Genomic DNA, 288,358 nt, shown 5'->3' with positions numbered 1-288,358 from the left:
AGTCACCGGAACCGGACCGGGAGTCTGCGCGAGCAACATGGGCACGGGACTGTTCTGCGACGGCCGACTGGCGGGACTTTTGTCCACCGGTTTTGGATGCGGTCAGGCTAACAATCCGGGTGTATACACGCAGGTTCGCTATTACTTGCCGTGGATTAGGCAGCAGTTCGACCGGCAGGATATTCCTCTGGGAGGCTCGTCGCCCATTCCGATTTGGTAAAGGGATTTGGGGTTTGTTTAGGTAAAATAGAGATGATTTAAAACCATTTAAAAATCATTCGTGGCAATCCGAAAACCATTCGCAATTTCGAACATTGCTTTTGTGAGGCAATGCAGTGCTTCAAAAAGGACCTTAATGGAAAAAGGGCTCGAGATATTTGCTGAACAACATCTACCATAATTACCATAAGTTCGTTGTCACAACCAGATGAAAGCCCTTATCGCCTTGTGTGCAATACACATTCTTCTTGGCACAACGTCCCCACTGAAACAAATCCTGCTTCCCAGTTTAGTTCTTAGTTTGCAACTCAATTTTATGTGCATTGTTGTATTTAGTGACGCTCGGGTATCAAAGGCGTTTTATGCCTTGTATCTAGATAAATTCAAGCCACCTAATGTTAGGATAGGAGAAAACTCCAAAATAACTAGGTATGAGATTAGAGCATTATAGCATCGCGTCGAGCAATGTTCGTGATAATGCATAACCATAGGCGAATCAAACCAAACCAAAAATTCAAAAACGGTAGGTCGTGAAAATTTCCACCTGGGAAAGCCTGCAATGCAGATAAAAGACGTCCATAAATAATGTAACGTTTTAAGGGGGGAAGGAGGGTTGGTCACCAAAGTGTGATGACTCATACAAACATTTGGAAGGCCTCATACAAAAAGTATGACATAGGAGGGAGGGGGATTGAAAAAGGGCATTTTTTTTCATTCATTCATTCATACACTTTGTACAGCGCCGAAATGTATTCTATTTTAATTGTACTATATCGAACTGGTTGCCGTTGCGCTGCTTTCACTTTCCACCCTATCATGGTAGAATGATGAGCACGGGGATGTTGATGTGTGGCTGTTGATTGTTTCCTTTTCCAGTCCGATTGGGGGTCCATTATGGGTTGCCATTCGCTGATGTCCAAGTTTCCGGGTCCGTTTGAGCCATGGGCTCAGAAGATGGTCAGTGTCAGCTGCTCTCAAGGGGAAGAGCAACTGACGAAAGTGTCGGGGCTGGGATCGAACCCATGAACATCTGCTTATGAAGCAAACGTGTTACCAACTGCGCCACGGGCTCCGGCTAATGTCTTAAAAATTCGCAACAGGAATTTTTAACAGAATAATGGAGAATATTAGGATAGAATGATATAGGGTGTAGGATACACTAGCAAATCTCTAATATGACATAGAACTCTCCCAATGTAGATGTCTTTAAGAAAAATTTTGAAAATTCCAGGAGAAATCGTACAAGACAAATTGGCTTTTTTAGCGGTGTTGAGATAATCCCATATTCTGAATCTGCATGCCAAACTGAGTCAAAATTCAATTTTTTATGAAATTTGGTGCCTCGGAACCTATTTAGAAATCAATTTGAAGTTTGTATGGGAGCGATTTGTCGAATCACCCCTCGTCGCATTTTTACTGGACGTAGTTGTCAAGCGGTTGCTCAGCTGTCAAAAGGTAATTTAGAAAAATCTCTTCGAAATTGATTTTAGGTACCGTGATTTCGGGTGAAATTGATCGAAGTGAGGGCCATTTTTATTTGTTAAAAATAACGCCTTAACCTTGAAATAATTTGTAAAAAATGTCCATCATCTGGCTCAAGAGTTATTGAATGATGAGTTTACATGTTTTACAGCCTTTAAGTCACATATTTTCGTATGAAATCCAATATTTTCCGAAACTGTGTGTTAGGCGAACTTCAAAGACACCTTCATACTTTTGTTACCGTAGCTGTATCGCACATGTTATGAATATTCGAATAAATGTTTTTAGCTGTGAAGTATTCGCTTAATCTGATTTCGTCATCAAAAGTTCTATAGATACTGAAAATTATGCATAAAATTGCACTTTTCCGGAAGTTATAACATATTTAGTATGAAAAATGCATACTTTCAGACGTTTTTCTAAGATTTATTAAACATCAAACTTAAATAATTAACAATTAGGGTAGGTAATCAAAATTTGAACCAAATTGCGGCTTCCTGAAGCAGTGCAAATTTTAAGTGATTTTTTCTCCCACATGTGAATAATTTACTACGGCAAAATCGTATGTACATGAAAGCCACGGGTATAAGCTTTCTGTTAAATGGTAAAAAGTTTGTATTTGCACCGAATTTCATTGAAATATTCGATTTTTCATCAACAATGATTTTAATCTTAATTTGAACCATCGTAATCATAATTTGAACCAATTTTAATCTTAATTTGAACTACTGGCGGCAGCAGCTCGAGCAACTCACAAATCAGCCAATTCCATGCTAAACAATGAAAAATCACATGAATCTGCTGATTCTCATACCTATTTTTCATTAGGCAGTGGAATCTCAACTCAGAATGTTCGAAATTCTTTAGGAAATTGGAAACTAAATTTGGAATTTTTCATCCCCCAAGAGTAAACAAAGCAACCACTAGCGCAATCTACCGGCCGACACTAGAAGCTCATCCCCGTTCACTAGTTCAAATTTAGATTACAAATGGTTCAATTTAAGATAACGTTCTCCAAGTAAAATCACTTAAATTTGATAATTTTATTACAAATAATGCGGAATATTATTCGATTGGTCGATTCTACGATAAATAAGCTTTCATTTGACGTATTCACTTATTGCGTGTGATGCAATGCATGAGCTGTATGGGTGCACCGAAAATGGGCTTTCTCTGGGGGGAAATAGGTGAAATCACAGTGATTTTTCAATTGCTTATTTTCGATGGCAAAATCGCTTTTTTCAATGCTTTTAAAGCTTTCGTTATCAGATTATATTACGGAAAGCTGTTGACCATCTTTTTCGGGACAATATTTGCCTGAAAAGTACGCCGTTTTAATGAATTTTGAAATGGTTCAAATTAAGATTACAATTTGACTAGTTCAAAGTTTGATTTCTTACCCTAAACAAAATTGTAAAAGTTTTGCAAAGCTTTACGCATTCCGGGGTGGCTATTTCAGAAGGAAAAAATATTTTCAGCACTTACAAAAACATTTTACTGACTGATAAATTTCACTCCAAATGTAAAATTTTTGGTTTTTTTATTTAAAATGATTTTTTGTAATAAAATGATTTGCAGTGGAATTTCCAACCTCGTTAACTGATGAAAACCATGTTCGTACTTGTTTTAAAGCATTGAATTTAACCATATCGATATTCGAAAAGTGATCAATTTCACCCGAAATCACGGTACAAAAATAAAGTTCTAAAAATCTGAAAAAATCATACTGGCTTAGAAAAAGGTGCTCTTTCGTATAAAAACAGAAAATTTATATTTTTTTTCTTAATTTAAAAACCAAATTCGGTAAAAGCTTTGGTACATGAAAAAGTTTCTGGAGAAACCCTTTTCCAGGAAATTTCCAATGGAACTCTGGACACTCTCTAGTGGACACTGAAAAAAGTACTTTGGCAATATTTGGATGAATTTAAGAAAATACTAGAAAAGAATACACTAGTTTACAGAATTTTCGAACACGGTAAGCTGATGATCATTTTTAGTGTAGAATCATGCCCTGATCTAATCTAATCTAATCTAATCTAATCTAATCTAACACATACGCAGCCAGTACAAGAAAGCATCCTGGAAAACAATCAGGTTAGATTACGCCCGATTATTTTTCTTTTCAATATTGATGCTTGCAGCATATCGAAGATATGATACAAGCGTCAAAGCGGCCAGGCCTACTGCACAGCGTTTACCGCAAAGGTGATTCTTTGAAATGTTTCGATCTTTTTTAAGATCGAATCACTTCTTGAATCTACAGGGGAGGAAGGATGCGTGGACATACCGTACCAAACGCTCCGATATACATTTAGTAATATATATAGATGTTTATAATATGAACATAAAAATGAACATAAAATAAATAGCATGATGGTGATTTTCTCTGCTGTGACTTCCAGTGTGGATAGATCAAACTGTCTCTTTTAAAGAATAACTTAAGCTTGAACTTTATTCCAAAAACTCGTGAGATTTTCATTCGCATTATTGCATTTTGAGCATCATGTGTCGTGGCATAATTTGTGAACGCCAAATTAACTCGCACCACCGCAAAGAGAACACATATTTTCTTCAGTTGCTTTTATCACTACTGAAATTCACGATCCGTACGTGCAGCATCAGCGAAATGTGAAATGCACCAACTATTATGAAACTTTAACACGGAAATAATGCATTTCGTAAAAAAAAAATAGAATGTGTAACTTGCACTCAGCCCTTCCACTAATTTGCCGGTTGAATCGAAAGGTACGCAGAACGAGATAAAAAAACTGTCACAGAAATCGAGTCGTTGTCGTTGATAAAGAATAAATGTATTTGATTAAAAAATACCCAAACAATTACGCAAAACCGCTCATCGGATTTGATTAGAAATTTCCAAGAAGACTCTAATTTCACCATAAAATATAAAAATTTATTGGTTTATTTATTTGTGCCCTTCCTCAAAATGTTGAATTCCGATCAAAATTTCCAAGGGGCCCCACTTGACTTAAGAGAAAATCGAAATTTATGTCAGCCTTATTCAGAAAAGCAAGAATTTTATCAAAGCCATAATCGAAGTTGGAAACTTATCTCAATATTTCGACGTTAGGTATTATGTTGAAGGTATAAGCAGAGCTGAAAAATATCAAACCTCTCAGTTGACTGCTTGACCACCTTCACTAGCACTGGATACCGATCATTATAAAGACATTTCGGCAATTTTTTTCTGCACGCTTTAGCCTTTTTTTTTTAAATTATCATTGGTTATAAGATTCATGTAAAATTTGACAAAAAAAAGTGCAAGCAAGTGAAATTTCCTACAAAAAAACTCATTCAATCTAAAATGACAAGATCGCTTAAATTTTTATCAAGATTTTGTTTTTCACGCATATTTATCGCTTGCATCGATTTTGTTCACCTTCGTAATTTCAGCGATGTATCCAATCCTGATTCTTCCGTTTATCTGGTTATCGTACATTTCTGATGATTTGATGTTTCGCATGCATGGGTGTGGTTCAAGTTTTTAACAGGCCACTTCCGGTTGGACACCTGGAAATGGTTCCGGAATACAACCGGTTCAGATATATTATTTGTGGATTGATTGGTAATTATCGGTGACAAATATCGGAAACAGCTTGTTTAGCGTTATTATTGCCCTGCTTGCCGTTCACCTGGTTATCGATAAAGCCGCTATTTGGTGTGTCGCATGCATAGGTTGGTTCAGTTTTTTAATTGATCACTTCCAACGGGACATCTGGAATCTGTTCCAGACCATAATCGGTTCAGATATGATCTGAAACTTTTTTCCTGCTTACTGTTCATTTGGTTATGGGTGGAGATGAACCAGCCTCGGGCTGAAAATCTCCCTAATAAAGCTAATAATAATAACATTTGGTTATCGAAAAACCAGCTACTTGATGTGTCGCATGCATGGGTTTGGTTCACTTTTTTAATTGGCCACTTCCGGCGGGACACCTGGAACCGGTTCCGGACCACAACCGGTTCAGATATAGTCTGAGACTATTTTCGCTATTTTTCTACTTCCCGTTCATCAGATAATCGAAAATGCCGTGGTTTGATGGGTCGCATGCATGGGTTTGTTGCATTTTCATATCTGGTCCCTTCCTGTGGTACCGGCCCGGAACACCTAAATGGCCATAACTCCGGAACAATTGGAAACAATGGGACAATGTACCCCGTCGAATAAACCACCGGCCGTTGGAATCGGTTCATATTTACTATCTAAAAATGAGGTGACCTTTTTGTACACATACACACACACACACACACACACACACACACACACACACACACACACACACACACACACACACACACACACACACACACACACACACACACACACACACACACACACACACACACACATACACACACATACATACATACACACACATACATACACACAGACATCGTCTCAATTCGTCGAGCTGAATCGATTGGTATATAACACTTGACCCCTCCGGGGGCTCTATCAACTTTTCGTTTTTGGAGTGAACATATAGCCTTTCAGTACACCTTGGTTTACGAGAAAGGCAAAAAATGCTACGGTCGATTGAATGAAAAACGTCATTTTCCCATAGTAATTCCCATACAAACTTTGAAGGGCTTGTGCAGTCTCAATTTTCAACCAAATAGGCTCAAATTTTGAGAGAAGGCATAGAATCTGGTTCCGTGGAGATGAACCAGCCTCGGGCTGAAAATTTCCCTAATAAAGCTAATAATAATAATCTGTTTACAATTTGATTATTTGGTGTGGAGCAAAAACGATTTTGTGAACTTCATGGATCTGTAAGATGTTACACCGTATCAGTAATGCAGCAACAATTAATTGTTTACGCTCGTACATTTTCAAGGCTGTACTCACGGAAGTTCTTGAAGGTCCCAGAATATCTTTCAAAACTTAGCTCGTACATTAATCCCCATTTCAATAAAAATTGTCGTTAATTTTTTAGAAGCATTTTAAACTTTTTGCCTTTCTTATACACTAAGTGTACTAAAAATGCTATATGTTCACTCCAAAAATGACTTTGTGATAGAAAGCTCGGAGGGTCAAGTCATATATACCAATCGACTCAGCTCAACGAATTGAGGTGATGTCTGTGTGTATATATGTATATATATGTGTGTATGTGTGTAGGTGTGTGGACAAAAAAACTCACATCACTTTTTGGCAGTAAACCTCAACCGATTTTAATGAATTATGGTTCATTCGACGCGGAATCTGGTCCCATTGTTTCCTATTGAAAATGGTTCGGATCGGTCCAGTCGTTCCAGAATTATGGCCATGTTTTGAAGAATTTTCAAGCATTAATATATTGTTGATAATCGCTCAAAATTTCATTCAATTCGGTTCACTGGTCTCTGAGATATGACAGCTCAAAAATTAGTTGTATAAAAATAGTGTTTTACGAGAACGGCTTCGTGAAATATTAACCAATCAAGCTCAAATTAGTACCAATGATGCACATATAATAGGTTGACACAGTCAAAATTTGAGAATTTTTGATGCACTCTATGAAAAGTTACAGTATGTTGAACTTTTTTATGAGTGAAAAAAAGTTGCCTATCACAAACATTTTGGCCACCCTCTGTAGGTGTTCCGGACGGCTTAGGGACAAAACGTCGAAAGACAAAACGTCGAATGCCAAAACGTCGAATGCCATAAGGTCGAATGCCAAAACGTCGAAAGGAACAAAACGTCGAAAGGACAAAACGTCGAAAACGTCGAAAACGAGTAATCTATGCAAATAGTGAGTTTTTTATTCTTTTGAAGGATACTCATTCTTTCACTTGTATCTGCCAACTAGTTCAGAGGGGAGCCTTCCTGAGGCTGCCTAAAACAACACCTCTGGGTGGGCATGTTTCTTGACCGGTTCTTCGCGGGTAGGGAATATTCGCACTGTCATATATAAAAACTCACATCACGTCACGTTAAGTTTAACATTATATATTCCCGGACTTTCCCGGCCTTTTCTTTTCTAACTTCTTTGGAGCCCCTTCTACTAGCACCCAGTGTTGCATTTGAACTAAACGCGAGCCAAATATGAACTGAACTTGGATGTGTCCTCATATCTTATGTGCGTCCTGACCAACATGCTGCCCTAGGACTTTGTGGCGCATCTGCAAACATGCGTTGTTGCGTGAAAATATGCGCCACAATGAAGTGGTACATTTTGGCATCGGGCATTAAGATTCTGCACCGAAATCCCGATTTTCCGGTAATTCACGATGACCGAACCGGTTCCCCCTCTCAATAGAGGGCGAGTTTCTGAATTGAATCTGCCCAAGAATGCTAGAATTGGTGAAAAAATGGTAGAAACATGACCATTTCAGTTTACCAGGTACCAGGGTACCATGTTGGCATTCTGCGGGTGCAGTTCTTACTCAAGTTGCGTTCACTGTCGAGCTCAAATATGTTTGATCGCAGCGTGCCGTTTTTGAACTTTAACGTAAATTTATTGCGTTCAAATGCAACAGAGTAGTGTCAGTGTGCGGTAGTTTGGCAGCAGCAAAGTTTCGCGCGCTCACTTTGCTAGATTTTTGCGATTTGTTTTTCTTCTCTGCGGGGCACCGACGACGGGAAGCCAAGCAGTCAGTAGTGTCAGTGTGCGGTAGTTCGGCAGCAGCAAAGCTTCGCGCGCTCGCTTTGCTAGATTTTTGCGATTTGTTTTTCTTCTCTGCGGGGCACCGACGACGGGACGCCAAGCAGTCAGTAGTGTCAGTGTGCGGTAGTTTGGCAGCAGCAAAGTTTCGCGCGCTCACTTTGCTAGGTTTTTGCGATTTGTTTTTCTTCTCTGCGGGGCACCGACGACGGGACGCCAAGCAGTCAGTAGTGTGCGGTAGTTCGGCAGCAGCAAAGCTTCGCGCGCTCGCTTTGCTAGATTTTTGCGATTTGTTTTTCTTCTCTGCGGGGCACCGACGACGGGACGCCAAGCAGTCAGTAGTGTGCGGTAGTTCGGCAGCAGCAAAGCTTCGCGCGCTCGCTTTGCTAGATTTTTGCGATTTTTTTTTTCTCTTCTCTCTGCGGGGCTCCGACGACGGGACGAGTGTGCGCGCGCCGTGGTTGAGTCGGTTCCGAATTTTTCGCTTCCCTTCGGCGCTAGTTTCCAATACACTTTTAGTTGATAATAAATATTTTCTTTCATTTTTTGCATTTACACAAAAGAGTGAAAAATGTTAGTTCGGGTTCGCCGGTCGAGAAAAAAATCCGGGCGCCGACAAGTGAGTCGCGTTCAGTGTATTTCTGTGTGGAATAGACTAAAGGTTTCTGCTCCCTAGTGGAGTGGAGACGCGCGATAGAATTTTCTTTTTGGCTAGTTCTTGCGTCGAAAAGTGGTCGGTTGTTAACGGCGGTTTGTGTATATTGATCCATTGTCAAATCATATCACCAACCATAGGTGACTCCCGGACTGACAATGTACCTTACCCTACTAACAAAAAATTCCTTCCTGAGACAAACGTGGAGATGCAGCGATTCGCGGTCTTTTTAACAACGTTTGTCTTACTAACATTCCCTTCCATCCTCGATGACCGTAAGGACGTGGCCGGCGCCGTTATTGACCTTATTAAAGTTGAGAGCTCTCGACCTGTGTACATTGAGAATAGTAAGCTAGTCCCAAGCCCTATTCATTGGTTCCTTGTGCAATTTCGATTGCTCTGGTCAATCACGGAGTAGCAACTACGAATTGTGCGGTCATCTATGCTCATGCTCATGCTCATGCTCAATTTATTGCGTTCAAATGCAACACTGCAAGTGGCACAATGTCAGTGGCACCTTCCACTAATGTTCAGCATAACGTCATAACTTCCTTCAGGGTGGCTACGATGGTGGCCTCTAGCTATCATCGGCCGGATCTCTGGCACATTTAGGGTGGCGATGGCGATCATCGGGCGCATGATTCCTTCAAGGGCGTCTGGTTTGGTTACGGCTGTACTTCTCCGCAATTCATCAATTCCCAGAATATGGTACTAGCACAACATAATCTTTACACAGCTGGTGGTTTCAATTCGGGTCTGAAGCATCATAGAGTGCAAAATGAGTCACTGACCTGATCAGCGCTTAGGCAGAGACCCGAGATAATGAGACATAATGAGTGTGTCCCCGTTAATTAGATCGTCATCCTGTCATCTTGGTGGATCTACCGTATCGTCACCCCTCTCAAGCTATCAGCAGGATTAAATCGATCCACACAAAATAAAAAAAAATCCACACTGAACTGCGAACAGTTACACAATTTTCGACGTTTTGTCCTTTCGACGTTTTGTCCCTTCGACGTTTTGTCCTTTCGACGTTTTGTCTTTCGACGTTTTGTCACCCATTCGTTCCGGACGGGTACCCCTGGAAGGGACCAGACCAGGGTTACCAAATATACAGATTTATCTGTATTATACAGATTTTTAAACATCCTTACAGTTTCGTTTTATATGAAATACAGATTTTTGAGCTAGAAGAGCTGTTTAATTTTTGTATGGGATACAGATTTTTAACCCAAATTTTGTATGGGATACAGATTTTTGGAAATAGCGATACAGATTTTTCAAAAAAACATCTGGCAACCCTGGGCCAGACATGAAAATGCACTAAACCCATACATGTATGTATACGACACACCAAACTGCGGCATTTTCGATATCTTGATGAACGGTTAGCAAGAAAATAGTCTCAGAACATATCTGAACAGAGAGTGTTCCAGAACCGGTTCCGGATGTCCCGCCGGAAATGGCCAAAATATAATAGTGAACCAAACCCATAGTTAACGCACCTTACGAACGAGTAGGTCCTTTAGGTATGCCGTCGATTGGAGCCTGCCGTCACAACGACAGCTATTAACGTCACCGCTTCGCTTGTCAAAAGAAGAATTTGTCTAATCATTATTGACCTATCGTGGACAAACTGTGAAAACAAACTTATTGTAATTTCTTATATCTAACTTGAATTTACCATAAAATGGTGCAAAAATCTGCTTTACAACTGGAGACTTGTATTATATTTGCAATCCAGATAAGGTATAGTTAAATTTGCTTAATTTGAACACCAATTTTCGTCGTATTGAATTTTCTCCGGTTTGGAGCTCGGATTGAGAATTGTTTAATTCGTTTAATAGATCGTAAGTATCAAGACACCTAAGCTCACAATCAGACTTTTTAAAGTTATGTTCTAAACCATCTGCAACAGGTCCCGTACAAAAGTGCATCGTATTTGGAATAAGGTTCTAAACGTTCTAAAAATTGCTAAACTAAATTGTAAGTAACAAACATATGTACTAAAAACAATTATAAACTTGAAATATAATTGCAGTCGAATCTCGCTACGCTCGGACTACGGAAAAGTTTAAACACCCACGCATGCGACACATCAAAGAGCGGCTTTTATTGATTACCTAATTAACGGTTGGCAAGAAAATAGTCTCAGACCATATGTGAACCGGTAGTGTTCCGGAACCGGTTCCTTGTATCCCTCCGGAAGTGGTCACATGTAGAAGTGAACTAAAGCCACGAATGCGCCACATCAAATCAGGGCCTTTTTTATTCACCTGATGATCAGTAATCAAGAAAGTAGGCTGAGACCACATTAGGGATCTAATTTAAGGTAATATGATGAACAATTGGCAAGCTATTAGTCTCAGACCATATCAATGTGTTACGGAACCAATTCCGGGTGTCCCGCCGGAAATGAGCAAATGTACAAGAAAACCAATACATGCGACATATCAAATATTTTATTAGATAATCTGATGAACAGTTAGCAAGAAAACAGTCCCAGACCATACTTGGAATAACAAGTCGATTCCGGGAACCGATTTTGGGTGTCCCGTCGTAAGTGGTCAAATATAAAAGTGCGAACCCATACATGTCAAACATCAAATCGAGGCTTTTTCAATAGCCTAATGAACAGTTAGCCAGCAAAAAGTCTCAGGCCATATTTGGGAGAGCCGGTAGTGCTCCAGAACAAGTAACGAGTGTCCCACCAGAAGTGGTAAAATATAGAAAGGAACTAAACCATAGCGGCTTTTATGATAATCTTCTGAACGATCAGCAAGAAAATAGTCGCACGGCACATCTAAGACTAGTACATAATAGTATTCTGGGAATCGGTTGCGGGTGTTCCACCAGAAGTAATTAAATAGAGAAGTGAAGCAAAATCATACATGCGACACATGAAATTGTGGATTTTTCAATAACTTATCGAAGGGTTAGCAAGAAAATATCCTCAGATCACATTAGAAAACCACCGGTAGTGATCCGAAGCGGGTTCCGAGTGTCCCGCCGGAATTGGTCAAATGTTAACCCCATGCATCCATCACATCAATTTGCGGCTTTTTAGGTAACCTGATGAACAGACAAGTGTCAAGGAATGAGTTCCAGGTTTTCCGCCAGAAGTGTCAAACGTAAAATTGAACCAAACCCATGCATGCGGCACACCAAATAGCGGAATCATGAAAATGAGCAAAATCAATGTTAGCAATAAATCAAATCGAGGATTTTTTTGTACACACTTAGAAATTATGAAATTTGCACGAAACGGAATCACCAAGAAACGTAAACGTTTTCAAGACTGAATCACAAATTGGACTCGATTTTACGCGCACCATGTAAGTGCTGGTTGATTGCGTAGATGTCAACAAATCCGTTTCACCAGAAACGTAGAATCAGAATCACGTAGCCGAGAGGTATGAGATGTGACTTACGATTAGCAGATCCGGTGTTCGAATCCATGCAAGACAATATTTTACTTTTCTATGTTTTATCAATCAAATCGGTTCTAGCGATTGCTAGACGCTAAGAAAAAAAAGTTTTATTTTGGGGTGTCTTGAAAGACGTAAATACACCTGTTGCTAAATGATCTGAGACTAGAATCGGTTGAATCTATAAATTTATTTCCGGTTGTGATTTGGGGATTTATAAATTATAAATTCCTGGCAAATGTAGAGAAAGTTCAAGTTATACTACGCGTATTAATAATAGTATAGATTGCTTTGCTTACTGTTGGTGATTCACACTGTTTTTATGTCCCAGAAAATTTTACCGTCAGCGTCTGCTCGCGATCTATATTTTAGATAATTTCATTATATGGTTCAGTTGCAATTCATAATTCACATTTACCCAAACGATGCACAATAATAGTTTTAGATCGTTGAATCCGCGTATGAATACACTGGTAGTTTGCATGTAAATGCCTGTAGCATTTAACGAATAATAGGTTCAATTAGGCTAATATGTACTTCAAATTGTTGTTTTTTATGTTACCTAATTTAAGCTATAATATTAAGGAAAACTGTAGATTTAAGAAAAAATTGGTGGAGTCTATAAAAACAACTTCACTTTTTGTTGCTCGATGCTATTGTTTTACCGATTGCCCGTACTGTCAGGTAATCGTTCAACTTTATAGCTGACGATCCCTCGATTGATGCAGGGGTGCGGCTACATCATTCGAGGGGCTCGCCGATCGACTTTGCGCTCCTAACAACACCTACATGTTATAACCTCTAAATTTGTGTTTTTAAAGGAGCTCGTATATGTCAGGTTCAGGACACTCAAAATTACATGATCTGTTCTAGGTGTGTAGCCTGGTAAACGTTGGGTAAGATTTAAAGTTAAGAAATTGTCGAAGTCTTCCTATATGCAAGAGATCAAAATCATGACCACGGCGATCTCATCAAATCACAGCATTTCAGATTCCTGCCTTATATAGTAGGATTCCAAAATTACCAATTGAAAGGAAAATTTCTCTTTTCACTTTTTTTAGGAGGTCAACTTTTACATGAATCGTGTTATCAAGAATAATAAAATATAGCCAAAAGTGTGCTGAAAAAAAAACTTTGTCGAAGATCGTAAACGATCTGTGATTTTGAATAAAGTTAAGGTAGTCAAGTACACTCAAACCTCTATTTAGGTAGGATCCATTTAGGTAAAATCTATTAAGATCCCTCCATTTTGGTAACGTTACCTAAATGGAATTTGATTGTGTTCAGAACAGTTGGAGTATTTAAGATTAGATATAAGGTTGGTTTACTGCCGTGAATCGCATATCTGTCCCATTTGCATAGGAAATCCAGCAAAGATGGGACTTATAAGCGATTCACGGCAGTTTACCGGAAAGAAGTAGTGAGTGGTGTTAGAGGGTTTGGGGGAAGGGGGGAATCCAATGTTGATATATCCCCCCTAAACACCCCCCTCCCCCTTCCATGCAGTGTTGAAAAGTGTCAGTATCCAGTGTCATTTCCAGCTAAAATTGAAATTATCAACCATCCTTCCATCATTCAATTGATATCAGCTCCAGCATTGATGACGTCAAACCCGACATCAACCTATCATTCACCTGTTTTTATTTTGGCCACCAAACCCAACATAGACCCAGCAGTTGTTCGATGTTGGTCCAACAATGGCCCAACATACGATAAAAATTGACCCGACATTCAATAATTTTTCAGTCTGGCGGAATTTTGCGGGGTTTTTCGTGTTTCGTGCCCAGCTAGTCATTTGAATGACAATTCTGATCTAAGACCTTCCAAAACCCTCTAAAACGCCCATGGGGCCCCTCCCTTCCTGAAACCCACCCCCTCCTGAAACTCCTTTGAAAGCCATCTGAAACTCCGCATGACCTCCTTTAAATCTCCTAGTAACTCTCCCTTCTTAAACTTTTTTACAACCTTGTACTCCATTTAGGTAATAAACTGAATCCATTTAGGTAATGAATCCATTTAGGTAAAAATTCTATTTAGGCAGTCCCGACTCATTACCTAAATGGAGGTTTTGGTGTAGTCAACTGAGAGGTCTGATATTTGTCAGCTCTCTTTTGTCGTTGAACATAACATAGGAATGTGTGCCAAGTTTCCCAAATCTATGATGGCTTTGTTAAAATTGTTGTTTTTCTATATGAAGTGTTCTCAGGATACAGGAACATTTCAGCTAACGTCGACGGAAAGATCATGAGTACATATTCGACGAGAAAGGCACAATCACCACTAGGTGGATGAATCTGGATTTTGACGTAGGACTACGTCTCTCTTTTCTATACCGGGTGTCATTCTAAATTTTCAGAAATCGGCCGCGTTACGTTTGAAGTGGAGATTTTTAGCGTTAATAACTCAGCCATTTCTCGTTGAATTTTCAAAATTTTGGCTCCAATCGATTGGAAATCTTTACACAAATTATGTACAATATTAACATTTGCTGATTTTCAATAACAAACTATTGAAAAATTGGGAAAAGTGAACCCATGTTTATTCCAGCCAATCACGATCGAGCACATTTTGGATGCTCTCGTCGAATATAAAAGCTACTGCTTCTTCGCATCTTCCCTCATTTGTCTTTGTCGTCTCGAGGTGAACGCATCGAACGAGAGCTGCCCACTTTCTTCGTTTGCGTTTTCGTCATTCTTCTTTGACGGCCGTGTCGGCTCGGTGGCGGTGGTTTTCGGCAAGGGTGCTGTTGCACATTCACCTTCCAACCGTCTAACGTTGAGCACATAGTGGCTGAGGTGCGATGCAAAGAGATAAGAGATCGGATAAGCGTCGAAGCACACTCTGTGGAAACTATATGCAGAACGCATGAACCGTACATAGTAGATGAGTTGCGACGAGTGCGGAGATGCGATGGAGCTGCTTCGACGCATGTGATCGCAAGAGAACGCAAGAGAATGCTTGTCGGGTATGGATTTTATGATTGCGCTCGTTGTGTATGTAAAGCAATGCGGATTTAATGTGTTGAGAATGCTAGTAGGTAATATAAAACGCGTAATATGTTGTTGTTTTGCTAATAACTCAATGCTTTTTCACATGACATGCATTTTGATGGTCCAGACGTAATAAACATTTATCATATTGTCTATCGATCACCATGTAAAATAACATATTTCATTGCATATAAAATAGTATTCCATCAATCGTTTAAGTTTTTTTACAGCATAATTTTGTTATTATATGTGTATGTTTTCGTATTTTATTTTCTCTGTTCGGGATTTGAACCAAATGATCAATGTTTGATACGGTCGTTCATTCAGTGCATGTTATTCATGTACAAGTTAGAAAGTTTAAGGTTCTATGGTATTCAACTTAATTGCTTAAAGGATTCTGATTGAAAAGTTCTGATTTTTTCTTTGTCAAGCAAAACTAGATCCCTTAACGAAAATTGTGTGACATCAATTTCGATTGATACTCTTTTACCTAATATAAGGACTGTATCGTTAATTATGAGTACACCTGAAAATTGGTGTATCTGAATTAAATTCAATTACATTGTTTATTGACCATCAGAAAAGCCCATGGTATCATTTTATATTTAATTTTTCGTGGATCTTGCCAGCTCTCGCACCTTCTTCTTGGTGTTCTTCATAAGGTTTTGGACAACCGTTCCGTCGATGGTTTTGCTTGGGTTGGCCCAGTTTTTCTTGAATTTGACCTCTGCTCCTCTATCCTTTTGCCGTAGTTTCCCTTTCATCAAAGCCAAATACATCTTAATGTGCCTAATTTGCGGGCAATTTGAAGGGTTCATTGCCTTCAAGTATCTAAATACCAAGGTAAGAGATTCCCGCAAATGTCAATAACGAGACGCACCAACACATCTGCGTTAGTTATGAAAAGTTGGCATTTTTACACTAAAATGTCATTATTTCAGCAAAAGTTTAATTAGTTTGGATGTTTCTAAATGTTGAAAAATATGTTTAGAACAAATTTAAAAAAAAAATTGTCGCCGATTTTCAAATGGCGATATTTTCTGTTTTATAGCATGGAGTTAATTTTTAATCCAGTGAGATGCAATTAAATAATTGCTTCTATGATGGGAGTGCTTAATTTCTTAAGAAAGTTTGCTAAATAGTGTTGCGCCCATACAAATCAGCACAAACTTCATAACTATTTTTTGCTTTTTTCCTTTTCTCACTAATCCATGAATTTTAGCGGGAATCTCTTACCTTGGTATTTAGATACTTTGCACTGCCTTTTCCACAAATTGGACATTGTTTTCTACATACCAGTCAAAGATGTCACGCGTATCCGATCAAAATGATGTAGGACCTTTGTGCTTTCAAATGAGTGGCAGAATTGGTTTCTGGAGGCATTCCTTCCGGTATATTTCGACGTTCATACTTGGGACGGTGAAGAAAGGTGACCACTTTGACAAATTGCTTGCCAAACTAATACATTTTCCCAACTTTTTTGCAAAAAATCGATTTCTCCGAATTCGGAACATCAGTGCCACGCTTCACAGTGAAAAACTGTGCCCCTGGAAGTTCCTTGTTATCCAATATGACATACGTTTCATCATCCATGATTATGCACATGTAATTTTTGCTCAAAACATCGTCATACAGTTTCCGAGCCCAAGTTTTCACATAATGCGCCAGAATTTGACTGTTTTTTTTGGACATTTCTGTTTTATGTAAGTCTTCAGGGAATTACGCTCCTTGGCGCGCTGAACCATACCAATAGTCGTTCCACCCTTTTTTGCGCAATCTATGATGAATACCTCCTTTTTTCTTTTGAAGATTTTGCTAATTTTGCTGTCCAAATTCTTTCTGTTTTCTGTCGCGCCCGGGTGAATCTATCAGTGTGTTATGCATACCGAATCGTTTGACAGCATTTTGGACAGAAAAAACGCTAACACCTCCAGGGTTCCTGATTTCCACTTTTCATCTTCTTACACATTCGAAGACAGTCAGCAGCGAACGGTTGTCGCTTTAGTTCGTGTGTATGCTTGTCAACGACGACAGCAAACTCCGGCGAACGGTGGGAAGCCACACTTGGAAATTACTCATTCGTCCACATTCGCATCGCAAGCGAATGCGATTCGTGAGTGATGCGATTGATATTGTGCATACGAATTTTTGATGTTTTCGAATTATTTTCTTTGCTAATCTAGCATTTCAATAACAATACAGTAAAAATGTATGCATTACATGCAGAAATTCTCTTCTACTTATGATAATAGCCGCTTCGATCGCTCACCAGCATTCTACACCATTCGCCATTCATTCATTCGCTTGCGATCCAAACTGCGACGAATGGCAACGAATATTCATGTCAAGCAGCTGGCTCATCGCTTCCCACTGGTGATGGAGTTGCGTGTTTGATCACGACGATCCGTTTGCTGCATCTTTCTCGATTCGATTCAGCAAAGAGGAGTGAATATGAATGGAATGAGGCGAATATACCGATCCTTGAACACCTCCAACTTTTGCTAATTTTAACACTAAATAAAACTCGCGTTGCTCCACTTGAGGAAAAATTTTAACTTTTAATGAAGGTTATCTTTTGTTTACAACGCTAGCAATACATAAACACACAGCAGTTGTCAAAATAATACTTAGTCTTTTTAATACAGGGCCTCAAAGGTGTACTCATAATTAACGATACAGTCCTTATGATGAATATTGTGTAATTATTAGAGACATCTTTTCTCGTAGATATCGCCGAAAATGTTGTAATAAAAAAAACCTGTACCCTTAAATAATACATGCTTGCCGATTTTTTGTTTCTTTTTGCCGAGGTCAGCACAATCAAGTAATGTTTTAATGCCGAAAATCAGTAAAACAGTCTCATATTGATTTTAATTGAAATCAACACTCAGATACGCCAGTTCGGAAAGTAAAAATATGTATGTACATAAAGACATCGCTCACGCGGATATAATTACATGTTATACATTCTTTTCTCAAATAATTAATTCAATAATCTCAATCTTGTACAGTTACACCAGATTTTTTTTTAACTGATCGGTTTTTGCTATTGCAACAGTATCAAAACTGATTAAGTTATAGCAAAAAAACGGCCCGCGCAAAACAAAAAGCGGGTGCATTTTATCTTTCCGCTCTTATAGATGAAACGATCATTTCACTACCCACACCCAAAGAAGCGCTTCAACATACAAGCGACTTCATCGATCAAATCACGCGAGTCGTTAATGCGCACGAAATAGGCGAAAAAGGATGTGAAAACAACATGCGCACCCTCATTGAAAACCTCATGCACTATGGCCTATCAAACACCCCTCTTCTCATCTCATAACTTATCGCATCCGATCGCATCTCACCTTACCCACTATGGTCACAGCCTAACACGGCAGACCAAGGAAGTGTTTGAACATCGGATTGATCGACGGTGGTGGCAGAGGCAGCAGCAAAATCCGGAATCGCACCCACGGCAGCAAGCGGCGGGCCAATTTTCGACGGCTTCCAGCAAACAGCACGGAGAAATCCAACACGCATTGCGTGGCATGATGAATTGATTTCAATTTCTTCGAAAATGCTTCCTAGAGAGTTAATTGGATAAATTTCCTGCATCGACCGAGAAAGTGTAGTGAAACCAAATAGTGGAAGATTGAATTCTTGGTAGTGGTTCAGCAACAGTGAGGGCGATCACTAATCTCATCCACGGCAGCAAGCGGCGGGCCAATTATCAACGGCGTTCAGCATTCAGCACGGAGAAATTTAAAAACGCATTGCGTGGCATGATTAATTCATGTCAATTTTCTGTCTGAAATCGTTCAATATTCAAACGGTTCTTTTCAGGACCATAGAAAATTATTCCTCAAGAGTTGTGAATCAGATAATTATTTCATTCCATCGCTCGGTAAAAGTGTGGTGCAACCGAAAATTGAAAAATTGTATGCTTGGTGGCCCCGCAACAATAATGATACCGGCCACTAATGACTCCACCAGGAATTTAGCAACGCTTTATCCTATCCAGAGCATTGTTTAATTTGACCATTTTTCGAATTAAAATTATCTAAATCTTCCAATATTTTGATTACTTTATTCGTTAAATGAAAATTTTCTCATTTCTCGGTTGATTAACCGATTCAAGCGTCTGTTGCATGCGGGGCGGGACATGCAAACGAAATAAACTGGAAAGCCATCCGAATGGGAGGAGCTTCATCTGCCAATCTACCCAGTACGGAGGGTTAGCCTAACATTAGCCTAATGTGAGACTAACTGGCCAGCATGTTAGGCTAACTTTTTGTCTCACTTTTGGCTAATGTTAGTCTAAAATTAGACAGATATGACACACTTTGTTAGACATGTTGCAAATTCGAAATATGTTTGTTAGTCTAACATTAGACTAACGTTAGACATGTTTTACTATGGGCTGTTAGACAAATGTTAGGCATAAATTTTATGCTGCTTGTTTTCATTCCAGCTGTCATCCGAGCAAGAAGTATGATTGTAGTAGTGAACTTTTGTCGACGTTCACTACTACAACCGTACTCTTGCCTCGAATGAAAGCTGGACGAAACAAATTCAATAAAAAAAACTCGGAGCCTGTTCAATTTCAATTTTAATTTTAACTTTAATTTTAATTTCAATTTTAACTTTAATTTAAACTTGAATTTAAATTTGAATTAAATAAAAATTAAATGAAATTAAATTTATATTAAAACTAAATTAGAATTTCAATTAAAATTTAAAAAAAATTAAATAAAAATTAAATTAAAATTAAATTAAAATTAAATTAAAATTAAATTAAAATAAATTAAAATTGAATTAAAATTAAATTAAAATTAAATTAAAATTAAATTAAAATTAAATTAAAATTAAATTAAAATTAAATTAAAATTAAATTAAAATTAAATTAAAATTAAATTAAAATTAAATTAAAATGAAATTAAAATTAAATTAAAATTAAATTAAAATTAAATTAAAATTAAATTAAAATTAAATTAAAATTAAATTAAAATTAAATTAAAATTAAATTAAAATTAAATTAAAATTAAATTAAAATTTAATTAAAATTAAATTAAAATTAAATTAAAATTAAATTAAAATGAAATTAAAATTAAATTAAAATTAAATTAAAATTAAATTAAAATTAAATTAAAATTAAATTAAAATTAAATTAAAATTAAATTAAAATTAAATTAAAATTAAATTAAAATTAAATTAAAATGAAATTAAAATGAAATTAAAATTAAATTAAAATTAAATTAAAATTAAATTAAAATTAAATTAAAATTAAATTAAAATTAAATTAAAATTAAATTAAAATTAAATTAAAATTAAATTAAAATTAAATTAAAATTAAATTAAAATTAAATTAAAATTAAATTAAAATTAAATTAAAATTAAATTAAAATTAAATTAAAATGAAATTAAAATTAAATTAAAATTAAATTAAAATTAAATTAAAATTAAATTAAAATTAAATTAAAATTAAATTAAAATTAAATTAAAATTAAATTAAAATTAAATTAAAATTAAATTAAAATTAAATTAAAATTAAATTAAAATTAAATTAAAATTAAATTAAAATTAAATTAAAATTAAATTAAAATTAAATTAAAATTAAATTAAAATTAAATTAAAATTAAATTAAAATTAAATTAAAATTAAATTAAAATTAAATTAAAATTAAATTAAAATTAAATTAAAATTAAATTAAAATTAAATTAAAATTAAATTAAAATTAAATTAAAATTAAATTAAAATTAAATTAAAATTAAATTAAAATTAAATTAAAATTAAATTAAAATTAAATTAAAATTAAATTAAAATTAAATTAAAATTAAATTAAAATTAAATTAAAATTAAATTAAAATTAAATTAAAATTAAATTAAAATTAAATTAAAATTAAATTAAAATTAAATTAAAATTAAATTAAAATTAAATTAAAATTAAATTAAAATTAAATTAAAATTAAATGAAATTAAATTAAAATTAAATTAAAATTAAATTAAAATTAAATTAAAATTAAATTAAAATTAAATTAAAATTAAATTAAAATTAAATTAAAATTAAATTAAAATTAAATTAAAATTAAATTAAAATTAAATTAAAATTAAATTAAAATTAAATTAAAATTAAATTAAAATTAAATTAAAATTAAATTAAAATTAAATTAAAATTAAATTAAAATTAAATTAAAATTAAATTAAAATTAAATTAAAATTAAATTAAAATTAAATTAAAATTAAATTAAAATTAAATTAAAATTAAATTAAAATTAAATTAAAATTAAATTAAAATTAAATTAAAATTAAATTAAAATTAAATTAAAATTAAATTAAAATTAAATTAAAATTAAATTAAAATTAAATTAAAATTAAATTAAAATTAAATTAAAATTAAATTAAAATTAAATTAAAATTAAATTAAAATTAAATTAAAATTAAATTAAAATTAAATTAAAATTAAATTAAAATTAAATTAAAATTAAATTAAAATTAAATTAAAATTAAATTAAAATTAAATTAAAATTAAATTAAAATTAAATTAAAATTAAATTAAAATTAAATTAAAATTAAATTAAAATTAAATTAAAATTAAATTAAAATTAAATTAAAATTAAATTAAAATTAAATTAAAATTAAATTAAAATTAAATTAAAATTAAATTAAAATTAAATTAAAATTAAATTAAAATTAAATTAAAATTAAATTAAAATTAAATTAAAATTAAATTAAAATTAAATTAAAATTAAATTAAAATTAAATTAAAATTAAATTAAAATTAAATTAAAATTAAATTAAAATTAAATTAAAATTAAATTAAAATTAAATTAAAATTAAATTAAAATTAAATTAAAATTAAATTAAAATTAAATTAAAATTAAATTAAAATTAAATTAAAATTAAATTAAAATTAAATTAAAATTAAATTAAAATTAAATTAAAATTAAATTAAAATTAAATTAAAATTAAATTAAAATTAAATTAAAATTAAATTAAAATTAAATTAAAATTAAATTAAAATTAAATTAAAATTAAATTAAAATTAAATTAAAATTAAATTAAAATTAAATTAAAATTAAATTAAAATTAAATTAAAATTAAATTAAAATTAAATTAAAATTAAATTAAAATTAAATTAAAATTAAATTAAAATTAAATTAAAATTAAATTAAAATTAAATTAAAATTAAATTAAAATTAAATTAAAATTAAATTAAAATTAAATTAAAATTAAATTAAAATTAAATTAAAATTAAATTAAAATTAAATCAAAATTAAATTAAAATTAAATTAAAATTAAATTAAAATTAAATTAAAATTAAATTATTTTTTTTTTTTTTTGGGTTTTCAGTTGGAGCTGCGTGACAGCTTGATTGTCAAGGCTGATGTATTAGTATTAGTTGTAGATGTATTAGTCATGTCTGTCTACCCTCAGTCATGTGAAGCATATGAAGCTATCAGAATAAATCTTTACCCGCGAAACCTAAAGCACCAGGAATGTTTATATCCTTGCTATTACTTCTTGGAAATAACATATGTAACACAAAATGCTGTCTATGTTGACAACTGTGCCTATGCTATCTCCAAGAAATATTATGTAAAATGTATAGTTGAATTAATTATGGTCAAATACCAATTGAAGACAACCACCTTTACTGCGATAACACCTATGTTGGTAGCCACCTACAGCACTGGCGCCATCCCCAATGATAGACACTAGTTTTGAACATGTCATACATGGGCTTCCAATGATACGAGAAACGAAAACAACCTAACTATTAAAACAGAGCCAATCCGTTCATTTGTCCTATCGGTCCTACCTAGATAAACCAAGTCATTTTCTCCCCGTAACCTAGAAATGTCAGCCTAGTCATACACAAGTAACGTCCTTCAGCTTAGAAACAATCAGTTTTTGTCCAAAATGTCACGTCGAACGCATTGACGTCAATAAAGTGTTAAAGTATGGTCCACTGCACGAACTTGGGCCGGCCCGCTCACTCCCAAAGATAATTTGGCGTTTGAGCGGTGTCGTCACCGCTCAAACGTCAAACCATGAGTGAGAGCAAGCAGGCCAGTAGTATCGTGCAGTAATCCATTGTTCGCACGTTAGCTTCGAATCTATCAGCACTGTTATGTGCTGCAACTTTCCTTCCTACTATTCGGTTGATTTTACCAGATTTATATAAAGAGAATATTACTGGATATCATTGTAATATTTAAAAAAAAAACGAATTTGTTTTGATAAAATTACTAATTTAAATATATTTAATTATTGTAAATTACTCAAATTATTGTAAATTTAGTAGTAAATCAAAATCAACCAAAAAACGTGGGAAAGAAAGCCCAAACAGCATTTTCAAGTCTACTGGCAATAAAAAGTTTTCAAAACCTGTTACAAAACCTATATTTCTAGTAGGATTTGTAATGATCCTCAAAACCTTCTCAAATCCAACCAACTTGGAACTATTGCTTGGGTATAGAATCTATTGAGCCCCGGCGGTCCCTCCGTGTTTATCGAGCATGTCTGATGAATATGCAAAAACATATGATCAACCATACTCCATCTGCAGCAGCCGGTTCGTGATGAACCGTTGGAGGCGCATTAAAGTGTTAATAAGGTGATATGATTCACTAAAGAATACTACATTACAATAACCTTCACTTTAATACCGTCAAACCCTGCGAACTTGGCCAGGGAAAATTAAATTAAAATTAAATTAAAATTAAATTAAAATTAAATTAAAATTAAATTAAAATTAAATTAAAATTAAATTAAAATTAAATAAAAATTAAATTAAAATTAAAATAAAATTAAAATGAAATTAAAATTAAATTAACATTAAATTAAAATTAAATAAAACAAAATTGAATTAAAATTAAATTGAAATTTAATTAAAATTTAATTAAAATTAAATTAAAATTTAATCAACGTTTAATTAAAATTTAATTAAAATTTAATTAATATTTAATTAAAATTTAATTAAAATTTTATTGAAATTGGATTAAAATTGAATTAAAATTAAATCAAAATTTTTTTCAAATTTTATTAAATTTTTTTTAAAATTTAATTAAAATTTAATTAAAATTAAATTTATTAAAATTTTATTAAAATTAAATTAAAAGTAAATTAATTTTTTTTTAAATTTTATTAAAATTTTATTAAAATTTTATAAAAATTTTATTAGAATTTTTTTTTAAAGTTTTATTAAAATTTTATTTAAATTTTATTACAATTTTATTGTAATTTTATTAAAGTTTTATTAAAATTTTATTCAAATTTAAAAAAATAAATTGAAAATTTAATTGAAGTTTAATTAATATTTTATTAAAATTTTATTTAAATTTTATTAAAGTTTTATTAAAATTTTATTAAAATTTTGTTAAAATTTTAATAAAATTTAATGAAAATTTAATTAAAATTTTATTAAAATTTGATTAAAATTTATTTAAAATTAAATAAAAATTAAATGAAAAATAAATCAAATTATAATTAAAATGACTCACCGACACGATGAGGGCAAACTTAACGGAATCGGACACTGTTTTGGAGATGACTGGTTCCGGCAACGGTACGACGAGAACGAACCGGACTTATTGGCCAGTAGCAGCGGCGAGGAGCTGACGGGTCGGACGACGGAACGACTGAAATGGTTCTTACCAGGTTGTTACGGTTTTAACTAATTGAAACGCGCAATTTTTATCATTTTCCCGACCGACGAACGCTGCCACAATCAACAATGTTATTTTTTAACTGCCGTTCAGGCAACCGTCAACAATGCGCGAAAGAATCGAACACTGAGCATAATTTCGGGGTTATGATTTATGCTCTCAGAAATTTTCGATGAGCAACATATCTAACAAATGCCTAACAGTGTCGAACGCCTAACTTCCTCCGTGCTGGGTAGGGACATAAAAGCTGTTCCCTCTGATTTCTTTCGTCATTATCGTTGGATCAGTCAGGCAAGGTGGATGTCTCCTCCACAGCTGAACAGTGGCACATCAACCCAGCCGCAAAACTCTCGGCTATCGTGCGGATAGCACCAGGAATCTCATCCATGGCAGAAAGCGGCGTACCAGTTTTCGGTGGCATCCTGTATTTAGCAAGGAGAACACCAACACGCATTGCGTGACATGATGTTTTCATGCCATTTCGTTCCTGAAATCGTCAATTAATCAAACGGTGCTTTTCAGGACCACCGAAAATAATTCCTCAAAAGTTGTAAATCAGATAATTTCATTCCATCAATCGAGAAAAGTGTGGTTCAATCGAGAAAAGAAAGATTGAATTCCGGCCACTAATCGTTCCACCCAGAATTTAGCAACGCATTGTCCTATCAGAACCATTTTTCGTGAAACATTGGGGAGCGTCCAGAAATTACGTCACGTTTAAATAGGGGGGGGGGGTCAGCAAAGTGTGACGACCCATACAAAAATTTCAGAGGTCCCATACAAAAAGTGTGACATAGGGATGAGGAGGGGTTGAAAATTACTTTTTTTTGTGTGCCGTAATTTAAGGACGATCCCTTGTTTAATTCTAGCATTTTTCGAATTAAAATGATCAAAATATTTTTATATTTTTTTGTTACTTTATTTGTTAAATGAATATTTCTCTCATTTCTTGGTTAAGCATGCAATCGAAATGAACTGGAAAGCCAGTCGAATGGGAGGAGCTTCATCTGCTAATCTAGGGACATAAAAGATGCTCCCTCTGATTTTTTTCGTCATTTTCGTTGGATCAGTCAGGGAGGGTGGAGGTGGATATAACGTCCACGGCTGCGCAGCAGCACGTCAACTGCGACGATTGATAGCACCAGGAATCTCATCCACTGATCACGGCTGCGGTGGGCCCGGCAATGGAAGTTACCTCCGCAGCTGGGTAAGCTGCGCACCAACCCAGCGACGGCTCTCGGCTATCTATCTGATAGAACCAGGAATCTCATTCACGGCAGCAGGTGGCGGCAGTTTTGGATGGCTTCCCGCATTCAGTGCGGATAATTATCCTTTGTCTTTCTAAAATCAACCGTTATTTGAACGGACCTTTTCAGGACCAGAGAAAATTATTCCTTAAGAGTTATGAACCGGATTGAATGCTTGGTGGCTCAGCAACAGCAAAATCGATCACTAATCTTTCTACACGAAATTTAGCAACGCACAGGGTTCGTAATTTTCGCTTCAGCGATACGAAATAAACCATTTTCACGGCAGCGGGAGAGCTTATTTTCATTATTGTGCTTGAGAAACACTTTTCTCCTCCAGCACTTTTTTCAAGAGTAGCGATTAATGATAACAGAAACTCGCTTCGACCAGCGGATAATTTCTTTTCGTTCTGTTAAATTTTCACTCACCAAATTTCTCACGAAAATCTTTTCAAAGCAGATTATCAAAAATTGTGCCCGCCACGGGATTTGAACCTGGAACATTACTAAAAATAACCCCAACACGCTACTCTATCCACACCACCACGTCAACAACACAGAGGGAGTTGAAATTTTACTGCATAAAACCAATCATCATCGGCGTCATAGGAGTCAAGGAAAGACAACATGATCGGCCGACGAAGGGCAAACGAAATTCTCGCAGCTGCGGGAGTGAGTGAAAAAATATTTTCACTCTCCTCTTAGTGCGGGAGATTTCTCTACCCAGATTTTCGCTGAAAATTGGTATGAGGGAGAATTCTATTTTCGTGAGAATGAGCGAAAATTACGAACGCTGACAACGCATTATCTTATTCGGACAAATATGCCTGGAACATTGTTTCATTCTAATATTTATCGAATTAAAATGATCTTAACTATTCAACACTTCAATTAGTTTATCCGTTCGATTAAGAATTGTCTCAAAGAACGGTTGATTAGTCGTTTGAAGCGTCTGACACAATATGGGCGGGTCATACAATCGGAATACACTGGAAAGCCCGCCGAATGGGAGGAGCTTCATCTGCTAATCTAGGGGCATAACAGCTGTTTCCTCTGTTATCTTTCGTCATTTTCCTTGGATCAGTCAAGGAGAAGGGAGATGTCACCTACCAGCTAGGCAGCAGCACACAAACTCAGCGATGACTCTCGGCTATCGTGGTGGCAGCACCAGGAATCTCATCCACGACAGGAAACGGCCGCATTCAGTATGGGTAAAATCGCATTGCGTGATGAATTCATGCAATTGTCTTGCCAAAATCTTCCGTTTTATAAACGGTCTTTTCCAGGATCAGCGAAAATGATTCCTCAAGAGTTATGATTCGGATAATTAAAAGCGACAGACTGAAAGCTTGGTAGTTCAGCAATAGTGAAATCGGCCACTAATATGTTCTTCCCGGATGAAAACAACGTATAGTCCATTTTACGAGCTGATTTTATGAATGAATTTTGACAGAAGGTAGCGTCCAATAACCCGTGAAAACCAATATCATCATCAACATTGTTGTCACTTCGTAAAATGGCTCATTGTCGAAAGAGTTTCACGTTAAACTTTAGTTGAAAAGATCTATCTAACGCCGTTCAATTATCTTATAATTTTATCCGCTCGATGAAAATTCTCTCGTAGAACAGTAATTTGACTATTTCTATTCAAAACTAAATAACTCTTGAACTAGTCAACATATTTCCAAGTAACCGAACCAGCTGAATAACAGCTTCTTGAGTTAAAGTTAGCTTAAGAGTGATTTGTTTTACTCTTATACAGCAAAAATGTTTGTTGGGTTATGAATGCGTTCAGCGATAGCGATCACACAACAACTTTACTCAATACATCAGTCCACCCATTTGTATTATCATAACAACAAACATTGTACTATGAGAATATAAAAGTCGGAATCTCGTTCCAGCTTTTGTCCTACGTCAATATTGCGGTTATGTCTCAGACATTACCCACTCCTAGTTTTTTTCCCTATACTTCGCCAGCAACGCTTCACGCACCGCAAACTTTTCCTAGATGGCAGGTCAGAGCTCTGTCAAAGCGAATTGGGAACAGTACACCTGATTCTTTTTTTGCACGGATCTGGTTTTTGCTATATCTCAGTTAATTTTGATCTGATTCTCATAAAATTTTGTACACCTGTAGGCACGGTTAGTACTATCAGTGTACGAAATTTCGTGAGAATCGGAATAAAGTTGACTGAGTTACAGCAAAAACCAGACCCGGAATTGGAACACTTATAACTAGGGGAATCTAAGGCGTAGATGTGATAGCTTCTAACTAATATCTACGAGATGAGAACACTCACAAAACAACCCAGATTAATCCACCTAGTGGTGATAGTGCCTTTCTCGTCGAATATGTACTCATGATCTTTCCGTCGATGCAATCAATCTTGCCTTAGAGTCAGTGATCAGCCCTAAATCTCTGTGCTTTGGTAACAAACGAGGAAGAGGAAAAACTCATAACAGCGATCTGAGACTGTACCACTTACGAATTTCTGAATCATGAGAATACTTTATTTAGAAAATCAAGAATTTTATCAAGGTCATCATCGAATTGGGGCACTTATTCCGACGTTATGTTCAACGTATGGGCAGAGCTGAAAGTATCAGTCCTTTCAGTTGACTGCTTGACCACCTTTACTGGAGGCTGATTCATACCAAGATGACAATTACTAGCCAGGATTAAACTTTTTTCACAGAGATCGCTTTGACAAAGTTTGATCTGCACACTTTATGCTATATTTTATTATCATTGGTTACAAGATTCATGTAAAATTTGTTAGATAGATTTAAAAGAATGTTCTGGGTTGATGCGCTTAAATTTTATTTTTTCCATACAACGTTGACCCATCCTACTGTAAATGTAGGTCTCAGGAATCTAAAATGGTGTGATTTGATGAGATCACTTTAGTTTTTTTTATAGGCTTTTGGTTCTCTTACACATATCCATCGCTTGCATTGATTTAGTTCATTTTCGTAATTCCGCTGAAGAACCCAACGCTGCTTCTGCAACACCACCTGTGGCCTCTTATGTAGTTTGAGTCTATTTTGCATTGCTTACGAGACCTCCAGAAATGATTCCGGAACTGTGGTCTGAGTTTATGAAAACTGTTAATCAGGTTACCCGGAACTAAAAATACTACCGGTAGTAACTTTGGTGGACTGTGCCTATTTTCTTATTATCTATGCATCAGGTTACTGACAAAAAAGCGATTTGATGTACCGAAGCATGGGTTTGGTGCACTTTTGTACATGTCCACTTACATTACAGTGGGACACCCTTAACCGGTTCCGGAAAATTTATATGGTTCATTTTTACATTTGACCAATTTCGGCGGGACACCTGGAACCGGTTGTGGAACACTACTGGTGGCCTCTAACGTAATCTGAGCAGATTTTCTTGAAAACTGTTCATTAGTTTATCGAAAAAACCGCGATTTGATGAAGCGCATACATGGAGTTCGGTTTCCTTCTACATTCGACCATATCTGGAGGGACACCGGGAACCGATTCCGGGGCACTAATATTTTTCCCAAGCATGATCTGAGATATTTTTTCTTGGTAACCGTCCATCAGGGTACCTTAAAAGCCATTTGATGTGTCGCGAATATTTTTTTGGTTCTCTTTTACATTCGGCCACTTTCAGCGAGACACCTCGAACCGATTCCGGAACACTATCAGTAGTTTCTAATGTGGGCTTAGCTTATTTTCTTGCTGATCGTACAAGTTATCGAAAAGGCCACGATTTGATGTGTCGCATGTATGAATAAGGCCACTTCCGGCGGGACACCAGGAACCGGTTCAAGGATGCTACCAATTCAGATATGATATGAGACTATTTTCCTGTTTACCATTCATCAGGTTATCGAAAAAGCTGCGATTAGATATATTGCATGCATGGGTTTTGTTCACTTTCATATTTGGCCACTTCCGGCGGTATACCCGGAACCGGTTCAAGAACACTACCGGATCAGATATGGTCTGAGACTATTTTCCTGTTTACCATTCATCAGGTTACAAAAAAAGCGATGATTTGATGTGTCGCATGCATGGGTTTGTTTCACTTTTATATTTGGCCACTTCCGGCGGGACACCCGGAACCGGTTCCGGTATTCTACCGGTTAAGATATGGTCTGAGACTATTTTCCTGTATACCGTTAATCAGGTTCAGCGAGACACCTCGAACCGATTCCGGAACACTATCAGTAGTTTCTAATGTGGGCTTAGCTTATTTTCTTGCTGATCGTACAAGTTATCGAAAAGGCCACGATTTGATGTGTCGCATGTATGAATAAGGCCACTTCCGGCGAGACACCAGGAACCGGTTCAAGGATGCTACCGATTCAGATATGATATGAGACTATTTTCCTGTTTACCATTCATCAGGTTATCGAAAAAGCTGCGATTAGATATATTGCATGCATGGGTTTTGTTCACTTTCACATTTGGCCACTTCCGGCGGTATACTCGGAACCGGTTCAAGAACACTACCAGATCAGATATGGTCTGAGACTATTTTCCTGTTTACCATTCATCAGGTTACAAAAAAAGCGATGATTTGATGGGTCGCATGCAAGGGTTTGGTTCACTTTTATATTTGGCCACTTCCGGCGGGAAACCCGGAACCGGTTCCGGAACACTATCGGTTCAGGTATAGTCTGCGACTATTTTCCTGCTAACCGTTCATCAGATAATCGAAAATGCCGTGGTTTGATGGGTCGCATGCATGGTTTTTTTTGCAATTTCATATCTGGCCCCTTCCTGGGGTACCGGTCCGGAACACCTAAATGGCCATAACTCAGGAACGGCTGGACCAATTCAAACCATTTTCAATAGGAAACAATGGGGCAATATTCCGCATCGATTGAAACCAAAAGCGTTGAAATCGGATGATATTTACTATCCAAAAGTGAGGTGACATTTTTGTACACATACACACGCACACACATACATACACACACACATACACACACACACATACACACACACACAGACATCATCTCAATTCGTCGAGCTGAGTCGATTGGTATAAAAGACTTGGCCCTCCGGGGGTTCTATCAAGATTTCGTTTTTGGAGTGAACATATAGCCTTTCGGTACACCTTGATGTACGAGAAAGGCAAAAAAAAAACAATATGATTCATGCTCATTAGGCTGCGGCTTATTTTTCAAAAGTTGTTGAAACCTGGAATTCGTAAGCTCTTCTGGATTCAAATGACACAAATAGAGAAACCTCTGAGTTTGCGCCAAAAATATTGAGATTTAGAGAAAGTTGAATTTTTGAGCAACAAAAAGGTGTTTTCACTTCCATCCAAGTGCCATAACTTTTTCAATTTTCAACCGATTTTCAATCTTTTTTTATGAATTTGTCACAAATTAAATTTCGAATAAACTCGCCGAACATAAAACTTTTCCAAAGTCACGCAAAATATGAGTTTTTAGAAATCTGAATTAATTTCATTCTTCTTTTTACAAAAAAAAAATAACTTGAGAGTCCGATAACTTTTCAACCGGTTGACCAATTTCAAATTTTTTAGCTTGCTTTTGTAGATATTTCTGCTGGCTATCCTTGTCCCGAAAAAACTGTTCATCAAAGTAGTCTTTTTCATGATACTTTTCACCAAAAACTTTGGCAGTCATGCCTTAAAACTTGATTTTTTCATGCAAAATTGGAGTTTTTGACGATCATTTGCAATTCTTTACTTCAAACAAGATACTTCATCATATTTAGGGATATGGAACACATTGGGGGATTTTTTTTTTAATTTTATTTCCTCGCATTTAGAACATGCAAATATTGTTAAAACTCCAAAAACTGAAGTTTAAGGCTTCCATACACAGCTAATCGCGTTCGGTAATTTTTACCGAAATCTCAACCGCTGAGCGTTCGGTAATGGATTTTTAACGAAATTCTGTAAAAAAATAACAAATTTCGGTAAAATGTTATCGTTTATCTGTCAAACTCTAACGAACTTCGGTAGAAGTTGCTACCTTTACCGAATTTTTCCTGTAAAACAAACTTAACGGTTGAGATTTCGGTAAAACATTACCGAAGTCGGTGATTTTTTCTAACTGTGTATGATTAGTTACAAAACATTTTCACTTTTAGCCCTAAACTAAGCATAACAACAATTAAAATTTTGCCAAAATTCTGATTTTTTAAATAAAATACGTGCTTTGAACGGTTTTAGGTATTTATCCATTTTGAAACGATTTTTCAAAGGTACAGTTTATTCACAGCATTCTTAGGCAACAAAAATATCTACAAAAGCAAGCTAAAAAATTTGAAGTTAGTCAAACGGTTAAAAAGTTATAGGACTCTAAAGTTGAAAATTTTTGCAAAAAAAAGAAAAAAAACTTAATCTTTAAAAACTCATATTTTGCGTGACTTTGGAAAATTTCTATGCACTGCGAGTTTATTCGAAATTGACTTTGTGACAAATTCATAAAAAAAAAGTTTGAAAATTGGTTGAAAATTGAGATCGTTATGGCACTTGAAGTGAAAACACCTTCTTGTTACTCGAAAATTTAACTTTGAATCGATTACGCGACCTCTAAATCTCAATATTTTTGGCTTAAACTCAGAGGTTTCTCTATTTGTGTCATTTGGATCCAGAAGAGCTAACGAATTCCAGGTTTCAACAACTTTTGAAAAATAAACCGCAGCCTAATGCTCATGCTGACTCTTCAACTTATTAAGGTTTCTACGATCGAATTAGCTAGCTAATTCTGCAAATTCTTGCGATTCATTAGTTGTGCAATAATGAGAAAATCACGACCGTATGTATGTTATAGAAGTATTCACATAACCTCACCTAACGCATATTACCTCCTACATCAATTTTTCAACACGCCAATAAACCGCCTATTCACAAAATTTGGATTTTCTTTCTATATTGCCAACACTGTTGGCCCAACAGTCATGGTGTCATTAAAACCACCATCTTTATCGTAAATAAACTTTATTCAAACACTTGCTCACACCTAACTTACAACGGGTTCGGAACCCATCCAGGGGCGGGGTTATCGGTACGCGTGAACTGGCTGTCGATCCAGGCGCGGTACTGTCTGACATCGATGTAGACTCCTGGATTGTTGGCAGCGGCGCACGTAATACCAAACGAAAGCACTCCGGTCAGCTCCCCATTGCAATACAAGCCGCCTCCGATGTTACCCACGCACACGGTGTTGGCGTTGGCTGTGATCGACCCAGCGCACAACATCGTCGAAAGGACACGGTTTGCGTGGACATTGGCTGCGTTACACTGGGCCGTCGGAAGAATCGGGGCGACGACAAATCGCTGAGCGGGGTTCAGCGGAGCATTGACAGCATTGGTGGCCGCACCCCAGCCAGCGAACTGACACTGGGTGTTATCCGGAAGGATACGGGCGTTGATCAGTGCTGGATCGATGGTGTTGTGGAATTCGGGGAACATGGTGTTGACTCGAATCACTGCCAGATCGTTGTTACCGGTCAATCGGTTGTAGTTCGGGTGCACGAAGAGATGCGTCACATTGCGAACTTCTCGTCGGATCGAAGCAGGTACAATATTAACATCACCAGCGATGACACGTAGCCAGAACGGGTTGATCAGGGTGAAGGAGGTTGGGTGCATGACGCACGAGCCCGCAGTCAGGACATGCTGACGGTTCAAGATGGTTCCACCGCAGTGTAGGTTGTAAGGAGAATCGATGCTGACCGCTGCAGGAAATTGTCCCGGAACAGCAATTGTACCGCCGCTCAAACGAGGTGCTGCATCTTCGCTGGCGAAGGCAACTGCGGAAAAGTAAAGCCAATTATCGAAACCTCAATCACCATTCCACATCACTTCGTATCTTACCAGCGGCCACCACCGACAGAACAAGTAACAGTTTCATTTCTCAGCCCTACCGACTCGGGAAACAATCAGATACTGCCAGTATTGGCAAGTGAGCTGCACGACTTTGCTTCCGAATTCAGCGACCTTATCTTATCGCTTGCACTGATTTGATACTGATTTCACCACACGCCCGTTGACACATTGCTCGGAATCTGATCAAAATCCCCGAAAATGAATGACCGCTAATCCCGGCTTTGAGATAGCGCGTCTGCCTCGGTAGTATCGCTGCATCCATCCACTCAGTATGCTTCGCACTCTGCCAGAATGAAGTCCACGATTGCAGTTTTGCTGATCGGTAAGTCTTCTTTCGCCTTCACCAACGCCTGTGTTCCTAACATTTTCATTCCGCAGCGTTTTCCCTCGCAAACGGTTACCGGCTAACCGATGAGGAATACGACCCGTTTGAGCCGTTCATCAGCGGAGGAACCAACGCCGTTCTGGGGCAGTTTCCCTCGGTGGTAGCCGTTGGCGTTCCCACGCCGAACAATGCCTTCTGCGGTGGCATCATTCTCAACGAAAACCATGTCCTGACGGCGGCCCGTTGTGTCCTCACGGCGCAAAACACCCTTCTCTTCCCGAACCAGGTCACCGTTATGTCCGGCGCACTGCAGCTGAACTTGGCCGCTCCGCGCATCGGAGTCTCCGCCGTGTACGTCCACCCGCAGTACAATCCGTTTACGTTCGCCAACAATCTGGCCGTGCTTCGAACCACATCCAGCTTCATTCCTCCGATGGTTGCCACTCCGAACATTGCCTTTGCCATGCTGGGAGATGAGGTTCCTTTCGACGGAATGGCGTGCCAGGCGGCCGGATGGAATAACGCCACCACCAACCCTCTACAGCAGTTCATCAACGCTCCAATCCTGAACCGGGACACCTGCAACGCACTGGCACTGAACTTGGGCCGCATCGAAGAGACGATGGTATGCGCCGGAGTCACCGGAACCGGACCGGGAGTCTGCGCGAGCAACATGGGCACGGGACTGTTCTGCGACGGCCGACTGGCGGGACTCTTGTCTACCGGTTTTGGATGCGGTCAGGCCAACAATCCGGGTGTATACACGCAGGTTCGCTATTACTTGCCGTGGATTAGGCAGCAGTTCGACCGGCAGGATATTCCTCTGGGAGGCTCGTCGCCCATTCCGATTTGGTAAAGGGACTTGGGGGGTTTGTTTAGGTAAAATAAAGATGTTTTAAAACAATTGAATATTGTTTTGTAGCAATCCGAAAACCATTACCTTCATGGAAAAGGGGCTTGACATGATTGCTGAACAACATCTACCAATTACTTCAGTTCGTCGTCGCCACCAGGTATCCTTAATTTCATTCTGTTGAATGCCCTCCATTGGACTTCAAAACGAATTTCAAAGGGTATTCAGGGGAGTGTTAGGAGAGTTTAAGATGAGCCAACGGAGTATGTAATGGAGTGGAGCCAATGGAGGTGATAATTAAGGAAATAATGATAGGATCCAGGTGATTCCAATGAGAGGTCATGTGTGGTTTCAAGAGCATTTAAAGCGATTTCAAAGGAATAACGAGAAGGCTTATTATGGTTGCAGAGGGTTTTCAGGTGGTTTTAGGTGTACTTTAGTGAGTTCATGGAGATTTCAGGATGGGTTTAGCAGTGTTTTTGGGGTGTCTTACAGGTTACAATTGAGTTCCAGAGTGTTGTGACCGGGGGAAGATTAAGGATGCAACGAGGCTCAAAGAGTTTTCAGTTAGGTATCAAAGGATTTCACGGAGGTTTCATTGGAGTTTTGAAGTATTTTCTGGGGATGACTGTTCTGTTCTGGAGAAAGTTTCAGAGGGTTTTGTAGGAAGATCTCAAAAGTTTCAAGTGTCTCAGGAGTGCTTTGAAAAAGGTTTTAGGGTTCTCAGGGCCAATACCCTTGAGAACTCTTGGATCTCCCCGACACATGAAGCGCCCAAACACTTTTTGGAACGCCCCGAAATCATATGAAACTCCCAAGACCTTCTGAGACCCTTGAACACCTCTTGGAATTCCCTGCCCCTTGAAACGTTTTTAAGACCTCCAGGTACCCCCATTAAAATCCCTGGGACCCCTTAAAATGCCCGACATTCTAAAGCGCCTCTGAGACTTCAAGTCCCTACCTAAAATTCCCATGCACTAGAAACCTCTAGCCCCGGAGACCACTGTAGCGTCCCTAAGACCTCCTGGTACCCCCTAAAAGCCCATGAAACACCCAATCATATGATTTTCAGGTACCCCTTGAAACACCCCTGTGACCGCTTACACGCTCTTGAGACCATCTTGTAGCTCCTGAAACTCCCTGAGGCGCTCCACAAACTCCCTGGACCCTCCTTTAAACTCCCCTTAGACCTCCAGGTACCGTGATTTCGGGTGAAATTGATCAGTGGGTTGAAATTGATCGACGTGAGGGCCACTTTTATTTGTTAAATATAACGCTTCAAACTTAAAATAATTTGTAAAAAATGTTCATCATCTGGCTCAAGTGTTATTCAATGATGAGTTTACATGTTTTACAGCCAATTAGACACATATTTCTGTATGAAATTCAATATTTTCCGAAACTGCGTGTTAGGCGAACTTCAAAGAAACTTTCAAACTTTTGATACCGTAACTGTATCGCACATGTAATGAATATTTGAATTTTTGTTTCTAGCTGCCAAGTATTCGCTGAACCCGATTTCGTCATCAAAAGTTCTATAAATATTGAAATTTATGTATAAAGTTGTACTTTTTTTAAAGTTATAACATATTTAGTATGGAAATTTTATACTTTCAGGCGTTTTCTTAAGATTTATTAAGCTTCAAACTTAAATAATTAAAAATTTTGTAAACTTGTATAAGTTTTGCGTAGCTTTTCGCATTCCGGGGTAGTTAATTTAGGTGGAAAAAATATGTTCAGCACTTACAACAACACTGACTGATCAATTTCACTCCGAAAGTAAATTTTTTGATTTTTTATTCCAAATGATTTTTTTGTAATAAAATGATTTGCAGTAGAATTTTCAATCTCTTTGACTGATGAAAACCATGGTCGTACTTGTTTTAAAGCATTGAATTTAACCATATCGATAAGTATTCAAAAATTATTCGCCAAAAACTGCGAAAAGTGATCAATTTCACCCAAAATCACGGTACCACCTGAGATCCCAACGTGCACCCCTGAAACCGTTTGAAGCGCCCAAGAGATCCCTGTAATATCCATGAAACCTCGTGAGACCCCCAGGAACGTCCCAAGAGAAGCCCTGAAACCCCTTAAGACTCCGTTAAGTGCCTTTTAGTCCTCAAGGTACTTCCAGGAAACCTTCTTGGACCCCCTGAGACCTCCTGAATCACCCCAGGGATACCCATGGGACCCCCTGAAAACACGTAAGACATCCCTGAAAACACGTAAGACATCCCTGAAACCCCCTGGGTTCCCCTGAAACCCTCTTAGACCTCTTGAAGTGCCTCGAGAGCCTCATATCGCCCTTGAGAAACACTCTGGATACCCCTTTTTTGTACAAATCTTCTAAAGACGCTGTATGGGATTCGCATGAGTGCCTATCCACGAAAAAAAAACACTCTCCTAGTTCACCAACCGCCTAAGATTCCCCACCATGCGGTATTACTTCGAAGGGGAGGTGTTACATGCTGTGCACCACTTCCAATTCGTTAAACCTACGCTTTTACAGAGCTCTGTGGCTCCCGTCAGTAGTTTGTCATATCCTTGCACAATGCCGACCCCTTCGACTCCTGTTTTTATTCCTTATTCTCCTAGGGAAGGTTCATTTATTACGTTCTTCGATATCATTTGTGTTTCAAGTCGTTTCAGGAGGTTTCGGAGAGGTTTTGTGGTGCTTCAGAAACTCTCAGGTGAGTTTCACGGAGGTTTCATGGGGGTTTCAGATGCGTTTTGAAGCGTTTCAATGTGTTGCAATGCGTTTCAGGGCGTTTCATGGCCTTTCAGGAGGTTTCAAGTGGTTTAAGGATGCCTTTAGAGGGTCGCAGGTGAATTTGACGGAGGTTTAATAGGGGGTTTAGAGGCGTTTCAAAGCGTTTTATGACGTTTTAATGCGTTTCAGGGCGTTTCAGGTTGTTTAAGAAGGGCTTAAGGAGGCTTCAGAAGCTCGCAGATGAATTTCACTGAGGTTTCATGGAAGTTTCAGAGGCGTTTCAAAGCGTTTGAGGGCGTTTCATGGCATTTCAGAAGGTTTCTGATGAACTTGACGGGGCTTCAGAGGCTCGCAGGTGAATTTCTCGTATGTTTCATTGAAGTTTCAAAGCGTTTCAAGGTATTTCAAAGCGTTTAAAGGCTGTTACGGTTTAACAAATCAACGCACTGTCTTGATAGTCGAATTTATTGGGAATCGCTTCAAGCTAAAAGTAAAGATTGTATCAGAAACACAAAATACAGTTTTAATCTACAGCTTACATTAACAGTGCGCCCTTCAACTTGCGTATTCACTGAACACCTTTCGATCGGGATAGTTAAATAATTCTGCTGGGATAATTATAGTGATATAGTCAATCTTAAGCAAATCATTATCATCAAACCCACCGTATTCTTCTAGAATTCACTTCGTGAAATAATGTAAATATAGGTTAATTAATAACCGTACTGAATAGGATTCCTGTAGAGTAAACACAATTTGTACCGTAAACCTTAAATAAGTGGGATTTTAACAACTTACTTAATATTTAATCATTAGTTGTATAAATCTTTCGAGGAAATTCATTTGCCCTTTTAATTCAGATCTATCATCAAAACTGCTACGTAATTGTTGACAATTGCTAAATGCACATCTATATCTACCTACATGTAGCTTACTGTCCCTGACGCAGAGATGTGTCAGGTTCACAGCGCTATTGTAATATACTCTAGCTGTCTAACAGTGAAGGCTCCGTGCGCCGGGTTGCCGATATGGCGGTCGTCTCAACATCCCCCTCCCCGTGAGGATCAGTAGGATCCTCTTCGCCATGATCATCTACGTTCAGCACCGCCAGTTTGGATACCGGCCGTCTGAATAATCCTCCAGCTGTTTGTACTAATACCTGCCGAACCCTACCATCTCTACCGACCGTAACGTCCAGGACGCGTCCGCGTAGCCAACCATTCCTTCTAGTTTCATCTATCACGATGACTAAGTCTCCCGGCTGCACTGGCTTTGTATCCTGAAGCCACTTCACACGTCTCGTCAGCGTCGGTAAGTACTCTAGTACCCAACGCCTCCAGAAATGGTCAATCTGTATCTGAATCTGTTCCCATGATGTTCGAACGGCTCTCGCTGAAGCTTCCATCTCCACCATAGGCTGTTTCACTCCTGTTGAACTGCCAAGGATGAAATGATTTGGCGTTAACGCCTCTTGTTCCACTGAGTCCAACGGTAAGTATGTTAGCGGACGCGAGTTCACGATCGCTTCTGCTTCAACGATCAACGTCTGCAAACCTTCATCGTCCAGCTTGTCGTCTTGGGGAAGGCTGGTCATAGCGTTCTTTATGGAGCGTACCAAACGCTCCCACGATCCTCCCATATGGGGAGCAGAAGGCGGAATGAACAACCACTTCGTCTCCGTATTTGTAAAAGTTGTCGCTGCTTTCTGCTCGATGTCTTTGATTTGGCTTCGTAACACACGATCCGCGCCGATGAAATTCCGACCGTTATCGGAATGTATTTCCACAGGTGCTCCTCGTCGACAAACGAAGCGGCGAATGCAGGCAATACACGACTTGGTCGACAGGTCGTACGCTATCTCAACGTGTACGGCACGTATTGTTAAACACGTTATCAAGCAAATCCATCGTTTTGAAGTTGCGCGCCCTACTTTGACCAGGATTGGCCCAAAATAGTCGATACCAACGTAGCTAAACGGGCGAATACCTGCCGATAGACGAGCAGCTGGAAGTGGTCCCATCATTGGAACAATCGGACGAGCTTTGTACACTCTGCACCATTGGCAGCGGCTGATTACGCTCCGAGCTGTTGTTCGTAGTCGCGATACATGGAAACGTTGACGCACTTCGTTGACTACGGTTTCAAAGTTTCCATGTAGAAGTCTCCGGTGATAATCGTCGAGAAGCAGATACGAAACACGGTGTTTCCTCGGTAGTATAACGGGGAACTTGACGTCGACCGACAAGACTTTCGCCGCGGCAATGCGGCCATCAACTCGAAGAACACCCTTGTCGTCCATAATCGGTGATAGGTTCCATAGTTGGCTTGTCCTCTCGAGTTTCAGTTGCCTTTTGTTCGATGACTTGTTATTCTTCGAAAAAATTGCTACTTCATCGCGATACGATTCCATTTGAACCAGTTTCCAGATCAGGGTTTCCGCAGCCTGTAATTCTTCTTGGTTTAGGTTCAGGCTACAATAATTTTCGTCGAATACTTTGCGTTTCAATTTTGTTATGAATCGGATAACATAGGCCGTCGCTCGCAAAAGGCGGTTCCATTTGGAGAACCGTTCGAAACAGATTACGTTTTGTAAAACTGGCTGTTCTTTATGCAAGAAACACGCTCTGAGCTCCTCATCTGTTGATATGATGTACTTCTGTTTAGGCCAGTGCCCCTCGGACTGCTGCAAAAACGGTGGACCACAGAACCAGCGGCCAGATGCTTTTAGGCACGGTTTACCGCCCCATTTCGTGGCATCATCAGCGACGTTGAGTTTGCTTGGGACGTATCTCCACTCTTGAACACGAGTCGTTGACAGAATTTCTCCAACTCGGCATGCTACGAATGGGCGATACCGTCGATGTTCCGACCGAATCCATGCCAAAGTTACCTCGGAGTCTGACCAGTAGACGCAACGATTGATCTTGACGGTGTGATTTTCACGGACGAATGTGAGAAGTCGAACTCCTAGAACCGCTGCCATCAGTTCTAAACGAGGGATTGATACGTATTTGAGCGGCGCGACCTTTGTTTTCGCAGATACCAGAGCGCACTTGGTTGTTCCCTCCGATCCGACGACGCGAAAATATACCAAAGCAGAGTATGCCGCTTCGCTCGCATCCACGAAAATGTGAGCATCCAAAGTATCGTAGAGGTCGGTACTTGCTCCATCAAAGTAGCAGCGCGGTACTCGAACTTCGACAACGTCCATCAGCAACTCAATCCACCTCGTCCATTTCTCGTAGATTTGATCGTCGATGCATTCATCCCACTTAATAGCACTTCTCCAGATGTCCTGCATCATTATCTTCCCGTGCACCAGGACACAGGCCAGCAGCCCCAAGGGATCGAATAGGCTCATGATGCACTTTAGCACTTGGCGTTTCGTTGGCCTTGCTCCGTTGTCGATTAGCGTTCCGATTTCCTCACGGAACGTCATGGAAAACTGTAGAACATCCTCCTTCGTATGCCATAGCATTCCCAAAACGCGTTCTGAATCGGTTTTCAGCCCAAGATCTTTGATGTCTTGCTTAGGCGGTTCTCCTAGGTATTCCAGAATGGCTGGCTGATTGGAGACCCAATGTCGCAATTCAAATCCGCCTTTTGAGTGAATCCACCGGACTTCCCCTGCTACAGATTTTGCCTCTTCGATCGACTCAAAGCTATCGAGGTAGTCATCCACATAGTGGCATTTGCAAATCGCCTCTGACGCCCGTGGATACTGTTTGGAAAACTCCTCTGCATTGCGGTTCTTTACGAATTGAGCGGATGACGGGGAGCTGGTAGCTCCGAAGGTGAGGACGTCCATCATGAATACACCGGGCTCGTCATTCGGGCTATCACGGAACAGGAAACATTGTGACGGACGGTCTCGTTCAATGACTCTCACTTGGTGGAACATCTCCTTGATGTCACTGCTCACTGCCACCGGATATTGTCGAAAGCGGAACTGCACGGAAGGTAGTGGTACCAGGAGGTCTGGTCCAGGAAATAGAGCAGAGTTCAGACAAACTCCATCGACCTTTGCGGCCGCGTCCCATATCAAACGGACCTTTCCAGGTTTTTTTGGGTTACAAACAGCGCCTAATGGCAGATACCAAATTCTTCTGGGATCGGCTTTCGCGAGTTCGTCCTTGGTAGCCCGATGAGCATATCCTTTTTCCTGGTACTCATTAATTTGTTGGTGGATATTTTCCTTAAGGAGTGGGTCCCGGGCCATTCGCCTCTCGAGGCACTCCAATCGCCGCAGGGCCATGGGGTAGCTGTCCGGCAGTTCTACAAAATCGGATCTCCACAGCAGACCAGTTTTGAACCGATCACCCATTCGACGGGTCGTTTCCTCCATGGTTCTTCTAGCCCTCACTTCTTCATTAGACTCTAATGTTTCCTGGCAGCCGACCGCACAATCTTCGGCGTTGAAATAGTTCTGCATCAGGCGATCCAGTTTGACCTCAGCTTCACACTCGCACACATGATAACTATATTCATCCGTGTTTTCTGATTTGTCCAGGCTTCCATATATGCACCATCCTAAGCGAGTCCTTGCTGCTACAATCCCGCTGTTTCCTTCCTTGATCTTCAGAGGAACAGCCAGTTGTAGGTTTCGCAGGCCAACTAACAGCTTCGGTGTGACGTCCTCGTAGCTTCGAACAGGCAGGCCCTTCAGGTGTGGGTGATCTTGTTGTAGTTCGGTGAATCGCAGAGTTTGTGACGGCAAATTCAAGCAGTCTACGGTGCGCACGTTCATTAGCTGGAACCGCTTATTCTGACCCATTTCCGACACTTCGAGTGAGACGATCTGTGACTCGTCTTCCGTCCTCGTCATGTTAGCGGTCCACCTCAGGCATAATGGGACTGTCGGTCCTTCTATTTCCAGTTCTCGAGCCAGACTTTGCTCGATCAATGTCGATGAAGAGCCTTCATCCAAGAAAGCGAAAACGGTGACAGTCTTGGATTTCCCATAGAGCGTTACTGGAACGATTCGGAATAGAATCGACTGTCCGCAGTGGTGATGCACATGGTTTTCTGTCGATGATACAGTCGGTTTGACCGCTTCTTCAGGTTTACCGTGGAGCAATTGGTGATGGCGGAAATCACAGCCGTTGATTCCACATCGACTAGAGACTCTACATATGCGGCGGCCGTGAGGGTTGAGGCAGCTACGGCAAACTTTCAACGTTTGGACATTTTTCCAGCGATCTTCTACCGAGAGTTGCTGAAATTTTGTACAGCTCTTCAAACGGTGTCCTGCTTTTCCGCAAAACAGGCACGGCTTCTCATCTACAGACTTTTCCTTCACTTGATTGGTAGAAGACCGGACCGGAGTTGTTTTGTTCTCGGAGTGTGCGTTGACGAAGCTTCTATCCTTGTTGCGAGACTTTTCGCTTCTAGCGTGTTGGCCGGAAGTATAGATTACCACCTTGCTTACCGATTCAACCATCGTTCCCATGAAATCGCTAAAGGTACGCAAACTCGCCTCGGGCTGAAGCATTAAATGTTGCGCCCATTGTAGCTTCACGTTGGCCGGAAGCTTTTCGACCAGTTCCTGCAGAAGAGCTGGGTTCGATAGGTGTGCTTGCTGACCCGCCGCGATAAGATGTTGAACCAGATTTCTAATCGAAATCCCAAAATCGATCAGCGAATCCAACTTCTCTGGTTTCGGTGCCGGCGTTTCGCGTACATTTTGGATCAACTTGTTGATGATGATCTCCGGACGACCATACAGGGTCCGAAGCGTCTCCAGTACGTTCGGTACTGAATCGGGCGATAGCAAATAGTATCGAACCGACTTCAGCGCGTTGCCTTTCAGGCATCGTTGCAAACGAGCAAGATTTTCAACATTGTTGAATCCGCATGCCGCCGTGGAGTTGTGGAAACTGCTATAAAATATAGGCCACTCCTCTGGATCACCCGAAAACTCCGGCAAATCTCGGGGTAAGACTTGCCTTGCTGCCAGTTGCTCTTGAGAAGGACGTTGCAAATTATTCTGCATGGGATGCAGCTCTGAACACCGGGAAAAGCTGCCAGTGCGGCCGTAGTCTACTTGAGGAGGAGGAGGAGGAGGAGGTGCGGAATTGTGCCATTGTGAATTACATTCCGCATCAGACATGCGCAATCCGAATGAATTGTCGACGTATCCTGCATCTCTACGAACACTTCCAGATGGTCCAGGTATTGCTGGACTCACATGGGGGTTTGAACGACAATTTACAAGTTCAGATTCGGTGGCTGCAGGGGTGCCCAACTGGAAATTTAAATCTGTTTCCCGCACCATATTAAACACCGGGGAATTTGAGTGCGCGTGTCTGAGTCGCGTCTGCTCGTTTATCGTTGATTCGACCAACGGTGGTCCCAGGGGAATATGCTTGGATGCGAAACGGATTCGCGGGCCAGACCTGCTTTTACCAGTTAAAGAATCTTGTTGGAGATGTTCAATCCTACTCTGCCTCTGATCTGGGTTTGGTTTCCCAGTCAATTTAGTTTGACTGTGTGCTACAGAAGGAACCTGACTCTTCGGTAGTCCCACAATGTCACAGACATTCGTAACGACCTTTGGTATAGCGCCTTCGCTGGATCGTTCGCGATCTTGTGGATTTGTTATAGAATCGCCACCATAAGCGCCCTCTTCTTGATGCAAGAGCCGCATTCTACACTTTCGCAACTGAGCTTCCAGGTTCAGCAGTTGTTCTGCTGATACAGGCTGTTGCTCGCACTCTGCCAGCTGGTGTCGAAGGGACTGTAATATGGGGATGTCTGCTGACGACTTGTTGGCATCGCCGACTGGGACGGAAATAACGGGTACCTTATGCGACGGATTGTGGCCATCACCGTCGTTCTTTGTCGCAATGTTGATGTCACTACTTTGGGGTAGCTGGTGGTGCAGAGGGGCACATCCGGCTGGTTGTACGGTGGAAGCTAATCCGGCGGTGGCGTACTGTTGAACCCACGCTTCAACCTGTTTTTCACGAGCTTCAATCTCATTCACACGGCTTCTTACGCTCCGGTTGTCCCCATCGTCTCCTGCCAGTGACTCCTCCAACTCGTACATTTGCTGCGAATGTTTCTTCTGCATCTCCAGCTGCCTTCTTTCTAATTCCAGTTCCTTCTTCTCTAGCTCCTGCTGATCAGCCAGGCGTTTGCGTTGCAAATCTGCTCGTCGGCTGGAAGTCGTCGACCTCTCTGAAGGCGGAATCGATGGTGTGCGACATCTGGGACAGATCCAATCTCGACTCGAGATGGACTCATTTACGCCGGCACAGGTAAAATGCCACCATTTGTCACACTTGTCGCATGCTACCAAATCATCTGCTACATCTGTGTTCTCACAAGCGGCACAGGTATAAATCTCGGATCGTTCGAGGTCCATCGATGCAACGGAAGGCTTTTCAGTGGTCATTGTTGTTAATCTTGAAGATTTGTTACGGTTTAACAAATCAACGCACTGTCTTGATAGTCGAATTTATTGGGAATCGCTTCAAGCTAAAAGTAAAGATTGTATCAGAAACACAAAATACAGTTTTAATCTACAGCTTACATTAACAGTGCGCCCTTCAACTTGCGTATTCACTGAACACCTTTCGATCGGGATAGTTAAATAATTCTGCTGGGATAATTATAGTGATATAGTCAATCTTAAGCAAATCATTATCATCAAACCCACCGTATTCTTCTAGAATTCACTTCGTGAAATAATGTAAATATAGGTTAATTAATAACCGTACTGAATAGGATTCCTGTAGAGTAAACACAATTTGTACCGTAAACCTTAAATAAGTGGGATTTTAACAACTTACTTAATATTTAATCATTAGTTGTATAAATCTTTCGAGGAAATTCATTTGCCCTTTTAATTCAGATCTATCATCAAAACTGCTACGTAATTGTTGACAATTGCTAAATGCACATCTATATCTACCTACATGTAGCTTACTGTCCCTGACGCAGAGATGTGTCAGGTTCACAGCGCTATTGTAATATACTCTAGCTGTCTAACAGTGAAGGCTCCGTGCGCCGGGTTGCCGATATGGCGGTCGTCTCAACAAGGCGTTTCAGGAGGTTTCACAGGAGTTTTAGGGGGCTTCAGAGGCTCTCAGGTGACTTTCACGCAGATTTTAAAAAGGGGTTGTAGAGGCGTTTCAAAGCGTTTAGGAGGCCTTAGGAGGCCTTTGGGGGTTTCAGAGGCTCACAGGTGGATTTCACAGAGTTTTCATGGAGGTTTCAGTGGCGTTTCATAGCGTTTCAAGGCGTTTCAATGCGTTTCAGGAGGTTTCACAGGGGTTTTGGGGGGCTTCAGAGGCTCTCAGATAAATTTTACGGTGGTTTTATAATGATTTAGAGGCGTTTCAGGGCGTTTGAAAGCGTTTCAAAGCATTTCAAGCAGCTGTTCATTAATTACGTAAGATATTTTTTGCGATTTTCCGGCACCCCTCCCCCCTTGTAACATTTTTTGTATATATAAAAAAAAAGAAAATCGCGTTAAGTACTGTTCCTTTGAATTCCACTAAGAATTTGCATCTTTTGACAGATACGTATTTCGACCTCAACTGTAAGGTCGTCTTCAGTGTCTTGTACTTGACTCGACTCGAGTCAAGTACAAGACACTGAAGACGACCTTACAGTTGAGGTCGAAATACGTATCTGTCAAAAGATGCAAATTCTTAGTGGAATTCAAAGGAACAGTACTTAACGCGATTTTCTTTTTATTTACAGATATTCCCCTAGTAAGCCCAGGTTAATCATCATCATTTTTTGTATGAGAAACCAAAAATTTGTGTATGGCGCGTAAGATTTTTCAAACCCCCCCCTCCCTTCATAAACCCTTACGTTAATAATGGACAGCCCCTAGGCGTTTCAATGCGTTTCAGGGCGATTCAGAAGATTTCATAGGGACTTTAGGAGGCTTCAGAGGCTCTCAGATGAATTTCATGAAGATATTGTAGGGGTATTAGAGGCTTTCGAAGCGTTTCAAAGCGTTTCAAGACGTTTCAAGGATTTTCAATACGTTGCAGGGCGTCCCAGAAGGTTTGGGAGGGTTTTAGAGGGCTTCTGAGGCACGCAGTTGAATTTGTCGCAGGTTTCGCATGGGTTTAACATGCATTTCACAGCGTTTCAAGGCGTTTCCAAGCGTTTCAATGCGTTTCAAAGCGTTTCAAGAGGGTTGGGGGGGAATCAGAGGCACATGGGGTTTCATGGGGGTTTTTGAGGCGTTTCAAAGCGTTTCAAGGCGTTTGAATGCGTTTCAGGAGGTTTCAGAGTGGTTTCAGGCGGGGGGGGGGGGGGTGTTGTTTCAGAGGCCCCCAGGTAAATTTCATGAAGATTTCATGTGGCTTCTAGAGGCGTTTTAAAGCGTTTCAAAGCATCTCAATGGTCTTCAGAGCAGTTTCAGGGGAATATGGAAGTCCATTTATTTTGTCCCCTATTGTGAAATCTCTTAAAGACAACCACATACGTTAGTAGATCCGATGACCTATATTCAAGGAAGTTCTTGGAAATCCTCAAACTGACAATCAACTCACCACTTGATAGCACGTAGCTACATAAGGCTATGTAAGCATAAATTTCATGCTCAAATGGATCACTGATTACTTTTGTAGATCAAATGGCCTTAACTCCAGGGAGTTGTCGAATACTTCTATACAATCATAGAACCCACCACTTGATAGAACATAGATGCCTGGGGCTGTGTGAGTATAAACCTCATCCTTAATGCTCTTTGACACAACTAGTAGCCCTCGTAGAGTCGATAACCTATACTCAAGAAAGTTCTTGGCAAGGATGTTTTCGATCACTTGGCAATCGTTTGACTCATTTGTTCTCAACTCAGTTCAGAATCCCTATATTGAAAATTTGTGTTCAACAAAGTTGTAGATTAGTGTTTTTCCTACAATTATCACCAAGGGCGCCATATTCTAACTCTAATGATTACGTCGTAAAAGTGTTAGTACCAGCTACTCATACTAAACGATCGGATTTTTCGATCGTTTAGTATGAGTAGGTGGTATTACAGTTGACTCTCTACATCTCGATATTGAACGGGCCATCGAGATAGGGAGAGATCGAATTCGAGAACCAATTTGTAATGCACACTAGATTGAAAAACCGTCCGTAACTAGGAAAAACCGCCAACAAACAGATGTCACTTCACCTTCCCAGAATGTTTTGCACCTAAGGAACGAGATCTAGTTACCTGTAAAAACGGGCATATCGACATATGGAGAGCAAATCCAGAACAAAAACGATCGAGATCGCATCGAGATAAGGAAATATCGACATGTAGAAAGGTAAAATGTATGCAGATTGAAGGGACTGACCAAACCATCGAGATAGGGGAGATATCGAGATGTAGAACATCGACATGTGGAGAGTCGACTGTAGTGCTCTAGCGCCGTATATAAAACACTAATCCACAACTTTGCCGAACACCACAATTCAATATTAGGTTTCTGAACTGAGTTATGGACAAATGAGTCAAACGATTACCAGGTGATCGAAAACATCCCTGGTTGTTGGAGACCCTTAAAGATTCTTCATATTAAAAACTTGATAGATCATAATTACCTGAGGTTGTGTGAGTATGAACCTTAGTCGTAAATCGCTTAGAGATAATTAAATATGTTAGTAGATCAGATTAACTATACTCAAGGAAGTTCTTAGAGATCCTCAAACTGACAACGAACTCATCACTTGACAGCACATAGTTGCATGAGGCTATTCAACCACAAATTTCATTCGTGATACTAGATAGATCAATGATTACGCTTGTAGATCAGACGGCCTTAACTGTAGGGAATTCTAGGACATGCTATACAATCATGGAACCTACCACTTGATAGAACATAGATGCCTGGAGCTGTGTGAGTATGAACCTCTTTCTTAACGCTATTAGATACAAATAGTAGCCCTCGTAGATTCGATGACTTATACTCAAGGGAGTTCTTGGAGATCCTCAAACTGACATCAAACTCACCACTTGTCAACACATAGCAACATGAGGCTATGTTTCAGTTCATCCGAGAATCCGTATTCGTGCATAATCTGCCATAGCTGTTCTAGATCGATTGTATCATACGCCGATTTGAAATCGATGAACAAGTGATGTGTGGGCACGATGTATTCGCGGCATTTCTGCAACACCTGGCGGATGACAGACATCTGGTCTGTTGTAGCACATTCACCCATAAATCCAGCCTGATAATGTCCCACGAACTCTCTTGCAATCGGTGATAGACGGCGGCATAAAATTTGAGAGAGTATCTTGTAGGCAGCGCTCAGTGTGATCGCGCGGTAGCTCCCGCAATCCAACTTATCACCCTTTTGTAGATACACGATACCTTCCATCCACTCCTCCGGTAATACTTCCTCCTCCCAAATCTTGGTAACGACCCAATGTAGTGCTCTCACCAGTGCTTCTCCACCATATTTTAGTAACTCGCTTGGTAGTTGATCTGCTCCAGGGGCTTTGTTGTTTTTCAACCGGCAAACCTCCTCTTCGATCTCTTGGAGGTTGGGGCTGGAAATCTTTCGTCCTGCGCACGTACTCCTAGATCTGTTACCACTCCACCTTCGTTGCTTGCAACGTCACCATTGAGATGCTTTTCGTAATGCTGCCGCCACATCTCGACCACCTCACGCTCGCTCGTGAGAAAGAGACGAACCAGCCAAGGGCTGAAAGTCTCTCTAATAAAGACAAATCAATCAATCGCTCGTGAGAATATTCCCGTGATTATCTCGGCGCATGTCGGCTTGTGGCACAAAGCCTCTGCGCTAGCAGTTCAGCTTCTCGTAGAACTTTCGTGTGTCCTTAGCGCGGTACAGCTCTTCCATCGCTTCGCGACCTCGTTCTTCCTGCCGGCGCTTCTTCATCCGGAAGACTGAGTTCTGCCTGTTCTGCGCCTGTCTGTAACGTGCCTCATTCGCTCTCGTACGGTGTTGCAGCATTCTCGAACATGCCTGCATTCTTCTCGTTTTTCAGTTGTTCACATTCGTCGTCGTACCAGTCGTTTCTGTGGTTCGGAGTCGCAAAGCATAGTGCTGCAGCCGAGGTACTACTTATGGCGGATCGGATGCCCATCCAGCCATCTTCAAGTGTAGCTGTGCCAAGCTGCTCTTCCGTTGGTAGGGCCACTGCTAGTTGCTGCGCGTAGCCACTTCTCGGAAACCTTGGACAACACTCTACCTTCAGCAGCGCTACGATGCCAAACTCCCAGTCCTCCAGTACATCGGCGGGTATGCGGGTGCTCCCGAAGAAGTTGAGAGATCGGCAGTTCTCCGTATCATGCTTCCAATCGCAGGGATCGTTGCCATCGCTGTTATGACCCGCTACCCTGTCATCCTGCGGTCAAAGCTCCCGCAGGGGTTGTTCACCGGATCTTCCTTAAGGTTGCAAGCAGCCCGGTTTTTGCCCTGAAGAAATAGTAATAGGAGTTGCAGGGAAGAGGCTAACGACCTCAATAGGGTCTGTATTGCGCGTTATTCAGCCTTGTCCGTGCTTCATGAACATGTTAACGCCTTATACTAAAACAAAACGAACTGAATTATTCCAAACATGTTTCGAATATCTCTTAGCAAGTTATGTCATACCATGCTTTTACATAACCGTAATGTGATTGCAGGCATTAGTAGATTGTACTATCAACCGGAAGCGGAAAAAGTTCAAAGGATTTGAGAATATTTTTTCGGGGTCATTACGGATTACGGCCTATCGCACATTTGTATGGTGACAAGCTCTACTGAGAAGCCTTAAATTTATGTAGGTCAGTGACATAACTTTTAAGATAAGGATAATGATAAATTCACAGCTATAAGCTACAGGAACTACAGAATGCAACAAACTACATCTATAGCATAGTTTAACGCAAAGTTTTTCATTCATTCATTCATTCAACCATTCATAGGAATGCTTAAAACGCAACAGGCTGAGCTTGCAATCTCCAAACAAACAAAATAGCATCAAGATAAAGCTTTGCACATTGCACAATCACACCGAGTCCAATCTCGAATTTCGCAACTTATGTGGCCCAATAAATCAATTTCCATGATCAGAAATCGCGAAAAATCACGATTTCAAAATGCTTCCTGCCCGATTGGAATGCATTTCGGCGGGGGGATTTTTGCTTCGAAAAACAAAGCTTCCCGTCTTAGCGCAATCTTTTGGTGGTGACGCGACGAGATTCCAAGAAATGGCATTTATTGGGCCGGTGGGCACGCTTATCAGCAATAAGCTTCCGAAATCCTGCGATAAATAATAATCGGAGTCACAAGCTGGCACTGATTTGATATCGGCCGCTGATGGGACATTGAATGAAGGTTTTGGGACAGTTTCCTAGATTTGCTTCAGTAACAGTTGGGAAGTGGTACAAACATGAAGCTGCTCGTGGTGATTTTGGCTGTGTTCGGTGAGTTTTTGAATGTTCTTTGCGGGTGAACGTAACTGATTCCTGGCTTATGCTTTGTAGGTCTTGCGGTGGCAGAGTTTGAGCCGGAAGCTCGGTTGATTGGCGGTACAAACGCCGCTTGGGGTCAGTTTCCCTCTGCTGTGTCGATCAACACGCCGTTTACCCTGCACTGCGGAGGCGTGATCGTTGATCGTCAACATGTTCTTACCTCGGCGCAGTGTGTTCTGAATGCCCAGAATCGGTTGATCGATCCCTACTGGTTGACGATCGTGGCTGGAGATGTTGCTCTGGCCCCAATTGGTTCTCGTCGCCAGACCCGGAAGGTCACCCGCATCTACGTCCACCCGGAGTTCAACGTGTTCACCCGCGAGAATGACGTTGCTGTTCTGCGGCTGGATCGCCCGTACGAACTCCCGTCCAATACCGTAGACATTGCCCGACGACGAGTGCGAGTAACTCCAAACAACGAAGCGTGCCAGTTCGCCGGCTGGGGAGCATCCACGAACGCGGCCACTGCTCCGGTGAATGTTCTGCAGCGGTTCCTTCCGATGAACATCAACGACCGGGAGCTGTGCAACGGAGCCGGCATGCATGCTGGTCGAGTGCTAGAAACTATGATCTGTGCCGGCAATACGGCTGCTTCCAATAATGCAGCGCCTTGCAACGGAAATCTGGGAACGGGACTGTATTGCAACCGTCAGTTGGTGGGCATTCTGTCGTTCGGAGTGAACTGCGGAGTCGCAAACAATCCACCGATCTTTACCCAGGTTCGGTACTACAACCGATGGATTGACCAGCAGTTCAACAACACCGTGGGTTTGGCACCGAACTGGACTCCGGCTCATTTGTAAGAGTTGGGAGTGGGTGTGTAAGCGTTTTGAATAAATTTTAAGAAATCATTATTTGTTTTTTTATCAAACAACTCCACATCAACACCGTGCACGTTCAAAATGTCAACAATAGGTACCATTTACAGCTTTTTTGCTTTTGCTGCACTGCATTCAAAGAGTTATTTTTGGAAGTGTAAGAAGACAAAAACATACTGTTCTCACACATTTCTAAAGGACTTATGAAACTGAATAGTCGTGTCGCTAATATTACAAAATACAACAAAATACACCTTCAGCGTATTGATTTGTTTATAACAATCACCAGAAACAATTGAAAATAAAACCTGATTTCTTTCTTTTTAGCCTTGTTTGTATCTTAAGCACAGTATAAACAATCCAACTAGCGTCTGGACTATTTTGGCCAGGAGGTCCTATTTAGAGCACTTGCTGTTGTATCTCAGTCAACTTTGAACCAATAGACTTGATTTTTGGGATACTGTGATATACATACAGTAATCAAGTACAAACATTCTAATGAATTGGATCAAAATTTACTGAATTATAGCAGCATGTGCCCAAAACAGGTGTCCCTACCAAAATGGTCCCAAATTCTACTTACACTCACAATTAAAAGTTTGGGGTTAATCCCTTAACCCTTTGAAGCCGGAGGGGTCATATATTACCCCAACATAGAAACGGCTGTATAAACTCACCCATTCGATAAAATAGAATATTTTCTTCGGCAAAGTTGCTGCAAATTGATTAGGGAATCTATTAGGGAAAAATGGGAATATTTGTTTTTGGGGTTTTATTGACTGCCTATGATCGCAAAACAGTCCCATCTTTGCTGGGTTTCCTATTCATATGGGACAGTTATGCGATAGGCAGTTGACAACCTAGAACATCCTGATCACCATGAAATTTGGTAAAACGAAATAATTGACATACCAGTTGATCTAAAAGCTGAACTTGGATGTGGTTTACGTGTAAATGTATTCATTTTACCTTTGTCAAGGTTATCAAAAGGTGTTCGATATTCTGGGATGTTCTAGGTGTTCTAAACTGCCCTATAGTGAAGCCCTTCAAATCTACACGTTTAATTTTATGTATTTTCGCCACAAATTATAGCATTGCATAACCTACTGAGATCCGTGAAGCTCTTGACATCTACAATGTCTTTTATAGACACTATAGGGATATTCCAGGTCAGCCAAACTACCTTGGAGTTCTGAACTTCAGGTCTACGCTCGTAACAATAGCCATATCTGTTATACTGAGTAACGTTGCAAAATCAACCGCAGTTACTGAAGTAATTTGATGTCTACTAGCTTATTACAAACCTTTGGGACATTTAGGATCGTCCAAACTGTTCTATGATGAAATCCTTTAAATCTACAAGAATAACTTTATGTATTTCGCCCTTAATAATAGTATTGCAAAATCTGCTGAGATCCGCGAAGCTCTTAAAATCTGACATGTCATTTAGATATACTACAGGGATATTTCAGGTCAGCCAAACTACCTTGGAGTTCATGACTTGAGGTCTACACTCGTAACAACAGCCGTATCTGCTATAATGAGTAACGTTGCATATTCAATCGGGAGGACTGGACCAACCTGAAGTCTACTATATATAATTATGATCCTTTGGGACATTGAGAGTCGTCCAAACTATCCTGAAGTTCACTGCCATTCTATGGCCAATTTTCTCATGTTATATGGGAATGCCATAAAACATGGGACAACAATGAGTCAGTCTTGAGATATTCCAGATCAACAACACAACTCCGGAGACCATTGCTTCAGGTCTACACTTGTGATAATAGTTTTTGCCACTATGTTAAGTAATGTTACATAATCCACTGTACTTACCAAAGTACAATAAGCGTTATGAAGCTTAGTTGATAAAATTAACCACTATAACTTTCAGAAGACTTACTAGACATGATAGATTCAAATAGTAGCTTTTAATGAAAGAAGATACCTTTAATGGAAAAACTTGTAATGAGAAGGCACGAAATGTTACTAATTGACAAATTAAGACATGAAATTTGTGAAAAAAAAAATGGCGTTCTGGTGGGAAAATTTAAGTGTCAATTAGCAACATTTCGTGCCTTCGTGCCAAGTTTCCAGTGTGCCAGTAAAATGGGCAATATGTGTCAAGTTACCGTTACACCAGTAGAGTTTAGGATCTAAACTCAAGAATAGTTTGGATAACCTAGCATATCCCGACTGATCTGATATTGTCTATTTACCTTTCAGAAGACTTACTGGATATGATAAATCTCGAATCGCAGCTTTATATAATGAAGCAAGTTATCGTTACACCCATAGACTTTAGGATCTAAACTCAAGAACAGTTTGGATGGCCTAGGATATCCCGACTGATCTGATACTGTCTATTGAACTTTCTGGACATGAAAGGTTACAAATCGTAACTTTGTATTATAAAAGAAGCTACCGTTACACCCGTAGACTTTAGGATCTAAACTCACGAACAGTTTGCATGACCTAGTATATCCCGACTGATCTGATACTGTCTATTGAACTTTCAGAAAACTTACTGGACACGATAGATTACAAATCGTAGCTTTTCATAATGAAAGAAATTATCGCTACACCCGTAGACTTTAGGATCTAAACTCAAGAACAGTTTGGATGACCTAGGATATCCCGACTGATCGGTTACTGTCTATTGAGCTTTCTGAATACTTACTGGATATGATAGATTACAAATCGTAGCTTTGTATAATGAAAGAAGTTACCGGTACACCCGTAGACTTTAGGATCTAAACTCAAAAACAGTTTGGATGACCTGGGAATCCCTACTGATCTGATACTAACAATAAACCTTTCAGGAGATTTACAGCCCGGTGATAAAGCTATCCCAGGGGATAATTCCACCACATGCTTGTCCTAGGAGCGTCCTTTAAAAAGTGTTTAACTGCATAAAAGTTAAAAAATAACACAAGCGAACAGAACTAGCAGAGATAAAATATTACGTCAAAAGCCTTGATTTCAGACTTTTTGATATTTGTATTGCTTTTTTGTACCAATCAACTTACGGATCAGCTTGATGGTAATTATTCTTCAATATTTAACATCTCTAATCGATCACTCATGCTAAAAGCGCTTGAATCGCTAAAAAATGAAGGGGGCGTTTCGTCCCGGTGGGGCGCATTATACTCTCTGAAAGAGGTTCTGGAAAAAATCTCTGGAGTACTTTCTTGGAGAACTTCTTGAGGAATTTAGGGAGGAATCGCATAAGAAAATGAGGTAGAATTCTTGAAAGAATCTCTGGGTGAGTTCCTTGAAGAATTTCTAAATGAATTTAGCAGTATCTCTGAAGGAATTTCTGATTTCTTTGCAACGAACCGTTGAATTGAGATTCAGCAATTTATTGCCAAAATGAAATTTTTTGCCATTTCTCGGGAATGGAACGTCCGCCACCCTTTTCCCCAATCATTTGCAACATTTTTTTCATTTTTCGCTCATGCCGAAATAAGAGATATAAAAAGCATCGAAGGAAAAACATATTTTGTTTTGGTACACGATGATGAACAATGATATCAATTGTTGGGAACATTAAGAACTAGCGACAAAAAGGGAGAGAGTCAGGAGGTCAAGAATGACTCGAGAAAGGGAAACCAACATTTTGGGATCTCGACTTTTAATTTATGGCATAAATATTGGGCATGGTTTTCAACATATGTTGAAGCCTTCTCTGCCTGTATTCAGGGTGACAAAATTCAAGTACATACAGAGTCGTCTTGATGAAATAAACAATTGCCTAGAAATCCGATCGTAAAATGGGTTGAGAAGAATGATCTGATTGTTTTTGGCAACAAGAAAAAACTTGGCAATGCATAACCTTCCCCGAAAAGAAAGGTAATCACAGACGACGATCATAAATGGATCGTAAAATTATGTTTTGAATCGATGAAAGATAAGCACCATAAATTTATGAACGCCCGGTGCGTTCGTGAAAAATCAAGTTCGGATGTGGTCTCGGGGAAAGTCCTGGGGAATTTTTTTGATCGGATCATTATTATGATCAGGAGAATTAGAGTTGATGGTTAGGGAGAGGACCCTTATATAAGGGGTAGCAGATCCAAGGATCGGAGTCAGTTTTTGTTTAGAATTTTTCCATTGTTAAGTTTGGGTCTTGAGCTCGACGCCATTTCTGGCTAATCGACAACTCTTGTACTCCATCTTAACTTGGAAAAAATAGTTGAGACTAGTTTGCTTAGGTTTTTTTTTTCATTTAAACTTGGGAAAAAGTAGCTCAGTTCAGGCAGTTTGTTAGTGATTAAATTCAGTGTTTTAGATAGTCAGCTAGTTTGTTTCATTTGTAGATGTTCTTTTCTAATTAAGTGCATTGCAAAAATTTAAAAATATTTTTTTTTATTCGGAAAATAAAGTGGTGTAGTTTTAAGAAGTTGTTACGTATAAGTACAGTTTAGTTGAGGTTGAACACTGAATAGGCTAAAGTAATTTAAAGGTGTACAGTACATGCACTGACATAAAGAGGTCGCCAAGCATGCCACCATCAGCGCGCCCCTCAGGGGATTCCGACAAACATCGACGCCAACCTCTAAACGTCACCAAGCAGCACACCTCTACATAGGAGACAGACGTCACCGCTTTAGAAATTCTCACGAGGCTACGCCAACTGAAAAGCACGGCACGGGAAGACAAAAGCCGGGAAAACAAAAGCCACTTCGACCGCGTGACCGATCGGACGAAGTTGTCCGTGCTAGAAACCACCAAATACGACGCAGCAGTCGCACGACCATCTTTCTCATCGGTGCGGAGGAACAACGTTCCGGCGAAGATAGCGGAGGATTAACGTTCCGGCGAAGCTAGGTCCGGAAAGCCGAGAATAGCGTAGGGCCGGAAACAAGGTAAGCAACTTATTGTCGTCAGAGGACCCCATTGTTTAAATATCGACCCGTACATACAGTGCTGACATTGTCTCCCACGTGCCGATAACGAAATTTGGAGAATAGAAGACCCCTGTCGATCTAGACCCCTGTCGAGGCTAGACAGGACGGAATACACAATATCCTGCCTGGGCGGTAAGTCAAAGGCGATCTAGAAGGGAACAATCAATCACTCGAGTTTTGATCCGCAGGCTAGGAATGCGGCACGGAGCCTCGTGCGGAAGTGGAGGATCAGTCCCGTCCGTTAGGACTCAGCGAGCTTCAGCAACCCTTGAGCTTCGAAAGGCCTTCTACGAGAAGTAGGTTACGAAAGCGAGATAATAACATTCAGAGGCTAACGGTATATCGCATCAGGGCCTTTATTTCCAGGTTCCAAATAGCTAAGAAAACAAGCTCGCGGCTCGAGTTGAGGCTTTCGGTGTTCAGAGGCGAGAGGCTTGGCCACGGAACTGACGGCCAGTAAGGCAGAAGCTGCGAGGTCTGTAGGCTCTTCATCCTGCCAAGCTCCATCGATCACGGACGATTGCCATCGTTCGCGGAAAGGACGATTCGGTCGTAGGAAGAACGGAGAGGAGAGCAGAGGCCAGTGCGTTTGTCTCGTCGACTGCATCGCCAGCAAGATCGGGTGCGGAGCATCCATGAGCCGATGGAATCCACGACTGGATGGGTTCGGAGCAAGAATCGGCGGGCCCAGTAAAGGCGCAACTTTTGGTGGCGCTGAACCGGAGCAAGGAGACCGGGGCGAAACGGTGGCGGCCGAAGAATGGGTGCACCCAAGGAAAAGCGTGAGTAGGCTAAGAAAATCATGTTAGAGTAGGAAAGAAAAGCGCGCACAGATAGAAGATCTTGTCAGTAGGCTGTAGGAAGACAATATGTCTAATAAATACTGTACGTTATAAAGCCTTAAAATTCGGATTTTGATCAGTTTTGTGTGCCCTATCTTTGTTGAGCTATCCGGGGCTGATCGAGGGCTTCTATTCCCTCCCCCTCGACAGTTACCAGCAACAAAGTGTTGGTGAATTTTTTAGACGATGACATATCTTTTAGACAGCGAGTTCGAGTTAAGAAGCTAAGTTCGGTTGCAATTTTAATAGTGAGTGGGGTGGTTCTATCTCATCTTTGGAGATCTTTCAGCCCTGGGCTGGATCACCTCGGATAAGATGAATAAGTGAAGGAATTGTTAAGATATTTTTGGCAGAATATCGGGGTGAGTTTCCAGTAGGATTTCTGAAATAATTCCTAAAAATAGCTTTGAAGGAAATTCTTGTGCAATCGTTAGAGGACCTTCTGGAAGACTTTGTGATGGAATTTCTTGGATTTTTTCAAGAATTTCCAGAGTGTGAAGGAATTCGTTCTGTTATCTGATGATGAAATGCTGAAGGAATCTCTAGAGGATGTCCTAAAACGTGGACACGTAAAAAAAACTGTGGTGCAAAATTTGAAGGAACCACAGGAGAATTTATGGACGTATTCTTTCAGCAACCTTTTGAGCATTTTCAAATGAATTTCAGGGGAAATTTTCGGAGAAATTACTGAAAGAACTTTTGAAGGAATAATGGGTGCAATTTTTATAAGGATTCCTAGAGAATAAAGTCTTTGAAGAGTTTTTGGCGGTTTCCTGGAGGGACCATTGGAGAGATCCTTGAAGCAACATCCAAATTTTGGAATCGCCATCTTGTTTCCAGAATCCTAGGCATCTGGACATCACCAGCGTCTCCAGTTAGCCTAGCGGTAAGGCTTAGGATTGCCAATCCGGAGACGGCGGGTTCAATTCCTGTTCCGGTCGTGGAAATTTTCTCGACTTCCTGGGCATAGCGTATCATTATTGTGCTTGCCTCACAATATACCAATTCATGCAATGGCAGGCAAAGGAAGCCCTTCAATTAACAACTGTGAAAATGCTCAAAGAACACTAAGATGAAGAGAGGCAGGACAAGTTCCAGTTGGAATGCCGAACCAGAAAGAAGAAGAAGAAGAAGACATCATCAGGAATTACCAGTCTTTTTTCATATATAGAGTAAAGTGGGGCAAAAGTTCGAGTGGGGCAAGAGTTTCTTTTGAAGTTTTTGAGCACAATTCAATTTATTTCTTTCGGGTGTTAAGGTTGTTCGAATCCTTTTTCAAAATGAGTCTTGCACTCCAAAAATTATGAAAATTGATCAATATTTCGAAAAGTTTTGACAAATTGTTGCTTTTTGATCAAAAAATTGTAATATGCGATGGTCCTTCCAACGCATGGAATGGAATTGTAATGAAATCGAATTCGGTATTTTATTTTGGGGCGTAACTAGATATGTTTTGAAGATGCTTTAGCATGTATAACTTTTTGCAAAAAAGATTTGGAAATCATATTTTACACATAGTGGGGCAAAAGTTCGAATTGTGGGGCAAGAGTTCGAGTCATGTGGCAACTTTAGGTAAAAACCTAAAATTCCACAAAATGTACATATTATCTCTAAAAATGAAGGAATTAGTGAGAAAATTCGATCGAAGTTGAAAAAATTGTTGTTTTATCTGAATTTGGCGGAAAACTACTAATTTTTGGAATAGTAAATTTAACCCTGATTTGGGTAAAATCCAGGTCGAACTTTAAAGTGTTTTCCAGTTCCAACATCAAATATTGATTGGTTTCAAATATTCCAATTACCAAAGTGTCAAAATAGTGTGCAACGGCTAGCGAAATTCCACAAACACTAGATTCGAACTTTTGCCCCAGTGGTGGGGCAAAAGTTCGAATAAGACACACTCATACAAAAAGTGTTGTAACCTAAAATTGAAAAGACATTTGGCGTAACTTTGTTAAGCAAAGTTTTAGCTCATGGATGGTAGAATCACCGGACGGTATTCATTTATGTATATCTGCTTTGGTTTTTTGAAAAATATTGAATTTTCAACTAGGGTCGAACTTTTGCCCCACCTTACTCTATGTAGTAGATATCAGGCCCGTGCACAGAAGTGGCGCCAAGGGAGGGGTTTTTCCTAATTTCGGCTAAAGGCGGAGGGGCGCCTAGTGTATGAAGCGTCGGTAATGGGGGGTTAACCCTCCACAGGTGCGTTTTTGTTTGTTTCCGAAGGTCTCGCGTGCGTTACTGTGGGTCCGAGTGAGCCTGCGTAACACAGGCGGGGTCCGAGAAGTTTGAGGGGAATCTTGGATGCATTCCAGGAAGTTCAGAACATTTTCGACCAGATTAAAAGGCATTACGGAGGAGTTTTCGGAGGTTTCGGACCGTCTCAGGTGCGTAACATGGGGTACGAGGGGGATTCAGGAGCAGTGTTGGTAAAAACTAAAATTCTCAAATCTCATAGTTGAGTTGTTTCACGCGCGATTCTTGACTCGCCAAACTCACTGACGAAAAATTCACCACGAGTTATCTCATGATTTCACACATTGTCTTATTTCTTGGTGTTCTTATTATTTACATCGAAGCTTTTAGGGTTATATGATAGAACAAAAGCAAATCTAGCGTACAACAACTTTGAATGCCGTTCAAATTGATTTGGATTCGTTTTACAAGAGAACGAGATTTCAGCGCTTGACTCGTGAGAGCAGGAGCGGTTCATGAGAGTGCTTTGAATGTGAGTTTACTAATGTCGAATTCGTTTATTCCCGACGGTGCACTGCACCGGTGTAGCAATTGACACCGAAAAAACGAACGGTTTCGGTGCAATTTATTGACAGCTTATGATGGTATAAGTAAGAGCGCGTGAAAGCGTCAATGAAAATAATAAAGGATATCAAAAATAAACATAATCAATGTTTTCATGATTTCCGTGATGAACAAAATTTTATTTAGTTTTATTTTCTACTTTCTATATCCAATTTAACAATTTTAAAAGTTTTCAGTAATCCACTTGAACATGATAAACTTTTATTGAAAAATGTTACTTGAAAATTGATATCCAATGTTTTAACACTCCTACATTATTTATCTTCTTCAAATTCTCGTTATATCATAATTTTTCAATTAGAAGCAACTCTTTAGAATTTAACAATTTCCGTTGCCCAATAAAAAAGGATGCTAACATACAATTGTAAACGATCTACGTGCACAAATTTAACACAAAAAATGTTAAAGGCAGTTTAATAGAAAACGTTTAGCTACAACGTAAAAAGGACAATAAATAAATGCTTTTTAAAACATAACGTTATTGAAACGCAACTCATATTAAAAACGCTTTAACCATCCTTTAGTGACATTGGTTTGACTTTCAATGTTATCAAAATTCAAAATGTTACTTCAGTAATATTTCAGTCCAATTTGAATTAATAAAATTTTATTCTTTTCTGGGCTTATCAAAACTTTATTACGTCAAGTTTTTCATAATTAATAGATCAACATGCGACAGAAAATTCTGATGATTAAAATCATTAAAAGTAATCCACATATTTGCGATAATCAAAAAAAAAATAAATAGTGATGGGAAAAATATACGTTGAATAAACTCCTCGAAAGTTCATGTTACCGATAAATTTTGAAGATTCCTCAGAAGTTGAAAGACGTGATAATCAGCGATCAAGTTTAAATTTTTTTTAAACGCACAGATTTGCTGTTTGGAAATTAAAACATCTCAAAATAAACGAATATCAAAGCAAACTGTTTACCTAATGCCGAAGAGAAAATCATCATTCGTACCAAAACAAAACCACGATACAAGTTCAGCGATATGCATGTATTGGTAAAACTAGCTTTGTACCTGCTACACCGCGCTCATACTGGGTGTAGCATTTTCTTGCACCGGTGCCAATCGGGTGTCAAAACAGAACAGTACCTGCGAATAAACGAACGGTTTCGGTGCAAGTTTGCTACACCCGGTGGCAAAGCGGTGCAGGCGGTGCAAATAAACGAATTCGACATAACACAGTTTTTGAGGATATTACATACTTCAGAGCATGTTCGACGGAATTCAAAGGCGTTACATAGAAGTTTCGGAGCCTCTCAGATGCGTTACATGGGGTCCGAGAAGATTTAAGGGTGGTTTCGGAGGCATTTCAGGAAGTTTCAGAGCATTTTTGGCAAGTTTCAGAGGCGTTACGGAAGCGTTACGAAGGAGTTTTTCGGGGGTTTTGGACCGTCTCAGGTGTGTTACATGGGGTTCGAGGGGGTTGCAGAGGATGTTTCAGGGATTTCCAGAAGTTTCAAAGGATTTTTAAAGACCCCATCACAATATCTTTTTGAACGTCCCTTTTATTTACACGTGTCCTTGAAATCCCCTGATACGACCCTGACCTAAAATGCCTCGGAACGCCCCTGTAATGAATATCTCTGAAAACCCTTTGGACGCCTTTAATGGGCTTCATAAGCCCCCTGAAATTCACCTGAAAACCCTTTGAAACGCCCCTGAAATGCTATCAAACGCCCCTAAAACCCCATGCAACGCCCTTTAAAGGCTCCTGAGATACCTTGAATTGCCTTTAAAGTCCCTTGAAAATTCCCCACGCTATTGCACGCAAAATAATGAGGCTCGTTTAAAACAATAAAACGCATTGTTGATTTTCAAACTGAGCATTTACTTATTCCAAAGTTATATTTCTTTGTTCTTACTTGGAGTTTTTCGATCAAAACAATCAATTCCCATCATTCCGAGTTGCGATGGGGATCTCGATTGCGTTGCATTGTTCGGTGGAAAAAGTGAAAAGTGAAAAATAACGCGTGTTTGGGGCAGTTGCGACGGGGATCCCAATCGGGTGGCATTATTCGGCGAAAAAGACGAAAAGTGATGCGTGTTTTTGCAGGTGCACATTATTTTTCCTCGTGAAGTGATAAAAATGGATGCACACTATAATCATTGAACAAATTAAAAATAATTGGCTTAATTTCCTCAACGGCTGTCGATCACAAATAACACATGGGACTACTGGGAATGCTGTGGATTCCACGGTTTCTAGTAACAACGGTTGTCGAACTAACATTCCTTCTCCTTTCCCAATGACCGTAAGGTCGTGGCCGGCGCCGTTATTGACTTCAAAATATTGAACTCTCGAATTGTGCACATTGAGAGTGTGTAGCTAGTCCCAAGTCATTGGTTCTCTGTACAACTTTGATTGTTCTGGTCAATCACGGAGTAGTAACTATGATGTGTATGGTTATCTTTACTTTGCTTTGCTTTGCAAAACAATCAATTCCAATCATTCCATATAACGTTATAAGCTTCATTTGTCTAAACAAAATAGGGACCACAAACATGGCCAAACTCACACATCTTTAAAATACTCTCCTCAATATCGCCACAACGGAGAAGGTGTAGCAAATCCATCACTCCAAATTCCAAGTGCAGTTTTGGCCGTGATGGATGAAGCATAGGGGCAATTCTCGCTGAGACCGGCCCACTATTTACACCTTGTCTTCAAAAATGTTTTCTAATTTTCTGAAAGCCCTCGCCTAAAAAGTAAGAAAAATGCATTTGGTTACTCAAATTGATGGACCCCCCCGTAAGTTAGAGTCATAACAATTTTGGCAGACCCCTCGATTTTGGTCAAATGGTGGCTCACTTAAACCATTATAACTCGAAAGTTTCTCCAACAACCACCTCAAAACGAATTGTTGTTGAAAATAGGAAAGATAGAGCTACTATGTACAATAATAAAAAGTTGGGTCGGCCATATTGATTTTGGCCGCCATCTTGGATTTTTATACCAAAACATTTTTTTTTCACCATGAGGGCAACCACCGATTTTCAAAAAATTTGCATCAATTGAAAGCTGGGACATTTATACATAACATATCAAAAAATTGGAGATGTCTTTTTCTTCTTTCAAAAGTTATGTAACATCTATCAGTACTCGCCAAATTCATTTAAATAAACCTTCTAAATAATTATATTCAAAAACAAATAAAACCAAAAAGTGAACACATTTCTTTCCGTGTATATAGTCACATACAATCCACATTGAAGCTTTAAAGCTTTCGGTCTATGTATACTAGTGCTGCCACCTGGAAGTGGAACAGCTCGAGTTTAAGTATGTCGGCAAGTTTAGAATTTCAAGTTATACAATGTATCAATGGTTGCATATCAAAGGGCGAATTGACCAAACTGTAGTTAATTTTCTTACTGCGCAATTTCCACTCCCGTGGAAAATTCCGACCTTTTTCCTATTTCCAATCAGCAGAAGACTTATAGAAAAGTGTACAGCTTGCAGAGGAAATTGCGTCTCAACTATTAGGTATCAACCAATTTGTATCGCGAGCGCCGTTTCATTTTAAGTGGAGTGCTCGATTCGATAAGTCGACTAATTTGTCGGAGTAATATTTTACTAGTGTTTCGAACAGTTAGTAGTGATTTGAAATTCAAACTAAAATCGAAGTAATTTCCGCGATAGTGTTTAAACTAGTAAGTGTGGTTAATTATTGAAATTAATATTACAGGTTTTTTATAAGTTTAAAGAATTTCAAAAATTAATTGTGTACCAACCGTGTGTTCATAGAACTGGTTAGTTCAGGTAAGCCAATGCTAAAATTGACCTTGAGTGAAGAAGTTTGAGTGATTTTCCAACGTTGAATAGGCTACGCCCATCCAACGAGGGCGGCTTGTCCTGATTTGGGCCACATTTCCGAGGACGAGTTGGACATCTCACGGGCCGATACTGCTAGTGCGAGTGCTATTCAAGCTCCCAGCCAGAACCAACCACGTGTTTCGAGTGGAAGACCCTTCTCGAGGGTGAAGTTCGAAGTTGAAGGACTGTCCGCGTGCTAACGGCCAGTTTTTGTCACGTTGAGCGGAGACCAGGTAGCATAATTCGAAGTCGGTGTCGGCTTCAATATCGGGTGTGTCAGACTGCTCGAATCCTGGTCCGTTTTGTAAAGTGGGACGACTCTGAGCCTCAAACACGTGCTCTACACTCCACTTCGGACAGGGACGCCTCTACCCTGGAATTGTCGTCACCCACGGGCCCAGCTACTGTCCCGTCAACGACGGCCGACGGCGGAACTGCTTCTCGAAACTATTTGTAACGAAGTAAGTCGCTCGAACCCAGCTTGCCCGCCGAACGTGGACCTGCTGTAAGTAGCCATCGTAGGACAGCGTGGGAGCCCCACCGTCCCAGGCCAAGGTCAGATTAGACTAGTAATTTCCTAGTGTCAAATCGAGCTAGTCGTGACGTCACAAAGTTATAGTTAGGTTTTCTTGAACTAAAGTCGATATTTCAATAAAAACTTTCCCAATTTGAAACTGTAAAGCTTATAATAAACCTGAGGAGTTTTGTCTTTTTGGGATTCGATATTGGTTGTAATAAAACTGATTAATTCGATTTTAGTTCACGCTCCACTAGCCCGTGACGTCTGAAAGATTGAGCTGATTATCAAATTGATTGGTCCACTTAGCTGAGACACCAATCAACTGCTCGAAAGTACAATAGTCTTCTAAGTTTTAAATTTCCTTTCAGATATTTTTGTGCCTTAAGAAAGTTTGCTTTATCCGTTGGGTCAATTTGTTTTCAATTCTGTCCGTTAGTAACTGTTTGGCCTGCTCTGAGATAGCGGTCTCTTGCCGGGATATAAATCCGAGTTAACGGTCCTTCCAAATGAAGGTGGCGCTTAAGCCGTTAGCTTAGCGATACAGGAGGATTGTTACAGTTATCTGCCGTTTTGTAAATCATGCAACTTTTGCGCACTGGGCCCAGTGCTAGCCGTTTACATAAATGCAGCGTTATTTCGCAGTGTTAACGAACACGAATTTAAATTCTGAATTCACTAATGGAAAGCTGAAGGTTTAAGCTTTTCAAAACACTATAGAAGAAGAAAGCAGTGCCCGCATCATTGAGAAACAATCAAAAACAAAAACGAACCTCCGATTTGGCCAAATTTTGCGGCACGCGCTTTTGTGTATACATGCAGGCGTAAGCTCGGATGATGTTGCATGTCGTTGACGGTGCGCATGGAAATGTATGGAGAAAACGTGGCTTAATCAACAAAACTGCAGATAAATTTTGATAGGAAAAAAAGACATCTCTAATTTTTTGATATGTTATGTATAAATGCCCCAGCTTTCAATTGAAAAATGAGGTAACAATCAAAACTAATTAAGTTATTTTGAAGCGTAATCATTACTACACTATTACTTGTCCTATCCTTTTGCATAGTACTCACGAAGTGGAAACTAGCCAGAATAGCATAGCATAGCATAGCATGAATACTTGCACAAATCTTGGATGGAGTTGCAAAGTTGAATATTTCCATTGACATTGCTGATGTCGCTACTATCTACAATGTCATAGATTCACTCAGCTCCACACACCTGGCCAAGTCCTTGCAAGCATTTATAAATCCCTTCATCAACTTAGAAAGAGCCCAGAACTGAAGCATCTTCCAATAGATGAAAGGATGTTGAAAATAGCGAATTTTCAACTTATACACAGATATAAAGTAAATATACTGAAATAGAAGTATTTATAAATAAATAATATTGGAAAGATCTCACCAATTGTTGTGGGATTTTTGTGGTTCAATGCCGATCATCTAATTTTCTTGATTAATGTTCTTCTCTGTAAAGAACAACACAATACTCAGCAAAGAACAACACAATACTGAACACTAAACACCCGCGCATCTATTGTTTTGATATTCACTGGAGACAATAGCGAACGCGATCGACTATGCTGCCATACTCACCCCTACAGGAGTGATGCATGCACAGCAAAGAACAACACAATACTGAACACTAAACACCCGCGCATCTATTGTTTTGATTTTCACTCGAGACAATAGCGAACGCGATCGACTATGCTGCCATACTCACCCCTACAGGAGTGATGCATGCACAGCAAAGAACAACACAATACTAAACACTAAACACCCGCGCATCTATTGTTTTGATTTTCACTGGAGACAATAGCGAACGCGATCGATTATGCTGCCATACTCACCCCCAAGCATGGGAAAACTCATTCGCTCACCCGAATGCCGGCGATGCAAAATTGCCAAAAGAACGCCAACAACCCAACACTGAGTGAGAGCACGGCGCGCCATGAACGAACGCAACACGAACGACTTGCCAGCGACGCCACCGAAGCGAATCAGGAGAGAAACTACCTAGAGTGTGAAATGAATCCGCTAGGATCGGTGTATACAAAAAGAACGTTCGCTCTCTCAACTACCGAGTGGCATTCAGCTGATTGAATCAAAACGCGCTCACTGATTCAATTCCCAGTACTGAAAGCTTCCACTGAACGCTAAATGAACGTTCCGAAACGAATGCTCTCGCACCCGACTCAGAATGCAAACATTCGTTCAATATTGGTTCGGTAGTCTTCGGCACACAGACTCAGTAGCGATTCATTCGGCCGTCGTTGCTTGCGTCGCTCGTTGCTCGGCGATTAAAAAGAATGGGCAATGCATGTGGAAGGATTTTGCTTGGCAGGGGGAGAAGCACACTCGCATCAGATTGTGCGTGGCTGTGAGTGAGGGATACGCAATAAATAAATGATTTTTTCCCATCCTTGCTCACCCCTACAGGAGTGATGCATGCACAGCAAAGAACAACACAATACTAAACACCCGCGCATCTATTGTTTTGATTTTCACTCGAGACAATAGCGAACGCGATCGACTATGCTGCCATACTCACCCCTACAGGAGTGATGCATGCACAGCAAAGAACAACACAATACTGAACACTAAACACCCGCGCATCTATTGTTTTGATTTTCACTGGAGACAATAGCGAACGCGATCGATTATGCTGCCATACTCACCCCTACAGGAGTGATGCATGCACAGCAAAGAACAACACAATACTGAACACTAAACACCCGCGCATCTATTGTTTTGATTTTCACTGGAGACAATAGCGAACGCGATCGATTATGCTGCCATACTCACCCCTACAGGAGTGATGCATGCACAGCAAAGAACAACACAATACTAATTACCCGCGCATCTATTGTTTTGATTTTCACTCGAGACAATAGCGAACGCGATCCATTATGCTGCCATACTCACCCCTACAGGAGTGATGCATGCACAGCAAAGAACAACACAATACTCACGAAGTGGAAACTAGCCAGAATGGTTAAAAATGGCTTACTGAAAGCAGAGTTTAAAATTTTCTTTTTTAATGAGTGAAATTCAACATGAATTTTGAAAATTCTCAACAGAGGGATCAAAATCAAATTCATTTTGGTGAATAAATTTTCTCCCTTATTCATGCATTTTTCTGTCACTGACAATTTTAACCGAGAAATATAACTAGACCCAAGACTAGACCGTATCTCTCGATTATACTTCCAATCACTTCAAAACTTGTGTATAGTAGTTTATTAGAATACTAATTATCTGCTCCTTTTGTCCATTAAGTCTGTTAATTATGTTAATTATGTTAAAATATGTCCTCCAGAGACTAAGTGTATACAAACAGTTTGCGAACTGTTAGAGCACAGTTTCGTGACGTCATCTTGTAGTATACTTTGGAAACAACATATCTGCAACAAATAATACAAATAAACAAACTAAAACAAGTACAGGTGGATATTTAATGGCAAAGAAAGGGATGTATTTATTACAGTTTTCTTGCGTTTTCCAATCAAAGTAAAACCCGCACAGTATAAGGAATAAGATAACGTAAGCCAAAAACTGTTTTTATTGTATATTATTTTCTTTTTGGATAAAAAAACACACAAAATTTCCAACCGTACCTTGTTTTACAACATTCTTGTTTATAACAGCTGGTATAAAATGTTGCCTTATTTTTGAAATTTTCCGTGTAGAATGTGTGACATTAACTGCTAGGTGTCGCGACCAACAGCAGTGAAAATTTATCAATATCTGATTCGTTAGATGGCCTTCTCTTTTCTGCTCTGGCTGAAGACAGTGTCCGTGTATTTTTTTTTTAATCGCAACAATTTACGTGTTTTAATTTTTCCACAATCATGCTGTCATAGTAGTATTGATTAGTTGAGTACAATACAATAAAAAAAATCCAAAATATTACCCGAAGTATAAAATGTTCCATAGAAAAACAAATTAAAATGTTTCAACAAAAATCATTTTTTTTATCTTTTTTTTTTAATTTTTTATCCGTATTAACGAGATTTCTACTTCCCTTCCAAAAGAAGAACTCACATTTTTGTGAGTTTGTCGGGAGTGGAATTCGATCCCAGGTCCTCAGCGACATCCCAAAATGATTTAAACTCAATAATTGGTAACCCGAATAGCCTTCGAGAAAAAAATAAAATAAAAGTGTAACATCCCTACAATTTTATATTTTGTCTTCAAAGCCTTTTTGAGCTTATACAAATATAAAAATTGGAAAAATTAAAAACCAAAATTCACATACCTAATCGCGAAAAAAAATCTTTCAAAAGTTTTAATCAATTTTCGAAAAAATCATAGTAAGATCAAAATCTAATGTTTGGGTATTATAGGATTAAGGAGCTGCTGATACAATTGCAATAAATGTCCCTGTTGTAATCGCAGAAAGTGCTGGTCATCTGGTGTCCAATTAGAACAATTTTAATTCGAAAGATGACGTGGTGACGTAGATAACATTTTTTTAAACTATTGATTAGCGAAAATTTGCTCCATTTTTTTTTATTTCTAAATTTGTTTTCAAGTTAACAATAAGACTTAATTATGACCACTTAATTCAAAATAAAGTTCGAAGCATGTGTTGCCTAAAAGTATGTTGTGTATGCTGATTGTACCACCACATTTTAGAAGTCGACTATCGATATAAACATTAGAAGCTTATTTTAGTACAACGACCGACGTACGATACAGAAGCTCGCAAAAAGCTTACCGCTAGAACCAATCTCCGATACTGCGCACGCGCTTCTTATCACTATAGGGGACCCTTTCCTCAATTTGACTTCTTCTACGGCGCCGACAGTTTTGATTTATATTTTTTCGTTTCGAGACAGATTAGGCATCTCATTCAGGGTATTATCGAGTCTTAATTTGTCAACCTCCTCCACCACAAATCACAATTCGAACGATCACCACCAGATAAACCTGAAACGTGTAATCCTATCGGTCATACGAAGCCCAGTTGATTTGTGGAAGCAGAAATCAATTCGACCGTTTATCACCTCTGACGCTTACCTAATCATATTTTGAGCGCTAGGGATTATCGTTGCAAGTGTTTTGAACTTGGGTTGGTTGGGTTGATTGACAGCCGGGCTACTACGGCAAGGTCACACAAACGGAAATGGCTCGTGCACCTGGGAAATGCACCCGCCGATGTGCCAGGGATTGGACTTGACTTTAGCCGTCGTGATGGTGAAGGTAGTTCCTACCAGAGCAGAGCAGATAGGCGGTTCTTGTTTAAAGTGATGTGTGATAACAACAGGTGGATACGGTCAAATATTTGCCAGGCAGATTTATTGCTCGCTTACGAGTGGAGAGCTCTGGCGAGATGAAAGTTTCACGCTATCTTTGAGATTTACCGGGAAGCGAGATGGTGGATCCTGTGTTTGGCGATCGTAATTGTACTTTGACCAGCTTTTTGCTGTTTGCTGACGTTCTTGATTTTTTCATATATACTTGAAATTAATATGGTTAGCCCCTTGTTTTTTGTATGCATTGAAGGATGATAGTACAAAATTCATATCCACAACTCACATTTCAGATTCTGCCTCAAATGAATCTTGAACACTTCTGGAGAAACAACAATCTTCCAATAGTTGCTATGATGTCCCTTGTTTCTTTTTATCAGACCGGAGTAAATATCCAGTTCCGATTCATCTTCAACGAGGAAAGCACTAGACTTTGCTCTCCAACTCATCTTCTAGATATGTCACAAATAATTGACTCACAATAAACAATCTCGAAATGAGGTACATATGGGTTGAGAGCGCAAATAATTGAAACATCTTCAAGGGGGGCAATGGGGGTGAAATGCTTTTCTCGTGAAATGATTCGCGTTTTGTCCTGAAAATTGACATGTGATCATTGGCGTAACCAGATTTTTCTTCTTTCTTATACACTCTCCTTAACAAACACGAGAAAGAAAAGGTTGAAAGAGGGAGCATTCGCCCCGTTTTCATTCCGATCTTTCTCGTGTTTATCAAGGAAAATGAGTGAAAAAAAGAAAAAGCTGGCGACGCCAATATATCCAAGTGAAGAGCGAATGTTCTGGAATTATATCAAACTATTCGTTTGTTTCACAATGATCATAATTAAAATTTTCAACTAACGAGAATTGCAAACATTTATGCTATAGTGATTGTATTGTAAAAACATACCTTTATTTCAAACAATTGCGCATTTAAACCTGATCCCCCCATAATTAGATAATACACTCAAACCTCCATTTAGGTAGGATCCATTTAGGTAAAATCTATTTAGGTCCCTCCATTTAGGTAACGTTACCTAAATGGAATTTGATTGTGTTCAGATCAGTTGGAGTACTTGAGATTAGGTATAAGATTGGTTTATGGGAAATAAGTAGTGAGTGGTGTTAGGGGGTGGGTATGGGGGGAGGGGGATGCAATGTTGCCCCTTAAACACCCCCCCCCTTCCATGCAGTGTTGAAAAGTGTCAGTATCCAGCGTCATATCCAGCTGAAATTGAGATAATCAACCATCCTTCCATCATTCAATTGATATCAGCTCCAGCATTGATGACGTCAAACCCGACATCAACCTATCATTCACCTGTTTTTGTTTTGGCCACCAAACCCAACATAGACCCAACAGTTGTTGGGTTACGTACAAAAGGCTGAAACACGAAAGGCTGAAATAACAAAAGGCTGAATTACGAAAGGCTGAATCACAAAAGGCTGAAAATGTCAAAAGGCTGAAATAACATAAGGCTGAAATAATGATTCGACTAGTTTTCAAACGGCGAGCCTAAAGGCAGTCATACGAGCCTAAAGGCAACACTAACATCACAGACAAACAGACATAACACTCTAATTATTCATATCGTACACTGATATAATGATCTTTATAAAAATTTGCTAGTTGGCCGACCCCTCAGCCCTGACACTTACATTGGTTTTGCTTGAGTTTTACATTTGACGCACACTACCTCTCATTGGTTGATGGTTCATTGGACGAACATGCTTCCGTTACTATGTTCGAAATCGGAAAGCGTTAGGACTGTTTTTCCGCGCTAAAGTATGCATTATTGATCGCCTACATAACTATGACAGTATTTCTCCAAAGAATAGCATATATTTAAAAGAAGGAAAAATCTCTGATCACATTGTTGGCAGCTGTAATGGCAACCAATCTCCATAACAGCATGATTCGAAAGAATAGCTCATGCTCAAAGAAGGAAAAATCTCCAATTGAAATACCATCAGTCATTTTTTGTGTTAGTTGGTATGCACTCTTCACTAAGCACATTCTATGACGAGGACTCATATATGTAGCCGATCTGGTTAGCGAACGAGTAGTCCTGCTGAGGGTGATGGGTTCGATTCTCCCTCAGGCCAGAAACTTTTTGTAATGGAAAATTCCTTGACAACCGCGGGCATAAAGTATCTTCCTGTCTGTCACACGATATATGTACCAATGCAAAGTGGTCATTGGCAGAGAAGGCTCTCAATTAATAACTGTTGAAATGCGTATATAAGCTGAAAGCAGGCTTTGTCTCAGTTGGGACGTTACGCCAGAAAAAAAAGAAGAAGAAGTACTATAACTCATTTCCTGCATTTTTGCAATTTCAGCCTTTTGTGCATTCAGCCTTTTGAAATTCAGCCTTATGTTACTTTCAGCCTTTCGTGTTCAGCCTTTTGTGCATTCAGCCTTTTGAAATTCAGCCTTTTGTTAGCATCCCCAGTTGTTCGATGTTGGTCCAACAATGGCCCAACATACGATAAAAATTGACCCGACTTTGACCCGACATTCAATAATTTTTCAGTCTGGCGGAATTTTGCAGGGTTTTCGCAAGGTTTTTCGTGTTTCGTGCCCAGCTAGTCATTTGAATGACAATTCTGATCTAAGATCCTCCAAACCCCCGGAAACGCCCCTAAAGCCCCTCCCCTCCTGAAACCCACCCCCTCCTGAAACTCCTTGAAAGCCATCTGAAACTCCGCATGATCTCCTTTAAATCTCCTAGTAACTCTCCCTTGTTGAACTTCTTTGCAACCTTGTAATCCATTTAGGTAATAAACTGAATCCATTTAGGTAATGAATCCATTTAGGTAAAAATTCTATTTAGGCAGTCCCGACTCATTACCTAAATGGAGGTTTTGGTGTATAGTAACGGGCGTCGACGGTCGCGTGCGTAGCGTTTCAAAGACTCTAGTAATGGTTGGTAGGTATTTGTTTGCCATTTGTCTAACAACAAACTGGATAGATATCATTCCTGGAATTGTTACTCATTTGATAAGAAAAACGTTGCTTCCAATATTATGTATCCACTCTGATTGGTTTCGCTATGATGATCAAGAAATGAAGGATGCAATAACAAAGTTACAATGAAACGAACATCGGATGTACAGCTATAATTATTTTTTCTGTAATAGGGTGACAAAGGGTGTTATCGGCAGGTTTGTTCTCTTCGTCATGGGGGATTTTTGTGGGTCTAATTGCCTGAAATTTTGGCATATAACTCATCTTGGTTGGGAAGGATGTGAGGCCAACTTTAAGATCAACAGGTTTCAAAAACCCCCATCGACGAAGAGAACAAAACTGCCGAAAATATGTAATTTCCCCTATGTGTTATGCTCTTTTGAAAATTGAAGCATGATATGCAATGACGTGTGATTGCATAACTTTGGATTTGGTTTTAATAATAAGTGTTGGGTCATTTCCGCTATAACTTAATCAATTTATACCATTGACAAGAATGTTCGTACACAGTTAGACACTGGATACGTACAGTACCGTTTACAGAAAATAAATCTATTGATGTAAAAATTACGATAAGTAGCCAAAATAGGCTCCACTACTGAAATGGTCGCAGACCCCTTCATACTTCCAGTATCTTCGCACAGATACACTCAACATGAGACCAACTAAGAGCCAATCACTGTAGCACATGAAAGTCACAAACGAGCAGGTTCAATCCAGAATAAGATCATCTGTTCTATTATTTCCAGTTGTGTCTATTATTTTTCCAACACTCCTTTCCAATTGAACCAATCCATTATTTAGTAAATTTGATGTTCGTGCTATCAGTAATGTCAGACTACAAATGTAGATACCGACAGAACACATGTTGCGACGCACATTATTTTTGCAAATATGTAGCTAAGTGGTCAGAGCGGCGATCTATTCTGGTCGTCACTCGTGAGAATCTGACATAGCTGCGAGAGGAGTACCGGGAGCGCTGAGCATGAGCTAGTCTGAAGACCATCCCGATGCGAAAGGAAAATTGAATCGTTGGTGAAGTGAAAATGTTGTGCCTAGAAAGGGTAGAAACGCGATACTACCCAAGTAACGTATATTGGCATGCATTGCCCTACAGTAACCGTTAAAGTTGATTTAAAGTGGCAAGTGGCGCCTCTATTGCTGACTTACGATTATACTGGTATAATCGTAATCCAACAATAGTGACCCCACTTCCCACTTTAATTCAACTTCAATGATTAAATAAATTTTATATAGAGTAATGCGTGTCAATATATTCGCGTTATATTTGCATTAGGTACAGCTTCAACAGTGTGGTTACCTGGGTACGGCATGCTTTTTAGGGATAATTTCAATGGTTTCTTCGGCTTTCCCAATGCTGAAATCCCTCAAAATTTTGACAAATTATTTAAGGACAGACTTGTTAGAATCCCAAAATGGCCCCCACTTTGGCATCTACTCGCGATTTCGAGGGCACAAATCTCTTCGTTAAAAAACTAGCACACCTGATCTTCTTTTATTAAGCTTATTACAAGTGAGCAAGAACAGAATAATAAAATGCACTATTGTTTGAAGTTTGCTTCTTGAGATTTGTGCGTCTGAAGTTCTAATGCACTGTTGAAGCGGAATTTCAAGACGTTTGTCCTTAAATAGATGAAAAATTAATCGTTTTTATGTTTTGACTAAAATTTAAAAAAAACTTCAGATTCACAACGTTTGTTTGAAAAAACGTTTGTTTGAAAAAACGTTTATCCAAATTTATGCAAGTTTTCGAACTTAGCGTTTAGTTGAAAACCTAAATACGTAAAGCAATTTTATAAGGAATTGCAAAATTGTACGACTATTCCATGATTCAGATTGAATACAGATAGGTCTCTTAGAGGCAACTGTAGCTATAAATATCAAAAACTTCTGTAAAGCCCAACATAAAGATATGTAAAATGTAATGTTTCAAGATGTTTTTGGACATAGTTTCCAAAACTGCCCCAAATTTTCAAATATCACCAGGAATCATTATATTCTGTTGCCCATAATAGCAGCTCTGTGCTCAGCTAACTGAAGCAGATGAGTGTTGAACAGTTATTCCAAAATATAATCGTATAATCAACAGATGTATAAAATTATTGATTAAATTGTGGAGATTACTGGTTCCGACTGTGATGGAATGTAATGTGAAATGAACTTTTCAGTCTCTACAAAATACAAATACTATCATTTAATCTTGTCCGACGTTTCAGTCACATTTGGGACCTTCCTCAGAGACTCAAACATTCGTTCGGATCAACTTTATCTTTCTCGTACTCTATAGAAACGCTTCTGTGTAATGATTTCAAGTTACTGCACTGAAAAATGTGTAGCTGTCTAATACTACACCATGAAGCTTAAATTTTGGTTTTCAATCAATCAATCAATAATCTGGGTTTCCTTTAAGAACCCAATTATAACTACCACAGGACATGTACAGGGGATGGCCAAAATGTTTGGGATAGCAACTTTTTTTTCCCCCACAAAAAAAGTTCAACATGCTATAACTTTCAATAGAGTGCATCAAAAAATCTCAAATTTTGACTGTTTGTCAACCTATTATATGTGCATTATTGGTACAAATTTGGGCTCGATTGATTAATCTTTCGCAATGTTAGAACCGTTCGGGTAAAACACTATTTTTTAGACAACTCATTTTTGAGCTGTCACATCTCGGAAACCGGAGACCCGAATTGAATGAAATTTTGAACGTACACTAACAATATACAAATACTTTACAAACTATTAAAACATAGATACTTTTTATACGTTGAAAAAAGTTATCATGGATAGACACTTTTTGGATTTTTCTCGAAAAAAAGTATTTTTTTTTTACGTCAATGTCAATAAATTTTAGTGGTGATATCCAAAGGTTTTCCACTTCTGTTCTCAAGTTATCTTTATTCAGATATATTAGAGCCAATTTAGCTTAAAGGAAGAACACATTTAGTAATTTTTGTGTGGTATTGTAAATTTGACTAATTTTCCTCTATCTACTTATTCGCGAGCGGTAATGGCGGCGGCGGGCATATCCAACCGGTTCGGATTTTGACGTTTCTTGAGGGAAAGTCAAAACAGTTTCATTCTCCTCCTCACCCCTTCATCCACCGTTTGGTGGCGCCAACCGATTGCGATCCCCAAGAAACGTCAAAATTCGAATCGGTTATTTGTGCCCGTCGCCGCCATTACCGCTCGCGAATAAGTGGATATGGGTAAAAATTTCAACCCGGTATAACTTAATTCGCCGTGAAAAAATATTACATTTTATAACGTTGGTGTTGTATTTAGTATCAATATATTGTTGATAAACGTTAAAAAAAATCATTCAATTCGGTTCACTGGTTTCCGAGATATGACAGCTCAAAAATGAGTTGTCCTAAAATAGTGTTTTAGCCGAACGGTTCGAACTTCGTGAAAAACTAATCAATCGAGCCCAAAATTTGTACCAATGATGCACATGTAACAGGTTGATAAACAGTCGAAATTTGAGATTTTTAGATGCACTCTATGAAAAGTTACAGCATGTTGGATTTTTTTGTGGGAGAAAAAAATTGCCTATCCCAAACATTTGGGCCACGTCTATAATAGTGTCATTCGTTGGAAACAAACAAATATACACACTAAGATTCAGATGTTCCAGCTCAGTAATTTTTTCACTGAGTTCAGTATTTTTCCATCTTTTTTACTGAGTTTTCAACAGCAGATTTATCTCGGTACACTCGGTAATCGTATTTACCGTTCACCAGTAACGATATTGTTTATCCAGAGAAATCATCCAACCTGGCGGAGTGAGGAAGACAACGAAGACCTATTCCGCAAACGTCAAACTGTTACACACTTTAAAAAGTATGCACACAACCTATCAACAAAAATAAATTGTTGAAAATTTTAATTATGTTTAATGGCGTTCAGCTGCATACAAAAGTGCTGAAACTACACCTAATATTGTTTAAAAATGAGTTACATATTGTGGCACCAACTGTGATTACATAAACTGTTGGGGTTCTTCACTAAATCTGGATAGCAAACTCAAATTTGTCGTTGGTGGTAAGCTTCAAGCTGAAATAGGGTTTATTAGTGTAGTTCATTTTTACAATTTTGTGGCTTTACATACATTTTAGTGAACCGACAATTTCTGAGCGGAGAGTGATTGGATCGGCAAGTCTGCACGCGATAGCCTATATAGTGATGAGTATATTAAACAATCAACTTTGCATGATAATATGAACTTATTACTTACGATTCAGAATTCAAACTGTAGAATGCGTACAGAACTTTAGGTGTAAGGTAGAATTAAATAGAATATCAAATTTAGATTAGGTAGAATAGTATTTTGTCTAGCTTAATAAATTCCTAGAACAATCCGAACTGAGTTCAACTGCATGACTTTCAATTTTTCATCACATCTTCTTTCTGTCAGTTTGATGACGTGTCTCGGGCAGCTGTCGGTCGACCGATGACACGACATACTCAGCGGTGTCGGCGTAACGAGGGACCCCGTCGTAACATAAACCATGAATTGAACAATTTGCATTATTTTTGAATTTTATGGCAACCAAGCGAGTGAGTGTTTTTTAGCGTGAACCGAGCACTTTTGACGTTTGCGGAACGACTGCGGCGGTCGAAACCAACGCAACCCCGTTGGATTTTTTCTATTTTACCGCAATATTTACCGTGCTTCAGTAACTTTTGACAGTTTATTAGCTGAGCTCGGTAACTCATTTACAGAATATCCGCAAAATGAACAACCGAGCGTACCGAGTTGAATCTGCTGTTGAGAACTCAGTAAAAAGATGCGGAAAATACCGAGTTGATCTTAGTGTGTATACTTCAAGATTTACGGGCCCCCCTAATTGGGGGGCCCGGGGCACTTGCCCCCTTTGCTCCCCATTAAATCCGGACCTGCATAACAGCTCGTAGCGGTGAAGTTAAAGAAGATAGGTTATCTCCCAGGCGGCCATCTTGGATTTTACTGTTGTTGTTGCAACCAGTGATGGAATCACTCTCATCATGAAAAGTCAACACAATCCTTACTCACGATTCCGAGAGTAAACTGGGCAAAGTGTAGAATTAGCTATAAGTTAAAATACACATTAATAAAAACAAAAAAAAAAAAGTAAACTGGGCATGAGTTTGTTCGCACCCGCCTGCTTCGCCAGTAATAAAGAATGAGTTACTCGTTGCACTGTGTACAGCGAGTTCTGCGTGCAATCACATGCGAGTGTTTGCCAGCTTCGTTTACTCACGAATTAGGAAGTGCGAGTATTCTCAAGCCCCTGTTGTTCATGAGTGACGAGGAACTTCCACGCAGCGACCGAAAAGACAAAAGAATTTTCACGCAAATTTGTGTAACACCGGATCAGCTCATTTTTGTGTTGATCTAGACATACACAAATATGAGTGAAAAATCCTTTGTCATTTTGCAAGTTACTCGTACGCTGTGTACTTTCGTTAAGCGGTAGGCTTGTTTGGTTTGTTGAAATGAAGCATTTGTCTCCACCGGTCTCGGTCCTGGGCCAATCGCTTCAAATGCAGTTGATGTCTTCGGCTCTCTATTGCTTTGATTTATGCTGAATAAGTGCTCTGAACACACCGAGTTGATTTGTTGCAATCGCACTTTTATTTACATTTTCGCAATCTTGAAAACTCGTGCGATAGTGGTGAACTAAAGTTTCATTATTAACAGTTATAAATGTACACACTTTATTCATGTAGTTTGATTAGTTTAGTTTATATTAGTTTGATGACTACGCTTTGCACCGGCAAGAGCCCCAAAATACAATAAAAAATATGTTCGTAATCTAAATTGATTTTTACGATATTCAGTACCGATATGGAAGCAAAATTCATGAGCATAATGAAAACGTCCCTGATATCCTAACCACAGAACCAAACATAGCTATTGATTTAGCTTAAGGTAGCAGTTGGAATTCAGGGCCCCATTTATCAAAATTAAGAACTGAACGCATGTCATGTCCTTGGAGGGTTTCTGCGGGAATTCCTTCGGGCCACAATATTATTTTCAATTTATCAGGCAGTTACTTCAAAGACTTCTACAAAAATTCCTCTAAGATTTTCTTCCGATCATTACGAGGTTTACGAGTACTTACAATGATTCCTTCAGGAACTGCTCCTAAGATTTCTTCAGGAATTTCTTCAAAAAATTATCACGAAATCCATCAAGAATTCCTTTGAGATTTTTTTGTGGGAATTTCTTCAAGCAGTCGTTCAGAAAAACCTTTTCGGAATCGTTCATAGTCATTCAAGGATTATGCCATGAAGCCCTTCAAGAAATCCTTCTGATGGACCTTAAGGAATTTCTCCAAGAATGATTTCAGAGATTTCTTCAAGAAGGAATCTTGCAGGAGTTCCTGATGGAAAATATCTTTGATGTCTATTCGAGATCATGCTTGGAGCCATACCTGAATGGATCCTCGGGTAATTTTCTAAAGAAATTTGAATGAATACCCGAAGGAGTCCTTGTAGATATGTCGGTAGGAATTTTTGTAGAAATTTCTAAAGAAATCACGAAGGATCACCCAGATGAGTTCTAAGATGTGTTAGGAAAGAATCATTGGGTTGATTTTTTTTTGCTAGGTTTCTAGCTGCACTCTGAATGGAGTTGAAACCTCTACACTAGACCCGAAGATAGAAAAGAGAACGTAATCTTTCAGAAGCAGTTTGCCAGCCGTACGCGGAAAATGATATCCATTAAGACACTGTTGCAAACTGACTCAGAAAGTTACGGTAGAAGATTGGAAAGTTTTCAATTGGTCAGTCCGTCAGTCAGGATTTACCTAAGTAGTGTTATGGTCACACGGTTTGTATTTGTCTTCTTGTTTGGTTTTGTGATAAGGTTCAATATGTTTTCCTCCTCGTTAAGTCAGTTGTAGTATGATTTTTATCGAATCAGTCGAACCTCGTATGTCAAAACATAGTCGATCCTGTGTCAAATTATTTTCTTGATTTCGCTTATCGTTTTCTACTTCTCTGTGTTCATCTCTTGTGTCCTTAAATTGTCATTGGTCCAAAACCCACAGAAACATGTAACTGAACTTCTGATATTTTTTCTGTTGGTGTCATAATACCATCTAAGATAAACAAACATACGTCAGCCAAATTTTAAAATAATAAAGGTTGCTTGTTAACTATTATGTATTCTTCCCCCTACAAATACTATGAAAAATATTCAAATTCGTTCAATTGTCCTATCGGTCCTACCACGATAAATCATGTCATTTTTTAAGCGTGGCCTAGAAATGTCAACCTAGTCATACACAAGTAACTTTGTTCAGCTAATAAAAAGCAGTCAGTATTTTGTCCAGAATGTCACGTCGAACGCATTGACGTCAACAATGCGTTTAAGTGTTCGCACGTTAGCTTCGAATCTATCAGCACAATTAAGTGCTGCAAATCTCCTTCCCACTATTAATTCTTCGGTTGATTTTAATTGCTTTATTTAAAGAAAATATGACCAAGTAACATTGTAAAAATTCGAAAAAGCGACTATGACATAAATTACTAATCAAAATCAACCGAGAAACGTGGGAAATAAAGCCCAAACAACATTTTAGATTCAGCTGGCTGTAAAAGGTTCCAAGACCTGTCACAAATCCTATAATACTTTTATGCAATTCAGTATCATAATTTATATTTTATGTAATCCGTTTTGATATCATAATGGCCATTTTTTCCGAAATTTTTCATTATGCAACTGAAATGAGTTGCATAATGAAAAATAGTTGTATAATGTTCATAATGCAACTCATTTGAGTTGCATTATGAACATTATGCAACTCAAATAGGTTGCATTATGAAAAAATCATTGCATAAAAGTTTGTATGGAACTCGTTACAAAACTCAATTTTTTCAGCACTTTTCGTATTTATCCAACTCGGCAAGCCTCGTTGGATAAATGTACGACTCGTGCTGAAAAAATCAACTTTTTGCAACTCGTTACATAAATAACTATTATTAGGATTTGTAACGATCATCAAAACCTTCTCAAATCCAACCGACTTGGAACTATTGCTTGGGAATAGACTCTAGTGAGCCCCGGCAGTTCCTCCGTGTTTATCGAGCATGTCTGATGCATATGATCAGCCATACTATATCTGCAGCAGCCGGTTCGTGATGAACCGTTGGAGGCGCATTAAAGTGTTAAAAAGGTGATATGTTTCACTAAAGAACACTACCGTCAAACGGGGTTACTTGCAACAGCGGTGTAACTTGCAACACGATGGCATACACTAAATGTGAAGTATTTTCTAATAATAATGAAAACCAGTATGCCCTTCTATTTCGGTTATAGAGATTATATGTACCAAGGATCGATTTGGTGGAAAAATTAGTTTTGTTTCTTTGTTTATTGTTTAGCTACACTGTTATAACGGTTTGCTCATTTTATGCCATAAAAACAAGTATGAAAATCGTGTTTCACCTCTCCCCTATGGTAAGTGCGATAAGTCTGATGACCTTGGTTGCAGTTAGGGTACCTAATAGTAGGCTTAGTTAAACAATAAAAGTTTAATAAACTTATCGACTAAGTAATGTAGAAATCATTATTATATTCGTCTACCACTATGGGGTAACTTGCAACAGTTAAATTTGACAAAATCTTCTATTATTTATCTTTATTTCACAATATGTTTGACAGAAATAACCGAAACGGATCATTTCTTCATTACGTAACGAGTTCATTGTCAAATGACAACTCATTTTTCCATTTTTTTGAACGTGATTTTCAAACATTGTTAGGAAACACCATACTATGAAGTTTTATTCATGTTACATCTTGTTAAAAGTTTAATTTAGTTTATGGGCGCTTCAAAACAATCACTAACATCAATTCTGAACCTAGATGGACTGAATTATTTCAGCTGAGTACCCAAATTAACGACTTTGATATTTACAAAGTTCAATAGATGTGTTTTAATCATGTTATTTAAGCTGAAATTGTCAAACACCACTTCAAACTGAAAACTACTTAAAGATGACTCACTTTACCTTTTCAAGAAATGACAATTATCATTGTTGACATTTTGTTACAAGTACTATGTCACGAAATCCATATATATTTTATATTTGAGGGACGTGAGACCTGTTGTTAAACGATATACTCTCACTTGCAATAACTATCAACCCTTTCATGAAAAATTATATGTCAATTGGTTAGTGTAAGGTACCCCGGGGCAAGTGAGAATCGGGGGCAAGTGAGACCTATAGCTAGTATTTTTATTATTATTTATTTTTAAGACTAACATTCTTCATGGAAAACATAGGTGTCACACCTACGGATACTTTGAATACAAAAAATGTTATTGTTTCAACCATAAAGAGACCATATACGTTATTGTTGTTCATATGTAATTTTCAATTCACTAGGTGAGATTGACGTGCTCTACTACATTCGCCGTTTAAAAATAGATTTGTCATTATACAAATACTTTTTCGGTTTCAGGATAGTATTTGGAGTTCTTGCAAATGATTTCAAGCGAAAAAGCTGTATTTTATTTTTATTTATTACCTTTAGTTTACTGCTCTCACTTGCCCCAGTGAATTTCGTTATCTGGGGTAAGTGGGACCTATGAGAATAAACAAACACAATGTTATGGGTTCATCTCGCCTTGTCCAGCCTAAAATGAAATTAGCACGAAAATCAATAAAAATTGACGCGTTCAGTAATCTACTGTTGAATTATACTTTATTACCTCTATTTAGATGATGAAATTCTTGTTAAAAATGGTAAAACCTTGGGTAAAACAAAAAAAAAATCAAAAGCATGTATTTGTTATGTTTTTTTTTTAATATCTTCAATTATTTTTTCACTTAACGCTGCATAATGAATTCTTTTGAGCATTCAGGAACCGTCCATAAAAAAATAAAAAAGGGAAATGACCTTTTCAAAAATCAAGATTTAAAAAAAAAAACATTATATAATGATCGTAATTTTATGTAAGGGAGAAGATATTACTGAAAATCTCGAAACTCCAGATTTACTTTTGGCGAGATTCATCAACTATATAATATAGAGACCAAGTTTCGAAATCTTTTGTCTCTTCACTTTACGGCGCATTTTGTATAAAAAAATCAATTTATTTTGCATGATCTGCTAGAGTTGATTCAAGTATTTTTCCCCAGCGGTTTTTTATGTGTTACGTAATTTATGCACGATACCATAAGCTTCTTCTTGAGTCATTTAAGATAGTCATTTATGATTTATGTTACCTTATTTGTTGCAACTTATATGAGGCCTTTGAACAAAAACTCTGAATAGGTCCCACTTGCCCCGTGAAACGCAGTAAAAAAAGATCTGCTACACTATTCATTATATGCATAATATATGGAATTTTAAAATTTTGAAACAGTTTTAATGGACGTTAATAAGTACAAATATACCAACAACGTCTTTTGAGTTCATTGAAATTATTTAAAAAAAATGTGTTCTGAAATTTTTGGCATGACAAAACCAAATTAGCAATTTTTTAGGTCCCACTTGCCCCGGGGTACATCTTAACAATGCATTTTTCATGCATTTCATCCAAAATTTACAATACGACTAAGCACTAGAATGTTCATGCTGTTTAATGATAGCTAACTTAACTTCATGTCCTGTGTTGCAAGTTACCCCGCAGATGGGGAAACTTGCAACAAGCATGTATTTTGCACCTCCTGATTAGGTTTTGATAAATCAATTGCTGCATAGTACTCTACTCTGGGTAATTAGCGTACATGATGCTTTACAGGATGGTTCAAATGTTTAGATTTTCAATGATATTGCTGCAATGATTTTCAATGATATTGCTTCAAAGTCGAAAAGTGTTGCAAGTTACCCCATTTGACGGTACATTACAATAATCAAATTGAAACTCCTTCACTTTGATACCGTCAACCTCTGCGAACTTGGCCAGAGAAGAATCATTGGGTTGATTTTGGAGGTATATTCGATGATGTTCTTGAAGGTTTACTACAGTACTATGAAGTAGTACTAGAAGTACTAGGAGTACAATGAGTAATTACTTAAAGGATTCCTGAAGAAATTTTGCAAGAAAAGGGATGTTTGAAAGAGCTAATTATGAAATGCCTAGATAATTTCTCTGAGAAATCAATGACGGAAACCGCAAAGATTTCCAAATTCTTTGGTGCAAATTAAAAAAAAAACAGTCTTCAAAAGAGTATGGAAATTTATATCCTTGGAGGAATTTCTGCAGGAGGCCTTGGGTGAATTTCTGTAAGACCCCCTGAGGAAATTTGTGCAGGAATTCTTTGGGGATGAATGTGTTCATCCATGTAGGGTTATCTGAAGGAAAACTTTGAGAAATCCATGAACGTAACTTGAAAAAATCTTTGGAGAAAAGATTAAATCTTAAACCCGGGTGTGTACAAATTCGTTAAGGAATATCTTTTAACATTAATTTGGAAATCAATTCGGAAATTGCTCTAAAAAATTCTTTTGGCGTTACTTTTGATTAATTGTTTGGCAATTCTTTTGGAATCTTCTTCAAATAACTCTTGGCAATGCTACAAAAAATGTTTCTGATTTTTATTTCTACGGAAATTTCGTTGGAAATTCCGTCTGCAACTTTTCACTGATTTTTTTTACAATTCGTTTGAGAAAGCCTCTGGTAATTATTTTCTCGGAATAACTTCAACAATTTTCTGGAAACTTCCGTGCCAATCCCTACGAGAATTGATTGGGTAATTCATTTGGCATTTTTTGGTAATTTTTGGTAAAAAAAAATCGAATTTTTATCTTTTGGCGGAGTTTTTGCGGTATAAAGTCTTGGGAAATGCTTCGATTGGATTTGATCCGGAAATGCATATGAAATTATTCTTGATGTTTTCTTTGCAAATGTTTTTGAAAACTATTTCGGCACTTTTTTTTCGAAATCTGGTTCGATAACTCTTATTCATTCGACAGGTACTTTGAAAGTTTATTAGTTAATTCGTTTGTAAATTTAAGTGGCAACTTTCAAAAGCTTCTTTGGTAATTCCTCTGTAAATTTATTCTGATAACTCTTTATGGAATTCAGTCTCTTGTTACTTTTGAAGTTCTATGAGATGCAAATTAAAAAAATCCAAGATTTTGCAAAGATCGACCGAGAAAAAACTTTAAGAGTTTCCAAAAAAATAAAATAATTACCAGAAGAGATCACAAACAATTTCCTATAAATGTATGAAGAAATTCCAAAGGAATTTCTTGAGGAATTTCTGTGAGAATTGAAATAATTTTTATATTTTTTAATTTAAGTTTCAAAAGTTTTCATTGGAGAAATTTATTTATTAACAGGCTTATTTGAGGAATTTCTAAAAAAAACATCTATCAAAACACTCAACGCATCCTCTGGAGGAATTCCTATAGAATTTCTTGGAGGAATTTGTGTACGAATCTCTGAAAAACTCCTGCAGGAGTAATTAAATAAATACATGAACAAACCCTTGGATGAAAGGATCCCAACTGATTTCTTGTACAAAATGATTGGTAAAATAACTGCGAAAATCAGTTTAAGAATGAATGAATGAAATCAATTGAAGAAATTCTAAGAGAATACTTGAATAAAATCTGAACGAATCTTCGGAGAAACTAAAGAAATCTCTGGAAAAAATTCTGAAGGAAGTTTGGGAGCAATTTCTAAAGACTTCTTTGAAGGAATTTCCCGAAAAATCCCAAAAAATATCTTTGATGGAAGTTTGGAGATGTTACTTTAAAAAAATAAGCAAGGAATGCGGCACGGTAAAGATGGGTATGCTGCGCAATTCAGATCCCATTGTGATCCACTAGCCTCCGCCCAGCAACTACTATCCCTACCTCCTCGCGGTACCGGCCGGAAACTATGAGCAACCTAAGGGAAGATCGGGTAACCAACCTGTCGAGTAAATGCAACGCAGCATGCCATCGACAATCGAAGCAGTCCATGCTTTTGAAATTTTCAATTTGAATTTTTAGTTTGTATTCTAAAACCTAGCAATAAAGACGTTAATTGTTAATTGTAAAGTTGATTTCTTTTCAAGTCCAGTCCAATTCGCTCCCCAATTCCGCCAATACAACCCCGGTGGGAACTTTGGTCGTAGGCTGACAGGGAAGGGGGGGTTTGCTTCGGCAAACCTTAGCGTCTGTTCTCCAGGAAGAGCGGCTCACAACAGCGTCTGATCCCCATGTTAGGGGCGGCTGATCTACGTCCGAGTGCCAGGGTAGGACTCTAAGCTCAACTGTGCACTATGGTCCTCCGGAAAGTAGGGGGTTGGTGTCAGGCCCTACGAGCCAGCCGTAAAAAACCATTGTAACGGAAAATCAACAACAGAATAATACGAACCGAGACCAACGGCAACGACCCCAGCGATCATAAAGGACTTGCGATTGGAAACTCGGTACGTGGAACTGCTGATCTCTCAACTGCATATTGGGAGCACCCGCATACTCGCCGATCTACTGAAGGACCGCGGGTTCGGCATCGTAGCGCTGCAGGAGGTGTGTTGGACAGGATCCATGGTGCGAACGTTTAGAGGTAATCATACCATCTACCAGAGCTGCGGCAACACACGCGAGCTGGGAACAGCTTTTATCGTGATGGGTGATAAGCAGAGGCGCGTGATCGGTTGGTGACCGATCGACGAAAGAATGTGCAGGTTGAGGATCAAGGGCCGATTCTTCAATTTCAGCATAATAAACGTGCAAAGTCCACACTCCGGAAGCACTGATTATAACAAGGACGCATTTTACGCGCAGCTCGAACGCGAGAACGATCGCTGCCCAAGCCACGACGTCAAGATAATCATAGGAGATTTGAACGCTCAGGTAGGCCAGGAGGAGGAATTCAGACCGACGATTGGTAAGTTCAGCGCCCACCAGCAGACGAACGAAAACGGCCTACGACTCATTGATTTCGCCGCCTCCAAAAATATGGCCATACGTAGCACCTTTTTCCAACACAGCCTCCCTTATCGTTACACCTGGAGATCACCACAGCAGACGGAATCTCAAATCGACCACGTTCTGATTGACGGACGGCACTTCTCCGACATTATCGACGTCAGGACCTATCGTGGCGCCAACATCGACTCCGACCACTATCTGGTGATGTTCAAACTGCGCCCAAAACTTTCCGTCATCAACAATGTACGGTACCGGCGACCGCCACGGTACAACCTAGAGCGACTGAAGCAACCGGATGTCGCCTCAGCATACGCGCAGAATCTCGAAGCCGCGTTGCCAGACGAGGGTGAGCTCGATGAGGCCCCTCTACAGGACTGCTGGAGTACAGTGAAAGCAGCCATCAACGACGCAGCCGAGAGCATCATCGGGTACGTGGAACGGAATCGACGGAACGAATGGTTCGACGAAGAGTGCAGAACGGTTTTGGAAGAGAAGGATGCAGCGAGGGCGGTAATGCTGCAGCAAGGGACTCGACAGAACGTGGAACGTTATAAACAGAAGCGGAAACAGCAGACCCGCCTCTTTCGGGAGAAAAAGCGCCGCCTGGAAGAAGCGGAGTGTGAAGAAATGGAACTGCTGTGCCGTTCCCAAGAAACACGAAAGTTCTATCAGAAGCTCAACGCATCCCGCAAAGGCTACGTGTCGCAAGCCGAGATCTGCAGGGATAAGGACGGGAGCCTCCTTACGGACAAACGTGAGGTGATCGAAAAGTGGAAGCAGGACTTCGACGAGCACCTGAATGGCGAAGAGAATGTAGGCACGGAGGACCAAGGCAGTGGAGGAAATGACTATGTTGGTGCAGCGGAGGACGGGAACGAACCAACTCCCACGCTGAGGGAAGTTAAGGATGCCATCCTTGAGCTCAAAAACAACAAAGCGGTTGGTAAGGACGGTATCGCAGCAGAATTCATCAAGATAGGCCACCTGTCACCTGTCTGCATCAGCTGATAGTCGGGATCTGGGAAACCGAAAAGCTACCGAAGGATTGGAAGGACGCGGTAATCTGCAATATTCACAAGAAAGGCGACCATTTGGATTGTGAGAACTTCAGGGCGATCTCAATTTTTAATGCTGCCTACAAACTGCTATCCTAGATCATTTTCCGTCGTTTGTCACCTAAAACGAATGGGTTCTTGGGAAGTTATCAAGCTGGCTTCATCGACAGCCGGTCGACAACGGACCAGATCTACACAGTACGACAAATCCTTCAGAAATGCTGTCAATACCAGGTCTCAACGCATCACCCGTTCATCGACTTCAAAGCGGCATACAAAAGTATCAACCGCGCAGAGCTATGGAAAATCATGGACGAAAATGGCTTTCCTGGGAAGCTGACTAGACTGATTAAAGCAACGATGGGCGGTGTGCAAAACTGCGTAAGGGTTTCGGGTAAAGTTTCCAGTTCATTCGAATCTCGCCGGAGACTGCGAAAAGGTGATGAACTCTCATGCCTACTCTTCAATATTGCTCTGGAGGGTGTGATGCGGCGAGCCGGGCAAAACAGTTGGGGAACGATTTTTACAAAACCCGGTCAATTTGTATGCTTTGCGGACTATATGGGCATTATCGCCAGATCATTTGGCGCAGTGGAAAAGCTGTACGTACACCTGCCTCAAACGTGAAGCAGCAAAGGTAGGACTGGTGGTGAATGTCTCAAAAACAAAGTGCATGCTGGTAGGCGGAACCGAACACGACCGGATCCGTCTGGGTAGTAATGTTACGATAGGCAGAGATACCTTCGAGGTGGTGGAGGAATTCGTCAACCTCGGATCCTTACTAACGGCTGACAACAACGTGAGTTGTGAAATTCGAAGGCGCATTATCAGTGGAATTCGGGCCTACTACGGGCTCCAGAAGAAACTGCGGTCGAAAAAGATTTACCCACGCACCAAATGCACCATGTACAAAACGCTAATAAGATCGGTGGTCCTCTACGGACACGAGACATGGACCATGCTCGAGGAGGACCTGCAAGCACTCGGAGTTTTCGAGCGACATGTGCTAAGGGGTCATGCACATATTACGTCACGCTTTTGGGGGGGAGGGGGGTTGTACAGAACGTGGCGACCAATACAATAAATAATGAGGTCCCATACAAAAAGTGTGACATAGGCTGAAGGGGGGGGGGGGTGGAAAAGGTCGATTTGTGTATCACCCCTAAGGACGATCTTCAGCGGTGTGCAGGAGAACGGTGTGTGGCGGAGAAGGATGAACCACGAGCTCGCTGCACTTTACGGCGAACCCAGCATCCAGAGGTTGCCAAAGCCGGAAAGATACGATGGGCAGGGCATATTGCAAGAATGCCGGACAACAAGCCTGCAAAGTTGGTGTTCGCGACAGATCCGGCTGGCACAAGAAGGCTTGGAGCGCAGAGAACACGAGGGACGGATCAGGTGGAGCGTGACTTGGCGAGCATCGGGGACCGAAGATGGAGAACGGCAGCCACGAACCGTGTCTTATGGGGAAATATTGTTGATTCAGTTTTATCTTGAATTTGATGTAATACTAAATAAATGAGATTAATGAATCTAACAACTAATCGCAGTGACTTAGATACCAACAAGGAATAAAAATACCAATATTGTACAGCTCGCTCGAGGTCTATTACACCTGGATCTCCAACGCTGAGCTCCATCATGGCGCACAGCTTTCTACGCATCAAGTGGTGTTGAATCCTCAATGTAAGATATGTATCAGGCAACACAGGTCTAGACTATTCGTCACGCCCAAGTTTCGCGATCCAATTCAGCAAGAATTTTTACAACCTTTCGCTTCCGCTAACCATTCCATCCAACCCGCCACAACACAATTTCAAATGCTAGATCGAGTATCGTAATAGTCGCACTGCCGATAGGTCTTCCCCGGCGATAACAAAACAAAGTGTTCTACGTATGTAGGTACCTACTCTCAAAAAATAAGTGTCATCTATCTGATTATCACCCACACCTTTTGGGGAGCCCCGCGCGCACAATGGAAAAGTAGAGAGTGAGTGTACCGGCTAGAACGCTGCGCCGCCAATATCTCGTGAGATGCGCGCCAACAACGAACGGGGGGCACTCAACTCCCCACGTCGCTCCACCACCACGCAGCGCATCTGTGCGATACCGACCGTATTGTTGTTTGTGATCTTGATTAGCGTCACCCCTGTCTCGCACATGTCCCCCCGCGACCACGGGGGCTCCACATCCCCACAAGCCAGGCACCAAAGAGTTGAGTGCCCCTTGGGAGAAAATTCTGCACAACTGTGGCGGCGGCGGCAACGACGGAAGAATCAATTAAATTTTGCCACCGGTCGTCGGTGGCCTTTCAGTCATCTGTCAACGCGCTTCGTGGGAGGATCTCCTCCGGGCAATAGGGGACACCTCGTATTCTTGAGATTTTTTCTTTGGACGACAACGACGACGACGTGCCTAGAAAGTTTAAAGGGAAAAGCGACTAAATCGGACAAAAGGCGGTGTAAATTTTGCGACAGAAAATACATAGTCAACTTGATACAGCCTTTTTGCCCCGCGCGCGGTAGACACTCGTGGAAGATCGGTTTCGTGAGAAAAAGGCGGTGATAAATTTGGCGATATTCGACAAATTGATGGTTGTTTTGTTCTTGCGACGATAATTTCGGTGACCATCGGTCGGTCGGTTGGTTAGCTAGATTGAAGTGCATACGATTGGGGGGAGATCAAGCTTTGTGAATAAAAGTGACAGATTTATGCCAGATCAGACCACGGCTACGGTGGACGCACTGTGCTGTTGAGCTGAACGTTTGCTGACGTTATCCTTTGCGGGAGGATTTATTCGATCGGGTGGACTCTGACAACGGAGCAGGATGTCGTAAGTACCATCAGAAACGATGTTATACCTATTTAGCTAATTATGAAAAGATGAAAGCGCGGCAAACGCCATGCTGTGTAGTGATAGAGATCGAACTTGTCAGGACATGTTCGGCGATAACAATAATGAGAGACCTTTGTAATGAACATGTTATTGCTTGTCACATACTTCTTTTTTTTACAATGGCCATTATCGCAAAATATTATCGTATCAATAGTTTCGGCAGATATGTTACTGAACTTTTCACCACTGAGCAGATTTTTCACATACAATGTTTTCTACATTCGTTTCGTATGGATCGCAGGTTATGCTTTCTTCCCTCTACAAAGTATTCAAGGTTTGTGGACGGATTTTTTGTGGTAGTTACCGAATTTATCGGATTTTTTTATTCCCTTCTTGCTCTCTCTATACATAAACTACGTAGACTCACTTTTGGTAATCTCAGACCATACCTTCCCCTCCCGCTCGTAAGCTTATGACATTACTAAAATTGGTATCGAGTGAAGACATTGGCAGGAACCAAACTCGCGCCACCCCCTTTGAGTTTTCGTAGTTTAAGTGCAGGTGGTTCCGCTGATGATTATAACAAAATTTAGATCTCATTGCAATAGCGTTTGGTTCAATATTTAAAAAAATAGATTCAATATTTTTGCCTTTCTCGTACACTAAGTGTACTGGAAAGGCTATATGTTCACTCCAAAAATGACTTTTTGATAGGAGGCCCGGAGGGTCGAGTCCCATATACCAATCAACTTAGCTCGACGAATTGAGGTGATGTCTGTGTGTATGTATGTGTGTATGTGTGTGTGTGTGTGTGTGTGTATGTGTGTATGTGTGTGGACAAAAAAACTCACATCACTTTTTGGCAGTAAACCTCAACCGATTTTAATGACCGACGGTTCATTCGACGTGGAATCTGGTCCCATTGTTTCCTATTGAAAATGGTTCGGATCGGTCCAGCCGTTCCGGAGTTATAGCCATTTAGGTGTTCCGGACCGGTATCCGGGGAAGGGGCCAGATATGAAAACGCTACAATCCCATCCATGCGGCACATCAAACTGCTGCATTTTCGATAACTTGATGAATGGTAACCAGAAAAATAGTCTCAGACCATATCTGAACCGATAGTGTCCCAGAACCGGTTCCGGATGTCCTGCCGGAAATGGCCAAACATAAAAGTGAACCAAACCCATGCATGCGACATATCAAACCGCGGCTTTATCAATAACCTGATGAACAGTTAGCAGGAAAACATTCTCAGACCATATCGGAACCGGTAGTATTCCGGAACCGGTTCCAAATGTCCCGCTGGAAGTGGCCAAGTATAAAAGTTTACTAAACCCATGCATGCGACATATCAAATAGTGGCTTTTTTGATATCCTGATGAACAGTAAGCAGGAAAATATTCTCAGACCATATCTGAACCGGTTGAGTTCCGGAACCGATTTCGGGTCTCCCGTCAGAAGTGGCCAAATATAAAATTGAACTAAAACCATGCATGCGACATATCACCGCAATTTTTCGATAACCCGATGAACAGTAAGCAGGAAAGCATGAACAAAACCCTTGCATGCGACACATCAAATCGCGGATTTTTAGGTATCTACATTTGGCAAAAAAAAAAAAGTTTCCGGTCAGATTGGGGACAACCGGTAGTGTTCCGCAACCGATTACGGTTGTCCCATCGGAAGTGGTCAAATGTAAAGGAGAACCAAACCCATAAATTTGACACATTAAATGACTTTTAAGGTAACCTGGTGAAAATCATAGACTATACTTTATAAAACCAATAGTGTGACGAAACCGGTTCCAGGTGCCCCGACGGGAGGGGTCAAATGTAGAACGGAACCAAACGCATACACGCAGCACATTAAGTACCGGCTTCTTCGATGACGCGAAGAATAGTCTGCAAGAAAATAATCTCAGGCCACATTTACCGGTAGTGTACCGGAACCAGTTCGAGTGCCTCGCAGGAACTGGCGAAATGCACAAATGAACCAAACCCTTGCATGCAGTACATCAATTTGCGACTTTTTTAGGAAAACTGATTAACAATTTGCATGTAACTAGTCTAAGACCACACCAGGGACAATCGGTAAGTGGTAAAATGTGAACCAAAAGTGGTAAAATGTGAAATTGTACCAAACTCATGCGTGTGGTACCATAATACCACGCTAGTTCGACAATGATTGCTGTTAAACTTTCTGAAGTAAATTTTCAATTTGATAAACTAACTCTATTTTTGTTTTGTTTAGATTGTAGGATTTATTTTGGAACACAAATCTTACAAACATTGTGGTGGTACGAATTGATAGCTTGTTTATCTTACGATTGTTGGTTTCCAAAGCTCATTGCGGCTGATCACCAAACGGATCAGGTGTCGGAAAGCACCAAATTTAAACTTCCGGAAGAAGCAGCTGCACGAAGACCCACTGCGGGTGTGATTAACATCACAAGATCGGATCATTCGTATTTACAGTGTATTACACTGTGACATTTGATCATTTTTTAATTCGACAAATGTCGAATGAGCGGGGTACGAATTAAAAGTGTCGTATTAAGAGTGATGGATACGCGGGGTTTGACAGTACATCAAATAGCAGCTTTTTTGATAACCTCCTCTTCTGTATGGCTCGACGTTCGCATTCCCAACAAACATTTTTGCTGTACAATAGTGGAACAAACCACTCTTAAGAAAACTTTAGCTGAAGAAACTGTTGTTCAGCTAGTTCTGTTATTTGGGTTGGAACTTGACCTGCCTCTCTTCAACTTAGTGTTCTTTAGAGCACTTTCACAGTTATTAATTGAAGGTTTTTTTGGCTGCCATTGTATGAATTTGTATATGGTGAGGCAAGTACAATAATACACTATGCCCAGAGAATCGAGAAAATTTTCCCGACCGGAACGGGAATCGAACCCGCCGTTTCCGGATTGGCGAGCCATAGCCCACTAGGCCCACTGAAGACCCTTTTTTGATAACACGATGATCGATTCGTAAGAACATAGCCTCAGACCATATTTTAGACAATCGGTAGTGTCCCGAAACCAGTTCTGGGTGTCCCACTGGAAGTGGTCAAATGTAATACCCATGCATAAGATAAATCAAATCGTGTTTTTTAGGTAACCTAATGAATGTTAGCAATGAAATAGCCTCAGATTATATTTGGGAGACCCGATGGTGCTTCGGAACCTGTTCCGATACCGCATCGAAAATAACCAAAGGTATCATGCGACACATCACATCACGGGTTTTTTAATATCCTGAGGACAGTTAACTAGAAAATAGGTTCATACCACATAAGAGACTACCGGTAGGGTTGCACAACCAGCGTTTGGTTCTTCGCCGGAACTACGAAAGTAAATAAAATCAATGCAAGCGATAAATATGTGTAAGAGAACAAAACCTTGATAAATTTAACTCACATACGAATAGACGTGTCACTATACTCACTACGTTCTTGTTTTCAACTATCAGTAAAATATAACCTAAAATGTGCAGAAAAAACTCCATCGAAGACCGAAAAGTGATCTGGATTGTGTAAAAAGTTATATCTCAGCTTGATAGTATCGTCTTGATATTGATTAGCCTCCAGTGTTCGTGAAAGTGCTCAAGCAGTCAACTGAGAAATCTGATATTATTCAGCTCTGCTTATACGTTGATCATAAAGTCGGACTATGTGGCATCAATAAGTATTAAGTCAATTCAATAATGGCTTTGATAAAATGCTTGCTTTTCTTAAAAAATATCAGGAATCAGGAACACTTTGACATACGTCGACGGAAAGATCGTGAGAACATATACGACGAGAAAGGCACTATCACCACTAGGTGGATTAATTTGGGTTTTTTATCTGTATTAACGAGATTTTTAGCCCTAGGCTAGTTCATCTCGGGACCCACGCTTTACTTCCGAAGGAAGAACTCACATTTTGCGAGTTTGTCGGGAGTGGGATTCGATCCCAGGTCCTCGGCGTGATAGTCAGGTGCTTTAACCATCACACCAGGTCCGCTACAAGATTTAATATTATTACATAAAATTTAATCCGGAAATTTCTTATGCGTTGGCGCAGCTAAGTTTTTTTTTCACGAAGGGTGGAGGATTGTTGCTGACTTAAAGAATCCAAATTACTATTTTAGATTTGTTTCCAGTTTCGTAAACTATACGATTATGAACAATTCCCCCATTTTTTTTCCTAAAGCTTGCTGCAGTTATTCCATCATGAATTCCTTTAGAGATCACTTAAAGAATTTTCCAAGAAGGCCGCGGGCCGTAAGGTATTCTTTATTACACCAACGAATCTAACCTCAAAATGACTGACAATTCACAGGTCATTTTGACAGATGAAAAAGAAGGCAGCAAGATCGCTAAAGTAGAATATATCTTCCGTCTTTTTCGTGCATGTGTGCGAGCGCTTGCACGCTGACGTCATCATTATCTCCTTCTCTTTCTTTCCTTCGGCGTCGGTCCATAAAGCCGTCCTTGTCCTCAAAAAAAATTGAGGGCAATGTTTACGAATCGTATGGGAATTCGATGAGGTTATGTTTTTGATGCAAGCCTCTGTTGTCTGTCAAAATGGCATGAAAAGTGTCAAACTTTTTCATGGCTAGCTTTGTTGGTGTAATGAAGAATTGAAGAATTTATTTTGATCAAATTCCAATATTTGCGGGATAAAACTCTGATATCATTAAAAGACACTACACCGTCTTCAACCAGAGGCTGCACAGACTGAACAATCACAAACATGAGACAACGGATAACATACGAAACACCCAGTGGTCCAGTGGAGAATTTCCCGTTTGACGAAAAGTTTTCACCAACTGGAGTAGGAATCGAACTCTCACTCTCACTGACTCTCACTGACGCCTCTAACCGCACGGCCACGAAGCCCACATAGTCATAGTCCACAGACTAAAGGTTGTGTAAAATTTATCAAAAAGAAGATTTTAGTGAAGAATTAGTGCGAATTCTAAACGGTTTGCGCAATTGCGGTTTCCGATACTTTCGTATTTTTTTTTTGCTTTTTTATAAGCTGGTGGAGTGTTTTCACAGTGGGAGTTATTCAACCGCAGCCGAAAGTGAAATCCACGGTGGAAGCATTCGTCGGTCTGGATCTTCGACCTCAAATGGATGGAAAAGCTGCATTAAAGGGAGTATTTAAGGCGAAACTGGAAGCATTTCCTCACTTTTTGGTTTTTGATTTTCCACTAAATAATGAAGCAATATTTCTAAAATCGTGCACATGTAGAGTATGGATCAAGGTATCTTCTGATTTTTTTTTTGTAATGAAAAATAATTATCGTTTTTGCAGAAACCATTTTTGAACAAAATTTCACATAAAAATGGTTTCTTCAAAAATGGAAAACATTTTCCACCTCAAAAAAATTCAGAAGATACCTTGATCCATACTCTACACGTGCCCGAAAACCGATTTTGAAAATATTGCTTCGTCATTTAATAAAAAATCAAAAACCGAAAAAATGAGAAAATGCTTCCAGTTTCGCCTTAAGTGAATGCTGCTTGAAGCATGTGGGCACTTTTACTCTGCTTCCATCTGGAGTGCGTAAAATGGAGGAAATTATTTGATTTCGGTGGAAGTGAATATGAAGAATAAAATTACTGATATCTCCGGATCTCTCCCGTGATGAAGAAACCATGACAACCTGCCCACATGCTTTTGTGTCTTCATACACCTAGCACCGAGCAACTTGGTGAGAATGTTCCTTCACCGTCTTTATTTATACCATTAAACATTATCATTCAATACGATAGGGATGGGAGTTTTTTTTCGTTTCAGAGATCGAGTAATGGCGCTTAAGCCTAGGCTTCCAAGCCTGGACATAAGGGATAAATTCCTTTGTCCCATCCCAAGAAAAGGAACTTCGACGAAGTGACATTAACCTTCTTAGCAAAGTCACTCCCAATGTTCTGTGTCGTTTTAATATCTCATATAAAAAGGAGTGGTTGGCACGAGATGTCCCCACTGTATGCCTTTATTGTTGAATAATTAACGCTGTACAGTAGGCCTGGCTGATTTAATGCTTGTAATGCATCTCTGAAGTGCTGCAAGCATTAATAATGACAAGAAAAATGACAGAAATAGTCGATTTTATCATTTTCCAGGATTCTTTCAATGAATGGCTGTGTATGTGTAGACTAGACTAGACTAGACTAGACTTAGCGAAATTAAGTTATTAGGGCAGTTTTGATACTCTTGGAGTTTCCAAGCTTAAATATGAAAACAATACATCTATGTTTTTTTTTGAATTGGCTAAATTACAGGATATCTTTCAAAATTTTTACGTATTGAAAGAAAACTCACTTGAAACTTGCCAAAACTTTTTTGCTCGAATAACATGAAATGTAAAATGATTTTCACTGTAATCGTTCGCAAAATATTCTTGAGAATTTTCAAAACTCGAATACTTTAGCGCCACTCTCAAAGATAGATCACCGGTCGTGTTTGGATTTGCCCAACTCTGTTGAAGACTTTTATCTCAAAGGATAAGTTGAACGGCATACGGAAAATAGGCAGAATTTCAATTATATATAACGAAAACCCAATCTAGAACTACATCAAAACGTTACTAAAACCTAAGGAAAACTAAAAGAAAACAACATACTAAACGGAATAAACATACTGGGTAACTCTCGCTGAGACCGGGCCACTATTTACACCTTGTATTCAAAAATGCTTTAAGTGGCGATTTTCTGAAAGTCCTAGCCAAAAAGTAAGGAATATGCATTTGGTTACTGAAATTGACGGTCCTTACGTTAGTTAGAGCCACAACAATTTTTGGAGACCCCTCGATTTTGGTCAAATGATGGCTCATTTAAACCGTTATAACTCGAAAGTTTTTCCAGAAACCACCTCGAAGCGAAAAGTTGTTGAAAAGACGAAAGTTATAAAAAGTTAGGTCGGCCATATTGATTTTATCTTTTATTATCTTTTATCAGAAGGCCGGCTCCAGAGGCACGTTATCCTCCATTTGGGACATTTGTGCCATCGCCAAAATAATAGCCTATTTCATCATCTACCTGAGGGAAATGGAAGGAAATAAAGATAAGGATGGGGATAAGGACAGGTAGAAAAATAGGAAAAAATACCCTGGAAGAGAGCACTAACGCATAAGCGTACCATAAAGGGTTCAAAAGCGCCCTGAAAAGGGCACTGTAATAACGCATAAAGCGAAAGAGAGCCTATTGCTCTTTACCACAGTGGGTTAAGATTCTTAAGAACAAGAGAATATCTTGAAGATTCAGGTTTCTGAAGTCAGTTTCACTTAGAAAGTGTTTACCGAATACTCGGAAACGCAGTTGCGCAAAAACTGGACAGTTACAAATTAAATGATACGAAGTTCCATAATCGGATTTACAGCTATCACATGCAAATGAATCAGTTTGCTGAATATTCGCCATAGCTGAGTCGGCAGTGGCCAGTCAATGCTTTGACCAGAACGCTGCAATTCTGCTTTGACAGATTTGTAAGATACTTCGCCACACTTGGAGATGGTTCAGTACAATACAATTTTTTTTTGACGACATGACTCCAAACTATTCCAGTATTGTCTGTGTTGAGTAGCAGCCCAGGTGTGAATCTGAAGCTTTACCCAACACTTCGATATCGGAGTAGCTGGCTCAGGACCAATGAAGTCATGTGATGCTTCAGTGCGAGCTAACTCATCAGCCAATTAATTTCCAGCGATGGAAGAATGGCCAGGTACTCATACAAGGTGAACAGCGTTTGCTGAACTCAGCTCCTCGATTTGAGTTCGACAAGCGATAACTATCTTCGACCTGGAGTTGGCCGAAGCTAGTGCTTTAATAGCAGCCTAGCTATCTGCACAGAAGTATATGACTTTGCCCATTACGTGCTGCTGAAGTGCTGATTTCACTCCGCACATAAGAGCAAAGATTTCGGCCTGAAAAACGGTGCATTGTCTACCAAGTGAGTAAGGCTGATACAGCCTTAGCTCACGAGAATAAACACCAGCACCTGCTCGACCTTCGAGAAGGGAGCCATCAGTGTAACATACGATGCCGTCTGAAATACTTCTTGCTAGATATCCAGATGTCCACTCTTCCCGGGAAGGGAATTCCGTAGGAAATGTCCTATATGTAATTGTAAGATCACTTGGAGCAAGGATAATTTTGTCCCAATTCATCAAAAGTGGAAACAACGAGAAGTGTGTTGAACTGCGGTTCACAGGAGTTTCCTCTAGTAAACCGAGTACCCATAGGCGGTAAGTGCAAGAAAATGCTTATTGTTTGAGATGAATGTGTAGTGGGGCAACGTCAAAGAGAACTTCGAGCGCTGCCATGGGAGTTGAAGAGAACGCTCCAGGCATTGCCATTAAGCACATCCTTTGGAGATGGTCTAACTTTGATTGGATCGTTTTCATTTCGCCTTTTTGCCACCACACAAGACATCCATAGGCCAATATTGGACGAACAACAGTTGTGTAAGTCCATTTGATATACTTGGGTTTTAGACCCCAAGTTGTACCAAAGGTTCATCGGCATTGCCCGAAGGCCATACAAGCTTTCTTGATTCTGAGCTCAATGTGAGGTGTCCAGGAATCCAACTTACTTTACCTGTTCAGTCACATCGATTTCAGAATCAAAGAGACGCAAAGGTCGAACACCAATTCGGTTCCGCTTTTCCGTAAAAAGAACAATAGATATTTTACTTGGATTAACCGAAAGGCCATATTGGCGACACCAACCCTCAACTACCGAAGGGCGCTTTGCATCAGGTCGAAAAGGGTGCTGATGCACATACCGACTAACAAAGATAGTTGTCGGGAAAACCATAAGTAGGAAAATCTCTATTATTGAGTTGCCTCAATAGCGTATTTGCTACGAGATTCCACAAAAGCGGTGATAAGACTCCCCCTTGGGGGCATCCACAAACACTCAATTTCCTAATCCCTGCTAGACGCAATGTCGAGAAGAGATATCGGTTTTTGAGCATTTGGTGAATCCAATTGGAAATCATTGGAGATATACCATGACCCCGTGCGGCTTCCAATATGGCATCGAAAGGCACGTTGTCAAAGGCACCCTCGATATCTAAGAAAACACCCAGACAAGACTGCTTTTGAGCGAATGCTTTCTTGATATCGTAAACAACCTTGTGTAAAAGAGTCACAGTGGACCAGATTGGTAGGCATGTTGGTTCACATGAAGAGGCACGTTGGCCAGATGAACATCACGGATGTGATGACAGACAATGCGTTCTAAGAATTTCAGTAGAAAAGAGGTCAAACTGATAGGTCTGAAACTCTTTGCTTCTCCACAACGCACGACTCAGTTTCGGAATGAACTTCACAGTAATATTCCGCCAAGATTTGGGAATATACCCTGTAGCCAAACTGCAAACAAGTATTTTTTTTTAACATGGTTGAAATAATCAAATCCCTTCTGAAGCATATCCTACTTTGCTCCTGAAGATTTAAAAGGAGCAAAGATATTAAGTGCCCACTCAATCGATTCTATAGTTACAATACTCCGAGCCGAGGCCAGGAAATCATAACTATCATAGACATCAGGTTCATCCGAAGATGTAATATCCACACATCCGGGGAAGTGTGCACTGAATAAACAGTCCATAACTTCCTCATAAGAGGAAGTGAAATCATCATTTGGCAAACGAAGTTCGTTCACTTGAAAATCACTTGATCACTTGATTTTACAAGGAGTTTGTTCAACCTACTGGCTTTGCTCAGACTGGAAACATTTGTACAAAGGTTTTTCCAGCCGGATCATTCAGCAGACCGAAGAGCTTTCTGGTAAGACTTGCAAACCGACCTGAAAGCCTCCGATCCAGCAGAACGTCGTCTGTTCCAACTCTTTCTACATTGTTTCCTGAGTTTCGCCAGATCAGAGTTCCTCTTGTGGTCTTCACAGACCGCAGATGGTAAGCTTCTTCAAAAGCTTCCATGATGAAGGCCGTTGTAGTATCAACGGCATCACCTAAGTCACTTGGAGTGTCAATGGATGGTGAGTATCCATGAAATTTGGCTGCAACCAAATCGGTAAAGATATCCCAGTTGGTTGACCGGGGGTTCCTGAAACGCAAAGTGCGTAATAGCATTCATATGTTTAAACATGATGTCAGTTAAAGATTCTTTATCTGACCCAATTGGTCAGCTCGTGACTAATTCTGCTAGAGCAAAGCGTTATATCTAACACTTCCTCTCTACCAGATACCATGAAGGATGTGCGGTTGTCTATGATAGGTAATGCAAGATCTGTAATACTTAAGTACTCTGTTAAAAACTACAAGTAGCCACACTTCTTTTAGCAGTTGAAACCCTTAGTTCCAGATCAGCTCAAGCTAAAAGTATATATCTTTTAGACGAATTCGGTAACATTAATATGTGTCTACTTACAATTTGGTGTAGGCTTGTACAACTTAGGTTAGGTTCAGTGTGTGTAGAGTTTTGGCATAGAAAAAGTATTCACTGAAATTATAAAGTGGTTAACAATCATATAGGGTATCGGGAGGCTTCGTTGGCATAGTCCTCTCGTTCGGCCTATCTCAATATAAACCAAAAACTCAAACAAACACGCATAACTGGATATCGGAAAAGCTTTGCGCCAAACAACAGTAACATTTCGTTTCAATTTTAGCCCTTTGGAGCATTAAAATTGATTGAAAATGTCACATTGTTTAGCTTTTGTAGACGCCAGATTCTTCGGCTTAGTGGGTAGTCTATACACATGATCATAAATGTCATGATTTTGGAACTTTTTGAATTGATTTTTCAATAACTGAACATTTAATGCGACGGTCATAGACGCTATTTTGAACTTGTGAATTTGTTTTCAACGAATAATAACTATTTTACAAATTGAATGTGGGCCGAATATTGAGGACATTTTTTTCACTATGTACCCAAATCTTGGCCCATTAGTAAAGTGACGTCAAAAACACCAATAAAAAGACGTCAACAACATTTCTTGCGTAAGAACCAGAAAGAACGAATAGGAAAAAAGATTTTGTATGCGGTGACTGTAAAAATATAACACAATATTGGGGTTGCGTTGTTTTCGTTACTAAATTAAGAAAGAACTTCAGTTTAAATGATTTATTTAGAGTTTTTTGAAAATTTGGCTCCGAAAATGTAATTTAAAAGTAAGATTGGTAAACAAACAGAGAGAATGCCTCAGCAGAAATATTGAAAAAAATGAGATATTAGTGGTTCTAGTGCAGAAAACAAGAGGTCAACGTTGTATCCACTAATAGGCCAATTTTTGTACCATAGACCAACGTTGCATACCATCGCATCGAATCTTTTCAACTTAATTAAGTAAATTCTTGAATATTTACGTTAGTTTACTTCCAATTGGTGTAACATGCATTGCCTAGAGTGCGTAATAGGGTCAACATTTTATTTCTAGTGCTATTAATTCTCGAGTTATGGTCAAAATTGTCAAGGCGGCTTGCAAATTAGGCCAAGGAATGGTACATATACCCTACGTATTTTCGCAAGTTCAATCTACTCACGTGTTGTTCACAACTATTACCAGAAATTACCACTAAATAACTTTTGGTTCTTCGCATGAAAAGTATTTCAGGTTTTACCTAGATTTGATCAACAAGTTATTATTAAATTTGTAGTAGTTTAGGCATTAGGCGACCTTACGTTTTACTACCGGTCAATTTCACTAATTAGATTTAATACAGTAGTAGGGAATTCACAATCTTAGAGAAGATATTTATAACGAAATTATCAATAAAGAGCATGAAACCTTCAGCGTTGCCAGTTAGCTTAGGAACATACTCCATCAAACTGGAGCCTCTCAAGTTAATGTCTGAGCTGCCCCAGACGATATGGTGAGCATTAGCATCACTGCCAACAATTAGCGGAAGGCCTTTTGAAGTACGGTATGTGATGACGTGTTTGGAAGCATGCGTAGGGGATGGTTAGTCATGCGGTAAATAAACCGAACAATAGACGTATTTCGCCTTGGAGATGAACCAGCCGCGGGCTGAAAATCTCCTTAATAAAGCTAATAATAATAATAATAATAATAATAACGTATTTCCTGTTGAAGTTTCCAACAGATACATCATTTGTGATAGCACATACATCCCAAGTAACAATCAGCATGCCTTGAAGGTTTATTCATGTTTTATCCTGGTTTTGTACGAGCATGTCAAATAGCAAGTTGTTATAAATTAGTTTTATGTGGCAGTTTTTTACTTTGAACCTTTGGCGTTCCATAAAACTATCATATAACTTCTGCTATAAACATCTTCAATTAAAGACTTGCAAGTAGACATGAATTGGTTTTATCACTTATTATATACCATTTCAATAAAACTTGCATTTGCGGTTGTTGTCGGAGAGATTTTTTTTTGTAAACAAATACACAAAACTGTGAGGCAATGCATGAAACCAACAAAAGATTTCGTGACCGTAACATAAATCAAAAAAATGCTGTGATAAAACCGCTAGTTCTATCATGAGCTCAGTTATGACTACCTCAGGAGGGTTAGCCCTATTGGAGGAATCATCAGGAACACAGAGTTTTATCAGAAAAATATGTCGCCTAGCTGGGATAATTCATGTAAACACAGAAAAATTATTACTCAATTTTATGATTTCACGTACAGCTTAAGATCAAATTAAACCCTACAACACGTTTCCGTCATTTTATTTTGTCAGAAAAATTACATAATGTCTTTTAAACTCCGCTGTTTTGAAAAAACCTTTTTTGCACCCAATTCCACCGAGTAAATTAAATGCATTTAACTTCCAAATTATGCATAGTTTGTGTGGCGCACTTAGTTTTTGTCATTATCACAGTCACATTCACCACAAATTTTTCGTGGCATGTCTCCTGGCACGTATTAAACAGGAAAACAAATCTGAATTCCATATCTGTATCTTTCCAATTGATGGCTGGATAAACAACGAAGCATAATTTATTCTGACGATCGAACATTGAGAGTGAAAAATAATCAAAACAATTATTTGACAAGTCAGAAGATGGTTTTATTTAGTAGATTGATAAAACTATGATACAACCCAAAATCCTAAGCCGGTTTGCATACGAAGTCCTGTAGACCCTAATAAGACTGGGCCAACTAGCCAGAACGTGGGCTTATTGAGGCATACAAGAACTCGAGAGCATTTTCAAGTCGGCATCAATGGTTTTATGTTTAGGATTTTTGAATCGCTAACAAACTTTGATAAAATTAAAATTGTTACTTGGGATCTCTGGTGGTAGATGGAGATGAGTGTAAGGTTCTTGGACCAAGGCCCATTGGGCTGTACTATTTTGCATAAGTCTGCAAAGATTGATTGTTGCTGTTGTTTTATGCTGAAGATTGATCTGAGCTATCCTAACCGTAGCCACTACTCAAACTAGGCAAGATTAAACTCTGCGCAACAACAGCAGCAACTAAACCGGATCGGTATCGATTGGAAATCGCCAAAGGTGAGGATACACAGAATACACTCTGTGAATCGCATAATGCGAAACCATATAGGTGAACATTTAATCTAATTAACAACATGTTCATAATCTCGCCCTTATTTAGCCTCAAGTGAGACTAAAAAAGATCAGCTAATTGTCTCGGAGAAACACAAGGTCCATACTGCACCATTGCTCCGGTTAGTGCAGTAAAGGCAACATACTGTGGAGGGCGCCCTGGTACTCCACAGATTTCGTTAGCGGTTAGGTTTTTATTAGACCCCCTAGCCATTCCTTCCTAGGCACGGTAAGTATAAAGCCGCATCACACCATGAATTAGGGGTCACCTGTTGGTGGATTCTTACCACCGGAACAGGCAGTCCGTAGTGTTATTCTTAGTCAATTGAGACAAACGTTACCGACACTACACAGCTATCTAGGCTGATCGAGAAAAGAAGTTCATATTGATGATCAACTTCATACGGGCTCGAACAGCCTGCCAACTTGCAGGGTTGTTGTCCGGCATTCTTGTAACATGCCCTGCCCACCGTGTCCTTCCGGCTTTGGCCACCTTCTGGATGCTGGGTTCGCCGTAAAGTGCAGCGAGATCGTGGTTCATCCTTCTCCGCCACACACCATTCTCCTGCATACCACCACCAAAAATCGTCCTTAACACGCGTCGCTTGAAAACTCCGAGTGCTTGCGGTCCTCCTCGAGCATGGTCCATGTCTCGTGCCCATAGAGGACCACCGGTCTTATTAGCGTTTAGTACATGGTGCATTTGGTGCGTGGGTGAACTTTTTTCGACCGCAGTTTCTTCTGGAGCCCGTAGTAGGCCCGACTTCCGCTGACGATGCGTCTCCGAATTTCACGACTCACGTTGTTGTCAGCCGTCAATAAGGATCCGAGGTAGGCGAATTCCTCCATCACCACGAAAGTATCCCCGTCTATCGTAACACTACTACTAAGACGGATCCAGTCGTGTTCGGTTCCGCCTACCAGCATGTACTTTATTTCTGAGGCATTCACCACCAGTCCGATCTTTGCTACTTCGCGTTTCAGGCGGGTATACAGCTCTGCCACCGTTCCAAATGTCCTGACGACAATTTCCATGTCGTCCGCAAAGCACACAAATTGGCCTATTTTCGTGAAGATCGTACCCCGGCTCGTTGAAGAGTAGGCATGAGAGTCCATCACCTTGTCGCATTCCCCGGCGAGATTCGAATGAACTTGATAGTTCACCCGAAACCCTTACGCTGTTCTGCACACCGTTCATCGTTGCTTTAATCAGTCTAGTCAGCTTCCCAGGAAAGCCGTTCTCGTCCATGATTCTCCATAGCTCTGCGTGGTCGACACTGTCGTATGCCGCTTTGAAGTCGATGAACAGGAGATGCGTTGGGACCTGGTATTCATGGCATTTCTGGAGGATTTGCCGTACGGTGAAGATCTGGTCCATTGTCGACCGGCCGTCGATGAAGCCGGCTTGATAACTTCCCACGAACTCAGTCGTTTTAGGTGACAGACGACGGAAGATGATCTGGGATAGCACTTTGTAGGCAGCATTCAAAATAGTGATCGCCCTGAAGTTCACACATTCCGAATGGTCACCTTTCTTGTGATGGGGCAGATCACCCCTTCCTGTCACTCCTTCTGTAGCTGTTTAGTTTCCCAGATCCTGACTATCAGCCGATGCAGACAGGTGGCCAACTTTTCTGGGCCCATCTTGATGAGTTCAGCTGCGATACCATCCTTACCAGCTGCTTTGTTGGTTTTGAGGTGGTGGATGGCATCCTTAACTTCCCTCAGCGTGGGAGTTGGTTCATTTCCGTCCTCCGCTGCAGCATGCACTGGAGTCGTCGTTTCCTCCGTTACTGTGGTCTCCCGTGCCGACGTTCTCCACGCCATTCAGATGCTCGCCGAAATGCTGCTTCCAAATTTCGATCACCGCACGTGCGTCAATCAAAAGGCCTGTGTCCTTATCACTGCATATTTTGGCTCGCGGCACGAAGCCGTTGCGGGATGCGTTGAGTTTCTTGAAGAACTTTTGTGTTTCATGGGAACGGCACAGCAGCTCCATTTTCTCGCATCCCGCTTCTTTCAGGCGGAGCTTCTTTCCCGAAAGAGGCGGGTCTATTGCTTCCGCTTCTGTCTGTATCACTCCACATTCTGTTGGGTTCCATGCTGCAGCATTACCGCCGGTGCTGCGCTATTCTCCTCCAAAACCGTTCTGCACTCTTCGTCAAACCATTTGTTTCGTCAACTCCCTTCCACGTACCCGATGGTGCTCTCGGCTGCGTCGTTGATGGCTGCTTTCACTGTACTCCAGCAGTCCTCTAGAGGGGCCTCATCGAGCTTGCCCTCGTCTGGCAACGCTGCTTCGGGATTCTGCGCGTATGCTGAGGTGACATCCGGTTGCTTTAGTTGCTCTAGGTTGTACCGTGACGGTCACCAGTACTGTACATTGTTGACGACGGAGAGATTTGGGCGCAGTTTGACCATCACCAGATAGTGGTCGGAGTCTATGTTAGCGCCTCGATAGGTCCTGACGTCGATAATGTCGGAGAAGCAGTGTTGCGAAATGAGCGAGTACTCACACAACTAGTCAAACTCACGAGTGAGTATGAGCAGTACACCTTAAACTCACCGTGAGTATTACTCACATTTGAGTAAGCGCTGTACATCTCACACTCACTCGTGAGTATTGACGTCCAGATACTCACTCACGAGTATGCTTTACTCATATTCATACGGTAATCTAAAATTTATCTAAAGGCTTGGAATCCTATCAAACATTAAAATGGTATGTTTTATTGGGGCGAATGTATTGAATCAGTAGACAAGGTTGCTTGTCAATAATTCTATTGTTTTTTTTTTATTCTAGTGAATTGTATCTTACTGGTAGTTCTAAGCGCTCCGTTAAGGGTGGTCCTGAAGAGGTCCCCTTTGAGCCCAACAGCTCAACGTGAGGGCTTTTGTTTGAACTCAAACCTCTTGTAGACAGAGATCAATCCCCTGAAATGGCTGTCATCCACATATAACTGCCGTGAAGCCAAAAATTTGGTGCAGGACGTGGTGCTGATTTGAATGGGCGGTTGCATTAAGCTGAAACCAGTCATTTTTTCTGTTAGTGCAGGCGTGACATTCACATATAATTGAGTTCAGCGTTGTTTTAAATGCTTGTGCGTCTTGTAAATTTAATAAAGAACACTAAACGCATTGAACAAATGTGTAAACGATCGTTTCTCAAATGCACGATAATTTGTACGACAAAGTTCGCTTCCGCACGTAGCAGATTGAAAGGCAGGCTGAAATTTCGTAAACGAGCCCGTTCGAGAACTTCAAGAACTAACGTTTTCTTCAGGGGATTGGCAGAGATAGCAATTAAGAAAAAGTAATTTTTAATGCCATTTTAGCTGCTAATTGGTTACCTGGGTGTGATTACTGGCCATGTTACTGGTAGTAATTTGCTCGGCAGTTTTTTTTTCTTTTTAGGTCCGAGGCTCATATAATTAGGGTGCTCCAACTTTATATGATAAAAACTAAGACTTGGAAAAGCTCATGGGATTCCTTCAGAATTTGTTCCCTTTTTTCCATTCTTCAATCACTTTACCTAATTTACAGCTCTTTTGTCCACCAGGGCACTGCGTGAGCGATTCCAATTGGAAGCTGTGCTTACACTTTGTACAGCTCCTAAATGTATTCTATTATAATTCTACTAGATCGAACTGGATTCCGTTGCGCTGCTTTCACTTTCTACCCAAGTAACCAGTAAGCATTTAAAATAGCATTCCTTCAGCATTATAGTAGCCTTTACGACAAGGCGTTTAATGCTAATTAGCCGTATATGTGCCTATAGTGCTACCTCACAGCAGGTTTTGGCAAAATATCGGGCTGTCTTAGTGCTATCCCTTCAGGAACGTCGTGACGAAATGTCAAAGAAGCGTAACGCCTCGTCGAGCAAAAAAAAAAAACAAAAATAGATTGACGTCTGCTTCTCTCAGCCTGCTTCCCCGCTTCATCGTCCTTCCATATTCCAGCCGGTGCTAGGTGGTCTTTTTTTGCTGATTTCTGTAGTGATGTAGGTTTGAACTTACGATCCGGAGATTGATTAATCATATCTGCTTCGGATTCTGTTGCTCCTGATCCACGATGCTAAAGCTGCCCCGGTGGCGTGCGTTGATTTAATCGCCAATATAAAGAATGATTCGATAACAGCTTCAGATTCAACATCCAAAACTTGTTTTCATTGAGATATTTCATTGTGGTAGAGCATTACGATCCCTTCTTTTAAATATCTGTGGAATATGATTGTTTCTTCCCTCTTTCAAATAATCCTATGATCCACCAAAGCATCCACCTATTCGGCACATATTTTCCGACGAAATGATAAATAATTGGAGATTTTTTGATGGACAAGTTCCCAATCCAGTCCAGCTGCAGTAATGTTTTCTTTGGTGCTTTTGGATGAGTAGGGGAAAATGAAGAAACAAATAAGATGCACAAATTTGTAAGCAGAAGCATAGGCTCTGTAAGAGAGAGACAAAATGTGTTGCCAAATGCGTAACATATCTCCCAACCTTTTTGCTCTTAGCATTTAAAGAGCAGTTGAAAAGTATTCTGTATGCTCCCAAGTGAAACCACTTCAAGCAGTTGAAATGCTAATTAACAGCCGAAAGCTTTTGAGCAGCACAGCTTATGCTAGCTCAAGGCAGCTATGCATTCGAACTGCTTATGTAGGGCAGCAAGCAGTTTAAATGCGTAATACGGGCTGATACACGGCTTATTCAAATGCTTAGTGGTTACCTGGGTACACTATCATGGTAGAATGATGAGCACGAGTATGTTGATGTGTGGCTCTTGTTCCTTTTCCAGTCCGATTGGGAATCCATTGTGAGTTGCCGTTAGCCGATATCCAGGTGTCAGGGTCCGTTGGAGCATATGCTCTGAAGAGGGTCAGGTGCCAGCTGCTCTCGGGGGGAAGAGCAACTGACGAAAAATTGCAAGTGCCAGGCTGGGATCGAACCCATGACCATCCACTTATGAAGTGAACGTGTAGCCACTACGCTACGGGCCCTGGCAATTTGTTCCTTTTGTCACCCATAAGTTCCAATAATGTTTTGTTTCAATTCTATCAAGTCTAAGCACTTTTTAGTGAAACATCCAGCAATTTGTGCTGATAGGGCACAAAGTTGTACCGGATTCTAGCAAAAAATTGCTTAAAAACCAACTATTCGTTTTGCTGGTTTTTGCTTTGCTGGATGCGTTTAGTGTGTAAGTTTCATGTTCGAAAGTTTAGTACTCAAGTAAATTTACTATTTTTTGTAAATTTTAAATTACAAACTGATCAAGTGTTTAATATGAGGAAAAACGTTACTTTTCCTTACGGAATAATAGAACGGACTATTTTTCCGCGCAGAAAAAAATACAGCTCTTTTAGATTTACAAGGGAGGCGTTACCAGTGTAAAACTTTGTTTCCTTACTTGCCTACTCAAGTAATTTTGAAGCGAAACCACTATTTGTCCGTTATATGCCCTATATTTTTGCACAGTAATAGAAACTAGCCATATGGGAAAAAAACGATCAAATGTATGCAGAAAAGAAAAGTTTTTAATGTTTGGACCAAGGAGATGCTGTAATTGACCCTACCATTTTTAATTTGAAGGTAGGTAAATATATGCCAAACATCTTTATTCAATGCGCTGGGTCGAAGCTTCTCGAAATTCTAGTTAGCGATGTTCTATTCTCCGCTTCCAAATGTTATATTTCATCTGACCAACATGGATTTTTTCCGGGTCGTTCCATTGATACAAATTTGGTACAATTCACATCACACTGCTTGAGACACATTGAAGAGGGCTATCAAATTGATGCAGTCTACACTGATCTTAAATCAGCTTTCGATCGGGTTGATCACCTTATCCTAATATCTAAATTAGAACGATTAGGAGCTCCTCCGTTCTTCACCCGTTGGCTCGAATCTTACCTGAAAAATCGGCACCTGTCTGTCAAAATACGTGACGTACAATCAAATCACTTCACAAACAACTCTGGTGTACCCCAGGGCAGTAACTTTGGTCCGCTATTGTTCTCAATATTCTTTAATGATGTTTGCTGCCTACTACCACGTGGTTACCGCATAGTTTATGCTGACGATCTGAAGATATATCTTGTTATAAAGAAACACGAAGATTGTGTTGAACTGCAGCGGATGGTTGACCTCTTCCAGGACTGGTGCTTTAGGAATCATATGACTTTAAGTGCACAGAAATGTACAGTCATTTCGTTCAATCGGAAAAAAACGCCAATAATATGGAATTACCAAATTTGCGGTACTCAGCTGTCACGTGTAACTGTCGTCAAGGACCTCGGAGTTCTTCTAGACGCCAATCTAACATTCCGGAATCATTATTCCGACATAATTGCGAGAGCCAACAGAAACTTGGGTTTTATTATGCGAACAATAAAAGAATTTTCAGATCCGTTCAGCCTACGATCGCTATATTATTCGCTGGTCCGTTCAACGCTTGAGACGGCGTGCGTTGTGTGGAGTCCTTACACGAATATCTGGATTTTGAGATTGGAAGCTATTCAGGCCAGATTCACAAGATATGCTTTGAGATTACTACCATGGAATAATATTGCAAACATGCCGGAATACGAGATTCGATGCCGTCTACTTGGCATGGAAACGCTGCGCTTCCGACGGAACTCATTCAGAGCATCATTTGTCGGTAAACTGATATTAGGAATAACTGATGCACCGAATATCCTGGAAAAGCTGGACTTTTATGCACCATCAGTTAGCTTGCGTGTGAGAGATCCGCTGAGACCTGAATTTCGGAGAACTGAATATGGATTCAACGAACCCGTTACTGCTATGTGTCGCGAATTCAACAACGTATATCATCTGTTCGACTTCTCGATCTCGATATCAACATTTAAAAGCCGACTTAAACAACTTGCTTGACATGCGGAATCTGTGTGAGCGGATAGATTTACAATCAGGTGAGTAACTCTCCAATATACCTAGCCCTGAAGAAAGTTGCTTCCTGAGTTTTTGTTTTTTCTCGGTATTCAATCAACACCTTTACTACGAGCGACAACAACCTTCATGATGCGGAATTAGCTGATTAGTATTTTAGTTGTTAAGTTATTTTTAGTATTTTTGGACATTTGACTATTGTTATATAATATGTGTTTTTTTTATACTCGATTGTATGCTATATTGTATTATGTTTTCTGAAAAAAAAAATATGGGGTTTTTATGCCCTTTTGATTGGACTTGGTTCTTTCAAAAGGGGTTTTCCCCATCTTAATCCTCATTAAGAGTAAAGTCAGATGAGGTATAAATAAAGAAATAAACAAAAAAATAAATAAATAAACAATACCGTAAAGTAACCCGACGTACGCGAAAAAAGTTATACCATTGACAAAGTGTGGTGAAATATAGAGATTTCCTAATTGATGATGTTACTTTGCATGCGTAGGTAAACAATAAGAGTTTTTAGCCTATGGTGCCAAAGCTCTCGAGCAGATCCACCTTTCGTCGAAAACTGTGCCTTGTATATAAATAATCACCATTGCAGTACAGAAAAAACGAAAACATCATTTCAAACCAACAAAAATAACTTACTCACTAAACTCACCGTGAGTAAAATGAGTAACTCACGCGTGAGTAATGACGTCATACTCTCGCGTGAGTATTACTCACTTGTGAGTAATACTCACGCGAGAGTATGACGTCATTACTCACGCGTGAGTATACTCATACGCGAGTAGCTCACAGCGTGAGCATTACTCGCAAATGAGTAAGGTGAGTGAGTATTTTTTACTCGTGAGCATGAGTTTCGCAACACTGCGGAGAAGTGCCGTCCATCAATCAGAGGCAGTGTTTCATTGCCAAATTTTCCCCTGTGATGCGTAGAAATCTTGAATCCTAAATCAGAATTGTTGAGATAAGACATTCCTGCGTGCCGAATCATCACAAACCGCCTTGACGTGGCATTACACCTTGCAAAAAAGAGCTGGAAAAAATTCCAGCTGTCATTGAAGTATCTGCCTATCCAACGCACAACTGTCGTCGTCACCTTGACTTCGGCCTGTCATGATGTGAATCGTTCACTGTGCTCTTGGATGATCATCGGCCATTGTTCTCTGTGACCGACAACGAGATGGCTGAATATGCCAATGTTTCAGTGATTTCGGATTGATAACTGAGTAGCGCCCGAAATGATAACGATTGCCGTTTATTGGACAATTTGAAAGGTCGGTGATAAGCGTCGTCCGGTGACGGGAGTAGGGTGACTGACAAGAGGGAGTGGAATTTTTCAATGTCGGAGCATTTATCGGGCAGCTGTTTTTATGCATTCGACGGGGACGCACATTGCGCTCGGTTGTGTTGTAGGTTGGTCATAGGACTCGGAATGATCAAAACAGGAAGATGGCTGTCGGGACGGGAATACACTTTTGTGACAGCAGGATTTAAGGGGTACGCTATTGTTTACATTTTACGCGGTTCGAAAGAAACACAATTTTCTATAACACATGGTGCGTGAGCATGGATTTACACACAAATTAACACGTAGGATCATTTAAATTTAAGTGGCATTCCACGTTATTGCGCGCAAACCCCAAAATTTTATTCCCACCTTTGGGTTTCCGCGCCGAAGACCCAGCGCCAGATTCGGCGACAAAGAAAATTGACAGCAGTCGCCGGACAGTTGGCAATCCTGATATTTGACGGCGGCCGCCCGGTAGTCATGAGAGTGGATTGTTGTCACGCAAATAGATCTTTTCGCTGAAAATGCATGTGTATTGAGTTATTGTTGACAGATTTTCTGTAGTGTTAGTGTGAAATTCAGGGATTTTCTGTATCGCGTAAGCCTTCGCTGGAAGAAAACGTCATGTTGTTCAGCGAAGCAAGGAAAATTTTCAGTGAAAAAAGCAATATCGACTTGTCGATATTCCAGCGACATCGATATGCCATCATTATAACAGTTGTTCGATTTGAGCGCTATTATGGTTTTGCATTCTCTGGAGGATGTATGGATGGATGTAAATTGGTGAGCTCGTTCCATATTGTCATTGATTCCAATAAAATTTCTCCACACCCCCCGATGATCGTCAGGACGTAAAAGTTTGTAAGTTTGAAATTGTTGAAAGTGCACTTCTAAGACGGTTAGTTACTACTGGGTGAATAATGTACATCAACTTGGCATTCTATATATTCTATATCGAGGTGCATTTAAATCCAACTTTTCATTGCCGCCACTTTAAGATCTAATCAGTAGCTCGTTCGGGAGCTACTCGAAAGTATTGTTGACGCGATGATGAAATCGTTACCGCTCGTTGAGACAGGTGCCCCTAATCCATTTCAAGAGATCCACGAGTCAGCAGCGAAAACGATAGAGCAGCCACAGGGCAACCCTCGAATGTTGTTGTGTACCTACTTTTCCGCAAATCAATTCGAACTAAAACCAATATATGCAATCAGGTTGTAATCAACGTCACCGATATATGCATTGTCAATTAAAGCGACCTTTCTTATCGGAAGTTTGTTCGGCGTGATAAGCTCGGTGATTGGGCTTAGACACTAATCCTTCAATATTTACGTCTCGGCGATACGATAAGTTGGCTCTCGACCGGGACTCGTGACTCGTGGTGTATTTGTTCAGCGTAAATTGGATCTTTCGATGGCGCATGCAACGGCGATGCAGGATGATAAAAATCAGTTTCAAGGCAATCAATCAGACAGAGATTTGAAAGACACATTTATGGGCCGAATGACGCGAAACGAAACACGTCTGGGAGTGTCGATGATTCAAAGCTGGTTCAGCTAGCGATTCTACCGTTTAACAAGGAGATGGATTTTTGTGATTAAAAATCAGCATATGCCATGCAAAACCAGACTTTGCAAGCATCGTACAATTTGAACAAGATCCAATCAGTTTGTTTGCTTTCTACTCTCTGCTTTCTCTCCACGGGGATTTCTGGAGAAATCTCCAGACGGATTCCTGGAGTGCTCTCCAGGAGGATTCTTGGAAGAATATCCATGGGGATTCTTGGTAAAATCTTCAGGGAGATTCCAGAAAAAATCTTCTAGGGAATTTCTGGACGAACCTTCAGGAAGATTCCTGACTGCATCTCCTGAAGATTTCTGCAGGAATCTGCAGAGGGCTTCCTGGAGGAATCTCCAGGAGGATTACTAGAGGAATCTCAAGAGGAATTCCTTGAGGAAACTCCTGAAAGATTCCTTGAGGAATCTCAAGGGAAATTCCTGGAAGAATCTCTAGAAGGAATCCTAGAGGAATATCCAGGGTAAATTCCCAGAGAAATCTCCAGGGAAATTCCTGGAGAAATCTACTCGGGGACTCCTTCAGGAATCTCCACGGGTATTCCTGAAGGAATCTCCGGGACGATTCCTGGAGGAATCTCTAAAAAGGATTTCAAGGGGGATTCCTAGAGGAATTTCTAGATAGACTCCTGGAGGAATCTCCAGAAGAATTACTGCAGGAATCTCAAGAGAAATTTCTGGAGAAAACTTCTGGGAGATTCCTGGAGAAAATTCCTGGGATATTCCTTAAGGAATCTCAAAAGGAAGTTCCTGGAAGAATCTGCAGAAGGAGTCCTGTAGGAATATTCAAGGGGATACCTGGAGGAGTTACCATTACAAGGAAAATTCCTAGGGAGTCTCCAGGAAAATTCTTAGAGGAATTTCCAGGCAAATTCCTGGAAAAATCTACAGAGGGTTTCCTGGAGGAATCTCCACGGGGATTATTGGAGAAATCTACCCGGAGAAATCTTCAGGAATCTCCACGGGTATTCCTGGAGGAATCTCCAGAGGGATTCCTGAAAGAACCTTCACTTGGAAACCTGGAGGAATCTCCATAATTTTTTTGTCTTTATTAAAGAGACTTTCACCCCTTGGCTGGTTCGTCTCTCCCTCCAGAAAGATACTAGAATGAATCTCCCGAGGGATTCCTGGAGGAATCTCTAGAAAGACTCCTGCAAGAATCTCCAGAAGGATTCCTAGAGGAATCTCCAAAAGGATTTCTGGAGGAATCTCCACGGGTATTCCTGGAGAAATATGCATGAGGATTTCTTGAGGAATGTCCATGTGGAATTCTGAAGAAATCTCTAGAGGATTCCTAAAAGAACCTTCTCGGGGATTCCTGGAGGAATCTCCAACGGGGATTCCTGGAGGAATCTCCCACGGGGATTCCTGGAGGAATCTCCCACGGGGATTCCTGGAGGAATCTCCCACGGGGATTCCTGGAGGAATCTCCCACGGGGATTCCTGGAGGAATCTCCCACGGGGATTCCTGGAGGAATCTCCCACGGGGATTCCTGGAGGAATCTCCCACGGGGATTCCTGGAGGAATCTCCCACGGGGATTCCTGGAGGAATCTCCCACGGGGATTCCTGGAGGAATCTCCCACGGGGATTCCTGGAGGAATCTCCATCGGGGATTCCTGGAGGAATCTTCCTCGGGGATTCCTGGAGGAATCTCCCTCGGGGATTCCTGGAGGAATCTTCCTCGGGGATTCTTGGAGGAATCTCCCCACGGGGATTCCTGGAGGAATCTCCCCACGGGGATTCCTGGAGGAATCTCCCCACGGGGATTCCTGGAGGAATCTCCCCACGGGGATTCCTGGAGGAATCTCCCCACGGGGATTCCTGGAGGAATCTCCCCACGGGGATTCCTGGAGGAATCTCCCCACGGGGATTCCTGGAGGAATCTCCCCACGGGGATTCCTGGAGGAATCTCCCCACGGGGATTCCTGGAGGAATCTCCCCACGGGGATTCCTGGAGGAATCTCCCCACGGGGATTCCTGGAGGAATCTCCCCACGGGGATTCCTGGAGGAATCTCCCCACGGGGATTCCTGGAGGAATCTCCCCACGGGGATTCCTGGAGGAATCTCCCCACGGGGATTCCTGGAGGAATCTCCCCACGGGGATTCCTGGAGGAATCTCCCCACGGGGATTCCTGGAGGAATCTCCCCACGGGGATTCCTGGAGGAATCTCCCCACGGGGATTCCTGGAGGAATCTCCCCACGGGGATTCCTGGAGGAATCTCCCCACGGGGATTCCTGGAGGAATCTCCCCACGGGGATTCCTGGAGGAATCTCCCCACGGGGATTCCTGGAGGAATCTCCCCACGGGGATTCCTGGAGGAATCTCCCCACGGGGATTCCTGGAGGAATCTCCCCACGGGGATTCCTGGAGGAATCTCCCCACGGGGATTCCTGGAGGAATCTCCCCACGGGGATTCCTGGAGGAATCTCCCCACGGGGATTCCTGGAGGAATCTCCCCACGGGGATTCCTGGAGGAATCTCCCCACGGGGATTCCTGGAGGAATCTCCCCACGGGGATTCCTGGAGGAATCTCCCCACGGGGATTCCTGGAGGAATCTCCCCACGGGGATTCCTGGAGGAATCTCCCCACGGGGATTCCTGGAGGAATCTCCCCACGGGGATTCCTGGAGGAATCTCCCCACGGGGATTCCTGGAGGAATCTCCCCACGGGGATTCCTGGAGGAATCTCCCCACGGGGATTCCTGGAGGAATCTCCCCACGGGGATTCCTGGAGGAATCTCCCCACGGGGATTCCTGGAGGAATCTCCCCACGGGGATTCCTGGAGGAATCTCCCCACGGGGATTCCTGGAGGAATCTCCCCACGGGGATTCCTGGAGGAATCTCCCCACGGGGATTCCTGGAGGAATCTCCCCACGGGGATTCCTGGAGGAATCTCCCCACGGGGATTCCTGGAGGAATCTCCCCACGGGGATTCCTGGAGGAATCTCCCAACGGGGATTCCTGGAGGAATCTCCCACGGGGATTCCTGGAGGAATCTCCCCACGGGGATTCCTGGAGGAATCTCCCCACGGGGATTCCTGGAGGAATCTCCCCACGGGGATTCCTGGAGGAATCTCCAACGGGGATTTCTGAATGAATCTCCACGGGGATTAGTTGAGGAATATCCGCAAGAATTTTCGGAGGAATCTCCACGGGGATTCCTGCTCCATGAGTTCCATTAAAAATATTAAAAAAAAAATACGAATTCATTTCGAAAGTTTTTTAGAAAAGCTAACATTGATTTCTTCAAAAAATGCTCTACAACTTCATGTAGAATTACCTTAAGAGGATCCTCCAAAAATGTCTCCAAGAGCTTATCTAGTAAACCTTTCTAACAAAAATTCTTTCAAAATTCCGTACGAGAATCATCCTCGGATTTCTTCAGAAAATCAAAATTTCAGAATCCTCCAAAAATTTCTCTAGAAACGAATTTCTCTAGAAAAACTTCCACAGAATCCTATCAGAATTTTCCAATATTTCCTGCAGAAATTTTTCCAGGCATTCCTTAAAAAATCTTTGAGATTTTTTTCAGAAGTTTTTTATGAGATACCTTCATAAATTGGTCCAAGGATTCCATCAAGAAATCTTTCCAGTCCAACTGAAGACTTTTTTTTTAAGAATTTCTCCAAGAGATCCATTGAAAATTTCCACTATAATGTGACCAGGAGCTTCCACAGGGATTCATCCAGAAAGTCCTGCTAGAATTCCTTCAAGAGTTTATGCAGAGATTCCTACAGGATTTTTTCCAGATATTGCTTCATGTATTTCCCCATAAATTCCCAAGAAATTTCTTTAAGAGTAACTATAAGAATGTTTTTGCGAATTATTTAGTAATTCCTTCAAAAATATTTCCTAAAAATTGCTACATGCATTCCTTTGACAATATCTCGAGTTTTTTCAAAGAATCTTTACAGAAGTTTATCTAGGTGTTTTTTTAGTATTCCTACAAGAATATTTTCAGAAATATGTCCACAAATTGTTTCAGGAATACGTTAAGAAATGATTTCAGCGATTCTTTCTTAGAAGCAAAAGCTTTAAATACCTACGGGAATTTATCTATGAATTTCTTTAGAATATCCTTCACAGGCTTAATAAGGAATTTATTGAAAGTTTCTTTCGGGAATTTTCTTAAATATTACAAAATAAACTTTTCTAGGAATTCCGCCCAAGGCATTTCCTGAGAATTTCTCCAGGTATTTCTCCAAAAAGTTTTTCAAAACTTCCTGCTGGGATTTCCTAAAAAATTTCCCAAAGTTTTTTTTTTCAAATATTCCTTTGGAGATTCATTCGAAATTTTTATCACAGATTTTTACGGAAATTATATAGGAGATTTTTTTAATCGTATTTTATCTGATATTCCGTCAGGGATTCATACAAAAATATCTGCAGGAATTTCTTTGGAGTTTAAGGGATTTCTTCAGAAATTTCAGAGCGGGATTTCCTCAACATTTCTTTCGTGGAGTTTTACAAACATTCATCGAAATTAAAAAATCCCATAGATATTCTTTCGGAAATTCTTTTAAGAATTCCTCCACATAATCTAGTATTACCAGGAAATTCCTAAGACATCCATGGATGATTGTCCAAAGGAATCCCTTCTTGAAAAACTGCATGGTACTACTTTGGAGATTCCTAGAAGAAATTCTCGAAAATTCTCGAAATTTCAGATAGAAGTCCGTAGAATCCAAGAGATATCCGTAGAGAAATTTCTGAAGCAATCTTTTGAAAATGACTGCCAAAATTCCCGAAAAAAATGCAGGCAAAGATACTGGTGGAATTCTTGAAATAAATTTCTGAGGGATCCTTGGAGGAATTTCTGAAAGAATCCTTAGTTGTACTCTTGGGGATATCTCTGTAGAAACTCATAGATGAATTTCGCATACAATATCTTCAGACATGAAAATCTCTGAAGAATTCATAGTAGAATTTCTTGATAGATTTATGTAAAATCCCGAGGAGTAGATTCTGGTGTAATTTCTGTAGGAACTGCTGAGAGAATCTTTGGAGAAATATCCTCTAAAGCATCACCAGGAAAAATATGAAAGATTACTGGAAGTAAGGTCTGAATAAACTCTAAGCAATTCCTAGAGGAATCCCTGGAAGAACTTCTGACACATTGCACGCGATATGTTTTGTGCGAGTCTCAAACTTTCGATTCTAAAAATGGTAACGTTGTTGAATACATGCCAACCAGCATATCAAACGATCAGACTTGATTAGAAGATTAATTTCGTGCTTTGTAAATGTAAATTGGAACTTTTTACTTCAAGAAAAATCAAGAAATAGAGCGTAACGGGACACCATCGCAAAAACTGGAAAATTTTGACTTGATGGCATAAAATTTGATACTTTCTCGAAACATTTTTCAAAGTTTCTAGTACTAGAATAATATATGTATGTAGTTTTCATCATTTTGCTGAGAAAAGAATCAAAATCGACAGCTGGAGCACTAAAATATCGTTCAATGAAGTTCAAAAACCATGGTGTAGAAGTGCGTGGAATGTGTCTTCTGCAGAACCCTCTGAACGAATTAGAAGCTTGAAAGAAAGAGAAGCTTGAAAACTTTCTAGTGAAAATTCCAAATAAATGCCTGAGGGTATCTCGGAATATAAGACCTGAAGAAACTTTGGAAAAAATTCAACAATATTTAATTTCAGGAAAATCTTTAAAGGAATTCTTTTAATCGCTGAAGAAATCCTAGGAAGAATTTCTTAACGAACCTTGCTTGAATCATTCTAAGAAATCCTGCAAAAATCTTCTTTTTCTGGGAAAATTTTGATAAATCTTGAAAGAATCCTTGAGGGGCTGTTCAAGAACTACGTAGACCAAATTTTGGCCATCTCAGACCACCCCCCTCCTCCCTCGTAGGCTTTTGTCCATACAAAAATTTTGGAATTTGTAAAGAGCGTAGACTTTGGCAAGACCCGGTCCCTCTTTCCAAAAAGTCTACGTGGTTTATAAACGGCTTCTAAAGGAATTTCTGGTGGTATTCCTAGAGGTAATCATGGAGAAAATTATTGAGCAATACAGAGGAAGGAATCAATTTTTAACGATATTTTTGAGAAATCTTTAGAATGCAATGGGTCAATCTGCAAGAATGACCCCCCAAAATTACAGAAAAAACATCTTGAAAATTTCAGTCATTTGTAGTCATTCCTATGGGGGCTTACCAGTGTATGGAGCACTGCGATTTTGAAATCGTGAGTAACCAGCTCAGGTTTTACCATGATAGCACTGATCCCAGAGGGATTACTGAATGAATCACTAGAAGGATTCCTAGAGGCGTCTTCCGAGTGATACCCAGAACCCGGCAGAAATCCTTATAGGAATTCTTCGAGAAATTCTTCGAGGTTTTCTTCTGAGAATTTTTAGAGGAGTTCTCAGAGGAATTCATAGAGGTTTTACTGGAAGAATACTTCTGTAAGTTCAATAGACAGTATCAGATCAGTCGGTTTATTCTAGGTCATCCAAACTGTTCTTGAGTTTAGATCTTAGAGTTCAGTGCACATTCAGCCTGCCTGTCTGGGTCATAATGACCCAAACATTCCATTAGCGATAAATGTTTCAAAAGTACAGAAAAATGCCTACTAGTTTTTGAATAATAAAACTAAATATGGTTCATTAGGCCGGAACAAATCTCATTTTCTTCTTTTGTCACTTTGCTCATTGATTCGTCAAGGGGGGGGGGGGTGATAACAATTGGGCAGAATCGTCAAACTCATCGGATTTGTGAAGAAATTGTTTCAACAACTCTAATTTCACTCTAAAATTTTAAAATTTCCCAAATAATTTATTTGTGTCCCCCCTCAAAACGTCGAATTTTGGTCCATAAATTTCGAAGGGGGGGTAACATAAGAGAAAACCGAAATTTGTGTCAGCCTTATGTATTATTATCAGTGTAGCATGCTAGCATTGCAAGTGTAGATATAAGGTTGTGTACTCCATGAAAGATTGGATGGCCTCAATTATCACAAATCTATCATGGTGGACCCACGTTCACGTATTCTATTTGATTGTGTAACGTTACTATCTAAAACGCAATCACCTCATGTTACAGTAGTAGTTTTTATCAACTTAGCACCATAACAGCAAGAATGTTCCATAATATCCCAAAAATATGTAACAATGCTTACTATTCCTCGAACTACTTTGGTAAATACAGTGGATGTAACACTACTTAGCGTACTGGTAAACATATTATCACAAGTGTAGACCTGAAGCTATGGTCTTCGAAGTAGTTTGGTTGATCTGGAATATCTCAAAACTGTCTTGGAATGATTCATGAAATGCCAGGGGAAATACAGATTACAGTTGGATGTGTAATGTTACAGTTAATTATGAGAATATCTACTGTTACTGTCAAGAGCTAAACTTCAGGACGGTTTGGACGACCCTTAATGTCCAAAAGGTTCATTACAATATAAAGTAGACTTCAAGTTGGTCCAGTAACCGCGATTGATTATGCAACGTTACTCAGTATATCAGATATGACTGCTGTTACGAGTGCCTGAACTCCAAGGTAATTTGGCTTACCTGCGATATTCATATGGGGTCTCTAGTTAGCCTAGTGCTTAAGGCTATGGATCGTCAATCCGCAGACGGCGGGTTCGATTCCCGTTCTGGTCGGGAAAATTTTCTCGACTCCCTGGGCATAGAGTATCATTGTCCTTGCCTCACAATATACAAATTCATGCAATGGCAGGCAAAGAAAGCCCTTCAATTAATAGCTGTGGAAGTGCTCAAAGAACACTAAGTTGAAGCGAGGCAGGTCAAGTCTCTGTGCGGACGTAGAGCCATAGAGAAGAAGTAGAAAGATATTCCTATAGTGGCTCTAAATGACATTTGAGATTTCGAGAGCTTCGTGGATTCCAGCATGGCGGAAACACATAAAGTTATTCATGTAGATTTGAAGGACTTCATTATAGGACAGTTTGGACGACCCTGAATGTCCCAAAGGTGTATTACAATATCAAGTAGACTTCAGATTGGACCAATAACCTTGGTTTATTATGCAACGTTACTCAGTATAATAGTTATGGCTGCTGTTACGAGTGCAGACCTGAAGTTCTGAACTCCAAGGTAGTTTGGCTGACCTGGAATACCCCTATAGTGTCTCTAAATGACATTGTAGATTTCAATAGCTTCACGGATCCCAGTAGTTTATGAAGTGCTTTACTATAGGACAGTTTGGAATACCTAGAACATCCCTGAATATAAAACACCTTTTGATATTCTTTACGAAGGTTTAATAAATACATTTGAACAAGACCCATATCCAAATTCAGCTTTTAAAACGACTGGTATGTATGTCAATTATTTCGTTTCTCCAAACTTTATGGTGTTCAGGATGTTCTAGGTTTTCAGTTAAGTCTCAAATACAAATATTCCCATTTTTCATTAATAGAGGACTCAATTTGCTACAACTTTGCCCAAGGCAATATCCTGTTTTATTAAATATGTGAATTTATACAGCCGTTCTGTGTTGGGGTCATATATGACCCCTCCGGATCCAGAGGGTTAAAACTAAACGCTTCTCATAGCTGGTAAATTCCTTTTCCCTACCGCAAATGATGATCACCGATAGCTGTTTGACTGTTCGATAAACCACTTCGCTAGACTCGTGTCGCTTCATTCACAAAAACGTCACACCGTCCCGGTTTATCCACTTCTTTTTCCTACTATTTTTGAAAAGTGTTCTCTATTTAGAACACATATGCCATCTCTGCCTTCTGTCGTCCCGTACCGATCGCGCATTCACTCAGCTGGGAAAATGTTTCGCTGCTTTCGCTGTTGCCTCATCTTTGAACTTGACAGTGATCCAAAAAGTCTGTCGCACAAGATGTCATAGGTCTCTGATGTATACCTACACTGCCGTAATTCTGCAAAGTGACGTAAGCGACATTGATAGTTTTGGTCCATTTTTTGGTTATTATGTATAAAACTCTTGCTCATTTTGAATGGCGCTTACGTCACTTTGCAGAATTACGGCAGTACATCTACGGTTGTGAACCGTACCTCAGCTGTATGGTTGTGGTTCAATACAGCTGGTAAGCATGTGCTGGTATGAAATATTCCCGAATTAATGATCAGTCATGTAATTGGCTGTAGAATATTCCAAATTCTATAATTAAGTACAATTTGCAGTTACAACCGAATCGAACCCAACCAAATTAGAGGTTTCCCAGCATTAACCGAAACTCGGTCGTTTACGGTACAATTCAAAGCAAAACAATCGCTCGTCATTACTTCCGAAGTGCCTACATAGCTACCGAACCGAGCAAAAAGGCAAACGAACCAACCATCGCACCGGTAACAACATACAAGGATCGAAAGTCGTCGTTTAGTCGAATGTGTTCGGTCGATCGTTAGGGATCGCGTAGGAGTCATCCGTTACGTGTCCGTCCGTCCGTCCAGGCTAGGTGCCAAATCGAATCGCGCCGTTAGTAAATCCGACGCGCAATAACAGCCCGCGAATCGTTACAGCAAGACAAGATGGATCTGCGGATCCCTCGTATCGAGATAAGGTGAGTGAACGCACTCTCGCGTTACCACGCGGGCGGTGCGGTGTTGATTGTTGATGTGTGCGCCGCACTATACCGAACGCCGCCGCATCACGTTTTTCTGGTGGATAAATCAACAGACACGGGAGCAGTCAGTGGTGACGGGACATGTGATGTGCGAAAGTGTTGAACCTACGCTACGGAAGCGTAGGACAGGACGCACTCTTATCTGGCAAGTCAACACACGGGAGCTTAAGGACAGACTTGTTAGAATCCCAAAATGGCCGCCACAATGGCCGACTTTGGCACCTACTCACGATTTTGAAAGCACAAATCTTTTCGTAAACAAAACCAGCGCACCTGAGCTTCTCATTTTAAGCTTATTACAAGTGAGCAAGAACAAAATAATAAAATGCACTGTTGTTTGAAGCTTGCTTCTTGAGATTTGTGCGTCTGAAGTTATGATGTACTGTTTAAGCGGGATTTTAAGACGTTTGTCCTTAAGTCAATAGGAGGGTACGCTGCGTTTGGGGAGATTAGCAAAGGACGTTCAGTTGTGCTACAAATCTCCAAATAGTGACTAAATGAAACGTGAAAAGAGTTTACGTAACAATGTTTGAGAGACAAGCTTTAACGTTTTTCGTTTTCTGTAAAAGAAAAACGAACGAATATGAACTTGTTGTTTTTCAGGCTAGTTGTGGTTTGAAATACAGTGTATCAAACAATTGTTCGTACAGCAAATTTTTTGTCAAAATAATTTTTCATTTAAATGTTTAAAACTTTTTTATACGTCAATCAAAAATGCTGAAATTTTGACCAATCATGAATCATGTATTAATGCTCCATTGGTAAAATGTTGAGCGAGATCGAATAAGTTTTCTGTGAGTTATAGAACTTTTAGTAAAACTTACAAGATTTTTGAACTCATTTTTAAAACATTTTATCTCAATATGTACTCGATGAAACTTTTTCAATTTTTTTTGTGTTACAGCTCAAACCTAAGGCTTTCATATGCAGCTACGTTTGAGGTTTTATATTCACTACAAAAAATATGAAAAATGTGCTTATGTAGTTGACGATATTTAAAAAATTACCATATTTTGTACATATAATCTGCCAAACGTTTTCCACCAATGAAAGTGTATTAACTGAATGAAAAATGCATAGGACCTATTCTTCATATGTAGTTTAGTAGGTCCTGTATAAAAATATTACATTAAGAGAGTTTAAATAAGTTGAAAACACTTGGCAATTTTATTGATCAAAATATGATAAATTTCCGAATAATACTCTGAACATATACAGATTTTTTTATATTTTTCGTAGTGAATATAAAACCTCAAACGAAGCTGCATATGAAAGCCTTAGGTATAAGCTGTAACACAAAAAAGATTGAAAAAGTTTCATCGAGTACATATTGAGATATAATGCTTCAAAAATGTGTTCAAAAATCATATAAGTTTTACTAAAAGTTCTATAACTTACAAAACACTTATTCGATCTCGCTCAAAATTTAACCAATGGAGCATTAATACATGATTCATGATTGGTCAAAATTTCAGGGTTTTTGATTGATGTAAAAAAAGTTATAAACATTTAAATGAAAAATTATTTTGACCAAAAAGCTGCTGTACGGACAATTGTTTGATACACTGTATATGGCCGGAAAATTCTGAATATTGTTCTTCAATATCATACTTTGTTAGCTTAGCTTAGACTGACTGTACATGTCAATGGTTGCTCCTCCGTGATTGATCTGATCTGAGATCCAACTAATAAGGGCTGGGAAACTCTTCTCAAAGTGCAATTTAACCCTTTGGAAACGGTGTTTTCGTCTTTTTGGATGTGGCTTCGTGGTCGTGGGGCTAGTGTCACCAAGCACTTATTCGCATCGTGCCGAGGAGCGCGGGTTCGATTCCCGCCGCAGCTGTTAGGAAAAGTTTTCGGCTGTGCCACTGGGCATTGCATGCTAGTCCGTTGTCTAGTATCGTGCTACCTTCAAAGAGCGAATAGCTCACTGGAAGCATTGAACGTGTCCGTGTCTTTAACCTCGCTGGTCTAGAACACGTTTGTAATAGTCAGTCTTCTCGGCTGGGCTAATGTGGCCCATTCGTCTCCAAAGGGTTATGCAAGTAGCTTGTTTGGATCTTACAAGGTACCCTTCAGAAACCTCTACAAATAGAAGCAACATTTAGGGGATTCTTTTATAAATTTGTTAACGGATTGCCTTACATTGCTTTCATTTTGTTTATCCTCCAGGTATTTCTTCAGAATTTCTTCCAGCGATTTCGTCAGAACATTTTCCAGGGAATTTCAATGAAATTCTGCCAGGACCTCCTTCGGAGATTTCTCTGCGTTTTCAGCAACCCAAGTAACAAAAAATGCTGAACAGTGAAAGTATTTGCTGAACAATAGCTGGTTAATGGTATCAATGGCTTAAGACAACGACAGCTGAATATTGGTTTGAAGTATGGCTCGTTCAACCTCTTTTATGAGCAATACATGGATGGCTGAATATCAAATTGAATATATTATTCATCTGGATAACCAGCTCTAAACCATACACAAACATGCAGAATCAATCTTCAGTTGTTCAACCTTTAATCAAATATTTTTTTACAGCTGACTCAAGTATGGTTTTCGTGAAGACTTAGTTCAACTTATGTTTTTGACAATTCAGACACAACAAGTAATGCCCTTGTTTTCGAGGATATGTATACAATTGTGTGTGGTGTAGGTGCTAAAGTGAGTGACAATAAATCAGGAGGACAGAGTTCAATTTCCAGTTTTCCTGAGCTCCTCTGTTACTGCAAGGACAACTGCATTTACACAAAGAACCAACAGATGATGCTTGGGACTAGTTTCTCCTCATTGTATTATAAATGCAGAAATCCCAATACTTTTTAATAAGCAATACCAGCGCCGGCCGCGTCCGAATGCAGGTCAATTGAGGATAGGGAAGGAAGTGATGACGTGGATCTCGCTTAGACCAATAACCGAGGAATTCTCTGCGTTACTATGAGAAATCACTAGGAGTTTGGACATGGGAAGGAAATATGTATTAGGTATTTTGTCTTGGTAAACAAATTGCTACAATCACCTTGTTTTGTTTTGATATGATCACAAAGACAAAAAAATCAGAAAGATCATTCGGCATTTTTCACTTTTACCAGATTCAAGCAGCACACATTCTAACCAATTGAAAGTAAATTTGCCATTTCAAAAATAACATTTGAAAATTCTCGAAATTTAAATCTTGGCAAAAGCAAAAGTTTTCACGCTCGCGCACTATTTTTTAGACACTTGACGAAAACTCACTGGATGGCGTAGCACCAGCCTATTGAAACACACGCAGAGACGAAAAAACGCGTGACCGAGTTCAATTGGGTTCTTTAGGGTTATCCGGTTTACTTCATAATCGGATTCTCCGCCCCAAAATTGGTGTAAATCCAAATTTTTATAATTTTCCGAGTCCGGGAACTATTTTTAAAATGCATTTAAAATTTGTATGGGGGAAATTTTTTGTTCGGGTCAAACTGTCATTTTATCGATTAAAGTGTTATTCTATCTACGAAAATTAAAACGGTTTTTTTTTAATTTGACCATCAAAACAAAGGTATTGGAATCCAATAAAATCACGTAATACTCAGAAAAATGAGCTCTTTCGATTAGGCTATAGAAATTAGCAATATTTTATTCATTAAACAACCCAATTCCCAGTTTTTCTACAGATTAACTTATACATTCTTTAACATCATCACTGGAAATAGACGCAGCTAATGATAAAAATAGGCTCACGAAAGTGTTTTTATTTTATGTTTACACAATTAATAAGTTTAATTGATAACTGATTAAGCGCATATTAAGCCTTAAATCAGACTTCTAATGAACCTCAAATCAGCTCAAAGTTAAATAATATCACTAAAATTAAATGTTTAGGAGCTAAATAAAAGATTCTACCTTTTGTGCTCAGCTTTTGTTCAAATGAAGGCTGATTTAAAAAAGTTGGAGCAACGTTTGTACAGCATCAAATTGTTGCCTGAGAATTCTTTCATTGATTTATTAAAAAAAAAATCTTAGAACTTCCTTCCTCCAGGGATTCTTGGAGGATTCTCCACAAAGATTCCTGGACGAATATCCACAAGGATTCCTAGAGCAATCTCCATCGAGATGCCTAGAGGAGTCTCCACAGAGATTCCTAGAGGATTCCTGGAGGAATCTCCACAGGGATTCCTGGAGGAATCTCCACAGGGATTCCTGGAGGAATCTCCACAGGGATTCCTGGAAGAATCTCCACAGGGATCCCTGGAGGAATCTCCACAGGGATTCCTGGAGGAATCTCCACAGGGATTCCTGGAGGAATCTCCACAGGGATTCCTGGAGGAATCTCCACAGGGATTCCTGGAGGAATCTCCACAGGGATTCCTGGAGGAATCTCCACAGGGATTCCTGGAGGAATCTCCACAGGGATTCCTGGAGGAATCTCCACAGGGATTCCTGGAGGAATCTCCACAGGGATTCCTGGAGGAATCTCCACAGGGATTCCTGGAGGAATCTCCACAGGGATTCCTGGAGGAATCTCCACAGGGATTCCTGGAGGAATCTCCACAGGGATTCCTGGAGGAATCTCCACAGGGATTCCTGGAGGAATCTCCACAGGGATTCCTGGAGGAATCTCCACAGGGATTCCTGGAGGAATCTCCACAGGGATTCCTGGAGGAATCTCCAAAGGGATTCCTGGAGGAATCTCCAAAGGGATTCCTGGAGGAATCTCCAAAGGGATTCCTGGAGGAATCTCCAAAGGGATTCCTGGAGGAATCTCCAAAGGGATTCCTGGAGGAATCTCCAAAGGGATTCCTGGAGGAATCTCCAAAGGGATTCCTGGAGGAATCTCCAAAGGGATTCCTGGAGGAATCTCCAAAGGGATTCCTGGAGGAATCTCCAAAGGGATTCCTGGAGGAATCTCCAAAGGGATTCCTGGAGGAATCTCCAAAGGGATTCCTGGAGGAATCTCCAAAGGGATTCCTGGAGGAATCTCCAAAGGGATTCCTGGAGGAATCTCCAAAGGGATTCCTGGAGGAATCTCCAAAGGGATTCCTGGAGGAATCTCTAAAGGGATTCCTGGAGGAATCTCCAAAGGGATTCCTGGAGGAATCTCCAAAGGGATTCCTGGAGGAAACTCCAAAGGGATTCCTGGAGGAATCTCCAAAGGGATTCCTGGAGGAATCTCCAAAGGGATTCCTGGAGGAATCTCCACAGGGATTCCTGGAGGAATCTCCACAGGGATTCCTGGAGGAATCTCCACAGGGATTCCTGGAGGAATCTCCACAGGGATTCCTGGAGGAATCTCCACAGGGATTCCTGGAGGAATCTCCACAGGGATTCCTGGAGGAATCTCCACAGGGATTCCTGGAGGAATCTCCACAGGGATTCCTGGAGGAATCTCCACAGGGATTCCTGGAGGAATCTCCACAGGGATTCCTGGAGGAATCTCCACAGGGATTCCTGGAGGAATCTCCACAGGGATTCCTGGAGGAATCTCCACAGGGATTCCTGGAGGAATCTCCACAGGGATTCCTGGAGGAATCTCCACAGGGATTCCTGGAGGAATCTCCACAGGGATTCCTGGAGGAATCTCCACAGGGATTCCTGGAGGAATCTCCACAGGGATTCCTGGAGGAATCTCCACAGGGATTCCTGAAAGAATCTCCACAGGGATTCCTGGAGGAATCTCCACAGGGATTCCTGGAGGAATCTCCACAGGGATTCCTGGAGGAATCTCCACAGGGATTCCTGGAAGAATCTCCACAGGGATCCCTGGAGGAATCTCCACAGGGATTCCTGGAGGAATCTCCACAGGGATTCCTGGAGGAATCTCCACAGGGATTCCTGGAGGAATCTCCACAGGGATTCCTGGAGGAACCTCCACAGGGATTCCTGGAGGAATCTCCACAGGGATTCCTGGAGGAATCTCCACAGGGATTCCTGGAGGAATCTCCACAGGGATTCCTGGAGGAATCTCCACAGGGATTCCTGGAGGAATCTCCACAGGGATTCCTGGAGGAATCTCCACAGGGATTCCTGGAGGAATCTCCACAGGGATTCCTGGAGGAATCTCCACAGGGATTCCTGGAGGAATCTCCACAGGGATTCCTGGAGGAATCTCCACAGGGATTCCTGGAGGAATCTCCACAGGGATTCCTGGAGGAATCTCCACAGGGATTCCTGGAGGAATCTCCACAGGGATTCCTGGAGGAATCTCCAAAGGGATTCCTGGAGGAATCTCCAAAGGGATTCCTGGCGGAATCTCCAAAGGGATTCCTGGAGGAATCTCCAAAGGGATTCCTGGAGGAATCTCCAAAGGGATTCCTGGAGGAATCTCCAAAGGGATTCCTGGAGGAATCTCCAAAGGGATTCCTGGAGGAATCTCCAAAGGGATTCCTGGAGGAATCTCCAAAGGGATTCCTGGAGGAATCTCCAAAGGGATTCCTGGAGGAATCTCCAAAGGGATTCCTGGAGAAATCTCCAAAGGGATTCCTGGAGGAATCTCCAAAGGGATTCCTGGAGGAAACTCCAAAGGGATTCCTGGAGGAAACTCCAAAGGGATTCCTGGAGGAAACTCCAAAGGGATTCCTGGAGGAAACTCCAAAGGGATTCCTGGAGGAATCTCCAAAGGGATTCCTGGAGGAATCTCCAAAGGGATTCCTGGAGGAATCTCCAAAGGGATTCCTGGAGGAATCTCCACAGGGATTCCTGGAGGAATCTCCACAGGGATTCCTGGAGGAATCTCCACAGGGATTCCTGGAGGAATCTCCACAGGGATTCCTGGAGGAATCTCCACAGGGATTCCTGGAGGAATCTCCACAGGGATTCCTGGAGGAATCTCCACAGGGATTCCTGGAGGAATCTCCACAGGGATTCCTGGAGGAATCTCCACAGGGATTCCTGGAGGAATCTCCACAGGGATTCCTGGAGGAATCTCCACAGGGATTCCTGGAGGAATCTCCACAGGGATTCCTGGAGGAATCTCCACAGGGATTCCTGGAGGAATCTCCACAGGGATTCCTGGAGGAATCTCCACAGGGATTCCTGGAGGAATCTCCACAGGGATTCCTGGAGGAATCTCCACAGGGATTCCTGGAGGAATCTCCACAGGGATTCCTGGAGGAATCTCCACAGGGATTCCTGGAGGAATCTCCACAGGGATTCCTGGAGGAATCTCCACAGGGATTCCTGAAAGAATCTCCACAGGGATTCCTGGAGGAATCTCCACAGGGATTCCTGGAGGAATCTCCACAGGGATTCCTGGAAGAATCTCCACAGGGATTCCAGGAGGAATCTTCACAAGGATTCCAGGAGGATTCTCCTTAGGGATTCGAGGAGGAATCTCCACAGGGATTCCTGGAGGAATCTCCACAGGGATTCCTGGAGGAATCTCCACAGGGATTCCAGAAGGAATCTCCACAGGGATTCCAGGAGGAATCTCCACAGGGATTCCAGGAGGAATCTCCACAGGGATTCCAGGAGGAATCTCCACAGGGATTCCAGGAGGAATCTCCACCGGGATTCCAGGAGGAATCTCCACAGGGATTCCAGGAGGAATCTCCACAGGGATTCCAGGAGGATTCTCCACAGGCATTCCAGGAGGAATCTCCACAGGCATTCCAGGAGGAATCTCCACAGGCATTCCAGGAGGAATCTCCAAAGGGATTCCTGCTGGAATCTCCACAGGGATTCCTGGAGGAATCTCCACAGGGATTCCTGGAGGAATCTCCACAGGGATTCCTGGAGGAATCTCCACAGGGATTCCTGGAGGAATCTCCACAGGGATTCCTGGAGGAATCTCCACAGGGATTCCTGGAGAAATCTCCACAGGGATTCCTGGAGGAATCTCCACAGGGATTCCTGGAGGAATCTCCACAGGGATTCCTGGAGGAATCTCCACAGGCATTCCAGGAGGAATCTCCACAGGGATTCCAGGAGGAATCTCCACAAGGATTCCAGGAGGATTCTCCTTAGGGATTCGAGGAGGAATCTCCACAGGGATTCCTGGAGGAATCTCCACAGGGATTCCTGGAGGAATCTCCACAGGGATTCCAGAAGGAATCTCCACAGGGATTCCAGAAGGAATCTCCACAGGGATTCCAGGAAGAAACTCCACAGGGATTCCAGGAGGAATCTCCACAGGGATTCCAGGAGGAATCTCCTCAGGGATTCCAGGAGGAATCTCCACAGGGATTCCAGGAGGAATCTCCACAGGCATTCCAGGAGGAATCTCCACAGGCATTCCAGGAGGAATCTCCACAGGCATTCCAGGAGGAATCTCCACAGGCATTCCAGGAGGAATCTCCACAGGCATTCCAGGAGGAATCTCCACAGGCATTCCAGGAGAAATCTCCACAGGGATTCCAGGAGAAATCTCCACAGGGATTCCTGGAGGAATCTCCACAAGAGGATTCCTGGAGGAATCTCCACAAGGGAATTTCTGGAGGAATCTCCACAAGGGGATTTCTGGAGGAATCTCCACAAGGGGATTTCTGGAGGAATCTCCACAAGGGGATTTCTGGAGGAATCTCCACGGAGATTCCTGGAGCAATCCCCACGGCGATTTTTGGAGTAATTTCCACGGCGATTCCCGGAGGAATCTCCACGGCGATTCCTGGAGGAATCTCCAAGGCGATTCCTGGAGGAATCTACACGGCGATTTCTGGAGAAATCTCCACGGTGATTCCTGAATTTCTTTCAAAAATATCCTCATGAATTTCTTTAAAAAAAATTTAAGTTCATTTTTATGGGTTTCTTTTCCACTAGAACTAATTTTAGAAAATTGTCAGCGATTCGATTAAAAAAAAAATCAAACATTTCTTCATGGATTCCTTTAGAATTACATACATGGATTTCTTTAGTTATTCCTTCAGATTCTTTAATAAATTCTTCCAGTGTTTTTTCACAAAATTTACCAGATATTCCAGAGATTTGTTTAGGAATTTCCCTATGGATTCTATTGAAAACATTCAAATTAATCGGTACATAAATATCTTCAGGGACTTATCCATAAAATCTTGGAGGAATTCATCCAGAGATTCTTACGCTATTCCTTTAGAAATATTTAAAAAGTGTTTTTCCTAGGGATCTTTGCAGACCCTTATCTATGCGTTTCTCCAGGTATTCATGTTTTTTTTTTTTGAGAAAATCCTTTCTCCAAGAATGCTTTCAGAAAATCCTCCAGAAATTTTATTAAAGGATTTCTTATGGAATTTTCTCATAAATTTCTCAATTATTTTTTCTAGGAATTCCACCAAGAGTTTCTCAAAAAGTTTCTCCAAATTTTTCTCTAGAGTTTTTTTTTTAATAAATTCTCTTGAGATTCCTTTAAGACTACTACTATAATTCTATATAAGATTTCTGAAATGTCTGCTGCGACTCTAACTCCAAAGACTTTTTCAGGTTTTTATGGATATTCAGCAATGTTCAAATGTTCCAAAATTTCTACGAGGATTTGTTTAGAATTTTCTCTTGCGGTTCCATCAAAAGTATCTCTTGGAAAGTCTTGCAAGACCCTTGCAGATTTTTAGAAGTTCTTCCAAAAATTGCACAAACATTAACGATTTTTTTCCAGGAATCCTTGAAGGAATTTTTAAGAAATCCCAGGAAGATTGTCTCACAAAAATTTTCAAATAATTTTCAAATAATTCCATAAATTTTAGAAATTTTACTAGAAATTCCACCGAAAATTCTTTAAGAAATTTCTCCGAGAAATATTGCAGGAGATCCTCTGTAAATTCTTGCTGAAGATATCTAGTAAGTTTTTTTTAGAACTGCACATGTGCTGCAGTCATTCCAAAAAATTGTGTCAAAAGTTCCTTATGAGATGTTTTGATTTTTTTTCCTTAAATTATCCCGGAGATTTTCCCAATACTTTCCTCCGGTCATTCTTCCAGAAAAATTAATTTGTCAGGACCTATAAACCCCCCGGGAGTTCTTTAAAATGCTCATCGGGAGCTCCAGCAGCTGTTCTACCGATATTTCTTTAAGAAATTCCTGCGAGAGTTCTTCGTGAGCTTCCATGGAAAGTTCTTCCAGAAGTTTATCGGAAATTTCTTCAAGAACTTGATCTGGAAATACTTTCAGAAGTTTCTCTGGAAAATCTTTCAGGATTTTTTTGTTCATTCTTCCAGAAGTCCTTAGGAGAATTCAGCCATCTGAGAATCAATGCAAATTTTCCGGGAATTTCTTCTTCTTCTTCTTTATGGCTCTACGTCCCCACTTGAACTTGGCCTGCCTCCCTTCCACTTAGTGTTCTTTAAGCACTTTCACAGTAATTAATTGAAGGGCTTTCTTTGCCTGCCATTGCATGAATTTTTATATTGTGAGGCAAGGACAATGATACACTATGCCCAGGGAGTCGAGCAAATTTTCCCGACCGGAGCGGGCATCGAAACCGCCGTCTCCGGATTGGCGATCCATAGCCTTAATCACTAGGCTAACTAGAGACTCCCAAGGTAACATTTTTCGTGAAATAGACTAGAAGATGTTCTTTAAGCCATCATAAACTCAAAATAAAAGATAATAGGTTTTGTGACAGTTGTAAAAAACTCTACTAGATTAAATGGCCATCAAAATATTACTTTGGCCCTGGTGTTCCTCCTGGGAATCCTTCGGGGATTTCGCCTTGTAATTTCCCGGGGATTTGTCTTGGAACTCCTTCGAGGATTGATCCTGGAATTCCTTCTTCAATTCTTCTTCAAATTCATTCAGGTATTCCTCCTGGAAATATGCTGGAGATTCTTTCCGGAAATCCTTTGGAGATTCTTCTTCAAATTCCTGTGCAAATGTCCGCTGGAACTCGTCTGGGGACTCCTGCTGAAATTCTTTTAGGGGAATCTTCCTGGAATTCCTGCGACGATTCTTCCTCGAATTTCTTCGGGGATTCTCTCTGGAATTTCTTGGAGACCCCCCTGGAATTCCTCAGAGGATTCATCCTCAGATGCCTTTGAGGATTCTTCTGGGAATTTTGGGAATCAGGATTCGGTACAGAAGTTCAGATAGGGATTAGTACAGGAGTTCCATCAGGGATTCATCTATAGGCGCCTTTCAGAGCTCGTCTTTGATGGAACACACTCAGCGAGGTGACGAAACTGAGGCCATGAAGGTATCCCTTTTAGGGTTAAGGTATTTCCTGAAATTCCTTAGGGGATAACTCCTTGAAACCCATCGAGAATTCCTCCTGGAATTCGTTCAGAAATTTACTCTGGAATTCCTTTTTAGATTCCTCTTGAAAATTCTTAGAAATCCCTCGGAGATTCTTTCTGAATTTTTTTTTTTTTGAGATTCCTGCTGGTGAGTCTTCCTGGAAATCCTTCGAGAATTCCCCTTGCGTACCCTTCGAAACTGCCGCTTGGTATCCCATTTGAGATTTCTGCTGGAGTTCCGTCAAAGGTTCCTTCTGGACTTTTTTCGGGGACACCTCTTGGAATTCCTTCAGAGATTATTCCTGGAATTTCTCTAAAATTTCTATCACCAATTTCTTCAAAAGTTTCTGTAGGGAACTCTCTAACTCTGAACCACAAGGGATTTCTGCAATAGCTCCTTCGGGTTTTGATACAGCAGTTCCTGCAGGGATTCCTCCATAAGCTCTATCAGAAATTCTTCTGGGAGTTTTTCAAGGATTCCTCCTGCTGTGTTACTTCCAGAAACTCCTTTGAAGATTCCTGGAATTCCTTCGGAGATTCCTCCTTTAAATCCTTCAGGATTTTCTGAATTTAAGTAGTGCGACTTTATTATCAAATTTGATAGCTTCCGAGTCTTTTAAGAAAACCAAAAAAAACTGTTTCAAAATCGATGCTATCGATACTTCACTTTTCATTGAAGTAATGCGACATGCACTACATTAAGAATACGGGTAATGTCACAATGGGTCTAACAACTGATCGTAGTGACGAACCCGAACAGGAATATAAGAATGGTTATACAGAAGTCATGAAAAAGCTCAGATTACAAATTCTAGAGCGCATTAACAACTTCTTTGTTTCGCCAATGTTGATTTCAGTTATGCCAATACACGCCACCGCCGCCAGGCAAAATATAGTCGGAGCACAGATCTTTCCTTAACTACGCTAATAAGAATTGTTCAGGTTTTTTTTTTTGAAGGTTTTGCCTTTCTCGTACACCTAAGTGCACTACTGAAAGCTATAATATAGCTTTCTTAAGGGCTATAATATATTTTTCTTAAGGGCCTAACTGACTTGATCGGTTTCTCTTCGTCGCCTCCTCCTTCGCTAATATCTTGATCAAAACAATCAAAATCATTTATCTTTTTATTTCTAGAGCAAGATGTAGTTGTCGTCTTCGCATTTCAACCAAAAAATCTTTGGAAAACTTAATACACTTTCCGTAATAACACAAAGAGAGGATCGATGAAGTGAAATCGAAAATGTCAGTTAGGCCCTAATGAAGAATCAGTGTCGATATGTTCACTCAAAAATCGAATTTTCGATAGAAGGCTCGGAGGGTCAAGTCACATATACCAATCAACTCAGTTCGACGAATTGAAATCATGTCTGTATGTGTTAATGTATGTGTGTATGTACGTATGTCTGTGCGCAAAAAAAGTTCACTCACTTTTAAGGCACTTCCCATTGACCGATTTTTTGGATTATAGCTCGAATCGAACCGGAATTTTACCGCATTGGTTGCTATTGAAAATGGTCCGGGTCGGTCAAAGCGTTCCGGAGTTAGGGCCATTTCAGTGATCCGGACCAGCACCGGTAAAACTGGCCGTATATGAAGCTGAACCAAGCCCCATCATACGACACATCAAACTGCGGCGATTTTTTGTAACCTTTAGTATGATTGACGAGTTTTGTGTGGAAATCAATACGTAATTTCACGATTTCGGTTCAAAATTCAAGATGGCAGGCTGATATTCAAGATAGCGGCTTCAAATTCAAGATGGTGGTTATGTAAAAGTGTAAGGCTCTAAAACCATGTAATATGGGGTATATATGGTATAGGTAAGATTTTTTTTTTTTTCATGCGACCCTCCACTCTCCCCCACACCAAAAGACTCTGGAAACGAGCCTCCTGGTAGTGGACGCATCTAGATTCACAGTAAACTGGCAACAGGCAAAACAGACTAAAAACTAAATTATTGCTGAGAAATTAGAAATTAATACAAAGAATAGCTTAACAAAATAGAGAGATTTTATGGAAGAAACAAATAACAATATTTGAAGGACGTGCTTACAGTGGACAGAAAGTCCATTTAAGTAAGCACTTGTGCACTAAAACTAATAATTAATTATTCTAAGCTACTTTATGATGGTTAATATTACTATTATAGCAAAAGTGTATGGATGTTATCTTTCAGATATCGCTTGATGTTGTTTTTAAAACTATAACGACTGCTGATTTGCTGTAGATCACGCGGAAGATTGTTGAATTTAGACGGACCGATGACAGAGAAGCGTTTTTGGCCAAAACTAGAAGATGCTCTAATGAGCACAAGATCATTAACTCGCCTGGTGTTATGAGTTCGTGAAGTTGTCTGTATCAATAAGTTGTGATGCGTTGTTACATTATTGAGTATATCGTGAACTAGCAAAAGTGTTTGTAATTCGCAAATTCCTACAATTGGCAAAATTCTATGGGGCAAGTTAGCGTAAAGTTGAACTGAAGGATACAAGTGGGGTAATTTGAATATTGCTTTAATGCATCTGTTTTGAACTGTTTGGAGCTTTTTAATTTAGATTTACACGCTCGACCCCAAGAAAGAATCAAGTAACTTAATCTTGAGTGAATATGTGCATGATAAAATTGTAAAAGTACTCGGCATGGGAGAAAATTGTTTGTTCGCCTTAGAACTCCACACAAAAAAGATGCCTTGTTACAAACTTGTTGTATATGGGCATCCCAAGATAAAGTGCTGTCCAAATAAACACCCAAATATTTAAATGTTGTGACCTGTTCTACTATATCAGACCCTAATGTTGGATTAGAAAGTGGCGGTAGCGTTCTCCTAGATGAATGAAATACCATAAATTTAGTTTTGCTTAAATTTAAAGACAGCAGGTTGTTGGAAAAATATTTACTCAATTTTTGCAAATCACTATTAATAAAGGAAGTAATGGTATGAGGATCAGAATTCGAATAGAATAAGGCAGTATCATCTGCAAACAATCTAGGCTGTCCTTCTAAATTTAATCGGCAGATATCATTGATATAAATGAGAAAAAGTAATGGACCAATATTACTTCCCTGTGGAACTCCTGTGCTAATGTGTCTTAAAATACTTCTGGTTCCATCAATTGCGACAAATTGTTGACGGTTATGCAAATAGCTACGAATCAAATCATTGGCCAACCCTCTCACCCCACATCTATCAAACTTTCAAGTAAAATCTCGTGGTTTAATGTATCAAAAGCTTTCTTTAAATCAAGAAAAAGAGCTCCAACGTACTTTTTCTTATCGATTTCAGAAATTATTCTATCAACCAGTTCAGTGATAGCTATGTTGGTACCACTATTACATCTAAATCCATATTGCAGGCTATAAATTACATTGTGCTGGTCGAAGAAATTTGTTAATCTGCTTACTAACAGTTTTTCAAAAATTTTATTAAACATTGATAATGTAGAAATGGGTCGATAATCATTAGGAGAGCAAGGGTCTCCATTTTTGAAAATAGGTACAACTTTGGCAATTTTGAGGCAGGATGGGTAACAACCAGTTTGAATAATTTTGTTAAATGATTCAGATAGTATTCTTGCAAACAGATCTACATTATTCTTCAAAATACTCGCAGGAATATTGTCAGGACCCGGGCTTTTGCTGTTTTTCAAATCTCTTATCAATACTATCACTTCATTTACGCTAGCGGGTTATAAAAAGATGGAATCTGGAATCCCTATCGGCATTAATTTCATCTGCTAATGCGGAACCAATGGAAGAAAAATGATCATTGAAAATTTCACATATTTGTTTTTTGTTAGACGTTTGAACTCCGTTGTATGTTAAGGACTGCAGAGACACTTTGTTTTTTATACCGAGAATGGTATTTAAATTTTTCCACAATTTCGAATGGCAAGTGTTGCTCAATAAGTTCTCAAAATATTGTTTCTTTGTTTTTTTTTTAAAACTTCAACTTTTTTGATACATGTTTAAAGAGTTCAGCAGTTTGAATATCTGTTGGATTTCTGCGATGTCTTCTTAGGTAATTATTCTTTATTTTTATTAGTGACCAAATTTCGAAATTCATCCACGGGCAATGCGATCCTTTCAAATTTGCTGTTTTAGTTACAGTAACAGTACAACGTTCCAGAATTTCATTATATTTAGAAGCAACGTTTTCCAAGCAGGTATTCACATTATCAATGTCCTGGATGTTTTGTAAGTATGACCTAAATTCATTTTGCAACGCAGTGTGGTTAATAATTCTTTTTGAAAACGTAACACGGCTAGTTTCAACAGAAAGCTTTATTTCGGATAACACTATCAAATGATCACTGACTTCTGAAAATATTGTATGGTTGCAAAGACGGGATGCATCTTCCATTCGGCAAATAACATGATCTAATATTAGATTATATCTCACAACTACATTATTGTTCGCCAAATTTACAGGAATTTTCATGTCTCCTAGAACGAAACAAGAGCTATTATGAGCAGTATTAGATAACCAGTTTTCTAAATTACTCAACAAATCGTGGACGTCGTACGAGGGTGGACGATAAATACCATGTATGTCGTATAAATGTTCGTTGATTTTTAGTTGTACATGAACGTGATGCATACCGTTTTCAACACTACTGATTACTGTTCTATGGGATAAAGTATTCCTGATATAAACAGCTAAACCACCGGAAGACGTACTTCTACAGGAAAATATACAGTTATAACCTAGAATTTTATACAAATTACAATTTCCTGATTTAATCCATGTTTCACCCACTATAACAATATCTAACGGAACTTTGAAATGATCGAGAGTTTCAAGAATTTTATCAAATTTTTGTAAATCATTTATGCCTCTCAAGTTTCATTGCATACTTCAAATTATATTTTAAACTAAGTTCAGAATTATCATTGAAATCATCAATATTTTCATGAAAATGATTGAGTGTATCAGCCATTGGAAAAAAAAGACCGACAAAAAAAATAAAACAAAACGCAAATATATATTTCTAATACCTACTGCTAGAACTTGACAAAGATGGACTGGTTAACAACCTTGCAACAAACACGTTAAAATCATTTTTTGTTTTAATTGATTCAGGTTTTGAGAGGTCATCTTGTTTTACAAGTATTGCCCCCAGGCCAAACATACCGAATGCTGTGTTTCGCTTGTAAAGCTCTAAGATTTTTCAGGAGATCTAAGGCTAAAGGAGTTAACTCATCGCGTATGATGACATTGGCTTCCTTATGATTGATGTTATTATCCAGGATGTGTGTAGTTTTAACCTTACCAAAAGATCTTTTCTTAGAAAGGACCAACTCTTTATCATTTTTGTTTTTAAAGACAACTTTTATTGGAACGTTTTGGTTCGTTTTGTTGTAGGTATCCAACCTTTTTACAGATACCAACGACTCAGGAAGCAAATTTACACCAACCTGTGAAGCAGTTTTGAGAACAAGATCAGATACATTTTCTTCGGGAAAATACGGAATTCCTAATATCATTGCGTTATTTGCTACCTCATCTAGTTCCGACATACTCAATTTGCCTTCCATACCATTAACAGTTTTTTCGAGAGTTGAAAGTTTAAATTTGACGTCATTCATTTGTAACTTCAAGTTTTCATTTTCTTGCCTGAGAAGTGTGTAATCTTTCAGGATATCTTCGAATTTCGAGGATAAAAACTCTTGTGATTTTTCGATTGCATCTGATACAGATTTCACTTCCGACTTCATCACGTCCAATTGCGATACAACAATGTTCAAAACTATTGATTTGATTTCGTTGACTGTAGAAGTTTTGTCGATTAACATATCATTAATACGTTTAAATATCTCGGAGCATTTAACAGTACAAAAATACATATTAGCCTTAACTTTCTTAACAGCTTTACCGCTTATATTGCGACACTTAAAATGTGCAGTCGAAAAACAATACAGACACGTTAAAATTTTATCGGCGTCGGCCTCTAATTTCTTGCACACAACACAATCAACAGCTTCATCCATATCGAATATACAGCACGTTATAGCATCAAAACAAAATACACGCGAAAGTTGGAAAAATAATTGAATCCTATACACATGCACGACCTGAAGACAAGGTACAATTTTCATTTATTTAGTATTACATCAAATTCAAGATAAAACTGAATCAACAATATTTCTCCATAATACACGGTTCGTGGCTGCCGCTCTCCATCCTCGGTCGCGCCCGATGCTCGCCAAGTCACGCTCCACCTGGTCCGCCCATCGTGCTCTCTGCGCTCCACGCCTTCTTGTGCCAACCGGATTAGTTGCAAACACCAGCTTTGCAGGGTTGTTGTCCGGCATTCTTGCAACATGCCCTGCCCACCGTATCCTTCCGGCTTTGGCCACCTTCTGGATGCTGGGTTCGCCGTAAAGTGCAGCGAGCTCGTGGTTCATCCTTCTCCGCCACACGCCGTTCTCCTGCACACCGCCGAAGATCGTTCTTAGCACGCGTCGCTCGAAAACTCCGAGTGCTTGTAGGTCCTCCTCGAGCATGGTCCATGTCTCGTGCCCGTAGAGGATCACCGGTCTTATTAGCGTTTTGTACATGGTGCATTTGGTGCGTGGGTGAATCTTTTTCGACCGCAGTTTCTTCTGGAGCCCGTAGTAGGCCCGACTTCCGCTGATGATGCGCCTCCGAATTTCACGGCTCACGTTGTTGTCAGCCGTCAGTAAGGATCCGAGGTAGACGAATTCCTCCACCACCTCGAAAGTATCCCCGTCTATCGTAACATTACTACCCAGACGGATCCGGTCGTTTTCGGTTCCGCCTACCAGCATGTACTTTGTTTTTGAGGCATTCACCACCAGTCCGACCTTTGCTGCTTCGCGTTTCAGGCGGGTGTACAGTTCTGCCACCGTTCCAAATGTTCTAGCGATAATGTCCATGTCGTCCGCAAAGCACACAAATTGACCGGATTTTGTGAAAATCGTTCCCCGGCTGTTGAGCCCGGCTCGTCGCATCACACCTTCCAGCGCGATGTTGAAGAGTAGACATGAGAGTCCGTCACCTTGTCGCAGTCCCCGGCGAGATACGAATGAACTGGATAGTTCACCCGAAACCCTTACGCAGTTTTGCACACCGTCCATCGTTGCTTTAATCAGTCTAGTCAGCTTCCCAGGAAAGCCGTTTTCGTCCATGATTCTCCATAGCTCTGCGCGGTCGATACTGTCGTATGCCGCTTTGAAGTCGATGAACAGGTGATGCGTTGGGACCTGGTATTCACGGCATTTCTGGAGGATTTGCCGTACGGTAAAGATCTGGTCCGTTGTCGACCGGCCGTCGATGAAGCCGGCTTGATAACTTCCCACGAACTCATTTGTTTTAGGTGACAGACGACGGAAGATGATCTGGGATAGCACTTTGTAGGCAGCATTCAAAATAGTGATCGCCCTGAAGTTCTCACATTCCAAGTGGTCGCCTTTCTTGTGAATGGGGCAGATTACCCCTTCCTTCCACTCCTCCGGTAGCTGTTCGGTTTCCCAGATCCTGACTATGAGCCGATGCAGACAGGTGGCCAACTTTTCTGGGCCCATCTTGAAGAGTTCAGCTGCGATACCATCCTTACCAGCTGCTTTGTTGGTTTTGAGCTGGTGAATGGCATCCTTAACTTCCCTCAGCGTGGGAGTTGGTTCATTTCCGTCCTCCGCTGCACTGGCGTCGTCGTTTCTTCCGTTGCCGTGGGCTCCCGTGCCTACGTTCTCCACGCCGTTCAGGTGCTGATCGAAGTGCTGCTTCCACCTTTCGATCACCTCACGTCCGTCCGTCAAGAGGCCTCCGTCTTTATCCCTGCATATATCGGCTCGCGGCACGAAGCCGTTGCGGGATGCGTTGAGCTTCTGATAGAACTTCCGTGTTTCTTGGGAACGGCACAGCAGTTCCATTTCTTCACACTCCGCTTCTTCCAGGCGGCGCTTTTTCTCCCGAAAGAGGCGTGTCTGCTGTTTCCGCTTCTGTTTGTATCGTTCCACGTTCTGTCGAGTCCCTTGCTGCAGCATTACCGCCCTCGCTGCGTTCTTCTCCTCCAAAACCGTTCTGCACTATTCGTCGAACCATTCGTTCCGTCGATTCCGTTCCACGTACCCGATGGTGCTCTCGGCTGCGTCGTTGATGGCTGCTTTCACTGTACTCCAGCAGTCCTCTAGAGGGGCCTCATCGAGCTCGCCCTCGTCCGGCAACGCGGCCTCGAGATCCTGCGCGTATGCTGAGGCGACATCCGGTTGCTTCAGTCGCTCTAGGTTGTACCGTGGCGGTCGCCGGTACCGTACATTGTTGATGACGGAGAGTTTTGGGCGCAGTTTGACCATCACCAGATAGTGGTCGGAGTCGATGTTGGCGCCACGATAGGTCCTGACATCGATAATGTCGGAGAAGTGCCGTCCGTCAATCAGAACGTGGTCGATTTGAGATTCCGTCTGCTGTGGTGATCTCCAGGTGTAACGATAAGGGAGGCTGTGTTGGAAAAAGGTGCTACGTATGGCCATATTTTTGGAGGCGGCGAAATCAATGAGTCGTAGGCCGTTTTCGTTCGTATGCTGGTGGGCGCTGAACTTACCAATCGTCGGTCTGAATTCCTCCTCCTGGCCTACCTGAGCGTTTAAATCTCCTATGATGATCTTGACGTCGTGGCTTGGGCAGCGATCGTACTCGCGTTCGAGCTGCGCGTAAAATGCGTCCTTGTCATCATCAGTACTTCCGGAGTGTGGGCTGTGCACGTTTATTATGCTGAAGTTGAAGAATCGGCCCTTGATCCTCAACCTGCACATTCTTTCGTCGATCGGCCACCAACCGATCACGCGCCTCTGCATATCGCCCATCACGATGAAAGCTGTTCCCAGCTCGCGTGTGTTGCCGCAGCTCTGGTAGATGGTATGATTACCTCTAAACGTTCGCACCATGGATCCTGTCCAACACACCTCCTGCAGCGCTACGATGCCGAACCCGCGGTACTTCAGTAGATCGGCGAGTATGCGGGTGCTCCCAATGAAGTTGAGAGATCGGCAGTTCCACGTACCGAGTTTCCAATCGCAAGTCCTTTTTGTTCGCTGGGGTCGTTGCCGTTGGTCTCGGTTCGTATTATTCTGTTGCTGATTTTCCGTTACAATGGTTTTTTACGGCTGGCTCGTAGGGCCTGACACCAACCCCCTACTTTCCGGAGGACCATAGTGCACAGTTGAGCTTAGAGTCCTTCCCTGGCACTCGGACGTAGATCAGCCGCCCCTAACATGGGGATCAGACGCTGTTGTGAGCCGCTCCTCCTGGAGAACAGACGCTCAGGTTTGCCGAAGCAAACCCCCCCTTCCCTGTCAGCCTACGACCAAAGTTCCCACCGGGGTTGGTTACCCGATCTTCCCTAAGGTTGCTCATAGTTTCCGGCCGGTACCGCGTGGAGGTAGGGATAGGAGTTGCTGGGCAGAGGCTAGTGGATCACAATTGGATCTGAATTGCGCAGCATACCCAGCCTTTACCGTGCCACAAGGTACAATATGGGAAGCAAAAAAAAAAGCTGAACCAAAACAAATACAGATCTCAACACATCAAGGTTCGTATACAAACTACGGTAGCACTTGCGAGTTCAATAGTAAAAATGAGAGGTAGGAGAGACGATCCGTTGTGCTTATATTTTCAGTCAGTAATGAATGTAAATTCAGACAGCTAGTTGAGCTTTCATTAAAGGATCCCACGGGTACTAATGTCCTTGGTAGCTATTTCTCGTAACCTTGCTTTCTGCTTCTTTGCCAAATTAGTCGCTTCTCCGACCACAGCTATTCTTTGTATGCTTACAAGTTGTCTGAGCACAACCGTAAACAGCAGATATAGCCCTTGCCTTCCACGACCAAAACCACAATTTGCGTGCAATCCACGTACTAGCACAGAAACAATATTCTAGCACACTCTCGGTCACTTTCCTCCAACGAGACCAGCAATAAAAGAAAGCCCACCACAGCAACAACAGCAATAAGAGCAACAACATCAACAGCAGCAACCGAATTAAGCGATGGATGTCAGCTCACAACAGCTCATACGAAATCACCTTAGACCCACATTGGCCACCAAACGAATTAAAATATAGAAACGATGCAACACCGTTCCGACAAACCATTGACTTGTTGAGACAGATATTTTGATTAGGGCTTCATAAACACACAATTTGAGCAATATTAATCACTGATTTCCCACTAAATTCACAAGTTAAAATATTAACGATATACAAAGTAAATTAACCGCCACAAGCAGTGTTGCCAATTTATCTGGAGTTCAAAATTGGTGACCAGAATATATAAAATGGCGGTCTAAATTCCAAGATGGCGGCTCAAAATTTAAGATGGCGGCTGTTTAATGGAGTTTTAAGCTATGGTGTATATTTGAAATGGGGAAGATGTCTGGATTCCGAATGTGGTGATCAGAATATCCAAGATAGTGGTCAAAAATTCAAAATGGCGGCTCAAAATTCAAGATGGCGGCTGTTTAATGATGGATTAGGTTCCAAAACCATGCAATATGGGATATATTTGGAATGGAGAAGATGGCCGGAGTCAAAAAATGGCGACCAGAATATCCAAGATGACAGTCTGAAATCCAAGATGGTGGCTCCAAATTTACGATGGCGGCTGTTTAATGGTGATTAAGGCTCTAAAACCATTCAATATGGGTATATCTGGTATGGGGAAGAAGTCTGGTCTCCAAAAATGGTGACCATAATTTCCAAGATGGCAATAAATCGGGAGCATTCCGATTTCGTATAGGTCTCACGGAAATCTTTTGAATTTCGTTTCGTATCGCCTCGTATCAGAATGTTCCCATATCGTTTCGTTTCGTATCTCTTTGAGGAAATCACATATCTCACGCACCCAGATCAGTGCCAACAGGATTAGTAAAAAATTGAATGGTTCATAAACTCTGCATATTACAAGCAGTCAGAGCTGATCCTGGTACAAATAGTGGTCGTTTGTATAAATATTTGCTGGCACAGACTTATCTTGAGGAAAGCGAACCCTGCTGCCTTTCTGTTAGCAATGCAATGTTTGTTGTCCTTGCCGATGGCCGGATCTCTTGACCCAGGTCTTAATCTTTATCAAATCAAACGTCATTATCATAACAAAACAAGTGCTAAATTACCGAATTGCCCGTGTCTTTTCTCTCGTCCCTGATTCATCTTTAGGTTGGGCAGCAAATACCAATCTTATCTAAATTAGGACTGCATCAATTCCCCAAATAAAAAGCAAAATCTTCAAACATTCAGCGAAATTATTTTACAACCAGAAAATACAACAATCAGCAAACATACGAGCTATTTAGCAAACGAGCGAAGAGATACGACCCGGGAAAAAAAAAGAAGAAAAGCTGCCAAGAAGCCGTTTGATCGTTGTTGCAGTTGTCGTCAAGACGCTCACGTTTTAATCACCTGGGGCAACTGCTCGCTCACCTGCGCCTCTGGGTAGGTATGTAGGATGTGGGAGGATCTACCTACGAGAAAGCGAAAACCCCGAATCAAGCTATCGCCAGTAGGAAGCAGTGTTGATTGTCTTGCGAATCTTAATTGCTTTACAATCGTTGTTGGATGAGGCATCTTATCTGTGCGTTCTGTAGCAGCGCGTTTGTGAGGTGATGATTAATTGTCTTGTTTTGAACACCGTACGTCACAGCTGCAAAATAGCCCACTTTGGGACGGCTCGCAATCCCCGCTACCTATTAGTCGTCAGTGTGACTCACTAGTTAGTTTGAAGTAATGAACTAAACGCACTACTTTTCAACTCATCTGTTCACGTTGTCGTCGGTGAGAGAGCAACGGCCGCTTCTGCTGTTTTGATAAAAATAGACAGCCGAAATGTGTGTGCCACCACCGCGCGCCGGGCCCACCAAGAAGAAGCGTGGGAAATACGGCAGACAATTTTGAAGACGTCACCCGATCTACAGTGGTACACTGTAAGACGATGTCACAGCGCCAGAAGGAACGGAACCAAGTTCAAGATTTATGTGCGATTTGTATGATGATCTCTAGCCAACATGACGGTTAGTAGTGCGATGAACGGGGAAATAGAGTCTGTTTTCATATTAATTATCATTTTCCTCAATCCTTGGATATTTCCGTTCTCTTGATTTTCAGTCAAAATGGATGACGTTGGATTGTGTCCACTCATTCAGTCAACTCGTACCAGATAGGGTATTGTACCAGTTGGGCAGGAGTACCTTTTTAAGGGGAGTTTAGTTATAAACTAACTTTTAGATACTGTACGTATCTCACCGTGTGCCAAAAAAATAGGTTATTAGGGTAAGTAAGTGTACCAGTTATCACCATAAAGGGTTCCTATTTGGCTATAGTGGGAATTTATAAGGTTTTCATGCTTTAACCTATTATGAAAGTCTTAGCAGCAAGAATTTAAATGTATCTTGTCATTAAAACTCTTAAAATGATGCAAAATTTTGAATGATATCAAATAACCACTATGACCAAATAGTAAACAGTGAAATTCAGCGAGAAATCATGCACATAAGGAGAGTGGTAGAATTAGTGCACATTTACATGCGATATCGTGTAAAATTATATTATGATAATGTAAATTTCCGCTAATAGTCGCGCAATCGGTTATAGTCCATGGAGGATTACGTGATCATTGGCGTTAATTTACATGATCATAATGTTATTTTGCATGATATCGCATGTAAACGTGCACTAATTCTAGCATTCCACTTATGTGCATGCTTTCTCGCTGAATTTTGAATCAATATTTTTTCTGTGAGGAATGATTTATGCAGCGAACAAGATCTCGCTCATACCACCTGCCATGATTGTTTCATCTGTCAGAAAATTGTCTTCCCGGTCACATTACATATACTGGCGTACTATACAGAAACAAAATAAATGAGAATCAACAGTACAATCGTTGTTTTCAAGTACAATAATATATCGAAACTACCAAATAACCATGTTGACTTTCAAGATTCTTCACGGAATTCGGTTAGATAGCTGTCATTACTAATTGTAGTGCATTAGCTACATACACAATCAAAAAAACTCAAGTTATGATCTCCGATCAAATTTGTTTGAATAAAATTTCAAAATGGCAGAAGGTTATTGCGACCATAAAAAATTACAAATGCTCCATACATAATCAAAAAGCGCTGCAGAAACGGGAATCGAACCAGCCATCTCCGGATTGGCTATCCATAGCTCTAATCACTAGGCTAACTGGAGACTTGTTCTTCCAATATCTTCAATATAATACGGTGTAAGAGTTGATACATCTGCTGACTGCCGTGCTTGAGAAGCTCGCCCGAGAATTCGTCCTTTCCATAAGCCTTGTTGTTATTTTGCCCTTTTAGGGGCTGTCCATAAACCACGTGGTCATTTTTTTGGGACTTTTTAACTCCCACCACCCCCCCCCCCCCCGTGGTCATTGGTCCATACATTTTTTTTTATTTGTCCATACAAAATGGCCATTGGCCGAACCCCCCTCCCCCCCCCCCCCCCCCCTCATGACCACGTGGTTCATGGACAGCCCCTTATGGTTGTCTTGACCTCGTCTAACGTTGGAGGTTCCACAGCCTGTCTTGCCGATTTGAACTCTGTCTGTCGCTCTTCTTCTCCCACCGTTCAACCAATAATACCTCATCTCTCTATCTGACAACCACCATTGTTTAGTCTGTCAGCAAATTTTCATAATATAGTCGATATACACGACGGAAGAGGGTGCTGTTTTTTCCGCACGCCATTGATAGTTCGTAAAACCTACACATATCATTCTGTTCCATACTCTCTTGTACCTGAGCAATTACATTTTTCTCATGCTCTTTTTTCGTCTTGAGGCGAATTCGTTTTTCGGCTAATCTTGCATCCCTATATCTCACCCTGCTCTGACGGAGCAAAATCAGCATCAGTCTACTGGCAATATTTTTCTCGTCCGTTACCCTCTCGCACTCCTCGTTGAACCACCTGTTCATAGGTTGTCTTTGATCAGTGTTTATCATCTCCCGCGCTGCCGTACTCATCGCTCCATGAATAGGCTTCCTCAGAGTGTTGAGATTATCTCTCTCGTTGATCTCACTTATTCGCTGAAAACATCTGAAAACCTCTGGATGTTGAAACTCATCGGTCACTGATTCCTAGAGCCCGACACGGTTGATAACTTACTAACTTCGAGATAGTAATCTGATGTTGGGACCTCTAAAAGTTCTAAAATCAATTACGTCCGAGAAGTGTCAGATACCTACCAGCACATAATCGGTCAATTTGTTTGCAAACTAGGATGTTGTAAACTACGCCGTTTGTGCGTCTCCAGGGTGTACTTGCGGATATTCTTGCGTGCAAAGTAAGTGCTACTAAAGACCATCCCCTGGCAGCAGCAACATTAACTAATCTCAGCCCGTTGTCGTTAGTGATGGAGTGAAGGCTGTCCGTATCGATTATAGGACGGAAAAAGTCCTTTTTTCCTACCTGCGTGTTGGCTTTTTTTTTAGTTTTTATTAATGCGTGTTGGCGTCACCAATGACTATTTTAATCAATAAAACTTGGAATTTTACAAACTTATAAAATATTCAAATTGAAAAACATGTTTAGTCATTTCTGTTGTATGTATGCGAAAACTATTGGAAGAAAGTTTAAAAAAAAAGACACGAACACGTTCAATGCTTCCAGTGAGCTATTTGCTCTTTGAAGGAAGCACGACACTAGACAACGGACTAGCATGCAACGCCCAGTGGCACAGCTGAAAACTTTTCCTGACAGCTGCGGCGGGAATCGAACCCGCGCTCCTTAGCACGATGCGACTAAAGGCTTGGTGACCTTAGCCGCACGACCACGAAGCCACACACAAGTTGCAAAACTTAATATGAAAATCTCTTTGCTCACTAGTAAAAATTATGATTTGCTCGAAATAAGTGCCGTCACGCCATTGACACGCCTATACCTATGGCATGTAGTGACAGTAGTGACATTAGGGGCCCAATTTCGTTTGATCAACACATTTTGGGCCCGTTTTAACAAAAGAAATGTTGATAACAATGCCTGTCAGTAGGTTGAGTGCCGTTTAAAGTGCAAAAACACGTATTTTAAGGTCCAAAACCGCGAATATTCATGGGGCAAAAGGCGCCAGCCTTCACCGTAACTCCAAAACAGCCACTGGCGTTTGAATTATGACTGCAGTAACACAGAGACAAGAAATCAGAACCATTCAAAAGTGCATTGATTGCGTTATTAGCTGTCACACTAACGTCGAGAAAACGATGTGATGCTTGCAATCAAAGTCACGTTATTTAACGGCGCATTTTTCCCGAAAAAATGAAAAACACATATTTGACCAACAATTTTGAAATGATCAAGAGAGGCTTTCGCACCTCAACGTCATAGGCATTTTAGAAGATTTCAAGCGTTTAAATGGGCTTTTGTAGCGTGTTTTTAAGGGGATTCCAAGGAAGTTTTGATGTCGTTTCGAAGGAATTCAAGGGATTTAATTTAAGTTTGGTTTCAGAAGCGATTTTAATAGTTCCAGGGGCGTTTTAGTAGGTTACATCGCGTTTCAAGGGGTTTTAGTGATATTTCAGGGGGTGTTCAAAGGGCGGCGGGTTAAGGGTGTTTCATGTGGTTCCAGGTCAGTTGTTTTATGAATTTGGCTTTTAAATTGATTAACGGACTTGTGTTCAATGTCGTTCTCCCTTGCTTTGGAGTCCATTTGAGGCTTCCACAATTCCTGGAAACCCCTGTTACTTTTCTGGAACCGTCCCTGAGTCCCCCCAAAATCACCTGAATCATCCTGAAACGTTCCTACACACTTATTGTAACCTGCTGAAGACCTCTAAAATCTCTTGAACCCCCTACAACTCCTACCCCGTAAATGCTCTGAAACATCCCTAATACTGTCTAAAATACCCGGAGGCCCATAAAGCCTCTTGACTTGACTGACACGCACTCAAACATCCCTAAAGCCCCCTGGAAGTCCTCTGGAATTTTCTTGAAATACCACTGCCACTCTCTAAAATCCGAATGGAACCCCTGCAGGATCACCCTGGATCCACAGTGTGTATTATCTGTAAGCTCATGGCCAACCATAAAACTATGCCTTACCCGATCAGAAATACATAGCAAGATCATAACAAAATTATGACTACTGCTGCTAGAAATAACAGAACTTCATATTATTCTGTTGTGAGGATTTTTCTATATGAATAACCATAACAAAATTATATTAATATGTGTTATAATTTTAGTAACAAAATTATAACAAAACTTGTTTTATTTATTCAAACAGATGTATAACAACATTTGTTATATTATGCCTTATAATGTAATTGCCAATAACACAATTTTGTAACACGTTTATTGCAATCTCTGTTATATTTTTTGTAACAAATTTAATTCAAAATTTATTAGACTTTTTGTATCGTCACGAATAAGCTTAGTATTGATCAGCTTAGTTTTGATCACTCAAGCTAAGATATTTATAAAAAAAACTTGTAACAAATTTGTTCTGAAATTCATAACAGAACTTGTTATAATTTTGTTATGATTTCATAAGTTTAATGTAACAAAAGTTGATATAATCTTGTTATGATAAAATCTCAACGTGTTATATTTTTTGTTTTAATTAGAACAAGTTTTGTTAGAATTTTTGTTATTTTAACTACACGCCAACGGTACATGTTTTATAACAACCGTTGTTACAAAAATCATTGTAACAAAATAACACAACCTGTAATAATTTTGTTTTTCCTATCTAGTCGAGTTCAGTAGCGTTTTAACGCGTTTCAGGACGCTTAAAGTTTTTTAAAGGGAGTTGTTTTCTTAATTTGTCTTTAGAAAAGGTTTAAGGGTTGTGAACCCTTACACATTATAGTTTCAGGGCTGTTGCGGGAGGTGCCAACGTTATACCGACTCTTACAGCAGATTATATTTGATCAGCTAAAAAGCTAAAACTAATATTTATTAATCCGACTACCTTACAACACTTATAGACTACTTACAAGTTCGGTGATAGCCTACGGGGAAGAAAATTACTTCCTTTCGGGGTAACAGTCACCTCCACACTAGATTATCAATTCTATTTCAAGGCAAATTGTCCTAACCTAGGGGTGCTCAAGTATGAACTGGGTGTTAAAATTTATGATACACCGTAGTGCGTAACAAGGGCACTTGTGGTTCTCCCTGGTCATGGAATATATTTCAATCAACTCCAAACCTTGGAAAGTGGAAACGTCCCTGAGACCACCCAAAACTATCCTGAAACTTCCCGAATCCCCCTTAAACGCCACTGACACATTCTATGTACGGCGACGCCCCACTATGCATGCCGACAGTCCCTGTAGTCCATCACGGAGGAAGTCCATTCTTGTAGTCGTGATTCAGTCATCCATTTATCTCGGGTTTAGTAGAGTATTAGCTCAAAATATATCTTTGGTTGTCTCAGTAAGACATATAGCACATAGAGCACGTCTCAAAATATAAAATAACACATTTTACTATGATGATGATGAACCTGGGCTTTTTAGTGGAATACCTGTAAGTAAAAAGAAAATCGTGTTAAGTACTGTTCCTTTTGATTTCACTAAAAATTTTAATCCTTTGACATATACGTTTTTCGACCTCAACTGTAAGGTCGTCTTTAGTGTCTTGTACTTGACCCGGCTGAGTCGACTGAGTCGAGTCAAGTACGAGACACTGAAGACGACCTTACAATTGAGGTCGAAAAACGTATCTGTCAAAGGATGCAAATTCTTAGTGGAATTAAATGGAACAGTACTTAACACGGATTTTCTTTTTACTTACATTTTACTGAACATTCACAAAAACGATACGAATGCCACTCTAGTTGTAAAGTGTCTTTAAAGATTTTCACTAAAAATATTAATGTATATGTTAAGTTGACGATGTATTTTAAACGGTCTACATTTGATTGACGACAAATAAATAAATAAATAAATAAACCAATAATAATAATTTACAATAAAATAAAAACCTGGAACGAGCTCACCAGTTCATGTCTGTATCCATTCGCTGAATAATTCCTAGTTGAACGCCGTACAGTACGTTGGCTAGCAAAAACTATCACACCGAACCAACGCGAAATGCGCGTGAATTGGAAGAAAATGTATCGAACCACGCTAACCGACACGATGGGAGAACTGAACATTCTTTTCCTGACCCAAAGAAGCATAAATTGTTATTCTGCGAGTCGCATTTAAAATGCTTATCGTGCAATACGCCTTCCGTCCATATGCTCATATTGTACGCCTTATGTCGTGTATTCAACTTCAGTTATGTGTAGACATTGGACCTACTCCAGATGAATTTTGAAAACGCAACAACACTTGAACGTCTTGTTCAGATAAGTATGTCCAGGGTTATTGATCGAAGACCTCTTACAGTTTATTATGGGAAAACTATTTCTATACTTTTGGTCCGCATCCATTCGGTAGCAGGCAGCATTTAATTCTACCGAAGTCATGTTTGGCGGAATACGTCAAACACGAATCGACTCCCTAGACTGGAAACGTGCATCACATCACGTATGCGCGTAAGTTAACCCGTGAGTGGTCGCGTCATGTACTGAGAACATGGACAATGAAAATAACACGCCTGCTGTACACAGCGTATGTGTGCGTAGTGTCGCTGGGGATGAACGAAGATGCGACTGCTTTCGAGTTAAGTATGACCTTGCTGACGAAGGTAGGGAAATTTTGAACGTATGTGTACATCAGTACCACTACGAATCATATGATGTATGTATGTTGGAACCGAAATCTCATTAGCACGGTAGTTATAACCTTGTTAAGGTTATTTACAACTAATAAAGCTCGTTATGATTCGACATTTTCATTAAGTTTGGTTTGCCCCCATATGTTTTGTAAAATGATTAGTACTGTAGAACTTATTTCAATAGCTGTGTATTTTCCAGTTCATTGAACTGTGGCACTAGACGTCCAGTATAATATGAATTTCAGCAAGATCATTCTGAGAGTCTAATGTGATCTAAGGCTATTTTCTTGATAACCGTTCATTAGATTATCAAAAAATCTGCGATCTGATGTGTCGTATGCATGGGTTTGGTTCATTTTTATATTTGGTAATTTCCGGTGGGATAGCCGAATCTGATTCCATGAGTCATGGACCATGACACTACCGGTTGTCCCAATTATGGTCTGATAATATTTTATTGCTATTTATTCACCTTTACCTAATCACCGCGATTTGATATATTGCATGAATGGGTTTGCTTCACTTTTACTTCTAACCACTTTCGAAGCCACAGCTGAACCCGCAACACTACCGGAAATCTAATGTGGTCTGACCCTATTTTTCCATCAGGTTGTCGATAAGTCGTGATCAGTCTTGTTAGAGATCACAGTCATTTGAACCTTTTCGTCGATATTCGGCCTCCTTTGTCTCCGACATTCGCAACACAAGCAATCAAACTACTGTTCGAAACAAAAATGTCAAACGAATGCACTTCACCACGATAGCGGCTTCGGGAGACGGTTCGGCTTTTGTTATTCCTGTCTTCTTCCATAATAAGAGCTATGTTGATCTTCGTTCTACTGCTCGTGTTGTGTGTAGGTAAGAGGTAACGATAGCGCACGAATGTAACAAAGCCGACTGACACCTGACTGCGGCAACGAAATGAAGGTAGTAAAAAGTGTCGAATGTTTACCAGACTGGTCGTGATTTGATGTACCGCATCCATGGGTTTGGTTAAATTTTACATTTTACTACCCGGATCTGATTCCGGGTAACTACCGGCTGAACCAAATATGGCCTAACATTATTGTCTTGTCAACTGCTCATCGGTTAACCAAAAACGCTGCAAATTGAAGGTGTCACATGCAGGGTTTGACAATTTCGATGGGACTCTCAGAACCAATTCCGGAACACTACCAGTTGTCTTTAGTGAGACGTAAGGCTATTTTCTAGCTAACTGTTCTCAGGTTATCGCAAAAGCTACGATTTGATGTGTCACATGCCTGGATTTGGTTTACTTTTACATTTGGCCTCTTCCGGCCACTCAAAACCGATTCCGAAACACTTGCTGGACGTTCATTAGGTAATCTAAAAAGCCGCTATTTGATGTGACGCATGTACGGGTTTGTTTCTCTTTCAGATTTAACCACTTCGGCGGGAACCCCGGAACGGGTTCCGGAACACTACTGGTTCAGATATGGTCTGAGATGGTTTTCCTGCTCATTGTCCATCAGGTCATCGAAAATGCCGTGGTTTGATGTGTCGCTTGCATGGGTTTGGTACAATTGTATATTTGGCCACTTCCAGCGGGACGACTAGAACCGGTTCCGGAACACTACCGGTTAAGATATGGTCTGAGATGGTTTTCCTGCTCATTGTCCATCAGGTCATCGAAAATGCCGTGGTTTGATGTGTCGCATGCATGGGTTTGGTTCAATTGTATTTTTGACCACTTCCGGTGGAACGCCTAGAACCGGTTCCGGAACACTACTGGTTCAGATATGGTCTGAGATGATTTTCCTGCTCATTGTCCATCAGGTCATCTAAAATGCCGTGGTTTGATGTGTCGCTTGCATGGGTTTGGTACAATTGTATATTTGGCCACTTCCAGCGTGACGCCCAGAACCGGTTCGGGAACACTACCGGTTCAGATATGATCTGAGACTATTTTCCTGCTTACCGCTCATCAGGTTATCGAAAATGCCGTGGTTTGATGTGTCTCATGCATAGGTTTGATGCATTTTCATATCTGGTCCCTTCCTGGGGTACCGTTCCGGAACACCTAAAAGGCCATAACTCCGGAACGGCTGGACCGATCCGAACCATTTTCAATAGGAAACAATGGGACCAGATTCCGCGTCGAATGAACCGTCGGTCATTAAAATCGGTTGAAGTTTACGGCCAAAAAAAAAAATATGGAGATGAACCAGCCTCGGGCTGAAAATCTCCCTAATAAAGCTAATAATAATAATACGGCCAAAAAGTGATGTGAGTTTTCTTGTACACACACACACATACACACACACATACATACACACATACAGACATCACCTCAATTCGTCGAGCTGAGTTGATTGGTATATGTGACTCGACCCTCCGAGCCTCCTATCAAAAAGTCATTTTTGGAGTGAACATATAGCCTTTCTAGTACACTTGGTGTACGAGAAAGGCAAAAAGTCAAATAGCAATTTTAGGTCTAGGTTAATAACTGAGGAAGTATACAGGCAATTCTTTAATCGACGTTCAATTATCTTCATTGTTCTAGAAAAACTCATTATCCAATATACATTGGACGTAAACTGATCATGAATCTTTTACAGCGGTCAGTCAGAGTGGACTACGCGATTTTTCGAGCAGGTAAAGATAAGATGAGGAATTTGTTAAATCTAAAGTTTTCGACGTTATTTTGATGCAGATGTGTCATTACATAAGAGGATAAATAGTATTTCTGAAAATAATGCCAGAGATTTGAAATTTCAAGTGCTTGCAGGACATTTTCTTGAAATCATTAAAAAACAGATGGTCCGGTCTGACTTAACGCCGACCGTGTAAGATTAAATTTGAACCTCAATTATCACATAAAATCCATTCCGTTACATCAAGCCCAATTGACTATTATAAATAAGCTCTCTCAGCCAAAAATAGCATTCTCGTAGAAGCAACTGTAAAACTGCTGAATCTGCTACTGCACTCCCGAGTGCATTCAATCAATCGGAATCAAATTAGGAAACACCACCTCCATTACGGAAGCATTCTCGAACATAAAATAACATCGGTTAATTTCCATATCGCAATTGTTAGCCGACTCGCCGAGTGCGGTAAGTGATAACAAATCTTCCTCCCTCCTGGGAAGGGAAGAAAGCCCCGTTCGTGCCGTAAATAATCAATCAAAATCAATTTGCAAATTCTTTCAAGTGTTTTCGGGGGATGGCAGTGTGAAATGCGCTGTACAGGGTATCTAGACAGATAAAAATAATGAGATTTACACGTCTTGTAAACTTCATTTTAGTCATGTAAACTTAGTGTTATGATGGTTTACATGATATATCATGTAAATTTTTGTTATATGTCATGTAAACAATCAGAGTCATGCTGAATTACATGACATATGATGGAAGTTTACATGATATTTTATGACTTTTACATTTGTCATGTAAACTTATTTGATATCCCACGCTCCAATTATGTGCATCTTATGTCACAGAATTTTACACTCTTTTGACGATCTGTGTACGTACTATATCTGATCCTGGAATGGTCAAAATATTTAATAACATTTTAGTTCTATCTTTTTACGAAAATCTGATTTCTTTCCTGGAAACTTTTGATAATAAATCACTGACTGGACTGATAGTAGTTTCGCATATTAAATTAGTTTACAATCAAATCAAGAAAGTCTACGTACATAGATCGAAAAAAGAGTGCAAAATTCTGTGACATATCGGCACCAACATTTCAAAAGGGCGTAACTGCATTTACAACCAATGCCATCTCACAAAGCTGTGGAGCGTATCCCATCCCTCTCGAGCAATCCACTAGCACAAATAGAAAGATAAAATCCTCCTCTTTCGATTAATGGATGTGAATTGCGTGAGATGAATGAAATACGACCCACAGCTCTGTGAGAAGGCATTGCTTGCAAAAGCAGTTACGCCCTAGGTTACGCCCTTTTGAAATGTTGGTGCCGATATGATGTACATAATTGGAGCGTGAGATGTCACAGAAGTTTACATGACATATCATGTAAAAGTCATAAAATGTCATGTAAACTTTCATCATATGTAATGTAATTCAGCATGACTCTGAGTGTTTACATGACATATAACACAAATTTACATGATATATCATGTAAACCACCATAACACTAAGTTTACATGACTAAAATGAAGTTTACATGACGTGTAAATCTCATTATTTTTATCTGTGTACATATTCACAATTCCGTAATGTTTGAAAAAGATTAACTTTTCCACCATCAAATGAGCATTTCCTACCACTTCCCCACGAATTATGTCAAATAAGCTCATCGCGCAGCAGGGGGGTGGGTGATAGAACCGATGCCCTTGAAGTACACCGACCGCGCGCGACTGACTGGGATTTGTAGGTGTTTTATCAGTCGAATTATTTTGTCGTTTTACATGATGATTTCTAGGAACGGAATACGCATGGTTCTGCTGAGCCCACTCGATTGAATCGAGCGGGCCCCGATTATGATGATGGATGAATGACTTGTCGTGCTGCCATCCGACGACGACGTCATCACATACCTCTGTGAAGTTGCTATTGAGTCTCTGGTGGGCTATCTCTTGCATATCGATCGGGCGGCGGTTGTTTACCTTCTAGGAGGCCAGAGATACTCTCCTCCGGATGACGGTCAGCGCCGCGCACACATGATAAGTCTTACCGGATGACCCAGTAAGACCGGACGGACGGAGGGAGCCTTCGCGCAGTTTAGTAGCAATCGAAACATCCCACCGGTGATACGTGTGTACTCGCGAATCGATATTGACTTGATAGTGTGATAGCTTAACGCGGTCCATGGCTTACGAGTGGGACTGACAAAAGCCATAATAAATCCACTTGAACTCGGATCGAAGTGCTGAACAAACTGTCACGATGAATAGGAATTTCTCGTTTCCCAGGTAGTGCAATATCATCAAGATTGAAAAAGGAAAAAACTATAAGACTGTGGGATTGCGAAGTGAAAAATTGACAAAAATTCAACCAATATACTGTGACAATATAAGGAGTCAGAGTGTAAATTTCAATAACCTGCTAAACATTTTTGAATATTTAAATAAGTTTTGTTTCACAATACGTGACTTTGGGCAGTGTTATATGCGCACAATGAAAAGAATTTCCACCAGAAACAAACTTGTACATCTCGGAAATTACGTTGTTCCAGTTTACTCTCCTCAAAATCAAAATACTCCAAAAGATGCTTTTGAAAGTCCCATAACAGTTACTAAAGACTTTCTTCCGCAAAAGGATCCAAAAGTTCCTTCAAGGATTTGCTCAGGAGTTCTTCTTTCAAAAATCATAGAATTTACTTATTACTTTGGATTTAATGCACGAATGTCTCCAGGAATATTCTTGGCACACATTATTTCCGGAATTTCGGCAGATATATACTTTTTAAAGTTTCTGCAGATGTTACTCCAAGAATTCCTGCCAGAGTTCATTAGAAGTTTCTCCTGGAATTTCTTCAGATGCCTCTTGAGTAATTTCTCTAAGAGTACAGTCAAGAGTTTCTGGAAAAGTTTGGTCAGGTATATCTCCAAGAGTTTTTTTTTGCAATAATCAAATTCCTTCAACAATTTTCCTAGGACTTGCCTCAGAAATTTTTACCGGAGATCCACTAAGAGATACTTTAGAGACTTCTCTAGGAGTTCCTTTAGAGATTGTTCTAGTAGTTTTCTCAGGGCTTCATTGAAACATTCCTTCGTGATTTTTTGTAGTTTCAGGAAAATCTATCAGGAGGTGTTTCTTTATTTCTATATTTCTTCATCATTATCTCAATGGGATTCTTATCCTAGACAATTTATTGCAGGGAATCATGGTTGAATTTTTGAAAAAAAAAAATCAAAAATTGGAGACACTCCTAGAGGAATTTCTGCAGAAACTCCTGCACAAATCCTGCGAAAAAGAACTTTAACAGGGGATTTGCCACGAATTTTTGAAATAGTTTCTTTAGAAATTTCGAAACGGTCTAAACGTTAGTAAAAAATTCGTAATCTTTCATCTTCAATTTGATTAATCGACTGTTCATCTTTGACTTTCGGTTTTTGGATTCCGGGAACAGTAGGATGTTTGCTTAAGGTCATTTTCTTACATTGATTTAACATTTAATTGTTACTATGTTCTGAATAGGAAAGTTTTACGACTGTTTGCTCGCAACTACAATTTCATAGTATCCATTATTGAAAGCCTACATTACTATGACAGTATTTCTCAAAATAATAGCATATACATATTTCAAAGAAGGGAAAATCTCTGATAATATTGTTTGCAGCTGTAAAGACAACAATCTCAAAAACAACATGATTCGTAAGAACAGCTCGTGTTTAAAGAAGGAAAAATTGGCTGAGGATTAAGGCCCATATAGCAGATACGGTAAGCGCACGGGAAATCAACAAGACCATGCTGTGGGTGGCGCTTTCAATTCGCGTTCGGGTCAGCACTTCTTCAGACATTGAATACCCAAGTAACCACAGTGCTGAAGCCTTATTGCATGCAGATATACGGTGTATTTAGTGCAATCAATACTTTACATGCAAACTTAACCCTCTAATACCCAACCCCGCCTTTAGACGGGGTATAGTTTGAGCATTTTTGTAATTTTTGATTCGTGAAAAATCAAAATTTTTATATTTTCGGCTGATATTTAGTACTATTCTGTATATCTCAAAATGGTTTTTGGTGTATTTTAAAGCGTAATTACATTTTTAAAAAATCATTGAAAAATTGATGTTTTAGTCACCTTTTAGAAGTCATTGTTTATTTTGTATTGAATCGCTACAATTAACATATTTTAATTTTTTCCCAAATCATTCTATCCTTGTTTAATAGTTTAAGGGAATCGAATACACTCTAAAATTATTTTCCTTAAAATTACACGGAAAATGAACTTTTCTATAAAAAAAAATTAAAATAATAATATTTCAACAATAATCATAAAATCTCAAAATGTTTTCATCTCAAAAAATCTGTTCCCCAAATTGGCTTCCAGCAAAAATATAAAAGTGTGGGGCAGGCTTGATAATCCTCCTCGAAATCAAAAGAGTTTTGCAACATGCTCTAGAGCGGTGTTTTGCTTTTCCCTCGTCGCGAGGGAGCGAACGAACCGTAAACAGAGAGGCAATAAAAACTGAGCGAGGAAGAGGGGAACGAAAAAAGAGTCGATGATTATTTCGGGTTTTTGAGTGCGATTTTCGCCTCGAGAGTCTTTCTTTGTATGGGAGTGGAACTCGCGAGAGCTTTTTGAGTGTGAGTGGACGTGAGAAACACAACAAGTAATTATGAGTGTTGGACGAACTCCTCGCTGCGCGGCAAACTCACGCTCGATGCTGTTGAGGATTTGCGTTGTGATTTCTGAGTTTTATTTCCACTCCTCAGAAAATCGCCAAAATCGCTTCCTCATTTTCTCGCGAGGGAGTTTCTGTCAAGCCTGGTGTGGGGATGTTCAAAAATAAAAAATTAGAAAAATCAAAAACTGATTTCACGAAATCGACAATTAAAAAGAATCATCTTTCAAAACATGTTTAAATCGATTTTAGATGACGAAAAATGATATTTAGATCAAAATCAAAAATGTGGGTATTAGAGGGTTAATTTTTTCCGGTATTTAAGCATGAATGTCTACAGAAGTTCTTGCATAAATTATTGCTAGAAATTCTGTTCAGGCATTTCTTTAGGAGGAATTTTATTAAAAATTTCTTGTGGAAAATCTCTAGATGCCCCTTGAATGATTGCTCTAGGAGTTTGCTCAAGAGTTTCTGGAGGAGTTTGTTCGGGTAATTCTACAGGAGTGTTTACAATAATCAAGTTCCTCAAATCATTTCCTAGGACTTGATTCAGATACTGTTACCGGAGTTCCACCAAGAAATACTTAAGCGACTAGGAGATCTTCAGAGATTATTCTAGTTGTTCCTCAGGACTTTATTGAAATTAGTCCTTTAGACGTTTCTTCCAGACCTTGTTTTGCAGTTTCAGAAAAATCCTTCAGGCAGTATTTATTTTTTTTATCCTTTGTACCTCAATGGAATTTTTCTCCTAGAGAAATTTCTGAAGGTAATCTTGGATGAATTGAAAAAAAAATGAAAAAAATCCTGCAAAAACTGTAGAAGGCATATCACCTAACATTTTTTGACACACCCTTAAATGAATTTTCAAAACAATTGCCTGAGTAATTGTTGAAAAAACTCCTACACAAATCCTGCAGGAACGGACTCTTAAAGAAGACTGTGGAGGAATTCTTCAAGAAATTTTTGCAACATTTCGTGAAAGCTCGTCATCTTTCAAGTTGATTTATCGATTGTTCATCTTTAACCCGGGAGCGGTCGCGTCGTGTACTGAGTACACGCACCATGAAGAATGCACGCTTGTGGTACACAGCGTGAGCGCGGGGTCGCTGAAGGTAGTCAAACACGCGACTGCTCGAGTGTTAATTTTCGCTTCCAGTAACATTTTCTGGGTTCCGAGAACTGTTGAATATTGGCCTAATCCTCAGTAGTAGGGTTGCCCTTTCAGGTATAACTTCAGGTGGAGGAGCATTCCATATACAGCTGCTGGATGCCTGAGTAGACGCTGTTGGTGAACAGACGATCAGGACGAACCTCCTTAACCTAGCTGAAGTCTGAAGGAAAACAGTGCCCAGGTTGCATTACCAGCTAAGCATCAGGACCAGAGCTAGGTATATTGAAAGCTTTATCCATGCTGTTGCCTTATCATTTTGTAAAAGAACCCCTGAACAAGTTTCTGTTGTAACTCCTTATTTTATTTCTTATGAAACTTCTGAAGAACTTGTTGATAGAATTCCTGGCGAAACTATTGAGTTGTCCAAAAAAGTCTCACGAAACCTACTGCAAGCCTATCCATATACGTGAGTACAAAAGATGTTGACAAAGTTCTTACAGATAGATTAACACGGGAAATCTGAACACAAACCACTACCACACAGGAATTTAGATTGGTCAATTAGTGGAATTACGAAGAAACAGAAGAAATTCACTGAGACAATTTTTGGTAAACGTCTTGGGAAATTATAAATTTAATTATTGAGAAAATCTTAGCTAAATTTCTAATGGATCCTCTGGTGAAAATTAATATGAAACTCGAGTAGTTATTATAATTCCCACAAACATTCATAGCACAGCTTTGTACTTATCGCAGTCGATTTCTACCATTAAGAGAAAATCCTGAAAGAAACTCCAACAGAAATCTCCGGAGAAACAGAAGCTCCTGTGAAAACTTTCGAAGACTAATAGATGTTTCTCCAATACTTTTAGAAGTTGGATAGATGGAGATTCAAAAGTCCTGGGGAAATTCCTAATAGAATTGATATAGAGAATTGTCTACCAGAATATCTGAGTGAACTGAAGTCTCAAGAGTGTGAAATGTCTAGAAAGCGTGAACTGCAGAGTGATTATCCAAATGAATTTCAAATAAAACTTTTGGCGTCATTATTGAGGACATTCTCGAGTTATTCTTAAGGGTTGTGGTCACCATTGTGTTGTATATTTAGGAATTGTTAATTTTGTTCGGTGACCGAACAAAATCAATTTCTAAATATATTCTCAAGTTATTCTTGATTGTGTATGTGCAAAGCGTGAAAATTTTTTTCTTAAAATTTCTTCTTCTTAATGAAATTCTTTGAGTTGTTTATGAAAAGTGTGATTTTCCGTTCAATTTTCTAGAGGCAAAGGCTTAAAGCAAAACTGGATGAATTTCTTATTTTTTTGTTTTTTTTTTTTTTTTAAGAGAGCAATATATATTCAAAATTGGCTTTTGTACACAGTTAGTGCAAGGATCAAGGTGTCTTCTGTTTTTATTCTTTGAGGAAAGGGTTTATCAGTTTTTCTGATAACTTTTCTTTCAAAATTCCGTTGAAAAATGGTTTTGTAGAATTGTGTATGATACCCGATTTTGAAACCATGACTTCGTAAAACGGTTCAAATTGAGGACGGAGTGGATCTGGTGTGATGGTTAATGCTCATGAATATCACGCTGAGGGCCTGGGTTCGAATCCCAATCTCAACATACTCACAAAATGCGAGTTCTTCCTTCGAAAGGGAAGAGAAGTCGTGGGTCTTGAGATGCACTAGCACCGGGCTGAAAATCTCGTTTATACAGATTAAAAAAAAATAACAGAAAAAGCGTCCAGTTTCGCCTAAAGTATGCTTGGACATTTTTAGACATGTAAAAAAATGTGGAAAACCAGGGTAATCAAGTAGACACCCTGATTCCGGTATTAGTCGGAGTTACTACATTTTGCTTCATTTTATTTCCATTCCGGTTTTTGTCAAATGTTACTGTCATACTTTCTCTACGAGTTGTTTCTGGAATTTCTTAAGAAGTTCCATTGGCGACTGTTCCAAAAGTTTCTATTGGTATATCTTCAAGAATTATTGCTGGAGTTTCTTCAGCGATTTCTCCAAATGCATCTTCTCGGAATCATTCAGGAGTTTCTCTGGGGATGTTCCAGAAATTTCATTTGAAATTATCGCACCAGATTTCCCTATGGTTTCTGCAGGATTTGTTTTCCAGAGAAGCTTCAGGAGTTCAATATGTGAATTTTCGCTAGGTTTTTTTCTTTGGGCTTGCTGTAGAAGTTCTTTCTGATTTCTCCATGAGTTCTTTCTGAAATTCCTTCCAGATTTCTTCTAGGAATTTTTCAAGAAATTTCCTCCTCCAGAAGTTCCTTTCAGGATACCTTCAGAAACTCTTTTTGCATTTCTTCTTGGAGTTACTCTAGGAGTTACTTTAGGAATTACCCCAGAAGTTCCCTCCGAGATTAATGCAAAAGTTGTATTTGTGATCCCCAAGAATTTCCTCCATTTTGGTATTGTCATAGGAGTGTTCTCTTGGATTGCTACAAGAGCTTCATCTGGAATGTCCTGCCTGGTTTTCTGCAGTGTGTGCTTCCAGGAGTTGCTCCTGAGGTTACTTGATATTTGCAGAATCTTCTTCAGTGCTATTTCTGCCACCTGCTACAACCACTATTAGTGAATCATGGAAGGAGGACCTGAAGGAAAACTCCTGAAAACTCCTAAAAGGAACACATGGCATAAAAATCCTCGAAGAGGCTCTTCAAAAGGATCTCATTGAAAAAAAAAACGCCTGTAGGAATATTTAAAAAAAGAGGAACCGCTACAGACACCCAACTGGAACTCCTTAAAAACAGCTCAGGTAGAACTTCCATAAAAAAAATCATAGCAGAATCTGGAGGAAATACTGAGAAGGAATTTCTGCAAAACCTAGAAGACCCCTTCAAAACTCCCAGGAGATGGATAAAAAAACCAAAGGTCAATATTACGGAAATATCTCTCTAGCGGAAACTCCTGGTGAAAAACCGCCAGAGTACATTTATTAGCGGAAACGCGAAGCTTCTTGATAAAGTCACTCAAGTGGATCTCCTGATGAAAAAATGCCCTGACAGAACACCTTGAGAAAAAACCTGCGAGGAATCCCTTGGGCGAACTTCTGGTACAAAAAGCATTCAAGGGGAGCACGGGGAAAAACAAGTGAAATACCTAACCAAAATCATGAAATTTTATTTAAAAAAATCCAGGGAGGTACTTTCCAGGAAGAGCGCTCGGAGAGGAATGCTAAGGTGTAGCTTCTAAAGAGAACTCGTTAGACGCAACTCCTGAAAAAAAAAAATCATCCTAAAAAGAACTCTGAGAGAAAATTTTCACAGTTCAAAATTATGTGGAGAGAATTGTAGAAGGAATCTGGAATAAAATTTTCATTAAGAAGGAGGGAAAAAATGGAGAAATTCCTTAGCTGCACCTTATTACAACTAAATCCATCAAGAGAAACCTTTAGTCCTAAAGACTGCTGGATCAGGAGCTTCTGAAAAAATAATCCATGAGTAAACTTACAGAAAAGAGCACCCAGGGGAAATCCCTAGAAGGAGCTCCAGAATATATATGGGATATGCCTTAACGGAACCCTTTAGAGCATTAATTTCTAGAAGGAACTTCTGGCGTGAAATCCTTATGAACCCGATGCCATAAACATTCTGGTATAGCCTACTTTAATTGCGCGCTGATGTACGAGATATGAAATGTCTGCCTCACTTACAGAAAGTCCGGGTAGGGCTATGAAGGAACTCTGAGAACGGTGGGTGGAATTCCTTTGAGGAACCGAAAAAAAAATCTTATTGAAAATCTTCTTGAAGAATCTCTGGAGAAACTGCACCAGAAATCCCTAAGCAAGAGGATTTTTTGGAAAAAGAAAAACTTTGAAAGGAATGTTGGAGAAATTTTGGATGCTTTGAAAATTTGGAAATTATTTTTGGAAGAATGTGAATGTTTGAGAATGCCTAAAATTGTATCCGTAGGAATAACTGTGGCGGCTACATGAGGAATTTTGAAAAAAAAAAATCCTGTAGGGCTTTTACGAAAGATTTCTGGTAGGACTCCGGAAGAAATCCCTGGATAGTAAACAATTGACCAAAGAAAATTATTACGTAAACAAAAATATAAAAAAATAAACTGAAGGACTCATAAAAAAAGTCATGGAGGAACTGTAGGAGCAACTTCTGAATAAACTGCGTAAGATATCCCTAGGAGAACTCTACGAGATTTTCCTAATAGAGGAATCCCTTAATAGTGAAGTAGTTTATGAAAAATATAAAGAGAAGAAGCCCTAGTGGAAGGATCCCGGAGAAGTTTCTTAAGGAATTGTTTTTGGAATTTCCGAAAATTTACAGTGAAATTATTCAAGGGGCTCATGGATCTCTAAAGGGATAGCGTGACTCCTAGAAAATATATAAAAGAACTTTTTCAGAAATTCATAAAGAGAGTATGATTGGGTGGGAGGACCTCGAGGACCTAAAGCAACTCTTTGTGTAATTTTGTAAGCAATTCCTGGAGAACTCCAGGAAAATGCCAGTGGATATCCCAGGAGTGATTTTTGTAAAAAATTTGCAAAGAGCTTGACAAGGGTTTGTGGGAAGAATCGATGAAAAAAAAACCCTGGATGAAAACAGAAAAATTTTGGAAATAATTTATAAAAACCTTCAGGAAGAATCCGTGGACAAGTTGTTAGGCAAATTCTATCAAAATCGTCTTGAATATTTTTGAACAAATAATAAAAAAAAATCAGTTAGTTTTCAGTTTACCTTCATAAAATATGATTAGGATCTCATTCATTCAACACCTCGAACTTTCAAGAGCACAAATCTGAACATCCAAATGACGGTTCGATTAGTCAATACTACCGGGTAGCCAATCGATCAACTATTACACGCAATCCGTCGTTTGGCAGTTGAGTTTTATGGTCTTGAACATTCGAGCCGTGACTTCGTCATATCTATACCATAGCCAGAGAAACACAAGTATGTATTGTTGATGTAACGGATTTAACCCACTCTGAATTAAGGTAAGATCGTTGTTGCTCGGTACGTGCTCGTCGTTGTTCTCGATATAATATTGTTTTTCGGACTGTGGCAGCGTCGTTAAAAGTGATCTACATGGCCTGACATCGAATGTGATACTTGCTAATACATGTGAAAGAACAATATCCATTCAGATTTTGTGAACATCGTGGAAAATCATAGTTTTAGACTTGCTTTTATTTTTCGCCGTTGTGATTAATAGCAACTTGCAATGGCGGATGTGAGAATCTGCGAAAAATGCTCTCAGACCATCGATGTTAAATCTGAGTCCTTCAGTGTCTGCGAGGGAGACTGTGCGTGTTTATTCCATGCCAGTTGCGTCGGCTTAACAGAAGATGATTTGTGCTCAATCGCTTCAAGATTGAACCTTATTTGGATGTGTGACAAATGTATGCACAAATTTCGTAGCATGAGTGACGGTACACGAGCTGATTCGCCTACCGATTCTCCCAAAACTAAATCTCTCGATGATGAAGTTAGGGAGCTCAAAAACTCTGTTGCTGGTATACTGGAAACGCTCTCCAAAATCACACCGACCGCTGTTACGAACAACCGTGCCCCGCTACATTCAACACCCGTTTCGATGATGCCTTTTGAGGAGATGCAGACGAGTGAGGGAAATGTGAACAACGCGGAAAGCTATCAACAGTCCCTGTATACGAACGATGGAGACAACTTCTCATTGTTTTTGTCCAACGTTGATTCCAGTGTCTCAGAGCGAGAGGTTCACAATATGGTTTCTCGAACGTTAAATGCCCCCGGTCCCGAACGCATTGATGTACTAAAACTAGTTTCATATTGGAGTTACCGTCGACCGCCAGATTTTATTTCATTCAAGGTAACTCTTGATAAGAAATGGAAAGCAATGGCCATGAACCCAATGATCTGGCCAAAACAAGTTAGAATTAGAGAATTCATTGAACGACACAACGTCACGTGGAGGCCGTAAATAGTTAATTTTTCAATATCTTTTGATCTGTTGTTGAGTTTCTAGATGTTCGATTTGAATTTAGTTATATTGTATGTTCGAAGTCATGGTGTTATCGTTGTTCAAAGTTTAGGTTAAATGCTTTGATAGCTTATCGTGTTTTGTGGGTTCCGATGTTGTATTGATATTGTATGTAATGAAAATAATGTGATTGATGTTGTATAATGAAATATGATCTGATGATATATTGTTGGTTTTGTTATGTGTGTATTAGGATTAGATATTCATTAAGACTGTAAAGTCAGATGAATGAAACAATAATAAATAAATAAATAAATAAATAAATAAATAAATAAATAAATTATTATTTGAAAAAAAAATCTAAAAAGAGTTTTCCAAGTACAGTATGCGGCAGGAAAAAATGCGAAAGTGTTTTTCAACTTCAAACCTCATTTTCGTCCATTTGACATTAACCAATCTATGTTTCAACGTTCCATGATCTATAATAGGCTAGTTTTCTGAAAAGTTAATTAAAAAATTTCCTATTTTGGTCACTAACCTTTACAGAGCGGCGCCTGAAGATGAAGACAGCCTGAATTTTCAAACCGCAAAAAATCGCACAGGTCGCTAAATTTCGCATCCGATAAAACCAAATTTTTGATTTTCTCTACAATATCATCAAATATATGTACTTATTTCATCTGGTATGTGAAACTACATGGATCTGGATCAGTGTGGTCTGGTTGTTCATCGAATTTGAGCTAATTTTGTTACTGTTATAGTCATTTTGTTTAATGACCATTGGGCGCGCAGTTTATTGATATCCGCTTATTAGGCCTACATTATCACATGTTAAACATCAAATGTGTTCATTTTTATTTTTCAGTGCTAGAATATAGACATTGACTGATACACTGTCAAGAAAAAATAGTCATATATATCCCATATTTAGCGTGTAATAGTGCCTTGAAGTTTTCGCATTTTTTCCTGCCGCACCCTGTAGTTGAAGAGATTTTAGAAAAAAAAAATATTCGAAAGATTCATATATGAAAGCTTAGTGAAAGGAAGGCTGTTTTTTAAGGTACACCGGGGCAAGATGAAACGCGAAGTTTCGAAACAGGGTTCAATAAAATTTGCAAATTTATCCTTCGTTAAAAGATTGTTTCAATCAAAAACTACGTGCGGCGGTCGGTATATTTTTTACAACAACATTCAATGTACAATAACAATAACAAGCATACATACATTTAGCAGGGTCGGCGCAGGGCATGATGATATTCGCAGCATATATTAGGCAGGCCCAAATACTCCAACTCTCCTCCTCGATCACAATTACAAAGGTTCACAAAGATTACCTTTCCCTAAAGTCTTCAAAGTTCACAATGGACACCACAACCTACACAAAGTTCCTTCTCCTCCACCGAACACTTCTGCTTCGTCAAGTTGTTACAATCACAAAGAGTCTAATCACAGAGTACACTTAGCATCGAATATCGTCACAATCGTAGAACGCTTCTTCTGGTAGTTCCTCCTCAACGGGAAGCCCAGCTGTGTTTTTCCGGCGGTCAAAAGCTCAAGACGAAGGTCCGCGACGGCTTCTGCTTTCTCGCTGGAACTCACTATCTGGTTAACACCCTCCCCCTCCCCCTTGTGCACGGGCTTGTCACTCAGCATTGGGCACTCTCTCCGGAAGTGGCCCTTTACGGCAGTTGTAGCACACTAGCTGCTTCTTTCTTGCGTCGCTCCTGCTACGAACATTCATTACCCGATCGTGACGCTCACCGGACGTACCTACCCCTTAACCCTAACACCCCCTCCCCCCCCCCCTCCTGGCTACGCCAGTACTTTGAGCACTTGTGCGGCTTCAGGGTGAACGTGGTGCTCATTGACTGTGGATCCCGTTATGGAAATGTTGCGGGAGATGATTACCTACGGAAGTGCGTTTGGAAAATATGCGACAAGTGATATTTTGATTGGTATTGCAGTAAGGTGCCGGGAATTAACGCGGGTGCCCAAGTAGTTCAAAACCCTATTTGCAATTTTTCCGCAGGCATCTGTGTGTTTTGAGTATTCTTTATTGATACATACCACGTTTCACTGGCATACTGAAGCACATATTTCATTGAATTGAGGCTGTTAGATTTGTTTGTTTACGGATTCAGGATCTTTTTGAAATGTAAATTATATAAATTATACTCTGGATACAAAGCATGCACGAGCCAGCCACACTCGGAAAATCACTTAAACAATTTAAATCGGGTTAGGCTCAGTAGCCTCATAGAAAACTGAACTAAGAACACTGATTTATCCCAGATTCAGGGTCACACCAGAAAAAAATGTAGGTGTAGCATGGTGTTCCTAAACTCGTATTTGTTGCAACAGGTTTTTAAACGCCACACGTCGAAAGCCCTGTGATTCGTTTTCCTCGATACACAATTCTAACAATGAAATACACAACTAAAAATGATCGTAATGATGATCATCCTCTCCCATGGTCAAAATAGAAATATTTCCGCTAATGAGAATCAAAAAAAATGTCCCCAGTTCCCGTTGTTGGCAAGCATCTGCGGGCTCCGGGAAACGAACGGTCGAGCGAATCCCTTGTTCATTCTCACATGATTACTGACCGCAGCCGTGCGCCGTGCAGAAGCGTTCCGTCGTCGTCAGCTGGTGCGGTTCCTACTCTCAGAAAATCAGATGGGTTTGGACAGACAAAGCTTACCCCCGCGCACATGTCGCAGAAACGACATGAAAAAATGGTCGAAAATGAGCTATTTTAATATCGCGTGTTTCGCGTTGCAGCACCTTTCGTCATCGCCCATTGAGTACGCGTCGTCGGTCATAAAATTAGATAATTTTTGAAAATGTATCGTACGTGTGACTGAGTTAACCCTTGCAGTTGCACGGATCTGTTGGTGCACCCATGTGAAAGTGGCATCATCTATGGCCGGACTTCACAGCAGTGGTTTGAATACGTCATTCGACGTCCAATGGGGTCGTACTCGAAGCGGTTTCGTCTAGTTGGTTGACTTTCCTTCGTCATCGTCATGTCCTCTCATCGTCAAACGCTTCTTAAGAGCGCTCCCAAATGCGAAATTAAGTTTCATTGTGTTTTATTTTACGACTTCCCCGGGGAAATTATCACATTGACAATACAAATCGTCGATCTCACCGCTGCTATTCTTCCGTTGTTTCCCCCTTTTCTCAGACGAACTTCTAGTGACACCCAACTGGACAAGGTTCAAGGCATCAAAGGAGCCTCCGTGTACAATATTCATGGCCTGGCTGGTTCACAGGGATCGCTCAGCATCCCGCCCATCCACAGAGACGTCCCAGGCTACCGGGGCAGCAATGAATTCATTTGTAAGTATCCTAGGTTTGATTTCGAGTAACCAAAAGTTCAGATTCTCATGACAAAATACACTTTCAAGTTTTACGAAATGCTCGAAGGCTGTAAATTAGCTTACGAGCAACTATAGGCTACATAAAGCTCCAAGAAGCATCTTAACCGGCTTCCTAAGAAGTTCACACTCAGCTATTGAACTGCTTAAAATCTATTGAGCGGCTATTAAGTTGCTTAAGATGCCCCTCGGAACTTGATCGGAACTTTTAAGCTTACAGAGCAACACCTTCAGCTAGCTGCACTTTGCTCGTCAAGTCCTCTGTTATCTGAACTTGTGGTTACTCGCGCTGAAGGTTCTATTTTCACATTCGTCAACTAACTTCAACCTCTCCACCTCCTCCTCCCCCCACAGTATCCGACGACAAAAAGACCACCATGGACCAGCTGCGCGAGATTGGTCCCTGGTGCCGACGAAAGTACAAAAGTATCTTCCGCAAGAAAATCCTCTACAAGCGCGTGCCGGTGCTCAGCTGGCTACCGAAGTACAACGGGGAAGACGCCATCGGTGATTTGGTCGCTGGGTTCACGGTCGGCCTCACCGTCATCCCACAGGCGTTGGCGTACAGCAGTATTGCGGGACTGCCGGCGGCGGTAAGTTTTGCCCAATGGACCAAAAACCTCCATTTAAGTAATAGGTCGGGAGGTGAGCAAATGGATTTTTTGCTTGAATTGAATTAGTTTATGGCTTCAATGACGTTCTGTAATTCCATCTGTAATTTAATTGCACAAAGTTCCCAAATGGAGGAGAACGAGCCTCTAGAGCTAACCTACTGATACCTGAACCCTTCTGCAATCTCCTGATTTTTCCTGCAACGCCTAAAACTTATTTGAAACTTCATGAAATACCTCTGAAAAGAAATCCCCCACCCTCGAGTTCTCTCAACACGCTTAAACCCCTATGACACTAAGCAGGGCCTTATCTTTGAATCTCCAAGGCGTTTCTAGGGGTTTCAAGATGTTTTACGAGGCTTCGGGGGGGGGGGGGGTTCAACTGGATTCAGGGAGGTTTAGGGTATTTCAGAAGCAATCAGAAGAACTTCATCTGGATTCTAGTGGCTCCTGGGATATCATCGGAGTTTTTCGATGTGATTGCAGTGGGATGGCAGGGATTTCAGGAAGTTTTCATAGAATTTCAGTGGCGTCTCAAAGTTTTCAGAAACAGTCAAGAGAGCTTAATCCGGGTTTAAGAGGGTTCTGGGAGTCTAGCGAGCTTTGGAGGGGTCTCTGAAAGTTATATACGAGGGACGTCAGGGAGTTTTAAAGGAATTCAAGAGATTCCAGAGTGGTTTCAATGTGTTTCAGAAGCATTCAGGAGACCTTCCGCTAGATTTTCGAGACTAAATAATGGGAACCTAAGGGAATTTAAGGGGAGTTTTCAGAGGGGGCATGCCAATGAAATTATGTGGGTTACAGAGTGTGGGTTCAGCAGAATTCAAGGAGATTCTAGGATCAGATTCAGATCGGGAAATCTAAAAGGGTTTAGATTGGCTTCTGGGTGCTTCCGGGGGCTTCTTGGAGTTTTCAGAGGGGCTGCAGAGTTATGCCACGGCGTTTCAGCGGTGTGCAAGGAGATTTCTCAAAGGATTTCAGAGGAAATTCAAAGTGTTTCAGAAGCAGTCAGGAAAGCTTCATCCGGATTTTTAGGGTTCTTGGAGTCTAAGGAAATTTCAGAGAAAACTCTGGGTGTTTCGTACGAGTTTTGGGAAGTTTAAGTGGCACTTTCAGAGGGGATTCAGAGGGACGCCAGGGAGTTTCAGTGGAATATGGGGGTTCCAGCGGGATTTCAAATTGGATTTAAGATGTTTCAGAAACATTCAAAAGGTCTACCAGCAGATTTTAGAGACTTCTGAGAGGTGGTTTGAGAGGAATGTCCTGTGGTTCCATAAGGGTTTCATGGAGTTTCAGGGAAGTTTTCAAAGGGGATTCAGGATCATGTAGGGAATTTCTGCGGATTACCGATTGTTCAACGACGTTTCAGGGGATTTTAATTTAATTTTATGACTCACTTGAAGTGCAAATTTTCGGTAATACCAATCCGTGTGGTCAAATTATGAAATTCAAATAACTCAACGTACATATGTACAGATGGGTAAATTATTGGTTAAATTGGGAAAAAATCCACAGCTCAGGTGAGATTTGAACTCACGACCCTTATTCGCTAGACAAGTGCTTTACCAACTAAATAGAATGCGAACGACGCGTTTGATCGCCTTCCAGGTAGCATTGTTCTTCCTCTACAAGTGGTTGAGGAAGCGTTGCCTGTACGATAGGCAAACAGTTTCAAACAATAAACAAATCGCTTTCGCTCTTCGTACATATATACAACAGAGATGGTTATATTTGCGGTTTAGGAAAAGATGATATAGATCGATGAAATTAGAATTGAACCTTATGACAACTAAGTTGCCGGGTCATTAATTGGCTCGGTAGCTTAGTTGGTAAAGCACTTGTCTAGCGAATAAGGGTCGTGAGTTCAAATCTCACCTGAGCTGTGGATTTTTTCCCAATTTAACCAATAATTTACCCATCTGTACATATGTACGTTGAGTTATTTGAATTTCTTAATTTTATGGTTTTTCAGAAGCATTGAGGAGTGCTTAAGTTTGGAGGCTTCTAGGAGTCCAAAAGGGTTTCAAACAAGTTTCAAGAAGTTTCAGGTGTGTTATTAGAGGGGATTTAGGGGGATGTTTCAGTTTCAGTGGAATTCACGAAAGTTTCAGGATATTGCAGAGGAATTACAAAGTGTGTTATGAGTATTCAGAACAGCTTCAGCCGGATGTTACACGTTTTTTGAGAGTCGAAGGGGGTTTTTGGTAATTTCATGGGGGCTTCTGGGAGTTTAAGGTGAGTTTTAGGGGAATGACAAGGAATTTCAGCGAGTAACAGGGGCATAACATGACTCAAGGAGATTTCAGGAGGTTTTAGAGGAGTTTTCAGGTGTTTCAGAACCATTCAGGAGATCCAAGGGGTTATCAGAACAAAGACTAGATGGAGGCTTCTACGAGCTTCTAGATAGCTTTTAAAATGCATTTTTCTAGAAATCTTCTGGAATTCATCTGCAATTTCTATTAAGAAATGTTTCGGCTATTTCTTTACTAGCTTCTCCGGCAATATCTTGTTGTTTTCTGAAAGATATTAACCTTGTAATTCTTTAATAAAACGGCAAAAGGAATTCCTCCAAACAAATTGCCGAAGGAATTCCTGAAAGAATTGACGATTCTGAGGTAATTGCCTGTTGCATTTTTAAAGCGAAATCTGGAAGTATGACTGAAGGAATTGCCAGATGAATTTTCGATGAAATTTCCAGAGGAACACTTCATGTTTCGCCATGGGATGTATTAATGGAATTGTCGCAAATGATCCTAAAAAATACCAAAATCATTTCTAAAACAAAACATAAAAACTTCCCAAGACATCACAAGACTCCAAAAACAAATCGTTTGAGTAATTCTTTCGGATTTTTTTCCGGTAACCCTCTCCAGGAACTTCGTAATTAATTTATAAATCGACGATGTTTCTGGAGAGGATCACCGAAAAAAAAACCCAAAAAGTTGCCGAAAGAATTTTCAAGGAAATTTCTAGCACAGTTCCTAAAGAAACTTCCAGATAAAATTCCTGAAGTAACCGTTGAAGAAACTCGTAAACGAACTGCCGTAGCTATGTCTTGAGAAATTATCAGAAGAAGTCTTTATTTCGCCAGGAGAAGTCCTATTAGAATAGAATTTACCGGAAAAAAAAAACTCTGATAGAATTGTCAGGGAATTCCTAAATAAATTTACCGGAAAAATTACTGTCGGATGCATTCCTAAAATAGTTGTTTGAGAAGTCATGAAAGAAGCTGCCGAAGAAGTTTCTGGAAAAATAACCAGAGAAATTAAAAAAAAATCGAAAAAATGCAAAAAAATATTTACTAACATGTATATTTTTAATTAGTCCTAAAGAAATTGGTGTTACGATTCCTTAAAAATTGCAAAAAATATACTGAAAAATTCGCTAGATGAATTCATAAAAAAGTTGTCGGAATAATTTCTTAAAAAAATCCGGAAGAGTTTCAGAAAAAAATGCTCAAAGAATTCTTGAGTAAATGAGAAAACGAGTTTCAAAATAAATTGCTTTAAGCAATTGCAGAAGAATTCTTGGAGGAAGGTACTTTTGGAAAAAATTCTAAAAATATTTAAAAAATCGTTAACGAATTGCAGGAATAACGTTCTAAAGAAATTGACTGAAACAAACTGAAAAAACCTCTGAGTTATTGCTAAGGGAATTTCCAACGAAAAAAAAATCAAAAAATTAACATAATAATCGTTAAAGAATTGCTGGAAAAATATTCTGCCAAAATTGACTGCGAAAGCTATGAAACAAATGCATGAGGTAATTTCTGAAGGAATTATTAAAGTAATTAGGGAAGGAATTCCTAAAATAATTTCCGGAAATAATAATAATATTATATTTGTAAGGCAAATTCCTTAATAAGAAAGCAGACAACATTTTGAATTTATTTCCATTCTGTGGAATGCTCAAAGAGGTTATCGGAGGAATTCAAAACGAAGCTGACCGAATTTCTGAAGAAACAATTGTAGGATTTCTTAAAAAATGTCGGAGAATTCCAAATGCACTTGCTTTCGAATGAATTACCGGAAGGAATCCTGACAAAAGAAGTCAGAGTTCCTCAAAATAATGAAGAAATGTTTGAGTTAACTGTCGGATGGTTTCATGAAGTAATTGCTTAAGGTAAACTTGAATAACATGGCGGAGAAAAATCCTGAATCCTGAAACAGTTGTTTTATTTTTATTCCCTCTGGTAATGTTCTAAGGAATTCTTCTGTTGATTATTTTAAGAATTTTCTTAGACAGTTTCCTAAGTAATAACTGTTGTTTTTTGTGTTATTTAATAGTATAATGTACTTTTCACGTTCCGGAAATTTCTTTAAGAACTCCCCGGATTTTTGTCAGAGTTTTCTCCAACGGTTGCATCAGAAACTTTCTGTAAAATTTACTAAGGAAATCTCACGACAATTTCTTTAAGAATTGCTTCGGAAATCTCTTGAGAAACCATTTTTAATGTTCCTAGAAATTCATCCTGCATGTTTTATGATTTTCTGCGGTATTTACTTGTGAACTTTTCACCGAAGATACCCTTGGAAATTCTTTCAAAAATTTTTTATAGAATAATCTTAGGAACTTTAGATGAAATTCCTAGGAATTATCGGAGGAATTTTTAAACTAATTGCTGGGAGTGTTCCAAAAGTAAATGTCAGAGGAAATACAAATGGAAGTGTCAGTGGAATTCGCAAACAATTTACCTGACGAATTCCCGAACTAAATTCTGAAGGCAGTTTTTAAAGAAATCGCCTGAGAAACTGACAAAGAAATTGTTGAACGAATCGGAGGTATTTATTTATTTATTTTATTTATTTATTATTTATTAAATTTATTAAAATTAATGTTAAACTCAAAAGAAATCATTGGAGCAAATTCTTAATATTACCTGAACAGTTCCTGGAGGTGATTACCGAAAAAACAATTCCTAAAAATTCTAGTGGATTTCTTAAGAAATTTCTAGCGCAATCATGATAGAAACTTTCTAAAGGAATTCTGAAAACCAAAACCTTGGAGGTACTATTAAGAATTGAAATTTTATGGAAATCCCTAGAAAAGTCCTAACGGAATAGAAATTACTACAAGAAATCCTAAAAAAATATCAGGGATGTTTAAGTAAATTCCTGAAGTGATTACTGTTGACGAATATCATGAACTAATTTTCTAAGAAGTTCCAAAAGAAACTGGCGGAGAAGTTTCTAAACAAATTGCCAGGGAATTTTTTGAAAATCATTTCGAAGGAATTGCCTAATGAAATTGCTTTTACAACTTCTTTAAAACTGCATGAGACATGTTTTTTTTTCATTTGCTGGAACAACTCCTTAAAGAGCTTTCGGAATAATTTAAAAAATAAATAAATACCGTGAGCATTTGAAAACAAATTACCAGGGATGTTTTCGATCACCTGGCAATCGTTTGACTCATTTGTCCATAACTCAGTTCAGAAACCTAATATTAAAATGTGGTGTTCGGCAAAGTTGTAGATTAGTGTTTTTCCTACAATTATCACCAAAGACGCCATATTCTAACTCTTATATATACGGCGCTTGAACGCTAGTATCACTTACTCATACTAAACGATCGAAAAATCCGATCGTTTAGTATGAGTAGGTGGTACTAACGCTTTTACGCGGTAAATATTAGAGTTAGAATATGGCGTCTTTGGTGATAATTGTAGGAAAAACATAACCTACAACTTTGCCGAACACCACATTTTAATATTAGGTTTCTAAACTGAGTTATGGACAAATGAGTCAAACGATTGCCAGGTGATCGAAAATATCCTTGCAAATTACTAAAAGGATTCCTGAAGAAACTTTAGCATGGTTTCCTAAAAGAAGTGGCGAAGGAATTTCTCAAGAAATTGCCCGAGGGAAATCCAGAGTAAAATTGCGGAGGTATTCTTGGGGGTTTGTTTGGAGGACTTTAAAATAATAAATTTAAAAAAAAGTTATCAAAGAATGGCCGGAAAAACACTTAAAGAAACTGTCTCAAAAAGTTATGAAAAAATGTCTGACTAATTCTTAAGGGAATTTCTGAAGGAATTACTAAAGAAATAGCTGGAAGAATTCCTAGAAAAATTGCCAAAAGTATTTTTAATGATCTTGCGAAATCAAATTCATGATAAATGGAAGTGTTTTCTGAGAATTTTTTTCAGGAATGCCTAAACAGTTTACCTGAGCAACTCCAAAAACAACTGTCGGTCCTATTCCTCGAGGAACAGTCATATAATAACGAAAAGAATTGTCTGAGGACTTCTAAAGAAACTTTCTTAAAAAAATCCAGAAAAAAAAATCGATTGAAGAATTCTTTAAAGAATAACCGGTATGATGTCTGAAACAATGTCGGAAGCAACTTCTGAAGAGAAAAAAAACAGGTAGGTATGGATTCCTAAAAAAACGTGTAGCAGAAATTTAAAAATAATTTGCCTGAGGTAATTGAGAGAAAAATTGTGAAGTATTTTTGAGGAATTTCTTAAAATAATAAAAAAAAACTTAAACAAACCGTCTCGAAAATGCCACAAAAAATCTAAGTATTGTTTAAAGTAATTTCTGAAGGAAATACTACAGAAATTACTGAAGGAATTTTTGTATCGAATTTGTCAGACAAATATCTTAGTGAGAAGGTAGAAGAAACTTCGGAAGTATTTAATCAGAAGTTGTCTGAGGAATACCTAAGGCTATTACTGGAAGAATTAAAAAAAATCCTTTCTAACAGAAAGTCCCAATGAAACTGCCCCAGAATAATTTCCCGTAGAAAACTTTGCAAGAAGGTTTTCAGAATAATTCTTCAAGGAATTGGCAATGGAATTTTAATGAAACTTCTAAAGAAACTGTTTCAGAGTTCTGTGAAGAAATTGCTGTAGGAAAATGTGAAAAATATTGCTAAAATAAAAATCCTTAAAAGTTTTCCGAGATAAGTTCAATATTCCCCTCTAAATGGTAATTGCCAAAGGAAATGTCGAAGATTTTTTTACTTTTTTAATGATTGGAAAGATTTTTTTCCATTTTCAAATATCCTAAGAAAGTTCCTTGACATATTACTCATACTTTTCATCAACGCAATGTTTGGATATTTGGCTTTGTCAATTCTCCGGGAAGTTTCTCAGGTTTTTCTCCGACAGTTTCTTTAGGGATTACCCATGCAATTTGCCTGGGAGATCCTATAAGACAGTTTCTTTAGGAGTTTTTTTTTCAGAAAATTGTTGTGGAACTCTTTAGAAAATGCATAAGAATCCCTCCAGAATTGCATGCGAAAATTTTTTTCTAATCCCTCCGGGAGTTAGGTTTGGAATATCTTCTAAATTTCCTCTTCACGAAACGTTTCAAGAAATTCCTCCAGCAACTTCTTCGGCAGCTCCTCCAGCAAATTGTGGAGAGATATCTCCAGCAATTGTTTTAAGAATTTCTCTGAAAATCGTCTCGGAATTTCTTCAGAAGCTTTCTTTAGAGCTACTGAGATAACTTTTACATATTGTCCGGAAATTTTTCAAAAAATTCATTCAAAAATTCCCTGATTGTTCCTCAAGCAATATCTTCAGAAATTTCTCTGGCAATTCTTTTAGGAATCCCTGGAATATTTTTCCAGAAATTTTTCAAATAATTTACAAAAATCATTTTTTTTTAAATTCTTTAGGCGTTTCTTTCGAGAGTTTATCACGACTTCTCGGCGTTTTCAGTGATTTCTTGTGTAGTTTTTTTTTTTCTGTCATTTCTTCGAATATTTTTTCAGAAACATCTCCTGTATGTCTAACGGGAATTGTTCAGGCAATTTCTTTACGAATTGCACCGACAATAATATTTGCTGTAGAAGCTCCATCGTTAATTTCGTAAATCAATCCTGAAGGATTTTCTTTGGATATTCCTTTAATTACTTCTACGGAATTTGGACATTTCTCCGGAAACACTCCGGCAATTCTTTTCCAGTTTTCTACGGAAATATATTTAGGTTTTTTTTCGAAAATTTCTTCAGGAACTCTGCACGAGTTCTATTCGGATTTCTTCTCGCAATTTATTTATTGCAATTCCCTAGGGAAATCCCCTGGTAATTTTTTCAGGAGTTTCTCCGTCGGAGCAGTTACTTTATTATTTTTCAGAGGAACTGCTAAAAGAAATTCCCTAAGAGAATTTGCGAAAAAACCCGGTTAAATGCCTGAATAAATTTCCGGAGGCATTCCTGAAGACATTCACAAACAATTTGTTGGTTGTGCTAACGTAAGAATATTCACGATCACAAGACACTGTTGGAGAAATTCTTCAAAAAAAAAAAAAAAAGAAAATTGTGTAAAAATTGCCGGAGGGCCAACAAATTGCTACAAATTGATGAACAACAAATTGTTAGTGGAATTTCTGCATGGACTTGTGAAGCAACTAACGAAGCAACTAGAAAATATGTGAAGGAAAAACTAAAGAAAATTTCAAAGGAATTTCTAAATACTTGAGTTGCTGGATGAATCTTGATGAATTTCTAAAAAGTATCATAAGGAAATTGTTAGAAAAAATGACGAAGGAATTTCTAAAGAAAAAGTAAAAGGAATCTCATCAAATTGCTGGAATACAGCATGACAAATTAAGTGAGGATTTTTTTAAGAAAAATATTGAAAGAATTTCCATTAAATGGTAGAAAAATATCTCATGGAATAGTCAGAATTTCTTTAAAAAACTGTTTGAATAATTTCGAGAGAAATTTCTTGAAGAACTGGTGGAGAAACTAACGGAACAATCCCTTTAAATACATTGAAATACTTTGGGACAGTTTAACGATGTATAAATTGAGTTTCAAAGAAATTTTTGGTTATTCATGGAGGAATTCTTATAACAATTTCCTCAGGAATTCTTATACAAAATGATTCAGAAGTATTCAGTTTAGTCAAATTTTTGGCATCTTGAAATCTAAGAGGGGTTTCCTAAAGATTCAGATTGGCTTTAGGGGAATGTAAGGTAGTTTCAGCGGGTCACAGGGGTTTCAACGGGACATCAATTCGGTTTCAGGGGGGTTCAGAGGAGTTATAAAGAGTTGCCGAAGGTTTCATGGGATTTAAGGGAGTTATTCATAATACTGCAAGTTTATCACTAGTAACGCTTGTAGATTTGGTGGCCTATACTCCAAGGAGTTCCATGAGACTGGTTTCAGTTATATACCAACGGATTTTTTGGATACCCATACAAATTTATTGACAAAGTATATAGATGTATGAGGCTGTGTGAGTAAATAACTAATTCAAAATATAGTAAAGGTCACTAGTTACGCTGCTAGAATCAAAGACTTTAACTCAGGAGTACGAACGCTCCACATCTCTGCCGACCTTTCCGGGAAATCTCTCTACAGGGTGCGGCAGGAAAAAATGCGAAAAGTTCAAGGCACTATTACACGCTAAATATAGGATATATAGTTATGGACATCCCTAGGCTCTACCCACGATGTTCAGGTATCCGCCTATCGTGGACTAGATGCTGACAAAGCAGTATCACCCTTGGAGACACTGAGCATAACCCCCATACCAGAATACCCTTTGGACTCCGAGCATATTGATGACACGATAAATCGATACCGGCGCACAGTAACACCGACCATCCAACGCAACCCAGAACAACCAGGCCAGTTGCCATCCGGTGAACTTTTGCTGACATCGAGAAAGCATCGAACTCAATCGGAGGACACAGGTGTGCCCTCGGTCTGGTCTGGCTCGATCAGTCAGTTGGAAGTGAACGTTTGAATCGATAGGTCTAATAGTCAGTTGAAAGCCCTTCTGGCCCAGTATAAGTGTTAGAAAGTGTGAAATGTAAAATTATAAACAAGAACATAATAAAAGTGATGGGATTAGGGTAAATTTGAAACAAGTAGTTTTTTAAAAACCCTAATGTGAAGTCCCGTCCATTTTTGGCGCAGTCGTACGGAACACTCTACGTGCAGTGCTAGTTTTTGGAAGACAATCTAGTGACAAAACCCGATCCGTGGTAATTGGACAGTAGTGCGAAAACCGAAAATTAGTGTCGAATTGACGACATCGGACGTGCCGGTAACCAAGGACTAAAAGTGTAACTGACTTGCGCAGGATTCAGCATTAAGTAGACGCTTAGCCCAACCCGTGGCGAAGCAAGAAACTAGTGACTATCTCCAGTGATCATCAGGAACCAGGCTCTTGGAAACCATCCCTCAACCCGTAGGTGATTTGCGCCGCCCGACACGAAAACTGCATCGGTGGGTTTCAACCCTTTAAGAGTGTCGAACCGTGAGTAAACAACTTTTCTTTTCCCAACCTCTCTATCATTTTGTATGCGTAGATTTAATCCCGTTCCTAAAGTTAAGCCTCTCAGGTACCACGAAAGAAACATGGAACAAGTTAATTTACAGGCAATATTTGACCAAATACAAAACTTGGAGCACAGACTTGGTGCTCTTCAAGTCGAAAACAATAATTTACAGCAGCAACAGCAACAGTTGCAACAACAGCGGCAAGCCCCCGTCGTGGAGGACCGTCGCACGGACTTCTTTCGAATTCCAGACCCCATAAGAATGATCCCATCATTCGACGGGAATAAAAGACAGCTCAGTCATTGGCTTGATACAGCAAGACGAGCTTTGAATTTATGCCGACCACACGTCGCACCGGACTTATTTGCCGTGTACGAACAGGCGGTGATTAACAAGATCGAGGGCAAAGCCCGCGATATGATATGTGTAAACGGAAACCCCACTACCTTCGACGAAGTAGCGGAAATCCTACAAAGTGTCTACGGTGATCGCAATAATATTGCTACATACCAGACACAACTATGGTCACTTAAAATGACCGAATCATTACATATTTACTATAAGAAAACAAAGGAAATAATGGTTAATATGAAGTCTTTGGCAAAGCAGAATCCAACTTATGCAAACCATTGGGACGCTATTAATCATTTCCTTGAACAAGAATGTTTAGCAGCATTTATTAACGGCCTTAGTAAACCCTACTTTGGGTATGCTCAAACAGCACAACCCAGTGATTTGGAGAATGCATACGCATTCCTGTGTCGGTTCCAAAACGCTGAGAAGACGAAGTCCCACACACAAGCTGCATTCGACCAACAGCCCCATGGTAGCAAAAATTTCAAATCTTCCAATAAACCATTTAGCAAGCAATCAGACACCCCATCTACACGACACAAACCGCTATCCGACAGACAGAAAATGACACCCATGGAAGTAGACCCGTCGTTACGTTCCAGAGTTTACAATCATGACGCTGAACAGAAAAACGACGACGATACACATGACACACATAGCGAAGACGATAGTGAAGACGAAGTCAGTGAACAAAGCGTAAATTTTCAGATAGGCCTCGATCCGAGATCGTTGACTTAAATGCAATCAACGGACTTCCCTACGTAATAATGAACATTTGTGGTAAGGACGCAAAAATACTTGTGGATAGTGGATCAAACAAAAATTTCATTTCGCCCAGCCTGATTCCAAAATCAAAACAGCTAAAATGCAAAACCCTCAAAATTTCTAATAGCTCAGGACGGCATGCGGCCGATCAAAAATTCATCACGACAATTTTTGGCCTCAAGCAAAAAGTTACCTTCTACCTTTTAAATTTCCACAATTTTTTTGACGGAATCCTTGGATACGAAACCCTCTCCGACATCGAAGCACTGATCGACGTGAACAACCACAAAATAATCCTTCCCCACAAAACAATCCCGATGCAAATTAGGAAATTAGGCCCTTCGCAGATTACGCTGACAGAGAACTCTACGCGAATGATCAAACTACCCGTTTTACAGAATAATGGCAACGTTTACCTCCCTAACGACATACAAATTGCCAACGCTGTAATCCCTTCTGGGTTGTACCAAGCAGAAAATGGTTTTGTAAACGCTCCAATAAGAAACTTTGGCAAATCTGTCACCTTCCATTGGACAAAGCCAGCAAAAACTATTCAAGTAGCAGAAGTTAACAATATGAATTCACATCATTCTTATCAAGCGTCTCACATACCCTCTTCAGAATTGGAAACAATGATTAGAATAAAACATCTCAACAACGAAGAAAAATCTGCATTACTGAAAATCCTTTCTAAAAATTCCAAAATTTTTCATAATGATTCAGAAAAGTTGTCTTGCACTTCTGCAATTCAACATCGAATAAAAACTACAGATGATATTCCAGTTCATACCAAAACGTACCGATACCCTCATGTCCATAAAGCTGAAGTGGAGAAGCAAATCAACGAAATGTTGGAGGACGGTATTATTCAAAATTCTATTTCCCCCTGGACATCTCCAATCTGGATTGTTCCAAAAAAACTGGATGCAAGCGGAAAAAAGAAATGGCGTGTTGTCATAGACTACCGCAAATTAAATGAAAAGACTGTCGATGATAAATTCCCCATCCCGCGAATTGAAGAAATCCTTGACAGGCTCGGCCGTAGTACCTATTTTACTACACTGGATCTTAAATCTGGATTCCACCAGATTGAGGTACATCCAAAAGACAGGCCGAAAACTGCTTTCAGTACAGAGAAAGGGCACTTCGAATTCATCCGCATGCCCTTTGGATTAAAAAACGCGCCAGCAACTTTTCAGCGCGTAATGAACCACATTCTTGGAAATCTCATTGGAAATTGTTGCCTAGTTTACCTAGACGACATTATTATTTTTGGTAGCTCGTTACAGCACCACATCGATAACCTTAACAAAGTGCTTCAACGGCTTGCTCAAGCCAACCTTAAAATTCAATTTGACAAATGTGAATTTCTTCAGAAACAATGTGAATTTTTGGGGCACATAGTAACCCAAGATGGCATTAAACCCAATCCAAATAAAATTGAAAAAATCCTTAATTGGCCAATCCCAAAAACAACTACTCAAATCAAAGGCTTCCTAGGACTTCTTGGATACTACAGAAAATTTATTCGAGATTTTGCAAAATTAACGAAACCTCTAACCAGGTGCTTGAAAAAAGATACAAAAATTGTCCACAACGAAGAATTTATTAGTTGTTTTAATGATTGCAAACAGTTACTAACGAGCGACCCTATTCTAAAATACCCCGACTTCAATGGAAAATTCATTCTTGAAACTGACGCAAGCGACTTTGCTTTAGGAGCCGTTTTGTCTCAGAAATTCGAAGATGGCAAAGAGCATCCCGTTGCATATGCCTCTAGAACGCTGAATCAAGCAGAATGCAACTATTCTGCCACGGAAAAAGAATTGTTGGCCATTGTATGGGCAACGAAACATTTTAGACCATATATTTACGGAACCTCTTTCGAAATTCGAACCGACCACAAACCACTTGTGTGGCTCCGGCAGAAAAATGATCTGAACAGGAGACTTTTACACTGGAAACTAGCTCTCGAAGAGCTCGAATTTGAAATCAAGTATAAGAAAGGTACTCTAAACGCTAATGCAGATGCACTGTCTCGTATTAACCCTGAGGATAAAACAGAAGTAAACGCCAACTCTACCTCCAGCGATGACATGACACAACACTCCGCGGACACTGACGATAACGACTTCATCCCGTCAACGGAAAGACCCCTTAACGGATTTGGAAATCAGATTGTACTTTTAGAGACAGATGAAGATAGTCGTGAATCCTTGACCCCATTTAAAAACTTCCACAGAATAACTATAAAGAAGGTACATTTTGGTCCAGCAGCCCTGATCAATATTCTTAAGGAATACGCTTCGACGAAATGCGCTACCGGTCTTTATTGTAGCGAAAGTATCCTTAATAGGCTGCAAACTATTTATAAAACTTACTTTTCAAGAGCAAAATCATTAAAAATTTTCTGGACACAAAGATTGTTAGAAGACGTAACAGATGAGCTGGAACAGGACCTGATCATCGAACGGCAACACAACGCGAACCACAGAGGTATCATTGAGACAAAGGCACACATCTCAAGAAGGTACTTTTTCCCAGGAATGAAGAGCAAAATTTCAAAGTTTATCAACATCTGCAAACTTTGTCAAAAGGCTAAGTATGAAAGGCGACCATATAAACAAAAATTCCAATTAACAGCAACACCATCCAGGCCGTTGCAAATTGTTCATATGGATATATTCATAATCAGAAATAGAAATTATCTAACACTTTGTGATAAGTTCTCCAGACTAACAATGGCTATCCCAATTAAAACACGGAATACTATACACATTCTAAGAGCACTAACCCACTTCTTCGCTAACGTTGGAAAACCTTCCTTTCTCGTCATGGATCAGGAAGCATCATTTACCTCAACAACAGTTAAAGAATTCCTTGAGGAAAACGATGTAGAGTACCATTATACGAGTGTTGGACAATCCTCTTCGAATGGTACTGTGGAAATCGTCCATAGGACTATTAGAGAATTGCACAACATCTTAAGTATGAAGGATTCAACTAAAGATTTGTCCGAAACGGCAAAAATTAATCTTGCAGTTTCCATATATAATGACTCAATACACTCTCAAACAAAGTTAACTCCAAAAGAGTTATTTTTTGGCTTCAGAAACGAGGACCCTGTCCCCGAAGATCTCGATGAAAGAATAAGACTGAAGGAGGAATTTTACAGGATTTTGTCTCAAAAACAATTAGAGAAAAAACGTTCAGACTTAGAAAAACTGAACATAAACAGAGAAGATCCTGAAAACTTCCTTCCAAATGAAACGGTCTTCGAAAGAAAAAGGAATAACTTGAAGCACCAAGAGAGGTATAGAGAAATACAAGTCAAAGATAATTTAGAGTCAAATATAATCGACGAGAATGGGAGAAAAGTCCACAAAACAAAATTAAAACGTAAACGTAAAACTTAATTTCGACGTAGAACTAATTGCACCTTTTTGTCTTCTTTCCCTTCTTCTCCTGTCATTTCAGCTCGAAGATGACACACAAACACCCGATACTTTTTTGTCTTACAATTATGATGTTTTTCAATCCTATTTACTCTGCTTACTTGGAAATCCTTGAACTTAATGAAAATCCCGGTATAGTTGCGTTCAAGACTAATTCAGTCTTTATAAAAGAAGGATCTCACACACTATTCCATAGATTTAATTTATTTTCCTTTACCGTCGTTCTCAAGCAGTATGAATCCATTATTTTGAACATTGAAGAAAACCCAAAGATAGCAGAACTAGTTAAAATTCTTAAACAAAAGCAGAGTCAGGCTTATTTTATCCTTGAAAATTTAACCGCTAGAAGTAGAAAAACAAAACGATCTCTTAATTTTCTTGGGTCTACCTTAAAAATGATTACAGGGAATCTCGATAATGAAGATTTGTTAAAAATAGAAAACCAACTTGAAATTCTTAAAAATTCAAATAACCTTTTAGTAACAGAGAATAATGAACAAATTCAAATTAATAAATTGTTTGAGGAAAGGATTAACAATATTACTAAACAAGCTTATAGACAGTCTAGGGAAATAGATAGCATCATTAAACAGACAAGACTGAGCTTAGACAGACCTGTCGAATGGGAACATCTCCTGCACCTACACAACATCATCTTCAACATCGACATGACCAACCAGCAGCTGTCTACAATTTTCGAGGCCATTCAGTTGTCCAAGTTGGGTTTAATTTCAAAGGCTTTCTTACAACCATCAGAGCTAGAATTTGCAACGAATCTGTTGGAGTCACAAGGCGTGGTGATTAACAGCTATGACCAAGTTTATGAGTTTTTGGAACCCATAGCATTCCACAATAACTCAGACATAATCCTACTCATAAAAATTCCTAAATTCAGGCAAGGAGAATTTGTGCAACTCCAAATAGAAGCCATTCCACGACAGTTTAAAATCATACCGATAAATGCAACAAAAGCCATTGTTGGTAACAATGAGTCTTACCTAATTTCCCATCCATGCATGAACATCGAGCGTAGCATCATCTGCGACGTCCAGATCTTGATTAACACTTCAAATGACGGATGCTTACATGAGTTACTAAGAGGAAGTACGGGTAACTGTACCTTCATTAGATCTCCAATGAAACCTGACACAAAGGAAATCGAGAATCTCGGACTGTTAGTTAAAAACTCTGTTGATCCGACTTCGATGCAAAACAGTTGTGGATATGGTCCGAGGAATTTAACAGGAACGTTTCTCATATCATTTAGAGATTGTTCCATCACCCTCAACGGAAAAACCTTTACCAGCAAAACATTCAGAGGAGAATCCAGACCTGTCATCTTACCCCTACATTCAGTTAGCGTAGATGAGTCACAGACAGAACCAGAATCCATTGACTATATGGAACAACTGCACATTAGGAATCGTCATAAGCTGGAGCACTTAGAAACAGCAAACAAAAGGACTAAAGTGCTCAACATAGTAGGAATAGTTCTCATCACATGCTTCGTAGCAGTAATTTTCGCTTTTCTTACGAGAGAAGTTCGTAAACTCAAAATGAAGCTGACAATACGGATCCCTGCAAACAATGCGTTGGAAAGCTCTCAAACAATATTGAACCGAGACGGTTCAAACTAAGGCGGGGGAAGTTATGGACATCCCTAGGCTCTACCCACGATGTTCAGGTATCCGCCTATCGTGGACTAGATGCTGACAAAGCAGTATCACCCTTGGAGACACTGAGCATAACCCCCATACCAGAATACCCTTTGGACTCCGAGCATATTGATGACACGATAAATCGATACCGGCGCACAGTAACACCGACCATCCAACGCAACCCAGAACAACCAGGCCAGTTGCCATCCGGTGAACTTTTGCTGACATCGAGAAAGCATCGAACTCAATCGGAGGACACAGGTGTGCCCTCGGTCTGGTCTGGCTCGATCAGTCAGTTGGAAGTGAACGTTTGAATCGATAGGTCTAATAGTCAGTTGAAAGCCCTTCTGGCCCAGTATAAGTGTTAGAAAGTGTGAAATGTAAAATTATAAACAAGAACATAATAAAAGTGATGGGATTAGGGTAAATTTGAAACAAGTAGTTTTTTAAAAACCCTAATGTGAAGTCCCGTCCATTTTTATATATGTGTATTTTTTTCATGACAGTGTATCAGTCAATGTCTATATTCTAGCACTGAAAAATAAAAATGAACATATTTGATGTTTAACATGTGATAATGTAGGCCTAATAAGCGGATATTAATAAACTGCGCGCCCAATGGTCATTAAACAAAATGACTATAACAGTAACAAAATTAGCTCAAATTCGATGAACAACCAGACCACACTGATCCAGATCCATGTAGTTTCACATACCAGATGAAATAGGTACATATATTTGATGATATTGTAGAGAAAATCAAAAATTTTGTTTTATCAGATGCGAAATTTAGCGACCTGTGCGATTTTTTGCGGTTTGAAAATTCTGGTTGTCTTCATCTTCAGGCGTCGCGCTGTAAAGGTTAGTGACCAAAATGCGAAATTTTTTAATTAACTTTTCAGAAAACTAGCCTATTATAGATCATGGAACGTTGAAACATAGATTGGTTAATGTCAAATGGACGAAAATTTAAGTTTAAGTTTGAAGTTGAAAAACACTTTCGTATTTTTTCCTGCCGCATACTGTAAACCCTCAGATGGAAACCTTCATCTGCTCTAAATACAATCAAATTAAATTCAAGTAACGTAACTTTAATTGAGATTCCTGAAAAGAATTTTCATAAATAAATTCTACCTAAATGGAGGCTCTAGTGTATTCCAACTTCATTCAGATTAATGAACTCTTTTTCGTCTCTCCCCCTCCCTCACAGTACGGCCTCTATGGTTCCTTCCTCGGCTGTTTCATCTACATCCTCCTCGGGTCCTGCAAGGACGTCCCCATGGGACCAACGGCCATCGCCTCTCTACTGACATTCCAGGTGACGAACGGTATCTGGCAGCGGGCGGTGCTACTTTGCTTCCTGACGGGCTTGGTCGAGCTACTGATGGGCCTGTTTGCGCTGGGATTTCTCATTGACTTCGTGTCCGGACCGGTGAGTTCCGGGTTCACATCGGCAGCGGCGTTGATTATCCTGAGCTCGCAGGTTAAGGATCTGCTGGGGATTACGGCGAAAGGGAACACGTTTGTCGAGCAGTGGCAGGCGATTTTGGTGGACATCCATAACACCAGGCTAGGCGATGCGGTTATGGGATTCACCTGTATTGTGGTGCTTCTGTTGATGAGACTGTTGCCACGAGTGAAGTTTGGACCGCCAGAAGTGGAAGATCAGAGCTTGCTGCAGAAGATCATGAACAAGACGATGTGGCTGGTCGGAACGGCTAGGAATGCTATTATCGTGGTCGTGTGTGGATCGATTGGAGCTGCGTTCTACAACAATGGACAGATGCCGTTCAAAATGATTGGTGATGTGCCGAAGGGACTGCCGTCGGTGCAGCCTCCGCCGTTCTACGTTCCGGAGGTTAAGGATGCGAATGGAACCATTACCCAGGAGTACGAAAGCTTCGGAGATATGTTGGGTAGCTTTGGATCGATGCTGATTGTGATACCGCTGATTGCTCTGCTGGAGGATGTCGCCATCTGTAAAGCTTTCGGTGAGTATCTTCTAAAATTCTGCAACTATTTCTATAACTTGAAATCTAAAAAGAGTGAGAAAACCATTAATGGTAGGGTGTCCCAGAAAATGTCGGCACAACGTTGCCACCCTTACATACCTTACCGATCAGACTAAGGCCTGAGTGTCCTCTGCTGTACGTAGGAGTCGTCTGAAATATCTTTCTACTATTTACAGCCAACGGAAAACCAGTAGACGCCACCCAGGAACTGATCGCCATCGGTGTGTCTAACATCGCCAACTCGTTCGTCCAGGGCTACCCTGGAACGGGGGCCCTTTCCCGTGGAGCCGTCAACAACGCCAGCGGTGTGCGGACTCCCTTCGGAGGCCTGTACACGGGAATCATCGTCATCCTGGCGCTGCTCTTCTTCACCCCGTATTTCTTCTACATCCCGAAGGCGGCCCTGGCGGCTATTATCATCGCGGCCGTGATCTTCATGGTGGAGGTTCGGGTGGTCAAACCCATGTGGAGGAGTAAGAAAACGGATCTGATCCCCGGAATCGCCGCATTCATTGCTTGTTTGGCTCTGCCGATTGAGTACGGTATTCTGGTGGGTATTGGGCTCAACGTGGTCTTCATCCTGTACCACGCGGCCCGGCCGAAACTACACCTCGATCAGTTGATCACCCCGTGTGGTATCAAGTACTTAATGCTCACCCCGGATCGAAGTCTGATCTTCCCGTCGTCTGACTTTGTGCGCAACCTGATCAACAAGCATGGTCTCAAGAATCAGACGCCGGTGGTAATCGACTGCACGCACATATACGGGGCGGACTTCACAGCCGCCCAGGTCATCGATACGCTCATCAAGGACTTCAAAATGCGGAATCAGATGTTGCTGTTCTTGAACCTGAAGCCGTCGGTGTGCAACGTGTTCGAGGGAGCGGAGCTGGAGTACCGGGTGTTCTACGACATCGAACAGCTCGAGAAGGCGATTCAGGAAATCCGGCGGAAGAGTTTCCAGGCTTAGGAAACACGGGTGTGACGCGGAAGCAATTGTGTACAGCGGCAAAAGACAGAAACTCAGGATCATTCAAACCGCTTGCCTAGTGGAAATAGTCAGGGAGTACCTTTTGGTGTGATGATGGTCGTTTGGCATACTACCGTCAATGGTGATCCTGAATTCCAAATCGATTGTTCCTATGTCAAACGACGCATCGTCCCAAATGGAGTATACTCCCGTTAGTCATATAGCGCTTAGATACTGATACGTAGTTAGCTCGTTAGAGTCGTTAACTTAACCATAACGCATTACGTTTCCCCGGAACAGAAAAAAGTGATCTAGATATTAAGCCGACTGTGTAGCGAGCAGGAGCTGAGAGATAGGATTTTTCGATGGTAAATTTCCCGTTTGATCTTTTCGATATGCGGAGCCGTATTGGAAAGGGGGATACCAGCGTGTACTTATTGGACAGATGACCAAAATCCCGACGATTATTGGAACAATAAATCTTATGATTTGCTAATGAAAAGAACAAAACAAAGAAATCAGATGCTACTTGTATGTGTGAGCGAGCGGGATGGAATCAAGGAATCCACCGCGCATCGCACTTGTCACTTTTGGTAGGATTAGTTGACTTTTTAGTTTAGTAAGTTGATTCATATTGTTGAAATACACGAGATGTTCCTTTATTTTAGATACTGTTGAACCATAAAGCGACGCTGCCCACTCACTGATCCGAAATACCCAGGTTTGTTGATTGAAGTGTCAATTTTGGAAAATTCCTATCATTTGAATTATTTCGTTGTTTTGCTAACCATTTTAGCAAACATACTTTTCCGCTTATTGAACCTCAAATTTGCCTGCATTTTTATTTGCAAATCAATCACATCCTCGTGCTCAAATTAGAGTGCTCGTTCCAATTTGCGCCACTTATTCGGTCGGAATATTCCACTACTGGCGTCCAGTTAACCACTTCACACGGTTGCTTAAATTAAACCATATGCCGCCGCAGACATCTATATTTGGCATCTAGGTATCCGCTCGTTGGCGGTCACATGAAAAAGATTAACCGTAATAACAAGAGTCAAGCTGGTCCAGCAATACTGACTGTCAAGAATAATGTGTTAATCACGGTTTATTGAAGTTTGGCACCTCGAGTACAATCAGCGTATGCGCATTTCTGTGCTCCGTAAATAGTCTGACCATTGGTCAGGTGCCGAAAATTCCTATCTGAAAGGTACACATCTGGATTTAGAGTAGCGCATGATGGATTGTGTAACTTGCGTGCATATTGTAGATTCTTCTGAACTTGTTTTCGAAGCAGTGCTGTAATGGTAAAATCAGAGCTGGTTACTCAAGGTTTTCACCCCTACACTGGTACGCCCTAAGGAAATGACTTCACCATTGCAGCTAATTAATAATTATTCCGGGGTAACCCCGTCATGCATTATAATTTACCGATTTTTTTTTTCTGTAATTTTCACGCAAGAGAAATTCTTGCTGAAATTGCTATGAGTTTGGCAAGAATTCTTCTTGAAATTTCTAGAAAATTCTCCAGGATTTCCTCCAGGGACACCGTCATAAATTCTTTTTAGGGTTTCTTTGAAGAATTACCAGAAAAAAATCTGGAATGTTTACAGAGCTAAGATTCTCACTCGATACCTTAGAAAAAAAAATCAAAACGCCCTGTTGTCCATGGAATTCTTTGAAGATTTCTGCAAAGTTTTTTTCAAGAATTCTCCCAGTAATTTTCCTTGGTACTTCTGCAGGAGTTTCTAAAGAAGTTTCTCAAAAGATGAATGTTGAAATTGGTCCACGAGTTTCCACAGAAATTCTTTCGACATTCTTTCTGGGATTTTTAAGGTATTCTATAGGAAATTCCTTCAAGGATTGATACATAAGTTCATGCTTGCACTCCGTCATGTATTTCGTTTAAGCATTTCAGAAGTTTCCCCAGGAATTTCTCCAAATGTTTCTTCAAAAGATTATCTTGCAAAGATTAAGAGATTCATTCAAAATTCCTCTGGGGTTTTCCTTAAAAAAACAGGTTTTTGTTTTTCTAGATTTTTTTTCAGAAATTATTGCTTGAATTACTCCAGAGGATCCTTCAGGTATTACTCAATTTATTCTCGGACATTTTTGTTTAAATTCTTCGAAAAAAATCTCAAGGGATTGTTCTGGAAGTTTCTCCAGGTTTTTCTCTAATAGCTTCCTCCAGGTCACCTTTCAGATTTATGCTTCACAATTTCCTCCAAATTTGGTAGGAATTTATCAAGAAATTTATCTCTGAATACAGAGAGGATGCATCAGTTTTTTGTAGGTATTATTCCAGATATTATTACAAAACATCTTTTTTTTCAGTTGTTCTCTAAAGAATTTCTCCAAGATTCTTCTATTGTTTTTGCAGGATTTCCTTCATATAATTTATTAAGAAAGTAGCTCAGGGATTTTTGTGTACAAAACTTTTCAGAAACTTTGTAAGATTTTTTTCTGGGAAATTTTGCAGAGGTATCTCTAGGAGTTCTTACAAGGAATCCTCCAGGAATCCCTCAGAAATTTATTAAATGTTTTTAATTCCTCCAATACTCCAAAATTCTGATTCCTCCGATTTCGGCAGACATATTTTTAGAGATTGGTACAAAAATTCCTCTACGGATTTTTCCAGAAATCCCTCTAGAATTTTTACAAGTATTTTTTCTTTGGAATTACTTGCAGAGTTCCTCCATAAGTCTATCATTATTATTTTTTTCTTAAAATCAAAGGAATTTAAAGCTGTTTCGTCAGGTATTCTCCTAGGTATTAGCCTACCCTAGTAGCAGTATTCAGTTTAATAAACTAGTAAAGTTTCTTATTACCATCTACAAGACTAATTGGTCATATAAATGTTACTTGGGGTAGGAATTCATCCAGGAATTACTCCAGTGATAACTTCAGAAACTGCTTCAGAAAGTTTTATCCTAGAATTCCTCAAAAAAAATCAAGAATTCATACTAGGAGTTTCTAAAGGTATCTCCTAGAGTATTAAAAGAATCCTTAAATCAATCCTCTATTGATTTTTTTTTTAAATTCCTTCAGAGATTCCTTGGGGTCTCCAGTTAGCCTAGTGGTTAAGGCTATGGATCGCCAATCCGGAGACGGCGGGTTCGATTCCCATCCCGGTCGGGAAAATTTTCCCGACTCCCTGGGCATAGTGTATCATTGTGCATGCCTCACAGTATACTAATTCATGCAATGGCTGGCAAAGAAAGCCCTCCAATCAATAACTGTGGAAGTGCTCAAAGAACACTAAGTTGAAGAGAGGCAGGCCAAGTTCCAGTGGGAACATAGAGCCATACAGAAGAAGAAGAATAAGAAGAAGAAGAAGATGAAGAAGAAGAAGAAGATTCCTTAAAGAATGTGCAATTTCTGAAAAAAAAAACCTGAAAAATCTCTGCAGGAATAAAAAAAACAAAACCATCAGGTATCTCTAAGGACATTCCAGGAATTATTTCTTATGCAGCCGCAGGATCATTTTCAAAAAATAAAATCTAGTAGGAATCTCTGCACAACTACAGAAACAACTGAAGGAATTCTCAAAGAATTCTTTGGAGAAACCGTGGGATGAATTTCCGAAGCAATGAAGGATTTGTAAAGAAATTCTATAAGAATTTATTAAAATCTCCATGGAAAAATCTTTGAAGAAATCCCTTTGCTGATGGTCCTGATGCAATCCCCAAAAGTTCTGAAGAAGTCCCTGAAGATAAAAATATTTCCTCAAAAGAATTTCAGAAGGAATCCTAGCAGAAATTTCAGGGAGAATTTCATAAAGAATTTCAGAATAAATCTTCGGCAGAATCCATGTAGAAATCATAGAAAGTACTTTTAAATGAATTACTGGGGAAATATCCAAAGAAATCCCAGGAACTTTCTTGAACGAATCCCAGCAGGATTGTTTTAACTTCTTGGAGAAACTACTCGAAAAATCCTTGTTGGAATTCCTAGAAAAAAATATATTGGGGAACTCATAAGAAATGAAGAAATGTCTTGAGGAATCCCTGAAAGAATCTCTGTCTGAGCTCCTGCTGGAATCTCAGAGGGAATTCCTGCCTGGATCACTGAAATTAATAATGCAAAAATCTCTGGAGGAATTCCAGCAGTATTTTTCCTTAATTTCTCAAGATTATTTAAATTATTAATTCCTGAAGAAATTTCTGGACACATTCACGTAGGAATTTTCAACGGAATACCTAGAGCAATTCCTGAAAATATCTCTGGACTTTCTGAAGAAAATTCTTTGCGAATTTCTTGAGAAATATTTGGAAATTTTTCGTAGAAAATACTAAAGAAAATAATTAAAGAACCTGGTAAAAAAACTAAAGAAATCCCTGTGAAAAATTCTAGAAAAATCCCTTGAGGAATTTTCGATGACTTTTGAAACGAACCGCTAGAAGTGGAATAACGCTCCTAGTAAAATAGCCCATAGAAACCTTGAAAATAATTATAGGGGAAATCCATAAGGGAATATCTGGAGGAACCCTATTACAAATTTTCTATACAATCCCTGGAAGAATATCTCAAAATAAATCGCCGGAGGTTTCTGTTTAAAATTTTGGTAGATTTTTAAGGACGGAACTCCTGGAGTAATTTATGAAGGAAAATATCCATTGAAGATTTCCTTGTATTTGGAATGCTTGGCAAATTTATGAGGGAATCTCATTAAGAATGTTTAAAGTTATCCCCAGGAAAATGCCTAAAAGAATCCCAGAATGAATTTCAGGAGGAATCTTTGTGAGCATTTCGGAAGGAGTCCGAGGAAGATTTTCTTTACAAATCATTAGAGACATTTCTGGAAGAACCTTTGATTTTCTTAAAGAAGCATTTCTAAAAGCATTCGTAGACTAATTCCTGAAAGAATTCAGGTACAGATTTCTGAATAACAAAAATCTATGTAGGATTTTTGAGGAAACCAATACAAGCTTTTCTCAATGGATGTTTTGGAGAACCTTTTGGAAGATCCTCTAAAAAACTCCTCAGGAATTTCTAAAGCGATCAATGGAAGATGTTTTGAAGAGCTTTCAAAAGAAATTCATGGAGAATTTTCTAAAGAAATCGGGAGCAAGCTCCAATTTTCACTGAGAAGCTATATTCTTACATGTGTGAGAGCACAAAGCATTAAAAAAATAATGGTTCTTCTTATATTTGCGAGGGCGCTCATACTAAGAGTTAAATTGTTTTTGGTGTGACCTCAAGAGCTGGATACTCAGTCAGTAACTTGGAGTAACCACGATGACACCACTGTTTCGAAGTATTGTGGAAGATGCTGCTTGAGTCAAAACAAGAAGTACTCATTCAAGATTAGTTATTGGTGTACCTTAAATATTTTTCTAGGAAGTTCCTTAAGAATTCTGACTTACTTTCAGTCCGAGCACACATGGTGATGCAAAGGCCAGAATTAAACAATTTTCATCCTGGGCGATTGCCCACCATCGTCTTGTCCTGTAGCGAGGTCAAATTTCTGTCAACTTCTTTTATTTCCTTGTTGAGACTGCACCGCCATGAGCTTCTGGGTCTGCCTCTGCTACGATGTCCTGCTGAGTTTCAATCTAACACTTGCTTGTAAGCTTCGTTCCCGTCCCTGCGTAGAGTAAGGCTGATCCATCTCCACTTTCACTTCCAAATTTCCGTCGTTATCCGCTTTGATGATATTGACGATGAAGTTCCACATTGGAGATACAATTGTGAGGCCACCATGCACGAGTTATAGACCGCAGGCATCTATTGATGAGGAGCTGCAGCTGTTGCGTATTCTCCACTGACGAACACCAGGTTTCAAGGGCGTAGCTAGCTTTTCGGTCAGGGGGGAGGGGGTCAAGCACCCTTAGCAAAGTTCTACCTACTTGCTCCCATAACTAAACGCAACACGATGAAATTGAATATAATAACACTATATTCTTAAAGCATTATTTAACCCTTCAGCAGTCACGCTGTTGTATTTTGTACAATATGATAAAAGAAAGTTCGCCTGATCTACACAAATCAACGTAGTGCTGGTAGCGGTGACAAATTTCTAGAAGATTAGGATTTTTTATTTACTCTTGCATTATTTTGCTCTGATTTGTTGTTAATGTCTACAAAACGAGAAGGTGTAGATGTTGATGCAAAACCGTTCTTGCTGCTACCAAGACTGATACGGCCGAAAAAATCACCTTCTCGTATGCCGTATGGTATACAGTCGTCAAGCTTCCTTCAGATGTCTACAAAACATTCATAAGAAATTATAGCTGAACTCTTCTGGAAATTACGAACTCTTTTGAGGACTAACCAAGAATTTTCTGATTTTTGTATGCGTCCTTTTTAAATTATCTTCCCATTCTGTACGCTGGTGGGATTTCTTCAGAAATTCTTGAAAAAAATCAAATAAATCGTTAGGTAATCCTGGAGAAGTTCTTGGGTACATCCCTGAAAAGATGATTAGAGGACTTCTGAAATTCCCGAAGGAATTCCTAAATGAACTTTTGAAGAGAACCTGAGAGGAATTTTTGAAGAAACCACTTGAGCAATCCCTGAAAGGCTTCCTGAGAAAATCGCTGAAGAAACACCTAGATCATAGGTTCCCAAACTTTCAGGTCACGCGACCCCCTTTTGGCAGCAGACGCAGATTTCGCGACCCCCCATCAGGTATCAGGTATCAGAAGGCCGGCTCCAGAGGCACGTTATCCTCCATTTGGGACATTTGTGCCATCGCCAAAATAACAGCCTATTTCATCATCTACCTGAGGGAAAAGGAAGGAAAAAGGATTTGGATGGGGATAGGGACAGGTAGGGAAATAGGAAAAATACCCTGGAAGAGGGTACTAACGCACAAGCGTACCACAATGGGTTCAAACAGCGCCCTGAAAAGGGCACTGTAATAACGCATAAAGCGAAAGAGAGCCTATAGCTCTTTACCGCAGCGGGTTAAGAACAACAGAATATCCTGAAGATTCAGGTTTCTGAAGTCAGTTTCACTTAATAAGTGTTTACCGAATACTCGGAAACGCAGTTGCGCGAAAACTGGACAGTTGCATATCAAATGATACGAAGTTCCATAATCGGATTCACAGCTATCACAGGCAAATGAATCAGCTTGCTGAATATTCGCCATGTGATAGCTGAGTCGGCAGTGGCCAGTCAATGTTTTGACCAGAATGCTGCAATTCTGCTTAGACAGATTAGTTAGATACTTCGCCACCCGTAGAGTTGGCTCAGCACTATACAATTTGGTTTGACGACATGACTCCAAACTATTCCAATATTGTCTGTGTTGAGTGACAGCCTAGGTGTGAATCTGAAGCTTAATCCAACACTTCGATATCGGAATAGCTGGCTCAGGGCCAATGAAGTCATGTGATGCTCCAGAGCGAGCTAACTCATCAGCCAATTCATTTCCAGCGATGGAAGAATGACCAGGTACCCATAGAAGGTGAACAGCGTTTGCTGAATTCAGCTCCTCGATTTCAGTTCGACAAGCGATAACTATCTTCGACCTGGAGTTGGCCGAAGCAAGTGCTTTAATAGCAGCCTGGCTATCTGAACAGAAGTATATTACTTTGCCCATTACGTGCTGCTGAAGTGCTGATTGCACTCCGCACATAAGAGCAAAGATTTCGGCCTGAAAAACGGTACAGTGTCTACCAAGTGAATAAGACTGATACAGCCTTAGCTCACGAGAATAAACACCAGCACCTGCTCGACCTTCGAGAAGGGAGCCATCAGTGTAACATACGATGCCGTCTGAAATACTTCTTTCCAGATAACCAGATGTCCACTCTTCCCGGGAAGGGAATTTCGTGGAAAATGTCCTATATGGAAAATTACAAGCAATTGTAAGATCACTTGGAGCAAGGACAATTTTGTCCCAATTCACCAAAAGTGGAAACAACGAGGTGTGTGTTGAACTGCGGTTTACAGGAGTTTCCTCTAGTAGACCGAGTACCCGTAACCGGTAAGTGCAAGAAAGGGCTTCTTGTTTGAGATGAATGTGTAGTGGGGCAACGTCAAAGAGAACTTCTAGCGCTGCCGTAGGAGTTGCAGAGAACGCTCCAGACATCGCCATTAAGCACATTCTTTGGAGATGGCCTAATTTTGATTGGACCGTTCTCACTTCACCCTTTTGCCACCACACAAGACATCCATAAGCCAATATTGGCCGAACCACAGTTGTGTAAATCCATTTGATATACTTGGGTTTTAGACCCCAAGTTGTACCAAAAGTACGCCGGCATTGCCCGAAGGCCATACAAGCTTTCTTGATTCTGAACTCAATGTGAGGTGTCCAGGAAAGCTTGGAATCAAGAATGACTCCAACGTACTTTACCTGTTCAGTCACATCGATTTCAGAATCAAAGAGACGCAAAGGTCGAACGCCATTACGGTTTCGCCTTTCCGTGAAAAGAACAATAGATGTTTTACTCGGATTAACCGAAAGGCCATATTGGCGACACCAACCCTCAACTACCTGCAGGGCGTTTTGCATCAGGTCGAAAAGAGTGCTGATGCACATACCAACTAACAATGTTAGATAGTCGTCGGCAAAACCATAAGTAGGAAAACCGCTATTATTGAGTTGCCTCAATAGCGTATCTGCTACGAGATTCCACAAAAGCGGTGATAAGACTCCCCCTTGGGGGCATCCACAAACACTCAATTTCCTAATCCCTGCTAGACGCAATGTCGAGAAGAGATATCGGTTTTTGAGCATTTGGTGAATCCAATTGGAAATCATTGGAGATATACCATGACTCCGTGCGGCTTCCAATATGGCATCGAAAGGCACGTTGTCAAAGGCACCCTCGATATCTAAGAAAACACCTAAACAAGATTGCTTTTGAGCGAATGCTTTCTCGATATCGTAAACAACCTTGTGTAAAAGAGTCACAGTGGACTTACCAGATTGGTAGGCATGTTGGTTAACATGAAGAGGCACGTTGGCCAGATGAACATCACGGATGTGATGATCCACAATGCGTTCTAAGCATTTAAGGAGGAAACGAGGTCAAACTGATAGGTCTGAAACTCTTTGCTTCTTCATACGACGCACGACCCACTTTCGGAATAAACTTTACAGTAATATCCCTCCAGGATTTGGGAATATACCCTGTAGCAAAACTGCAAACAAGTAGTTTTTTCAAAACATGTTTGAAATAATCAAATCCCTTCTGAAGCAAAATAGGATAAATCCCATCTGCCCCAGGAGATTTGAAAGGAGCAAAGCTATTAAGAGCCCACTCAATAGATTCTATAGTTACAATACTCCGAGCCGAAGCTAAAGAATCATAACTACAAGAAAAGACATCAGTATCATCCGAAGATGTAATATCCACACATCCAGGGAAGTGTGTGCTGAATAAGCATTCCAGAACTTCCTCATCAGAGGAAGTCAGATCGCCATTTGGCAAACGAAGTTCGTTCAGCCGGAAATCCTTAGATTTCGCAAGGATTTTGTTTAACCGACTGACTTCACTCAAGCTGGAAACATTTGTACAAAGGTTTTTCCAGCCGGATCGTTCAGCAGACCGGAGAGCTTTCCTGTAGGCCTTGCGAGCCGACCTGAAAGCCTCCGAACCAGCCGAACGTCGTCTGTTCCAACTCTTTCTACATTGTTTCCTGAGTTTCGCCAGATCAGAGTTCCACCAAGGGGTTCCTCTTGTGATCTTCACAGACCGTAGAGGGCATGCTTCTTCAAAAGCTTCCATGATGAAGGTCGTTGTAGTATCAACGGCATCATCTAAATCACTTGGAGTGTCAATGGATGGTGAATATCCATGAAATTTGGCTGCAACCAAATCAGTATAAAGATCCCAGTTTGTTGACCGAGGATTCCTGAAACGCAATGTTTGCGAAGTAACATTTAAATGTTCAAAAAAGATATAGCGATGGTCAGATAAAGATTCTTCATCTGACACATGCCAATTGGTCAGCTCGTGACTAATTCTGCTAGAGCAAAGCGTTATATCTAACACTTCCTCTCTAGCAGATACCATGAAAGTTGGGCGGTTGCCTATGTTAAGTAATGCAAGATCTGTACTACTTAAGTATTCCATCAAACTGGAGCCTCTCAAGTTAATGTCTGAGCTGCCCCAGATGATATGGTGAGTATTAGCATCACTGCCAACAATTAGCGGAAGGCCTTTTGAAGTGCAGTATGCGATGACTTGTTTGAAAGCATCCGTAGGGGATGGTTCATCATGTGGTAAATACACAGAACAATAGACGTATTTCCTGTTGAGGTTTCCAACAGATACATCAATTGTGATAGCACATACATCTCTGGTGGTTAGTTCAGAGATGAGTGTAGCAACTATTGCGTTGTTGACAAGCACACAGGCTCGAGGCATGACACGCGAGTTTGCTATTTCATGTTTACTGAAAGTGGCAAACACCGGGTTCACAAGGTTTCCTAGATAGAAATTTCCCTTACGAAAGTAAGGTTCTTGTACCAAGGCCACTTGGACTGTACCATTTTGCATAAGTCTGCAAAGATTGATCGTTGCTGTTCTTTTATGCTGAAGATTGATCTGAGCTATCCTAACCGTAGCCACTACCCAAACTAGGTAAGATTAAATTCTTCGCAACAACAGCACAACAGAGAACAGCAACAATAAAACCAAATCGGTATCGATTGGAAAACGCCAAAGGCGAGGATAGACAGAATACACTGTGTAAATCGCATAATGCGAAACCATATAGGTGAAAATTTAAACTAATTAACAACATCTTCATAATCCCGCCCTTATTTAGCCTCAAGTGAGACTAAAGAAGGGCAGCTGATTGTCTCGGAGAAACACAAGGTCCACTGCACCATTGCTCCGGTTAGCGCAGTAAGGGCTACATACTGTGGAGGGTGCCCTGGTACTCCACAGGCTCCGTTAGCGGTTAGGTTTTTATTAGACCCCCCTAGCCATTCATTCCTAGGCACGGTAAGCATAAAGCCGCATCACACCATGAATTAGGGGTCACCTGTTGGTGGATTCTTACCACCGGAACAGGCGGTCCGTAGTGCTATTCTTAGCCAATTGAGACAATCGCTACCGACACTACACAGCTATCTAGGCTGATCGAGAAAAGAAGTTAATATTGATGATCAACTTCATACGGACTCGAGCAGCCGATCAGACGCAGATTTCGCGACCCCCCATAGAAATTCCCTCATCTATTGTCTGTTACAGTCCAATATTTTACTGCCTCTCGCGACCCACAGTTTGGGAAACCATGACCTAGATGAATCCATTGAACAATCCCTACAGGAATACCTAGAGGAAGCCATGTGGAATCCCTGGGGAAATTCCGGAAGGAGTCCCTGAAAATATACCTGGAGGAATTCCTGGATGAATTATGGGAGGAATACCTAGTGAAATTTCTGAAGAGATCTCATGAGGAAATATTTGATAAATTTCTGGAAGATTCCTTGGGAGAAATTTTGGAGAAATTCCTGGAGTAATTCTGCGAGGAATGCCTAGAAGATATCTCTTGAGGAATTCATAGAGGAAATCTTCTGAAGGAATCCTTGAAGAAATTATTGGAGAAATTCCTGAAGGAATCCGTGAGGCAATTCCTGGGAAAATCTCTGGAGATAATCGTGGAAGAATGCCTGGAGAAACTTCTGAACAAATTCCTGGCATAATTCCTAGAGGAATTCTTGGATGAGACCCAGCGGGAATTCCTGGAGAAATTCCTTGAGAAATTTCTAAGATAAAGTCTTGGAGCAATCGCTTGAAGAATTCCTGGAAAAATCTCCAGCGCAACTCTGGGAGGAATTGCTGGAGAAATTAAAAAAAAATCCCTTGGGAAATTCCAAGAGGATTTTCTTGACGAACCCCTGAAATGTATTTCTGGAGGATTCCCTGGTGGAACCTCTGGGAATATCCCTGGAGAAATTCGTGTAAAACCCCTGGAGGAATCCCTAAAGCAATTCCTGGAGGAAATTCCTGGAGGAATCCCTGGAAAAATCCTGAAAGTATTCCTGGGGGAATTTTCTAGAAGATTTCCTGGAGAAATGACTAGACGAATTGCTGACATAATTTTCAAAGGATGCATGGAGCAATTCCTGGAGGAATTCCGGAAGAAATTCCTGGAACACATCCTGGAGGAATTCCTGGATAAAATCCTAGAGTAATGTATGAAGGGAATCCTAGAGGTATACCTGTGGGAATTGCTAAAGGAATCTCTAGAGGAATTCTTCAAAGAATTAGTAGATAAATATCTAGAGGAATCTCCAGAGGAATTTTGTTTCTATTTCTGTTTTTTTTTTTCTGTTTCTGAAAAAAAATCCCTTGAGAAATTCCTGGAGGAACTTGTAGCTGGCATTTCTGGAGAAATCCTCGAAGGAATTCCTGAAGAAATCCCTGGGGGAATCCATGAAGAAATTTATTTCTCTGGGAGAATTCCTGTAGGAATACCTGAAGGAATCCCTGAAAAATTCCCGAAGGTATTCCTGGAGAATTTCCTGGAAGAATTTCTGAAAAAAAAAATCTTAGAGAATTCCCTGAAAGAATCCTTAGAGGAACTGCTGGAGGATTTCCTGGAAGAATCCCTGGGAAAATCCCTGGAAAAATTCCTGGAGAAATCTCTAAAGGGATCCCTGAAGCAATTCATGATGGAATCTCAGGGGAAATTCCGGGAGAAATGCCTAAAGGAATATCTGACATAATTTTTTGAAGGATGTCCACGATCAATTTCTGGAAGAATTTCTGAAAAAAATCATGGAATAATTCCTGGAGGAATTCCGGGAGGAATTCCTAGAGAAAATCTTGGATAAAATCCTGGAGGTATGCCTGAAAGAAATCCTAGAGGTATTCCTGTTGGAATTGCTGGTGAAATAAATGATGGATTTCCTAGAGGAATCACTACAGGAATTCTTGAAAGAATTACTGGATGAATTTATAGAGGAATTCTGGGAGATTTCTATTCTATTATTCATCTATTTCTGATAAAAATAATCACTTGGGAAAATCCTGGAGGAGTTCCTGATGGAATTTATGAAGGAATTTCTGGAAGAAGCCTCGAAGGAATCCCTGCAAAAATCCGTGGGAGAATCCTTGAAGGCATTTGTAAAGAAGTCCCTGGAGGAATCTTGATAGAAATTCCTGGAGGAATACCCAGGAGAATCCCTGACAAATTTCTTAAGGTATTCCCCTTGAAATTTCCTGAAAGAATTTCTGAAGAAATCCCAAGAGGATTTGCTGGAAAAATAATTAGAGGAACTGCTGGAGGATTTCCTGGAGGAATCTTCGAGAAATGTCCTGGAGAAATTTGAGGAGGAATCGCTGAGAAGTTCCTAATGGTTTCCTGAAGAGTTTACTGGAAGAATTTCTGAAAAAATCCTCAGAAGATTTTCCAGAAAAAAAACTGGAGAAATTGTTGACATAATTTCTGAAGGATGTCCAAGAGCGATTCCTTGATCAATTCCTAGAGAAATTGCTGGCGGAATTCCTTGAGAAATTTCTGGATAAAATCCTGGAGATTTTCCTTTGCAAATTGCTGGAGAAATCCTTGAAGAAATGCCTGGAGGAATATCTGGAGGAAGTTTTGCAACAATTATTTGGATTTCAATTGGAATGCATTCAAACAACTGAAGAGGAGCTCAGGAAAAAAAATCTGAAAAAATCCCCTGAGAAATACCCGGAAGAAATTTCTAGAGAAATTTCTGGAGAAATTCGTGGAGAAATCCCTGAAAAAGTTCATGGAGGAATTTTTAGCGGAACTTCTGGAGCAATTCCTGAAGGAAAATCTGGAAGAATTCTTGAAAAAATTCCAGAAGGTATTCCTAGAGAAATTTCTGGAAGAACTTCTGAAGGAATCTCTGAAGGATTTCCTGAAGAAATTCCTGGATAAATTGCTGACATAATTTATGATGGAATTCATTGATGAATCCCTGAAGAAAATCCTGGAAAAATCTCTGCAAGAATCCAAGAAGGAATCACTGAAAGAATGCCTGGGAAATTTCCTGGAAGAATGCCGAGTAGAATTCCTGGTGGAATTTTTGGAGGATTCCCTGAAGTAATTCATAGAGAAATCTTTGGAGGAGTTCCTGTAGGAGTATTTGGATTTTTTTTAGTAATCCGTTAAAGAATTTCTGGATAAATGTTTTGCAGGAATTCGTGGTGGAATTCTTGGAAGAATCCCGGAAGCAATTACTGGAGGAATCTCTGGAGGAATGCCTGGAGGAAGTACTGAAGGAATGTATTGTGGAATCACTGGATGAATCTTGTAGGAATTCTTAGAAGGATCCCTGGAGGGTATCCTAGAGGAATGCCTGTAAGAGTTTCTGAAAGAATCTTCAAAGGAAGTCCTGGAGAAACCTCTAGTTGAATTCCTTGTGTAATTTGTGGATAAATCCCTGCAAGAATTCCCAGAGGAATCCATGGAAAAATTCCTAGAGGAAATTCCTGAAGAAATTCGTGGATGAATCTCTTGAGGAATGTGTAATGGAATACCAGAAATAATTGCCGAAGAAATAGCAGATGGAGCTCTTGGACAAATTCTGGAGAACAGAGTTCTTGAAGAAACTCCAGAAGGAATCCCGGAACAAATTCAAGAGGAATTACTGAGAGGATCCCTGAACAGTTCTTGGAGGAAGTACTGAATCTATTCCTGGCGGAGTTCCTTCAAAAATACAAGGAGGAATTCCTGGAAGAATCCTAAGAAGAGTTCCTGGGAGAATCTTAGGAGGATTTTTTTTAATTAGTTGTTCCAGAAAGAATCACAAAAGGAATTCCAGATTTAAGCACTACAAAAAAATTAAAAGAATCCCTGGAGGATATCCTAATAGAATGACTGTAGGGATTAACGGAGGAACCTCTTGAAATACTCCTGGAAGAATTTACAGAAAATTCCTGGAGGAATTTCTGGAGGAATCTCTATAGGCATTTCTGAAAGAAACTCTGGATGAACTTTTAGGGGGATCTCTGTAGCAGTTCCAGGAGAAATCCCTGGAATAATTCCTGAAGGAATCTCTGAAAAAAAATCGTGGAGGAATCCCAGGAAGAAATTGCTGGTGGAATCCTTGGAGAAATCCTGAAGGAATTCTAAGAAGTGTTCGTTGAGGAACTCCTCAAGAAATCCCTGTAGCATTTCCTGAAGGAATCCCTGCAGCGGTTTCTGTAGAAACCCCAGGAGGAATCCTGGAAGCAATTCCAAGGATTCCCTTTACAGTCCCTGGAGAAAATTTTGAATTAATTCCTGGAGGAGTGCCTGAAAGAATTCCAAGAGAAGACAACTCCTGAAGGAATTCTAAACAGTGCTCTTGGGGGAAATTTCGGAGGAATTTTTAAAATAATCCCAGAAGTTGTTCCTGAAAGAAACACAGAAGATATTCCCGGATGAAACCCTGGAAAAATTCTTAAAGGAAAATCTTGAGGAATCCCGGAAGCAATCCCATGAGAATTCCTTATTACGTCTTAAAAAATCCCAGGATAGCTTTCTTAACAAATTAATGGAAGAATTTCTGTATTAAAGTCTCTATAATATAGCTAAATCAATCATTCTGTAAGAAAAAAAATTGAAGAAATCCATGTCTGCAATAATTTTTAGACAGATTATTGTTGGAATCTTTGGATGGACTTCCAAAATAATGTTTAGTACAATTTTTTAAGATACTCCTGGATTATTTTAAGCTAATTTTTGGTAAAATTTCTTGTTATGGTTTCTGGAAGATATTCCTGCTGAAATACTTGGAATTTTTCCAGATTGAATAATTGGATCAATCTCTTATGGAATTCTTGAAGAAATATATGAAGAAATCTCTGACGAAATACGTAAAAGAATTTCTGTTGACATTACTTTGCGAATCCCTGGAGAAATTCCTCTAGGAATCCTTGAAAATGCATTGGAACAATCACTGGGGAAACCTCTCAAGATATCAGGTGAAATTGCCGGAGGAATGTCTGGTAAAACCCATAAAGAAATTCTTGGGAAAATTCTCTGGAGCAATTCATGCTGGAATCACTGAAGAAAGCTATGAAAAAATCCTGACAGAGTTCGTCGATGCATCCTTGCAGAAGTATCTGTAACAAAATCCGAAGGAATCACGGGAGGAATTCTTGAAGTATTTCTTGGAACAAATCCAAAAAAAAAAACTATTTGAACCCTGCAAGATGCCCATGAAAGAATTCACGGTGGGGAAACACCTGGAGAAGTCCCATGATGAATTTCTGAAAGAATCTCTGGAGAAGTCCCTGAATAAATGCCCAAAGGAATTTCTGGAGGAAGAATTCGTAAAGAAATCCCAGGTATTTTACTCTCAGCATGACGTTTGTTTGAATTGAATACTAGTGAAAATTCGTGTAGAAGTAGCGCATAACTGCACTCTATAGCAGCTTAAAAGGTGGTACGGTCAAAATTTGGTCACACCATTTTTTTTATAACTTTAGATTTCGTACACCAAAACAGCTTATTTTTGGACCAGTAATGGTACATTACATGTAGCTAATACCATAAAATTTTCATCAAAATCCAATAAGTATTGGTTGATATACAGATAAAACCAACGATCTGCCTTTTTAAAATTTTGTACAAAGCGCTCCATAGTAAATTTTCGGCAATTTTGATTATAGAAATACCAATACTACTCCGATTCTTATGAAAATTTTACAGTATAATACTATTATAAAAATATGTTCCTAATTAAATTTTGAGCCATTTTGTATGCATACTTTCAAAGTCGTAGCAGCTCTCGAGTAAAAATGGTTTGTTCATTGTGGATAGAAACTCTAATGATTTTTTAAAATATTTTTTTCTGGAACTCTGAATTATTGATAATCTTTGAGTTGGCTTAAATTAAAAATAAATCTGGTGGCCAGGGGGGTGGGCACGCCTCCTTGCCTTCCTCTGGCTACGCCCATGCCAGGTTTCACTGGCGTATATCAGCACTGATTTCACGTTCGAGTTGAAAATTCGGATTTTGGTGCGCCGACTGATCTGGTTGTTTTTCCATACGTTTCCTCAACTCGCAAAAGCAGCCCTCGCCTTCTTGATCCGCGCACCTTTGTCGATCTTGGTGCCGCCATTTGGCTAATTAAATTTTAATTATTACCTTCATTTCTGTTTGGATTCCACAAGGACTTTCTTTTGTTATTCCTCCAGGAGTCTGAAATCCCTTCAATAGTTTCTTCTGGGATTCCTCCAGTTTTTTTTTGTGATTCCTCATGTAGCTTCCCAAGAATTAACTTAGTTCACCGGGAAGTCCTCCTAAGTTTCGCAAGAATTAGTCTAAGTGTTCTCCAGATATTACTCCAGGAGTACCTCGGGGATTGCTTCCGAAATTTCCAGGTGATTTTCTCCATGAATCTCCGAGAATTTCTCTAGGAGTTTCCGGTAATCCCTCCATGGCTTCCCCACGAATTCTATGGAAATTGCTGAAGAAGCTTCCGAAAAATTCCTGCAGAATTTGTGGTAGAATTTCTACAGGATTTCTCCAGGGAATTTCTCCATTATTTGACTGGAAATAACTGCATAAATTGTCCAAAAATTCCCTCCAGAACATTCATATTTACTTCAAGAGTTCCCTAAGAAGTCCTCCAGCAATGATGCATGGTTCTCGCAGAAATTCGTTCGAATATTTCCTGGATTTCCCATCAAGAAGTATCTCAAGAATTTATTTCCACAAAAAAAAAATCCATAAAAAAAGGAATCTTCTGAAAATTCTCGGAAATTCATCCAGGAGTTCCTTGAAAATTCTTTCAATGGTTCCTTGGGAATTCCTCCAGAAGATAGTCGGGAATTCCTCCAGTAGTTCCTTTGGAATTGCTCCAGAAGATCCTCAAAAATTCCTGGTAGACATCATCGGGAATACCTACAAGAGATCGACGGGAATTTATCTAGCAGTTCTTTGGGAGCTCCTGCAGGACTTTCTCAGGAATTTATTTAAGAGTTCCTTGGGGATTTCTCCAGAAGTCCCTTGGAAATTTCTCCAGGATATCCTCGAGAATTTCTCTGAGAAGTCTTTGGGAATTCCTTCATTAGTTCATTAGAAACTCCTGCAGGCGTTTCCAGGCAATTTCTACAGAAGTCATGTATCTTGAAGCTCCCAGGAAATTCCTTACGCAGAATTTCTCCAGGAATTTCCAAGGAATCCCTCCATGGATTCCCCACGAATACCACGGAAACTCCTGAAGAAGTAACCGAATAATTCCTGCAGTAAATGTGGTAGCATCCCTCCAGAATTTCCCAGGTAATTTATCAATCATTTGTTTGATTAATTACATAGATTATCCTGAAATTCCATCCAGAGTTTCCACGAAATTTACTTTAAGAGCCTACCAAGAAGTTCTCCAGCAATAATGCATGGCTCCTCGGTTTTATTTCCAAATTCTCCACAAAAAATCCCGGAATTTCTCTAGAAGATACTCGTGAATTCATCCTGCAGTTCCTAGGAAATTCCTCAGAGTATTTCGGGAATTCCTCCAGAAAAATCTTGGGAATGCTCCAGGAAATCCTCGCGAATTGTTTCAGTAGTTCTTCGGGAATTTTACCAGGAGTTTAACGGGAACTCTTCCAGAAGTTTCTCCAGAATTCCTCAGGAATTCCTCCGAGAGATTCTCGGGAATTGCTACAGGTGATCCATGAAGATTCCTCAAGCAGTTCCTCAGGAAGTTCATCAGGAGTTCCTCCAGGAGCTCCTTGGACATTCCTTCTGGAGTTCTTCGGGAATTCCTCTAGGATCCTTGAGAATTCCTTTAAAATATCCTCGGAAAATCCTCCATTAGTTCTTCAGGAATTCCTGCACGAGTTTCCAGGAAATTACTATAGAAGTCCTTGAGAGTTTATCTTGGAGCAATCAGGAAATTGCTAAAGGAGTTTCATGGAAATTTCTCCACAAGTCACCGAGAACTTTTCCAGGAATTTCCCGGAAATTTCATTCCGAATTTCCATGAAATTTACTTCAGAAGTTCACCAAGAACTCCTCCAGCAATAACGCACGGTTCTCTCCAGGTTTTCCCTAGTATTTTTCATGTTTTATCTCGAGGATTCCTTAAGAAGTTCCTCGTATTTATTCCCACAAGCCCACAAAGAAATCCGAAAATTCCTCCGGAAATACCTCCAGAAGTCGCCCTGTAGTTTATCGGGAATTCCTTCAGGAGTTCCTCTGAATTTCCTCCAGAAGATCCTAGGTAATTCTCCAGAAGATCCTTGAGAATTCCTCCTGCAGATCGTCGGGAATTCCTCCATATGTTTCCCAAAAATACCTCCATAAGTTCCTCACTAATTTCTTCAGGAGTTTCTGGAGGTATCCGTAGGAGCATCCAGTTGAACTTCTGATAAACTACTGAAAGATTTCTTGAGAATCTCGTGGAATTATTCCCAAGAAAATGCTAGAGGGATTCTCGAGGATCTCCTGGAGAAACTCCCAAGCAGTTCCTAGAGAAATTCCCAAGGATCTCCTTTAGGGATGCCCGCGAAACTCCTGGAGAGTTTCTCGAGGACTCCTGGAAGAAATTCCGAGGAGCTTATGGAGAAATTTCCGAGGAACTCCTGGAAGTATTCCAGAGGATACCCTGGAAGAATTTCCGAGGAACTCCTGGAGGAACTCCCGACGATCTCATGAGAAAAATCTTGAAAAACTCTTGGAAGCATTCCCAAAGGGAACCTCTGGAGAAATTCCCGAGGAACTCCTGAAAGACTTCTTGAGGATCTCCTGGAGAAATTCCCTAGGAACTCCAGGAAAAATTTCCGAGGAACTCCTGGAGAATTTCCCGAAGAACTTCTGGAGGAATACCCGAGGAACTCCAGGAAGAACTCCAGGAGGAATTCCCGAGAAAACCTTGGATGAGTTCCCGAGGACCCTCTGTAGGAGTTCTCGAGAAAGTCCTGGAGGAATTTCCAAGGAACTCTCAAAGGAATTCTCGACAGTCATCTGAAGAAATTCTTGGCAAGCTTCTGGAGGAATTCCCGAGGAACTCTAGGCGGCATTTGCGAGGAGCTTCTGGAGGAATTTCCGAGGAACACCTGGAAGAATTCCCGAGAAGCTCTAATGAATTGCTAGAGGAATTCCTGATGTAATCTTGAAGGAATTCCCGTTGAACTTCTAGAGGGACTCCCGAGGAACTACTGAAGAAATCTTAACAGGCTTTCTTGGACAAATCTTCGGAAAAATCTGCGGGAAATTGTGTTTGAAATTCAAACGAAGTTCTGGTGAGAATTTCCGATAGAAAAACATCGGCAATACTTACCTTAGAAAGAAGCTCAGTTTTTAGATATATTTGAAAAACTAGGGGAGAATTCCACTCAAAAAAAAATAAACTAGAAATAACGTCTACAGATTTCGGAGCTGCCGATAAAAGACGTCTGTATCACAAGGGTGTTCGAGTTGAAAGAGACCGACAGCCTCCGGCTCATCAGTGTTGCCACATTTTTTTCGGTTTTCATCTGTGATTTTGGTCAAAAAAATCTTTTTCATCTGTAGGAAATTTCAGAAAATTTTAGTAAAAATCTGTGATAGGTTCATGTCTCCAAAGTCAAATATTTTTAAACAATTTGTTTAAAAAAACGGAAAAAAAATGTTCTTAGAACAACGTAGACAAAAAAACTTCCAGATTGCATCTGAAGATCATCAGAAATCACAAGAACGTCGAAAACAATGCGCCTGAGGCTTGGCCTAGGCCATCCAACTAGAAGATTTAATTTCCATTATTTAAATTTGAGTACCTGAAAATTATAATAAAGCTTTTTTTCACGAAAGTCATTGTCATTGTTTTAAAAATCTTAAAAATCTTTTTTATTGCAAAAATCTTTGATCTGCGATCACAGATATCTGTAGGCGAAAATGGGGAAAAATCTGTGTAATTCTAGGTAAATCTGTGTATGTGGCATCACTGCGGCTCATGTTTATTTGAATGGTCTCGGTAGTATACCGTTTGCTATAATGCCTTTTATAGCGAACACTCTTATTCGCTTTTAACACATTTGAAGTTCATATTACCATGACAAGAGGTCGAAGGTATACCTCTTGAAAAAGTTGACACACCTGGAGCTGAAGTCGGAAAGCGACGATATGGAGCACCACTTGCAATCGTTTTCGGATCTGGTGCAATGGATCGCGGATGACGGCGAGCCAATCCCGGAAAAACTGCAAGTGGCAATGCTGCTGTGTTCCTTGCCAGACCCCTACGACGACTACCTGGAACAGCGGCCGCGGAATGAGTTGACGATTCAACTGGTCAAGTCGAATTTGTTGGCGGAGGCAGAAAAACGTCGGGAGCGCAGCGGAGGAAGCACTTCGAGCAGCAGAAGAAAGATTGCCCGAATGTTAGAGCTGCCGAATCAGCATCGAAGCTGACCAAGAAGAAACCGGATGAACCGAAAGCCAAGCAAGCGCAAGCAGTTTCCGTGGGACCGCTGGCGTGGATGGTGGGGCAAGCTGAGCCATCGAGTTGGTTCATCGACAGTGGAGCTTCTCGGCATATGACCGAGAACCGAAAGTTTTTTTGTAATCTAGACAAAACTGGAGGGACGAGCGCGAGGTTGACCGACGGCGAGCGAGCCAAAGTGGCCCGAACCGGCCTCGAAACCATCGTTGATGTGAACGATCGTGGTGACGCGGTCCCCATCGAGTTGAGCGTGGTGCTGTATGTCCCGAACCTTACCAGCGGACTGGTTTCGGTAAGTATCCTTTCTAAGAAGAACTTTGACGTTTTGTTCAGTGAGGATCGATGCGAGATTCGAACGCGCAACGATGGGGTATGTACGGTAGGCGAACGGCACGGAAGCCTTCATCGACTGTTTATTCCGGAACAAGCGCTGATTAGTGTTCAGACGGCGCACACGTCCCATTGCCTGCATACATGGCACTGGCGGCTAGGGCACCGAGATCCGGACGTGGTTCGAGCGATCCACACAGGCAAGCCTGCAGGCGGGATGAAGCTAGTGGACTGCGGTGTGCGCACCGTGTGCCAATGTTGTCTGGAGGGGTAAATGGCATGCGCGCCCTTTCCGAAGAATGTGGATAGAGGTTCGAAAGAGCAGTTGGACATCGTACACGCCAATCAGTACTTACTTTGTTTGGTTGATGACCATATTTACACGGATGGCGTTCGTGTACCTTCTGAAGAAGAAGTCGGAGACCGCAGCGAAGATTAAGGACTTCATCAGCTTCTGTCGGACGCGGATTGGAAAAACGCCCAAGGTGCTGCAGTCAGACGGCGGCGGAGAATTCATCGGTAAGGATTTGCCGAACTACTTGCGGGCAGAAGGCATAGTGAGTCAATTCAGCGCGCCTTACTCACCATAGCAGAATGGTGTTGTAGAGAGGCGAAACCGATATTTGAAGGAGAAGGCGCTCTGTATGCTGTTGGAGGCGAAGCTGGACCAAAAGTATTGGGGTGAGGCGATTCTGACCGCAACCTACATGCAGGATCGAGTTCCATCCAGATCCATCGGAATGAGTCCATATGAGAAGTGGTATGGAAAACTTCCGTCGTATGAGAGCACTTCCGAATTTTCGGCTGTCCGGCGGATGATCGTAAAACACCTGGACATAAAATCCGGGTACCTGTACGGTAAGCTGGACGAGGTGGTGTATATGCGCCAACCACCGGGGTATGCGTCGCCCCGAAATGAGAAGAAAGTGTGCAGACTAAAAAGGATAATTTACGGCTTGAAGCAGGCCGCACGCGTGTGGCACAGGACGCTCACGGACATCTTGAAACAGCTGGGATTCGAACAGTCTAGTTCCGATTCATGCCTGTACCGGAAGCGTGATGCAAAGAATGGTTGGATGTATCTACCTGGATGTATCTAGCTTAATGGCAAAAGAATGGCAAATTTTACCATTAAAACAGAATGTTTGAATAACAAAATGTGTTATTTGTTTGTTTGAAATAAGAGTTAAAATAACAAAAATAATAACAAAATTTTGGTAGCAGAAAAACTTAAAAATAACTTATTTTGCCATTGTAATAACAAAGTAATGATAAAGCATGCGGATTAAATTGAAGAACAAAATAAGTTATTATTAAGATATTGATAACAAAATAAGACTCAAATTAACTGTTATCGGTGAATAACAAAATATGACATTCTTGAGTTATTGATAACAGAATAAGAACAAATTAAGCTGTTTATGTGGCGATCAAAATAATGGTAGGTTTAGTTGTTCAAATTCAATTTTAAAATAATGGTAGATTCAGTTTATTATTATTATTTTTATTAACGAGATTCTCAGCCTAGGGCGGTAGATTCAGTTATTATTTCAAAGTAGCAGAAGAAAGGTAAAATGAGCTATTTCTTTTTTTTCTTCAATAAAATTTTAGTTCATCTATCAAAGTAAAAACAGTTTTATTTTGTGGAAATTAAAAACTCAAAACGAAACGAACTTAAAAATCAAATTCACTTTGATGAACGTACCCACCGTTGCGTCGAAAAAGATAGATACGTCGTTTTACAAATTATACTCTTTAATTGTTTGAGTTCTAAATTAACATAAATTGATGTGCATCAAATAGAATCCATTGCGAATCAAACACACAGCTGAGAATCCGGATTTGTTTACTTTTGCCAGGTACGTCGAATTGAAAAGTTATGTTTGAAATATACAATATAATAGTTAATGGTTAAAGTATTAAGAGTGAAATATGTTATGGTGCCTAATGTTTATAAATAGTTTCTCACAATATCAAAATAATGGCAAATTTAGCTAGGAATGTAAACTATGTTATTGTTTTGATATTTTATACAATTCATTATAAAAGGTGCTAACCCGGGAAGAGGCTAATGGCAAACAAAGGACAAAATAATAACTGGTTTTGCCATCATATCTCGTTATGCCATTCTTCTGTTATTATGAAAAACTTAAAATGGCTAATCAATAGCAAAATATACAATCATAGCAAATCTTGTCATTGATATGTTATTCATGAATAATGCTAAATAACACATCAATAACAAAAATTACTATCATGGTAAAACTTGCAATTTAGCACCTTTTATAATGAATTGTATAAAATATCAAAACAATAACATAATTTACATTCCTAGCTAAATTTGCCATTATTTTGATATTGTGAGAAATTACACTAGTTTACAAAATAAAACGAAAGTCGTGAACTTTTGTCAACGACCAAAATTTTTGAAGCACAATTTAGTGCTGATTTCGAAACCGACCTTCAAAAATTTTTAAGTAGAACAGTTTTTGAGTTTTAGCTCAATATCGAGCTTTACAACTTTTCAAAATATGTAATTTACTAAAATTCAAATATATTGCGTTTGGTTCAACCAATTTTAAATCTTTTTCAAAAAATTAAAAGCTGAATACAATACCATTCGATCATCTGAACACAGGTTTTGCGTCAGATTGAAGAATTTCAAAATATTGGCGAGTTTTAGGGACGATCTCCTTAAATTTTAGCCAAATTTCCAAAAAAATATGGAGGAATGTATTTTTTTCAATAAGAAAAAAACAATTTAAAAATTCTTTCTCAACGTATATTTGACATATTATATGTAGGCGAGTTACAGTAAAAAATTCAGCCCAATCGGAACATTGATTACGGAGAATGAGATGTGTGAAGTGAGCGATGTTGCTTAAAAATAGAACAAAAATCGATTTCAAATCATCAACCTTGTATGGAAAGTCGAAAAAATTTCCGCTCTACTGTATTTTTTTTCCTTCGCGTTTTCGAACTCAGGGCATGATTCTACACCAAAAACGATCATCAGCTTACCGAGTTCAAAAATGCTGTAAACTAGTGTTATTTATAAATATTACACACCAAAAAATCGATTGAGGGTTTCAGCAAAATTTTGCTGAATTTTGCCGAGCTGAAGGTTTTAGCAAAAAATTTGCTGGAATTCAGCAAAATTTGCTGATTTGTTCAGTAAACTCTGCTGATCACCAGTAACGTTTTGCTGAAATTCAGCAAACTTTGCTGAAAGTTCAGCAAAAAAAAATTGCTGGACCCTTCAGCTCGGCAAAATTCAGCAAAATATTGCTGAAAGCGTTTAGTGTGTAGGCACCATAACATATTTTACTCTTAATATACCATTAACTATTATATTGTATATTTCAAGCATAACGGTGGCTACGTTCATCAAAGTGAATTTGATTTTTAAGTTCGTTTCGTTTTGAGTTTTTAATTTCCACAAAATAAAACTGTTTTGACATTGATTGATGAACTTAAACTTTATTGAAGAAAAAAAAGAAATAGCTCATTTTACCTTTCTTCTGCTACTTGGAAATAATAACTTAATCTACCATTATTTTAAAATTGAATTTAACCAACTAAACCTACCATTATTTTGATCGCCTCATAAACAGCTAAATTTGTTCTTATTCTGTTATCAATAACTCAAGAATGTCATATTTTGTTATTCACCGATAACAGTTAATTTGGATCTTATTTGTTATCAATATCTCAATAATAACTTATTTTGTTCTTCAATGTAATCCGCATGCTTTACCATTACTTTGTTATTACAATGGCAAAATAAGTTATTTTTATGTTTTTCTGCTACCAAAATTTTGTTATTATTTTTGTTATTTTATCTCTTACTAGCTGTCCCGGCAAACTTTGTCTTGCCAAGTTGCGGTGGTTTGACAACTGTTAAAGCCGTTGCAGCACCGCACTCTAGATTGGTTTTATTTCGATCGTGCTGATTTTCTTCCCAGCTCATAAAAAATCAGTTCTTTATCAATTTTCTTACTTTTTTAGTCTATTTTTGCAACTTTTTTTACTTATAAACACAGCCACCATGAATACGAATCGGTGCGTGCAAAAGTCATGCTGATCGGTACATCCGTTCGTGAGTTTTGTTGCCTCAAAGGGACTTCAAACTCATTTTTATATATATAGATTTCAAACAAACAAATAACACATTTTGCCATTCAAACATTCTGTTTTAATGGTTAAATTTGCCATTCTTTTGCCATTAAGCTCTACCCGGGAAGTTGCAAGTTTTACCATGATAGTAATTTTTGTTTTTGATGTGTTATTTAGCATTATTCATGAATAACATATCAATGGCAAGATTTGCTATGATTGTATATTTTGCTATTGATTTGCCATTTTAAGTTTTTCATAATAACAGAAGAATGGCAAAACGAGATATGATGGCAAAACCAGTTATTATTTTGTCCTTTGTTTGCCATTAGCCTCTACCCGGGACACTCGTCTACGTGGACGATTTGCTACTAGTTTGCGCACAAGAGGAGGAAATTCGACAGGTCAAGCAAGCTTTGCAGGAGCGATTGAAAATTACATGGCTCGGGGACATCAGGAGTTTTCTGAGCATTGGAGTGTGGAAGAACGCTGATGAATTTTTCTTGATTACGCAGAGTGCCTACATCAGACGAGTAGTGACCCGATTTGGCTTGGAGAACGCAAAGGGGTGGAAGTATCTTATGGCCCCGGTCTTTCAAGGTGACTGAGAATAGCCCGAAGCTGGAGAACAACGAAGAGTACCACAAGTTAATCGGTTGCCTGCTGTACCTGCCGTATGGATTTCACAGCGGTAGTCGCAATCCTGAGCCGGACTTGACCGACTGGACCGAGGTGCGACGGATTGTTCGCCGATTGATCAACATGATTGACTACGGATTGACGCTTGGGAGGAGAGTTTGTCATCTACTGCTGTCGGCATATTCCGATGCCGATTGGGCGGGCGATAGTAGTGCTCGCAAGTCGTGTACCGGCTACATGTTCAGTTTTGGAGAAGCAACAGTGACTTGGCAGAGTTGTGTGGCCATGTCGACCATGGAGTCCGAATATGTAGCCCTCTCAAAGGCTACGCAAGTGGCTGTTTGGCTACGCCGCCTTGATGGAGCTCAACGAAGGCCAACAACAACCGTCAACCATCTTTGAAGACAACAGGAGCCGCCTGGATTTCGTGGCGTTGGACCAACAGAAGAAGAGATCCAAACATATAGACGCACAATTCCACTATATCAGGAACCGCTGCACATCTGGTCACTTCGAGCTGCAGTATTGTGCTTGGGAGAGTATGATTGCAGATATCTTGACCAAGCCGCTTGGGTCAAACAAGGTCAAGAAGTTCGCAACCGCGATGGGATTGGCAACCCTGCCGATCATGGACGAGGAGAGAGATAGTTGAATTCGCGAGGAGTGTTGCGCGAGTTAAATGTTCTACTACGGATTTCTTTAAAAATAAATAAGCCGAGGCGTTCTGGTTCGGTGTCAAACTAAAACTGATTTATTCTATTAATCTTAATTACCTCCTAACCTACGGCCCCTAGCTAGGCGATGACAGTCTCGCAATCCCACGGTTGCAGCGTCGACTCAGCAAACCGTTGGTGTTCGATATTTACCATTTCGGCACGTCTCCTGGTTCCCAGGGTAGTCGGGAGTTAACTCGCGCTTTCCAGATGTTACGCTAGGCACATACGCGAATCCACCCCTGATGAGAGAGACAACGAAAACATAATGTACCTTTGAAATACCGATAATACCGATTAACCCCTGAAAAAGTCCAAAAAAGTGGTCGAAACGTTGGGCAAAGTCAAATAACATCGTTTGATTTCCTCAAGAGACTGCTTAGCCGGTTACGTAGCATAAATTTGACAGTTGCATTAGTACTGAGATCATTCGAGAATAAAACACGTTGTAGTTATACGCGGTCGTAGCACGTTTTATTTGCTCCGAAATTTCCCGTTTTCCCCTAGTCTAATTCCGTCGGTTCGTTGTCCTCTCACAAGGGAGACACTTGTGCCTGAGGGCTTCCCACATGTTTCCGTGAATGAGACGGTCGAAAGCTTTTTCGTAATCAATGAACACCAGGTAGAGAGACTCTTGGAATTCATTGATTTGTTCCAGAATGATACGGAGCGTGACACTATGGTCCACACAAGATCGTCCGGTACGGAATCCTGCTTGCTGCCGTCGGTGAGTTGCGTCAATCTTCTCCTGTATTCGGTTTACGATCACTTTTCAGAGGACTTTGAGTACGATACACAGTAACATGATGTCCCGCCAATTATCGCATACAGTCAGGTCACCCTTCTTGGGTAGCTTCACTAAGACGCCTTGCATCCAGTCGGCCGGAAATGTCGCGGTTTCCCATATGCTGCAGAATAATTGATGCAGTAGTTGTGCGGATACTATGGGTCAGCTTTGAGCATCTCAGCGGATATGCGATCAACCCCTGGGGCTCTGTTCGATTTCATGCTACGGATATCAGGCCAAACATTTCAATAGGTCCTATCTGCATTTGAGAGGCTCTCTTTGTTCACTTTCTCTTTCAATTATTGCAATGTAATGGTACACTTTTCAACTATATTTGCAGTACAAATCAAAAGTCGATTGTTTTGACCGTCGTTCAATGCAAGGAGACAATCATAAAACAAATAAATAACTGAGATATTAACGAAAGAGAGGGAAACCAAAGAGAGTCTCTCTTCTGCAGATAGGACCCTTAGACATGTTTGGCCTGATATCTGTTTCTATCTGCTGCACTGATGGAGCTTCGGTGTTCACACGGGTAATGCGTCGAACCCTTGGCGGATCATGCTGAGGTGTTCATGGCGTAACCGACACTTGAAAAAGGTTTCCAAAGTGCTTGAACAGGGATGGCATAGATACACTGAACAGCTCTGCGTACACATCTTCAATAAAATGTGCGCCGCTTTGTTTTGCTAAGAATGTGAACCGGCAACAAACACACATCGCGCAGCCGTAAAACTTTGCGTGAGAGTGCGAATGTGTAAGTTGCCACACCAGCTGCGTGAGACGTCGCAGAGCTCAAACTTTTTCTGCGTGAGCTTCGCTCATTTCTAGGAATGTGCTACACATCTGCACTGTCTGAGCTGCTAGTTGTAGGCTCTCGGCAGTATTGTGCGTTTAGCACTAAATTGATTTCCGAAAAAACTTCATCGACTTCCGCTGCCTTTCCTATGCGTTAAACATAACGTCGGAAGTAGTGCGCTGTATAGAAAACCAGATTTACTGTACAGCGCACTACTTCCGACGTTATGTTTAACGCATAGGAAAGGCAGCGGAAGTCGATGAAGTTTTTTCGGAAATCAATTTAGTGCTAAACGCACAATACAGATTAGCGCAGCGCTGCGATGTGAGCTGTGTGTTGGACTGTACTTTCTCTTGCTTTCCTGCGCTCACCGTCGTGCGCGACGCGACAACGATGCCGAGCGTACACTGAAATAAATTTTGTTGTCGTTTCTACCGAATCCATGGTAGAATTAAGAACTGTACCAACAATTTTCAACCGAATGCAAAATCCTGTTAATTGTACTGAAACATTGTCAATATTACCATGGGTGTATTAATGTTGACTAAAAACATTCTTGGTTCTACTATTTGGGCATTGTAATTTCGACCATGTAGACTTGAATGTTGCCCGTCTTAGATAAACATGGTCAAAAATACAATGTCAAAATAGTAACATCAAGAATGTTTTTAATCAATGGTACTTCACGCATGGTAATATTGACAATGTTTCAGTACAATTAACAGAATTTTGCATTCGGTTGAAAATTGTTGGTCCAGTTCTTAATTTTACCATGGATTCGGTGGAAACAACAACAAAATTTATTTCAGTGTATGCAGTCGGACCACACAGAAGATTATTCTTTACACGCACTCTTTCTCATCTGACAGGCTGCGTGTATTGTGTATTTTTTTATCTTCTCACTTAGCACTCTGAGGAGCATGCCATCTCTGTGCTGGAACCAGCGTTTCAACTGGTCAGCCGGGTCGGTCAGTAACTGTCCAGACGTGTCTTTCACGGGCATCGTAGCATTCATCTTAGTTCCACTGAGGCGACGTGAGACATCGTAGAGGAGACTGATGTCGCCGGTGTTTGCGGCTTTCTCGCCTTCGTCGGCTAGGGGTCTGCCCACGCTCTTTTGTCCCGTCTACATAAGCGTTGCACTTCCTTCTCGAGAGTCGAATAGCGCTGAGGGGTACGGCTTTGGCTCCTCGTGTTTTCGCGGCAGTTATATCGACAAAGACAAAATACATGATTGCGGGTAAGAACAGATGGTTGGTTCAGGCAGAGCTAGATGAGGATATGTTTGAAGTTGTTGAAAAACGCGGAGGAACACTTGTGACATGTAAGCCTTCAACGTTTAGAAAAAATGAAGGAACATCGCCATGGATTATGATGCTATCACTTTCACTTATCACAGCCAGTATTGAATTTTATCTATATTTATTAGAATGATATTCTGTACTTTTTTGAAAATGCTAATTAAAAAAAGTGTAATATGTGTATAATATATAAATCGTGAATCATTTTCATTGTACTTAAAATCATCGATTATGGTTGCAGTGGTTCTCAGAAAATACATCACGCCGCTTCTATCGTGCTCACAGGGACTAACAGTAGACAATTGCGAAAAGTGCTGCAGCGGTAAGCCAAAGAAAAAGAGTTCTCACAATAAGTCGGCCTCCGCCTAGCAGTTTGTTGTTTCCTAATTGGTTCCAGTCAGTTTGCTAAAGTAGGTGTGATCCAGTGTGTAGTTACATTCAGTAGGTTTGGCGTTACTCGACAGCTGGTTTGCTGGGCCTAATCCTCGAGGGTAACATTCTTGAACAGGTAGGACATAGATTCTTTGTTGTGAATGCGACGAATGGCCTCGGCCAGCAGAATACTGATGTCCACCGTTTTGATCTTGTGGCACTGCATCTTTTGGATCTCGTGCGGAACGGTGTTGGTAACGACGACCTGTGGAGTTGGGAGGTGAGTAAGGAAAACCGAACCTACATAGAGAATTACACTGTACCTCATCGATAGGTGAATCTTCGATCAACCTCGGGGCATCCTGACTGAGCAGACCATGCGTGGCCATCACGTAGATTTTGTATGCTCCTCTCTCCTTCAGCACTTCGGCTGCAGCTACGAACGACTGCACATCATCGATTAAATCGTCCTGTTAATAAATCAGGTATAGATGTCTGAATCTACAGTTATTATCACAATATCTTACCACCATGATGGCGATCCTGCCGCCAACATCTCCCACGACATTGATCGGAGGCTTCTCCTTGGCCGGATGAACCGGAACTCCACCGGAGACGTCCATTGTGCGTGATTTCGGAAGCAACGGAGGAGAATTGCGGCCATCGACTTCGTCTGTTTCGGACTCCTTCTGTTCACCGTGGATCACGGCGATTCCTAATCGAAGACGTTCGGCGTACGATGTGGCCTTCTTGGCGGAACCGGGATTACGGGCCACGATGACTGAGTTCCGGTAATCAGGGATCTGCAAAATGTCGAGCTATAGTTCACCTATCTTGAAATTCTACAATCACAATAGCTTACCGATTCCTGGATGTACTGCAGAAGGAACGGGGAAGCTCGCAGGTTGTCCACCGGACAGTCGAAGAAGCCCTGGATTTCCTTCTGGTGCAGATCCATGGTGATGATGTGCGATAGGCCCGAGGTGCACATCATCCGGGCCAGCAGTTTGGACACGATGCAGCCCCGTTTGCGCATCTTGCACTGCTTGGAATACGGCAGGTACGGAATGACCCCGACGATGGAGTTTGCAGAGGACGTTTTGCAGGCGTACGCCATGATCAGCAGCTCCATGATGTTGTTGTTGACATCTCTGTTGGAGTGGAATAAGTAAGATAGGGTTGCAGGTACAACAGAATTCAGTTCACAATATTACTTACTTAGTGCCAGTTTGGATAATGTAGATATCCTTCCCACGAACTGAATCTCCTATTTCGACCATCGTTTCCCGGTTGGTTTTATGGTATACCGAACAACCACCATTGTTCACACCCAAACGACTGGAAAGAAAAAAAAATAGGAATTTAATCTAAAGTTGTTACTATTTTATAACTTCAGTATTTTCTGAATCCCCATCAAGTTTTAAAAAAATCCATTAAAACAAAGGTAAAGCGAGGATTTTTTTTTTAAATATGTCTTATTGAGCCGACATTTTATGTCTATTCAATTATTCCTGTAAATGCACCAAAGGAACGACGCGCCGAATTTCTAGAATTCCTACCTATCTTCAAGCCGAGATTCTAATGCATACTACCAAGCTGCCAGATCTACCGCCAGTTTTTTCAACAACGAAAGATTTTTGCATTCCACATCTGGTAACGTTCGAAAGGTGCATCAGAATTTGAGATTACTATCTAGCACCGCTTACTGAATGATGTAACAAAAGCCGGAGTCGTAAAACGAGATGAGAAATCTCGACTCGAATGAAGTAACTCGCCGAGTAAATCAATAGGAGAGTCACCTCATTCGAATCAAGATTTCTCACCTCGATATGCGAGTGAAGCTACGTCACGTCACATTATTCGTGGAATGAGCACAGATGTACATACTATACTTAACAATTATTTCAAAGCATTTTGGAAAATCCCCAAAAAATACTTCTGGAATTCCATCCGAAGTTTGTGCACAGATTTCACCAAATATTCTCCTGAGCATTACTTAGAAGAATCTTCAAGGAAGTACGGGGGTTCTCTAGAAACTTATTTGGATGATAATACACCGAATAATGATTTCTGCAATTCCTTAAAGGATTCTGCAGGAAATCCTTTCAAAGGTTGGTCCAAGGATTTTACTAAGAGTTCCACTTTGAATTCTTCCACGAATACCTCTGGGAATTCCTCCAGGTCATCCCACAATAATTACTCAAGAAATTTTAACCAAAGATGTTTCCGGGAATTGCTTCAGGGTTTTCTCCAGGATTTTGTTCAAGTGTTCTTCTAGGGAAATCCCCAAGGAGCCTTACAGGAACTACTCCAAGCATTTCTCTAGACATTTCACCAGTTAATTTTCTAGGGATTTCTCTACGACTTCTGATTGATCCAGAATTGCAAAATTTCCTCTTATGATTCTACCAAGAATTCTTTTAAGAATTTGTTTAAGAATTATTAAAGGATTTCTCTAGGATTACTCCAAGAATGCATCTCAAGATAGCTTCGGGACTTTCTCTTTGATTAGGAGCAAGGATGCTAAAGATTTCATCCCTATTTTTTCCAAGGATTCCTCCATGACTCTCTCCGGTAATTACTCCAAAGGTTTCGTCAGAAATTCCGCCGATAAGAAAGTAATACTTATGAGCATTATGAAAACATCCCTGATATCCTTACCACAGGACCTAACACAGCTGTTTACTTAGCTTAAGATAGCAGCTGATATTCAGGAGCCCCATATTAAGATCTGGAACGCATGTACCGCAATAACAATAGCTTGTCGATTATTTTCGCTCTCGTATAAAAGTGTAAGTGCAATCAACATATTCCAATTATTTCATCAAGTTTTTTTCCAAGTTCCTTGAAGGGTTTTTGCAGGAATTCCGTCGGGCAATGTAAATACTTACCTTGCCTTCGAGGATATCTTTTACGATTTATCTAGCAGTTTGAAGACTTCCATGAAAATTCCTCTAAGATTACTTTTCAGATTTAAAACTCGTGGATAATTCCTCTAAGACTTTTTTCAGATATTGCTTCAGAAATTTCCAAAGAATTACTTCTAAGCATTGATTTAGAAATACTTACAATGATTCCTTCAGGACATTTTCAGGAACTTTTCAAGGAAAATTTCAAGGATTTTTTTTCTAGGAAATTCTTCAAGAATTCTTCAACCGTTTGAATCATTGCAAAAGGAACTCTTGAAAAAAAAATTAAAAAAATAATTCTCGTAAGAATTTCTAAGGATTCCTCTGGAAAATTGCTAAAGTGATTATGTGGGGTAGCCTCAAAGGAATAGTTGCTGGAAATATTTAAGAAACTTTTTATGGAATTCTTAGGAATACATATTGTGAAGGAATTCCTTTAGAAACCCTTGGAGGAGTTCCTGAACCAACCGCTATAGCAACTTCCGAAAGAAATCTTGAAGGAATTTGTAAAGATTTTTTTGAAGTTATTCCTAGATAAATCGTCCAAGAGAGAGTTTTTGGAGTTCCTTACTTGGAACAAATGCATGATGAAATCGTAAGAAACATTTTTTATGCCTCGTGAATGGAATCTGGACGAAACGGGTGTTATCGCTAAAGAACCACTTGAAGGTATTAGTAGAAAAAATCCTGATGAAAAGCTTGGCAAAATACCTAAACGAAGGATTCATTGAAATAATCCCGGTTAAATTTCTTGAAAGAATTTCTGTGAGAGTTATTCAAGGAATTTTGAAACCCTTTTTTATGTGATTTTCTGAAGTATTTCATCGGACATTTCTCTTTGATCTTCTTCAGTAAATATTTTGGAAATCCGTGCAGCGATTCGTTTAGGAATATATTATCGAACCAATTGGAAATCCCTTCAGCAATTAATCTGAAAATTTCCTTCGGAAATTCCTTTGGGAATTCCTCATGCATTTATTTCTGAATTAATTCTGCATCATTTTTAGAAAATGTCTTTGGCAATTCTTTTGGAATCTGTCTTAGCTATTGTATCGAAAATTAAGTTCGCTATTCCTTTGGTCAAAATAGTCATTTTTTTAGGATCTCCGTTAGAAGTCTCATTAAAAATTTCTGCTGCAATTCTTTTCAGAAATTTTCTCGCCAATGCTTCAGTAACGGCTTTGCGAACTACTTCAAATGTTATTCCTACGGAATTTTTGTTTGCAAATTTTCGCTGGTTTTCTTCTTTTGAGTATTAGTTTGAAAAATCCTCTGGTAATTTCTTATGAATAACTTCAACATATTTCTGGAAACTTCTTTGCCAATTGCTACAGGAATTGATTGGTTAATTCATTTGGCTTACGCTTTGGAAATTCATTAGGCGAATTTTTGTTATTTCTGCGAAATTCTTTGGAAATCCTTTTAGAAATGCTTATTGGATTTCATCCGAAAATTCCAATAAGATTATTTTTGGGGTTTTCTTGATCATTTTTTTTTTTGAAAACTATTTCGAAAACTCCTTTGGAATTTGATTCGGTAACACTTTTGGAAATTTCTCGGTAATAATATTCGATATTAATTTATGTTATTATTTTTTTAAAAATATCTACAGCATTACTTTTAAAAATCCTCTGGTCAATTGCTTTGGAAATTTATCAGGCAACTCCTACGGGATTTCAGGAATTACATTGCAAGTTTCACCGGCAGTCTCTTTGCTAATATACCTGATAATTACTTTTGTGATTCTTCCAAGTTCCTTTAGAAATTCATTCGACATGTACTTTGAAAATTCCTTAGTAAATTCGTTTGTAAATTTAAGTGAAATACTTTAAGTGAAAAATTTAAGCTAAATACTTGAAAAAGTTAAATACTTGGAAAACAGATAAATAATGAATGAAATAAATTTAGGAGATTCAAAGATTCAATAAACTGTGAACGAATCTTTGGAGAAATCGCAAGAGAATTTATTGGATGAACTACTAAAGAAATATTTGGAAAAATTCCTGAAGAAAGTTTGGGAGGAATTTCTTAAGGGCTCTTTGCAGAAATTCTTTTAGAATTTTGAATAAACCCTTCCCATAGCGATCCCTGGAGAAATCCGTAAAGTAATCTTTGGTTGAATCCTTGGCGAAATTATTAATTAAATTAACAAGAAAAGCTTTATCCGATTCATGAAACCTTTGCAAGAGTAACAAACAAAGTCCTTGAAGAAATTCCGAAAAATCTTTTGATAATTTTCAAGTGATTTTCTTGAAGAAATATTTAAGAAACTCTTTCTTGAAGCGATTCCTGGAGAATTCCCGATGAATATCCTCTGTGAAATCTTAGCCTTGCATTAATCTTTTAAAGGATGCTTCTTGGCCCTTCCTGAAAAAAGTGGCAAAACAGTCTAAGGGAGGAATCCTTGGAGAAACTCGGAAGGAATTGTTTGATTCGATAAGTAGGGTATCTGCTCGGAGCAGACTGCTCCTTTAACATTTAAGCATATTACGCTCCTAAGGAATGAAGCGCTTCTTATTTTGTTTCTTATATTCGTTTTTATGTTAGAAATGAGCAAAAAAGATAAACTAAAATTACGCTTTGTTTTCGAGTAGGGTAAGTTTCGGATTGTAAGATTACTTAGGGCACTTACCAGGAATTCTCAGATAAATTTTTCAACGTTTTTTTGAAAACTTTTGAAAAAGTCTTATCAAAAATCGCAATAGAAATTTTTAGAAAAGTTCCCAGAATAAGGCTAGCAAAAATTCCTGAAGAAATCTTTGGCAAAACTCCTAGTGTTGATGTTGGAGGAATACCAGGCGGATTTTAAGAAAGAATTCCTACAAAACTGCTACAGAAGTTCCCTTTGAGAATTTTCTTAACTTCTGTGGGAAAATCATCAAAGGAATATTTGGAGGATCTCCCGAAAGAAACGATGGAGGAATGTTAGAGGAAATTCTTGAAGGACCTCTCTTCCTCTGGTGAAATTCCGATGTAATTTCTTGGAAGAATATATGGTTCCAAAAGAATCATTGGAGAACTTTTTTGTAGTATTTTTTTGAATTTCTTAAGAAATCTATGGATGAGATTGTAGATGGACCCTCAGAGATGTTAATGATAGAACTTAATGGTGAACTTCTTGAACAAATTGTTCGAGAAGTACTCGATGATACTTGATTTGCAAGAATCTCTTGAAGTACTCCGAAGTATTTTTGAAAACATTATCAGAGGCCATAATGTAAGAATTCCTGAAGGAGCTCTTAGAGAAATACTGCATGACATCCTTGCCAAAATCACTTAAAATATTCTTGAAGATTTTTTTTTTTTCAGAAAACGATAAAGCATTCTGAATTCCAGAAGCATAACTTGGTGCAATTCCTAGATAAATTGTTAAAAAAAATCGACATAATTCTTAGAAAAAAATCTTACACTCATTGATGGATACTCCGAGATGTATCTTTGCAGAAATCACAAAAGAAATTCATAAAGGAATACAGAAAATAATTTTCACTCGGATGCTGAGTACAAAAGTCGAGATTTTTTCAACGTTTTGTAAAATACAACAGCGTGATCATTCGAGAGTTAAATGTATAAATTTATCATTGTAAAATATGTACATCTGTTATTTTCAAGGGGGCCCAAAAATTTGAATCCGCACCGGGCCCCCAAATTCCTAGCTACACTACTGCAAAGAAGCATTGTTATAAGAATTATTTTAATCTTTATAGGGGAAATTACCTATTCTCGGCCGTTTTGTTCTCTTCGTCTTCGGGGTTTTTTTGAAACCTATTGCACTCAAAGTTGATCTCAAATCCTTCCCAACTAAGCTGAATTATATGGCCAAGTTTCAGGTAATTTGGCTGACAAAAACCCCTCATAACGCAGAGAACAAACCTGCCGATAATACCCATTGTCACCCTATAAGGAATGGGAATACGGATTGTTTTGACATTTCCTTCAGTAATTTCTTTGAGAATAACTCTTAATTCTGGCGTGGGTTCCTGCCGGGATCCTTCCAAATATTCTCTAGGAATTCATTCATAGATTTCTTCATGAAGTCTTCCAAGGATTGCACAAAGATTTTTTTCATGAACTGCTTCAAGGACTCCTGCAAAGGATTCTAGGGATTTGCCCAAGAATTCTTCCAAGGATTTGTCTTCAAATTCCTCTGGGAATGGACTCAAAATTTCCTCTAAGGATTGTTTCAGGATTTTATTCAAGGATCGCTACACAATTTTCACTTCAAGAGTTCCCCCAAAAAATCGAGCAATGACACATTCGAAAATCCTCCAAGAGTTTTTCTCCCAATATTCTTCCGGATTTCTAACAAGAGTTTTCCTGAAAACTCTTCCAATGACTTCTCTAAAGATTTTGTCAGAAAATTCATCAAAGCTTGCTACAAAAGTTTTTCTATAAAATCCTGCACAAAGCAGTGTTGAAAATGTCATTTCAAAATATCTAGATTGAATCACCTATGGCTCATTTCAGAAGCTGAGCCTGAAAATATGGTACATATATGAAAAACTTGTGCGACTAGACCAGGTCTACAAGAAAGTCACGGAAAACTTTCAAGTATTAAATTATTGCCTATATTCGAAAAAATGCCAGTTGATATTCATCATGAATATGAATTGGAATTTTTCGAAAGTACTCCATTGAGGATCCACCAATGATTCGGATGGAAATTGCTCAAATAATTGCTCCTATAGTTCCTCTACGCAGGACCTTCTCCAGAAATCATGAAATCTTGGAGACATTTTTACATTATTCGAGTAGGAACTAATGCATGTAACTTGGGAACATTATCCAGAACAAGCTTTTGAGGAATTCTCCGAGAAACTTCTGCAGGCACCACTGGAGAAAATTCGGGAGTGAACTTGGAGGGAATTTTTAGAGAATCCCTTAGAAGAATTTTATCGTGACGATATAAGTTTTAACATGCAGAAAGTGAGTACGGCGGCAAATCTCAAACTATTGATAGACTAATAGAAAGGTGCATGTGTTATTTTTTTTGCAGATATTTAAAAAACTCCATTTATTCGTCCGTCCGTTCATCATAAACTCTGTCACGAAACTATAGTTATATTATTGTTTAAAAATCTCTATATAAGAACACAAAGTATTTTATTCCGACTAATGATAAATGGTGATAACATAGTTCACATCAATAATACAAACAAGTGTAAGAGAAAACATGCTATCGTGTAAGCAACTATTTGTGTTGCCTCGTAGTGGTACGGCTAGTGTCACCATACATTTGATTGTTCTGAGGGGCGTGGGTTCGACCAATACCGCAGCTGTCAGGAAAAGCTTTCGGCTGTGCCACTGGCCGTTGCATGCTAGTCTGTTGTCTAGCGTCGTGCCGTGCTTCCTTCAAAGAGTGAATAGCTCACTGGAAGCATTGAACGTGCCCGTGTTTTTTTGTTTAACCATGCGCAAGAACAGGAATGACGGTTAAAGCACGTGATTATCACGCCGAAGATCTGGGTTCGAATCCCACTCCCGACAAGCTCGCAAAATGTGAGTTCTTTCTTTGAAAGAGAAGTAAAGCCGTGGATCCCGAGATGAACTAGGCTAGGGCTAAGAATCTCGTGAGATGAACTAGCCTAGGGTTAGAAATCTCGTTAATACTGACAAAAAATAAATAAGAATAGACGCCGTGCTATTTTTCTTATGCTCCTTCTTTTTCTCACGATTTGGCTCACGATTAGTTTATAACAAGCATAATAAATTTTCATTAGCTAATGCCATCCATACTTCACAGTTATGGCTAAATTTCATAAGGCATTTTGATGAATTTCGGTAGTTTACTTGACTGAGTGTAAATGTCCCGACTTTACCCGGAATCAAACCCGCCATCTCCTAACTAACGATTCAAAATCATGTCCAGGAGAAACTAGTCAAAATGAATAAAAGTCAAAACAGCCTACACGTCAACCTCTTCTAGGTTTACAATCCGTTGTGTGGTTTATAAGAACTTACACCCAAAGGTTCTGCAGTTATTTTGACAGAGATTCTTCTTGCAATTTCACGGGAATTTCTTTCAAAAGAATCTTACATAATTTAAGTGAGATTCCTGCAAGAGTTTCTTCCAGAATACCATTTGGAAATTTCAAATGATCATTCTAGTAATCTTTCGAGATTCCTTCAGAGTTATTTTATTATCACTCCAGGAGTTTCTTCTGGAATTACGCCTAAACGTACAGATTACATACCGTAAGATTTCGCTTGGTTATATTTGTTAAAAAATATTTCGTGGGAGCTCTTCAATGAGTTTTTAAAGGATTCCTTTAGATAACTTTATGACATTGTTTCGTACTAATTCCTTCAGAAATATTATTTTGAGAAGGAAAATTGCCCTGATATTCTTTCAGGTAATCTTATACCACAGACAAACAGATGTCTCACTCTACTCACTTCTCATCGTTACCCTTTATAACGGGTCATTCAAATATTTTGTAATTTGCAAATCGCTCGGCCTGTTTGACGTTTGCTCACTACTGCCACCTACTGAGTGGTTTGCGTAACACTGCCTGGTTAGCATTGAGCGATTATGTTCTCGTGACGATGATTTTTATCGCAATTTGTTCCAAGTGATACGTCTGTTTGTCTGTGCTTATACTATTTTGCTTGAATATCTATAGCAATACACTGAGAAACTATTTAGAGATTCCTGCAAGAATTGCTTCAGATTTTCCTTTAAAGCTTCCTTCTGAATTAACCTCACATATTTTTCCTTTTAACTTCGTCTAGTAGTTTCTACTAGTAGACAACTATATAAGGCATAGGGTTACAAGGGGATCTAATCCGATTGTAGCCAAAACCTTGTTTAACGAGCGCATAACGACGAATTATGCTGATGCAGAAATAATATACACGGATGGCTCAAAACTATCCAATACAGTTGGAATTGATATTTATGGTAAAGACTTTGATGAATATTACAGCCTAACGAACTCCGCTTCAGTCTTTTCAGCAGAGGCAGCAGTTATACACAAAGCCGCATCTCACTCAACCACGAAACCAATGTTGATCGTTACCGACTTCGCCAACTGTATTCTAGTCATAAGGTCCCCAAAAACACGACATCCATGGATTCAGGCCACACAATCTCTAATGGAAGCGAGACGTACTTCCAGAATAAGCTTCATGTGGGTCCCAGGACACATCAATATCCTAGGCAACGAATCAGCAGATCGACTGGCAAACCTTGGCCGCACCGGCCGTTGCCTCACTATGGAGGAACCTGCAGCTGATGTGAAATCCTGGTTGTAAACTGTGGTAAGAGATGCACGATTCAAGGATTGGTGGACAGATCGAACCTTATTTATTCGGAAAGTAAAGGGCTACACATTCCCTTGGGAAGACAGAATCGATCGATAAGAGCAACTAGTAATTACTGTCTCGTCTCAGGACCGGACACACGAAGGCCTCACATAACGTGGAAGGAGGTGCCAATTTTCGAAAAGTATGTTATTCATGTGGAACTCATGACACCGTGGAACATAAAGCTATGAAGGAAAGCCTAGAAATATACCTACATCAATCAGCAATAGCTCATGCAGAAACCCAAATCTAAACAAAAGCTAGAAAAAATCTCGGCAGAAAATTTACGATAAATCTTAGAAGTTATACCGGGAGGAATCTTCTAAGGAAGTCCAGAGATAAAACTGAAGTGAAACTTCAAGAGAAATCCTGTGATAACCTTTGAGGTACTTTAATAAATATCTCAGGAGAAACTCTATACGCTCACGGAAATATCTTGAAGAAATAATAGGAGTAACTTCGGATAAAACCCCAAAGCTCTTGCCAAAAAATCAAAGAAAACTCATGAAGAAACCTTAGAAGGAGCTCTAGAAGAAATCTTAGGAATAACGTCGGTAGAATCTATCTAAAAATCCCAAGATCTCCTGCGGAAGATCCAGGAGTATCCCTCAAATAATCGTGGAAACCGCGGAGAGAAATCTCGAAAAAAAAATCTCTTGGATATATTCCGCGATCTATAACGTCTTGTGGGGATACTGGGGGTGGCCAAAATCTTTGGGATAGGCAACTTTTTCTTCTCTCACAAAAAAAGCATAAAAACTCTAAAATTTTGACTGTTTTTCAACTTATAATATGTGCATCATTGGTACGAATTTGAGCTCGATTGGTTAATCTTTCGCAAAGCTAGAACCGAACTCGTAAAACACTATTTTTTGACAACTAGTTATTGAACTGTCATATCTCTGAAACCAGAAAACCGAATTGAATGAAATTTTAAGAATTAAGAATCAGTTGAAATTCAGGAATCCTGGAAAATTTGAAAGGATGAATTCCGGAAAGAACTGTTTGAATCTTGGGCAAATACAGACAGGAATCTTCGAGAAGAATTCAAGAAAGAATACCCAAAAAATGCCGTTCAAAAATACGGATGAAATTTTATTGTAAATCTTGGAAAGCATTCAAATTGTGTTTTCACTAGGTCATATTCTTTTGAATATCAGGATGTTAAAAAATTCTACTATGAATCCTTAGGGATTTCTACGAGAATTCCGCTTGAATTTTTTAATTGAAATTGTCCAAGTTGTTCCTGCTGGAAATCTACTTGAGATTCTTTCAGGAACTCTTGCAGGTATTACTCCAGCGATGCTGCTGAGATTTATTCAGGAATTACTGGTAGAATCCACCGGGAAGTTTAACTGGGATTTCTTAGGAAATACTTGAAGAAATCCTAAGAAAAATTAATGAAGAATACCTAGCTGAATTTGTTTGAGAAATCCCTGCGAGAATTCCTGAGATAATTTTTTTTTGAATATCTTAAGGAATGTTGGCAGGAATTTATGCAAACCAAAACGCTTCATTACCTCCCTATAAATTAAATCCATATAGATGCAGTATTCGTGAATACAGAGGGTGTATAAGCACCCTTCTTCAGCCTATGACCCCATGTTGAAACTATTCTAAAAACAGACGATTTAAGCACCAACTGTTTCCGTTCTTTTTGTTATCAAGCATGCTCACTCCTCATCCTCACAAAAAAAAAAAATAAAAACAAAACAAACAGTGCTTATTTGTTTTTTTTTTATTTTCGAAAGCACGAAAAAGGGCAAGATATGATGAAGATGGATTCCGTTCCCCTATGTGATTATTTCCATAACATATCACTCAGATTGCAAAAATCTTACTCTCACACGAAATTTGACGTTTGACTTCTTTACTCGTTTTACGCGATCTTGTTTTATTTTTTTTTTTGATAAATTGAGATGTTTTTTGTTGTTGTTTAACGCGATTTTTTGTTCATTTATTTTTCTTTTCTTTTACCTATTTTGTTATTTCTCGAGTCGCCATTTTTTTTTCCTCGCGTTGCAAACATTTATTGGGAAGTTCCGATGACCCTGGAGGGATCGGTTCTGCTTGTGCGTCGCACTGAGCCGAAACATACATATTTATACAATAAATAGAAAAAATCTTTTGATGAGATCGAAGTGACCGCGAGTGCGTGTGTTTTTTTGCGTTCGACAGCAAATTTTTCGTGTGAAAATGTGTGAGCCAATTTTCGTGATTTGGCTGATGATCCGGCTGGTCCTACCCCACCCGATTGCATTTCGGCAATCGTCGCTGTTTTGCGTGTGTACATATCGATCGCGGTCGGTCTGTTTTGGGGCGGCTAAAGTGAGCCACCGTAGTATTATTCAATCGTGCCGTAATCTACCTTTATTTAAAATATCATATCTACTATAAACTAATGTTTACTTTTTCAGCGTTAACCAGGTAAATGAGGTAAACTAAATTTATAAAAAAATGTCATGCGCTTTTTCGCCAAGGAAAGCATCCCATTAAACCCCATCCACATCCAACTCCAGATATCTATGAAGTGGGCCAAGTTCTTGGACATATTCTGAGTAGATATCTAATCAACATTTCCTCCCCATCCCCGCTGATCGTAAGGACCTGGCCAGGTGTCGAGAGTTCGTTAAATGAAAGGTTTGTCAAGTCCCAGGCAACTTTTCTGGTGCATTAAACGTCTCTAACGACAGCCACCCCAGGATGTGTACGGTCGGCTATGCTATGCTATGCTATGCTATGCTAACATATCACTCAGATTGCAAAAATAATGCAAAACAAACCGGGTCTCGTCCACATAAAACGCAAACCTACAAACCAATGTGCATAAATTTATCGCCCGTATGACATTTCAGCCGACACATTCTACCAAGAAAAACACAAAAAAGACCTTGAAATCCATTTGATGGCTACATCAATAATCACCGCTTCCTCCCTTTCCCATTCACCCATTCGCGACGATCTATTCTTACCTGGCAATCAAATTCGCCAAGTCCGGATGTGAGTTTCCATTGATGATACAGATGTCCGAAGTAGCCGGTGCGTCCATTTTGTCCAACTTCAGTATCTTGGCCGGTCGAAATCCTCCAAACCTACGACGGTATGAAATCAGATTAGTCAGGTTGAAGAAAAAAAATAAACAAAAAATCACACAAAACGTTTCAACTCAGCCAAACCACTATCAATTGCAGTAGGTACTTATATGCACAGAACGCTCTCGAAAGGCGAGGCCAAACTGGATGAAAGAAGGAAAGCAGTCATGTTTTTTTTTGTTTCGGTCATAAAAACAGCGCAAAATTCAGGAAGAAAGCGAGGTTAATTTGTTGCAAAGCTAACGAACAGGAGAAAAAACGCCAAACGTAAGATGGGAAAATAGCTGAACAGAGAAGGGATAAATAAAATTATGATCGAGAATTACTTATTTCGGTTCAGAAGCATCGTACTTTTGGTCTTCCCTGCAATTCGACTCGGGAAGGATGGATATTTTGGGCAGGACTAGCGCTAGCCTCTATTGATATCCGGATCCTTGATAAACCTTATATAATTTGATTAGCGGACGCGTCCCCCTCTAATTGCTACACTTCTTTCCGTTCGGGAATGGATACACTACTGATCAGAGAAGCAATAGACAACCGATCAAACTATCCCGGGCGATACTTATCCACTGAAAATCACATTCGAAACGAACCCAAATCCGATGAACACGCACTGCGAATGATAACTGTGTGTATGGAGGAAGCTGAGAAATTTGCCAACTTTTGACAGAGCCCCTCCTGAAATGACACTTGGAAAACCGCGAAAAGCGCTCGAAATCGAACCGAAAGATAACGAAAAAGAAAATAATAACAAATATAGGAGATATACGCACACACTCACACGTCGTCTGATATTCTTAGCGAATGGCAAAAAACAAGTGCTAACTGTTGCAAGCGGTCTCAGCAGGGCGAAAATGTTTTTGCAACCTCCTTGTTTGTTCTGTTTTGGTTTAGCCAGCCATTCAAATGCGTGAAAGTGGAACCGAGAAGAGTTTTTTTTTTGGACGCGTGTGATCGATGCTGAACGTAAACACAGCAGAGAATGACAGGTCGGGCACGCAATAAAAAAAACATTGGTTTCGAATTGGAAGCCGAGCGTTTTCAATAAACGCTTAGCGTGGGGCCTTAATAATCCAATTGGAAAGGTTGGTGTCTTTGGTTATGATGAAGCGTTTGCGTCCATCGAATTTGTCGGAGTTGAGATTGAATTTGTAAATGTGTATCGAGATTTATCATACCGACAGCCAAACGCTTAGTTTCAGTAACCTCTTGGTGCAAATCTAATCTAATATAGCGCATTTAGTTCACCACTGGACTATCGCACTAGTTTTCACGAGTGCGAAAACGATAATAAAAGTGCGCGATTGCATCAAATCAATTCGGTGTCTTCAGAGCACTTGTTCACCATAGATTGAAGAAATAGTGCGCCGAAGACATCAACCTGATTTGATGCAATCGCGCACTTTTATTTACGTTTTCGCACTTATGAAGTCGCAGTTCGCAGTCCAGTGGTGAACTAAATGCGGTATATAATATCAGTCCTTCAGGGTAAAGTCTCTATAAACAAAAAATAATAATAATATCAGTACGAGGATGCATTCTAGAAAATAATCGTGTGAAATTATGACCAATTACTTGTGTTGTTGATTGATTGATTTATCTTTATTATAGAGACTGTCAGCCCTTGGTACTTGTGTTGCTAATATTGTCAATTAAGGCATATCTCAGATATGCCACAAGCATCGAAAGGGTTTCTCAACATCAAAATACTTCTCGAATAAAACATGGAACAAGCTCACCAAACTGTGTCATTGAGTCGATAAAAAAGGTTCATGACTCAGAAAATTGAAATGATATGTCATGCTCGAGGACATGCAATCCCTTCGCCGTGCAATACTCCGGATACGATTGAGTAGAGATTTCAACAGCATATGTTCCCACTCTCTGAGCTCATTACGCAAAATTTACGACGTAACTTGATAGGTGTGATGCAATTACAAAATTTTCTTCATTGAATTTTACTATTTCAACTATCTAGTATGCTTCAACTATTGAATCATCTGAAACAGTAAGAAAACTCCCACTTCAATAAGACTTATTCCGGTAGTTGAAATTACTTATAAGAATTTTGATTTTACTTTTAGGTACATCAGGATTAAAAAGTGTTTTGTAATAATTTCTTTTTGTAATTGAATTGCTTAAACATTTCCGTTAACTGTTTCTTTGCAGATAACATCATTTATTATATCGTAAGAAAAGAAAAGGGAAGCTTTGACACACATTGCATAACACACATTCTTTCTTGATGAAGTATTATTGAAATACTGTTTAAAGTCCCTGTGTCGCGCTTCATGCTTGAAGCATGAAATTTGTTTAAGTAAGCCACTATTTTCACTATTTTCTTTAAATGTTGTTTCGGTTTCAAATGTTGATTGAAGAAAGACATACCTATACCATTTATGATGGTCCGTGATAACCATCGCTAATAAATCTAAATCTTTATTAGAGAAAGAGGGAAAATTGATCATGTAAACTGATTTTATCAAAGGTAACGGAAAATTTCCATATGTGTTCATTTTAAGGAACAAACGGACCAACTATAAACGAAAATGATAAAACATTGCCATCTCATTCGCTGTCATTCGAAGTACAACTGAACTTGGTTTAGTATTTGGCAAAAATGTGCTCTCTATGTCTGGCATTCTATTTAGTCCTTATTCTAATCTATAGTTTTATTTGTTTTCTTCTGTTATTGATTTGAGAAAGAGTACATAAGTGTTGATTAAAAAATCACACATACACACATATCATAGCATATATTGGGAAAAGGAGGGACTATCAGGGTACCTGATTGAAACGATTTGGACAGGAGCCTAGGACCATAGACTATTTTCAAGACCTCGATGTACCAAAGAAAACGATCAAATTTTCGGTGACCAGTCTGGTACCCAATAAATATTCATAACCGTGTATTTTTTTCCGTGAAAATTGCCTTTTGTGTAAATTTTATTTAGCGTGTTACACTGATCTGACAGCTCTGACAGGAAGGGACTAAACATATATTACGTAAAGTGAGTACCGAGGATTGTTCACAATCTGCGAACTTGACTGCTGAAAAAATTGCGACAATGACGCCGCTGCTAGGACTGCCTCCTCCTTGTTGTTAACATTTCGTGGGTTGAGGGCGGGCTCTTCGACCACATCTATTGGGAGTATTCAGTCAACCGAGGGCTTGATTTTGCAGTTGTTCGTGAGAACTTTCTTTTAGAATGAGATTCTTTTCCCCTGACGCGGGCTTCGCGCAAGTGTCGCTGCTTGCGGGTCCACAAAACCGTTTTGACTCTTCATACAGGAGAATGCCTGATCACTAACAATAGCATAATCTTGACCAAATCGTTTTTCAGAGTATTCCAGTGCTATAGGCAGATGCCTTGCTACAATGGATGATAGAACAAAATCATCATCATCAATAAATATACCTGAGATTAGTTGGTAGAAATTGTAACATTGAACAGACAATTTCCTAAAAATGGTGGTCTTTCTTTTTCCTTTCCGTTGGTGAATGTGTATTGACAATACAAATAAGACTTGAGTAATGCCAACCCGACCAGCACGAACAAAACTGTTCCCAAAGTGCCAAGCGTTGTGAGGCAGCATCCATTTATTACGTAACGCTAAAATTGACATATTTCGACCCCCCCTCCCCCCTCCGTAACGCTTTTTTGTATGAAAATCCTAAAATTTTTGTATGGGCCGTAACGCTCGGCTGTACTCCCCCCCTCCCCCTAGAGCGTTACGTAATTTGTGGACGGCGCCTGACTCGAACTGTATACCCACCCACCATTTCAATCGAGGTGTCAGGGTCCAATGAAACAAGTGCGGTGCAGAACAGATAACGACATTCTGCCGTGTGATCAACACGAATCTAAAACAAGTTGGTTCACATCGAGCCCTGATGAAGATCCCAACCACAGGATCGAAACGTTGGCAATGATCTAAAATAATCAACGCTGTGCTGTGACTGAAAGCCGAAAAACAAGTTTAACGCAAACCCAGTCATACCCTTGTAGAATATAAATAAGGTTATCATCATGAAAAAAAATGAAAGCATTTAGTCCAGTTGGGTAGGTACAGTTTCTATAGGTAATGATGATTTTCGGTTTGTTTGTACCCATTTTCAACGTAAATAATAATTAAGTGTGTAACGTTTTTAAGACTTCATCTGACAATTACTAGTTTCACCTTTCAAGCAAATGTTTATTTTTTTTATTCTTAATCAGGGTTGTTAACGTTAATCAACGATTAACGCCGTTTCGTTAAATCGTTAACGTTAATTGTAACGATCAACGAAACTTTCGTTGATTTTTCAGGCGCGTTGATCAACGTTAACGTTAACGCAGAGCGTTGATTTAACGTCAATGCTGCCGTTAATTATGCGTTGATGGATGAGGTAGTTTCTAGTGTGGCTTAGTATGGTTGGTAATTTTCACACATATGGGATTTGATTTAGATTAAACTTTCAAGCTTTAAACTACCATCAGTCGAACTAATATTGGGCAAAAGATGTTAGATTTTTATCATTTTTAGTTGCATTCTAAATTGTCTTGATAGGATTTGTCAAATAATCCATTCATATTGACCAAAACCACAACTCCCGTGTTCCACTAGCTAACCCAACATTATATGTGGCAACTCTTTAAGCGACTAATTGGAACCTTGCCTAGTGCGCGAAGAGTTATTAGTCCACTAATATGGGCGCCATTTCATGGGTGACGAGTTATTTTGTGGAATTATTAGTTTAGTCGTTCAAGATGCATATAAGACATCACTTCTCATGAGTCAATTTGAATGAACTACAAATAAAAATAAATAAATAATCTTTCCATGGTGGGAATAACGGCTTTGGCCAAGCTTCGCCACTCAGTTCAAAATTGTTACATCGAGTTTACTGTAACAAAATGACCTCCATCGCTTTCAACACAATTCTCCATTGGATTGTAAAATCACAGGTTGTTTGCAGTATGGAGATTGCTTACAATTGTGCATGAAATTGTAAAATTGAAGGGAATTAAATGGAAATTGTGATTTGGAACGTTCTATAATTTACGTCAAGTTTGTTTTCAGAATTTCTTTCTGTGCAGGTTTTCATTCTATTTTCGACTAAAGGTGAATTTAATCGTTAGGGTTTAATTTTGTATGAAGATTGACGATGTAGCATGGCTACTTGCGTTGCGTTGCGTTGCGTTGCGTGGTAACGGAGTAATTCGTAGATTGCATTCTGAAAGTTGTCATGTTAAAACTTTAATACTCCTATTCTAATTGCTTATGGAATGCTGTTTGGGATGGAACAGCTATCCAACTAGAGGTTGAAGTAAAAAAGGCATGAGAACTTCCATTGCCGGCCACGCCCATCTTCTCCGTTACGAGGATAGGAAAGGATGTGATGATATGACACCTACTTAACTTTAGGTGAGGTCAGCGACTCACCGACGCCCCCATAGGTGTCAAGGAGTTGGATATTTGGAATAGGTTGATTTGGGATTCACTATAAGCGAGTGAAGCGACAAGATTCAGATTGTGTAAGTGTATTTGAATAGATCATGTAGATGAATTTATGGGAGTGTAAGTGTTTTAGTATATTTAAACACAAACGTTGGGAGTGACGTAGCTAAGAGATTTTGTCACTCCATGGGCCTTTTTGCTTCAGGGATGGGGCACAGGCATTTTCACTGTGTCCTGGCTAACAAGCCTAGGCTAAAGTGCCATTGGTCGCTCTCTGAAACGAAAAGAAACACAATTGATGCTACCAGGAAGGGATAGTTAGAATGGGAGGACATCTATTTAACGAGAGGCCAGCGACTCACCGACGCCCTGGTAAATAGCAAGGAGTTGGACTTTTGGTAAGGGAATGGTCTAGGATTCACTATATGTAAGTAATGCGACTATTATTGTTGGGTTTGGGGGTTCCAAAGAAATTACCAAGATCATGATTAATATGTAGATCAAACCAGAACGAACTCACCAAATTTCTTGTTTGATATGATGTCTCCCTTGGCGGACGAATTGATCGAGAAGTGTGATACACTGCACTCATCCGATTCCTCCAGCTTGGTACGCTTGAGTTTGGCGGCGGCATGCTGCGGTGTATTACGCAGCGCGCTCTTTCGGGCCGCACAGATGCTACTAGAGGACGTCTGAAAAATGATGGTCTGGCTTCCGGGGGTGGTGTTCATACAGACTTCCTCGGACGACTGCAGCTTGTTCAGTGAGATCTTGATGTCCATCAGATCCTGATATTCCTGGAGCTGCTCAGAGACCTGACTGTGGAGGCGCTTGATGGCATCCAGGTTCGCCGTGTAGCTCCTTGTTTACATTCCGATGGGCGTTCCTCCTCACACAACAACAAACTCAATCCAAACGATTTTTTTTTCTAGCTGCTACAGCTTCCAAATAAGCTAATGCACCAGGCTTAACACACAAAACTTGAACAGTTTCACAGAATGAGCGCTTTAAGTTCACTTTTCAGCGGGTTTTACACGATTTTTCACAAAAAAAAAAACTCACATCGTAAATCCAGAGAAAAAAGCGTGACAGAAAAGTCAACCGCCCGACCCCGCAGCTTGCTGCGATCGTTCGATTGACGATGTAGCATGGCTACTGTTGAAAAATTAGACCATGACAATTGAATTCAAGTCTAGAATGAAAAAATATTTGCATAAAGTCGTTGTTTTCCAAGACCCGATAAATGATCAAAAAAGTTTAGGAATGTATTAGGATGTTACCTTGGGGTTTCAGCTGGAGGCAACTTTGTAATTTGACTTGTTAGCCTTCGTTCAAATCTCAGCATTTCTCAGACCCAGATCTTTTAATATTTTCTTCTGTCTTGAACACTGGAAGATCATAAACACCGCATCCTCTTTTGTAATTCTAAAATGTTGATAATTGAAAACCATTTTCTTGTATGGCCGTCTTGTTTTTTGAGTAAGACCAAATCTTCTTCTTGGGCAGAACTGGTATGAAAATACCGAAAACACCTCCTCACGACACTGACGTTTGGCGTATGCATGCCTGCTGTGATCGACATTAAATTGCATCTACACGTGGTCTCAAGTTAAGTGTCAACAATGCAATGATTGCCAGTGAAAAAATGGTATCTAATTAGCTTGTGCGCTACTGTAAATACACGCCGTAATCTGAGCGCTGCTGCCCTACTAAGCTTCTTATACCAATAAAATGCACACCCCAATCGTCTGTTCGACTAAACAGACGGCTGGTTCAGAATCTAACCTAATAGTTTATCACAAATCTAACGAAAGCATCTGGCCAAGAAACAATTTCGTCAACCTCAGATTAAAAAAAATGTCTTCGGGTTCCAATCCATAAGCGTAACGTCCCGTGTGGGGCAAAACATGCTTCTCAGATAAGTATTGTTTGAGCACTTCCAAAGTTATTAAGTTAGACCTCATAATATCGTGTGACAGGAACAAATATTTTTTTACGAACAATTACTTCGCCGACCGGGAATCGAACCCGTCATCCTGAGTATGGTCTTTCGCGTTTACCACTTTGGCTATATGAGTTCCTGAAAAAATATACAACATGATAAATGGGATGGTAATTAACGATTCGATTAACGGGTTGCGTTGACGTTGATTCAACGCATCCCGTTAACGTTAACGTTGATTGCCAAGAAAATCAACGTACCGCCGTTGACGTTAATTTGGATGAAAATTAACGTTAACGACGTTGATCGTTGATTAACGTTAACAGGGTACGAAAAACGGATCACGCCGAAAAACAAACGCTTTGTCCTAAGCGGTGCATGTCGGCAACAAAGCCGCTCCGCAACAAACGTATGTCATGCGATGAGAGCAATAAAACAAACATCGCTTGCCGTGCGTGTGCCGATATTCCGGTTTTTCTGCTGAGATTTTCAACCCACATCATCGAATTCATAAGCATTTGGACGAATTACGACTCTTGCAAACCTCAGAGTCGAGTTTCAGTTGTAAAACAATGCAAAAATCACGATGTGAATAGAACGAGACAAATATTCCTACCGTTTTTGTTGTGAACAAACTCGGAAGCGATTTTGTCATTATCTGCTTAACAAAAAAAACAAAGCGTTGTTGCCGCGCCTTCTTTGTTGCCTATTTTTCGCTTGCGGTGCCACATTCTACATACGCTGAACGTTAACAACCCTGTTCTTAATCGCTTAACCTAATTTACAGCTCTTTTGTCCACTAGGGCACTACGTGAGCGATTCCAATTGGACGCTGCAATTACGCTTTGTACAGCGCCTAAATGTATTCTATTTTAATTCTACAACATATATCGAACTGGTGCCTTTGTGCTGCTTCCACTTGTCTACCCTGTCCACGGTAGAATGATGAGCACGATGATACTGTGGGCTGCTGTTCCTTTTCCAGTCCAATTGGGGGTCGTCCATTATGAGTTGCGGTTCGCCGATATCCAAATTCCGGGTCCGTTAGAGCTATATGCTCCGAAGAGGGTCAGGTGCCAGCTGCTCTCGGGGGGAAGAGCAACTGACGAAAAATTGGGTTTTTAAATTTTGAAAAATGTATTGATTTTTTGATTGTATACGAAAGAGCACCTTTTTCTGAGTCACTATGATTTTTTTCAGATTTTTAGAACTTTGTTTTGATACCTAAAATCAATTTCAAAGAGATTTTTTGAAATCACCTTTTGACAGGTGGGCAACTGTTTGACAGCTCCGCCCAGTACAAACTGCGACGAGGGGTGATTCGACAAATCGCTCCCATATAAACTTCAAATTGATTTTTAAATAGGTTCCCGGGCTCCAAAATTCATGAAAATTTGGATTTCGGCTAAGTTTGACATGCAGATTCAGAATATCGAAATATCTCAACACCGTTAAAGAAGCCAATTGCAAGTGCCGGGGCTGGGATCGAACCCATGACCATCCGCTTATGAAGCGAACGTGTGTACCACTTCGCCACGGTCCCCAACATCCTCCTGTGTGATAGCCTGCCGACTTACCGCTGCGCTGCTGAAGACACTTGACAAAGTCTGGCTAACTTCACTACTGTACAAATGCGCAAAACTAGCTGCCGACAGAAAATCGATTCAAGTAAGACTTTAGCTCCTGTTCTCACACAGTAACTATCGGCAGAGATGGCATGCTCCTCAGAGCGCTAAGTGAGAAGATAAAAAAATACACATTACACACAGCCTGCAAGATGAGAAAGAGTGCGTGTAAACAATTATCTTCTGCGTGGTCCGACTGCACGCGCTCGGCATCGTCGTCGCATCGCGCACGACGGTGAGCGCAGGAAAGCAAGAGAAAGTACAGTCCAACACACAGCTCACATCGCAGCGCTGCGCTACTCTGTAGTGCCGAGAGCCTACAACTTGCAGCTCAGACAGCGCAGATGTGTAGCACATTCCTTGAAATGAGCGAAGCTCACGCAGAAGAAGTTTGAGCTCTGCGACGTCTCACACAGCTGGTGTGGCAACATACACATTCGCACTCTCACGCAAAGCTTTACGGCTGAGCGATGTGTGTTTGTTGCCGATCCACATTCGTAGCAAAACAGAGCGGCGCTCATTTTATTGAAGATGTGTACGCAGAGTTGTTTATCAGTGTATCTATGCCATCTCTGACTATCGGTACGAATCCGATGGGCGGCATTTTTTTTTTGCTCAAGCCTAGTATTCATTGATTTGATAAATTTATATTCGTCTTTTAATCGTGTATGCTTAAACAGTTGTTTTCTGTAAAAGAAAAAAAAAATCTTCATCGAAACACAATGCTACTGAACTGAACTTCTATGAAATTGGAAGTTCCGAGTAGCATCTTAAGCAGCTTCAAAGTTCAGCGAAGTTCAGATAAAGTTCCGAATGGAACTTTCTGGCTGCTTAAGAGGCTAACAATGAGCCTTGCTGTGTTAGCCTCTTAAGCAGCCAGAAAGTTCCATTTGGAACTTTATCTGAACTTCGCGAAACTTGAAAGTGCATTTTGTCATGGGGAGCGGAACTTTTGGTTACTTGGGATACTATACCTCTCGGCTGTATCACCGAGTAGTGAGACAAACGATAAAGCTTTTTCTACCTATCTGGTCAAATAAGTTTGTTGACATCTTGTGCAACCAACATGATGGATGTAAAATTAAATCAAATTTGCCATTCAGTCATGAAATGTTTACGTACGTTGATGGTTTACGTCACGTGTAAATTCCAAATTTTTTAAGAGTGTAGGAAACCTTTTTTTTTTGTTAGTGAAAAGTAAACAAAGGTTGTTATGGACCATCATAGGTCTGCGCCAAAAGCGAGAAAAGAAAAAAAGAAAACAAATTTTACTTACTTGATACTTGATCGGCTACATACATTGATACTCGTAGCGGTCAGTCTCCACCGAATGAAGTATCCACCTCCACTGGCCTCGATCATGAGCCAATCGCTTTCAGTCGCCCTGAACGTTTAGAGTCCTTAGGTCCTCCTCAACTGCAAAAAGCCAACGTGTGCGCAGCCTTCCACTCCGCCTTGGAATCAATAAACAGATGATGGGCCTGCAAGCTATACTCCCGAAACTTATCGAGAATCTGCCGCAGGGTGAACATCTGATCCGTCGGTGATCGGCCTCCCGAAATCCTGCCTGATATTCGCCGACGAAGGACTCCTCAACCGGCCTCAGCCTGTGGAACAGAACTCCGGACAAAATTTTGTACGCTGAATAGAGGAATGTTATTCCTCTGTAATTCGCGCACTCCAGTCGATGTCCTTTCTTGAAAAGAGGGCAAATGAGACCATCCAACCAACTGGCCGGCAGTTCTACCTCCTCCCATATCTTCAATATAATACAGTGTAAGAGTTGATACAGCTGCTCACTACCGTGCTTGAGAAGCTCGACCGGGATTTCGTCCTTCCCAGCAGCCTTGTTGTTCTTCAGTCCCCTTATGGCTGTCTTGACCTCCTCTGTGATCGCTAACGAAATGATAAAAAAATAATTTTATTCTCACTAATTAACTTTAATACAAATCAATTCTGAATTCCAACTTAGACCACAGGTTCCACAGCTTGTCCGTCGTCGTCGATTCGAATCCTGTCCGTCGCTCTTCCACTCCCACCGTTCAAAAATACCTCGAAGTGCTCTCTTCACCTGGCAGCCACCATTGTCTTGTCTGTCAACAAGTTTCCATTACGGTCGTTGCGTATGACGGGAGAAGGCGCTGTTTTTCTCCGCACGCCATTGACAGTTTCTTAAAATCTCCGCATATCATTCTGTTCCATACTCTTTTGCGCCTGAGCAATCACATTTTCCTCGTGCTCTTTTTTTTCTTTTTGCGGTGGATTCGTTTTTCGGCTACTCTTGCTTCCCTATATCGCTCCCTGCTCTGCCGGGTCCCCGACACCAACACCCGGCTTCTGGCAACATTCTTCTCGTCCGTTACCCTCTGGCACTCCCCGTTGAACCACCCGTTCCTAGGTCGTCTTTGAGCAGTACCTATCACCTCCCACGCTGCTGATAGACTCCCACAGAGTGTTGAGATTATCGCTCTCGTTGATCTCACTTATCCGCTCGTCCAGCTTCTGGTGATAGTCAGCTACCGTACCGTCTGTTGAAAACCGCTGGATGTTGAAACGCATCGATCGCCGGTTCCAAGAGTCCGACACGGTTGATAACCGAGCTCGAATCTTGCTAACTACGAGATAGTGATCTGAGTCGATGTTGGGACCTCTAAAAGTTCAAACATCAATGACGTCCGAGAAATTTCGGCCATCTACTAGCAAACAAAGATGAGACAAAAACAAATGTTACAAAAAGTATAATTCAAACTTCCAGTTGTCTATAAGCAATAGATAAATTTCACGGGCAACTACCGTTAACCGGATACATATTATCTTCTCAGCATTCCCGAGCAAAGGCGGATAACAAAATGATAACAAGTTCTGTTACCTGGTTATTATTCGTTTGATAATTGAGTTTGTTATCATTTAGGTTGAATTAAGAGCCAACATAACAAAAATGATAACTCAAATTTACTCCACGAATACCAAAATAATAAGAAGTTAAGTTATCATTGAGTTCAAGTTGATAACTAATTGTGTTAAAGACCGCCCCAGAAAGTATGGACGCAGTAAGAAAATACTGGCATTTTAAAAATATTGATGACTAGTTTCTTTTGACGGCTACATTCTGTTGGTCAACCTATTCTCTCAGCATTTGTGTAGCGATTTATGCGATTTCAATAGTTTGTTTCAAAATACGTGAACTTTCAGCGGCACATCATCGAAAAAATGTGCACAAATGATGTACAGAGCTTAAACGGTCTCTTAGGAAATGAGCAAAATATGGAGGGAGTAAGTGACAAAACCGTGCAAGCAGCAATTAGAAAACACGGTGGGGATAACACGTTTGAGCATATGCAAAAATTGGGACCAAAATAAAGATCCTGATAATGCTCGTTTGGATAAATGTACAATGAAGGTGTTTAAGCACAAGAAAAAACCTTCTAACTCACATACAGCGGCATATGACCAAAAAAGTTACCATTCCGAATACCAATGATCGTCGTGGCAAAAAACGTTTGAATATTCGATCCTATAGTAAGCAGAAACCGACTAAACAAAGCCCGAAACAAAATCCATCGATCAGTCCCAGACAACTGAAGACTAGGTGCGTCCATACTTTCTGGGGCAGTCTTTATACAATATTTAATTCAATATTACATTTAGTTATCAACATGAAAAAATACAGCTGATTGATAACAGGTTTTGTTATCATTTAGTTATCATTCCGAGCTATTTTATCGAGGAAAATAGTAAAAATCTACTTTACCGACATCGTTAGCAGTTGAAAAAAGTTTCTTATAACTATAACCAATGTTTCCACCTATTGCGCCCAGTGGGTCTCGAACCCTGATCGAGTGATTATCGGTCGCAGCCGATAGCCCCTATACTATAGTGAGGGTAAGAGTGGTTGAAGGCTACGCTTTCGTACTGCAGTCGCATTGAAGATGGAAAGCGGAATCTATTTTTAGGTTCGAGGTCCGCCAGACCCTCAGTTCTGGGAAAGCTTTGAAATGTGCATTTGAACTTGATAACATATTTTGTTATTATTAAGTATTTTTATGTTATCGTAATAGACCAAAAATATTGATAACTAAATTTGTTATCATCTGATTACCGTAATCCGGGGTAACATTGATCAGAATATTAGATCTTTCTTGAATAATTCTCTTGTAAAAGCAAACGTTACATGTTTTATACTTTTAAAACAAGTACTGGCCCTTTGAGTATGTGTTAAGCTACTCGAAACAGTATTGTAAAACTTTAAAACATGTTTAAATAGACTTTTTAATCTAATTTTTGATTTTGTTGATTTGGGGTAACATTGATCATGTTAGTGATCAATGTTCGTTAATGTTGAAAATATCCTTACTTACTAAATTCGGGGTCGCTGATTTCGAATATGTTGTCCAAATTCTTATAAGTTATGTACTTTTTGAGATATTTTAGGATTAAATTCCTCCAAATCGCGAATAACGCCTAAAGGTAGGCAATGGCTTAAGGAATTGATAACCAACTTTTAATAAATCGTATATTTCATGGAAAAAGGGCATTTTCATGAAAGTCTCGTTTATTAAATCCAACTCTAGGATATCATATTGAAGTAATACAGTGATTTCGAACCTCATATTGTGTGTTCACGCCAAGCACGAATGTTTGGCAATGTATCACATTGTGTTACGAAACACAATTATGGAAAAATCGATTTATTGCGGATTTTTTGAAAAAGTTCTGTGAGTTCTACCGCAGCTGTCAAAGTCCTACCGCAGCCATGAAAATCTTCCAATCATTGAAAAATATGGTCAAATCAAAGTATGCTAGCGAGGTGAAAATATCATTATTGCACTGAAAACCAACAACAAACAATACGACAATGATTTTTCATAAGGGCCTAACTGACTTGATCGATTTCTCTTCCTCGACTCTCTCTTTCGTTAATAACATGATCAAAACAAACAAAATCATTATTCTTTTTATTTCTATAGCAACATGTTGTCGTCTTCTTCGCATTTCAACCAAAAAATCTTTGGAAAACTGAATACACATTCTGTGATAACACAAAGAGAGGATCGATGAAGAGAACTCGAAAATGTCAGTTAGGCCCAAATGAAAAATCAGTGTCGAATAATCATCGGCGTCGTATCCAAGGTGTCGCTTGCGCTAATCAATGATGCCTCGGAGAAAATCAGTTGTCTGACAGCTGCGGTAGCTTTTCCATAAAATGGAACATTTTCTCTAAATTTGCAATATTTAAATGTTTATGAAATTCAATTTTCATGAATTGCATGTCATTTAATAGCTAAATGAGAGCAGATTACGATATACCATTCGATAGCAGAAACCGATTGAATGTAAAATGCTTGCTTGAACATTTCATGAGGTCAGTCTAGCCGATCAATGTTACCCCGCTGATCAATGATACCCCGTTTTACGGTACCATCAATTGGAAAAGATGATAACAAAAATAACAAGATGGTAATACCGATAACATAGTTTATTATCAAAGTGATATCACTTAGTTATCCGCCTTTACTCGGGTTACTAACTCAATATGTGAAAATTAACAGCCTCATGATTTAATGGTAATACCACCAATTCATCATTTACGATGGCCTTGACGTTGAGCAAAAGTTGAAATACAAAAAAAAAAACTGTAGAAAGTAAAAAGTTGAGAAAATACAAAATTCTGAGAAAAAACTATCAAAAGTATCTCATTTAACGGTGAGGGTACGCGGATACCGAATGATTTCACCAATGACAACTCAAAACAAAATTTCGTGGAGTTCCGAGGAAATTGGCTATGCGAAATTCGTTATTTTGAATTTCGTTTCGTTTCACCAAATTCTTAAAACTTGCCTTTAGATTTTGTCGAAACAAAACGAAAGCCTCTTCAAGGAAAACAAGTTTTACATAAATTGTTACGCTGCCAGTGATGCATAATTGATCGGACAAACGCCGATTTTGTTACAAAATGGCCAAGTTTGAGATGCTGTAACCACAGACAAACAGACGTCTCACTCTACTCACTTTTCATCGTTACCATTTTTAACGATTAGTTCAAATATTTTGTAGTTCGCAAATCACTCGATCACGGCGCTCTCGGTTTTACTCCTGTTTGACGTTTGCTCACTACCGCCACCTACTGAGTGGTTTGCGTAACATAGCTTGGTTAGCATTGGGCGATTATGTATTCGTGACGATGACTTTTATCACAATTTGTTCCAAGTGATACGTCTGTTTTTCTGTGCTGTAACTATGGCTTGCTTTGATGGATTGAGCTTAATTTCATGCCTCACGCTCAGACCTGTGAACAAAACCATGGTTACATAATTTCAAACTTAGCCACTTTGTATGAAAATCGACGTTAGTCCGATCAATTATCCACCACAATGTATAGCTTTCGTAACTGAACCTACCTTTTCACGTTCTCACGCTGATTTTACACATTAACCCTAGTAGGATGTTGGGGTCAATATGACCCAGACAGGCATGCTGAACGTGCACTACGCCATCGTGGTGCGAAAAATCTAACATCTTAGGAGAGTTAAATATTGTACTACATACTATTTATTGTACAAATTCAAACTTTTTGTCGGGGCCCGTGGCGCAGTGGTCAACACGTTCGCTTCATAAGCGGATGGTCATGGGTTCGAACCCAGCCCCGGCACTTGCAATTTTTCGTCAGTTGCTTTTCCCCCCGAGAGCAGCTGGCACCTGACCCTCTTCGGAGCATATAGCTCTAACGGACCCGGAATTTGGATATCGGCGAACCGCAACTCATAATGGACTGGAAAAGGAACAGCAGCCACACATCATCATCATCGTGCTCATCATTCTACCGTGGACAGGGTAGAAGAATGAAAGGAAGCACAAAGACAAACCAGTTCAATACAGTAGAATAGAATAGAATACATTTAGGGTCTGTACAAAGTGGAAGTGCAGCGTCCAATTGGAATCGCTCACGTAGTACCCTAGTGGACAAAAGAGCTGTAAATTAGGTTAAGTGATAAAGAATAAAAAAAAAATTCAAACTTTTTCTCATTTTCATGCACCTTAATATATGTATATACTGCCGTGAATCGCAAGCCAGTCTCATCTGCATTTTGGCCATACAGGGGATAGACAAAATGATCGGGTCAGGCAAAATTTTTACTTTTTAAAAAATGTTCAACTAGCTGTAACTTTTCGAAACGTGCATTAAATATTCTCAAATTTTCACTGTGAGTTGATCAACTAGTTGTGTATCAGTGGACAAAATTTGGTAAAGATCAGGCTATTCTGCACGAAGTTATAAAGATTCTAAAAAAATGTATAATTATCCGATAGCCAACTTTGGGCTGTTATATCTCCGGATTCAATGAACCGAATGTTATGAAGTTTTGACCATTTAAGACTCATATAATGAACTTTGAAAAACTTTTGATACAACTTAAAATTCTTTATACGCAAGAAAATTATTACGATTAACTTATTTTCCAAATAAAACATCAAATTTACTAAAACTTCAACATCGTTTCAAAATTCAAGATGCTAATTAAAGTTTATTTTAACTCCCTCTAATTGTCTTTTATATAAATATGTTTTGAAGGAAAGTAACAACATAGCCTTCAATCATAGAAAAAGTATTGGGATGAATATTAAAAATAGACCAGTTTACTAAAAAATCATAAAATAAATAAAATCGCCATAACTTTTTCTCTTGTTAATAATTTAAAGTTGTGTCAAACGTTTTTCAGAGCTCATTATATGAGCCTTTAATGGTCAAAATTTCATTGCATTCGGTTCGTTGAATCCGGAGATATAACAGCTCAAAGTTGGCTATCAGATTGTCCCATAATGAAAAGTAATCGCAAGTCAGTCCCATCACGAACTTGTATACATTGCCGTACAAAGCAGATCACTGATTTAGGCAGTTTTATATTTTTCACAGTGACGTTTTCACATTAAAAAAAAAGGATTTGATCACGACGAACGCAGAAGTTTTCAATTCATGGCGATTTTTTGAAATTCCACATGTAAAGTTCCACATGTGGAAACTTCAGAGTCCATTTTCTAAATGCCTACTATCTACATATGGGACTGACTTGTGATTCACGGCAGTATAACCCCTTAAATCAAAAATGACTACTATAACAAAACTGAATACTTTATAACTTTTAAATAATGATACAATAATACGACATGCACTACACAAAGGATAGGGGAAATGTTACAATAGATCGAATATTCGTAGCAGTGATTTATGTCCCGAACAGAGAAAAAAACGCTACTGGAACCCTCCAAAACCCGCTGGAACACCCTGGCTCCCAAAGTCCCCTGAAACTCCCACGAGGAGTGTTCAAACTCCTGAAATTCTTAGGAATCCCCTGGAACGCTCCTGAATCCCCCTGAAGCCCCATGCAATCTTATAGAATCCCCCGAATCTCCATGGAGGTCCATAAAACTCCACATATGGAACGCTGAAAACCTTTGAAGACTTTTGGAACGAGTCTGAAATCTCCTGGAATGCCTCTGGAACGCGCATGGGGTTGGAGTCTCCAGTTGGCCTTGTGGATAAGGCTTTGGGATCGCAAATCCGGAGACGGCGGGTTCGATTCCCGCTCAGTCGGGAGCTTTTCTCGACTTCCCTGGGCATAGTGTATATTTGTCCTTGCCTCACAATGTACAAATTCATGCAAAATGGTTGGCAAAAACCCTTCAATTACTAACTGTGGAACCGGCTGTTCGGATCCATATGAAGTTAACCATCAATGTTAACTTCTTTTTCCAATCAGCCTAGATAGCTGTGTAGTGTCGGTAGCGGTTGTCTCAATTGGCTAAAAATAACACTACGGACCACCTGTTCCGGGGGTAAAAGTCCACTGAACAGGGAAGCCCAATCCAAGGTGTCCCCTGCTGATGGATGAATGGTTGAGGGGGTTTAAAATATGCTCGATCTTTAACGGAGCCCGTAACGTAGGTAGATCGCCTTCTTGTGTTGCGTTACGGTCAAAAATCTACCAAACCGAGCTCTAGTGATATCCGGTTTGTCAAGTTGGGGTAATGTGTTTTAGTAATTAGGATTCATGGTACAAAGCCCTTGGTACTGGTGACAGTTTCCAAAATTGCATTTATTCTGCCTTGCTGATTGTTAAAGGATCGGACTTTGTCCACCCGAGACTACACTTGATGTTAGGAAAACATGCTTTACATATCTAATTGCATACTAACCTATCAAGTACTGTTAAGTTCTGGTAATTCAAGGACTCACGTGCATTCTTATTGCAGAATACATTCTCTAATTTGACAGAGTTTTGCAACTAGCCTAAAGTCCCGGGTTTTTCTAGGTTGTTCTGAGACTGAACTAGAAGCAAGACATGGATGGGGCTAGAGTTTCGATGTATGGATAAATATCAATACCACCGTTGTAACCAGTGGTGTGTCTGTCTGTCCGAGATTTGTGAGATTTTCGCGGTGTAGTGTTTCGTTTCATTGTTAAAAATACCAAGAAGATGTTTGAATGTCCGCTGAGCATCACCAAATAGCACCCACCGCTCATCGGACAGCTAGCAGCCACACCACATAGTTCCGCTACTCGCCACCAGACATCGCAGGCTCAAGGATAAGGCGGCCATGAGGGGTGGCGTATAAGGAGCCATGATGGGACGAATTTCGTGATAGCGGGAAATCTTCGGTCGGGGAGTCTCGATTGGAAAAGCGCCATTGCTCAACATCATTGGCAAGATAAAACTCGAAGAGTATAAACGAGATTCAAGAAATTATCCGGAGATTTAAGTTGAAGTTCGAAAGAAGTAAAGAAAAATAGTTGAAATTGATGATAGTGGAAGAAGCTGAAGATTGAAAATTATCCAGGTAACCAATCCTTTGACCAGAACCCCAATCGTTCCCATCACTAATGCACCACCCATCCGTTCCAAACCGCCCGCAGGACCCCTTGTGTTTTACCTTGGTGAAGTCCGTAGAGTGCGCGTAGTCGACCGAGACCCTTGCGTGGTCCTACCGCCTCTCAATCAACCGCAGTTCTCGAATCCTACACCCGAGACTGCAGAAGTAGGCCGCCTATCCTGCTGGATAGAACCGCCCATCACCGTGCCGTTACCCGACGGTGAGTGAGTGCCGCCATTTTGCCCGGAGCTTCGCGGTATCGTCAAGCCAGCGACCGTGAACGCTCGACAGTTGACCACGAACGGAAGCAAACGAGGAAGAGGAAGGAAGCCGTCATAGTGTCGAGGGACGAGAGGAACGAGCCAGCGACGAGGAAGGAAAGTGGTGAAAGTGGTTACGGAAAGGAAGAAGGGGCCCTGCCAACCGTAATAGGGAAGAAGAAGAAGATCGGAAGTTAAGGTAGGACTCCTACCTTAACTTCCGATCTTCTTCTTCTTCCCTTGCGCCAACTTGGTCAAATTATTGGGGGGGCAAAGCCTGGTTTTTCTCATTTTTTGTATGGGAAAATCGAAAAATCCTCAAATATTGGGGGGCAAAACCATGCTTGCCCCCCCCTAAGTTGGCGCCTATGGGTAGGAGATAGGCTGTAAGGAAGTGGGAAGGACAATTAAAGGTACCTGTGTGCACAAAAGTTTGAATAAAGTGGGAAAAGTGTGTTGCAATCCGGAGTTCAAGTGTTTTCTTGGTCGCGGTGAGTCAAGCGCGTATGCCGACCCTGAGGCAGTTGTAGAAGGGGGTCTCATTGATGCCGGATAGGGGGAGGCTCCATTAGTTACACCGTTTTGTTTTTCTCAGAATTCGAATAGATTGTGTTTGATTCTCTTTCACTAAGATTTTAATCTCTATGATAACGGGACCTTTTCTTCGAAATCGATTTCTTGCACCTCTGGGATAACAGGAACTGTACAGGAACCGATGCTTCATTGCCTCTCAATGAAAATGAAGTTGTACGACATGTACTGAATACGGGTAATGCCACAAAATATCTAAATACTGGTCGCAGTGGCTCACCCGAACAGAAAAAAAATCTGTGGAAGTGCTCAAAGAACACCAAGTTGAAGATAAGGCAGGCCAAGTTCCAGTAAAGAACGTAAAGCCACAAAGAAGAAGAAGAAAATCACCCAATATATTGAAATATCGTGAGTGCGTATAATTCCTGATTATCCTAATGTAACTATTTCCATATCCAAGCACCGTTCTGGTTCTCTATGCAAATCTAATTGATCTGGTCAATCTTGCAGAAGCAACAACGAATTGCACGGCCAGATGGCTTTTGATCAATTTTCCCACGATCCAACCTTTTCAGTGTCAACTGATTGTTATCTTCTCAACCTGGTGACGGCAACTAATGAAGGCGCTAATTACGACCTAACCACGTTATCAACCACTTCCATGCTACTACATTCAATTAACCTTCCGTGCCCGTAAGGATACATTTCCATCGAACGAACAGGATCGCCCACCCACCCGAAAGCTCCCTCCGACCCCATCACCAAACAAATCGCAATTATGATATGATAACATACCGTGTGCCGTGCCAGAATCACCATCGCATCGTCCTCGTCGCCTGCAAGGTATGCTCCACGTCCACGCATTGCCCCGAAAGCCAGATGTCGGACATAAATTGCTCCTTCCCCGTCGTGTCTCACGCGCTCTGGCTGTAGGTAGCTGTCTGGATCTGGTGGATGGCGGAAAACTTGGAAGCGTGGTCGCGTCGTCGTCGTCGCCGCCACCATCCGTCTATACGACTTTGGGGGAAAAAGGACGACAGGAAATGAACAAGTGGCTGCTAATTTGCCCTTTTCACCGTTTCACCGGTTGTTTGTCCGGGCAGCGGGGACAAAAAAAGGTTCACCTTAATTTAATTAATCCGTGACGATGATGACGCTGCGCGACGCGACGCGTCGTGTCACCGCTTGCGGGGGAACACAAATTAAGCCACTACCGTATTTGGTTTGCGAAGCGGAAGCTGTACTGTACTGGATGAAGATCCGGTCGGTCGCCGTAAATTTAGTCGAAATTTCAACGAAGAAACCTGATGTTCGTTTGGAAACTCATTACGTGGAGCTGCAGATCTCTCAACTTCATTGAGAGCATCCGCATTACTCGCCGATCTTCTGGAGGGCCACGGGTTCGGTATCGTAGCGCTGTTGGACGATGCTCACAGTTTTACCGTCTGTTGTTTCACAGCACCTCTTATGGTGCAACATCTAGCTGCTCAACCTTCCAGATATTGTTACAGCACGGTACTTCATGAGTCAGTGAAGTCATACTACTCTCAGTACAGCGACGAGGAAGGGAGCCCAGATTATGATATTAAGCAGGTTAAAATTTTAATTAGATTTCGGCATTTACGAGGCTGTTTTCGGTTCCACGGTGTAAGTGGGGTTGCTGTTTGAGGTTTGAAGTGTAATAAAATCCCGCCAAATGAACAGGAGCAGAAGGCATGCCTCGTACACCTAAGCCTTCGCCCCGTCGAATGACACACCACTTTCCGCCACAGCCAGCAGTTCGCCGTTAAACTGCTAACTCACGGCGACGCTACGGAAGAGGTGAAATGGCTTCCTGTAACCGTAAACTGCTCCCCAATTGGCTATCAAAGCGCGCCAATGGCGCCAATATTGCACCGTCACGTCGTCGTCTAATCGTCATCGCTCACTAATGTCGTCGGGTGTCACACGGCAGCAGCAGCACTCCAGAGCTCAGAGCCTGCCATCATTATCGCATCATGACGTTGCGATGGACGGGGCTGCATGGCGCTATCTAACATACCGTTAAAAACTGCGCCTGAGAGGTAGGCAACACGCGGAAAGCCATTAATTTCGATTTATTGGTAGGACCGTTGCGTATCGAACGGAATCGCTCCCAGTGTGATAGGCGCTCATCACGCAAGATGCGGCGTTTGATATTTAATCGATTTGTGGAAAAAGAGACTGTCACTTCCAGGACACGGGGAATCACTTCGGAAGATAATGAGGGTGGGTGGAGGTTTGATGGGTGCTATCGACGTATTGGACTTTTAGTCAGCAATATAGTTAAAGGGGTCCTTATTAGCAAGCATTGGAAATCGCACTGACTATGATTGGGAAGTTATTCCTGCGACGGTGAGATCGTCCATAGCATGCGTCGCTCAAATGTAATAATTTAATGTTGGAGCAAAAACATGAGAATAGACGTGCGCCGCCGCCGCCAGCTGAGTTGACTCTGACGTCATGTACGACGAGGTGTTGAGGTTAGAGTACCTAGTGGGAGTGGAGATTGTCGGATTTGCCGACGACATTACGCTCGAAGTCTACGTTGAAACGATCGAGGAGGTGAAGTTGACTACCGACCACTCGATTAAGGTTGTGGAGGCGTGAATGCGGTCCAGAAAACTGGAGCTGCCTTACCAAAAGACAGAGGTGACGGTTGTTAACAACCGGAAGCCGGAGCAGCAGACGGAGATCAGTGTAGGTGAGTGCACTATCCTGTCAAAGCGCTCCGTCAAACACTTGGGTGGGATGATCGACGATAAGCTTCCCTTCGGTAGTCACGTCGATTATGCCTGTAAAAGAGCCTCCACAGCATTGCGGCACTGTTCCGGATGATGTCCAATAGCTCCGCTGTGTACGATAGTAACCGCAAACTTCTGGCTAGTGTTGCTTCCTCCATACTTAGGTATGGCGGCCCGGCGTGGGGCACTGCGCTAAGTACTGAATGCTACCGACAGAAGCTGAAAAGAACTTACAGGCTTATGTGCCTGAGGGTTGCGAGCGCGTACCGTACCATGTCACACGACGCTCTCTGCGTCATGACATCCTTATCAGTGGAGTGCTTCGAAATGCGCGGCACAAGAGGCATACGCAGGACTGCCAGGATGGCCTCTATGGTCAAATGGCAGCGCGCGTGGGACAGTTTCACCATAGAAAGGTTGACCTGACCCACAGGTTGCTACCGAGGGTGGATAGTTGGGTAAACAGGCGCCATGGGGAGTAAAATTGCACCTGACTCAGGTCATTTCAGGCTATGGATGCTTCCGACAATATCTACACCGTTTCGGGCATGCGGATTCTTCCGAATGCCCAGTGTGCAATGGTTTAGAGGAAACGGCGGAACACGTTTTGTTCGTGTGCCCGCGTTTTTGCACAATGCGTGACCGCATGCTTGCCACATGCGGGGAGGACACAACTCTGGACAACTTGGTCCAGAGGAAGTGTAGGGATGAGGTTAGCTGGAACGCCGTTTCAACGTCTATCACCCATATCGTCTGGGAGCTACAAAGGAGATGGCGCGTGGATTCGGAGAATGGCTAGTTCAGATGCGGTACTCGAGGTAGTCCAGGGGTTTGGAGTCGGCTTCGTAGGTCATACCGGTGCCGTGTGGTCGAGATCGACCCTTACAGCGATTAAGTGGCCGCGGAGAGGAAGTCCTGGTATTGTTGCTGTCGTGGCGTTGGTCTACTGGGTTGGATCCGAGCCCGCGGTTGGAAAGGGGTCCCCGGCAAGGGTCGGGGCAGGTGAGACCCTGCTGTCTGCAACCTTCGGGTGCATCTGATAGGGCCTGAAGGGTAGTGATACCCTTCCTTTGCGGGCAGGTCAGATCGGGTTGCACGTGGGCATCATATCAGTTCTTGATATCTGCCAAGAAATTGGGCACGGGCGGGGTTAATCCTGCCCGCCTTCCGAGAACAAAGGGAGTGGTGAGGACCACTCGGGAAACTGGCTAAGCGCCAGCGTGCTACCATAATGGACTCTCCAAAGCAAGTCATCGATGTTCGTTACTAACCTTGAGTGTACGATGTGCACTAGCCCCTCTCTGAAGCAATGCCTTCTTGGTGGTTCCGGAGAGACGAAGGGTTTGGCGACCATAGGAATGTGTTTTAGTGAGTCGAGGAGAGAGTAGTCCTGGCTTTTACTATTGTTGTAGAAGACGGCTGTTACGGCGAGCAGCAGATTGCCTTTTTGGACACTGGGTTGTTAGCAGCACCACCCTACTCTTTAGCCATAATTAGAATAACAAATTACTAGTATTAAATAGAGCTATTAACACCTATGTGCCTGTACCTTATTTTGCACCCAATCTCAAAACTTCAAAAATCTGATTCTTAGCCGTTTCTCAACGAAAATTAATGAAATTTTGTCAGTTGATCACAAAATCCTTCTAGTTTACGTAACCGAGATCATGGTTCCGCATTTTTCCGTTGTTCCGGATTTATGGCCGGGGGTACTGGGGTAACCTCCTTATCAGATAGAGGTGCAACCTATAATTTGCCTTCGAAAACTAGCTTGCGGCATATCAAACTTCATGGTTTTGCAAAACAAGAGTATTGGACTATGTTTCTAGAGGTTTCGGATGCACTGGCCAATTCTCCGGATGTTCCGGACCCAGGTGCCCCCAGGGAAGTGGCAACTTACTTATCGGTTCTGAAACCAAGCTTGCGACATATCAAACTTCATGATTTTGCAAAACAAGAGTATTGGACCATGTTTACAGAAATTTCGGATTAACTGGCCACTTTTCCGGATGTTCCGGAATCTTTGTGCCCCCAGGGAATTGGCCACTTTCTGACCGGTTCTGAAACCTAGCTTGCGACATATCAAACTTCATGATTTTGCAAAACAAGAGTATTGGGCCATGTTTCTAGAGATTTCGGACACACTGGCCACTTCTCCGGATGTTCCGGAAACCTGGTGCCCCCAGAGAAGTGGCCACTTTCTGCTCGGCTCTGAAGCCTTGCAAAACAAGAGTATTGGGCCATGTCTCTTGAGATTTCGGATACAATGGCCACTTCTCCGGATGTTCCAGAAATCTGGAGCCCCAGGGATGTGGCCACTTTCTGACCGGTTCTGAAACCTAGCTTGCGACATATCAAACTTCATGATTTTGTAAAACAAGAGTATTGGACCATGTTTCTAGAGACTTCGGACACACTCTCCATTTCTCCGGATGTTCCGGATATTGGTGCCCCCAGGGAAGTGGCCACTTTCTGATCGGTTCTGATACCTAGCTTGCGACATATCAAACTTCATGATTTTGCAAAACAAGAGTATTGGGCCATGCTTCTGGAGATTTCGGGTACACCGGCCACTTCTCCAGATGTTCCGGACCCTGGTGCCCCCAGGGAAAAGGTCACTTTCTGACCGGTTCTGAAACCTAGCTTGCGACATATCAAATTTTATGATTTTTCAAAACAAGAGTATTGGACCATGTTTCAGAAATTTCAGATACAGTGACCACTTCTCAGGATGTTCCGGAAACCTGGTGCCCCTAGGGAAATGGCCACTTTCTGACCGGTTCTGAAACCTAGCTTGCGACACATCAAACTTTATGATTTTGCAAATCAAGAGTATTGGGCCATGTTTTGCAAAATCATGCAGTTTGATATGTCGCAAGCTAGGTTTCAGAACCGGTCAGAAGGTGGTTACTTCCCTGGGGGTACCAGGTTTCCGGAACATCCGGAGAAGTGGCCAGTATATCCGAAATTTCTGGAAACATGGTCTAATACTCTTGTTTTGCAAAATCATAAAGTTTGATATGTCGCAAGCTAGGTTTCAGAACCGGTCAGTAAGTGGACACATCTCTGGGGGCACCAGGTTCCGGAACATCCGGAGAAATTTCTGGCAACGTGGTCCAATACTCTTATACTGAAAAGTCATAAAATTTGATATGTCGCAAGCTAGGTTTCAGAACCGGTCAGTAAGTGGCCACTTCCCTGGGAGCACCTGGGTCCGGAACATCCGGAGAAGTGGCCAATGTATTCGAAATCTGCAGAAGCATGGCCAAATACTCTTGTTTTGCAAAATCATGAAGTTTGATATGTCGCAAGCTAGGTTTCAGAACTGGTCAGAAAGTGACCACTTTCCTGGGGGCACCAGGATCCGGAACATCCGGAGAAGTGGCCAGTGTATCCGAAATCTCTAGAAACATGGTCCAATACTCTTGTTTTGCAAAATCATAAAGTTTGATATGTCGCAAGCTGGGTTTCAGAACCGGTCAGAAAGTTGCCACATCCCTAGGGGCACCAGGTTTCCGGAACATCCTGAGAAGTGGTCACTGTATCTGAAATTTCTGGAAACATGGTCCAATACTCTTGTTTTGCAAAATCATAAAATTTGATATGTCGCAAGCTAGGTTTCAGAACCGGTCATAAAGTGGCCTTTTCCCTGGGGGCACCAGGGTCCGGAACATCCGGAGAAGTGGCCAGTGTATCCGAAATCTCTAGAAACATGGTCCAATACTCTTGTTTTGCAAAATCATAAAGTTTGATATGTCGCAAGCTGGGTTTCAGAACCGGTCAGAAAGTGGCCACATCCCTAGGGGCACCAGGTTTCCGGAACATCCTGAGAAGTGGTCACTGTATCTGAAATTTCTGGAAACATGGTCCAATACTCTTGTTTTGCAAAATCATAAAATTTGATATGTCGCAAGCTAGGTTTCAGAACCGGTCATAAAGTGGCCTTTTCCCTGGGGGCACCAGGGTCCGGAACATCCGGAGAAGTGGCCAGTGTATCCGAAATCTCTAGAAACATGGTCCAATACTCTTGTTTTGCAAAATCATAAAGTTTGATATGTCGCAAGCTGGGTTTCAGAACCGGTCAGAAAGTGGCCACATCCCTAGGGGCACCAGGTTTCCGGAACATCCTGAGAAGTGGTCACTGTATCTGAAATTTCTGGAAACATGGTCCAATACTCTTGTTTTGAAAAATCATGAAGTTTGATATGTCGCAAGCTAGGATACAGAACCGGTCAGAAAGTGGCCACTTCTCTGGGGGTACCAGGTTTCCGGAACATCCGGAAAAGTGGCCAGTATATCCGAAATTTATGGAAACATGATCCAATACTCTTGTTTTGCAAAATAATAAAGTTTGATATGTCGCAAGCTGGGTTTCAGAACCGGTCAGTAAGTGGCCACTTCCCTGGGGGCACCTGGGTCCGGAACATCCGGAGAAGTGGCCAGTGCATCCGAAATCTCTAGAAATATGGTCCAATACTCTTGTTTTGCAAAATCATGAAGTTTGATATGCAGCAAGCTAGTTTTCGAAGGCAAATTATAGGTTGTACCTCTATCTGATAAAGAGGTTACCCCAGTACCCCCGGCCATAAATCCGGAACAACGGAAAAGTCTGGAACCATGATACCGGTTACATAGACTAGAAGGATTTTGTGATCAACTGACAAAATTTCATTAACTTTCGTTGAGAAACGGCTGAGAATCAGATTTTTTAAGATTTGAAATTGGGTGCAAAATGAGGCACAGGCACATAGGTGTTAAAATGTAATAGCTATAGTTTGAGATACACAGATTGCAAGTCACTTTTGGTTTCAATATTTCCTTTTGTTAATTATACACACAATTCGCTCCTGTCATTCTTTCTCTCATTCGTATGTCACCAAGAGCAAAAGCAGGCAGTTCTTTTACCAGCAACAATGAGCTCAATCAATTTTTTAACTTTACGGTGCCGAAATTCATTATTTTGCAGTTTCCGTTACCAACGGTTTTGTATACACTAATGTTAGTTTAGGCTGTCCACGATAATCAAAACTGCTCAAGAATAGTGAAACACACATAATGTGATAGTTTAATTGGGGATAAGTAAGGAAAAAGTGGTCCCTGCAATGCAATACGCGAGGTATTTGTTAGTTATTTGGTAAATTGAAGGTACGATACTTAAGTGACTACCACCAATCTGGTCGCAGCTGAAATCGTCAGTAAATCATTGTTTAATATTATAGGGAAGCTTTTTAGAAGAACGTCCGAAAGGGTCGGAAGGGTAAACATTTTTTTCCGGAATATTAAAAATTTTCAATTTTTATACTTTGTGGAAAAAGCATCTAATTCAGTCACACAATGATAAAGAATGGCATCTAAATGTATGATGAACATTGATTTTAACTATCTAAGAATCGAACACAATTAACCAAAAACATGTCGAATGGCTGAGACTTTTTAATAGAGTGATAAATGCATAGGACTTGAATTAGAAGAATTCAATTAAAATGTCTACTCAAGAACGTCTACTTTCACGAGCAGAACGGAAAAATGTCGGCATACATTCGATAAAAGTAATGATTCACACTAGTTATTAAAGCATTGCATTTTATGTTACCGCCAATCATCATATATATAAAATCCCAGAGTTGTCTGTCCTTCCGTCACGCTTCGAAATATTTCATTGAAATGTTTCACACAGTATGAAAGGTATACAACTCATTGCGTTGTTTCATCGTTGCATTGGTGCAATGTCACATTGATGCATCGTTGCGTTGGTGCATCGCTTAATTGTTGCATCGTTGCATTAACTGCATCATTGTATTAGTTGTAAAAGATTCGTAAAGCAATGCATTGCTGTATAAATCCTGTAGAATGTTCTAGAAGTTTATTTCATTCCATGAATAAGAACCCTACAACAGTCGTTTATGAACCAAGATTGGTTACATAGTACACCTTCTGGCGCTTCTCAACGAGATACCCAATGTTGAGTGAAATGTTTCACACATGAATTGATTCAAAAGCTTCTAAGGAAACTTCGAGAAATTTTCCTTCCACAAGATTTTAGGATCTTCTTGATACGATGAAAAAACTAATATAATTTGAAAAATCTTTAAATTAAGCACACAATCTCTATCTTCAAAGAAAGATAATTGTCAAAAGGATAACAAATAAGCATTTTTTTAAAAACGTGGCTAGCCACGTTGGGTATGCTAGTTATATCATAGTTTCATAGTGGTCAAGTTTTTGGAATAAGGACATAGTTGCAGGAATTCCAAAATGGCAGCAAATATGTCTGCCGTTAGCCCCCTTACTTCTTCCCTCTGTTAACAATCGCCAAGAACGGAAAGTTGACAAACAAATTTTTAAATTATAAGGGCTTACCTGTTCCAAATACACACACTTAATTCAGATTGCCGGGATATCAGCATTTTTTCAAACTTTTGCCGAGATTCGCACAGCCGAGCAATCAGCAAACAATCATTTTGCCGGGATCTCAGCAATTTTGACAGTTCATTGCTGATAGTCGGCAATCGTTTTGCTGAGAATCAGCTAACAATCGTCACTTTTTGCTGGGATACCAGATAAAGATTTTGCTGAGCAGACGGCTGTGCGCGATTTTGCCGAGCCCGCGAATCTGTTTTGAGTGTGCACAGTGGTTGCGACTCGTCATGAATAACTAAATTTCATTGCCGTTGCGAAGTATTTCATTCAGGTATTCTCGCAATTTACATTTTTCTCCAATGAGCGCGACACGACTTTTCTTGAATTCACTTTTTCGTTCACTCACGAATGCCCCAGCACTACGAAAAAATTATCGTATACAAAAAAAAACTTTAAAAAGCATTCGTCGCTCCAGGAGTGAAGACTGAAGAAGCAGTAGTACTGTCGTGGTAAAATCAAAACGTGGAGTGACTTCAATATTGCGACCAATTAGGAATTATTCCTAAGAAACACCTCCATGAAAACCATGATATAATTATTTACTACCTCGTCGTTAAGTTCTAAAACATTTCCAATTAAAAAAAAAAAAGGTACCATTCACCGTGGATCTAAGAGGTTTCGGGGCGAATAAGGGCTGTCATTTGATACCAGTCTTACAAACATTGTTGGTGCCGCTTTTAATGCCCTTCATTATTGGTTAAAATAGGTTAAAATTAAAGTATTATTCACTGTACGGGTGCTTCCCAAAATCTATCAGCAAACCAAGTTTTATGGTGGTTAGCTATAAGCTGCAAATTTGTTATTATTATCAATTTGTTCATAGTTTCTTTAGCTTTTAAAACTCACGATTTTCGGTGGAACACCTTTCGTTTTGGATCACGGCACCAAACTTTCGGACCACTCTGTACTATCGGCTGCATGAAATCGACCCATTGAAATTCTGAACACATGAACAACGATCTTAATGATACTTACAGCCCTTGACGATTGATCTTGAAACGCTAGTTGGATTCAATTTGCATGTGGTAGCACTTAAGCCATGCTGTTACAATTTGATATGCACGAGCTCAGTTCAAGATTCACTTCTTCTATTTTTTATGAGTACCGTAAACTGGGGTGTTGTTGATCAGTGGGGAGAACCTGATAATTCAATTACCCGCGGATATCGACTATCATGGAAGCAACAATTATATTTTACCATTTGCAATCCAGGGACGCAACATTAACATATAATGTTTACTTCCTTGAAAGTCGATATCCGTGCATAATTGAGTGATCAGGATCACCCCACTGATCAACTACACCCCAGTTTACGGTTACGCAAGTTGACCCTAAGTTTAAACGTAGTTTAAATAGAATATTAAGTTTTTCTATAGGGTTTATTTTATGAACGGAACTATTTTAGAATGCTGTATTAATTGCCTTGTGGATGACTTTCACTTTTTCTCTCTTGCATAATAGTCGCTGAAGTATTGAAGCATTCTGTTTTTATCTGGTCATCTGTTGGTCATCGTGATAGCGTGCAGCAGTTGGTGGCATTGTTCTTTGATGGACTACACGGAATTGCCTAATCCAGGGGTTTTCAGATCGTGCACCGCGCAGCCATGACAAGTGCACCGTGACACTTCAGAAAATTCTTGCATATTCAAATTGATTACCTGTTTAACCCTCTAATACCCAATCCCGCCTTTAGACGGGGTATAGTTTGAGCATTTTTGTAATTTTTGTTTCGTGGAAAATCAATTTTTTTTATATATTTTTGGCTGATATTTAGGACTGTTCTGTATATCTCAAAATGGTTTTTGGTGTATTTTAAAGCGTATTTACATTTTTTAAAAATCATTGAAAAATTGATGTTTTAGTCACCTTTTAGAAGTCATTGTTTATTTTGTATTGAATCGCTACAATTAACATATTTTAAATTTTTCCCAAATCATTCTATCCTTGTTTAATAGTTTAAGGGAATCGAATACACTCTAAAATTATTTTCCTTAAAATTACACGGAAAATAAAATTTTCGGTGAAAAAAAATTAAAATAATAATATTTCAAAAATAATCATAAAATCTCAAAATGTTTTTATCTCAAAAAATCCGTTCCTCAAATTGACTTCCAGGAAAAATATAAAAGTGTGGGGATATTCAAAAATAAAAATTAGAAAAATCAAAAACTGAAATTCACGAAATCGAGAATTAAAAAGAATCATCTTCCAAAACATGTTTAAATCGATTTTAGATGACGAAGAATGATATTTAGATCAAAATAAAAAATTTGGGTATTAGAGGGTTAATAAAAAGTACTTCGAAATCATTAGAACAAGGGGTCCATGGCTAAACTATTGAAAGGTGCTCCAATGGATTGAGAGTAAATTTATTCTCACGCCGCCCTGAATCCATCAAAAACCCTGGCAGATATTCGCGAAGAATCATGGAACAAGTCTACAAAAACTCTCCTCATAAGTATCATATTTTTTTCACGAACTCGTAATGGATATTCACAAGCACCCTGCAAGGAATTTACAATGAATTCGTTACAAAAATCCGAAGAAATCTTACTAATATTTCTGAGGCCTTGCCTAGAGATGAAATCTTTCACTGACTCCAAAAATCGGTTGACCTGGAAATCTAATGACAACGTTTTTACGATTTTCAAAAGAACTTCGCCTTAATTGACAAGAGCGCTTGGAGTAAATGTATCAAAAATTTTGGCAATAATATGCCAAAGTTCTGGAAATGAAACTTCCAAGTGTCTTGCAAGGAATTTTTCAGATATCCAGGTAAAGTCTTGGGAAAACGTGTATCAAAAATTATACAGGTGTCATCAAAAACCAAGGTTCTCATTTTGAAAACAAAATGAAACTAATTTGGAAGGAATTTTACTGCGAAACTTTTCTGGGTTTTACTATGCGTTCATAAAGATCTTGTTTGATTTTTTAGAAATATTCTCAGCAAGAAATATTCCAAGTTGATCGAATAGCTGTGCCAATTCACTAAGCTCCGATAGGTAATGGAAAAGTCAGTGTGGAAAAAAATGTTAACGACGAGTGTATGCACCTGAAGTTGCTCGAAAAATACGAGAAGTATTATTCGTCGAGTGTAGGGAGATAGAGAAAAGAGCAGAAGAAGATTGATTGACGGAGAGCGAATACGTTGTATCTCGGTGGTGTTTTTAAGTCGGAAATTATAAATAATTGAAACGCTCGAAAACCGTGGAATCATTTTCTACGAAACATCCGAACCTCACAATGTGCACCGCGGAGCGATTTAATTTCAAAAAGTGCACCGCGATTCGAAAGTTCTGAAAACCCCTGGCCTAATCGGTCACAATGAAGCTGCGGCGGGGATCCTCATCGTAACATCTACAGCAGTAGAAATTTTTTCACAAAATTTGGTGATATAGTACAATTAGTAGAGGGCAGTAAGGCCGCCTGATTCCGGGGTAGGTCACCATTCACCGTGGTAGTAGGGACCAATTTCACAGTTTAAAAATGATCAAAACAACCCAGCCAAGGGAAATTTCTTCATTTATATTCATTTTAAGTAATTACTTGCAAGATTTTATTAGAAAAACGAACGTTCAAATTTTATTTTTTTTCTAGGTATATAGGACAATATGGGGCACGGTGAATGGAAACCATTCATTTTTAGGGTATCCATTTATCGTGCCGTCTTGTTTCAATTAAAAAGTACGAGTAATCGTACTGCTTCGGTAATGCAAAATACATACCTGATATGTGAATTTAATTGCTTCTTGGTGGAACAAAAATGTACTACATTTAGTTTATCGCTTAAATCACCTTAGCGCAGTTTTCGTTTTTTCACTATAAATTCAGTGAACGAGCAGAAACCCGCTTCATGTAAACACAGTTTTGTGTCAAAATGATACTTTTAAATGTTTCTAATGAGCATTTTGACATGGTAACAATACATTAGTGTTGCATTGGCGAAATTGAAGGAAAATTGTCATACCATTCAATCGTAATTTGGAAATAATGAAAAAATATTCGAAGGCACACGGTGAATGGAGCCCCCACGGTGACTGGCTCCTTGACAGTACCGTCGTGCGGGGCTACTTTTGAAATGCGGGGCTACTTTGGACACTTTTGAATATGGATTTTTTGAATTTAAAATATGGTTCAAATCTGTTTGATGTCTTAGGAACTATTATAAAGCAATAGTTTTCCCTTCATTTGGTTGAAATTATTTTTCAAACAGACCGTTTATTGCTTGTCAGGACGCGAAAAAACATCGAATAAACCAATATAATATACATAACGTATCAGAACATTTGGTCTGTAGGCATTGTTTCTACAGTTCATAAATTTCAAAGGGTTGATCAATTCATTCAAAATGTATCAACGTAGCATATACAATCGAATATTTGTATCGTTATACGTTATAAATGACCGTTTCGCTCAAATAAAAGCTTGATGGTCCCTTTTTTCAGGCTATCTATATAGCAATATCACGCTGCTCATAATACCAAAGGTAGCACAGAATCATCTTAAAACGCATATTTTTATTGAAATTATGTATGATACAGTATACTAAAGTGTTGGTACAATGTAGTTTTCCGAATAACCCTGGAATTTGAAATGCAGTTTTGTTATAGATAAAAATGTCCAAAGTAGCCCCCATCCGGTTCTATATGAGATGTGTCCGATTGGTGTATGAACAACTTTTTTGTTTATTGATGGATTTAGCTCAAATTTTGCATACATCCTACATACATACTCACAATTATTGTGTATAAAAATTGCGGAAATTCATTCACTAGTCTGGGAGTTATAATGTCATAAAGTTGAAAAACCATGAAAAAGTGTATAAAGAAGCCCCGCACGACGGTATATATACCTGAAGAAATTACTTGAGATTTTTTTAAACGAAACTCAAGAAGAATTTCAGAAGTAAGGAGCTATCCATTACTTACGTAAGGGTTTATGGGGGAGGGGGGGTTTGAGAAATCTTACGCACCATACAAAAAAATTGGGTCCTCATACAAAAAATCTTACAAGGGGGAGGAGGTGTCGGAAAGTCGTAAAAAATCCCTTACGTAATTAACGGACAGCCCGTAATTTCGGTGCAATTTTCCCAAAAGTTCTTAAAGAAAAATAATGCTAGAAATTCGTTTTGGAAGATTTGAAGAAAGCTCTGGAGAAGTTCCTTAAATATACCTGGAAGAATTTTTGAAGCAACCGCTGAAGGAGTTTCTGAAAAAAACTTGATGGGATTCACACCGAATTCCTGAACTAGTTTCAGAAAGAATTCCTGGATCAATTTCGGAAAAAAATAAATAGAAGATACCTAAAAGTAATCCTTGATCAAATTTATTGAGGTAAGCTCATAAAGAATTTTCGAAGGAATCTCCAGGGAAATTTCTAATACTCTAAATGAATTCTTGAAGAAATTTCTTGAGATTTTCTAATGAAATCCGTGGATGATTTCCTGAACGAATTCTCGTGCGGATTTCTGAGGATCTCCTTTCACCTGACACATTTTCTGTCGGGCAATGGATGGTGTTTGCACAGATTCGGATATGCAGGCTCCCCCGTATATCCGGATTGCGCATAGTGCGACGCATATCTGAACCTGAGATCTGAACACGTGCTCCGCAGTTAGATATATTGTAGCGATTGGTAGAGATATCACTCCAGACAACATTGCTGAAAGGATGTGCACAGGGACAGACAAGTGGGACTCCGTTTCAAGTCAGAATCTATCCCAACTTTCAACCGCTGTCATTTTTCCTCCAATCAAGCCAATCTTCCAAATGGGCATTTATACAAAATCTCAGCGGGATATCAGCTTACGATCATCGAAATATGTCTCCAGAGGGAAGGTGAAACGACTAAAACGAAATTTGACACCTGTTTACCTTTCCTGCCATTTTTTACCGTGTGTCGGTTCTGTGTACGGCAACTTCTGCCAACGTCAAAAGCTGAGGGGAAGTTTGGCATTCGCCGAGTTACTTAATAAATAAATAAACATAGGCAGCAGAAGCAGTCCTTTTAAATAAAACGTACAAACTTTTACTCGCCATCATCGTTACCTCCGCTGTGTACCTCACAGTCGGAAAGTGAGTGAAACGGAGACTTCCCCAAAGAAGATATAAATTTGATTGCTATTACTTAGGTGGATACCGTGGATCGGTGTTACTTTTGTCAAACAAATTTAAATCTTTTTTTCCAACATTCGAGCTCAAAATGGGATCTAGTGTTACCTCGCTTTTCGATGCTTATCGTTTTGAATGGTAGGAAAGGAAAGTACGAAGGCGCCAACTTTTTTCCTCCTGTTGCAAGGTAAGAACACGAGATTTTCACTTTTATTTCACCCACGCTTCCTTCCCCGGGAACGGTACCGCGCGTAAAACTTCAACTCCCTTTGTAAAGGTACAGCACCAGGAGCACTTTCCTGCTTGTTCCAGCGCGGTGCCAGAAGAGGGAGGGAAAATATTTAACTTTTCTATTTACATATAAGATAAGGGAAAATAAAGAAATTTCTGCTGGCTGCCACCGCCGCCATCGTTGTCTTCATCGTCTCGTCGCAAGACGTTGCATAGGGAACTCTGTTCAGATGTGAGGAAACAGTTGTCTACGCTTCCCGAGACAGTCCAGGAAATGAATCCGTTTTTCATGAAGAATGTGAAGGTGGTTGGAAGTTGGAAGAAGTTCAAAAAGTTGCCAAACATACATTTATAAGATGACGCCAAACAAGTGCTCCATTTGCAGGCAAGAAAGCGACAGGTTGTCGGCGAATGTAGGTTAGGGATGGATAACGAATGGAGCTCCGTTTGACTGCTGCGCTAGTCGTGCGGAATGAATTGCTGGTTAGACGGATTTAGGTGAGGGATTATGATGTGTGTGTGGGTATGTTGAACTTAAAGAACGTGCTTATCTTGATGTGACAAATTGCCGATTTTGAAGAAAAGTTGGAATTGAGTAAGTCGCAAAGTTAAACAGGTTGAATAGAATAGTGAAGTTCAGCAGTTTCAAGACAACACTAGACATCATTTTTATTAGCAATTTTGTTTCCTCCGGCAAAACGGTTGTTGCAGTGTAATCCACAACTTGATGATGACCGTGTACCCACCATCAGCGCAAAAACTGTTTCAGTTATTCCTTTCAGATTAATTCGGAAGATATTCCAGAAACTGTACAAAATAAGTGCAAGATTTCTAGGAAAAATCCCTGAAAGAATTTCTAATCAAATCCCTGGAGGATTGTCTGAATGCATCGCATATAAAACTTCTAGGTATACTTTGGAAATAATTTCAAGCAAAAATTTCCTTGGAAATAGGGATTTCTGGCAAAATGCATTAGAAAATTTCTTAAAAAAATGTCTGTAGAAAGCTCTGGAGAAACTGCAGACAAAGGTATTGGTGGAAATCTCGGAGAAATTCCTTAAAAAATCCTTGTAATTCCTTGACGAGTTCCTGAAGAAATCTTTGGAAAAATCCTGTAGATATATTTCGATAAACTTTTAGCAGTATTTTTATACTATTTCTGAATGGATTTATACGAAAAAAAAATCTACCCAGAGAAATTTCTGAAGAAACTACTGTAGAAACAATAAAGAAACTTCTTAAAGAAAAGTTTATATGAAGCAATTCTTGAAAGATTACCTGAATGAACTGGAGAACTTTCTGCAGGTGCATGTAAAAAAAAATCTTGGAAATATCAATAAAATATGCCAAGGATTGAATGGAGTGATTTCTGCAGGACTTGCTGGTTTAATCATTGGACAAATTCCTGAGGAACCCCGAAAATTTTCTGAAGGGAAGGTCTAAGTAAATCCTAGTCAATCCCTGTGAGGATACCTTAAGGAACTTCTGGAGAAACCCCTGGAGAATTTGCTGAATATTTTGTAGAGGAATTTTCAATCAAATGGCTGAAATAGACGTGTGCGCCGCCGTCGCCGACGATTTTTCCACACCGTCGCCGCCAGCTAAATTGACCCGGAGCGCCGCTGTTCATATTTTTCCACGCCGCCGAACAAAATGTCCTACGCCGATGAGAAAACGACAAAGATTTTTTTCTCACCAACATTTTACGAACCACATAATATTATTTAAACCTGATATCAATAAAAGTGATAATTTTTAAACAGTTTCTATTGGTTTTTCTTGTGCATATTAGGCGTATTTTTCTGAAGTTCTTGTAAATATTTTGTAACATTTTTATGTGATTTACTTTAGTGGTTTCTTACAGCAATACTTTGAAGATCTTTATTAATTCTATTTTAAGTACTAAGTAAATCTCTTTTGTAAACTGTAACGAATTACCCACACAATTCTTGGCGGTATTTCAATTAGGTTTACAAACATATCCTCCTATCCATGCAATTTTCAGAAATTCCCCCCAGAGGACCCACCAGAATTTTCACCATGAATTCTTCTAAAAATACTTCATGCATAAGATAACTCCTCCATGGATTATTTCAGAAATTTCTCCGGGAATTCTTTCAGAAAACCATCCATGGATTCCTGACATTCTAACAGGGTTTTAGTTTTAGAAAATAAAGAGTCCAGATTTTTTTCAGAAATTTCTCCAAGGATTCTTAAAAAAATCCGAATGTTCCTTCAGATTTTTTTAAAGATGCTTTACGATCCTCCATAAATTATCCAAAGAATTTCTATGCAGAACCACTGAAATGGCTCCATAAATAAGGTCACGCAAAAATCTCCATTTTCAACCCACCCTCCCTTCTATGACACACTTTTTGTATAGGTCATGGGATTTCGGCTTTCAGTCCAAGAAAAGCGTTGATTTTATAATCTCATCGTCAACGCTTTCCTTGAAATTACAATGAAATTGGGTAACCAAGAGTAACCAGCTCTTAATCTACCATAACAGTTCTGGTCCTTGATCAGCCGAGCAAGTTTGCCGAAGACACCGCCACTGCTAGTAATCAGGGTCCTGAGAAATTGAGATTGCAATTTCGTTCACGTAACGTCTGTTTGTTCGTAATTTCAATGATATTCAAGACTAACCCTAAAGAGTTGGTGTTTTCGGCAAAGTTGATGGATTGGCAAAGGACCAATTGGTTTTCATCCTGTTTGTCATGATGTACGAGACTCTAATTTATAAAAATTTTGAAAAAAAAAAAATGTCAAAAACTACTCAATAAATGGGTTTATTGGGACATTGACCCTTTATTGATTGTGCACTTGTACTATTACTATTCGTAACACATGCTGAAAAATACTTATCACATACAGCAGAAATAAAATCATCGCCATAGACCCTAATGCAGCAATCCCACCTCCAACCTCGGTATCTTTTGAGGTGAAAGAACATCACTGAGAAAGCGATGAATATTCATCGATCGTCTATTATTCAACCGAACTTTGGTTGGTTTCGGGGTTTGCTTTCCGATATCTACACGCTTAAATAATTCTGCACACTGGATGTGTAAACCTCACACACTTTCCCTCATCGCTTGCAAAGCCGGCAGAATGCGTGAAAAAAATGTGTAAGGCCAGCTCATGCTATGAGTTAAAGGGACCTTACTCATTTTTGTGCAAGCCGGCTGCGGTTGACAAACGCTTGAAGAAGGGATTTTTGTTTACAAAGCTGAGTTAGCTGCCATTGCACAGTGGCTGATTTCGTCATTTTAGCGCGCTTAATTAATAACTTTTTAACTATGACGTTTAGCGTCATGGTGTCTTCGAGAAAGTTTTTCGCTATATTAAGGAGCTTTTTTTGAACTATTGTATAAAATGATCAATCCCCCTAAAAGTGAGATAGAAAATTTATTTTTTGAACTTTTCAAGATACAAGGTTGGTGTCTTCACAAAAGTTGTAGATAATGTTATTTGGAGCAACTTTGTCGAAGACGCCAAGTTTGTAACTCCGTTACTTTTCAAGATACGTTACGTTTTTTATCATCAGCCCCTTGAAAAGGGTTTTTGCGCAATAACTTTCGCAGGATTGATTCTACAATTTTCTGATGTTCTACAAAGTTATAGATAATGGTAAAACACATAACTTCGCCGAATACGACATTCTTCTAATTTCAAAAATAAAATAGTTATAACGGTTTTTATAGTTTTTTGGGCCATATTTCAAGCATATATAACCTAGCTATAGGCAATTATATGCAAATTTCCTTTTAAGCATGTGAATATACAAGTAATTGCCTCTCTGAGAAAGCCAAAACCATCAAGCTGTAAGAAACTGTAAGATGGTTTTTGTACAGAAACTTTCAACCATCTATGTTACTTTTATATGGGATTTATTCACATCTTCAACATATTTATTTGACAGTTCATGGCAGCTTGCATTTTTATTGTTATTGTACGTGTGTGTGAATATACATATATATATAATTGGATTGTGGTACATTCTGGAGCATTCATGAAGTACGTTACACGAAAACTTACCATCTGTTTATATTTTCTTACTAACTCACAGTGCTGCATGTAGTCCATGAAAAGAGCGAATGAAGTGTTATTTTTTCTCAAATTCTAAACTTGCGCGTGACATATTTTGTGAACGCTCCCTCTAGTACATGTCTACAATAGTTGTAGCTAATTATAAATCTTATTGTACTTTACAGTAAGGTGCTGTTTAATCGTGATCTGACAAAAAAGTAACACTTTATGCGTTCTTTTCGTGGACTACGTGCAGCACTGTCAGTTAGTCAGAAAATAGAACTAGATGGTAAGTTTTCATGTAACGTACTTCATGAATGTTGCAGAATGCACCACAATACTTTCTATATATTCACACATTTACAATAACAACAAAAATGCAAGCTGTAATGAACTGTCAAAAAAATATGGCGAAGATATAAATAAATCCCATATAAAAGTAACATAGATGGTTGAAAGTTTCTGTACAAAAACCATCTTACAGTTTCTTACAGTTTGATGGTTTTGGCTTTCTCAGAGAGGCAATTACTTGTATATTCACATGCTTAAAAGGAAATTTGCATATAATTGCCTATAGCTAGGTTATATACACACTCAAAACAGATTTGCGGGCTCGGCAAAAACGCGCACAGCCGTCTGCTCAGTAAAACTATCAGCTGATATCCCAGCAAAAAGTGACATTTGTTAGCTGACTCTCAGCAAAACGATTGCCGAAGCTCAGCAATGAACTGTCAAAATTGCTGAGATCTCAGCAAAATTGTTGTGCTGATTACTCGGCTGTGCAAATCTCGGCAAAAGAATGGAAAAATGCTGATATCCCGGCAATCTGAATTAAGTGTGTATGCTTAAAATATGGCCCAAAAAACTACAAAAACCGTTATAAATACTATATTTTTGAAATTACCGGGATATCGTATTCGGCGAAGTTATGTGTTTTACCATTATCTATAACTTTGTAGAGCATCAGAAAAATGTAGAATCAATCCTTAGAAAGTTATTGCGCAAAAACCCTTTTCAAGGGGCTGATGATAAAAAACGTAACGTATCTTAAAAAGTAACGGAGTTACAAACTTGGCGTCTTCGACAAAGTTGCTCCAAATAACATTATCTACAACTTTCGTGAAGACACCAACCTTGTATCTTGAAAAATGCAAAAAATAAATTTTCTATCTCACTTTTAGGGGGATTGATCATTTTTTACAATAGTTCAAAAAAAGCTCCTTATTATAGCGAAAAACTTTCTTGAAGACACCATGACGCTTAACGTCATAGTTAAAAAGTTATTAATAAAGCGCGCTAAAATGACGAAATCAGCCACTGTGCATTGTGACTATACTGTTGACGAGCGCTGGTGAGCTGTTTTCTTGGCCGCTCAGCAGTAAAAGCACAATTATTTTGTGCTAAATCGTGTACAGCATTATTGGTAGATAGATTACCAATAAATACGTCCAAAAGTATGAAGTTGTAATATGTGCTGCTGGTTTATCACTTCCTTCTAGTTTTGGATACCGGGTCTCCTGCCTAGTACACACAGGATCAGGAGCGAACTTTCAAACTTTGGCGTTCGGTCCTCATCCGGTTTGGTATACTAGGCAGGAATGCCGCAAGGAAGCGATAATTTACGGCATTCTCGAGCTCCACAGTGAGCTCTAAATTCAATTTTAATATTGCTTTCATATATTTTTAATGCAAGGGAAACGTTTTCAGAATGTGTAACCTTCACACATTCTTCAAATCAGTCTGCAAACGCTTCGATGTGTGACAGTTTCACAGACTGTTTTGATTCTCAGGCATCAACACAAAAATGTGTAAGGTCACTTTGCACAAATTTAGTGTGGTCTGGAAAATATGCACAAATGAGTGATCCTTACACATTTTTGAGCTGATCGATTTGAGCGTGTAGGAAAGGTATCCCCATTTGCTGCTGTATCAAATGTAAGAGCAAAGATCGATAAATTATTCATGTTCGATTGCGGGAAAAATGTCCCAATGTTATTCTTGGTGGCACCAAATCTCGGTCAATTTTTTTCAGGAAAAAGTAACTCATGAATATTTTTGCCATATATTGTTTGATTGGCTTTAGGACGTTGGGTATGTGATTCATCTTCTTTTGGAAAACGGTGACATGGGAAATTCCTACATCCTATATTGGTCACCTTCTATGGCCCTCGGGTCATCCTCGGTCAGATGCCTAATAGATTATAAAACACTCTGCAAAGGCACCGTATCGTCCCTTTCTCCAAATCCCTCTTATTATCCTGCAAGTGACAGAAACATTACTTTATCACCTCCAACGCCATCACGTAATCATCATAATTTCATATTCTTCGCATTATTTTTTTCATCATCATGTACCTACCCTACTTGCACAAATTATTCCTCACTTTGAGCGCATTCCCACCTTTCATCCGCTTGTTCTGCGTCTTACACCGAAAAAAAAGCACAGTAAAAATGATAATCTGTTAATCATTGCAGCCCACATTCCTGCCACTCGCACAGGGAAATCAGGGAGGGCTCTTCAGGCCAAGAAAAATTCGCCACCGTCCCGAGTCACAAAATGAGGACGGATGTACATTGAAATGTTTACGACCTGTCGTCGCCGTCGCCGTCATCTTCCTTGAGTGAGCTCCCCTCACCTATTGCTCTTGCATACTTATTACCGGCGGAAGACAATGTGGTGATGCATAGCACAGCACACCCTCCTACGCGTACCTATGTAGCTAGAGTCTCCTTTGTCTACCACCACGCGTTGGCGGTGGCATGGAAGGTGGCGAGGACATTTTTTTCATTCTCGCGCTGCGGTGTAGAATCTGTTTAGTGTCATCTTTGTGGGATGATCAATTTTTGGGATGCCAGACTTGCAAATGAGGCTTAGAGAAGTACACCCCGATCGGAGATGACATACTGTCGAATACGGATTTTCTGTAAAAGGGAACTTTTACTTTTTGTCGTATAAGTTATTTTGAGAAAAACTGTATTCTACAATCATCTCTTGAATTTAAAGTTGCCGCTTCTAGTTCGTAGGCAAACAATTCTGGTTCCAATCCCAGGTATATTCCTTTCTTCCTACATTGTATCCTTCTATCAACTTTCTCCTTCTTCTGTCTCTATACATCCTTTTCGGGACGGATCAAGATAGAGCTTCAATATTACACCATAGTTTACGGTTCATAACTTTCAATCCCCAACCTCGGTCACACCCAACGCTCGCCAGATCTTTTTCCACCTGATGCGCCCACTTTGCACGCTGCCCTCCAGGTCTTCTTGTACCGTCCGGTTCTCTTGTGTACACTAATTTTGCAGATTTGTTGTCTGGCATTCTCATAACATGCCCTGTCCATCGTATCCTTCCAGCTTTTGCAACTTTCCGGATGCTAGGTTTGGCGTAGAGTACAGCGAGCTCGTGGTTCATCCTTAGCTTGAAAATGGCTCTTTCAGTCTTGACAAAATTCAAATACAGCTAGGTATTTAATCTTGTCCGACGTTTCACTCTCATTTAGGACCTTCCTCAGGGACTCAATTATTGTCGATTTTTCATCCAGTGTTGTTTTATCGAACAATGATTGTCGGACGGATGGAGTTTCTGTCCCGCATTCTTAGCTGCCAAACATCGTCCTCCTGCACACCGCCTAAGATGATCCCCAATGTTTGAACACTTCGAGTGCTTGCATGTCCTCTTCGAGCATAGTCCAGGTATCGTGCCAGTAGAGATCCACTGGTCTTATCAGCGTCTTATACATGGTGCATTTGATGCGGGGATGAATCTTTTTCAACTGCAGGCTTTTCTGAAGCCCATAGTAGGCCCGACTTCAGTTGATTATGCCCTTTACATTTCGAGGTTAACGCTGTTGTCACCCGTTCATAAGGATGTAAGGTAGACGAAGTCCTGTCGTTCACGGCTCCGCCTGCCAGCATGTACTTCGTTGTTGCCGCGTTCACCATTGGTCCAACTTTTGCTGCTTCACGTGTCAGGCGAATGTACAGCTCTGCCAATGCTCCGAATGTTATAGCAATAATATCCATGCAATCCGCAAAACAGACAAATTGTCCGAATTTCGTGGACATTGTGCTCCGGCTGTTGAGCTTGGCTCAACGCATAACACCTTTCAAAGCGATGGAGAACAGCAGACTTGAGAGTCCATGAGTTTGTCGTAGTCTCCAACGAGATTCGAACGAACTTCACAGGTCGCAGATGGCTGGAGAGACATCCACTAAGGACACACGGAAGTTCTACGAGAAGCTGAACCGCTCGTGCAGAGGCTTTGTGCCACAAGCCGACATTGGCTGAGACAATCATTGGAATCTTCCCACGAGCGAGCGTGAGGAGCTCGAGAGGTGGCAGCAGCATTACGAGGAGCATCTCAATGACGAAGCTTGTAATGGGTATACATATGTAGTTTTTGTTCTCTAAATGTTTTTCGTAATCTTCAATAAAATTATTCCCATAGATATAGACTAAATATTGAACCAGTCTAAAAGACATTATTAACCTTTCCGCATGAACATTCTTCCGAGTTCACGAGTAGCACCTCTTAAGATGGACAAGTTAAATGAGTTCCCACTACAGCCAACACGCACATGTGACCTGCAGTCCATAGTGCTAACACTTTTTGCGAAATTGCGCGCTCGGCGCTGTGCATTGACCCCCCTAAAGTTGCATTCAAAGGAACTTAGCCGAATGGGTCGACTCTCTCTTGGGTCGGAGATATAGACGAGTCGTATGACGAAAGACTTTCGATGCAGACCACCCTCCTCCCCCTGATCTTGAATATTTCGCGAGCGTGGAAACGAAAATCTGCGGTATTCTCTCGGGAAATATTTCAGATCTGATGGTGGTAATTGCATTTCGCGACTTATCTGAGGCATCCAGGACTTTGATCGATCACTTCGTTCTGGCTAGTGGAAGAGGCAGGAGTGATCGAATTCAAGTTTCGCGCCGTAACGTGTGTTTAACCCTCTAATACCCAAATTTTTGATTTTGATCTAAATATCATTTTTCGTCATCTAAAATCGATTTAAACATGTTTTGGAAGATGATTCTTTTTAATTCTCGATTTTGTGAATTTTGATTTTTGATTTTTATAATTTTTATTTTTGAACATCCCTACGCTTTTATATTTTTTCTGGAAGCCTATTTGGCCTACCGATTTTTCAAGACGAAAACATTTTGAGATTTTATATTTATTATAAAATTATATATTTTTTTTAATTTTTCATTTTCAATTACAATTTTATTAAAATTTTCCGTGTAACTTTTAGGAAAATAATTTTAGTGTGTATTCAATTCCCTTAAACTCTTCAACTAGGGTAACCAATATAATTTGGACCCCCTGGGTCCGTATTATTACAACTTACAAAGGTTTAATGATGAGATGACGAGAAATTTTAGAATCATTCGCTAAGTAAGATTGCTCTGCACGGGCTGCAATCATTTCCTCACTGGAAATATCCTCATTTGCTTTGAAATTAAATTTTGCCAATCTCGTCATCCGTGCAAGTGTCGCATCATGTTTACAAAAAGAGATTGCGGTGCTGAGGAAACTTGCAGATGTAAACAAAAACGTTTATCATTCTAGCGCATTAAATTCGCAAAGTTCGTCTAATCAGCCTTTGACAATCAAGTAATTAGGATGTGATCCAGCATATTCAAGCGGCATAATCTTCCAAAATAGTTTCTAACGAGTTTAAACACCGGGTGTCCAAAATATATACTGAAGAGGGTCCAAAATATATTGGGGTGTCCAAAACAGTGAAAACTGATGCTTCAAAAATCAGTTATTTTCATCAAATTTTCAACCAGAAATGACCTTTTGGGTATTTTTAACGCACAGTGGAGGCTTTTACGAATACACTAACATCATCATTATGTGTAAATACCCTCTGAATCTGTTTGGTTTTAACATAAATTCAAACTAATGACCTCTAGGGGTCCAAAAATCAACCGTTACCCTATAAAAGAATGATTGAGGAAAAATTTAAAATACGTAAATTGTTGCGATTAAATACTAAAGAAACAATGACATTCGAAAGGTGACCAAAACATCATTTCTTCAATGATTTTTAAAAAATGTTAATACGCTTTAAAAGACACCAAAAACCATTGTGAGATATACAGAACAGTCCTAAATATCAGCTAAAAATATAAAAGTTCTGATTGCCCGGGCAATAAAAAATACAAAAATGTTCAAACTATACCCCGTCTAAAGGCGGGGTTGGGTATTAGAGGGTTAAAGGTAGTCTTTGTTAACATGCTTTGTCTTCATTTAACTTATTAAGTCTTTCCCATTAGCAAGTAGTGCTGTTAAGTCTTGTGCAAAGTTGTCGAGAAGAAGGAGATTGTGCGTTGGATTAGTTTTGTGCAGGTAAACCGTGTGTGAAATTTTGCGTGTATTTTATGTGTGTTAATTTGGTCGTCGTATGACACCACGTGCTCCCCAACTAGGTCTATAGCCGTCTTCAAGACCGCACACGTTACACCCCAAGCTACGATCGCTTCTGACCCTACCGTCCAGGTTTTTCCCGGTGGTGCGGAAACCGGAAGAGGGCCTGCGTCCGTCAATCGCGCCCTAGGCTTAGGTAGAAGACACCCAAGTTCACCAGCAAATTGCGCCAACCGTCGAAACGTTCATCGGCGGCGCCGCGACGGCCACCCCCATCGTCCATCACACAGACCGGAGGTTTTCTGCAGCAGCGTCCATCTCGACTCCCCTCGACGCGCGATCCCCAGCGGCGAGTTCATGCTCGATGAGTGACCGCCGTGGGTAGATCGGAAGCAGTCCTCCAAGCGTACGTACGAATGATCAAACCGTGAGTAGCAAAATCATGCATGATTAGTCGATAAGTCCATGCGCATAGCTCATTTTCCCGCTATCGAAGCTACTAAAGTAGATAGCGTAATTTTCCAAATCACGTGGTCCACCGTAGTACCCGCTTTCGTGCCGGTGGCCACATCTTGAGCACGCACGCACACACACGCACACCGTCCCGGATGAACAGCACTTCTTGCACGTAAGAGTACCCCGCACACGACGACAGAATAGGAAGATAGAAGGGAAAGCAAAGAGTAGGCCTATAGGCTAGTATAGAGCGAGAGAATGGAGACAGAATAAAAATGCACAAATGAATGTTTTGTGTCCATGCCGTACTGATGTTTTGAGGTGGGAATACTTTTAGGCGTAGCCCTTGGATAAAACCATAGTGAAGAGTCGTCAATAAAGTGACATGAAGGTTTAGCATGTTTTTCCGTTCGTAATTAATTTCTTGTTTATTCTTTTATTTTACTGGGGCGGCTCCCCAAAACAACCGAGACTACTCCCTAATTTTCTACTGGATGGTTCGAGGGTTGGTTAAGTCAGCCAGTGATGAAAACCTAGCGAACTTACTATATTACTACCGTCTCGTTTCCTCGTCTCAAGAAATAAAATCCTTTTCCTTTTTCCTTGAATTGTCTCCCAAAGTCTGACGTCAGCCGACTCGTTTGTATCTTTGATCGGGAGTAATTAGACCCATTCCCTGGGGGTCTCAACGGCCGGGCAATCCATAAAGAGGTAGGTGGTCTCCGAAAGGAGTGGCGCATAAGCCACCTTACTTTAATCCCGACAAACTCGCAGGCTGGCGTGTTACAAGTTTCAAGCACCGAAGTGGCGTGGTAACAGATCTAAGAGTACTAGTAGAGACGAAAGATTTCCAGCCCCTAACCTCTAAGAGATTGAAGAGGAAGTTAGTCGGTTGAAAACAACAAAGCCGCTGGAGCAGATCAACTACCAAGCGAGTTACTAAAACACGGTGCAGAAGCACTGGTGAGAGCACTACACTGGGTCATTACCAGGATCTGGGAGAACCAGGAAGTATTACCGGAGGATTGGATGGAAGGTATCGTGTAACCCATCTGCAAAAAGAGCGATAAGTTAGATTGTGGGAACTATCGCATAGTGTGATCACTGAGCGCTTCAAGGTACTCTCTCAAATTTTATGTCGCCGTCTATCACCGATTGCAAGAGAGTTCATGGGGCAATATCAGGCTGGATTTATGGGTGAACGCGCTACAACGGACCAGATGTTCGCCATTCGCCAGGTGTTGCAGAAATGCCGCGAATACAACGTGCTCACACATCACTTGTTCATCGATTTCAAATCGGCATATGATACAATCGATCGAGAACAGCTGCATCAGATTATGCACGAATACGGATTCCCGGATCGAATGATGTGCGTAGTTCGAGTATCAGAGACACTCTCGAGTTCCTTCGAATCTCGCAGAGGGTTACGGCAAGGTGATGGTCTTTCGTGCTTGCTGTTCAACATTGCGTTAGAAGGTGTAATTAGAAGAGCTGGGATAAACGCGATTTTCACGAAGTCCGTTCAGCTGCTTGGTTTCGCTGATGGTATTGATATTATAGCTCGCAAATTTGAGACGATGGCGGAAACGTACATCCAGGCGATTCGAATTAATCATTAATGTGTCGAAGACAAAGTACAAAATGGCAAGGGCTTCAGGGAGGAATCACCGCGCCCGTCACCCCGAATTTATATCGTCGGTGATGAAATCTAGACGGTTTAAGAATTCGTGTACTTAGGCTCACTGGTGACCGCCGACAACGACACCAGCAGAGAAATTCTGAGACGCATTGTGGCAGGAAATTGCGCTTACTTTGGACTCCGCAGAACTCTACGATCGAACAAAGTTCGCCGTCACACGAAGTTAACTATCTACAAAACGCTGATTAGATCGGTCGTCCTCTATGGGCACGAAACATGGACCCTACGTGCAGAGGACCAACGCGCCCTTGGAGTTTTCGAACGGAAGCTGTTGCGTACCATCTACGGCGGAGTGCAGATGGAAGACGGGACCTGGAGAAGGCGTGTGAACCACGAGCTGCATCAGCTGCTAAGAGAACCAACCATCGTCCATACCGCGAAAATCGAGAGGCTACGGTGGGCGGGTCACGTCATCAGGATGTCGGATAGCAACCCGACTAAAATGGTTCTCGAGAGTCATCCGACCGGTACAAGAAGACGTGGAGCGCAGCGAGCTAGGTGGGTCGACCAAGTGGAGGAGGATCTGCGGCCCCTACGCAGAGTGCGGAACTGGAGACAAACTGCCATGGACCGAGTGGAATGGAGACGGCTACTATGTACAGCAGAGGCCACCCCGGCCTTAGCCTGATTGGTAAGGTAAGTATGGTATGGGGAAGACACCCGGAGTTAAAAAATGACGAGCAGAATACTCAAGATGGCGTCTCAAAATTCATGATTGCGGCTGTTTAATTGAGTTTTGGGCTCTATAACCATTCAATATGATCTTTTCGTAAAGGAAATTTCCTTGACTTCCTTGGGCATAGAGTATCTTCGTGCCTGCCACACGATATATACATGCAAAAATGGTCATTGGCAGAGGAAGCTCTCAGTTAAAAACTGTGGAAGTGCTCATTGAACACTAAGCTGAGAAGCAGGCTTTGTCCCAGTGAGGACGGTACGCCAAGAAGAGGAGAGGAGGAATCATTCAATATGGGCATATCTGGTATGGGGAAGAAGTTTGGAGTCCAAAAATGGCGACCAGAACTTCCAAGATGCCGGACCTAAATCCAAAAATGCATCTCAAAATACAAGATAGCGGTTTTTTTTTCAAGAGTTTTAGGATCAAATATCAAGAGCCAGGAAAACGATATGATTTTTGGTACCATGAAATGGATATATGTTAAACGTATGAAAGTGCGATATTCATCAACATGTCACTTGAGTTTTGTTGAAATGGGTTTTCGAAGGCACGATAAAGACGCCATCACCGCTAGGTGGATTAATAAGCGTTTTTTCATGGAATCTTCCATTTAAAGTTCTTTCTTGGAATATCTTTCATGGATTAATTGCTTTAGAAATTCCTATAGAACTACTTTCAAAATTTCCTTCATGGGATCCTCTAGAGTTGTTTTCCAAGAATTCAGGTATTCCTTTATACATAAATATCCAAAGATTTTTTTTCTATGGATCTTTACTAACGCTTATCAAGGCGCTTCTCCAGGTATTCTTACAATAATTCTTTCAGAAATACGTCCCCAGACTGCTCTAATAATACTATCAGAAAATCTTACAAAAATAAATATGAAATGATTTGTACATGAATTCATTTAAACATTTCTCAATAAATTTTTCTACGAGTTCCTCCAAGAGTTTGCCAAAGAGTTTCTCAAGATTGTTTTCCTGTAAAATTCTCAACAAGGTTATTTTTCAATTCCTTCAAGAATTTCCTCGGGATTTCTTCAGTAATTCATAAAGAGATTCATTCAAAAGTACAAAGGTTTTTAAGGAAATTACTTCAAATTTCTTTTGCTATTTCAAAAATATATCCAGAGATTTTTTTGCGGAAATTTCAGTTAAAAATATTTTAAACCTCTTCTAGCAGTTTCTAAGACATTCCTCTACTTCTTTTAAATCCTAGAGAGATTTCTTCGGAAATTTTTCCAAGGATTCCTGTAAGAAACCCTTTCTAAGTTCTTTTCAGTGATTCCTCATGAAATTCATACAAGGTTTTTTTTTCCCAGAAATTGCTTTTGCGTTTCTATCAGAAATATGTAGTGGGATTCCTTCAGAGATTCTTACGGGAGTTGTTTCAGATACTCTTTCAGGTATTTTTAAGATGTTTTTTTTTTCAGAAAGTGCACAAAAAATTTATGGAATATTTCTTGGAAGAATTTCTGAAGCAATTCTTTAGGAACTAATGGAGGATTGTTCGAAGCAGTTCCTGAAAAAAACTGCTGGTGATATTTTTTAAAAATCCGAGAAAAAGTCCTTCAATTATTTTTTTATCTGAACAAATTTCTGAAGTTATTTTTGGAGAAATTTCTGGATAAATGCTTGGGAGAATACCCGAAGAAATTTCTTAGGATATCTCATAAATTCACAGAAAAAATATGAGAAATTTCTGAAGGTGCTTTGGAACTAATTACAACTAATTCTATTTGATAGCAGACAAAGGTACTGGTGGAATACTTGAAGAAAGCCATAAAAAAAATCTGAGGATTTTCAAAAAGAAATTTTGGAATTCCTGGAAATACACAACAATGGATTAGGGATTTCCGAAAGAAATCGCGCAGAAACAGAAATACTTGGAGCAATTTTTTAGACCACTGAAAATGTGAAGATATCTTTTAAAGAATAGTTGCATGAACTTTCAGAAAAATCTTTGGAAGTTTATGGAGAAATTTGCAGGAATCATGAGAATTTTTAAGAAATATTTTCAAATGAGGGAAACTTTGGAGAAAATCCAACGTCTGAAAAAGTTAATGGAAATTTTTTGAATTCATAGAGGACAACTCTAGAGGAATTACTGGGAGAAACTTCGAATCAACTAGAAAAATTTCTCGAACAATTTCATGTAAAATTCCTGGAAAAATCCTAAAGAAAACCCATCCTGGAAAAAAATCTTATAATATACCTGGAAGAACAAGCACAAATGTCTGTGGCAATCTTTTATTGGTGTCTTCATTATTTAATTGCCTTCTAGTTTTTATATGAATCTTTTGAGAAATTGATTGAGAAACTTTTGAAGAAGTCCCACGCAAAATTCGCAAAGGAAATCCTGGAGAAAACTCTGAAAGGAATACATTCTCAAAGAATTCACGGATTTATCTTTAGAGAAGAACTTTTGCGGAACGCCTAAAATAAATTCTTTCTAGAACGCCCCTTCCACGATAATTACATACAATTTTCATGAAAAAAATAATTTATGGAAGGAATAATTCTCAAATACGCACTTCATATACCAAAGTCATGTCCAAGTGAGCGTTCCAGTATAAGAGGTGCTGAAATTTGGAAAGGTTGAGTAACCAGCTCTTATTTTACCATGACAGCACTAGTCTGGACCCAACCATCCCAGGATACATCAAGGAAGAAAATCACTGGAATACCTGTCGTCGTCGATGCAAGTGATAATGCGTACACTACCGTCGCCTACTTCACAGTCATCGATAATGGGGATATCCGACACTACTTGGTTGGAGCGAAGACAAAAGAAGCTCCCTTGAAACAACTCTCCATACCTCACTTGGAACAGTTACAATTGGGACGCGGATAATGAAGATTATTGCCAACAACTACATCATTGCAATCAAACACTGAGAACTATGCAGCGATTCAAGAGCTTTGATTCTTGCCTCCGGTACGCACTATGGGGAAAGTGGTGGCCAAAAATCGAAAAATTGACTTGCTTTGAATGACGTGTCTTATATACCATTTGAGAGCCAGATAGTTCAAACCTAGTTTCCCAAAATTTCAGCCTTCTGTGATGGAAACTCATTGCGCCACAGATATCAGACTTAGAAAAATAGTGAAAATTATAGAAAAAATGCATTTTAAACAAATGCAGTTTTCTCAGTGAAAAAACGGTTTAATTTTGGATTTGAATCCACCGATGGAAATGTTATTGTCTGAACTTTAAAATGGGTGTGCTTTTGGGGTTACACGGTTAATTGAAATTAGTAAAAAATGAGTAATTATTGATAAAAACAACATTTTTTGCCTAAGTTGGTCTATATCTAACAAGCAGGGTCGAGCAGTCTCAAGAGACCGCCTCCACAGTTTAGTATGGGGTCTATAGTATCTGCGGAACGCGAATCCAGCTGCGGATAGCTGCGGATGAGCGTCATTGTGGCCCATGCCCGAAAAATTGATTTTTTTTTGTTATTTTTTTGTTAACTATGATTATTGATTATGCGAGTACATACAAAAAAATCATACCAATTAAACAGTGCTTCAAAGGTGGTACTATTAATTGTAAAATTAAGTCTTAAAAATGTTACGCACTTAATTACTTTTATGTTAAAAATGGGTAAAAACTGACCGAAAATTATCGTTCCATATATAAACTGTATCAACCCATCTGGACTGAAATACTTCTTTTGTTTACGAAAACTTTGTTTATATTTTCAATACACATTTAGCAACAGGGAAAGAAACACCACATCTTATATATTAATTTTACTAAATACTACCTACTTGTACTTAAAAGACGAGGATAATATTTTCAATTTATAAGTTCGTTTTCAATCTCAATCTCAGGTGAATATAGCACAGTAGTTAATTCAACGCAAACAAATCTGAAAATAATTGTATGTGGTAATATGGAACATAGGAGCATCGTGTTACCACAGACAAACAGACATATCACATGGGACAAAATGCGATAAAAATCATCATCACGAAAACATAATCGTCCAATGCTAATTGCGTTAAAAAGGGAAACGATGGGAACTGCGTAGAGTGAGACGTCTGTTTATCTGTAGTGTTACTTTAAATCTAAAATAAAATCTCAAATAGTTAATGCCTTGGTTAATGCAACAAAAGTGTTTGACTATATCAAGGCAAAATATAATTTTGATCTTGCTAAAGAAGAACGACTACAGTAGACGTTCGCTCAGTGCAAAAGCTTTAACTGCAATGCTTTTTAACTGCAAGTCCGCTAAGTGCAACAATTTTGCAGTTATCGCACCGCTATTCGTCATAATGAAATGTCAACTGCGATTCGATGTTTTTCTCATGCACTTTTGCTGCAATGTCGTCCCCTTAATGCTAGAACTAGGTAACTCAAAAATCATAGTTTTGAGAAAAACGACTTTGAAAATTTTACAATTTTTCATGCAGTTGTTCCAAAGATATGGAGCCCTTAAAATAATTATTTTTTAGCATTGATTGCTTATTCAGCTTCTACTCTTTCTGCTACATGAAAAAGTTTTGAACTATTTTGGTTTAAACCTATGATAAAAACAATAAATTGTTGAAAAATTGTCGAGTTACCTAGTTATAGCACTCAAAATGCA

The 288,358-nt window shown here is 40.0% G+C and overlaps 8 protein-coding genes, 1 long non-coding RNA gene and 1 other non-coding gene across 17 annotated transcripts in view; 7 read left to right on the top strand and 3 right to left on the bottom strand.

Annotated features, from left to right (window-relative positions):
- Positions 1-266, top strand: part of LOC115256099 (trypsin alpha-3-like) — a 1,007-nt gene extending 741 nt beyond the window's left edge. Inside the window, exon 2 of the mRNA XM_029854358.2 lies at positions 1-266. This exon is cut by the window's left edge and continues 583 nt beyond it. Within this exon, the coding sequence (XP_029710218.2) occupies positions 1-220 (220 nt within the window). The 3' untranslated portion in view covers positions 221-266.
- A 32,960-nt stretch (positions 267-33,226) lies between these two features.
- Positions 33,227-34,276, bottom strand: LOC115258016 (serine protease 1-like). Its single transcript, XM_029858011.2, has 2 exons — positions 34,123-34,276; positions 33,227-34,058 (listed from the first exon to the last, which is right to left on the bottom strand). The coding sequence occupies exons 1-2, from the start codon at positions 34,157-34,159 to the stop codon at positions 33,271-33,273; spliced, it is 825 nt and encodes a 274-aa protein (XP_029713871.2). The 5' UTR covers positions 34,160-34,276; the 3' UTR covers positions 33,227-33,270.
- Positions 34,277-34,300: 24 nt separating this feature from the next.
- On the top strand, positions 34,301-35,363 carry LOC109414068 (trypsin-like). Its single transcript, XM_019687805.3, has 2 exons — positions 34,301-34,456; positions 34,513-35,363. The coding sequence occupies exons 1-2, from the start codon at positions 34,426-34,428 to the stop codon at positions 35,313-35,315; spliced, it is 834 nt and encodes a 277-aa protein (XP_019543350.3). The 5' UTR covers positions 34,301-34,425; the 3' UTR covers positions 35,316-35,363.
- Positions 35,364-39,010: 3,647 nt separating this feature from the next.
- LOC134289034 (uncharacterized) lies at positions 39,011-45,421 on the bottom strand. Its single transcript, XM_062855029.1, has one exon. The coding sequence runs from the start codon at positions 45,419-45,421 to the stop codon at positions 39,011-39,013; it is 6,411 nt and encodes a 2,136-aa protein (XP_062711013.1).
- Positions 45,422-51,261: 5,840 nt separating this feature from the next.
- Positions 51,262-52,321, top strand: LOC115258017 (transmembrane protease serine 11D). The gene is made up of 2 exons (XM_029858012.2): positions 51,262-51,419; positions 51,480-52,321. Exons 1-2 carry the CDS (start codon positions 51,386-51,388, stop codon positions 52,268-52,270), a joined length of 825 nt encoding a protein of 274 aa, XP_029713872.2. The 5' UTR covers positions 51,262-51,385; the 3' UTR covers positions 52,271-52,321.
- A 4,585-nt stretch (positions 52,322-56,906) lies between these two features.
- On the top strand, positions 56,907-58,167 carry LOC115256078 (uncharacterized). The gene is made up of 3 exons (XR_009996443.1): positions 56,907-57,153; positions 57,213-57,327; positions 57,384-58,167. It is a non-coding gene; the product is annotated as an uncharacterized LOC115256078 (long non-coding RNA).
- Positions 58,168-90,652: 32,485 nt separating this feature from the next.
- Positions 90,653-192,354, top strand: LOC115256097 (sodium-independent sulfate anion transporter). 3 transcript variants are annotated; one of them, XM_029854357.2, is made up of 5 exons: positions 90,653-91,208; positions 171,404-171,558; positions 171,951-172,189; positions 189,895-190,675; positions 190,873-192,354. In XM_029854357.2, exons 1-5 carry the CDS (start codon positions 91,204-91,206, stop codon positions 191,664-191,666), a joined length of 1,974 nt encoding a protein of 657 aa, XP_029710217.1. In that variant the 5' UTR covers positions 90,653-91,203; the 3' UTR covers positions 191,667-192,354. The 3 variants fall into 3 exon arrangements, with proteins under 3 accessions (XP_029710217.1, XP_029710215.1, XP_029710216.1); XM_029854355.2 differs by lacking the exon at positions 90,653-91,208 and adding an exon at positions 123,857-124,019; XM_029854356.2 differs by lacking the exon at positions 90,653-91,208 and adding an exon at positions 158,599-158,787.
- Positions 174,019-174,090, top strand: Trnaa-agc (transfer RNA alanine (anticodon AGC)). Its single transcript has one exon. It is a non-coding gene; the product is annotated as a tRNA-Ala (tRNA).
- LOC109400379 (uncharacterized) lies at positions 180,196-189,847 on the top strand. Its single transcript, XM_062845206.1, has 2 exons — positions 180,196-182,429; positions 187,049-189,847. The coding sequence occupies exon 2, from the start codon at positions 187,056-187,058 to the stop codon at positions 188,661-188,663; it is 1,608 nt and encodes a 535-aa protein (XP_062701190.1). The 5' UTR covers positions 180,196-182,429; positions 187,049-187,055; the 3' UTR covers positions 188,664-189,847.
- A 29,397-nt stretch (positions 192,355-221,751) lies between the features above and the next one.
- Positions 221,752-236,250, bottom strand: LOC109414063 (phosphoribosyl pyrophosphate synthase-associated protein 2). 6 transcript variants are annotated; one of them, XM_019687796.3, is made up of 8 exons: positions 235,652-235,915; positions 235,387-235,468; positions 235,206-235,325; positions 223,238-223,357; positions 222,882-223,170; positions 222,547-222,822; positions 222,343-222,489; positions 221,752-222,284 (listed from the first exon to the last, which is right to left on the bottom strand). In XM_019687796.3, exons 3-8 carry the CDS (start codon positions 235,280-235,282, stop codon positions 222,126-222,128), a joined length of 1,068 nt encoding a protein of 355 aa, XP_019543341.1. In that variant the 5' UTR covers positions 235,283-235,325; positions 235,387-235,468; positions 235,652-235,915; the 3' UTR covers positions 221,752-222,125. The 6 variants fall into 6 exon arrangements, with proteins under 6 accessions (XP_019543341.1, XP_019543344.1, XP_019543346.1 ...); XM_019687799.3 differs by lacking the exons at positions 235,387-235,468; positions 235,652-235,915 and adding an exon at positions 236,102-236,250; XM_019687801.3 differs by lacking the exons at positions 235,387-235,468; positions 235,652-235,915 and adding an exon at positions 236,110-236,245.
- Between the last annotated feature and the right edge of the window lie 52,108 nt (positions 236,251-288,358).

The sequence above is a fragment of the Aedes albopictus genome, chromosome 1, assembly GCF_035046485.1.
Source record: "Aedes albopictus strain Foshan chromosome 1, AalbF5, whole genome shotgun sequence".
Taxonomy (NCBI): Eukaryota; Metazoa; Arthropoda; class Insecta; order Diptera; family Culicidae; genus Aedes; species Aedes albopictus.
This window is presented reverse-complemented; position numbering and strand designations above follow the sequence as displayed.

Coding starts and splice junctions, on each gene's coding strand:
- LOC115258017 (XM_029858012.2), top strand. CDS start 51,386: ATGAAGCTGCTCGTGGTGATTTTGGCTGTGTTCG. Junction 51,420..51,479: donor GGTGATTTTGGCTGTGTTCG/GTGAGTTTTTGA, acceptor TATGCTTTGTAG/GTCTTGCGGTGGCAGAGTTT.
- LOC109400379 (XM_062845206.1), top strand. CDS start 187,056: ATGACACACAAACACCCGATACTTTTTTGTCTTACAATTATGATGTTT.
- LOC109414063 (XM_019687795.3), bottom strand. CDS start 235,671: ATGCTTCTGAACCGAAATAA. Junction 222,823..222,881: donor TGCAGTACATCCAGGAATCG/GTAAGCTATTGT, acceptor GACATTTTGCAG/ATCCCTGATTACCGGAACTC. Junction 222,285..222,342: donor AAGATTCACCTATCGATGAG/GTACAGTGTAAT, acceptor CCAACTCCACAG/GTCGTCGTTACCAACACCGT.
- LOC134289034 (XM_062855029.1), bottom strand. CDS start 45,421: ATGACCACTGAAAAGCCTTCCGTTGCATCGATGGACCTCGAACGATCC.
- LOC115256097 (XM_029854355.2), top strand. CDS start 123,988: ATGGATCTGCGGATCCCTCGTATCGAGATAAG. Junction 124,020..171,403: donor ATCCCTCGTATCGAGATAAG/GTGAGTGAACGC, acceptor CCCTTTTCTCAG/ACGAACTTCTAGTGACACCC. Junction 172,190..189,894: donor TTGCGGGACTGCCGGCGGCG/GTAAGTTTTGCC, acceptor CCTCCCTCACAG/TACGGCCTCTATGGTTCCTT.
- LOC109414068 (XM_019687805.3), top strand. CDS start 34,426: ATGAAGTCCACGATTGCAGTTTTGCTGATCG. Junction 34,457..34,512: donor GATTGCAGTTTTGCTGATCG/GTAAGTCTTCTT, acceptor TTCATTCCGCAG/CGTTTTCCCTCGCAAACGGT.
- LOC115258016 (XM_029858011.2), bottom strand. CDS start 34,159: ATGAAACTGTTACTTGTTCTGTCGGTGGTGGCCGCTG. Junction 34,059..34,122: donor TCTGTCGGTGGTGGCCGCTG/GTAAGATACGAA, acceptor ACTTTTCCGCAG/TTGCCTTCGCCAGCGAAGAT.